This window comes from Colletotrichum lupini, chromosome 9, assembly GCF_023278565.1.
Source record: "Colletotrichum lupini chromosome 9, complete sequence".
Lineage (NCBI taxonomy): Eukaryota > Fungi > Ascomycota > Sordariomycetes > Glomerellales > Glomerellaceae > Colletotrichum > Colletotrichum lupini.
In genome coordinates this window covers 3,614,335-3,884,359 of record NC_064682.1, presented here as the reverse complement: position 1 = coordinate 3,884,359, position 270,025 = coordinate 3,614,335, and the positions used below count along the sequence as shown (strand labels likewise).

Genomic DNA, 270,025 nt, shown 5'->3' with positions numbered 1-270,025 from the left:
AGAAGTATAAGCTTAATATATAAGTCACGTTATCTATCGTAAAGATTTTTATATAAACACGACAAATTTTAATATCCTACTAGCCGCTATTAGACCGTTAGTACAAACCTAAATTATTTTTTAAGGGCTTTAGGTTTAATATCTTAGACCCGTTACGATCGAAGCCCTTAAGTTTAGTATCTTATTAGTATATTATTATATTAATAATACTTTATATATTATTTTTAGGATAGTTATCGGCTTTTTATAGGCTATATATATACGGGAGACTATATATATTCGCTAAGGACCTAGAATACTATTTCGGCGTTACTATTTATATTTTTAATAAAAAGTAAAAAAACGATAGCGTAGAGGCGGGGTTAGTCTTAATACTAATCTCTACTATAAGCCTATATTACCTAGCCTAGCTCGAATAATAAATAATTATTACGATTTTAGCTAAGGTTAAAAATATAATATAATTAGGAGTACGTTAGTATATAATAATAAATTCTAAATTATAAGTTAAGTTCTATATATTATAAGATCGTATACTAAGGTAATATTAGGAGTCTTAATAAAGCCTTAACCCCTTTTTTTATAGTAGTGCGCCGCTAGTATAGTACGATTTTAGTCTTTTTTCTTTTGCGTTATGCCTTATATAAACGTATTTAGACCCGATACTACGGGTTATTATAATCTATTTATTATATATATTAACTATTAACCTAACTCTCTAGAGCTATAACGCTTATACTATAACTACTATAGTATAGTCTTATATCTAAACGATCTTATCCGAGGTTAATAGGCCCGTTACTATAGTAATATTAAACTCGCTAAATATTTCTTTAAGAGCAATCCGAATAAATGCTTATAGAGGCTAGTATAATATAGCTAGGTTGTCGTAGTATATACTTTTTCTGAGTTACGTAGCCGATATACTACGGTTCGCTAATATAATAGCTTAGGTTTCGGTTTCTAACTAAACGGTTTACTTTTTATTTTATAAGCTTAGCGGGGATATTAGTATATAAATCTAAGCAATTTCGTTCTATCGGTATATAATAAGGCTATATATGTCTTAGCTAAATTATATTAAGGTTAAACTTACGGAGTACTATATACTTAAAAGCTAGAAGCGTACTTAATTAACCCCCCCGGCCCGCTCCGCGAGACTTATTTAACCTTACGTTTATACGGACGCTAGCCTAGTATAGTAAGTATCCGTTTGACCCTAGTCTGCTACCCCCGATAAGTAGACGTAGACTATTTGCTAGTATTTAAAAAGTATTAGATAGAAGATAGAGCCGTATGCGGCTTAGACGGGGTAAAAACCCTAGTATATATATATATACGGCCGTGGATAGTGGCGCAAGCTGCTAGGTACGTGGGTCTAGAAGCACGATAATAATATCGGGAGGCCGGCTTAGTAGTATAATTAGAGAGAATGCATAAATCCAGGACCGGCTCCGGTTTATTTAGTAAGTATATATAAAAGGGAATTTAAACTGGGTTTCTATACTTAACGTCTAGCGTTATAAAGCGTTATAATTAATTCGATAATTAATAATAAGAGACGTCTTAAGGGCGACTTTATAGATCGTAATACTTTTTAAGAAATACTCCGTAGCAAAAAGTGCAATAATTACCGAGTCGTATATTAACTAGAGTCCTTTTTATCGGATTATAAGAGGAGATATATTAGGTAAATAGCTAAATACTAAGCGTTTTATAACGCCTTTAACTATTTATTACGGATCCTAGGTCTGCGATCGGGCCTAGTTATCGGTAACTTTAATAAACTTATTACCCTTAAATACGACGAGGTCTGCGTCCTCCCCCTACTAGAGTAAAACCTATACTAATCGGTTATAAGAAGTTGTGAGTTACCTCGAGTATATATACTATATATAGCTATATCTTACTAGGAATAATAAGTTAAATCTCGGAAAGATTAATATATTTACTATTTAGTCTATAGAGCTCCGGTGCCCTAGATTTTTAGTAGAGGATAAAAGATTACTTCGGAACGTAGTTCTAGACGGTCGTGTTTTTAGGCTTTTTAATAAATCTAAGCGAATCGTTATTTAGAAGAACCTTTGTTCTATTAACTCTACGCTTCTATTATTAATAATATTTTTTAACGACGTTAAGTACCTTAAATTGTGCGCAAAGTAGATAAAGCGTTTAGTTACTATACCTTAGGATAGATATACTATAAGGATTGTATTAACGAGGGCCTTTAAGTATTTAATAAGAGATAAAAACCTATATTTAATTAAGGAGTCCGATATAACTTTCTCTTACCGACTTATTAAGGTAGACGCTCGTCTCTAGCTTAGAATCCGGTAGTTATAGCTTTTGACAATAAGAAATTTCCGATAGATAGAAACGAATCCAAGCTTACTTCCTAAACTAGCGAGTCTAGTATCGGAACTGGGGTTTAATACGAACGATATTCGTTATCTAAAGTCTATATCTCTAAATTTAGAGGTTATATAGTAAGTATTAATAATAGCTCGGCTATTAAAAGACTATATTTACGATATTCTAAGCTTTTAAGCTATAGCTAATAAAATTACCTATACGTTCCCAGACCTTTAGTAAAATAATTTAGCTTAGGAATTACCCGAGTTTTTTACTAATACTTATAGTTCGAAATACGATTCTTAGCCGTAGCTAAATTAGATATCTTATACGAACGCCGCCGAGTTAATATTTATTAATATTATAAATAAGTAACTAAGTACGGGAGGTAGGAGACCTACTAGCCTATTTATCTATAGATCTATATATTTAGCGTTCTTTAGTACTCCTCGTTAAGATAATTTATAAGTACTAGTCGCTTTATCTAATAATAATATAGTTAATAATAAGCTACTTTCTTCTAGTCGCTACCTATTAGAAATAGGCTATTACTAAGAGTTAAGAACAAGTAATTAAATAACCTTATTTAGTTAATATAAAGACCCTTTTATAAAAAAGTCTCTAGTACGAAAAGTTATACTCAAATTCATTACTAAAGAGGTAAAAAGAGAAGAGTATATCTTTCTTAATACTCAAAACCCGAAAGAAGCTCTTTAGTTTTAATTACTTTTATAAGAGGCTATATTTAAATAAAAAGTTCTGCTAATAACCGTAGGAAAGCAGCTACTATTAGTAATGAATTGCTATAAGGAGGTTATAGAAAAGGGACTTAGCTATATCTTATTATTATAAGCAAATTATATAAATACGAGTATAATAAAATAGAATCTCGTATATACTAATACTACTAAGAAAGCAGTACTAGAGGGAAGACCATACTCATAAGTTTTGTTACTAATTGATTATAGCTTTTAGGTAATAGAACTAATTTAGTAGAACTAAGTAGTAGAACTAGGTAGTAGAACTAGGTAGTAGAACTAGGTAGTAGAACTAAGTAATAGAACTAAGTAGTAAAACTAGGTAGTAGAACCAGTTTAGTAGAATTAAATAGTAGAACTAGTTTGGTAGAATTAGGTAGTAGAACTAAGTAGTAGAACTAGGTAGTAGAACTAGGTAGTAGAACTAGTTTAGTAGAATTAGGTAGTAGAACTAGTTTAGTAAAATTAGGTAGTAGAACTAGGTAGTAGAACTAGGTAGTAGAACCAGGTAGTAGAACTAAGTAGTAGAACTAAGTAGTAGAACTAGGTAGTAAAACTAGGTAATAGAACTAGTAAAACTAGGTAGTAGAACTAAGTAATAGAACTAGGTAGTAGAACTAGGTAGTAGAACTAGGTAGTAGAACTAGGTAGTAGAACTAGGTAGTAGAACTAGGTAGTAGAACTAGTTTAGTAGAACTAAGTAATAAAACTAGGCGGTTAGTAGAACTAGACCTATAAAAAGAGTATATAGTAAAGTAGGGTAGTTATTATTAGTACTAAGATATTATATCTTACTATAAGAGCCGACGTAAGCTCCTTATATATAAAAGTCTTAATTATATTAGTATACTAGCTATATATAAAAAGCACATCCTATTTAATTAAACTCTCTAAGCGCACGGGCTCTTTTTAATAGTACGGATACTTATAGTCTCGCACAGAGCACTAGTAATAAACCTAAATTAATTACTTTAGAAATAGCTTACGCTAGGAACGGATAAACGGCCGTTAAGTTATAACTACCGTATTTAATTAACTAAAACTATCTATATAGCGTTTAGATAGAGAGCTAATTTAGGATAAAAGATAGTTAAATAGCTAATAAGTACCGGATGCCTATTTAAAAATAAGTAGAAGTATACTTTTTTATCGACCGTACTATAAAGATGCTTTACTAAGCCCGCGACTTAATAAGACTTATATCGATATATAGTATTATATTATAATTATATTACTATTTAAAATCCGTGCGAAGCTACGGCTAGTTTTAATATAAGAGTTACGGCTATAGAGATTAAGTTTTAAATAGTAAATAAATTATAATAACCCGTAGGGTCCGGTTTAGATATAATATATAATATAAAGAAGAGATAAGAGATTGCGCTATGCGAGCGGCGCGTTACTATAAAAAAAGGGGTTATAGCTTTACTATAACTCGCGATACCCTTAATACTACCCTAGTATACGATCCCGTGATATCTAGCTTATACCTATATATTAAAGTTTTCTTAAGTATCCCTAGCCTATATACCTAGATTATAATAATTATAAAGAGGATATTAAAATTGTATATATAGTAAAGTGGAATTTATGTGCGACTAAATAACCGTATATAGTTACTATTTAACTTATAGAATAAAAGATAAGGAGATATGGCTAGTGAATTCTTAATAATCCCGTCTTAACGCTATATCCGGCTCTTAAATATCCTCTTAAATCGTATATAGTGGTATAAGTAAGTATAGTTTTATACACAAGTCACTCTCTCTTACTTATAAACATTCTCAATGTTTAAGAAGCTGAAAACTGCTATAATGGGTCTCTATAGACCTCTAGTAATAGATATAGTATTAATTATATATCATTTCCTCTTAGTAACATACTTCATTTTGTTAGACTTAACCTATATAGGCTGGGCCTATAGTCGTTCTAACTATACTATATATATACGATTACGATAAGAAGTGCGAGAGTGTTTACTATTAAAGCCGGTTATAGATACTTTAGAGTAGGTCTTAATTACGCGCTACCCCTCGTACTATCGTATACTATCCCGACCCTATATTATCGTTACTAATAACAGAGTACTTAAACTAAACGTACATCCGTAGTCTACTCGAGAGGCTTATAAAAGAAATAAGGAGTTCCTCTTTTTCGATAATATAAATTAGTAACTAATTTTTAGGGGAGAGTTAAGTACTAGCGTGTTTTTACTTAGAACTATTTATATAGCTTTTTTCCGTAAGCGGCTTTTTAGTTAGGCCTAGGACTCGATACTATTTACGATATCTCTATATCGTAGCTATAACGAACTAAACTTAAGTATAAATACGCTACTAAATAGCCCTAAAGATAATATAAGAGTTTAATAGCTAAATATAAGGGTATCTCGAACTTAGGTAATAGTAATAGAAAGTATAGATTTAGTAACGGACTAAGGAGGGAATCGACGTAATATAACTTTTAAAGTCCTAAAAGGTAGATATTATAATAAGAAGAACATTTAATTTTCGATATAACTATTCACAGAGACAATTAAGTCTTAAGTTTTATCTCGTACGAAGTATAATATAATAATATTATATTACTAAACCCTTTAAATTTTATTTAAGAAATAAGCAAATCTATTTAGTAAATAGTTTAATAAGGAGACCGTTGAAAAAAGGGAACGATTATATCTTTTAATAGATTTTAACTAGGTAAATAGGACGAATATATAATAATAATAGGTTCTTAGCGTAACTTTTCTTATAACCCTCTATTCGATAGTTTAATAAAGTACTTATTATATCGAGCGCTATTTTACGGTCTTAATAGTTCGTTCGTATCTATAATAAAACCCGCGAAGTTATATATACTTAGAGTATTTATTCTAAGGAATATTTTCGTATCCTAGATATATACTTAGAAACGAGCTCAGAGGGTATGCTATACCGTAGGTCGGTATCCCTAAGATCTTATAGATTTTACTAGCGCTTCTATTTTTAAGCTTAGTATAGTACTAAGCTAGCGGATATTAAAAATAAATAAGCTAAGAGAACTATAGAAACGACTATATATAATAACTAAATAAATTTCGTTAATTTAGTATTCTATAATTTACTTATTAATTAGTTTTACTAAAGAGTTAATAAGAATTATAAAGTAAAAGGGTATTAAAACGAAAGATATAGATATTAATTTAAGTAATAGACCTATAGTAAAAACAATAAAATTATTACTTAAATAGGATATTTTCTATATAGTTATATTATATAGTCTATTAGTAATTAATAAAAACTAGTTCTAAACTTTATTTTAAAATCTACTTTTTTTATAATCCGTTAATAAGTCTCTTCTCTATTTTAAGTATAGTACTATACCCTACTCTTTTAAACCTTATTAAAAGTCGTAATCGGCGGGTACTTTTTAGTCTAAGTAAGGTCGTAGTAAATCTCTAGGCCTCGGTATTATATCGTCTTAATAAGTATAGGTATAATTATATTACTGGATATATCTTTCCTTTATTTTTAATCTAATAATAAAGTTAGCTTATAAAAGACCTAGATCTAGATCTTATAGATAGGGCACTAGCTTAGGTAGTAATATTATTATTACGTAGCTAAGAAGTAAGTTAGTTAGAACCTAGAACTAATACCCCTATTACTAAGAAGGACTAAAAATAAATATAGAGGCTATTTAAGTAACGATTCGTAAGAATTAAATTTAATCTAGTTTATAGGCCGGATCGTTAGTTAAATAAGTAATATATAATTAGAAAGTTTAGTTAGAACTAACGTTTTATAAGGATTATAACGGATATAGAAAACGGGAGCCTAGTTATTAAGTAAGATCTTACTAGGATAGGGGTATTAGTTTATTATTTACTAAAAACGACTTATAAAAATAAAGAAATAGTAGCTTCCTAGCCTAACTCCTAAATTTCGAACTCTAAGTAGGGGGGTTAGAGTTAAAAACGGATTTTACGAGAGGAAAGTATTTTAAAATAAAACTAGTCTTAATTTATATTATTAAGATATATTCCTCTAGTTCTTAAGCGTCGATACGGGCTATTTAAAAGAGCCCGGTACGAATCCCGCGCAAGTAATATAATAATATATATAATTATATAATAACTTACTAAAAGTGCGGGTAGTAAAAAGCTAAGTAAGTCCCTAAGTCTATATATAATAATTTCTAAGTATTAATACTATACGAAGTATAATAAAAACTTCTTTAGGCTCCGTCGGTCTTATAGGGACTAAGCGTTTAAAGCCGACGTAAATACTATTTATATGCTTAATATCCTCGTTTACTTAAACTAGAACTAGTAAAATCTTATTAAATAGTTTAATATCCTAAAGCTATTTTTAGTTTATACCTAGAAAACTAGAGACCGCTTGCGAAGAACACTACTACTTACCTAGAGGATAAACGAAATACCTTTTTTATAACTAAAAAACGTACTTTAGTGCTTATATAGTAGAACTTAAGACGTTTCTTAAGTAAGACGGTTAACTCCGGCTCTATAGTATATATATAAGATATTTTTGATATAAAGCGCTATTACTTAGGACGAAGTTTAATATTTTATATTAGATATAAGACCGGCGAGCTTATAATAACTGCGTAACTGCCTCGTATTCTTACTATATAATATTTTTATTATAACTTACGTCGTTTTACGAAGTACGATAGACGCTACTTATTATAAAGTCTATTTATATAGAGTTAATATCCCTAGACGTAGCGTAGTACGTTTTTAATTATAGCGAACCCTATATTTAGTCCGTATTTATATAATACTCGCGCACTTAGTATTCGTTTTTTAACCCTAAACTTTATAAAAACGATATAAAAATAGGAAAATACTCCGCCGTTTTTAATATTATTATTAACTATAGAAATATATAGGTAGCCCTTGCTACGCTCTAGTATATTTTCTAAGCCGGTACTAACTATAATAAACCGGCTACTATATATATAACTAAGAGCTATTAATATAGCCCTTTCCTCGTTACGGCCCTATATCTAGCCGTTTTTAAAAGCTATATTAATATTATATCGTTTCTCCTTAATTATAATACTAATATTAATAGGGCTCTAGACTACTAGTTATATACTCCCGTTTTCTTATCTCTTTTTAATAAAGACGCTAAGACGTTTATAATTCTCTTTTAGCGCGGCGCACGGCTTAAGTTTTCTAAGTTTAGTATTAACGCTCTTTACTAAGCCGCCGCTACTAGGCTTACTAAAATAATTACGTACCTTATTAATAAGAAAGGGATAAAAGTAAACGAGGCTAATAATAACGGGGATACGTTACTAATTTACTTATTATTATTTTTATTATTAAAAATAGTTATAGGCTAGCTAGCGTAGTTCGGTATTAATATAAACTAGCTTATAATAATTAATATATAGCGTATAACGGCCCTTAGTATAGCGTATAAGGATAGTATATTCTCTATTACCCTAGTACTATTAAAGGCTAGAGCGGACGCTACGGGCGAGCTAGATAGATTAGTTAAGGGGGCTAACTTAATACTTTATATATTTAATTAAAAGCCGCTCGAGCTCGCGCTCTTAGTCTAGGTAAAAGAAACGGATAGTAAGATAGTATTAGTAAAATAACGGCTTATTAAAACCCTTTTTAAATTAAGCGCTAACTTAAACGAGGGGGTTTATATATTAGTATACTATAACTAAATAGGACTTTTATTACTAAAGCTATTTTAAAAGAGGCGCCGCTAAGAAGCCGAGATATTACTTTTTTTAGGCTTTATAAATATTAATAAGCGTAACTTATATAATACGACGACTCTTAACTAGGCACTTTTTATATACTACGGTAACCCCGTAATAGCGTCGATCCTACTACGACGTAATATTAAGATAGACAATACTATATTATGCGATATTATTAATAAGCTAGCGCGTCTTATAAACGCATAAGACTATTAAAGTATAATTAGCTTATTAGCGCGAGAGCTAAAACTATTAAAAATATTCTATATATTATATTCGTACTATTTCTAAGTAGCATCCCGGGGTAGCGACGCTACCGTATTACGGTTCTTATAAAAGTTATTAAGCATAATTATACGTTTCGTTATAAAAATATTAAAGTACGGCGTGAGTCTAACGAAAACGGGCGTTTTAAATATATTACGAAACGTAAAGGAGAGTAGGCTAGGGCCGGTTATCGTAGGGGTTTTTTAATTAGAAAAAAAGAGCGCTATGCGAAGGTAGTATTAATATAGTAAGTAAAATAATAAAAAGAGAGGCGGGACGCTAATATAAAAAAAATAGTATTAAGGAGGGAGGTAATTAATAAGCGAAGCTAGTAAAAAAGGTAAATAGCTATTAGTAATAGACGTAATATTATACCCCTAAGGGAAAGAGAAATTATATTACTTAGTAAGGAGCTTATTATCCCGGGTAATATTTAATATAATTAGGGATTAAGTATTCTCTAGCCGCGTAGAGGTATAAATTATAGAGCCCGCTATTTTTATTAAGCTATACGTATATACTATTTTTATTATTTCTAAGAGCACGCTTATAGTCTAACTAACTATTTTATATAATATAGATTCCGCGCTTAATATAAGCATTTTACTTTTAGATTACTTAATAATATAGCTCTTCGAGTGGTCTTTTCATAATAAAAATAAGCTTAAAAAATAATAAAAAGCCGTTAAAGTCGTAAAATAGAAACGTAATAAGAAAAGGGCTCGTGTTAATACTTATAGGTTCTTTTACGGTATAGTAACGTACGTATCGTTAATAGTATTTATTAATACGAAAAAGATAATATATACCCCGCTATACCTAACGACTTATCTGAGGATAACTAAATAGTACTAAATATACTAAATATAAGAAGAGAGCTTAGTACCTTTAAGTAAAAAGCCGGCGATAAATATAATATAACCGTACCCGCTTCTACTATAGCTACGCTAATATAAGAAATTACTAAGAATAAATATACTATTATTATTTTAATAGAATTTAATAATAGCGAGAAGGCGGTATTAAGGGTAGGTATTCCGTCTTAAAATAGGTAGGTATAGAGAGAACTCCTAGAGCTTTTCGAGAGCGCTAGCTAGAATACTAATAGGGGATACTAATTATAAAGGGGATATACCGGCTTGTATAAGGGTCGAGCTACTAAGAAAATATATCGTAATAATAAAGCTAGTTAAGGTAGCTTTTTTATTATATATTAAAATATTTATCTAATTATATTATTTAATATAACCTTATATATAAATATATAAGATAGTGTGATCGTGCTTTTACTAAGTCTATATAGTTATAGTATTATAATATTATAGGTAGATACCGCTACTATAAATACGAGCTTACTAGTAGTTTAGACTAGAGGCCTATATTAGAGCCTTTACTAGTAAAGAGAGTAGACATTTTTAATTATAAAAACTTATTATATATAGATATAACTACGTACTATAATACTAGCGAGCGTATATCTACTTATATAGCTATATAAATTTAGACTATTTAACGATAGCTAATGCCTATAACGTAGCCTTCTTATTATTAATCTTTAAGAGATTTGCTTCCTTAGAGAAAACGCTATACGTATATAGCCCTAGCTTATTTAAATAAATATTTATATTAAAATAATAGTACGGTAAGGTTCGATAGTTTACGTAGCCTAGTCCTTATATTTTAAAGTAGTTAAAGTTATTTATATTACTATAAATAGCGTTTATATATTCTACGGTATAGTTATAGGGATCCGTAACTCCCTTAAGTAAGACTAGCTAGCTAATTATTAATTTTTATAGGTTTTTAAAAACGGAGATTACGTTAAGGTATAATAAAAATGCGTCGAGCGGCCCCGACTATATAACGCAACTTAGGTACCCCGTTTTTAATATATTATAAGCTATTATGAGACCGATAATAGTATTAATCTATATACCGTTAAGTAGGATAGCTACGCCTATTTAATATAAGAAGTAAAAGAGGACCTCTTTAGTTACGGCTAATTAATAGCTAAGTATAATAAGACTTATTAATACGCACTAGGCCTTAAGAATAGTTACTAATATAATAAGTAAACTAGATAAGGTTAATAAAAAGCGGGTTTAGTTATACTATTTATTAGTTTACGGCCGATAGATATAGACTTAATAATAGTAAACTAGGTTAAATAAGGGAGTAAACCTCTTGGTACTTTAAGTTATCGATTAACTTATACTATTACGTAGAGCGACTAGATATAGTATACTACTTAAAGTAATTTTAGGGCCGCTAATCTAGCCCTAATACAACTAGGGGTGCGCTATTAAATCTAGAACGAGCTCCTTTTTAATTATAATACATATACCCTAGATCGAAGAGCGGCTTTTAAAGTATATAAAAATCTACTAATTTAGTAATAGCTTTGCCACGAGGTCCTAAAAGAATATTTATAACTATATATATATATATAAGCTAAAATATAGTATTATAACGTCCTATTAAGATACTATTTAAAAAGAGTATTTTTACTTCCGAGGTATTACTAGCTAACTAAAATATCCTTAAAGTCTTTGCGTTTATTTAACGTTATAAATAAATAGGCTTTTTCTATATCGCCCTATATAAAGCGACCGGCGCCTCTTAAGAGTAGCCCTTAAGTAACGTTCCGCCCCCTACTTATTTTAAAAGGACGAACGGAGTAAATCTAATCCTGTACTACTAATAGCGACCGACCGTTATCTTATTAATTTATAATAAGGGCTCGCTAAGTTTTAAACGCCGCATTTTATAATAAAAAACGTTAAATAGGGCGTCTTAAAAAACTTATTAAAATAAAGATTAAGTAGTACGGTTCTAGTTATAGTATCGATATATATATTATTATTAAAGCGGACGAAATAATAGAACGGGAAGGCTTTACTAAAGCTAGTACGCTAGCTATAAAACCTCTTTAATCTATTTATTATATAGACTTAGATAGTACGGCGGCCGGTCGTTCTTTAATTAGAAGTATATTAAAGAAGTTCTAATTTATTAGGGGAGATAGGAGCACGGCTACGAGCGCGGATAGAAAATAGGAATATTACTATAAATTACGGTATTATATTATTATATTATTACGAGTTATAGTAGGTATTAATAAGTATAGGATATAGAATAAGAGGCTTATATTAAATTAAGAAGAATACGAAGAAGAACGAAAATTCTATAATTAGGACGAAAGTAAGAACTACTTAATAATATATTTTATAGGCCGATCGTAGAAAAGTGACCCTGTTCCCGATTCGTGATATATTTTAAATCTAGATATTATATATAAATAAAGAACGCTACGACCTACGGGCTTATAGCCTAGAGATTATATTAGTATAGTCTAATTAATAGCTTTAATATAGAATAAATAGGCTTTTTATATCCCCGCTCGTATATAACTTAAGTTTTTTTCTATATTTATTTTATATTATATTCGAAATACTATTAGCTATAATATAATACCGCACAGGACCGGACGTAAAAAGAAATTAAGTAAAAAAGCTAAGGCCTTTTAATTTTTCTACGTAATTACTTACTTAGAAAAGACCGATATTAAAAAAGGAGTAGGTTTAACGTTCTTACTAAAAACACCTCCGTTATTAACGTTATTATAAATAAAGCTTTATTACGAAATAAGCTAGTTATTAAGATTATAAAACGATAGAGAGAGCGGCTTATTATAAATAATAAGAGAAGAGTTAGCCGCGTTTAATAAGTATTTATTAGCGAGCCCAGTTTAAAAATATAAGCTATCTATATAAGAGCCGCTCAGTATTCGATACTTTACTAGCTTAGATATATAGGTTTTATATTTAGTATACTATTTAAAATAGTAATCATAAGACGTATAAAAAAAGGCCGAATCGTAGACTACTATACTAAGAACTTCGAAGTATTATTAACTATATATAGACTATAGAAAATAAGTACTTAGGTTAATTAGCGACTATTTACTAGTTTATAGCATTTAGAGAGACCTATTTTATAAACGTAATATTTAAATAAATAGGACATATCTGGGCTAAAAGGCTAGTAGAGCCCGTATTATAATAACCGCTAAATATTTGTTTTTAGAGGTCTATACTCGAGGACGTTACGTTTAAAGACTGCCGTATATATATTGAGACTATATTATTGAGGGTTAGTTCCCTAGAGGACGTTAGCTTTATAGGCGATAATAATAAATATACTAACGTAGCATAGACTTTAGTATTAGAATACTAATCTATGTTTACTTATTAGTATTAGAAATTTATTAACGGTAATATAGTATTTGCGGGCGGGGTGTGCGGTCCGACTATGTTTTTTTAAATAGCCTCCGTCTCGTTATAGAGTGTCGGTATAACCGTAGTAAGCGTTAAAAAATATTTTATTAAGATTCGAGAAGGTATTACTACCGGAGGGTTTGCTAAGTATATTACTAAGTATTTAGCTATGCTAGAGTAGGATGTAAAGTACGAGGATATAAAGTACGTAACTAAGGAGATTACCGCACTATATATATTAATAATTTAAACTTCGCACCTATTAATCTTTCCTAAATTAGGTATACTAAACTTATATATATAGTGCTAAGTATTAGTTATTAATAGCGTTATGGCTATAAAAATAGTTCTTAGTTTTTATATTAGATTATATAAGTCCGCGTATTAGAGAAGAGTTTAGGTTAGTAAAATAGAAGCGCCGTAAGTAATAAGAGGAATAATAATACTTAACTAGTAGTTAAAAGGGTATAAAGCTTTATTAATACGAAGACGAGCATCGGAGTTAGGGGAGTAGTTAATATATATATAAAGAACGACGCTTACCTATATCTAGAGCGCGATCTAAGTCGTAACTAGCTACGGGGCTTCCTAACGGTAATATTATATTATAACTATTTCTAAATAAGCTAGCTATCCGGGATGATCCCTTACTATTAGCCCTTATTATAATAGGTAATTAATATATAATATTAAATAAATAGGCTTCGTTACTTAGATATCGCCTTTTATCTTAAGAAGGAAGTAATTAATATATTATAGCTTTATTTAAAGTAGTATAACTAATTAGGCGCGTAATTATAGGATAGTCTTAAGTTTTTGCGCGGGCTAAGTAGCTTTAAAGACCTTTTTAATAGTATTTCTATTTACTAACTTAGAAATATAAGGGTATCTAGTTCTTAATAATTACTATCGGGTCCTTACCGTTCGCTATATTAATAAATAACGCTAATAAGGACGTCCGAACGGTCCGGGGTAAATATATAATTAGCTAGTATTCTACCCTTAACTTCGGCCTTAATAAGCTTATATATATTATTAAGTCATTAGTTTATCTCGCTTAGTAATAAATACGTAATACGGCTATATAAGTTAAAGTTAAATTTTTATAAGCGAATTTCTATAGGATATATATCTCTCTTAATTTATAAACCTTTTTACTCGTTTATATTTAATAACTCTATATAAGGACCTAGTATAAGAACCTAATTAAATATCGCAGGGCTAGTAGGAAATACCGTCCGTTACCGGTTTTAATAAAAACTCGTATACTAACTAGTATAGCGATAATATATTTTAATACTATTTTATATTTACTTTTTAAGTATAACTTATTCGAGGGGCCTCGAGTTATATTTTAATAACGAGTATTATAAAGGTATTATATATCGTTTTTTTTAAAGTAGCCGGTAATACGGAATATAAAAATACTTTAGAAACCCCTAGCCCTTATTATAATATAGTACGTAAGTTATTAATTCGTTATTCTTTTAGTAAAGTAGGCTACTATAAGCTCGAACTATAGTATAGTAGTTTATATTATTGCCATTTTTTTAAATATTTAATATAAACCGCTAGCTCGGGCCCTAGTGGCGCAAAAAGTCCCTAGAGTTTATAAACCGAGGCCGTTTTAATAACTTAGCTACCTTAGCTTTATATTAAAGATCTCTAACTTAATCTATAAATATAGTTACGAGATAAAGCTCGTAGTAGTTTTTACTAAGCGTAAGTCGCTCGAGGTTAGATCCGAAAAAAATAGGATTAGCCTTAAGATTAGCGGCTATTTTATACTATATATTATCCTTAAAGAAGATATTTATAATATAGTCGAGTACTTCCTTCGTTAACCTAGGTATTTAAGAAAATATAAAGAGTATTAAGTCGAAGCTAAGCTCTTATTAGACCGTAATTAGAGGTCGCCCTTATATATAATATACTAAAAAGGTATATAGCGCTTAGTAGCGTATCTATCTCGTTATTATATTGCTATAGAGCCTATTTTAGCCGGTAATTAGTAATAATAGTATTAATCGCGTATACTAGTTAAGAAGGGCATTTTTAGCTCATCGGTAAAATATCTCTTCTAGTATATTAGTAATAATTTAGGATTAAAGAGGCTTGATTTCTAATATTAACGAGATATATTTAAATAGCTTATTAGAGATAGAAGCGAGTTACGGAAAAGAGGTTTAAAATACTATTTAGGTATTAAAGACTAGACGTTATTAAAGACGGATCGCTTACGACGCTTCTAAACGGCGACGTTAAAAGGCTTAAGCTATGCTTAATAATAGCTTAGTACCCTTATAACTCTTAATAATAGAGGTAATTTACGTAAATAATAATAATAGTATGTATAGTTATATATATAGGTATAAATTCTCTATTCCTCTTTATAATATTATAAGATAAAAATAGACTTAGTAAATCTCGGTATAAGCTATATATACTTATTATTAGAGCTAACCTCCGGGATTATATAGTAGCTATTTCCGTTTTAACTCTAGCTTAACGGCCTTAAAATTATAGCCTTTTTAAACTTATCTAACGGGGGCTAAGAGTACGTTAAGGTTATCCTCTACTGATAGTAAGTCTAGTCCGTTACTAATCTATACTTCTACGTCTTCCTTTTATTAAGGTTTAAATAAATAGCTAGAGCCTAATCTCTCTTTTATTAATATAGTATTTATTTTATTTATAACGCTCTCGAAACGGGTAAAAGTATCTCGAAGCTATATTATAACTTAATTAACGTTAGATATAAAGGCAGTTCTTATAAGAGCTAAGCTTTTTTAATAGTTAAGTTCTTATTTAAAGCGGCCGGAGTCTTTTATAAGTTCTTTTAGACGTTTTTCCTTACTAACTAGTGCTTTTTAAAACTATATAATACTATTTACGAGGTCGGTTGCGTAGGTTAATTTACTTAAGGCTGCGATTACGTTATTTATATTACTTAGTAAGCGCGGTAGACTATTTAATTAGCGAGGGCGCTTTAAAAGTCTAGTCGCTATATTAGATTACTATTAAAATAAAGTAGAGTATTAATAGGTTACCGAGCGAGGTATATAATATAGATTATTATATTTAAAAGTAGACGCTGCGTTTGCTAAACGCGAAATTAAAGCTAAATATAAACGAGATATGATTTTTATAAGTCTTAGTAAGGTTAACCGACCTATATTAGGCTACTTCTATCGTTAACTTAATATACAAAGAACTAGAGCTTTTATAAATAGGCGAGTTAGTAAACGATCTTATCTCGATATAGTATACTTATAAATAGATGCCGTATATATATACTATATAGCGTAGTTATAAATTTTAAAACCCCTCTACGGCCCTATTATTATTATAGATACTATATAAAAACGGCTATTTATATAAAACGCTAGTAGTCGAGCCGTTAGTAGCTTTTATAAAATCCGGTTACGTAGAACCTCGCTTCTTAGAAAATAGTATCGGATGTTAATATAGGCTTATACGTACGAAGAGCATAATATACCTTATTTAAGAAGAAATTTAGTCTAGAGCCCTAGTATTAATAATATAAATTTCGTTATTAGCGGTAGTATAAGCTAGTCTATTAAATTATTATAGACGCGCTAGAAGAGATTATAGATTCTATATAATAAGAGGCGCACTATTATATTACTATAGGAGTTTCTTATTAATAAATATTAGGACCAACCTACTTAGATAAGATAAGTAATATTACCCCGCTATCTACTTAGTAATTAATTACCCTTATAGCGGGCTAACCAACAATACGTAATACCCGCTACTAAATAGAGTTAAAAAAGATATAAATAGTACTATGGGAGATCGGTTTATTACTTATATTATAAACTATTTATATAAGCTATTATAAAGTAAAAAGTTCGTTATTAAAGTCGCCGCGCTCTTAGCGTACTTAAAAGTCCGTAAAGTGCTTAAGGAATACGATAACGGCCCGTCGGATAATAAGACTAACTTATTATTCGAGTTTAATAAGGTACTAAACTTTAATTTCGGAAATATACTTATTATTATTAAAGTGCTCGAATAGGTTTTAATATTCTCCGCGCGGATTTAGGAAATCTATGCGCTAAAAAATACCGTTTACCCCGGGACTTTACTAGTAACTTTCGATCTTTATAATAATTCGGTATTAAGAAAGATATTATATATATATTACTACGTATAAATCTTATTCCCTAATACTTATAAAGTAACTATATACTAAATACGGGCCGTTTTTTAAATAGGTTTTATAAATACGGCCGACCTACTTCTTAATACGCTTAGTAATAACGAGCTAGAGGTAGGAGGGTACTTAATATATAACATAAATAAGGACCTATTTAATAACGAGGGCGACGAGTCTTATCGTTTTAATATATCTAACGTTAAATCTAGCGAAGACTTAGACCTATTAAAAAGAGGGCAGTTAGATAACGATTATAATAATTTAGACATTTTAAACAAAAGTTACGGGCCTAGTATAAAAGAAGATAATAGTAATATAGAGTAGATATAGAGTAGTTACCGAGTTTATTACGTATAGGCATATATTATTTAATAGTTATCTTATAACTATCCTTAGAAATTTTTATATTCCTTTATATTCTTTTTATATCGTTTATTTATAAGGAGATAACTTGCCCCGGTATTTTCTAAACGTTTAGAGAGTATTCTATATACTATGCTTTATATTCTATACTATGTAATGAAAATCCTACTTTTAAAGCCGTAGTATATGCGATATATTAGTATTATTAGTAATAGCTTATATAGAGTCCTAAATTACTTAGTTACCTTTAAGCTAGGTTATAAAGTACGAAATATCGAGAGACGAAGCTTAATAATACTACGAAACTCGTAGTAAAAAAACGGAGGTATAAAACGAGAGATAAGTTTATAAACTACTTACTAGCGGCGTAATTAGTTTTTTATTATTAGCGCCTTAGTATAAAAAGTAAGTTACGTTAATTATATTATAATTAGAACTAGAAATGCCTTTTTGAACTATATATACCCCGTCTATTTTATTAAATCTCTCCCGTAGCGGAGCGACCTCTAGTTATAGGATACTACCTCGGCTAGTATCGAAATACTAGTAATACCGTTACTAACGTCTACGTAAGTATCTCCGAGCCTCTTATTAACGTCTTATATATAATATCTTATTAATTTTAAACTCTCGGAGTACTAGTCTTTTAGCTTATTATTACTACTATAAACATAGCGTCGGCCGTTAAGATCCTTTTATAAGTCCCGTCGTATACTATAAGTAATTATAGTATTAGCTAGGCTTTTATCGCGCTAAAGTATTTACTATTTAGTCTAAGTATATTAGTAATATATTTATTACGTCGGCTTATAATTTAAAAAACGTAACTACGTACATCTATCTTAATATTACTATCTAATTAAAGCCTTCGATATATATATAAACGAACTACTCGTTTAACGATTAACTAAGTTCGCCCCGCTATTTCCTCTTAAGAAGCTTATTTAACTTTCTAAAGCTATAGTAATAATAAAGGGAGCCCTATACGAAGGGTACCCTAAAGTATTACGAAAAATAGAAGTCCGACGGACGCTTATTATTAGCTATAGTCTTATATTATTTATCGTAACGCTTTATCTATTTATAAGTAAACAGTATGCGGGTAGTTTATAAAAGGACGACTATATAACTATCCTCGCGGTAGTACTTAACTCTAACTCTTTAAAAAATCCTTTTTAATATTATTTATTAAGTACTCCTTATCGCCTTAGCCGCGGTCTATTTATATATTATAAGTATCGGTTTCGGTATATACTACTAAATAATACTAATTAGTACTAGGGTCGTTATTCAAAAGGTTCGGTAATATAGGCCCGCTAGGTATTTACGAATTTTAGTATCCTATCCTAATGCTAAGTTAGATATTATATATCGGAACCTTAGTTTATACCGTTTTTTAAGCTGTTATAAAGCTATCGATCGTGCTCTTCCTCGGCCGTATTTTCCTATTTAAGACTTTTTAAAAGATTGCTTAGGGCCTCTAGGTTATTTTATTACTATATAGTACGCTCTTTATTATCCCGTTCGTAACGTAATACGTGCCTATATAGTTAATATAGGACCGTACTATTACTAACTACTAATATTTAAATTTATAAGCTAGGGCTATAGTAATAGCGGACTCGCTATAGTAGAGGATATCGCTATTTTACTTTTATTAATCCCCTATATATAGTAACTTAAGATCTCTTTACGGTAACGTTTAGCCGTTATCGCGCTATTTAGTATTAGTTTATTATAAGTTAGGTCTTATATCTCGGTAAAAAGGTAAGAAGAGAGGGCTTATATAATAAATAGCGCGTACGTAACGTCGGCGGTCCGGGTTAAATACTTAATAGAGTATAGTACTATATTTAACGAGACATAGGACTATATTAATATTATAGCGTAGTTATTTATTAAGTAGTCGACGGCGACACTATATAAAAGCTTGCCTAGTCTACGTTTATTATTCGTTAATATCTAGCCCCGACGTCGGTTTACGGCGTTAGAGAGCTTCTTTAGTAAGGATAGTCCGAAAAAGTAAACCCGGTTTATTAATAAACTAAGGCAATATAAAACGTAAATACGTAAAAATAGCGGCCCCGGACCGTAATATACGGGTAACGGCGTACTTATAATAACTACGGTCGAGGTTAATTAATAATCTTACGTAGCTCTTAACGTACTACCCTTCTTATTACTTACCTATTCTAAACGTAATAATAATATATAATAATAAGTTATAAGAGAAGGGATAATTAAATAGTATATTTTATAGATCTATAATAAGTTATAATAAGCTATAATAATCTATAACGAAGGGTTATTACTAGGGCATATTGCTATAAGTTATTCGTAAAAAGAAAGCGACGCGAAGTCGAAGTACGTAAAAATATTATTATTAATAAGCGTTAGTGTTTAACTAGTATCTAGCTACTTAAAAGCGGCGCAACGAGTTATAAAATAGGTTATATCATAACGAGTTTAGAATATAAATTAAGTACGGTATTTCTATATAAAAATAGAAACTATTATATATATTCTAAAAATTATATTAAAAAGGCTACTAATACTTTAGTTACCGTTTTTGAGGCCGTATTACTACCGAGGCCTTATATTATAATAGCGTTTTCTTTATATAAACTTTTAGGCCTTTTAGTAGGCGGTGCTTCTAATAAGTAATAAGATCTCTATAACTTTTTAGTATAATAAATACCTAGATTTCGCCCGTCTCTCTTTCAATTACGTAAAGCTATAGCCCTACTTCCTTATTTATAAGTAGTTTACTAAGCGGTCTCTTTATTATAATTTAATTCTAATACTAAACTAGCGATAGACAGTAAATTAACGGAATAGGGAGTTAAAAACGACCTAATACTAGCGACTATTAGTGCTCCTTAGGCACTATAAGAACGTACCTTATATATTATATAATAGGATAAATAATAATTAACGAACTCTAAAGCCCGCTATATTTTATAGTAATACCGGTAGAGCCCGTCTTATATTATACCTAGCTAGTTTAAATACTTAAAACTATAGCCGATTTTAGCCTTTTAGTTCGTTTATTAGTACGATAGAGGCCGTTCTTTTTAAGTACTATTAGTTAGGGAAGTCGAATAGGCCCCTATAGCTTTATAAAAAATAAGCCCGCCGAGGCCCGGTCTTAGTCTTAGGAAGGGGGTGGGCTTCTCTAGTATATATTTAATAATAATATAGAAATAATAATCGATTACTAATTACGGCGTAGCCCGTAAGCCCCCTATATAATAATAGTTAGAATCGGCCTTTTACCCTAAATAGCCCCGACTCTCTTATTTAATATAAAAATAGGTCTTTAATAACGAAATATATACTTAAATCCCACTGCTAATAGAATAGGACGTAGTATTATATAGCAATATAGATCCGTAGTAGCTCGTAGCTTTTTATTAATAAATCTTTAATAATAACCGATTCGTAATAAGCGCACGGTAAAAAAAGTACGTCTATTTTTAGGGGGGATTTTATTTCTAGCGCTAAATATTATATTACTAATAACTAGGAGATTATAAACAGGAAAAGTAATAAGCTATAGCTTATAAATAAGAGCGCGAAATAAGAGCGTTTATTAAATAAGTAGATTCGTTAGATTTACTAGTACTTACGAGTATAGCTAAACGCCTCGACTATTTAATTTAAATATAGGGCTTACCTATCGTTAAGTAGTAAATAACTCGATCCGATAGACCTTATCCGCACGTCCCCCCTTCTTTTTAAGTATATATCTCCTCGACCCCCTTTATTACTATATAATTTTATATTTTATAAGGACGAGAGCGCAGGCTAGAATAGCGAGTAGTCCTAGCCGTAATTAATATTAATATAATATAGTACGCTATATTATAGTTTTAGCCTAGACCCGGCCTTTTTATACCTAACTAAGATAGCTATTAAATTATTACTATTCGCTAATAAGCGGTTAGATAAAAGTAAGTAAAAAATAATATACGCATAACTTATTTATATTATACTTTATAATATAAAAAAAAAGGTAATAGGACTAGGCGAACTCTATTACTATTTTAAAGAAAATACTAAGAGAGCTAATAAAAGAGGCGAAGGATAGAAAAATAGCGTTCGTTTAAACCTAAGTATAAATAAAGTACGCTAGCGAGTTACGCTAGCGTTATAATAATTTAGTTTTTCTTATTAAGTCGTAATTTATATTATATAGGCCTTTTAATAAGTAGAATAAAAAGGCTCCCTCTAGTAGCTTATAGAGGTAGGGTTAATAAAATTCTAACTAACGCGCAAGCCCCGAACGGATCGCCGGGCGAGTCGTAAGAAATAGCTAGAGGGGTTATATAAATAGAAGACTAGTATCGTATTACTTTCTCTATCTTACCCGCCTACTTTATAAAATTACTCAAAGGAAAACGTACTTAGAAGTAATTACGGTAATAATAGGTTTTAATTATTTAATAATAACTTTACGTTACCCAAGAGGAGCTAGTTTAAAAACAGAACTTTTATTAATTATCCTACGCTAATACTAATTACTTTAACGCGAGATAGTTTAAAATATATATATAATCCGCTATAAGCTTAGAACCTAGATAATAAGCGCTACGTTAACTAGCCCTATTGTAACTACCTCTATAGCCGATAATAATTTTATTAAATAGACGTAAATAATATATTATTATTATGCGCCCTAATAGCGTTTACTCTTATATAGATAAGTATAGGTACGGGCTCTAGTTCGCTATTAAAAATATCTATATAATAGGAGATTTAATAGTTAAATCTAATCTTAGTAAACTAGGAGTATATTATAGCACTAAGGGGTATAGAGGGGCTACTATTTAAATAGTATAAAGATAGAAATATAAATAGTAAATAAGAAATATATTATTATATTAAAGAATGTATACGCTAATCCGATCTTCCTACTCTTAATACATATTAGAATACTTACTTATAAAGCCGGATAGACCTACGCTTAACTTTAAATAAAGATTAGGATATAAATAGCTTTAAAGTATTAGTGATTAGATCGTAGACGATTATAGATTTATCTAAGTCGTCGGGGCTAAGGTCTATCTACTTAGCCTATTTTAGCTTCCGAGTTACTTTTTATATTACTTATAAAATAAATACGTACCTCGTTTACTTAGTATAGCTAACGACCCTTATTTAGTGCGCAATATAACTTATTATAAATATATTAATTAGCTACGCGTAGCTATTAAAAACTAGGCATACGTCGTCGAAAGCTCGGATCGTACTTAGAGACTACTAAATAGTCTACTATGCTTAGATAGTTAATACCTAAGTATCTTCGTAATAATTAGAAACGCGGCTAAGCGGGTTACTTTATAAAGACTTAGTATAAATATTACTAGGCCTAATACGACCCGGGGCTATAGTAAGATCTATTTTAATAAGGCTCTAGTTAGCGCGTTTAGTATAAGGCTAATACTAATTATTAATATTAACGTTCTGCCCTATAAGCGGCTCGGGAGGCTAAGGAAATTTACGCTCTATTATAAAGTCGTAATAAGGCTATTATTAATTTCTTATAGTAGAAGTACTACGTTTACTATACCGTCCGTAATACTACCCGCGACGGTAGAAGTTAATAATTAGATCTATAATCGTATACTTTTCCCGTTTATTAATACTATATATTTCTTTACTAATAATATTAGTAGCGTAGAGGTTATTACTTAGCGTCTTATATCGTAACTAAACCTAAGTATACCGTTTATATCGTTAATACGGCCCTAGTTAATAATTATTATAAACGGCGATAGAGAGGATTCCGTACGTAGTTACTTATTATAGTTAATTTATAAGAGGATAAACGCCTATATATCTAAACGATTCTATAGCGTCTGCGTTATTAGTTTAGCTAATAAAATACCTAAGTTTTCTTAATACTATTTTAATTCCCTACGTTAGGATATACTTAGTAACGAGCTATTTTATATAATAAAAATAAAACGGGTTAAGCGCGTGCTCGCTAGCTACTTCTTTTTAGTTACTTACTTTGCTAGCCTTTTTTATTACGCTATAAAGTACGTTAATAGTGCCGGCGCGCCGCCCCTCGACTTTTTTATTATTTCTTAGCTTAATAACTTAGTAGTAGCGGATCTATTAATATACCTTATAAGGTTCCTTACGTACTATAACTCCGTTAATAACTTAAAGAGATTTATTATACTAATTATTACCTCTAGCTTTATACTAAACTAGTACCCTCTAAGTATATACCGTACGTTTATAAGTATACGTAACCTTAGTCCTTACTAACGGCCCGTAGTTTTCGATCTGCGTAACGTTTTTTAAATATTTTATAAAAACGTATACTATAATATATATAGTACTACCGTCCTCGCGTATAAAAGGTTTATTAACTTCTTCTTATTATCTTAGTTTACTAAGATAGTCGAGGCCTAAATAGCCCGTATATTTTAATAACTAACGGCGGGCTAAGCCTTAGCGTCGCTATATTAATAGTTTATCGCCGCTTTAATAAAGGACTAGGTCTAGCTTTAGTTTAATAATATATACTATTTTTATTTACGGCGCGCCCCGCAGGTCTTTTTTACGTATAGCTACGGTTATTATTTAAATTATATTAAGGTATTTAGTATTAAAAGCGCGGCCGACCCGTAGCTTATTAAAGTAGCCGAGTATATTCTCTATAAATAAAACGTTAATATATAAATATATATAAAGCCGGATACTGCGTTAGTATAGGTTTTATATATTAATAGTAGCGGGACGCGGGGTAAGTACCCCCTTAAAATATTAAAGTAGCTCGAAAACGATATTAAGCTACTTAGCTATTTAGTATAGTAGAACTTTAACGTCGTTTTTAGGACGAGCTTAGGTACGTCGCGGGATACTATTATTATTATAGTATAAATAGGGGCGACTTTCTTAGCTAACTAATTACGATAGGTACTATTAGCGCCGGCGCCCTTTATATTAATAAGTAAATAATAAATAAGTATATCGCCCGCTTTAAGTCCTTTTCGAACGATGCGTTTATACCTCGCCGGGTTCTATCTATTCTTATTATAGGCCCTTTTATATAACTAATAATATAGATCTCTTTTTATATCATAGTTATATATACCGTAGCCTTACTTTTCTTTAATAATAAGTACTTATTAAAGTATATTAAGAAGGCTTTGCGAGATATATTCGGCTCTAGTAGAAGTATCGCCGACTACTTAGCGGCCGATACGATAAGTATTATAATTAGTATAATAGTTATTATTATATAAAATATAAGCGCCTATATTTTTATTAGCTATAATAGAGTAAGCTAGCGGATCGGTAATCGTAATAGCCTCCTCGTCTCCCTATCTTCGTTCCCGTCTCTATTGAGGCTATTTAAAGCCCGCAAGCCGATACTAACGGACTATATAAATTATAAACTCTTAAAAACGACTACTAATAGGGACCGCGTAGCTTTATAAAAAATATTTATAGTTTCTTCTATAAATTTCCGTAAAGCCTATGGCTTTTAATAACTAAATAGCTAATCCGGTTTATAGTATTTAATATATAACCGCTACTCCGTAGTCCGTACTAATCCTTTTTATTTTCTTTTTATTATTTTTTCTCTTTTCCCTCTTTTATCTTTTTTTTCTTTCTCTTTTTCTCTATCTCTTTTTTTCTATCTCTTCTTTTCTATCTCTTCTTCTCTTTTTTCTTCTCTTTTTTTTCTTTTTCCCCTTCTTTTTTTACGTCTCACTCTCTTTTCGTTATATTATAATTAAATAGTATAAAAAGTAATTATAGCCGAGTATTACGAGACGCTATTAATAATACTATAGCTATTTTACGCTTTAGTTTATTAACGGCCTCAGTATTTTTTAAAACGGCGGCTTAGTAACTAATAACTTATCCTTAATCGCACTATAAGAGGTAGCTTTTTTTTTTTTTTAAAGCGCTATACCTAAGCTTTTTAGTCTCGCTAAGCACTAGCTCTTCTTTAAGCTCGTTTAGTAGTAAGTAATAAGATTACTTCCTCTCCTACTTAGCGTAAGTATTCCGGAACTATAATAAGAACGACTAGTAATAGATCGTTATATAAAAAAAAGTAGGTCGATCCGGTAAGTTCTTCTACTTCGATATCGAGTTCGACGGCTCTGAGCTACTATTAAATAGCCTATTTAGCTTCGACGACGAAGAAAATAATAAGTATACTTTTAAAGGCCTCCCCGCCCTAAGACGTTTAGTATTATATACGAGGGCAGAGCTATTTATCTTTAAGCTACGTGCTTTATAGCCGTACCTATTCTCTAATAAGGGGTATAACTATTATAAATAGATTTATTACTAGCTACGGGCTTACTTTAAGAGCTTAACGGCGTTAATACGGTAACTTATAAATAATAAGGCGTATTTCCGCGTCGGTAGTTATAAAATAGTTTATAATTTTATATTATACTTAGTAGCCTTCTTAAATAGTTATTTCTGTCTAGACGTAAAGTTTTGCGTAGCTAGTTTATAAGAGTTGCTTATTATTTACTTATAAGAAATTACTAACGAGGGATACGATATTAATAGCTTACCGTTTATTATATAGTAACTAGTGCGGAGTTAAAAGCTCGAGTAGTACTTCGGTACCTCCGATTATTATAAAAAACGGTAATAAGATAATAATAATAACGAAAATAAGGGCGCAAGCCGTAAGTAGCTAAGGTTAAAGCGGTAGGGCGTGCGCTTAGTAAAAAGGTAAGGGTATATAACGCTTCCTCTAAATTAATATACGTAATATAATAAAAAAAATAATTTTGGGCTAAGGCTTATTTTAAAACGTAGTATTATTATAAGCGGATTTATACCGCTACGCTTTATTAATATATTATAAATATAGTACTCCGTTACGCTATTTTATTTAACATACTCTTTTTTAATAATAATTAGTATACTAATCCTTTACTTAGCTTTTTAAGTAAGGTAGCCGTTAACTTTAAGCTAATTCTATAGATACCCTATAAGTAATTATATACTTAGAAATAGCGTGAACTAAAGTATTTCTTAAACTAGTAAATAGTATAGAAGTAAGGAGACCGAATCTTACTTACTTTAATTAGTATTTAGCCAACGTAGTCCGAGCTTCTCTAACCTCCCGTCGAATATACTAGCCTTTAAAATAGCGACCCTCGTATAGCCTTATATTAGTATATATTATAGACTATAAACTATAGATACCTAGTTAATAAAAATAGTATCGGTAATAAGGACGACGGCGTTAAGCTTAGATAAGAATTACTATAATAATATTATATATTTAGGCTCGAGGCTTAGTATAAAGTATATTACTATTTATTATAAACGTATTACTAAAAGCCGTAGTATCCGTAATAACGAGGATATTATTACTAAGCTACGACTTTAGTAACGACGTAATCTTCTTATATATAAGACTAAGTACGTCTTATATAAGCATAGTAAATATATGCCGATAAGTTTATAATCCCGAAAGTAGTAGCTCGGCCCGAACTATACTAACGTCCCTAATTGCGGCCGTATAATAAAAAGCGATCCTTATAATAACTATTTAAAAAGTATAGAGCGAAACGAAAACTACTCTTAATAGTATTAATTAAAAGGCTTATGCGTTAATAGTATATAAAAGTCGGCTAGCTAGGGTCTTTAGGTACCTAGCGGTAAGCTACGTATAGATACCTTAATATAAGCGGGTAGCTACGTTACTAGTCCTGCTCGGTATAAGACGACGGTAGCTTTATTAAATACGAGGAGATATCTTTCTATCCGGAGTTATAAAGCTTAAGTTAGGACGATATATATAAAAAGTTACTAAAGAAAATCTATAGGGCCGCGAAAAGGAACGTTTAAAACGAAAGCTAAGGGGCTAGTCGTTCGTAAATTAATTAATTTTATAACGCTTCTAGATCTCTCGCTAGCTAAGAATTCGGGGTCTATCTTCGCTAAGATAGCCGTACTCTTTAGTATATAATACGTATATAAAATCGAGTACCGTTACTATTATCTTAGTTATAATAACGAGGGATACGTCTACCTTATTATACTATCGCTCGTTTATTTTTTATTTAGCTAGTAAATTATATAATAATATTAATAAAACCGCTATATTTTAGCCCGTTTGTGCCCTAGTGTTATATATATCTTTAGCCTTAGCTTACTAAGCCCTCTTTAGCAATCTTACTTATTATTAATATCGGTAAACCGGGCTAATAAAAAAAGACGGGGTTTTTTTAAAATAGTGCTCACGGTAATATTACGTCGGTAGTTATTATATTTAGTAAGGAGATTAAACCAGTTATATTAGCGGTATACTAAGAACTCGTTATATAGCCTTCGAGCAGCGTTAAGGATAACGCGCTCGAGCTTCTATACTTACGTAAAAAATAGCTACTAGCTACGTACTTACGAAGAGCTAGTAGCGAGGGTTAAGTATACCGAAGCCTCTATATTTATATAGTTAGTTCGTACTAGCCGAGCGCGTGCCGTATTATTTATAATATATATATAAATTCAAGATTACGTACTACGGGATAGTTAGCTAAATACTAACTACGTAATACGTATTAGGGTATATATCTATAAAAGGAATTTAGTAATGAATATGCCTAACTTGCCTAGCTTTTCTTAGTTACTAGTATAGAGTGCACCTTATTAGGGTTTATTTAAACGATAGAGTATAAAAAACCGGCCCGAGATATTATATACCCGTTAGCTAGGAAGTTATAATAGTAAATAGTACGCGCGTACGATATTATAACTAAATTATTTATTTATTATATAACCGTATTAGGATAAAATTAGTATTAAGAACTATGTTTTATAAGAAGATTTAAGAAGCCGCTATACTAGTACTCGACGTATTAGTAAAGGATTCGTTTAGATAGCTATTAGAGTTTATAATAGAATTTCCTTATTATTTTATATTAATATATAGAGTATACGACTATCCGATTAAAAATCGGGCGCGGCTTTTAATATAGGTAATATTATATAGTTATACTATCTAACGAAAGCTTAGTTAGGGATCCGCTACGGGATTTACTATAGTAGGCCGTAATATACTTATTAGAACTCTTGCGTTAGCTAATTACTATTAAATATAGATCGTATAGTATAGTATATTATACGATTATATTAATAATTAACGCTAACGTATTACTAACGGGCTATACGGGAGAGAGATAAGGCATCGTCCTAGCTCTTTAACGAGATAATAATAAATAACCTAGCCTGGCTACTAAGCTAAAAAATAAAAAAGATATAATAGTATATGCTGCCTGCGCGCTAACTCCTATAAGACGGGCCCGTTATAACTCGTAATACTATACCCCTAATACTATTCTAGCACGAGGGTCTATATACGAGGCTTCGTATATAGTATAAGGATTTATATCTAGACCTACTATATACTCGTAATAATAAGCTAGAACTAGCTTAGGGAAGATAGCTAATAAAGGAAATGTCTTTAGGTATTGAAGTTAACTAGCTAGTTAAGCCTATGGGTTAGTTATAAAAGTAATTAATAGCCGTAACGGATTACTACGCTACTTAGCTTTAGTTTTGCCTTTCTAAGCGTACTACTTAACTATATAATATAAGTATAATATAGCTACGACTTAAATTAGTTTCTAGCTCGTAATATTTAGATTTACTTTAGAGTTTTAGTACCTCTTATTATTAAGAATAACGCCCGCCCGACTTTAAGAGGCTCGTACTATACTAATTATTACGTTTATAATCCCTAATCGAACTATTTCGGCCGCTTAAAGATATTTCTAAAGGTATTTTAAAGCTATTTATAGGTTTATTAAGCTACTAAGTATAGTATAAACGGCCGGTTCTTATTAGTACTATAAGGGAGGTAAGAATGAACTAGTATGCCGTGCTATATAGCCTCTAGTAACGTTATAATACCCTTAGCCCCTTTTAACGCCTTAGTGGCTAGCTATGCTAATCTAGCTAGTGTTTAATATATAGTAAATCTAAATTTTATTATAACTGCGCGATGTCTCGATGCGAGCTTAATGTAATAATTATAAGCTACTATAGTACCTAACCAACGACACGCACTTTTAGTTATCTATAGCCGAAATTCCTTATTATTAATAGCGCTATAGGGCTATATATATATAAGAGTAGCCTTAAAGGGGGTTTTTACCTATTATATAAGAACCTCTAACAAAGGCCATTACGATAGAATAATATTATTATAAATAGAGACTAGATATGGGAGTTTTAAAAGTATAATTATATATTAAAAATAGCGAGTATTGTCTATTTTTAAATATAAGAGTAATCGATAAGCTGCTAGAGCCTAACTAACTATCTACTTAATACTTAGCGAGTAATATCCGTTATCCTAAGTACTTACGCGCTATTATACGCTATCGTACGCTATTATATATTATCCTACGCTATTACGTTTTTATACTAGCTCTATTACTAAAAAGGATAGGTTCTTAGGTATTACTACGAAGAGGTTATAGGGTCCGAATTTCGCTACTTATATCGCTCGAAGAATAGTATCTTAGTAGTACTGTTAGAATAGTTATTAACGAAAATTAAATAAAATATAAAGTCCGTTTTCGCTATCGTTAAGAATATCCGCTCGACGGAATATATAAAAAACGTAGAAACCGTAGACTAGTATCGTTAGAATAATTATTAACGGAATAAAGTACAGAAGCCGTTACTTAGTATTATTAGAAGTTTATTAATAGTACCGCTATATAATATAGTAGCGTTAATATACGATTAATATTATCTTAGTAATAGGGTGGGGCTGGGAGCCCAGCTTACTAAGAAAACTCCCGATTCTAAGTAGAAAGAGACCTCCCTATTAAAACTTTTATCGATATTCTCTTTTTTATTATAAGTTTATAACTTAATATAAGGTAGGTTTATTTATCGTATAATAGTATTAAGGCCCTACTATATACCTTTAGGGAAATAAGCATTTTTATATCTTAGAGAATCGCTTAGTAAGCGTTATAATAAGGGTTAGTAAAAAATATTATATTTGCGGCTTTTAAAAAAGTAAACGGCCGGCGGTTATTTTTTAGTAGGCGGGATCTAGACTAAGTCTAGACTAGGTAACGAAAGTATAGAGCGACCGGGGTACTAGATCTAGATTATTAATCGGAGAGTAAAGGTAAGAAGTTAATAAAGGATATAGGAGATAGAAGTAGCTCTATAAGCGGCTTCCGGCCCGGGTATAGGTAAATACGGCCCGATTTAGTACTAGCGTCTAGCGGGGCTATTTAATAGAGTATCTTTTAAATATAATTATCTACCCTACCTTTTTAAATAGGACTACTTTTATTATCTAAGACTTTTCTTAGCTACGACTAGATCTAGTACTAAATCTAGCGCTAGTACCTTAGGGTTAATAATATATTTTTCTTATTTTCTTCTATTTTTAACGACTAACGTAACTTTAGTTATAGTAATAGAAACTATTATACCGCTTTTAACTTTTTTAATAGGGGTTAAATACTATACTAAAAACTACGAGCTCCGTTATTATAGCTAAGACCGGCTTTTAAAAGTAAAACTATGTTTTTAGCGCGTTAAAAGCTAATTACTCTTATTAAAAAGATACGGTATATAAAGACTAATTTTAGGCCGTTGCAAAAGCCTATAATTATTACTTTTTTTTTAAAAGTAAGAAATAAAACTTATCTTCTAGTTTATCGCTTAAAACTATCCGAGCATATAGTTATTTCGTCTTTTTACTTAATAACTATGTTATAAGTCCCTTATTTATCGTGATTATAATATTTACTAAGCGTTTTGATAGTAACGTTTCGTTATAATAACGTACCTAGACTATCTAATTTCGCCTATAGATATTAAATAAGAAAACTAATAGGTACTACATAGTAGTATTAATTAACGTAACGAACGAAATCTAAATTAAATAGCTAAAAGCTAACTTAAATTATAAAAAATAAAGTTAGTCTCTTTATATATATCCTAGCTTAATTAGATTAGCCTAGTTATACGCTATTACTCTTACTTCTAGAATTAACTAGAAATAGGCCCGTAGCTATATAGCGCTAGGGTAGTATTCGAACTACGGATTAGCTTTAGTATTTTATATATCTCTTAGCTATCTATACTTAAGTCCTAAGCTATATTTACTAGAAGTCTGCTTTCTATAATATTAATATTACCGGTTATAAAATAAAATAAGTATGCTCCGGCCGTGAGGCTAGTCTAGAATAACGTTTTATACGTAGCATTTTCTAAATATTTTTGAGTAAGAATAATAACTAATAGGACGCGTAAATACCGATCTACTTCCGTTATCGAGGAGTTCTATAATCGCTAAAGGCCACGTTCTAAGTAAATAAAACTACCGTAGAGTACCGTACTATTAATATTAGCCTATAATAGTAAATAGCATAAGAAGATTACTAAATCTAAAGAGAAGTTCTATATATCGCTATTAATAAGTAGGACTTTTAAAAGGATGCGCTTAGCTACGCTAGTAACGAGTTATAAAGAAGTAGGGCGCTAATAGAATAGCTTAAATCGGTAGGTATTTAGTAATATACCGTTAATCGGGCGAAGACGGGTAATTAATAATTAGTAACGGTATAAATAGCTAATGGTAAATAGAGCTTAGAAGCATCCCTCTAATAGTAATATATCTACGTTTTATTAGTATAATAGCCGCACCGTAATAGCCGTTAAGTTTTTATAACTAAATTATAAAAAACCTTTCTATATCTATGAGTATAATAACTAAGCCTACTTAATACTAATAGCCTTAGAGCTAAATATAAACGCCCCTAAAGTACTTAATTAGATCGTTACTAAACTAAAAAAGTACTATAATAATAATAGAACCTCGTTATACGTTAAGCGTCTATTCCGATACCTTCGAGCTTAATAATCTACTACTAAGGCTTATAAAATAGGCCAATAAGTAGCATAATATAGTCTTTAATATTTTATAATAAGAGAATAACGCACTTTATTATAAGCTTAGGGCGGTACGGTAGCTATAGCGGTTTATTATCGGTCTTATATATAGTATCGTTAAGTTAATCGACTAGCTAGAGGAGCTATTTATAATAGCCCGGTTACGGATCTAGTAGGGAAGAGTAAACTATTTAGCGAATTATACTATATTCTGGGCCGTTAAAGTAATTTAATTCGACGGTCTGTGCCGTTACTAACTTATAAGGATGTATTGCCTATATTAAGACTTAATAATAAACGAATTTAAAAAGCCGAATCGAAGCGGACTTTAAATAGAGTAAAACGGCTAATTAAGAGAGAAAGTCTAACGGTATAAGTCGGAGCCTTTATAAGCTCTTAAGGCGCTTCGCTCCCCTTTTTAATTTTTTTTTTTTTTTTTTTTTTTTAAATTATACGAAGGCTCTATACGTTTCCCTCTTCTCTTTTCTTTTAAATAAGGGAGCTTTATTTCGCTCCTTATTATTTTTATTATTTACCTCGCCTTTTTTTTAATTTATTTTTTAGTACTCTTATAGTATTACGTACCGTAGTTAATAAGTATAAAAGACGACGACGCTACCCTTTTTAGGTATAATAGTAAGGAGAACTTTAAGATTTATACCGTCTCTAAATACGATTAGATATTACTAGAAAACGATAAAGAGATAGACTAGTAGTAGTCTTTACTAGCTAAGATTTTCTCGTGGCTATTATTAATAAGCTATATTATATTTCTTTTTATATTTACCTCGCTAAAAAAGTCATAAGTTTTCGAAAGTATAAGTAAGGTTGGGTAGACGGTATTATACTAAGTTAACGACTATCTAATTACTCTAGCCTCTATACTTTTAAGTATCGTATCTATCGGCTTAGCATAGCTATAGTTTAAGTAGCGTGCGAACTACGTTTAAGTATATTAATATATTATTATATAAAACGCCGTACTTAACTAGGTTCCGCGCGCGTCGATATTTATAAAGCTATAGTCCGACATTAGTTAACTCGCTTATCGGGTTTTATTAACTATTTTAAATATATATACGGTACACGGGGGTTAATAGTCTATAACGTTAATAACTACTATAACTATTACTAGCTAGTAGCTAGTCGTATCTTGCGTTTTGTACGGTATTTATTAATATTTACTAAATAAACTACGTTATAAGACGGAATAATAGCTCGGAAGACGTTATTAGGAGCTAGTCTTTTATATTTTCATTTCCTAGTTCATTCGAAAATTAGTATTATATTTCCTTCGAAAAAGAGCAGATATATAGTCATTTAGCATATACATAGTATTATTTTTAGCCGTACTTAGATATAAAATAACTTAGATATCGAATACTACGATATTTATTAGCTTTGCCTAGAATACTATACGTATAAGCGGATCCCTATATCTCTATTACTCTTCTCTACGGTATAATATTAAATTCTACCTAACTTAGCTCTGCCTATATCGAAATATTATATTCCCTTATAAAATGATATTATATATATAAGTATTATACTAAAAGCGCCTGTTTTTATAATAGTAGGCGATCGTTAAATATATAATAGCGTTTGAAATATCTATTTATATAGCCTATATAGTAGAGGGTAACGCTATAAGCTACGTCGTAGAGCTAAACTAGCTATTAACTATATAAAGTAATAATATCTCGTTCTAGAGCTCGACTCTTCTTATATACGTTATATAATACCGAAATCTGCTCTTTATAAGTATACTTATATACTATTAAATACTTGCGAAAATACTAAATCGTTTATAGAACATATTATAGTAAGTGCGATAAAATCTAATAAAAAGACCTAGATCGCTATTTCTTTTAATAATTATAATACCTCGAGTATTACTACGTCGGATCTTAGGGCCAGACCCGTAGCGCATATAGTAGTAAGAAAATATAATAAATACTTACTAAAGTAAACTAAGAATTAAAAAAAGGAGCGCGTTTTAGCCGCGGTCCTAAAAAGAGGTTTATATAGCCCGAAATACGATAACGTATCGGATCGCTTATTATAGGTCGAAAAGGGCTTACCCTAGAAGTACTATTAGGCCGAATTCGAGCTTAACGATTTCGGAGGTACTCTAATAATAATATTAAAATATCGAAAACTATTCTATATTAGGGAACTAGTCCGTACGGAGTTAAAAAGAGTTTTAAAAAAGCTAAGAGTGCTTCGCTACCTAAATATTATTAAGTTTATTTAGGTATATATAATACCTACCTCTTTTTATACCGTTTTCGAGGCTATAGTTATTAGTCTTTTATATATAGTAGAATACTTAATATATCCTAGCGAAGTATAGCTAGGTACTATAGTTAGGTAGGTAAGTAGAGAGATGGGCTTAGATAGATACGATTACGCATTAAAGATCTAACTAATACTTATACCGATCTAGGTCGTAAATAGCCTTAGCTATTTAGAGGGAGAAGGCCTAGAGTATACTTCGATTAATAAAAGAAACGTATTAATACCTAACGCGGGAGTAGTAAAGATTAGTAATTAGCTAACTTCTTAATTAGTATAAGCTTAGGATTTCGATATTTAACGTTAGAAACCGTATATATAGCCGAATAGTACCTTTATTAGCTGCTTAGAAGCTATAGCTACTATTATTTTATAGCTCTTAGTTATATTATTTAACTTTTTATATAAAAGTACTATAAGGAAACGCTAAGTATCGACGACCTCGGCCGCTAAGCTCCCGACTCGGACGGGTTTACTTTCTTAGTTACGATCGATTCTGCGTCGTCTATTATTAAGTTATAAAGTATTCGTTTTACTAGCTATATTTAAAGTTCGCGCTAAAGATTTAAATAACTAACCGAGACCTATAGTACCCGCTTTTAAGATATCGCAATACTAAGTGTCTTTTCGGTCTTATTAGTTTAATATGCGTTACGGTTTTCCTACGGGAGTACGTATATAGAAATAGGGTAATACTAGTGCCTAATTAATTTTCTTTTAGCTACTTCTTACTTTACTAAAGATAAGTAGCTAATTATGCTTATTACTTAAGCTCTATAGTATTATAACTCTTTTTTAAACTACTTTAGTTCTTTAATTCTTCAGTCCGTTCTTATATTTAGTATTCGTTTATACTTATAGTATTTATATATTACTACTATTAGTTTTCTTTCCGGATCCCTACTCTCTTAGTTATAAGCGCTTATAGACTAGGTTATTGCTTTTTACGTAATCTACTTTGCGGGTATAATTATTAGTCTTGCTTTTTTAAACGTCCTATCTCGCATAGGACGGGCTTGGAAATAACTTACTTATTTTATAAAGAAGTATTTAGTTTATTAGCTTCTCGTTTATTATTACTCGCTACTTAGTTTTTAGAATATTATTTCTTTACTTAGTCCTACCCTCCTCCTAGGTATAAACGTATTCTACTTAACTTTTTAACTATTAACCCTTCTTACCCGCTTTAAGAACCTAGCTCTCCTTAATATACTTCCCCTATTCTCCGGACCCTATTTAGATTTTACTATAGATATATTAGTTATATTTTTTTAGTACTACGCTATGTTTTATAAGTAGTAGGGTCGTGTTATTACGATTCTCCTTATAGGTTATATTATTAGCGCTATAGAAGATAATAAGTTTTTGGTCTAAGTTTTTAAAAGTATTAGTAAGCTCTTTATAATAACGGTAGCCGGACTACTTTTATAATTAATTTCCGTTTTTTTATCTTACTCTTATAGGGATCTATTGCTATAGTAGTAGTAATAATAATAACCTTTCTCTCCTTTTTTTAATGCCGTATTTATAAGTTATATTTAAGAGTTTACTAAGCGCTCGCTTATTTAGTAGCGGTAGGGCTTGTTTTTTATTTACGGTCGATAGCCGGCCGTTTATAGCTTTAGCTATACGTTTATCTTATTATAATAGCGTTAATAACCTTTTTATAAGTAGGCCTAATAGCGTTCCGTAATAAGGTAATAGGACGAACGTTTAGCAGAGCCTATATTAATTATAATACTGGGGCCGTGCGCGTCTCGATTTAGCTATTAAAACTATTTATATTCGAAGCGGGCTAGTATTTACTTATATAGATACTAAAAATCCGCTTATTAAAGAGCTACCCCTTTATTATAACTTTATAGGCCGAGGTAGAATAAAATATCGTCGATCTTTTTATTAAACCGCGTAAGGGATTTACTTTTAGTTTTATTTAGTATTTTTATAAACGCGCCGTACTATAGCTAACTTTTTCTTTTAGCCCGTACGGCGTTAGCGTACTAATATAAGACTACGAAGTAATACTTATAGTAATAACGGGTTATAATATTATAACTTAGGCACCGTATTTTAAAAAGCTAGTCTATAGATATAATTATTATAAAGGCCGCACGTAGCAGATCTATTTTATATAGTAAGTAGCTAACTTTAGTAAGTTAAGGAAGACGTGCTAGTACGAGGCGGTCTTTATAACTAATTATATTAAATATTATATATATAGCTAAGTTTATTCTAAATTTTATATTAAACGACGGTACGCTAAATAACGGCTATGTATATATATTATAACCTAGCTATTCTTATTAGTTAACGAGATTAACTAGTTATAAATAGATCCTCGAGATTTCTATTTTCTTAGATATAAAAATATAGGGGATGTTCGTTAGCGATTTTTAGACTCTACTATTAGAGTATGTTAATAATAAGTAGATTACTACGTACGCCCCGATATATATCCTAAGCACGGCCGACGCTAAGCGGCTAATTAATAAGTGTTTTTATAGTAATAATAACTAATTACGCAATAAACTAATTTATATAAAGGATTTTAATATAAGAGCGCGGCTTTATATTAGTAGCCCTAACCTTATAGCTAGCTTATAGGGCGAAGCGTCTAACTTATTTAGCCGAATATTACTTAACGTACTTAGAAATATAAGAGATATATTAATCTTCGGTACGCTCTTTACTCTTAATAATAAATACTTTTTAACCGGTTTTATAGTATTTATTATAGATATAACGCGGGACGTCTTTTACGATCTTATGGGCGGGTTTTAAATAAATAAAAACTACCCTTTATCTTTTAAGTTTTAAAAAAGAGAAGATATACGCTAATATTTTTAAACTAACGTATAGCTACGGGAGCTTAATTATTAGCCGGCCGGCTAATACGTCTAACACTTTATATCTAGCTCGTCTTTCTTTTAGTTAGTAATAGATATTTAAGGGTTTTAATACTATAATTATTATAAGACTCGTTTAGCTTCGGGACTAATATATTAAACTATGCGAGAGAAAAACGGAAACGAGGGAAAGGATAAGCCCTATATATAGATATCTATAACGCAATCGCGTAATAGTTCCCATCGTAACGTTCAGTTTTTAAAAATAATCTTATATAGAGCCCCTAGTATAACTAGCTAATCTAAATACTATATAAAACTAGGATAGTATTTGCTATCTATGCTTATTAATAACGCCGACTAAAAAGGGGCCACGTGGGTTAGCTTAATATCTAGAGGCATTATAACTAGACTTGGGCCGGAAGATATCGTAAGTATATAGGGTAAAAGGGGAATAATCGCACTTAGGTACTATGCCTAGGATACTCTCGAGATCTAGCTACTATAATAGACCTAGTTAAGTTAAGCAACCGGGCCGGTTATAGGGAAATAGCGCCCTACGATCGGATTTACTATCGGAACTAAGGTAGAGTTAGTAAACGGGAGCGAATATAGCCGCACCGGCGTAGAAGTTACTTTATCTCCCTTATTTATTTTATATAAAACGCGGCTAGTTACGGGTTAGAGGCGGATTAGGTTACGGTAATAATAAGAAGCTAGATCCGGGCTGCGGTATAGAGAAATAGAACTATTATAAGTAAGGTATCGCCTGCGCGGTAGTATTTACCTTCGAAGTTTATAAAGATAATAAAGTAGTTTAAGGGGATAGAAGCGTCTTTTATAACGTCGTTCGACTTAGTACTAAATAGCTACCCTTAAGAAGTAAATTACTAGGGGCTATAAATACGGGGAGGGAGTCTTAGTATATAGATAGTTATTAATAGAATAATTTAATTACTAATCTTTAAATAATACACCCCTCTATATACTCGCCGTTAACTATAAAATTAGCTTTAGCTACCTTATAAAAAGACGTTATTAAGATATAATTTTAAAATAGTTAATAATATATCATAAGAAGCGATATAGGCGTAGCTTAGGGGGGCTAGGGGAGCTTTTTTAATAAGGCTAAGAGAAGCTCTATTTTAGACTTACTACTTATTACTGCTCTAGCCTAAGGCTTGCTTAGTATTATTATATTTTCCTAAGCGAGATATTTATATTCTAGTGCGTAATATAAAAATAATAAGGCCTATTTCGTTATAACTTTTTAATTATTAGTAAATAGTTCTTATACTATAGGGACTTAGCTAGGCTTAAGACGAAATAGTAAAGGATAGTTTTTTCGCCCCTTATTAATAACTAGACTTTATAGCCGCTCTTAGCTTACTAAAGACGCTATAAGAGGCTAGTTAGAGCTATTACTATCCGTTATATAGCGATCTTATATTAGATCGGTTAACTATATTAGTAAGGTTACTTCTAAATACGGGACTACTAAAACGTACTATAGCTAAGGTCGCTTATTACCTACCTATTGTAAATTCGAAGGTCTAGCCTACAGTTTAACAAGTACGTATTTACTAATTAACGATCGTCGAACTAAGAAGAATATTACCTATCGGTAGTAATTCGATCGGATGTGGGGCCTATAAATAAGATAATAGTCTTTTTTAATAAATATTAGTAAATATATATAGGCGCGCTTATTAAGATCTACGCTTATTTTTTTTATAATAATACGCTAGCTACTTAAAAACTTACGATAAAGTAAGGCTTTAACGAGATATTAAAGGATATTAGCTATTAGTAGCGAGGACGCCTTAAGTTTTCGCTCGGATCGGACTATTAATAAGGAGGATATTTAACCCGGATATATTCCTCGTTAAGGATAACGGTAGTATTTAGTTAGGGTTAGGGTAGATCCTTTTAGTTCAACGGCCTAAACTTATATAGTTATAAATCGGTAGAATAAAATATATATAGGTATGAGCCCTTTTAAACTACTAAGTAGCTAGAAGGTCGCTAGTATTCTAAATGGGCTATCTAATTTAATACGATCGTAGTCGCGTTATATTAAACTATTTAAAAAGGCGTAAACTAGTATGGTAATAGATTACGGACTAGCCCTATAACTACTACTTTATAAGTTATATAAACGACAATTCTAAGTAAAGCAGGATAGAGGGTATTAATTCTTTTTATTATTCTAGGCACGTAAACGCTTTAAAAAGCTAACCCTTTATAAATATCTCTATAAGCGATTCCTCCCTAGTAGTATATACTAATATATACATATTTTCTTAATTTAATCCTTAAGGCTAATATACGGTAAACTCTATAGTAATCGTAGCTATATAACCTCTCTATTTATATCTCCCCTACTTCTAATTTATAGTTAAAGAGCGCTTCCTCTAACCGAATTTATATAACGGGATTATCCTAATCTACCTCCTCTATTATTAATAACGTTAGTTTTTAGAATCGCTTTTATGCGTCGCTTAGAATACGGAGTTAGTAATTAAGTCTCTAAATACTCGAGTTAATACGGTTAATAATAAGTCGTAGTCTAGCTATTATAGTTTTTAAGGATATTAAATTAGGAACGCGGTTGCTATCGTAGGGATTTTTTTTAGTTAACCCTGCGGTATTATAGCTAACGAGAGTTATAAGCTCGCCTCTTAACTAACTTTTAGATCGTACCTTTTTAAGAGAGATTCCGAGACATATAAGGGTCTTTTCTAACGTCTACTAGCTAACTACTACAAGAGGATTATCTAGTACGTTTAATTAATAAGAGTCCGTATCGAAATATACGAGCTACTTAATATTATAAAGTAGTCTACCCGCTAGCCCCGTTAGTCCGGATATAAAGACGATCGTAATATTTAGGGATATAATACTACAAACGCTTATACTAACTATATATAGGCGTACTAATGCCTAAGAATAGGCTATAAACGATGAGATAATATATAAAGAATTGCCACGGGACGATAGTTAAAACGATATTTTCTAAAGTACTAGGATTATATACTACGATAGTAATACTATATTTAATAAAGTTATTTATAAATAGAAAGGTAGCTATTATGCTACTTATTTAAATAAAGTACTTAGCTTGCCCTAAATAAGCTTTAAGCGCTCGAAATCTCATTAGTTATTTTAGCTCTCTATTCGATCTAAAATAGTTACTTCTGTCCCTTATCTACCGTCTCTTATTTAGTATTATATACAAAAGGCGCTCGGTTTAACTAAAAGAAAAAGTCGTATATTACCTACCAAAACCCCTTAGTATCTCGATCCCTTTTTTATAATATAGTCTACGCGAGAGCGAGCGTAATTATAATTAAATATAGTAATAAATTTATAATAAATACTCTATAAATATCCCCTTTACTCGCTTTAACTCTAAGTAGGTCTACTATAGCCTAAGATATCTTATAAAAAGAGACCGTATAAGCCGTTATTATTATAAAGAGGACGACGGTAATAACGTCTAGCCCTAGCGATATAAAGCGAAGTAGCCTAAACTTAAGACTAGTAAGTAGTAATATAGTCGATACTAAAACTAAGCCGAGCCCGGCGAACAAAACGGTCTCTAGGTTAGGGTATTTTTTTACTAATTTCTATAGCTATTCGATCTCCTTAAATAAAGGGATAATCGCGGCTAGGTTTTATATCAAATAAAAAGCGTAGTTAAGAATCGCGGCGCAATCCGAAACTACGTACGCGTATTTAGTACTTATTAATATACTAAACGGTAGACTAGTAGCGACTAAGGATTTACTTAATACGATTATAATAATAACTACGCTAACTACGGTACTTTATACCGCTATAATAATAAACCTAACTAAGTTAGGGACCTAAACGAAGCGCTTTACTTATTTATATAGCTTCGCTACCGTTAGTACCGTATTATTAATATAATAAGTTATATACCTAAATCTATACTATTCCCTCTTTCTCGTTCGCTTTATTTTACAAAGTCCTAACGGTTACTATAAGTATAATTAGTATTAAGACGATATATAGGGCTATAATAATCTTAGAAATTATAATACTAGAGGAAGGGGCGTAAGAACGAGGATAACGAGTATCCGAAGCCGAATCGTAAGTCTAAGAGATAACGGGCGTATATATATATACTATACGAACTCGCTAAGACTATATTAATTTACTTTATAGCTAAGGCCTAGAGTAGTCTAGAAATCTATATATATATTCGTATATAAGGAATATTTACCGTATATACTTATAGATTTCTAGGGACGTGCTAATATTTAGAAGTCCTACTAGGTAACTTTCGTTAAATACTATAAAAAGTATTAATAAGCTCTCGATATGTACTAATATATAAACTAAGATGCTATTAAAGTCGTTTCTTACTTTCCTATTTAGGTAGCGAGGTAGAGTAGGTTTAGATAGTATTAGGCCTCGCCGGTTAGGCCTCGTTAGTTAAGGGATAGCTTAGGGGGGTATAAAAAGGGGGACTAAGTAATAAAAAAGTAGCTTAGGTATATATAGAGCGCTAGTAATATACCTTAAGAAAAGGGTAGATTTTAGTAATTCCTCTTTTAGACCCTAATAGTAGTTAGCCTCTATAAGCTTCTTCCCTATATTATATACTTATTAATAGTTTAAAATCTCTACTTATAAAGGGGACTAGGCTAAAAGCTTAAAATATTAATAAGAACGAGACGTAGTAAGAGAGCGTAGTCGGCGCTATAATAATAAAAAAAAAACGACTCTTTTTTATCGGACCCCCTAGAGTCGCCTCCTCCTTAGTAAACGATATAAAAACGAAGCGTAATAGGATTATTAACGTAGCGGTAACGTAAAAAGACCGTATTATTAAGAGTATTAACGAATTTTAAATAAAATAGCGAACCTCTTACTTTTACTTATTAATACCTAAACTAAACGATAAGTAATAGGCTAGTAGAACTATAAGAATAAGAACGATAATTAAAAAAAGAAATCCTTATCGTAACGTATAAAGAGCGCTTATATAAAAGACGAGTAGATTTAGAACGCTTATAGAGCTCTTTAAATAGCCCGGCCCCCGCGCTAAGGGCTACGGTCTTAGCTATAGTAGCCTCGGACGTTAGCTTTAATATAAACGGAAACGTAAACCCCCGGACTAAGGATAGTTCGATAAATAAAGCCGTATTTAAAACGCTGCTCGAGCGACGATAAAGCGACGAGTTCGTACTATTTAAGCCCCTATTTACTAGCTCCCTCCTAACTTAAATAAGCGCCGTAAGTAGAACGTCTACGTTTAGACCGCTATCCCTCTCTAACTTATTATATATTAATAAATCGGTACGGGATCTATAGAGCTTCCTCTTTAATTATTATTATTACTTCGACCTATAGGCTTAATAAATAAGAATAGACCGTAATAAAGTAGTATATACGGTTAGCTACTTAAGTAGTAATATAAAAACCTCCTAGATATACTATATCTTTAACTACTAAAGGACCCCCAGTTTTATAATAGACTAGGTTATATAAAAAGAATTAGAAACCTTCTTATAAAATAACTTATCTGATCCCGCTAGCTAAGGAATAGTAATAAGTATATAACTAAATAGCGCCTCGTAAGGCTAAAAAGAGAAAGTCGATAAGTTCGTTAGCCATATTAATAAGCTCGAGATAGAATTAGAATATATCCTAATAAAAAAATAGAGGATCTCTACGCTAATAAATAAGCTACGGCCCGAACTATACCTCGTAATAGTATTATAAATAGAACTTCTATAGACTCGCTTATAGTTAGTATTATTAATAAGACGTATTAAATAATCCTCGCTATTAGTAAAGAGCCTACGAACGTCCCCTAGGTAATATTCTAATTTAAACTTAAACGAGCTAGTAAGAAGATACCGGGGCGCTAATAAGTTAAATACGTAAGGAACACGCCGTAACTCGCTTAGTAAGGATACTACGTATTATAATTATAAAAAGACTAGCTATATTATAAGGGATTGCCCATAACTACGGGAGTAGTATTAGTAGTACTATAACTATAGTAAAACCGGGCACCTCGCTAATAGCTACTCGAGCGTTATATATTATAAATATAACTAAAAGGGGCATAAGGCCGCTAGCTATTAATTAGACCTCGCCCTAGCTAAGTAACGCGGACTAATAATAAGCTCGAATATTATCTTAGTAAAAAGAGTAGCTAGCGATTAATAAGGGCGGCGCTTAGACGTCCCGACTTATATATACCTAAACTATATATAAAAGAAGCTAAGCGCCCTTATCGATTCGGGAGTAAAAGGGAACGTAGTTAGTATCGGGCTACTTAATAACTTTAATGCTAATTTACGAATTTACCTATTACCGTAACTACTAAACGTCGAGGGTAAATAGATAGAGATACTAAGAAACTATTACTTACGGCTTCGAATTACCGATAGCGACTACGTAACGGAAATATAGCTATATCGCTTCGTAATAGCCGATATTATAGTACTTACGCTTATCCTCGGTTTCCCTTAGTTAGAGGATATCGACCCGCTAATTAGTTAAAAATAAAAAAAGTAGTAGTATCTAATTTACGAACGATATATCCGCTTAGACGCCTTAAAAAAGGGGCTACTAGACGACTTAGTTTCGGTAATACTCGCGTATATTATAATTAACCTAGCTATAAATAGTAACGTAGTATTAGTAAGCGTAGCCGAGGACTAAAAGCTACGTTACTAAGACTTTAACGACTTATTTTTAAAAAAGAAGGCTATTTTGTTACTAAATAGAGTACCGTACGACTACCGTATTAAGCTAAATAACGTAGCGCCTATTCCCTAGGGACCTATTTACTTACTATCGAACTATAAGCTCGAGATCCTATATAACTATTTAATAAAAGTAGAGGCTAGGGGCTAGATATGCCCCTTTATAAGCCCGGTAAGAGCACCTATCCTCTTTATACTTAAAAAAAGAGGAGAGCTACGACTTTACGTTAACTATAGAGCGATTAATAAGATTATATAAAAAGATAGAACGCTACTACCGCTAATTAAAGAGATACTAAATAGACTATTTAATACTTCTATTTTTATAAAGCTAGACCTTAAGAACGCGTACTATCGTATACGTATAGCCGAGGGCGATAAGTAGAAGACGGCTTTTCGTACTAAATACGGGTAGTTCGAGTACTTAGTCGTACCTTTCGGGCTAACTAACGCGCCCGCGACTTTCTAAGCGTATATTAATAACGTTCTAAGCGGCCTAGTCGATACTATCTATATCGTATACCTAGATAATATCCTAATATATAGTAATAACTACGTAGTATATAAAGAGCACGTACGTAGCGTATTATAAAAACTACGGTAATAGAACCTATATCTAAATAGTAGTAAATACGAGTTCTATATATCGCGTATAGGATTCTTAGGGTATATCGTATTTAACGAAGGTATAAAAATAAAACCCGCGCGCACCGAAGCTATAGCAAATTAGCTACTTTTAAAGAGCGTTAAAAATATATAGACGTTCCTTAAATTCACGGGGTTCTACTATAAATTTATTAATAACTATGCTAAAATAACGGCACCTCTAATAAACTTACTAAAGAAGGCAAAACTAGGATAATTAGAGCTACTAATACTAGCCGTAGAGTTGTTTAAAAAGCTATTAGTAGCATTTACTAACGCGCTAATATTATAATATTTCGACCCTATTTTACCCACACGGTTATAAATAGACGCTTTAGCTCGAGCTATCGGCTTAGTAATTACGTAATTATTTAAAAATAATTAGTACTTAATTACTTATAAATCGAGGAAATTAACGGATATAGAGAGCCGCTATAGTATAAGAGACGTAGAGCTATTAGCTATCGTAAACGTATTAAAGAACTAGCGATACTACCTCGCTTATAGCCGAGATTAGGTCGTAGTATTTATAAATTATTTTAACTTATAGTTCTTAAATATAAAAAAAAGACTAAACGGGAGATAGCTACGCTAGCTAAACGAACTCGTAATATTTAATATCGAGATTAGGTTTAAGCTAGGTATAAAGAACCTAGTGGATAAACTATTATAAAGACCTAACTATAGTAAAAGTAGTAACGATAACGGAGTAAAGGAGCTATTATTAAAAATAAAAAAAGACCTCTATAACGCTAGAAATATATAAGAGCCCCTTAAAGTCGTAGTAATAAAGTATATAAGGACGAGCCGCGGGAGCGGCTCTTAAGTAAAAGAAATAGTAAGTATTTTAGAAACGGAACTAGTAGTAGTATAGAAAAATAAGTAAAAGAGGTTAAGAGCTCCGGCTCGAGGGAACTCCGAGGAGCACTTTAAGAGGTATAATAGGGCTACGAGCCTAGGGCGTTAAAGTTATAATATAGTACTTAGAGAGCTACTTAAGCCTATTACTAAAACTATAGATCGCAAGCTGCTCGTTTTATAGGACTTTAACGTAATAAGAGTACCTAAAATAGTATTTAATAAAAAGGGGTTATTAATAATAGGTCGATTATGGGCTGCCTAATAAAAGGACGCTTTTATAAAAAATAGGTAGTAAACTAAGAGGAACCGACGGCCTTACTTAGCTAAAAAAAAGTAATAATAGAGCTAGGTATACGATTTTAAAGGGCTACTATATTACGGCGGCTGCGCTTATATACTGCTATATAAGGGGCTAAAGAGGAAGGTTATTAAAGTATATTATAATATACCTACGGCGGGATATTATAATATAAAGCGGATAATAGCGCTACTAAAACGCTACTATTACTAAGATAGAGTGAGTAGGGATATAAAAAGTTATATTAATACTTATATAGTATACTAGCGGACGAAGCCTCGTTATTATAAGCCGTATAACTTACTATGCCCCCTACTTACCTTAGTTAGGCTATAATAGGAGATATCGCTAGACTTTATTACGGGCTTATTTATATTAACTACGCTAATCGGGAGGCGCCCCTACGACGTAGTACTTATCGTAGTAAACCGATTTATAAAATATAGTATTTATATTATTACGAGGACGACCCTTATAACCTAGGGATTCGCAAACCTCCTATTCGTAAAAATCTTTACTAAGTTTAGAATACCTAAAGGGATCGTTTCTAATAGGGGGTCGTTATTTATAAGTAAGTTTTAGACTTATCTCTACTACTTTTTAGTAATAAAAAAGTATCTTAGTACCGCGTTCTACCCGTAAACGGATAGTTAAATAGAATAGTAAAACTAATACTTAGAGCAGTACCTTCGCTACTTCTATACTTAGGACTAATTAAATTAAGTATAGCGTCTTTACCTAGCTAAGTTTATATATAATAACGCCTAGTACTTAGTAATCCGTAAAGCGCTTACTAAGGCCCTACTCGGGTTCTTACTTACGTACCCTATATCGATTTTAACGGGGACTCGAGATAGTATATAAAATATCTTAGCTAAGAAGCGTGCGGCCTAACTACGAGCTAATTAAAAAGCTCTATAACCCCTTATATAAAAAGCACGCGAGACGTATAAGTAATAAGCTAATAAAGCTAAGATAAATATATCGTATAAAGTAAGTAACTAGGTACTATTATTACAAAAAATATTAAGAAGTAGCGTCTTAGCTAGAAGTTAGTTAATAAGTATCTAGGCCTATTCGAAGTTAAATTAATAATTAGAACGGCGGGGGTCGCTTACTAACTAAACGTACTGACGTAGTATAGAATATATAATATATTCTATATATCCTTACTTAAGCTATATCGATACCGCGAGGAAGCCCTTTAGAAGCCCTTACTTATTAGGGATATAGACGGGGAGCTACTTTACGAAAAAAAAAATATTATATAATATAGAGGGCTAAAGAGGAGGCGATAATACCTAATTTAGTAAAAGGGATATAGTAGCGACGAAGATACGTAAGAGCTAGCTAGGCATATCGAAGACGTAGCGTTAATTAGTATATATAAAAAACGAGTTTTAATTAGGTAGCGCGCCCTAGCTCCTAAAGAGCCTAATAACGTAGCGAACTAGCTACTAACGACGAAAAAAGGGGGCTATATAGCTATAACTAAGTAGTATAAACGCGCTAATTATTAACCGTTTCCTTAATTTTTATAACGCGCAAAAGGACCGCCCTTATTTATAAAGGGACCGCCCTTATGCGTAAAAGGGCCGCCCTAGCTATTATCTTAGGGGTCGTTATAAAAGAAAAAATCTCCTTATTATTAGCGAATTTATAAATAATTAGCTATAAATATAAAGCGTAGGCGGGGCGACTATATACTAGCTAGAATATTATTAAAGCGGCGTACTTTATTACGAATAGTACGAAGTAGTGTAATTATAATATCGTTATAAAACGAAGACGTAGTATAGGAGGAGCTTATAGCTACCTTATCGTCGTTATTATTAATAACGGGGGTCGAGCGGGCCTCCTTACTAACGCGCTTAAGTACCCTTTGCGTATTATTAATAGCGATTTAGTAAGTTTACTAAAGCTATAGAGTAATATTAATAACCTAAGTAATAGTAATAATAGAGCGATAATAGAGTAATAAACCTCCGAATTATAAACGTCGCTATTAGAGGCGAGTATAATACTTTAAAAGGTTCGTACTATAGATTCCGCGGACTTAGGGACCTAAGACGTTATTAATATAATACTTAAGAGAAGCGACGGAGTAGTAATAGTACTAAGCGCTTACTATATTTTTATAAAAATAGTTCTGCGCAGTATATTTAATATAACGTACGCTAAATCCTAGAGAAGTATTAAATAAAGGAGCGAACTAGGGGCTATAAATTACTAACTTAGCTAATTATAATAGTTAGCTTTTAGATCGAGCGCTTTATATATAATATAAGCGGGGTAGGGGAGCGGGCGTACCTAGCCGACCCCGATCTTCTTAGCGTTCGCCTTCTTTTTCTTTTTAATAGGAGTTTATAACGGTTAGTATAAGTAATATATAAGTAGTAATATACGTACGAGGTTAGGGTAAGTAAAGGGGATATTAGGCTTTTTAAATAGACTACTACCGCGGCCGCTACTAAGCGCACTCGTAGCGCTAACGACCGTTCCGCTACTAATAATAGTAATATTATAATTAGGGGCTATAGTTATACTAAAACGAGTTAATAATAACTACGGAACGACTTTAAAAAAAACTTACTTAGGCACGGGGAGTATACGAGAATAGGGATCTAGGAGATATTCGTTAGCTATAATATCTATATAATAAGGGAGTAGCGTAAACGTTAATAAAAATAAAAGACTATATATAAAAAAGATAACTACGGATAAAAAAAGAGAAAAAGAATTCGGAATTATAGTAGCTTAGAAAGGGGTTAATATTAGTAAATAAAAGTGGGGCGACGACTGCCTAGGTACTAGCGGTCGTAAGGACGGCCTATAAATAAGAGCGACTTAAGTATAGGATTATAGGGCTATTATTTAGAATAAGGGGTCTATACTCGGGCTAACGGGCGCTACCTATACCTACCCTCGTACCGTATATCTAAGGACCTCCTAAGTAAGGGATTAACGTAGCGTATATAAACTATAAATAGGCTTTAGGACGAAGCCTAGGGGAGGGAGCACCCTATTAGGCCTTACTAATTAGGCCTCGTTAGTTAAGGGATAGCTTAGGGGGGTATAAAGAGGGGGACTAAGTAATAAAAGAGTAGCTTAGGTATATATAGAGCGCTAGTAGTATACCTCGAGGGAAGGGTAGATTTTAATAATTCCTTTTTTAGACCCTAATAGTAATTAGCCTCTGTGAGCTTCTTCCCTATGTCGCATACTTATTAATAGATAGCTATTATATTACTATACGTAGCTAAAAAACGAACGGATAGATAAAGGATCCGGAATTTATAGCTTATTATATACTAGACCCGTACTATATAGACTATATATAATTCAATTAAGCTATATAGGACGTTTATAACCGAGTATATAAAACGTTAACTACGTTAGATTTTATAAACGCCTTACTCCTTATTTCTTTTATTACTACTACCTACGCGTTTTATAAATAATATATAGCGCGTATTAACGGGTTCTTAATTTTAATATCGGTATAACTAGTCGGGGACTAAGGCTTATATAAGTAATAAACTCCGGCTCTAATATTACTTAATATGCCTCAAGGTAGTAATCGTTAATTATTAATCTTTCGTATAGGAGTTTTACGTAAACTAAAGTGGTACATAGCTCTTTAGTAACGTCTAAATATCTTAATAAGGGGTCGTAATTATCTTAGAGCTGTTTATAAACTTTTCTAAGCTATACTTATTACTCTATTTTACTTCTTTACCTTACTTAAAAGCCCTCTAGTAGTGCATAAAGAAGTATAAATCGACCCGGCCCCTAGTCGCGGTGCAAATTATAAATATCGTATTAAATCTAAAAGTCCGACTAGTAACGCCTTATTTCTCCGATTTTACGCTTAGTAATACTAGTTTTTAAACGTAGGGCGACCTTATAATCGCTATTAAGGCGGGCTATCTCCTTATAAAATAGTAAACTAATATAACGGTAGTAGAACTCGCTCTTAGAGCCGCTCTTAATAGTTAACTATATTATTATTAGTTTAGTATTTCTTAATAAGTAAGAGCTCTAGTAAAAGGCTATGGCCTCGCTAAGTATATTAAGAATAGTTCTATATTCTTTTAGTATAAGGGGCGGTATAGGAGGTAATATTAAGTATAAAGTTTAATAAATCCTCGTATTAAAAATAAGACCGCTACGTAGTTTGGTTATTTTAAAAGAGGGGCTAACTATACGTAAAGATAACAATAGACCGTATAGATCTTTAGGTAACGTATAAGTAGTCTCGCTTAAGCCTTATCTTATTAAAAGGGGCCCTTCTTTAATAGGTAAAAATAGCCGAGATAGCGAGGGAGAGGTACTAAATATAAACGGACCAATAATACTCCCTATATTAACTATAAAAGTTAAGCCGACTAGTAATAGCAAAGTTTCTTTATATATAAACGCTTCGTTAAAAAAGGTAGAGTATTTTAGTTATACTTACTAAAGCCGCTTAGAAATATTAGCGTCCTTAGTATCTAAGTTCTAGGTTAAAAGCTCTATATATATTCGTACTCGTAAATTTCGTAAGAAGGCGGCGTCGGTATATAATATAAGTATACCCCCGCCGGTTAGTATTTATAAGCTTAGTAATATTAATACTCCGGTATTCTTATCTAGTATTATAATAAGTAGCTTAGAGAAATAGATCGTACGGCTAGGAAATAAGGCTTAGGCTTATTACTCTAATTTCGAGCTACTTTTAGCCTATACTCCGTATAACTATACGTAATTTGCATAAGTAATAGCCGCGAACTATACCCCTTCGTAATTATATAAAATAAGCGTAATAGTATTAAAAAGCCTCGTAGCTATTTTTATATCGTTAAACATAAAGATTATTAGATTATTAAAGTAGAAAGATAGATAAGCCGGCTATAATAAGCGAAGATACTCCGCGATTATATCGACGTTTACTTACTTACCTCTAGTAAAAAGTCGTAATAATAATAACACTCTTTATTCTAAGGTATTAACAGAATCAGCTACGATCTTTATTACATAAATCTATTCGTTTATAATATATAATTGTACTTCGGTTTGCTCAAAGGCTTCTTACGGCGGGTATTCTAAAATTGCCTCCCCTACGTCTTAAAGAGAGGCGAGTGGGTAACGCTTCTAAATAACCCGCAAAGCGCATTATAATATCTTTAATATTATAGAAGTAAAAGGGTATATAGTAAGACGATAAAAGATTTTATAATCGTTTATAGTAATAATATATAGCGTAACGAAGCTTCGGTTAGCTATTTAGATCTCGTATTAAGCTTTATATATTCTAGCTATCTAACTTATATCTATAATTTACTATTAAAGCCTTGCGCTAGAAGTATTCTTAAAGTCGCCGGATATTACTATTTATATTACTAGGAGCGGCTTTTCTTATTTATTTGTAACGTAAATAGGCTTTTATTTAACTCCTCGTAATAATTATATATATGCTATTTATTATAAATAGGCCTAATATCTAAATACTAAAAGCGCCTTTACCGCTGCTTATCGGTCTCCGTTTCTAAGTAGGTACTTTAATATTACTTCTTACTATATAAGGGTAGAGGCCCTTTGGATTCGACTTAAAATTTGCGTCTTAATAAGTTTACGTTATTCTTTACCCGTACTTCTTATATAATCCTCTACTTTTATTTTTTAATATACTTCCGTATATTTATCGTCCGCAGAGCGTTCATTTTAAAGAGCTAAGAGAGGATACCCTCGGCTAAAACCTAGCTTAATAAAAGCCCTTATAATATTATCTCGCTATTATAATAACGGCCGCCTTATTATTACTTATAGTCGCCCTTAATACTTATATTATTATAACCTCTTTATAAGTTCGATATCCTTTTAAATACTTTCTATCCTTAGTATACTTATAGTTATAGGCTATTATTATAGACCTCGAGCTTAATACGTACGACGGCTTTTAAATAGGTACGGCGTACTTCTTAACTAACGCTATATTAATATTATTTATAGTAGATCTAAGCTATATATTCGGTTGACGGCTATGCCTAACTATCTTAGTTACTTTTTTTATTCTAAGTACGGGTTTTTATTACGTATCGCGTTCTATTAGCTTAATATTAATAGGGCGGTCTTTTTAAAGTATTAGTAATATTAGTATTATCGTCTTATACTTATTAATTTTTATTAACTTTATCCCTTTACTAGTTCGGCTTACGTAGTACGGTATAATATAAGTATACTCCCTTTTAAGCTCGTTCTTTTTTTTACTAACCGCGCTATTTATTTTTAATTAGGTAGTATAAGTATTAAGTAACTATACCGGTTTTATACTAAGTAGCGTTATTACTTAGTATATAATATAGCGTTAGATTTTTTATATTATATTCTTATTTTACGTAGCTAGATTTATTCTCGTACCCTAGCTCGTTAATATTACGTCTCTAGCTAATAAAATATATAAAAAACTTAAGGATATAGATTAGCTAGGGAACGTTATATTTATTAGCTCGGCTACTTTATTATTAGTAGCCGTTTCTTAGGGAGGTTTGTGCTATAGTTAGGGTAGCGCTAGTACTTTTATATTATTACTACTCGGGGTAGTCGGTATAGCGCTAATTATTATTTACGAGTTATATTTCGTAATATCCCCGTTTTTATAACGCCGACTTTTTTAAACCGCTAGCTTTATTATAACGTATATTTATAATACTATTTAAAGCCTCGTAATAAGAGCGATATAATACTAAGCGCGCAATATAATACGCTAATAATAACTATAAATATACGGGTAGCTATATTACGTGCCCTTATATTTTATAAATATTAAGGGGTTTACTTTAGTCTAAACCGGCGTTATACTCTTTTTTATTATATTTATACTAGTACTAGTATTTATTATTACCGGTTAACTTATTACGGTATTTAATAACTACTAGTAGCCGATCTTAGTTAGCTAGACTCTAGCTACCGTCGCTTCCGGGCTAATAATACTATAGGACGTCGAGATATTAATAAAAGTATAAGCGCCGACGCTCGTTCTTTTTAGTCTTAGCTATAGCTCTATTTTAAATACGCAGAACATAGCGTCGTACGCTCTTTATAATAAAAGTAACGAAGCGATTACCGCGGCAATATATACCTTTCTCTAATAGTTTAGTATAGTAATTAAAGTGGGCGTTAGTAAATCTACTTTTTAAAATATAATACTACGTAAGCTAGAGGACAATAGCTTGGCCCTCGTAAGTACGTACGCGGGTACTTATACTATTTCCGCCCTATTTACTATAACTAACGACGCTAAGCTACGATTTAAAATCGTAAATACGTATATATACGGCCTACGAGGTATTTATAAACTATATATTAGTATATCCGGGTTAGCGCTCTTAATAAGCTTTTTAATTCGGAGGGTATTATTAAATAGGAGCTTATAATCTAAGTATACGATATATACGTAAGCGACGGGTCGTAGTAATATTTACTATAGCTTTTATAGTTTTAGGAATTAAGCGTACTTAGAGGGGGGTTTCGAAGTCTACGCTTACTTTGTTAATACTCGATAATATACCGATAGGGGTAGTATTAAAGTCGTAAGCTATAATATATTTGAGGATATTACTTAACTCTAAGACTAGCCGTAAGCCGTTCTTTTTTGAAAATTAATATACAAACTTAAAAGAAAGCGCGTATAAATAATCCGTAACGGGACCTTGCTTAGCGCTATTTTAAGTAATAAGAGCCCGACTTCTATAAGGCTACGGTGGTATAATTCTTTAGTATATATATTAACCCTTAGTTAAGGGAGAGAGATTATATAAGCGGAGTATTTATAAAGGTAGATTACTAAGTAGGACCTACGTAGGGTTTACATAGTATAAAAAAGTAAAATACGAGTAGTACCCCGGACTAGACTATATAAATCTAGTCTCCTATACGTTCTTTTTATAAGTATAGTTCTAGAATTTATTATAAAGTATTTACTTATAGTTAAGTCTTAGGAAGGAGTATCTCTTATTAACGTATTCCTAGTCTCCTACGGGGTTTATACTTTTAAGTAGATAGTAAATATAATTAGCTTACGAAGGAATAAGTTAGCGTATTAAATATACTTAACTAATAGCATAGCGAAATCTAGACGTTAGTTATAGCGCGCTTAGTTTATTAAAACTCGTAGTATAGCTTAGCGTATTTATTTTTAAATTTAGGGTACTACGTATTTACTACCTAGCGTAAGATAATACCGTAACATATACTACGAATAAATAGTTAACTATAAGATTTTAAAATAAGTAAGGTAGGGAGGGGAAGTACTAACTATCGTATGCTATTATACGAGGCTAGGTTAAAGGACCTATAGGGTAATAAACTTCGTAGTAATTAAATATAAGCTTAAAAGCTAAGGAATTAAAAAGTAGTAAAAGAAGTAGTTTTTTATTAATATTAGCTTCGCAAACTAACTTAACCTTTATTTCTAAACGCTAACGTATCGTAGAAAATAGAAGCTTTATGGACCTTCGGCGCCGTTTTATAAGGGTAACTTAGTAAGGATCCTATAATATATCGCGGGTTTTATAACTATATCGCTTTATTAAGTTAAGCATATACTTAGCGCATATTACGCATACTATAGACTTAAAAAGTATAGTATATTATATAATTTCTGTTAAAAGTCTAATCCTAACGAGGTCGATCTTTTATGCCCAGAAATATAAAGCCTAAACGGATAATAAAAAAAGTCTTAAAAATAGGTTAACTTTATAAGAACCTTCCCGGGACGACGTATATCTCTAGTATAATACGCATAACTTCGAAGGTTCGGATAGCTTATATAAGTAGCTTTTAGTATTTAATACGGCCGGTTTATAACTTAATTTATAAATATTACGATCCGAGCCTTTTTTTAGTAAAATATATATAACGGGATATATAAGCGTTCCGCTAGATATTAACGATCTCTATACTATACCGAACCGGGACCTTTCTTATTATTCTATTAAAGTATAGTTAATCTCTAAGGTGTTTATTTAGAACGTTAATAGGGTTTCACCCTCTATTATACTAATCTAACTCGAGAGACTGACTATCGAGTATTAGTACTAATATAAGAAGTTTCTATAGCCGTACTTACTAGATTAAAATAATACTTAGCTATATTATAAACGTATAAGTAGCGATTAATATAATTAATTAAATACACGACGTAAGAGCAATATATTGCTATGTTAATAAAGAAATAGATAATAAGAGATTGCATACTAGTAACTATTTAGTATTATAACCGCGAATTATTCGTGCCTATAGGATAAATACTTCGGTAAGGCTAAGGTAAGGACTAGTATTCGTAACGGCTATATTATGATACCTAGCCTAAGTAGGCACTTCTAGTCCACCCTCTCGAGCGCTTTATTAAACTCGTTAAATATCCGCGTATGTTTATTACCGCTTATTAATAATTATAAAATAGTCTACGCTCTACTAAGGCCCGTAACGAGGGCGCTATTACTAAGATAAGAGTAACCGATCTAAATATACTAATAACGTTCCGCTACTACCCTAGTTCACTACGCCTAAGCTAGACTAGCTAACTTACCCTTAGCTAAGTATAAGCCCCTTATAGGGTTATTAACTATAGAATAGTATACTATTATTATTACTAATTACTAAATCTAAGATATATTAGTCGCTTATGATAATACGTTAAAACGTACGTCTTATTAAGGTCTATTTTATAATTAACGTAACGCTCGTTACTATCGTCGTTTTGCGTACTATACTTATAATTAGCCTACGACTTCGTTATATTATTTAATAAGTAGAGATTAGTAAATAGGAAGAAGGATCTACTTATAGTTATTAATATTTTATAAAAGTAACTTTATTATAGACCTACTCGTCTTGCGCTATTAAAGAACCGTTATAATTTACTATATAATTATTTAAGTTAAGGACCGACTAGTTCTAATTACCCGTTATGGTCCTATAAAACGTAACTATTTTATATTTTTTATTTATTAGCGTGCCCTAATTAACATAAGAATTTAAAAAGCCGCGCGGTTAGAAAGAAGTTTACTTTTTTATAAGCTAGTATGCATACTACTCCCCTAAAACGTAACGTAAGATACTAGATATAATAGCGAGGTAGCTTAGGACCCGGACGACCTAAGATATTATAGTAAATATTTAATAATATTAGTCGCTAAAGGGTACTAGCTTCGGATTTATAATATATTTATATTTACGGAATATAAAACATTTCTCTTGGCCTTAAGCATAGTTATAACCTGCTTTTTTCTAGGGTTATGTGATTTTAACTACTTTCGGATTTTCTTAGCTACTTTTAACTTCTCTTATTATATACGATTAAGATCCCGAAGGCACAGGTTAAAAATATAAATAAGCGTATATTATTACGAAGTCTATTTTAGCTCTAATAGTAACGAAATCTAACTAACGCCGATTTAATCTACTAATTAAATCGAGCCGTATATAGGTAAATACATAAGTATAAAAGACGACTACGTCTATAAGAGTCGTCCTCTTAGCTATTACTAAAAAGCATCCTCTTTATAATATATATATAATAACGCCGGTTAAGCTTAGAATTATTAGAGGACTAGTAAGTACGTTATTTCTCTTACTTATATTACTATATAGTATTTATAATATTAAACGAGATTAAAAACGAAGTTATACTATAGGCTATACTATAAGTCGCGAGGCACTTTACCCAATACTAAGGATTTCTAATATTTCCTAAATATCGTGATTTCTAGGACTATAAATATTTAGACTCCTCTTATAACTAAGATATAAAATACTAATAGTATTTAAAACTGTTCTTAGGATATAATATATATATTATATATTTTAACGCGCGTATAGTATATATAGCTTCTATTATAATAGGTAGATAAAAATAATAAATAATTAACTTAAGTACTTACTATTATGTATTTAGTATCGAGCTTAGTTCTCTTAAAGTTATAGTATATATAAATCTTAAGCTCTCTTATAATTATTAAATATAGCTCTTATTATACTATATATTACCTCTAACTTAGGGTAAGGAGAGAGACGCTACCGTTAAAAGCTATATATAGACGTTTTTAAATACGGCCTAGAGCTTATTTCTTTACGCGCTTTCGTATATCGTATTTACTCCGTATGTTTTTTATAATATACTTTATAAACGGGTCGCTATAGCAATCTCTAGTAGGTTTTATTTTTTTTAATAAAAAGAAGATCCGCTTTTAGAAAGTAACGTATAATATGAGCGCGATTATAAGCTTTAGTATCCGCACAGTGCCTTAAGGATTAGAGCCAAATCGTATACCTTTAGTAATAATAAAAGTTAGCTAATTTAATTTAACTTTTACGAAATAAGGCGAGATTTTTATTACGACGACTTATTAATTAGTAGCTAAACGGTCGATCTATTTATTACTAGCGGTTATTATAGCTATCAGAGTTGCGGGTATGTTCTATTTCTAATTTAATAAATAGAGCCTAATAACTCTTTATATCGTAGTATTAAGCGGGCAGCCACTTTTCTTATAATAGGAATCTATACTAAAAGTTATAAAAAGGCGTTTAAAATAGTAAATAAATCGGTCTTTATAGTTTTAACTAGGTTGCGGAAAATAAATTATAAATACTTAGCGTCCTTAGCTATTAATATATAAAAAAGGGTCGTTCTAAACTTAGCTAGAGGCGGGTCCTATACGACGTTTAGGTATTTACGCTATTATAATATATATAACCGCCGTTCTTAAAATAGTCCTCGGAGCAAAATACGTACTCCTTATATAATTCTTTTTACTAAGGAGACAAAATCTTTTACTATTAATAAATATCAGGTTCCCCGCCTTTTTATAAAAGAATAGATTTAAAATATCGAAATAGACTAATATACTATAGCTACTATAATTATACGACGATTATAGGGCGTATACTTCCTAGTCCTACTCGTATGCGTTACTCTTAATATAACCGCTATAACCGTATTATTAAAAGCCCCTCTAACGAATATACTAATAACGGCTATATTTATAAGCTTCTTTCTCTCTATATCTATAATTATAACACCCTTTATCGTAATTATTATAGTTATACTCTTATTTATATCTAATAGTACTAGTAGTTCCCCTAGCTCTAGTCGAGTTATTATATAAATCCCGGTTTTTCTCTTAGATTATACGTTCGTTTAGCTAATTATCGGAGCGGCTTTATTTTTTATAAAAATATAAGCGTAGTAGTTTACTACTATTATCTACCTATAGGCTAGGTTATTATTCCTAGCGACCGTGGGTATAGCTAGATAGATTACTATAAAAACTAGATCGTTTAATATTTTTAAATATACTATAATTAGGCGCATCGATATAGAGTAAAGAATCCCTAATTAAGTAGCTAAAAGGGCTGTTTGTTACTTATTAGTTCTTTATAATCGGCTAAGTTAAAACTAGTTAGCCTATACGCAAGTTTAGTTACGAAAAGCGGCATTCGCTTTATATAAAATATTTTATATTATCCCTTAATAACTTATATAGGCTTTTAGGAGGTAAGAATCCGAATAAAGGCAGAGAATATATAGATAATTATGTAAGCCCTAGCTAGCTTAGCCAGGGCTTAATAAATTATGTATATATCTTTACGCTTTTAGTTACTCCTAGCGTCGTAGTGCGCTTACTATATATAATCTATTATTACTAAGTAATAGCAGTTATAATAAATATATTAGCAAACCTCCGTAATAAATATACTTACTTCGAGTACTAAGGCTATATTAATAACTAATATTACTTTTTTTAGGAATATCGGGACATGCTAAGAAAAGCTAGTAGGCCTAGATAGAGGTAAACTAGGTAGATAATACTATTTAAGTTAGCGTTATTAGCGGATAATTTTAGGGTTTAATTAGGAGAGATCTAGACCTTAGTGCGGGGAGTTAGTACCGTATTATATAACCTAGGCTTTATTATAAGCCGTTAATCTTTAATTATAGCGGAAACCTACTTACTTTTACTTAGCGAAGTAAGCTACGACCTTTCTTAGTATATATAGGTCGGTCGTAGTAAATAATACGTCGCTATGCAGTCCCTAGAACGAAGGTAGACTTATTTATAGCCCTCTATAATTTTAGCTTATAATAGGTTACACAGTTTATTTATTTATATAAATAAAAGGTAAATAAAAAAGGAGGTAAGTTACGCTTATCCGAGAGCACCTACGTAATAAGTAATATAATATAAAATAAACGAGATTCTAGGCTAGCTAATATAACCTTATCTTATTATAACGCTGTTTAAAGCTTACTTAGGTAAGGCAAAAATCATCGAGTTATGTACGCTAGTTAGTTAATAATATAACCATAGCGAATACTATATAATCTTTCGCAAGTCGTAATAATTATTAATTAAGCGTTAGGTCTGAGGTTTATTATTACTTATAGATAATAGGACAAAAAGCTCTACTATGCCTATTATAGAGATTATTACTTATATCTATTTATATCTCCTCTTCCTATTTATTTTATAAGCTAGACTCTAACGAGCTTAAGAAGTTCTCTAGTGAGCTATTTACTAACTCGTCCTAGGAGGGAACGTATAGGCCCTTATAATCCTATAGTTTAAAGTATCGTAAAAAAAAGGGAAGAATGCCGTTCGAAGTAAGGTCTACGACCTTAGCTACTTCTTAAAACTAGCTAATCCGTATAGCTTTAATAAGTATAGTACTTTATTTTTATTAACTAGTGTTCTATAACGTAGCTATAAGTAGTCTTAGCTCTACTACCCTATACTTAGAGAGCTTAATATACTTATAGCTCTACTTTAGTATTAGCTTCGGTAGCGGCTATAAGAGAGTTTTTTACTTAATCGAGTTCGAGACGATTCCTCGTAAATATAATCCGTAAAGTAAAATAGTAGGCCGCTACTATAATCCGGCTCGGCTTAATTCCGACGTATTTTTTATTTAGTAAACTATATATTAATAAATACTGCGCAAGCGGGAGCATATTTAGTACTTTCGTATTTATAGTACTAATCTAACGAACGGACTCGGTATTTTAAATAAGTTCTCTAAAACGTTAACTATAGTTACTTTAATAAAAAGAATATCTTTTAGTTAGTATTACTCTACGAGACTACTATCGAGTTTAAATATAAAAGGTATGCTCGATCTTTTAAACTTAGTTATAATAGTAAAGATAATCGCTCTAATTACGTTAAGATAGTATTTTAACACAACTCGGACCGAGAGAAATCAGTTAAGATAATTAACTACTAAATAGACCGTTTCCATAGGGATATAAAAATACGTTACGAACTAAATAAACTTCGTATAAATCTATAATTATAACGCCTATCTCTACGGTACGCACTCTTAAATTTCTATATAATATATTAAAAGTAAAGTCTTTTACTAATTTTAAAAATAAGCAATAGCCTAGCCTAATACTCGCGAGCAATCTTACTTACCTTAAGTCTTTTTAAAATAAAGAGACTAGCGCTATTATACTCTTTAATTATTTCCGAGTTATCTTTATAGGGCAAATATTTCTTATCGTCTGCTTTATATAAGCGTACCTTAGAGGATTTTAGGACTTAAAAACGCTTACTATTTTTAATATGCTACTTTATTACCTATATCTAAAAGCTTTTATAAGAGTTAAGAGCACGGCTAGCTATAGATATTATATAAAAAAGGCATAAGCTTATAGAGGTACTATTTTTACGGAACCTTCGGGTTTTTCTATTTATATATATATTAGTTACTTTTATTATTAAAAACAGTTCTTACTAAATAGCTTTTTAAATAAATAGGAAAGGCGGGTCTTAACCTTTCCTTCCCCTATGCTCTTTTTTATAATATAAGAGATCGGCTTATTATAGCCTTACTTATTATTATATAAGAAGTAAATATTGCTTTAGGGCGCTCGTTAGTATTAGAACCGGCTCTTAGCGTTCTGTATTAACTTATATATAACTCGTTTCTCTTAGCTTATTAACTTCCTTTAGCTAATACGTAAAAATCGCGATAACTTTTACTTAAAAATAGCGTTATAATGCCTAATAAAAAAACAAATAAAAGAAATCTATCGTTTTATTTTCTATAACCTTTTTAATAATATAATTAAGTGCGTGGATTTCGTTTTAGTTAGTAAAGACTTTATATACCTCTTCTATAGAGAATCCCCGAGATATATCGTATTCTAGTAACTATAACCTTAATAATACTAAACGGGTTATCCGATTATCTACTACTTAATATTATCTAACGCTCGCTATAACCCGAAAAGAAGAGAGGTAGTTTTTAAAGACCTCACGTTAGCTATTTAGGACCTATTAATCGACTAAAATACTATAATAATAACCGTATTTAATAAGCTCTTTTTATAAACCGCGACGGCCGTAATAACGACGGTAGTATTTTATATATAAGGGCGCCTTTATTTATAATTAATAGTTATCGAGGGCTATGATCTATCGTTAATATTAAGGTATTACTTACTATTATATATAGGGCTTGCTATATTAAACGAGATATATACGTAGGACTTTGTTCTATATAGGGACGTTAAGAAACGGTAATAAAAGTAGCTCTGTAATAACGTGCGGCTAATATTAAATAACGTAGATATAAATTTACGAGTTCGGCGTCTCTTATAGTTAACACTAGATCGAATCTAAATTAAAAAAACTCGAGAGTTAAAGCATAGTTAAATTAGTAGTAATATCTATACTCTAGTTTATTAATTTGGATTTGCTAAATATCTCTTATACCGTCTATATCGTTTTAGAAAATAGTTCTTTTAGGCTATACCCCTAAAGCTATAACGTCGAGGACTACTATTATATAATAGCTACCGTTACCGTTAGTAAGTTACTTATACGCTTAATATTATAATATAGTATAATATAATTAGAGTATAAGAGAAGGGCCTAGCTTTATAATATCTTATATTTATTTTTACTTCGCTTATAGCATATCTCTTCTTCTTTAAGTTTTATAAGTTCTATCCTTACGACTTTTACTCTTATTATAAGCTTAAGAAAGTTAATAGACTAACGACTACTAAACGCGAACTATATATATAAATCGGTAAGCTTTAAAAACTAAAGTAGCGTTTTTATTTAATTAGTATTTAAAAAAGGGGTTCTCATAGTTATTAAAATTATATAGCGTATTATTAGTTTAAGCAAGGTAAAGGTATTAAGTTATCCGATACTACCTTATCCTATATAAAGCTAAGAGTCCGGAAAAGGCCACAAAAATAAGTAACGGCCTCTTAATAAATTAATTTATAATATATATTTAGACTATACCGCATAAGTTTTTTAATAACGTATTTTAGTTACTAAATTAAAAATAAATCTCCGTATTATGTTACTACCTAGCTAACACGACGCTATTTAGTATAATAATCCAATATAATATCGAATTCTTTTAAATCCTCCCGGTTACCCGCTATATAAGTCGATCTCTTTCTTTATATTTTATTATATCGAGTATAGTAAAATATAAAAATCACTCTAGCCCTGTCTCGTTATAAAAGGGTAATCCCGTCTTTAGGCTAGAAGTACTTTAGTAACCTAATTTCTATAGTTTAAAATAATAACTAAATTTAGTAGTGCCTCTCTCTTAATAATAAATAAAAAGATTAAAGATCTAGCTAATCTCTTTTTATATTATATCGTAGATTACCGTTCGTAAAGCCTCTTACGTCCTATACTAATACTAGTTAAAGCTTACTTGCTAATTAATATAGGCGTTTTTCTTAGCTAAGAAGCTTATTAAAATTATATTAATTAACTAAAGATTACTTTCTACTTTAGTAACTTAGGCTTAGTATTCTAGCGTTCTCGCTACTTATTACTTAATCTATACTTTTAATATTACTTTTTTTATAGCGCGATAGTATTTAATATTATACTAACTTAGAGAGACGTTAGATATATATATTAAGGTTTATTTCCTTATTATTTATAAAAGAGATACCGCGTTAGGTATAAGTCTTTTTAAGTGCGCGATTAGTATTAAGAGCTAATATTCTATACTAGTATTTTATAGCCAGAGCTATTAGTAGCTACTCTTTAATATTATAACGAAAAGCTACTTTTATTTAGCCTAGTCTTAAGTTTAACTCGTTTAAGAAGTAAAGCCTTAAATAAATCTAAATAATAACGCATGCTTAATTATTTATACTATACTATATGTACTATATTATATAATATAACTTTTCGAAAGTAAGTTTTATCGTCCCGATCTAGATAAGCCTATTTAGCATATCTTCGTTATACTATACTCTACTTTATCTATTATAAAGTACTAATTATACGGCTATACTATTAATAAGGAGTTTAATAACGAGGCGGGTAATTATGGCGGTCGAAAATTTATAATAGAAACGGACGAATTTAGGTACTAAAAAAGATAAGAGGATACCGAAAACCCTAGAAAGGTTCCGGATTTAGTATTTAAGAATACTATGCTTTCTAAGTAGGGGTCTCTACCGAAACGACTCGTCTTACTAAAGCTATATTTAATGCCTCGTGAATTAACCCGGCCCTCATGTTATTATAGTACCCGGTAGAATTCAAAATTCGATAGTAACTATGTACTACCCTAAAAATAAAATAAGATTTGCTAAGAGTATAGATATAAAAGACAATTTAGCTCCCTAATTTATTAAAAATATCTATAGTTCGTACCGGGACTTAAAACGTACTAATAAATATCTCTTTTAAGTTTTTTATCCCGCTTAGGTCTTACTTTAGTATCCTATTTATACTCCCGCCTTCTTTATTGCGATCGAAGAGCTAGTTTCGTATTACTTAAATAATAGGTTTTTATTATAAGTATTATAAAATATAAATTAGAAGTAATTAGGATATCCTACTACCGATTTTCATAAGTCTATCGGCCTTAAGTAACTTATAATAATACTAACTATACGTTCTAAAACTATAAGTTTTAAAACTATAAAGACCCTTATTAATAAGACTTATATAAGCAAGTCTCCTAAAACGGTAAATAAGGCTATAGTAAAGGCTTATACTTTAAAAATAAAAAAAGCCGCGTCTATTTTAAAGGGCGAGCTTAAGGGGACCTCGGACGGCTTATAAAAAGCCGTCTAAGCCCTAAAAGTATATATAGACGAGCTTAAGGCCGAGTTAAGTATAATAAAATAAGAGCTTAGAGAGGCTATACTAGTTAATAAAGACCCTAAATAAGAAGAAGATATACTAAGTAAAATAGAAGACGAAGCTCTCTTTATCTCTCAAACGGCTATACTTATTATTATTATAAACGATCTATTTAAGGATCCGTACGACTTAGTAACGTTTAATAATTTTAAGTACCGTACTATAGATAACGAGGAAGGAGACGTTATTAAATACGGCTATTTCCGGGGGCGCGGATTTAATTAATATTATAATATCGTTAACTACGGACTATTTAATATTAAAAAGCTAGAGCTCTTACCGTTTTACGAGGTCTTTAGTTAGAAGTGTTTTAATAATAAAAGGCACGACCCGAACTAAATACGCTCTAAAAAATAAAATAGGAGACTTAGAATTGCTATTTAAGGTATTACGTAGGTTATTCTAGAGGGCTATAAGGACTTAATTAGGTTATTAAATTTTAAATATTTAGAAGCGAAGATAAAAGATAATGCGCACTTTAATAAAAAGGGTACAGGGAGAAAGGAGCAAAAGAAACCCCTCCTATATACTATAGTTAAAGTAAAGTAGTTAAATAGAAATAATTAAAAAACGTTCGAGACACGGTTTATAATTAGGTTAGTTTTTAATATAAAGCTTATAGCTACTATTTAAAACTATATAATCGGGGACCGAGTTATTTTTATAAAAAGTACGGTTATATTAGCTACCGATCTAGCTATTTTCGTAGTTATTATTATTTTTTAAGATCGTTATAAAGAGTAAAAGAGGGGTAATTATAAAAGAGAAAAGCGTAGCCCTATACTTTACGATTTATTAGAAATAATAAAGACTAAGCGCGGCGCAAAGAAAATAACTAAGTAATAGAGGAGCTCGTTAAGTACGTCTTATTTCTATAATAAAGCCCGATAATCTTAGGGTATAGATCGACGCTTAGTTACCTAGATCGTTATATTAAATATTTTTTCTCTTTCCTAGTCCTAACCCTTTCCTTTTTCCTTAGCTAGATAGTATAATAATTAGAATTCGGGTCTTTTTATATTTTACTATATTTGTCCCCTAGTCTATCTTGTAATTATAAATTTATTTACTATAAGATAAACCCCTAAACTTAGCCGTTCCCTTACTCCTACTTTAATATATTATAGAATTAACTTCTATCTAAGATAGGAAATATCGGGGCGTCTATATTATATATTAGCTATTTTCGTAAGAGTCGTTTAACTTAATTACGTAGTCTAATATTTCTATTAGTTATATACTAGTCTTAATATATATTCTATATCTTAAACGACGATTTAGTTTCTATTTCTAACTACGGGCCGTATATATCGTTACTATTTATATAGAGCTTATGTATATAGCCGATACGGGGATAAAGAGAATATACTAGCTTTCGTAAAAGATATAAAACTACTTATACTTAAGAATTAACTATAAAATAAATCTTAGTACTTATATATATAACCTAACTCCTGTTATTTAGGTCGGAGTAACGATTTATAATTTATTTAAAAGTATTTAGCCTATAAACGAATGTTATTAACTAAGCTATATTCTCTTTTATACTTTCCTTTCCGCTTTACGTAGTATCGTCCTCTTTTATAATATCGTCTCTTTTTTTAAACGTCTACGTCCTTAGGTAGTTAGGGTAAGTACTATTTAGAAGCTCTATAATAAGTATATTAAAGGATTCTCTAGTTTAAATTCCCGAGGTACTATGCGAGGACGAGAAAACGAATTAGAGGTCGTTTATAGGCTTTAAAACGTCTTATATAAATAGAAAGCTCGACTCCTAGACTATACTATTTTCTAAGATAAAAAGGTTTAATAAAATACTTACTCGTCCCTCTTTAGTACTAGGATAGAAGAGGCTATAGAGGTATAAATAAAGGATAGCTCTAGCCTCGTTAATCTTAAGTAGAAACCTCTCCTTATTAATCTTATTACTATTCCTTAAAGAACCCTTTAATAAAAAAATAAGATATTCGTCGGCTTTAGAAGTGCTTAAGAACCGTTTTAATAAGCTATCCTACTTATTCTTAAGCGTTAAGAATAAGTAAAACTCCCGATCCTCCTCCCCTATAAGAATACTATAAAGGTTATTACCGATAATTAATAAAAAGAGATCCTATCTAAATAGCTTTTCGAAATAGGTATCGTTTTTAAAGATAAGTTTCTTTAGTTTCTTTTAGTTCTTACTAGTATTACTTAGAGTTAAGGTAGCTATAGCTATAAGAGGTTTATTAGTTAATAGGTTTTTTAAAGCGTATTTAAAACCTAGCTAATTAGTAGCTTATAATCCTTTTTAATCTGTGCTAAAAAAGCTAGAGCTAGCTTCGCAAAGCTATTATTAAATTTAGAGCTCCCGTTTTATTCTTATATAGTTATAAAATAACGATAATAAGATAAATTAAGCTTTTAGCTAAGGCGCTACGTAGCGCGTTTAATATATAATTATTATAATATAGTTTATTATAGCCCCTTTGTTCGTAAACCTTTACTCATAGACGCTTCTAGTTTAGAAGCGGAATGCGGTGCGGTCCCTATAGGTTATAAATTAAGCTTTACCTCGCCGTTAATAAGAAACGTCGCCCTATTAGTTTAGACTCCGCGGTATTTTAAATATAATAAGCGAGAGATTTAGACGCGGTAGTACGTACTTATAGGATAAGTATTTATTAACTAGACGCTAGCGCGAATTAGTAAAGTAGGAAACGCTAATTTTATTTCTAAATTAGAGCGTATTCCGTACCTTAAGCCTAAAGTAGCTTCTATTTTAAGACTCGCTGGAGTTATAACCGTAGTAGTATATATAATAATTAACTAGGCTATAGCGATTACTTAGGATATTCTTAATTAGCGAGTATAATTATTTTATAAGATAAGTTCCGTATTATAGTCGCGCTATTTTTTACTTTTAGCCTATTCGCCCCCCTCCCTTACCCTTATACTATACTAGCCGTCGATAATATATATATAATAATCGAATAGGCATCTACTTAGAGGATCTTATTTAGTATAATAGCACTGGTTATTTTACTTTATTTATAACCCGCGTGCGGGCTAGAGGAGTAGTAATAGCGGCTATAATAGTTATTAATAAGCTATTAATAAAGAAATAAGAATATAAAAATAGTCTTTAATAATGGCCGCGGTATAAAGTAGAGACGGCCTTTAAAGCGGCTTAGTTAGGCCTTAATTACCTTAAGGTCTTTTAATATAAGAGGATATAAGAATTCTTAAATACTCTATACTAACTATCCGTTCGTAAAATAAGACCCCGAGAGAACCTCTAAAATACCTTACTTATCTAGGAATAGAACCTTAAGTTAGAGTATATCCGTTACTAAGAGCTCTCTAATATAAGACTACTCGGAATTACTTAACCCCTATATAAGACTTACTTATTAAAAAACTTTAGTACCCTATAGTAGATTCTTTTTAATACTACGGATCGGTATGTTTAATCGTTAGGATACGGCTATTAGGAATATATACTAATATATTACGTAATTTAAGACTTAATTATTTATCTACTAGAAATAAGGCTTTTTATAAATTATATAAGTTAACCTTAACTAACTTTACGGAGCGGTAAGTTTATTTAAAAACGGATACCATTAGCGGTATATACTAATATTTAGTATATATAAAGCGTTAAAAAGTTAATCGTTAAGGTAGAGAGCTTTTGTAAGCTAATTAAGTTAGTATAGGCGTTTTTTATACCTAAGGGCTTAGACGCGGACGGCGTAGATCTAGGAAATATAACCGATCTTATTAACTTTTAATTATTTATATACTAGGCATACTCCGTTAAGTAATTAAGGACGGTAATCTTTATTATACGATTATATAACTAAATAGGGACGCGAGTAAGAAGTAATAGAAAGATATAAGAATAAGATTCGGTCTACTAAGTAAATAGCGTCGTTAGGGCATAAGGAGAAAAAAATAAATACGGCGAATATATTAGCATTAGGCTTTATAAGTACCGTAAGTATATAAAAAGTTACTAATCTCCGATAGCCCTAGTATAAGGTCTTTAATAATTCTATTTTGTAATTAAAAACGGAGCGGACCTATATTATATTATCTTTTTATAGCTTAACGGTCCCGAATTATTACGTACGTTATTAAGCGGCCGGCCTATATAAATAGGACGCGACTAGTTATAACTAAAGTTATCTTAAGGTCTTGTTATTAAACCTTCTCTCGCTTTATACTTAAATATTATACTAAAGTTATATAACTATGTTAAATAGACTACCCCCCGAGCTTATTAATATTATTTTTAACGATTATAACTATCTAATATAGATACGCGTCTTATAGTGCTTTTAAAAGTTTTGGAAAGCCTTTAGACTACGGATTTATTAACATAACGTTCTATTAGAACGCTATTCTATTACTTAATAAGTAGTTATTTATTATTATAATAATACCGTAGCATTCTGCGTAGTCGAAGTATTAGTATATATTAGGATAGATATTTAGGCCCCGTAGTTTACTATTACGCTAACCGAAATATTCCTAAGGCGGTTTATATTAAAGCTTTTATAAATTCTAGGTTAGTTTACTACTAGCCTATCCCTATTTACCGTCGCCGTTCTTAAGTAAAGAGAGGAACTCGTTACGTTTATTCTAAGTATAACGAGTATAACGGAATAGTAATTAGATAAGTTACTTACTTTAAATATTACGATATATCTAGGAAAGTTAATAAGAGATTAGCTATTATTAAGTAGCTAACTTACGCCTCTTTATATTGCCTTTACTACTAGTCTAGTCGCTATTATTAAGCGAATCCTCGAAAAACCGGCACCGGGGGTAGTTTTAAAAAACGCGTATAACCGTACCCCGCTATTTTATATAATATAATACCCGCTTATATATAGCTTAACTATCTAACTACTCTTTTAATAACAGACCGATTTTTAAACTAGGATAGCCCCTAAGAACTACGCGGACCGCTTTTTAAAATACTATTACTAAAATAGCCTATTTCGCTTTATTATATATTTCCTTAAGTATAAAGTATAATATAACCTATAATATCTCTTTTACTTAGCTCTTTTAGCTCCCCTAGTATCTTTTTTAAAAAGATCTAGCTCTAATAGAGCCGTCTTAATTCGGAGGCTAATTCGACGCGGGGCTAATCCGAATAGTATAATATAAGTAATAAATATCGATATTAATAAACGGCTACTCCTTTTTAAGTTAGTAATAATATTATATAAGGCAATAGAGCGTTTAATTACCGTTCGAAATATTAATATAAATATTTTAAATAAGTACGGCTAGACGGCCTTAACTCGGTTATTATTAAAAAACGATTCGGCGCGCAAGACGGTAGTACTATTTTTAGAGCGCGGGGCAAAGTTATAACTATACTCCCTTAATAATATTATATAAAATATAACGTTCTAGATATACTAAGAGCTCGTAACGTTACTTTTACGTTACGAAAATATATTCGAACTATTTTATCTTTTTTATAAGTACTATAACTCTTAATTAGTAAAGGACTAAACGGAAGTAAACTTCTTAGCTTTAATTCCTTAGGAGTCCGAAATATTAATACGAATATCTAATAATAACATTAAAGATATTTAAAAAGGAAATATTTTTCCTCTAAGCCTATATTTTAATTTAACTCTAGTACCTAAGGGCTATTACGGCGTTTAAAATTAAAAATAGTAAGATATAGCTTAGTAATAAGGTCGTTATCTAAGGGCTTTATAATGCGATTAGATTCGGGTTTATAAGTAATAGCTAAACCTTTATAAAAATAAAAACAAAAATAAGATTAAGTTAAGGGAGGGGGAGTAGGGGGTTAACTTCTTTCTTACTTAACCGTTATATATATTTAATAACGTTAATAAACGATTAAAATTCTAAACTTATTATTATAAATAAAAGTATATTACCAAGTAGATATAATCGGCTATATTAAACTCGGAAAGAAGCTTTATTACTCGGCCGTCCGATAATTTATTTATAATAAGTTACTTACTAATAGACGTCGTTTTTATTTTTCGTTATTAGTTATCGGTTTAAGTAAACCGGAATTTATAATTACGAACTCGGGATATTAATAATATATTGTAAAAACTTATATAAGGACTCGTAATATCTCGAGGATAGTAGTATTAAATAAAAGAAGCGGAGCGCGTAATCGTTAAGTTCGAGGGCGCTTTTAGTTTTAAGTATTATATAGCTCGATAGCTCTATAAAGTCGTTATAGCTAGCTAGTCGAGGCTCCTTCCCTAGCTATAGGCTATATATATATAAGTCCGGACCTAGCTCCGACCGCATAGACTAACTAGCTACCTAACGGATCGGTCTAGGCCTCGGAATCTATTTATTACTCTTAAAATAAGCCTAAATATAAAACTAGAGCTTACGAATCTCAACTTATCTAATATTAGTTCTAACTTAAACGTAAAATAGTAGGGACGAGGGTATAATTATACCTAGGGTCGCCGCTAATATTATATTCTATTATAAAGCGAGGAAGTTAATAAAAGATATATAAAAAAAGAAGTAGCTTATTACGTCTTAGTATAATACTTAGAAAGAGTTATATTAAAATATTAAATAAAACGGGTAGGTCTTATAATAAGTAGTATTGTACGGTAGTAATAAGTAGCGCTATATCTATAGCGCAGCGATATATTCCTAATTTATTCGCGAGTTTTTAATTATTAATAAATAATAAGGGAATACGGGCTACGTAGCTCATAGTTAATACTCTAAAAAACATTAGTAAGCTTATAAAATAGGAACTCCGAATTTTATAAGTAACCGATTCCCTATATAAGGGATTTCGGCATTAACTAGACCGCGATTAAGGGTTAGTAAGCACGAGTTAACGGGAATAGCCGATTTATCTAGCGAACCGCACTACTATTACAAACTTTATAAACAAGCCCAACCCGCTAGTAGATTAAATAGAGGCTCTTAGAGTATGCAATAGTATATAAGAAGCCGTAGTTAAGATCGGTACACTTTAACCTAACTATTTTCGCTTATAGCTTTACTATCGCCCGTTATTATTACCGTATATCCTTAAAAAGAAACGACACGTATATAATATTCCGTATAACTTAAATACTAACTAGTTATTCTAGCTAATATTTATATTACCATTTCTCTCCTATGTTACTAATCGTTTATAAGGAAGGCTAAGAAAATGCGGTAATCTTTTTTTAAGTTAAGTAACTAATTCGGTCGTATACCTCGACTATATTAGCAATGCCTATTTATAACGTCGCACTATCTTAACTATAATTAAATAGCCTTAGTTATTATACTTAGTACGACGCTTAAGGGTAGAGACGGGAGGCAGAGAGAGTCGAGCGTCTTTATTAAGTTCTATACCCTTATTTAGTAAATATAGGGAAAAAGAGAGAAAAGAAAAGGTAGCTAATATAAGTTAGCGCACCTATACTTAAATACGTACCGTCACACCCTTAGAGCTTCTAAAAAGTTATCTTATAGCTAGATAACTAACCGCCACGGGATCTAAAAACATTCCACCCCCAGACTAGGACCCCCGTCCCTCCGCATAGCATCTAAATCAAGTCTCAATTATAATACCGTCTCTTCTCTATCCATTTATCTCGAGTATTATAAAGAGGCGGGCGACCGTAAGGCCTTAAGGACGGGTGTCTTTTCTAATTAACTATACCCCAGTCTCCGTTTATTATAATATATTTATTATAACTAAAGTATCCCCTAGGCACGCTACCTTACCTACCCTTCTAGGCTTACCCCCTTTAATTATTATATTTCCCTATATTTTTTATCTATATCGAGCTCTAGTAGCTACGTAACTACGTTATCTAATTTGCGGCTTACCTATCTACTATCCTACGAATAGGCACCTAGTATTAGCGTCCCCGTAACCTACTCCGTAGTACTAAGCGATGCCGCGGCGCTAATAAACCTTTTATTACCTATTTAGCCCGCGCTAACTAGTTATAAACTTATAATAATAACAGTAAATAGCACATCCTCGCTTTTTTATAATCTATCTTAGCCAAACGCTTTTACTAATAGCTAGTATACCCTTATCTAATACTAAAATTATAAAAAGATCTTATAATTAAGTAACTTCTATAGCCTCGTAGGGTTATATAATACTAAGTTAAATCTCCTTAGTAACTAACTAAAATATTAGTACGTCGTTTTTATAAAAATAAAACTATATACTAAATATATATAACGTACCTTGATAAATAACTTCTATAGCTCTATTATTACTATATTCCGTCCGAAATACTTCTATTTATTATAACCGAAAATAAGCTCGAGCGTTACTTTTATCGATCTTAAGCTCTCTATATCCGCTATAACCTATCGATCTAATTAAAAATCGTTAGCGTCTTAACTTTAAATATCGCTTTAATAAAAAATACCCTACGCTCCGTAACTAATACGTATTCCCTTTAGTAAGTATACGCTTTTAAAAATATTACTACCTTTAGGGACTTCTTTTAATATCTATTTAATAACTAAAGGGAAAATACGTAAGCCTTCCTTAATAATAGCCTATAAATAAGCTATATTTCGCACCTCCGCTTCTTTTATAATAAGCTAAAACGGCCAAAAGCGCTCGATCTCTATATAAAATATTACGAATATTTATAAATTAGTAATAAAATAAAATAGCATAGCTCGGATTACTATAACCGTCGTATCTAATCTAGCGAGTTTATTAAAAAAGTTAGTAATAGCTTTAAAATATAAAACCGAAAAGATCTTAATAACTTATATATTTATATAAGGATTTCTAACGACGCCTCTTTTTATATTAGGCCGTATATTACGAAAGAGCTAAGTATATCTTACCTTATCTTCTTACTTAACCTAAAGCGCTTGCTAGTAATTTCCTTTACTATCCTATCGATATATATTAATTATACCGGGCTTATAAGAACGTAATAAAGACTACGTAAGTCGGCAACTTAAACTATTAAGCATAGACTAGATCTAAAAAGGAATACGATAATACGTACTAAATTAGCCTTCCGAACCCGCTAGCGTTATTTTTTAAAAAATAATAGCTACCGAAGTAAAAGCTATAATAATATATAGAGTAAAGAGGGTAGAACGGCCGCGACGACGATATTTAGTATATTATATTCCGTTAAGTAAATATAGTTATAAATATCTAAATTAGAAGCTAGATCGCCGAACGGCTTACTAAATACGAGATCTAAAATAACGTTAAGCATAAAGTATTATACCTTTAGACCGAAGTTAAATCTTTTATCTTAAGAAGTATATATATTAATTATCGATATAAGTCGAAGAATGCTCTCGTCGATTTTAGCTTTAAAGTTAATAATATTTTTATTAAAATATTTTATTATAATCGTTAGTAGTTTATACGAATTAACTTATAGTATATATAAGAAGATAACTTACCCCTCTCGCTATCTAAAACCGGAGTTAAGTATATATTATATCGTTTTTAGTAAATAGTACGTTATCGTTTTTTAAATCTAGTTATATTATATTATATTAATCTAAACGCGTATACTTAGTACGTACGCCAAATATATACTTTATAAGGTCTGGGTCGCTCGTTATAACGTCGTTTAGACTAATGTAAATAAGAGATCTTATACGAGGAGTTAGCGAGCGTTATAAACGATATTAAAAATAGTCGTAAGTACTATATTTAAGGCTAGCCTTATAGAACTTAAGGTATATACTATTACTATATATAGTACGTAAAAGCTACTAAAAAAAGAATTTAGTAAAGGGAGGGCTAGGGATATATTATAGTTATAAATATTAATAAAAGATAAGTATAGTAATATATAAGAACGGACCCTATGTTAAAATAGTTATAAAAGCGGTAATATTCCCTATAGTAAAAGTAAGCTAATTACGCTAGTTACTAATTACGCTAGCTATCGTAAGCCCTTAATAAGTAGCTTTAGCTAATAAATAATAAGAGCAAGGATAGTAGGTTAGTAGTTATTACTCCGTCTCTAGTATATACCGGGATGTTTACGGATAGGGTAGTCTAAGGGGGAGACCTTTACTAATTTTTAAAAAAGGCTATACGCTATATAGTATATATACTTTATAGAGCCTATAATATATTTTATAGAATAGATATCGGTTATAGTATTATAGCAGATGCGATTATAAGCAGTTCTAGGTATCTTTACTTAAATCGACCCCTCTATAATACGATTAATATAGGTTTAGCGAAGTAGTATATAATATTATAAAATATAGCTCTTTGCGCCGCGGGGATGGTTTTAACCTTTTCGAACCTATATATAGCGTAAATATTAAGTAACGAAGTTAACGGCCTAAGAAACTAAATTAAGTAGCTACGTACTAGGTTTATATTACCGCTTCTAAATCTTATGCAAAGTAGTATAAGTATAAAAAGATATTACGTTAATACCTATTTATTATTAAACCGACGTACGAACTCTCGCATTCGTCTCGCTATAATAATAAGCTATAATCTATCGAGACCTCTTAATAGCTTATAAATAGACGTAAACTAGACCCTATCTACGCACTTTCTATTTACTATAACTCGTCCGCTTCGATACTTATATAATAAGTATAACGAAGCGTATCGCTTTTTATAACCTTAAGCTATACGAGGTATAAAGTCCCGTAGTTTTATATTTATTATTTATATTATTAATAATAGTTTACTAAATAGATTATAAATACTTACTTAGATTAGGCTACTAAGCCACTTATAATAGCTCGTATATATTTATAAGCTTTAAGTTTTAGTTAAGTACTTAGATTACTTATTTAATATTAACGATAACCTATACGTAGCGGATAAGAAATAACTCTATTAGGGTATACTAGTAGCGCGATTTAAAATAAAAATAATCTATTTATAAGACGATAGACCGCTAGCGGCTAGTTTTCTAAGCCCTAAAGAGATTATAATTACTAAGTATCGTATTAGCGCCGTTATTAACTAGGTTTAATATAGTTAGGATATAGGCGACGTAGATATTAAATATTAAATAAAATTAGAAATCGTTACGGTGCTCTTTTGTTTTACTAAGAACTAGAGCTTAGACGACTTTATAAATATATATAAAAAGATTATAAGCGAGCTATTAACGTTATATACGGCTAGTATTTTAAAGCTCTAGGCTTAGTTTATATTATAAGCCTAAGTTATTTATACGAGCTTAATAAATAATAACGGAGTAACGCTAACCGTTTCCGTTAGCTTCTTATTAAATAACGTCCCTAACGTAACGCTTATTAATATTAAAAAGTAATAAAAAATACTATTCGTCCCGCTAATAAAACGCGTTAAAAAATTAGAAAAGTCCTTATATTAAGATCTTTATATAATATAGCTAGTTTTTTTTAGGTTTATATATAGTAACAGTAAATAGTAATAAAAAGAACTAAACGAGCTAAGGTAGGCCGGTATAAATATTATCGACTACTTCTACCTAAACGCGGGCTAGATACTATTACGGGGCCCGGGCTCGCTCCTCGGTTAGAAATTACTATTAGGTCCTATAGGTCCCGTTACTAACTAAGTAAAAGTAAGATAAGAATTAGAAACGGGTCTATATAGTACGGGAAGTTCTTAAGTAATATATAAGGATATAAATACGTATGTTTACTAAAAATAGGGCATAGCTCTAGGAGTTAAATACGTATAACTAAGTTAAAATACGTAATAAAGGGTAATTTTCGGCGCTTATTAATATTATATAGTATCCGTAGGTCTAGTTAATAATACTACTTAAATAGAAGTAGTACTACGATATGCGCCGTATTTAAATAATAAAGTTTAATAAAGAGCGGGGTACGCGGGGTTCGTAGAGCCGAAAGCTAAAACGAGGTTTTCCTTAGCGGCGTCCTCTAAGAACTTATATTATAATAGCCTTTATACCGGACTATTCCTCTAACTACTATAAAGTAGTAAACTTTAGCTTATATTAAGTTAGCTAATACTTTATAATACCGGTCTATAACCTTATACACTAATAGAAACGGCGAAAAGCTATTCCGATATTTCTACTATTATTGCCTCCGTAAATCCAGATTTGCTTTTGATTTTTAGGTATAGGTCGTTATTATCCCTAGTAGTACTATACAAGGGCCGTGCCGTTTTTTACTACTGATTAAGGCTAGAAAGGGCTCTGGGCTAGTTTATCTTTTACCCCTATCTCGATAGAGTAGAGATAATTGCCTTTAAGCGTTATATTTAAAATACTAATATATATATCGGAATACGGTAGCCGTAACTCTATAATTAAGAATGGTCGTATTGGCTAGAGCGTCTATTTTAACTCGTGCGAGGTATATTTTATATAGTACCCTATTACTTTTTTAATAATTATTACTCAAGCTACTTACTATACTAACTAGCTAGGCTACGAGTGCTCTAATAATATATACTAACGTAGTTAATTAATTATATTAGTAAAGAAAAGCCTATATAGTTTAGCAATATATATACGTATAACTATAGCTCGCGCTACGTCTTAAAGTTTTAAACCTCTTATAAATAAGGACCGAGAATCGTATTAGACCGTTATTATATATACTATAAAATCGCATCATTACCTTATATATATAACTATTTTAAGTATCGACGTTCTTTAATATTTAGTAATATTACTTAATCTTTCTTAACTAGCTACGATTATACGCGTAGTTATTTACTATAGCATGCCTTTTAAAATAATAATTCAAGATATTACTAAGCTAGCTATTTAAAAAGAGACGGATGTTATTATATAGGTAACTACCGCGGCCGTATGCGGATCTAATTTATATATTTACCGCGGCTATATAAGTAGTGCGGTATTATAAATAATAAGCTACGAGGCCGTTAGTTATATTTTAAAAACTAGTAATACCATATCCTCCTTTACCGTTAGGGACTATGTTATTATCCCCGATACCGTATTTAAGGATTATTTAGAGATAAATTAGAGGTCGAAAGAATACTTTAGCTTCGGGAATAGTAAGATAGGTCTAGGTAGTTTATAAAGTACGAATAGGCCTATATTATATATATCTTAAGTATACTAAAGAGAGGTTCGTTAATAAGAGGCTACGTAGCTAAATACGTAAGGGTCCCCTTTACTAAAACTAACCTAATCCCTATCCCGTTAACTTATAATACTACTAACTTAACGATCGAGCACGACTACCTAACCGTTTTAAATATTTTCGCTACGGAATAGGCCGGTATTAACTATACTAGATTCGAACTCGGTAATTCCGTCGCTGTTTTCGGGGCGGGTCCCGTTAGGCTACTATTTACTTATTTAGCTATTTTACGTAGAGTATCTAAGGTCTACGTCGTTAAATATATAAAACAATACCTTACTCTCACCGCTTTTATTAGCGCTATCCCGATTAACTTTATTAATAAAGACCTTATTACCTAAATTCTAGCTCGCAAACCGGACGGGGTTATACGTACTATAGACTATATTAATATAGAGGTATTAAACTCGAGCCTTTAAATAAACGAGAGCACTATTATATAATAAATAATTAACGTAGCGCATTTTGAAAGAGGTATAGGCTAATTAAGTATATATAGTTTATAAAACGATTTACTTAGCGCACCGTATAATAATAATATCTTACTTATAATTTCCTTCCCCGTCTCGTCCTTTTTTATTAAGGGCTTAAGTTTTTAAATAGGAGCCGTTAATCCTAAGCCGTACGCTCCCTAGTTAATTAACCTTATTAATAGTAATAAAGCCTACTTAAGCTTTATAATTAGCGCAGTTATTAGTATTAAGGACGCACTAGAGTATTATAAACGCTTTAATAAAAAAAAGGAAACTAAAGTAGCTATCCGCTTTCCGGAGTAAGGTAGCTTAATTATACGAGGCTTTTGGTCTATATATAAAAAAAACTACGGTAGTTTAAGTAATATATACGAATTCCTCCTTATATTCCGGCTCGGAGTTTTAGTATTATATCTTAATATAATAAAAGTATATATATTATAACGATTTATAAGGCATTCTCTTAGTAATCCAGAGGTTCGCTTAAAGCTTATTTAGATATTTATATATATATCCTTAAGCCTTTTTATTTAAGCTAGGCAGACTTTGCGAGTTAAAAAGTAAGCTCGACGGTATTATATTAAAGTACTTTATACCTAACCTAGCTAACGAGATAGTATAGTAAATAAGCGCTTTTAATATCTATATAAATATATCTAATAGTTAGTTTAGGTAGTTACGATATTATACGTAAAATATATTAAGACCTTCTATTAAAGCTAAAGAGTAAGTAAATATAATTTGCTTAATAAGGGAGGAAATAGAAAATAAATATTATAGGATAGAATTGCGTAACGGACCGAGGGAGTAATAGCGGATATTTTAGTAATAAACTTACTTATTAAGCCTAATATTAATAATCTACCTCACGGCTTAACTAGCCGAATGCGCCTTAGGGGCTATAAGAGTTAGCTAACGAGTTTATTTTTATAAGCTTATAAAGGTAAAGTAACTAAGTATAAGTATTATAAGCCGCTAGATAATAAGGCGCTATATACTAGCGTTTATAAGGGCGTATAAGGTCTTTATACTAAACTTACTTTACTTTAACTAGGGGACTAAATCTATTACTAAATAAACTAGGGTCCTAGCTTATATTTCTTAAGTTCGGAGAGTGCTCTAAGAGCTAGGCTTCGTAGCGGCCGTATATATAGGCTATATCTAGAGACTATATATATAGGTATCGGTAGCCTATAGTCTTTTATATACTCTTATTTATATTATTTATTACTAAGTTCCTACTTAATTTAAGTACCTTTTACTTATAAGATTAAAATATATATATAATATCTTATTTTCTACTTTTTTCTTCTAGCAATAGTAAGATATTTAATTAGAGTAGTAGGGCTAGGACCGCCTCGACGGCTACGCTTATAAACAGTACTAGTATTTATAGAATTTATACCCCTAGCCTTATTTACGATAGTATATTATTTAAAATTATTATAATACCGTTAGTACTAGAGCTTACGGTCTTATTACGCGAAATTTAATAAGCTACTAATAATATATTATAGCTTATAGGGCGATTTAGATTTAAAATAATAAAAACGCTAACGACTCCTTCTATCAAAAAGGCGCTTTTTACAGATAATAAATTGCTTTAACTACTATGCTTAATATACGTAAACGAGTTCTCTTACGTAATTATAAAGTTCTATTTTAAACTAATTTATAACTCGACTTTAGTACTAACACGCCTCCTCTAGGCCTGCTAGGACGTTATTTTAGAGCCGGTTAGGCTACTATTCTAGTCCTATATACGGGTAGGCTACTTCCCTCTACCTTTCCGCAGAGCTAAGGTAGTTATAATCTAAAAGGCAGGGAGAGACGCCTCTAAGCCCGGGTCCTAGCGGCCGATCACGCTCCTATCGTGCTTGGGCAAGGGACTCGAGCGACTAATAACTAGAAGGATAGCTTCTCTAGCGATCGTCGAGCGCATCGTTAGTCTATAATAGATCGGGGCGCTATAGGGCAAGTTAGCCGTCGATCTAATATCCTGCCTTACTTATAATATCGAGATAGCCCTTCTAAAGGGGCTCATAGCGACGCTTCTAACTATAGACGTAAAGGGAGCCTTTGACTCCGTTCTTTAAAACCGGCTCGTCGTTAGACTACGTTAATAAGGATAGCTATATAGCTTAATTAGACTTATCTTTAGCTTTTACTATAACCGTACCGCTAGAGTCCGATTAAAAGAAAGTATAATAAAATACTTTTCTTTATTATACGGGCTACTTTAGGGGTCGTTACTATTTCTTATTATCTTTTTACTTTATATCGTAGAGATTTTTAAAGACGATACTAATGCGCGATTCGGGTACGCGGACAATATTACTATTCTAGCTATTATCCCCTCCTTAGAGAGTAACGTCGCAATACTTAACTAAGGCGTAGCCGGTATTCTTAAATAGGGCTTGGAAAACAAGGTCTTTTTTAACCCGAATAAGTGCGAAGTTATTTACTTTATTAAGAAGCACGGCTAGCTAGCGGAGCCGCTAAACGTTAGGGCGGGAGACTTAGTAGTTAGGGCCTTAACTAAACCTATACGCTAGCTAGGTATTTAGTTCAATAAGAGACTATCTTTTTAATACTACATCGACGTAAAAGTAGCTATAATAAAGAGGGTAGCTTACTATCTAAGGTACTTTATAAATATAAAGAGGGGACTATTAGCAGCCGCTATACAAAAAGCCGTCGTTTCTTACGTACTACTAATCGCGCTCTTTAGTACTAAAATATAATACGTAAGTATTACGAAGCCGGCCTCGAGACGCTAAGCAGAGGTAAAAATAAATTCGCCTCTCTAAAAAAGACCCGTTAATATAGGCTAAAAGGGACTTATATAAAAGATCGATAGCGTTATTACGGTAATAGTAAGGGCTATTTTACCTATCTAAAGAATAACGCTAACTAGTAACCTTTTTTAAAACGCCGGCTTATTATTAATTAAAGTCGCTTTAGAGGGCGTCCGCTTACGGGTCGTAGTCTAACTATAAAAAATTAATTACTAGTATCCTTTAGTCTCGTAGCTCTCTTAATAAGTATAATAATAGACGAGACTATAACGGACGGCTAAACTCCTATTAATATATAAAAGACTAGCGTTCCTCTAATTATAGTACCTACCGGGGTTATAGTATTAAATAGTAGTATAAAGTAAAATAGAGGCTACGAAATCCTTCGAGGCTTAGCTAAAGATAGTATTAAAAAGCTATTCGGTCGTTTTCTTAGACGGCTCTAGGGTAACGAACGGAGCCGTGGGGTACGGTTTCGTTATTTACTAAAACTCTAAATATATAGTATAAGGGTACGGCCGATTCGGACTAATAGAAGTATTCGATACCGAGGTTAAAGTAGCGCAAGCTAGATTTAGAAAGGCTCTACTTACTAATCGTAGTTATCCGATTTATATATATATCGATAATACTAGCGTTATATAAAATATCCGCGGTAAGGCGCTAGACTCGTTATAAGAGGCCTTTTTTAAAATTTAAGAAGTAGCTAGGATTTTTAATATACGGACGTACTAGTCTCCGGGATACTAGGGCATTAAAAAAAACGAGGCCGTAAACCGGCTAGCTAAAGAAGGAACGATACTATAGGCGCGGATAGGCTATATAATAATACTAATAAGTATTAAGCGGCTTATAAAGGAAAAACTATAGAGCTAGTATAGAAAATAGTAATATAAAGAGCGAATGCCGTAGTACGCGGACTTAGGGCTCGAGGTAGCTCTATATAACCCCTCTAAACTAGTCTTACCGCGGGCTACGTTATATTACTTATTAGCAGCACGATCGGGTTACGGACACTTTAAGTAATATTATTAACGTTTTAATTACGACGACGCTCTAATAACGTGCTCTTATAGAGAGGCGAAAGACGTAGACTACTTAGTCTACTATTAACGAACGCTAGCGAGGAGGTAATAGTAGCCGACCCTCTACTCTCGTAGTATACCCGAGCCCATAGGCCCTATGGGATCGCTCGAGGCCTATTTTAAGAGATTAATTACCGACCTACGAGGCTTCGAGGCCTTCCTCTGCGTAACGGGCTTTTTTTAAAAGATCTATCCGCGGTAGTAATACCTATACTTATATAAATATAAGTGCGGACTATAAAGAACCTCCTAATTCTAAGGGACGATTTAAAAAAGAATGAAATTAGGGCACTAGTAGGAACCGGGGATAAATAGAACGCATAGTAGCTATAAAGTATAATTTAAAAGACGATATAAAAAGGCGACGTATTATAAAGTAGGTAGCCTTAGCTCGCGGCCCTCTACGCCCTATAAGTCGACCCACCCCCTTTTGGCCACCCCCCCCTTTTGGCCACCCCATTTCTCTATCCCAGCTACCGTATTAAAACCCTACCCACGATTTTTAAACTACTATAATAATTATAAAAATCGTCTAAATATAATTCTTTTTTATATACTTATTTATCGATATATAATAGTCTCGTATATCGAAAATAAAGTTATTCGGGCTCTTAAGGCTATCGGAAGAGGTCTCTTAGTTAATCGGGCCTCGATTAAGTTCGGAGTTCTAAGGTTAACTCTTTATAACCGTAAGAGAGGCTATTAGACGAGGGTAATAGTATTCGTAAACCTCTAGAGGCTTCTTTTATAATAAAAAGACTAGCTAGCTTAGTAAGTTCGTATTTAATATAATCTAAGCGTTATACTAACCTACGAATAGCTTATAAAATTCGCTAAGCGAGTTCTAAGATCTTAGAGGGATATAAATCCTCTTAAGAAGAGATAGATAGACGCTTTTTTAAAGAGGAACTTATTAATTAAGGTTTAGAAAAGTCGTACTATCGATTCGAGGCGTCTAAATAGGGCTATTACTAATATAATTAAGTTATAGTTTAGATTACTTAATATACTAGAGATTAGCGATATTAAATAGGCTAATAGGTATAATATAAATAAGACTAGTATCCTAGAGGGCAAGGGATTTAATAGCCTAGTTTTGGGCAAAGTAGAGACTATAGTAGTACGAAAAAAAGAGCTTAGTTCGCGTTCTTAGGTGTCTATAATCGAGTATATCTTTATTAATAGTCGAGCTATTAAACTACTAGTTATATATAAGGGAAAGTCGGTATAGTAGTAGTAGTTTCTACTTAAACTTAACCCTTATGCTAGTTAGGAGTTTATAGTAATAGATAATAGCTAGACGACCGATAAGACTGTTCTTAAGTAGTTAAAAATAGTGTTCTTATTACAGACTAAGACCCCCCCCCTTAGGGGGCTTAGTATACTTAATAAGCCTTAACTATTAGTTCTAGATAGCTATAGGAGTTATACGACGATAGAATTTATATAGGAATGCTATAAAAATAACGTCTACTTATTATTCTTATTACTATATACTTCCTATGTCCTCTAGCCGTTAGATATAGCTATTTTTAAACTTATTAAGTCTAAGTATAAGAAGGAGCTTAGTAAGGAGGACATAGTAAGTAATTTTACTATTATTAAAAAGCGGTACTTCTTAAGCTACTATTAGAAAGCTCGTTTAGTTAGTCTAACGTCGTTAAATATACGAAGTAAATAGAAAGTAACTGGACTATATCCCCCTAATATAGCCAGACTACTTACTAATCTAATAGTCCTACTTAACCTAGTTATACTAACTAAAAAGACCGCAGATACTAAGTAAGTAACTAGTAATATTAAAAAAACTATTAACTAGGTATTAGCGGCGTCTGTTATTAACTAGTTAATACCTAGGAAGGCTAGCGAGCTCTACGATTAGTTAAAGTTATTTATAGAGCTTAGTCTAGACTATAATACTTAACAACTACTATTTAGAAAAGTAAAAAAGGTATTTAATAAGCAGGCCTACTATTTAGTAATATCTTAGTACTATATTCGAGTTCTAAAAGCTAAAGTTAACTAATTAAGGCCGCGGAAAAAGAAGAGTATACTAATAGACCTAAATACTAGGTTCGCGAATATCTAGGATATATAGAGAGCTTAGGAGGACTCTAGCGACCGTCTAGTTAGTCCTAGTCGACTCGCAGGGGTCGAATTACCTAGGGAGAATAATAACTATATTATTATAATAGTAAAAGATAGTTAATTAATTAAGTATAGTTAGTGGCGATGTTTTGATACTATGTTTTGATAGGGTGGCCAAAAGGGGGGGGTGGCCAAAAGGGGGTGGGTCGACTTATTCAACAAATCGAGTGTGACGATGTGGTTAGTGTCAATTGTGCGGTGTAGGCCTGCGAATGGTTTCGGAACTCTAAGCAACTAGAGGCAAAACTTCTTATATTAATTGATGCACGTTCGGCGCGAACCTTTCGCCCTCGCATATTTCCGATCCGTGAACTACGAAACTACTTAGGCCGGTTCGACTAGTCCTCGAATCTCGCTTTAGTCATCACCTGATATTATCAGTTAGTCAGCACGGAAAGCATCACATGGCTAGGAAGAGAAACAGGCCAACTCAAAGAACATTGTCAAGAGGTACAGAAGCGACAGTTGCAGCAATATAGTGTTACCAAACAGCAAAGTTGATACACGGAGAGATACTGCGCCAAAGTCAATCTATTGAATGGTAAGTAGTCGACTTGCAACGAAGGAGCGTTTCCTAAACTCAGGGTCTTGTCATCGAGCTAAGTCTTTCCAGCGAGTGCATAAAAAGCCCCTCTCTCACGGCTAAAAACGGACTGTGAAAGCACGTCTCTAGCAAAGATACCTGCGGAACATCACGGCATCGGTTGGCGTCATCTCAAGCTGCGAGGATCATCCTTTATCGAAGTGTAAACACTTATTTTGACTAGAAAGCCTCATCGCTCACACGACCTGGCTCACATGCAATATTATGGTATGTGCTGTCGATTGGTGGACACTGGCTCTAACAGAGTTTATAAGTAATTTGCTAAGATTGATTGCTAGGAGGACTCATTGAACCTAGAATCTGATCTAGAGCCACGCGATACCACTCCCTGCCCGCCTTTCCAGTCTCGCGGCGAAGCTCATGTTTGACTAATTTAGTCTTTACAGTTTCAGTTTTGGGACTGAATGGGCGATGTCTTGCATGCCGAATTTTACTAAGAACCTTAAAATAGTATACCGGCGTTGCGCCAAATGGTGAACCCCTGGAGAGGGAGAGTAATTTCAACCCCAATATTCCCCATCTGTCTCACGTGCCCCCCACGCTCTGGCGCAAGGACTCGGACAAGAGTCGAACGTGCAAATGAGCCTGACGAGACCAAGACCAGCCCGGGTAGCCTGACTATTTCTGGGCATCGTGTGCGAGAATTGCGACGTGGTCGAGGCCATAAAACCTAAGTCGACTGTTACTTTCTAGCACCAGGCAGACGTCGGTCATTCATTCTCGTGTCGCATCTACACGAACGCTTGACTGGCTATGTTGATCGCTCAAAGAAGTGCCTGCGACCGCTGCCGAACCCTCAAGATCTGGTGGTCCAGCGAATCTGGAGTTTCCAAGTGTGATCGATTCCAGAGGCTACAAGTCGATTGCTCTTACAGCCTATCGGGTCGGTTGAGGAGACCGATCAAGCAGCGTCGTAGCAAGGTGGCCACTCAGTCGACACCGTCAGCCTCCCGCAGCTCCTCGAAACCGTCCAGCATAACGATTCGGACGAACCTGTCTCATGTGGTTCCGTTCAAATGTCACCAATGCGAGCGACCTTGGAAATTGGCTGGGAGCCATACCAAGATATCCGGCAGAGCACGCAGTATGGTTGAACAACTTTGAGATTTCATGGCCTCTGCAAGACAGTCTCGACGGCTTGGATCAAAATATATCCGCTGGGATGCTCGGATCACCAAACCAATATGATAGATACACAACTCGACGACATGTCTCCCGGAAAACCTACATTAATTGGCTCTTCAACCAGTAGCGCAAGTCATTGCTGGATACTGGCATACGACCACCCCTCTATTGATAGTCACTTCGAGTCGTTCGCTGATGATGGTCCTTCGCTCCCGCCAGAAGCCTCTCGACAGCCTTTGGACGTAGCGCTCGGGGATTTAATGACACTCGATCTCTGGTATTCGACGCACCACGGCAATGCATCATGCGGAAGGGTTCTCACTCTTGATTTGAGAAAAGTTCGTAGCTCATGGAACTCTTGTCGACGTGGTAAAGAACTTGTCACAAGCCACTCCAAGCATTAAACAACGACGATCGACGTCTCTACCATCCATATGGGCTGCGGTATCCGGCGCTTTCAGCTTCACCACCCCGACGACGGGTGATTTCCGACAGAGGCGGCTACGTCACGCATTCAGATAGAACTGTGTGTATTCAAGGCCCTACAAACAATACATCACACTGGCTACGATCAGCCGGGCAAATAGTACATTGACGACCTCAGCTTCGTGACCAGCATATGAGTTTAGGTGAAGCACGCATGGAAGTACGGCGGCTTGTCTGCAAGAAAAATCAAACCTCACGCCGTCGTGATCCGAAAAACAGCCCCTCACAAGCGAAAAATAGATGCCCCAATTTTGGTGATCCACAAGGTGGATCAGCTCTTGTCCACTACTTCAAGGACCTGAGTTCGTGTCCTGTTAGCAGATGTAATGTGATTGAGCGAAGCCCTTTGGGATCCTCTTGGTGTCTCAGGCAGGTTTTGAGACAGATTGGTTCTCGAAAACTTGTAGGGAGTGCTTCGCTCGAGTATACTGTTGACACAGAGCCCGCCTATATCGTCTATTCCTTAATCCTGTTATAATGATCGGGTAGTAGCACGAACATACGGGCAGACCCTCTTAACTCATAACCTCAACTCTAGGCCGCGGCTAGGGGCATAGGAGAAAGCTCGGCGTAGCCGAAACCTTACCCTCTGGTGTAATGAAGCGAATGAGGAAGATTTGACTAGCCAAGGATCCGAAACGCGATCAAATTTACGGCCAGCGTGATTGATCACCTCATGGCAAGACATACTTTCAATACTAGGAAAATCAATCATAGGTTTTTTTTCTCCAACCTTCGTCACCGAAGCCTTCGTGGGTGGGTGGTCGTGCCGCTACTGGCTGCTCAGGAAGGAATAGTACCAAATCCCAGTATTTAAAGACGGGCAGGCTGCTACGCACCGCATGCCATGCCCCTAAGTTTCCATCCTTGACAAAACTGTCTGTGAAGCCTACATGATATCAGACAATCGTTTTTGTTCTTTCAAACATGGTTTCTCTCACTTTCATCACGGCCGCCTTGTAAGTACAATGGCTGTGCATATGCCCAATATGGCACTGACGCTATCAGACTCACGGCCACTGCTGTCACAGCCCAGCTTCCCGTACCGGGCCAGTCGGTAGACTGTGACTGTACAACCCTCAGGAATGGAGAAGTTGTACCTGATGATGACGGTGTAAGGAAGGGCTGTGCTGGGCGTGGATATCTTGTCACTCGAAACGGTGACCTTAAGGTGAATACCTGGACTCCCATATCAGGACAGCCAAGCTAACTGCTTGAAGTGCGTTATCGTTGAGGATGGTACCCCGGACCACAGCCGGGCTAGAGATTTTGTCAACAACTGCTCCCTACATGGAACATGCGGCTGGGTTGGTCAGTAAATTGAGTAGAGTGCGGCGACAACCATACTTTTGATCACAAAAGGCTTGGTTACGCACAATGGACGTCACTGAACTTGTTCTCGTGACTTGGCATCTCCACAGCCCTTTCAAATAAGGGTGTACTTGGTGCAGAGAAAGTCGCTAGGGTCGGCCAGAGAACAACTTAGCTAGGCTTAAGGGGACTATAATGACTTTCCATCGATGAGGAGGCGCACAGACGTACATGGCCGCAAGAGTAGCCTCGTAACAGATCTTCTAAGAAACTGGCAGGGGTTGATGTTTATCTGGATTTATCAGTGTTTAAAATTCGAGACAAAAGGGTAGTAGATCTCTGGTATTGCCATCACCACCATCGTCTCGATGCGTCGTACCACTATCACCTTAGAGCTATGGAAATTTAGTCATGTTCAAGTGGTATCTTGCAGCACTGCCGCAAGTATATAAGCGTCCGCTAGGCACACATGAGGCCATCAAATTCAATATTATCATTCTGCCTTGTGAGCACGCAAAACGAGCGGGCCAGCGGGAGGATCTATAGAAGCTAATAATATCCAATCGTTCACTCTAAAATTGTCAAGGAGTTTAACACCTCGATCCGTCGGACTCTCCCTGACCCTTTGTCAGGTATCATACCGCTCAAGACACGGTGCCGTGAATCTTGAGTGCGCGGTCCTGCAGGTGCATCTTGTGTTCAAGCGTCATGCTCCAAAGTGTACACTCTAACTTGTCGCTAGCTGCAACTTTGGACAAGTGTTTGCGTCGAAAGTGTTTGGTCAAGTCACTAGAAGTGTAGGACTCACGGGTGAGGTCGTCTAACCGATGCTTATCGTCTGGGTATAGGTCTATGGTCTGACCAATGCATGTGAAGATATCACAGATGATGTGCGCTTGCTCGCTGTGGTCTAATAGCGGTTGGGGACAGATGGGTTACATAAAGAGAATATTAAACAGACTACAGAGGCTCCAAGCCAGAGCAGCTAGGATAATATACAGAGTATATAGAGTAACCTCGTTCCTAGCACTAGATGTAGAAATGCACCTCCTGCTAATTAAATAATAAATATAGAAATATAATATTAATACTATTAGTAAAATAGGTATAGCTAAAGCTACTATATATAGAGGGAAGAAAATTAGCTTAAGATAGACGATAATAAACCGAATACGTAATAAATAAAATATAACTAGCGAATAATACGAACACGAGTATATACTACCCTTTATTACCCCTCCGTAGTAGTAGGGACCGCGTATTTATATTACTAGAAGTACGGAGTAAGCTAAGAAAGAACACGACCGCTATTTAAAAAATAATACCGACGTAGCCTATATCTATATAAACAGTAGCGGTATTAACGGTTAGATCGGAGCGGCAGTAGTCTATATAACTATATAGCAAACTAGGAAATCTTATATAGGGGACGATACGATATTTATTATCTACGCGGGAGAGCTATAGGGTATCGTTCTGGCCCTCGAGATAGCGTAAGTAGATAAGGAAAACGGAAACTACCGGAGCAAAGTCTTTATATATACTAATAACTAGGCCGCTATTAGATCGTTAGCTAACCTAAAGGGGAAGTCCGGCGCGTACCTTCTTAAGATTATTATAAAAAAGACATAAGCCCTCTAAGAATAGGGACTCGAAGTCGAGCTCCGGTAGGTACTAGCCTATATTAGTATCTAGGGTAATAAAATAGTAAATATCGCTACTAAAGAGGCGACGGGATAGAGGCTAGACGGATAAATAGGTCCTAGGGTAGATAAGCCGAGAGCCTTATTTAAACTTAGGTCGATAGTTAAGATATAGTTATATAAATAAACCTACTACGTATAGTAAACTAAATAAAAAACCGAGATATAAGGGAGAATATCGTTTTATTTTATATTAAAGCCGATAAAGAAGGTCCTCGAACTTTACGAAGGCCTTAGTAAACGCTAGAGCGCACTCTTAGTTTAAATACGTACGGAAAAGATCGGGCTTTAGGACTTTTTTTTTAACTAAAGAGTACCGGGTATTACTAATAATAACTACTTATATTAAAAAGGACGATAAACGGTATTATATATCTTATTATAATACTATAGGTTTTAATAACTCCGGCGCTAGGAATTCAGAACCCTCTTAGGACGATATAATCTCTAGGTTATACTAAATAAGTATAAAGTAGTTACTAAGGTAATCTAATTTATAAAATAAACTAAGATCCTTAGGTAATACGGGATCGAGTTATATAGTAAACTAAACTAAATATTAGGGGGAGACTATAAGTATACTAAACCGTTATACGAGGAGAAAGACCTTAATAAAGCCTAGATATATATATATATTAGTAAAGAACCGCGAACTATACGAGGTACTAGCTAAGGGTAGTTAAGGTTAGAGAGTAAAGTAGGAGATTTAGAGATAGCTAGTCGGTGTTTTATACTAGCGAAGTAGGGTACTGCGGATTAATATCCGGAGCGCGTTAGCTATTAGCTAAACCCCGCTATCCGGGCATAGCTACTAACTAAAGCGGCCAAAACCGAGTAGGAATTAATTAAATTAAATCAAATTAAATCAAATCGAGGCAGCTGCCGTGATTAATGCCGGGGATTAAGGTTTTAAGGTTAACCTACTCTATTTCTACCCCTTGTTCTTTAATAAGGTTAGCTACTCATAGATACTTTCTAACTAACGACGTAGCGTTAATACCCCGTCCGCTAACTTAATCCTACTTTACGAAATATAATACCTCAATACTATTATTAGTTTAGATAGATATAGTACTAATTATACTTATTTAATTAGTAAATAAGTTAAATATCGCTAAACGAGTGGTTTATAAGTTGAGCTTTAGTCTAAGTATAAACTAATTCTTTTTTATTTAGTTATGAGAAGCTTAATAACAAAAAAAAAGATTACTAATGCGTAAAATTTTATATTTTTTATAATAGAGGTAATAATAAGCCCGCTAAGCTAGACGAGACCCCTTATAATAAAAAACTATACTAAATAGTAGTGATGAGAAAAAAGGGTTTCTAATAGTATTAGGCTACTCTATTGCTATACGCGAGCTTTTTTAATAAATTAGAATAATATATAAAGCTTCGATGTCTTCTAGCTATTACCTAGAGCCTAAAAGGTTATAAACCATTATACTTAGAATAGAGTCGTTATATTAAGTAATATGTTTAGTAAACGTTTATTAATCTAGTTATACTAATAGATGTCCCTTCTTAATATACTATACTACTATGCTCGACGAAGGCTATTAGTTAATTAATAATTGTGCCCGATCTTCTAGTACCTAAACCCTATAGGCGGATATCGTAACTAGGACTAGAGCTAGTATTTAGGTTAGACGGTTATGCACTTATAAGCTTCGTTTTGGGCATAACTAACGCTTATTAAAACATACGCAAATAGTAATATATCGCTATCGGGGAGTATACTAAAGATCCGCTTACTACTTAAAAACTTATAGATAAGGAGCCGGGAAGTAGTATATTACTATATTAGGCGCTCTAGAATAGATAAAAATCTTTAAAGCACAAGTCTATTCTCTTAGCTTTTTATATTATTATACCCTATTTTTTAAAAGCCGTATGCGCCGGGGAGGTTATTTTAATATTATTTTACGCTACGCGTAGTATTTATAGGGCTACTACTCTTAGCTTATATTTCTAAGTTAAGTTCGAAGTAGGTATAGGTATTCGTAACGTTATAGTTTAGCTTTTATTTTATCTAAATAAGAACTTTATTTTTAATAAGGGTAGCTAGGTCTAGGGCGTCCTTATTAATACTATATAGTTTTATTAAGCATTATAATATAACGTACGTATATTATTTAATAAGTACTTTAACTTAATAAGCGTTATAGTACTCCGCTAGCTTTATTTTATTTATAAGTAGTCTTTTTTATACTTACTTATTTAATAGTTTTAAAGAGTATTTTATACTAATATAATAGATATAAAAAAGCTAGCGATAATACTATTAACGGACTATATAATAATTAAAAAGACTTTTTTTTATACTTAGTACTATTTAGCTTTTTTTATAAGGGCTATTAAAATAGACGTTATAGCGGACTTAATTAGAATAAATACTATATATTTTAAAAGTCCTTTAGCTAAAAGGGGAGCGTTATTAATAATATCGAGCTAGCTTTTTATTAAACTAGGCCGAGTTAGTTATACCTCGGTATTATAATATTACTTAACTCTTAAAATAAGCTTTAGCTCCGGGGGTACTATAGAGCCTGGCTCGGGGTTAACTATGTTGGCTAATACTAGTCCGGTGCCCGAGGGTAGTTACGAGGCTATTGCGGACGCGGGCTTTAGTAAGGAGAAGAGCTTTTAGCTATTAATACTTTAGTAATAAACTTACGTACGTATTAATAATAAATATTAAGAAGAATTGGGTAAAAAGTTAAGAGCGTAGCCCGAATAGCCTGCTAGCTAAGGGGATATCCGTTAGCAATATTAATAAATTTAATTAGGGGCGCGATAATCTACGGTTTTTTATAAGGGAATAACTTTATTTAATAGCTTATATAGAGAAGTCTTTAGTACTACCTCTTCTTTTTAACTTATCTTTTTTTTTTTTTTTAATATAAAAGGATTCTTTATATTAATATAAAGCGCAGCTAGATTAGTCTAGATTTTATTATATAGTCTTTTTATAAAATAGGCCTAATTAAGTTTATAATACTAAATAATAGTAGGGATCCCAGCTTTGCGACCTTCTCTTAATATAAGCTTTGTTATTATTTTTTACTTCTCGTACTATTCGGTAGGCTAACCTAGCGACCTGTACTTAGCGATAAATAAAGGCTCGTTAATATTAATTATATTACAAAAGCTAGGGTTATTAATAATAGAGGAAGTAAATTAGGATAATCCCGTTACGTAAATTTAGTTAGAAAAAGCGCTCTTCGACTATAAGTTAGAAATAAGGGAGACGTAAATAGAAAGGTTATATAGCTACGATTACTATAAAGTTTACTATATATTAGCCTTAAGGATTAAATTAAAAAGATATATATATATTAATATATATTACTAGGGAAGAATCGCTTATAGAGATATTTATAAAGGGTTAACTTTTTAAAACGTTTACGTACTTAGAATAAAAAAAAAACTAATACCCTTTATCCTCCTCTACTTAGAATTATTATCTATATAACTTACGGAGTAGTAGCTATAAGGCTAGTCCTTAATCCGTTACCGGACCGGTTTACGCCTTTTGAAATAGTTAAACATAACGTAACTACGATAGTATTAACCTAAATAGCCTAGCTAGAATACTAGCGACCTTTTAACTACTCGGTAGTTTTAAAGGGCTCTATATTTATATATATTTTATTTTACTAATCTATAATTATATAAGTTTAGGCTATTAAACTAAAAGGATCTACCCTAACCCCGACTAAATACTACTATTATCTTTAATAAAGAACATATCTAAGTTAGATATCCTCCTTATTAATAATCCGATCCGAGCAAAAACTTAAGGCATCCTCGCTATTAGTAACTAATATCCTTTAATATCTCGTTAAAACCTTACTTTATTATAAGTTTTTAAGTAGTTAGCGTATCGTCGTAAGAAAAGTAGGCGTAGATCTTAATAAGCGCGCCTATATATATTTACTAATATTTATTAAAAAAGACTATTATCTTACTTATAGGCCCTATATCTAATCGAATCACCGCTAATAAGTAATATTCTTTTTAGTTTAACGATCGTTAATTAGTAAATATGTGCTTTCTAAACTATAGGCTAGGCCTTCGAATTTACGATAAGTAAGTAATAAGTAACCTTAGCTATAGTACGTTTTAATAGTCCCGTATTTACTATATAGAGCTAACCTTATTAATATAATCGACCGATTTAATATAAGATCGCTATATAATAAATAGTAATAGCTCTAACTAGCCTCTTATAGCTTCTTTAATAAGCTAAGAGCGGCTATAAAATCTAGTTATTAATAAGGAGTAAAAAAGCTATCCTTTATTATTTCGTTTTAAGCCTAGCTAAGTCCCTATAATATAAGAACTATTTATTAATAACTAAAAAGTCGTAACGAAGTAGGCCTTACTATTTCTATATTACGTATTAAAATATAAACGTCTTGCTTAGAAAAATATAATAATACCGAACGAGCCTCGGGCTAGAGTAGTAATAAGCGGTAAGTTTAAAACGGAGCTTCTCTTAGTCTTATTAAAAAAGCTCCCCTAGCCCCCCTAAGCTACGCTTATATCGCTTTTTATAATATATTACTAACTATTGTAAAGTTATATCTTAGTAACGTCTTTTTATAGGGTAGCTAAAACTAATTTTACGGTTAGTAATAAGTATATAAAGGGGTATATTACTTAAAGATTAGGGATTAAATTATTTTATTAATAACTATTTATATACTAAGTCTCCCTCCCCGTATTCACAGCCCCTAGTAATCTACTTCTCGAAGGTAGCTATTTAGTACTAAGTCGAACGACGTTATAAAAAAGGCTTCCGTCCCCTCGAACTACGGTATTATCCTTATAAACTCCGAGGGCTAATACTACTATACTAGCGATATTTTATAAGGTTTAACTAGCCGGCTAGCTAGCTAGTAATGCCCCGCTTATAATAGTCCTATTTCTCTATACCGCAGCTTAGAAATTAAAGCGCTAGCCCAGATCTAGCCCCTTATTATTATTATAAACCGATCTGCGTCCGGCCCGTAACTAGCCGCGTTTTATATAAAGTAAATAGGGGAAATAAAGTAACGTTTATGCCGATACGGCTATATACGCTCCTATTTACTAACTCTACCTTAGTTAATATTAAATTTAATTATAGAGCGTTAATTCCCTGCAATTCCCCGCAACCGGCCCGGTCGCTTAGCTAGATTAAATTTATTACCGTAACCGATTTTATGTTTAAAAGAGGGCTTACGAAAAGCATATATTACCCTTATCTTTAGAGAGTATCTAAGGCATAGCGTCGACGTGCGATTATTAAGAAATTAGTATACTTTAGTATTATAGCTATTATAAAGCTATAAAATCCTATAACCTTATAGCGCTAATAGCCCATACTATTAGAAAAGGCACTAATAAAATTACTTATATATTAAATATAGCGTCCGCTAGTCATCTTAAGAGCGGCGATATAAGTACTAATAAAAATATATAGACTTTTAGTAGTTTATTAAGGATTAGTAAAATTATATCGGCTAGTACTAGAAGCCGAAGTAACTAAGCGATACTTATAGTAAATCTATATATATACTATAGGTTAGTACTAAGCCTTATAGCTAACTACTTAATCTACGTTTACGTCCTTCTTATTTTTAATATTTTTTATAGGCCGCGCTACTACTATAGCTACTAATAGCGGACGTAGTAACCCCAGTATATAAGCACTTCTTCCCTAGCCCGCCCCCTCTTACTATACCCTTTTTATAATACCTTCTGGCCTAAGTCCGATTATAATACCTCTAGATATTAAGCTTACCTATATAGCTCTTTAATAATTAGTACTACGGACGGGTACGAATAGTAAATACTATCCTAGTTTTATATAATATCTAAATTAGCTAGTTATACTAAGGGCTCTATATAAAATCACTTTTAAAACCCGAACGTTATAATAAGAACTATTGCGCGATCGCGTTATAAATATTTATATATAAGGCTTATCCTTTCCCTTATTTCCGTTTTTCTTTTATATAATTCGATATATTAGTCCCGAAGCTAAACGAGTTTTATAATAATTATAATATAAAAACCCTTAAATATCTATTACTAATTAGAAAAAAGACGAGCTAAATATAAAGTATTAAACGTATTAGCTAGCTAGCTAATAATTAAGCTCCCGTAGCTATACGTTAGTTTAGAAATACTAGCGCATATCTTCTCTTCTTTAAAACTTAGAAAATAAAGGGTAGTTCTTATTTATTTAAAACCTACCTATAAGATTGTAAAAAACGTCTCGTATTATATTTATAATAAATACTACGAAACTAGCTAAAAATTATTTATTATTAACAATAAAGAGCGTACCGAGGACTAATATATTTCCTATATTTCTAAGTACGTTAAGTAATATATAGCTAAATAAGTTAAATACTTCGCTTTATAAGCTAGTTATAAAGTTAGGGCTATTAATATAAAGCCGCGCTCTTATACTAAAGTCCTTTATATAAGTCGGTTTACTACGTAATTAGTTATTATTACTATAAAAATACTTATTAATTAGCTACTTAGCGTTGGCCGTGCTTAGGATATATATTAGGGTATACGTAGTAATTTACTCGTTACTAACACACTCTAGTAGTAGAGTCTAGAGATTACTAACGGACATCCCCTATATTTTTATATCTAAGAAAATAGAAATCTTAAGGATCTATTCGTAACTAGTTAATCACATTAACTAATAAGAATAGCTAGGTTATAATATACGTACGTAGCCGTTATTTAGTATATTATTATTTAATATAGGATTTAGAATAAACTTAGCCGTATATATAATATTTAATATAATTAGTTATAAAGACTGCCTCGTATTATTACGTCTTCTTTAACTTATTAAAGTTAGCTACTTATTATATAAAATAAATTTACTACGTGCGGCCTCTATAGTAGTTATATTTATAAACTAGCTTCTTAAAGTACGGCGCCTAAGCTATAATACTATAGCCCGTAGTTATTATAAGCACTACCTCGTAATCCTATATTAATATACTAACGCCGTGCGGACTAAAGAAAAAGTTAGCTATAGTACGGCGCGCTTATAAAAATACTAAATAAAACTAAAAATAAATCCCCTACGTAGTTTAATAAAAAGATCGATAATATCCTATTCTACCTCGGCTTATAAGGTTATAATAAAGGGGTAGCTCTTTAATAAGCGGACTCTTAGTATTTATATAAGTAAATACTAGCCCGCTTCGAATATAAGTAGCCTCGATAATTAAATCGAGATGCGCACGGCCCCGGTATTATAATTAATATAAGCTTTATTAAACGTTCGTCCTATTACCTTATTATAGAACGCTATTAGGCCTACTTATAAAAAGGTTATTAGCGCCGTTATAATAAAATAAATATATAGTTAAAGCTATAAATAGCCGGCTATTAACTATAAATAAAAACTAAGCCCTACTATTATTAAATAAGCGAGCGCTTAGTAAGCTCTTAAATATAACTCGTAAATACGGCGTTAAAAAAAGGGGAAAAAGGTTATTATTATTACTACTACTATAATAATAGATCCCTACGAGAGTAAAATAAAAAAACGGAAAGTGGTTATAAAAGTAATCCGGCTACTATTATTATAAAAAGCTTACTAATACTTTTAAAAACTTTAATTAAGAACTTATCGTTTTTTATAGCGCTAATAATATAACTTATAAAAGAAATCGTAATAATATAACCTTATTATTTATAAAACACGGCGTAGTACTAAAAAAGTACGGTTAATATATTTATAATAAAGTTTAAATAGGGTCCGGAGAATAGGGGAAGTATATTAAAAAGAGCTAGGTTCTTAGAGTAAGTAAAAAAGGTTAATAATTAGAAAGTTAGGTAAAATATGTTTATATTTAAAAAAAGGGTAGGACTAAGTAAGGAAATAGTATTCTAAGGACTAAGTAGTAAGTAGTAATAAATAAGAAGCTAATAGACTAAATACTTCTTTATAAAATAAATAAGTTATTTCCGAGCCCGTCCTATACGAAATAGGACGTTTAAAAAAGTAAAACTAATATTTATATTAATAAAATAGATTGCGTAAAAAGTAGTAGCTTAGTTTATAAGCGCTTATAACTAAGAGAGTAGGGATCCGAGAAGAAAACTAATAATAATAATATATAAATAAGTATAGACGAATATTAAATATAAGAAAGGACTAAAGAATTAAAAAACTAAAGTATATAGTCTAGGGAATAGTTATAACGCTATAGAGCATAAGTAATAAGTATAATTAGCTACCTATTTTTAGTAAAGTAAGAAATAGCTAAAAAAAAATTTAATTAGGTACCGGTATTACCCTATTTTTATATACGTACTCCCGTAGAAAAATCGTAACGTATATTAAACTAATAAGATTAAAAAGATACTCGGTATCGTAATATTTTAAAAGCGGGTATTATAAGTCTTAGTTAGTCGTTTAGATCTTTAGCGCGAACCTTAAATATAACTAATAAAACGAATACTTTATAACTTAATAATAAATAATATAAAATCGATTATAATTAAGAAGGTAAACCCGTCTGAGTTAGGAGCCTAGCGGCCGAGGTCGTCGATACTTAGCGTTTTTTTATAATACTTTTATATAAAGAATTAAATAATATAGCTAAGAGCTATAAAATAACGGTAGCTATAGCCTCTAAGCGGCTAGTAAAAGTACTATTCGGCTATATATACGATTTCTAATATTAAATATTAAAATTTAAGCTTATATTAATCGGGAAGTAGGCTAATTACCGATCTTTACTACTCTTGCGTTAGTTATTAATACGTTTCCTTTACTAATCGAAGTATATTCTAAGCCTTTTCCCTCTAAATAGCTAAGGCTATTTATAACTTAAATCGGCGTAAGTATTAGTTAGATTTTTAATATATAATCGTATTTATCTAGCCCTATCTATCTACTTACCTACCTAACTATAGTACCTAGCTATGCTTTACTTAAATATATCGGGCATTTTACTATATATAAGAGGCTAATAGCCATAGCCTCGAAAATAGTACAAAAAGAGGTAAGTATTATATATACTTAAATAAACTTAATAATATTTAGGTAGCAAAGCACTCTTAGCCTTTTTAAAACTTCTTTTAACTCCATACGGACTAGTTCCCTAATATAAAATAGTTTTTAATATTTTAACGCTATTATTAAAATACCCCCGAGATTATTAAGCTTAAACTCGGCTTAATAGTACTTCTAAAGTAAGCCCTTTTTAACGTATAATAAGCAATTTAATATATTATTATATTTCGGGCTAAGTAAACCTCTCTCTAAAACTACGGCTAAAACGCGCTCTTTTTTTTAACTCTTAGTCTACTTTAGTAAGTATTTATTATATTTTTTTATTACTATATACGCCGCGGGTCTAGCCCTAAGATCTAACGTAGTAGTACTTAAAGTATTATAATTATTAAAAAAGATAGTAATCTAAGTCTTTTTATTAAATTTTATTACGCTTATTTTAATATATTTTATAAATAATTTAGTATCTTCGTAAGTATTTAATAGTATATAAGTATACCTATAGAGAGTAGATTTTAGTATTATATAACGTTTACGGGAAGAGTCGAGCTTTAGAACGAGATATTATTACTTTATATAGTTAATAACTAGTTTAGCTTTACGGCGTAGTTTATAATATTACCCTCTACTATATAGGCTATATAAATAAATATTTTAAACGCTATTATATATTTAACAATCGTTTACTATTATAAAAACAGGCGCTTTTAGTATAATACTTATATATATAATATTATTTTATAGGGGAATATAATATTTCGATATAAGCAGAGCTAAGTTAGGTAGAATTTAATATTATACCGTAGAGAAGAGTAATAAAGATATAGGGATCCGCTTATATATATAGTATTCTAAGTAAAGCTAATAAATATTGTAATATTTAATATCTAAGTTATTTTATATCTAAGTACGGCTAAAAATAATATTATGTATATGCTAAATGACTATATATCTACTCTTTCTTAAAGGAAATATAATACTAATTTTTAAATAAACTAAAAAATAAAAATATAAAAAACTAGCTCCTAATAACGTCTTCTGAGCTATTATTCCGTCTTGCGACGTAGTTTATTTAGTAAATATTAGTAGATGCCGCACAAAACGTAAGATATAACTAGCTACTAACCGGTAATAGTTATAGTAGCTATTAACGTTATAAACTATTAACCCCCGTATACCGTATATATATTTAAAATAGTTAATAAAAACCTAATAAGCGAGTTAACTAACGTCGAACTATAGCTTTATAAGTATTAACGCGCGCAGAACCTAGTTAAGTACGGCGTCTTATATAATAATATATTAATATATTTAAATATAGTTCGCACGCTACTTAAACTATAGCTACGCTAAGCTAATAAATATAATGCCTAAGAGCATAGAGGCTAGAGTAATTAAATAGTCGTTAACTTAGTATAATACTGTCTACCTAACCTTACTTATACTTTCGAGAACTTACGACCTCTTTAGCAAGGCGAACGTAAAAAGAAAAATAATATAGCCTACTAATAATAGCTACGAAAGGATCTTAGTTAGTAAAGACCACTACTAGTCTATCTCTTTATTATTTTTTAGTAATATCTAATTATATTTAGAAACGGCATAGGTTTTAAAATGCTCCTTATTATTATATGCAGGAGGGGTAGTATCGTCGTTTTTTATATTTATTAACTACGGCGCGTAATACTATAAGAGTACTAAAGAATAGATTAAAAAAAAGGTAAGGCGAATAATAAAAGTAATAAGGAGCAAAATAAAGCTCCCTTATTTAAAAGAAAAAGGAAAAGAGAAACGCATAGAGCCTTTATATAATTTTAAAAAAAAAAAAAAAAAAAAAAAAAAAGGGGAGCGAAGCGCTTTAAGAGCTTATAGGGGCTCTGGCTTATACTATTAAACTTTCTTCTTTAACTAGCCGTTTTACTCTATTTAAAGTCCGTATTAATTCGGCTTTTTAAATTCGTTTACTATCGTATTTTAATATAAGCGATATATCTTCGCGAGTTAATAACGGCATAGACTATTAAATTAGACTTAAGTTAGGCTCTAGGATAGACTTCCTATAACTTATTTAGTAATTAACTTAGTATTAAATCTTACGATTACTTTTAGCTATCTTTATTAAAACCCCTTTTTAATAAGACTACGATTAATCACCGAAGCCTTAGCTACCTTATAACTTATAAACATAGCTTTAGGGAAGCTATTTACGACTATAATACTATTTACTTAGTACTCGTAGCCTTAACTTTTATTAATATACTTATTATAACTAGCTAGCTATAATACTTTAATTGCTCCTATTTAGTAAGTTTACCCTACGAAAACCTAATTAAATAGTACGAATATATTAACTATTAGTAATAATAGTACGGTATAGCTTACTAAGTATTATAGCTAGCTAGTCGTAATAAGTATATTAATAGAAGTTAAGGCTACGAATATTAAATAAATAGTATCGTAGTTATAAATAGCTTCCCTAAAGCTATATTTATAAATCGTAAAGTAAATAAGGCTTTAGTAATTAATTATAGTCTTATTAAAAGGGGTTCTTAGTAAAAATAACTAAAAATAATTATAAGATCTAATACTAAGTTAATTACTAAAAAAACTATAAAAAGTCTATTTTTAAGCCTAGCTTAAGTCTATTTTATATATAAGTCTCGTTCTTAAATATATTTTTTATTCGTATATTTACCTAACGGGCCCCGTATCCTAAATATACGGGCTCCGTATTTTAAAAAAATAGGGTCCGTATTTTTAGTATACGGACTTTTTTATTTTTTATTATTATATAACTTATCTTATAGTTCTTCTATTCTATAAGAGTTACCCTATGTTCTTATACTCTTATATATATAATATATTATAGCTATTATAAGCCTGCGGGGCAGGCCCTAGTCTTAGTTATATATATTAAGTTATAATAATAAGCTATTTAGTTTATTATTAATTAACGCTAGTAAGAAGGTAACAGTAGTTAACCCTCTATTCTCATAGTACGCCCGAGCCTATAAGCCCTATAGGATTTCTTAAGGCCTATTTTAAAAAATTAATTACTAACTTACGAGGCTTTAAGTATTACGACTTAATATATATAACTAAAACCAGGGCCCGCCCCGTAAGCTTATAACGGCTATAATATATTATATATATAAGAGTATAAGAATATAGGATAACTCTTACGGAATAGAAGAACTATAAGATAAGTTACGTAATAATAAAAAATAAAAAAGTCTATATACTAAAAATATAGACCCCGTTTTTTAAAAATATAGAGCCCGTATATTTAAGATACGGGGCCCGTTAAGTAAATATATAAATAAAGGATATATTTAAGAACGAGACTTATATATAGGATAGACTTAAGCTGGGCTTAAGGATAAACTTTTTATAGCTTTTTTAATAATTAACTTAGTATTAGATCTTATAATTACTTTTAGTTATTTTTATTAAAAACCCCTTTTAATAAGACTATAATTAATTACTAAAGCCTTACCTACTTTATAACTTATAAATATAGCTTTAGGAAAGCTATTTATAACTATAATACTATTTACTTAGTATTCGTAGCCTTAACTTTTACTAATATACTTATTATAACTAGCTAGCCGTAATACTTACGTCTTTTGCCTCTCTATAAAAGCACGTTATTAAAGTATTATTATAATTAAAACGTTAATAATATTATTTAAAATCTCTATAACTTAATCGTACCGCTAGTAAGTAATATAGTATAGCCCGTAGTAAGGCTAGTTTAAGAGGGCTAAATAGAGCTACCTTAGGCCCTAAGTCTACGTACTACGGCCTTTACGCTTTATATTACTATCTCTTATACTAGCTTTATAGTTTTTCTTTTATAAGCCGCTTAATACCCACTAGTACTACTATTTAACCTATTTATATTAATAGCGTCGTTCTTTTTTTAATTAGCTAATCCGCGGCCTCGTTTCCTTTAATACCCTAGTATCCCGGAGACTAATACGTCCGTATATTAAAAATCCTAGCTACTTCTTAGATTTTAAAAAAGGCCTCTTATAATAAGTCTAGCGCCTTACCGTAGATACTTTATAAAACGCTAATATTATTAATATATATATAAATTAAATAGTTATAATTAATAAGTAGCGCCTTTCTAAGGCCGGCTCGCGCTCCTTTAACCTCGGTATTAAATACTTTTACTAATCCGAGTTAGCTATACCCTTATATTATATATTTAAAGTCTTAGTAAATAATAAAGCCGTATTCTATAGCTCCGTTCGTTACCCTAGAGCTATTTAAGAAGACGACTATATAGCTTTTTAGTACTATTTTTAGCTAGGCCTTAAAAGATTTCGTAACCTTTACTTTATTTTATATTACTATTTAATACTATAACCTTAGTAAGTATTATAATTAGAAGAACGCTAGTTTTTTATATCTCAGTAGGAGTTCTACCGTCCGTTATAGTCTTATTTATTACTATACTTACTAAGAGAGCTACGAGACTAAGGGGGTATTAGTAATTAATCCTTTATAATCGGACTACGGCCTATAAGTAGACGCCCTCTAAGGCGACTTTAGTTAATAATAAGCTAGCGTCTTAGAAAAAGTTATTAATTAGCGTTGTTTTTTAAATAAATAAGACGGCCCTTATTACCGCTATAATAACGCTATTAATCTTCTATATAAGCCCTTTCTAGCCTATATTAACAGGTCTTCTTTAGAGAGACGAATTTATAGCTATCTCCGCTTGGCGTCTCGGGGCTAGCTTCGTGATACCTGCGTACTATGTTTCGGTGCTGAAGAGCGCGGTTGGCAAAATGCCGTTAGAGGAAAACGTATAACGGCGTGCGGATCACTCCCGATCACCACCTGCCCCCTCTGCGCGAGGCGGGTCAGGGACTTCAAGTACAAGGGGAGGCCGAAGACGAAAGGCGTCAACGTTCTGAGCATCGATGGAGGGGGGATCCGCGGCATCATTCCCTTACAGATACTGCGACTCGTCGAGCAGAAGCTGTCCTCATCAGGGGCTAGAAGGCCTTTCCCCAAGATGGCTTGGATCTCTCGTGTCACCTTTCTTTCCGGTGGCGAGACCGAACAGTCCCCAGACACAGCGCGTTCGACGACGACGACGAGGCGAGGAAGAGGCAAGGGAAGACTGACTGGTTTCTGGGTCCATGACGAAGCAATGTTGACCAGATCCCGCATGCCCTCCGTATCAGATAGGAAAACACACAGGACGTCCGTCAGCGCGCCCAGCACGTACCGAATGAATGATGTGATCCGGTGCCACGTCCAGCGGGTCTACAGCCATATATACGGGATCCTAATGAGGAGCATGAACAAACAGACTAAAGTCCTCATCACGACATATAGCTTGTGTGGAACAGGACTGGATGGGTTGAAGGTTGCCAATTACTGTGTCCACTATGGACTCAGCAAGGATATCAACGAGGTCGCTCAAGCAACGGGACGCGTTGACAGACAGGGGCAGCCCATCACGTCTCACATCCATACGTTTGAGTCTAAGGAACAGCCTTTAGACCAGCTGACGGCTCGGATGAGAGATGCGCGCGATGGACTGTTTGGCGAGGACGGCTTGCTGGGAGAAATCGTCGCCCTGTTCGGGACGGGAGAGGAGGTTGCCGAGTAGAAAAGGTTGGAATCACATGTATCGTAGATTGCCCAGAGGCACATGTCAGGAGGCTTTCGCGGCTACTTGGCAAAGTTGATGAAAGAATGCTCCAGAGCAATTTAGACTTCAAGTACTCGCCATTGGGCTTGGACGTCGACATGTTGTTGACCGAAGGACTGAGATGTCAATTTGAGTACCGCCACGACCACCTGAGTGCTTGTGATGTTCTGGGGTCAGATGACAATTCGTGATAGCGCCAACGGTAGAGGGTTCTTATGGACTTCGAGATATTTTGAGCCTGGATGGGTTTGCGTGGTTCTGCTATGGAGAACTTTACGGCTCTTCACAAATATTGTTACTCTTTACTCGGCGCCTACGCGGTCCCGTATACTGTGTTCGTCGTCACTATTGCTGGTTACTGTACCGTTATGCCTCAACATGCAAGACCAAAACCAGAGCCTGCCCCGCAGACGCACAACGGCCACACGAAAAGGTAATCACCAAGAAGAGCCGTGTTCAGGAACGGGACTCATGTATAAGATGGAAGTGAGCCGAGCTCAACATCAGACGCTCACAGCCCTTCAGTAATCAACTTAATATCACACCTTGCGATCTCTTTTATCCATCTTCACTGAGAACCCCTTCTGGTAGAACCACGATTGATCACCAAAGCTTTATCCACCTTCCGACTTACAGACTCATACTCCAGAGAACGATTGCGACTCTTTTCACTACACCAAAAGCTACCGAGAGCCTTCCATCGAGCGCCGTGAGGACCAAGTCAGCGTTCATGCAATCGATATCAAAGTCTGCATGTCGCCACTTGGCTTACCATCGTCGCCTTAGCATCCACGCTCGTCCTCGCCGCCTAGACAGTTCTCACCTCCGGCAACAAGTGAATATCACTGTGCAATGAGAAACGCCTAGTTTGTTGCCCAGTCCCAAGGGAGTGTTCACACAAATCAGGAGTACCGGAGGGCAACAAGATTTCCAGTGCGTCACGGGAAAACGAGGATTGAGTGAATGTAACTATAAGTAGATGGGTAGGCAAGGTACCGTCACAGATGAATCAAGAGATGTGACAGCAGAAAATATGATGGCTTCTCGGGACTGGGACAGAGCCGAATACCAATGAGTTGATGAGCTTGTCACGCAGAAGAGGAAGGACCGCATTTCGAAACAGTAGAAGAGAGATAGGAGGAACGTCTGGAAACGAGTCAAGAGGAACAATGCCGGAGAGTGGACGTTGCACACCAGGAGTTACCCTGAAGAGTGCATCATAGTTAAATCATAAAGATCGGAGAACAGCTCGATCCTATATCGTATGTCTCATTAGGTCAAGAGCTCCATTACGAAGCTGCTTTCACAGTTACCTCAGAGACTGCTGGGAGCCACCACTTAGTAAACAGTATGGCCGGGCCGTGACAGACTACGTACGTTTGTGCGCAGCTTGGATACACACCAAGGGGCCGAGAAGCGTATATGAAGTGTGCAACTGATGGTACGACGACTGGATCTCCTCGTAGTTTCACCCAGCAAAGGATACTTGAAACGGTAAATCTACTGTCTGTCTTGACCTGAGACTTGTTTGTCGAAAGTTTACAAGAGAACGCATGTCGAGATGTAGTATTACATCATGCAGGAGCTCGAGAGGTAATCGATCGAGGGAGCCGAGCCCCGTATTGGACCTCCTATAGAAGGGCGTTGCTAACGACGGACGAACCACGACGTGTTCGCGAGGTGCGAACCATATCACAGAACGACAGTAGTCTTTGCGATGATACGCAGCGGCCCGAAAAATTGCGTCGGTTTGGTCGTCGCGGGGGATGTACTCGGTGATGGAGCGATATCCGTGAGGCGTATTAGCAGCCATTCTCTAAGTCTGTCGTGATGCTGAGTGGAAGAGGCGCGGGGTTCAGTTGACGTCGACGTTGGGAAGTGACGATCTCGAGGACGGGGTGCTCAGTCGCATTATACGCGGCTGGTAATATAAAGGCCTGCAATTCTCGCCTAGGTCGGCAACGACTGCAGCTGCTCGGGCTATGAATGTTGAGTGCTAGCCTCTCTCTGGGTGACGCTACGTTTGAGTCCGTTCCGCAGTCAGTACGCTTGGATTTCAACTCCGAGCAAATGAAAGGTCAGAATCGGATGCACCCACCGGGACCAGAAGCTCGAGAGACTTTCGACTTGAGTCAATTCAGCGCCGCGCCGATACGAAATAGATCGTCAGAGGCCCGAAATGAGAGCGAAACAAATTCCGTGTACGCAAATGCGTTTGTTGTGGTAATTCGTGAAACGAAGCCGGAACTGAACCAGTTGTGTGAAAGGAAACATCGGGCATTAGCGTCAGGTAAGACTATTGTTAGATCAAAAGTATGGTCAGCAGTGGCATAATGGATGGGGATGAGTATGTTGCATTGACGACTGTGTCTGGATAAAGGGATGCTAGAAAAGCATTAAATGATATACATAAACCGGTGATAATAGGTAAATATAAGACAGAACCCCGCCCGGACCGGAATAGGACGGAATCCCTTAATCAAGCACAATAATCACCCTTTGATCGATGACCTTAGTGGTATTGCATTAAATCAACATCGTTTATCTAACATCATGCCTTGAAACCTTGTTCTGTTTCTTGTTTTAGGTTAGAAAGACGTGTCAACAACAGCAACACCTCACTCGCTAAGTAGGAAATAGACCGATATGCACACTATTGCTGGCTGCCAAGCTGTCGCCTGACACTTATCCTCTAGCTGAAAGCTTATCAAATGTAACGGCTGTCTTTGCGACCTTGACTTACAGCAGGAATAAAGTTGACCGACATTTGAACTTCGCGCTACTACGATGCAGTCCTGCAATCTTAGGTGCCGGCATGAGACCGGGCTTGGCTCAGTGGACTATTTTTGATTAATCTTGTTGATTCTACAAATTCTCAGGAGGTCCGGGCACTCCGGGTTGGCTTTGATTACCGTCATTGCGATGTTGCGCAATAAAGGCTGCGATACCTGTATGACTCGTGGGGCCCCGAGCTTCCTAATGTGATATGTGGGCTCTAACCAGCACTGCGACTGCCCGGGGTCCATTATCTGAAGAAGACCTTTGTAAGAGTTTGAAACCATGCACTAGTCAGAGTAAACGGCTCATTCAGGGAGACAAAGCCGTAGCTCGGACCACCGACAAAGACGCTCAAGCACATACAGTGAGGAAAAGCCCTAGAGCGACCCTATCCGCCGTCTGGGCTCAGCGGCGCGTAGCAGATGTTTTATTCCTGTATTATTCAACATATCTCGTTGTCATATCACTCTACGGTGCCCGAAGCGACTCATGTATCCCCAGCATCGAAGCTAGCCCCCTTACGCTTGATATTAACAAGGACTTGCGGTCATGCGCTGATTTATACCGGCCTAACAAGAAATGAATTAGGCGGCGAGATTGCGGATACCGCTGAACTAGGTCCGGACAAACCGATATTAGGCCCGTATGCCAAGTATCATAAGTACATGTTGGGTCTTGAGGAAGGCTACTTGTGTATTGAAGACAGATGTGGATATCCAATCAGAGCTACTGCAGGTCCAAATGAATCCTTCGAGCACTCCCATCACCTGATTCCTCGTTCAGCATGCTGCCAGCCGCTAAGCTGGGGCCCCCCAGGTCACCGCACGACTCTAGACCTCTATGAGTATGCATGTGGGTATGATAACCACTATATCAGCAACCGAAGTAAACCTTGAACGCCTGAACTTGTCCACAGTCACTTAATGGATCGTTCATGCCGGTATACTTTGGGAATGTGCGCAATGGGAAGACGGAGATTGGGGGCTGCTGCGAAGAATTTTGTAAATTGTCCAATGAAATGCTCCCAATGTCATGCGTTGTGACTAGCAGAAAGGCAAGAATGCGTGGAATGTTGATAACGATCCTAGCGAGAAAGGGTTTTGATATGGGGCTGGAGCGTCTGATGATGGTCCAATATTTCGATCATCGACAGGGAAGGACATATGCCGAATAAACCTTGAAAAGCTTTCAAAATAGAGTACCAACTGGAATTCTCAGCAGCAACGATCCTCGCTAGCTAAGAAGTCTGCCCTCGACAATTCAAAAGCATGTCAACGCATCGAATTGGTAGAGCACCTCAACGTAGTGTATGATCAACCTATAGACCTCACGCCTTCATGAGAAACAGCGCGCTGAGCAGGGCAAATTCGGCTAGCCTCGTCAACTGTCCTAAAAGCTGTCAGCCTAATATGTTTGGCGACTGCGCGAAAAGCTCTCCACCTATCCAACATAGTGAGTGGTTCGAATTCCGAACCGAACATCATCTATTTTGCACGTTGCAGAGTTGCTCCAGAATACTAAACCCTCGACATTGCCCAGAGGTAGGTTGGCCTGTAGACTCAAAATATTGCCATAAATCTGAAAACACTATTGCCATAGCAACTATGGAAATTCGCTTCCCAAAGGTGACAGCTAGGTATCCTCGAACTCCGAAAATCCCAGATGTGCGAACTCTTCTCCTTCGTGCATTGCCGTCAAATCTTTTTGCCATGCCCGACTAGCTGCTGCTCAAGAGTTCGACTCCTCGTCGCACTCAAACTTCAACATGTCAGGTACTAGGCACCCCTTATCGACAGGATGGTCACAGTCGAATCCAAGTGAGGCATACCCCCAGCTTGAATCGGAAAAGCCCCGTTGTGTGGGTGATGGAACCAAACGGATTCTCGCAACACCACTCGCACTATATGCCTGCTGGGATAGAAGAGGTATGTTGATTTCTGAAGATCCTTATGCTGGTTGAGGCAATCTCTGTTGTGGAAAGTTTGATAGGACAGGGAAGGATTGAACTTCCTTTTAGCGTTTTTATGGGACCTAGGTCCGTGGAAATGAAGCGGTCAATCAGAAGCCGCGTCATTCTTTACTTGAAACGTGCTTGTCTTCAACGTGTAGCGCTATTATCAGTCACACAAGTGTCTTTTGAAAAGCCAGTGTCAGTCTCGTGTCAATTAGGTTATCTTTATCATTGCCAACAATCTCCTTGCTCGACTACATCGATTCACTCCCTTTGATCACAATGCGCTTCTCCAATTTCGTCCCGTTCTTTGCAGCGTCGATTCTTGCTGAGGATCAGGGCAAAGGTTGCAACCCAAACAAATACACCATGGGATGCTCAGGCTTGAATGTTGTAAAATGTTACACTTGGGAAGGCCGAACTAGTCCAACTTGGAACTTTGTAAGCTACTGTCCACAACATTTCATTTTCGACTTGCAAGATACTGACTCTTCACAGGTCCAAGCGTGTGAGAAAGTATGCTGCAATGGCATTTGCACAGACACCAAGAAGGGTTGCTAGTTGCAATAGTTATTCGATGTCGCTGCCCCCCTCATCGAGTGCTGGCAGATTGGATATCAATCAAAGGCAGGGATTATTCATACGAAGCTCGGCTAGAATGTATGTAGATACGTTTAGTGTAAGGAAGTAGGTTAGAAGCCTCGTGGATATATGATAAACAAAAGCCGCGATCTTCAGAAGCATGGATTACCCTCTCCTGCCTAATGTGCTGATGGAAGCTTGCGCTAGCGCATTGTCCTGTGGTTTGTCAATCAACAACTGTCCGCTAGGCTCAGATCAAGCTGACACTTTTGGCTGAACCGAAATTGTCCGCGTTTGGACACGGAATAACTAGCCATCAAAACCATAAGCATCAATAAGATTAGCATGCGAAATAGAATCATCATGTGACGGATTGTGGGGATATAAAGGGTTCGCAGCCTCCTAAAACTACCGCATAATTACGGTTAGGCGGATCTGGACGGTTAGACGCGTAAAGCTGGACCCTAACGAGGCAATAACGTGAGTATGATCCTCACAAGTACATCTTCGACACCACCCTCATGATTTCGTGAGGGCTGACACAGTGAGAATCAGATTATCGAGCAGCAGTTAGACAGGCAGGGGTCATTCTGTGTATATTGATGAGTATGACGAACGAATGGCTATGGGAAGAAACCCCATATCTATATAATGAGTGTGTGACCCCCTTGTATAAGGTTACCCTTGCTAGCCTTATTTATACTTCTGGTTAAGCATGAGTCAGGTCGCTTGAGGCGAAATAATTACCGTAACGAATGTCCTGGGGCAGTCTGACACTTTGTATACCACGATCTCTCCCTACCGTGATATAAACATTGTTTTTTTTTCCTATTGCGGTTACTTATATTATGTAAATAGTGGAGGCGCGGTTGTGCTTATTAGTAAAACCCCAGGACTTCTTATCATAGGGATAGGTATTTTTTTTTAAAAAATAATAATATTGGACGGTTGTTTTATAGCGATACTTACTACCTCCGCCTGGGTCTTAGGCTAGGATGGCTTATTAGATGAGGTGTATATAAAGTGTTTTTTTTTTTTTTTAAAAATCTTTGCGTGATGAGGTTATAAAACTGTGTCTGGAAGAAAAGCCCGGAGGACTGTTTAATTTTATAGACGTCGTTAAAGACTATGAATTAGGAAGAGACCTTGGCTCTAACGTCTACTAGTTTAAGACTGAATGATTATAATGATCGAAACTATATGGTTATATATAGCCCCCTAAATGTGTTAGAGAAGCTAGCTAGTCGGACGTTGTCCACTAAGCTTTTCTTTTTGTGCGATCTTTTACCTTAGATGGTTTTCTCTTGTCCCCGACTGAGTGCGGTTATAAGTTTAAGAAGTGAAATTTAATACCTAAGGTTTCTTTTAAACCCTTAACACTAGCTACGATTTGTGAAGTATAGAGTTTAAAATCGATTCCGGGCTCTAGTATCTTAAAAACGGTCTTTTTTACTATATTAGACCGATTTAACCTAACCTTAGCATTAGTAATATTATCGAGCTAGCTTAATAAGCGCTTACGAGCTTCCCCGTGTCGATTTATTATATTACGAATAAGCTAACCTCTTATGGTCTTTTTTAGAAGAGTAATCTTTTTTAGTATATAGAGTATTATAATACCCAAGGCCTATACGTCGCCCGGGGTTCCTTGTGTTCGTTATATAATAAGGTTAGGTAGGATATACCAAGGGGTACTACCGGGCAGCTCTTTCTTATCTATCGTCGTAGCTAGTTTAAAATCGAAAAGAATAGCGCTGCGCTTAGGCAAATAGGCAATATTAGCTAGTTTAATATTATTATAAATAACCCGCTGGTCCGTAAGGTAGGCGAGGGCGGATGACGTATTATAGAATATCCTTCGCGCGTCGCTAGCCTTAAAAAGTAAAATAAACCCGCAGTAGAGGGACGGGGGAAGCTGCTTAATAAGTATAATAAAGACGTAGCCGTCAAAGGCCTTTAGGATAATTATATTTAGCTATTCGTTATTAATAAAGGTCCGATAAACTAATCGTTATTGGGGTAAAAATATACGTAATATAGCTTTTTTAAGAATAACTTTTCTTATTTCTAAATCGATGCGCATTTTATTAAGTCTTTAGACGTCTTACTTTTATACCTAATTACCTTCGCTATAACTTTTTTTAATAACGCCGAGTAGTAGCTAGTAAAGAGACTAGCTAATAGCGTATTAACAATTCGCTTAAGCTAATAAAGTTTATAAGTGGTCTAATTACTGTACCTAAAAAGCCCGCTAGCCCCTCTACCTAGGGGTAGATAACTAACCTCGTCGTTCTTAACTTACTAAGAACGGACGACGGTAACGCCTCTATTTAAGAGATCTAGAAGTAGTATACCGCCTATTTAAGTAATCTTCTGCGAGGTTAGAATAGTAAGACTAAGGCATTTAGCACTATTAGTAACGGTAGTATTAGTTAATTTACGTATTACGTTTATAGCCGTGGTTAGAACGACTTATACCTCTCCCCCTCCCGTCTTCGTCGCTTACTAGCTTTTTACTTTTCGCTGAACGTAAGGCGCTTAGCGGTAGCTAAATAGCTAGGTAGGCCTTTATATAAAATAATAGTAAATTACCTCCGCTATATTAAAAAGTTGGCAATATATTACTTAGCTATAAGGTTCTTAAACTTTACTAAAATTCTCTATATACTAGGCTTAATTACCTCGGTCTAGTTATATAATAAGTAACGGCGGCTCGTTAAAGAATATAAGCTAATAAAATAGAAATTTATATACGATTTATTAATTAGAACGTAGTCGTTATTAATAAGATTATAATAAATACTATACCGAACTTATAAAAGTATAAACTGCGTAGGTCTCGGGTTATAGGGATAGTCCTTAAAAAGAACGTATAGAGTAAAGTTTACGTCCTGCGTGCGCTATATTACCCCGACTATATTCTACTTACTAATTTTATATAATAAAGGAATTATAATAGAGTTAGTATTACGCGGTTAGTAACGGCAAGCGAAAATAAGACGAGTATTAAATAACGAGGTAAGGGATACGTTAAAAAAAGCCTTAATAACTTCGGTAAGCTCAAGACTATTAGGAGTTAGTAATATTATTACTTTCGTTACCGTACAGATCTCACTTTGCCCGGCTAATTAGCTATTCTCTTGGTATTCTACTTTAACCTGATCTATGCGCCGCTACAGATCGATAGAGTCGCTAAAAGCCTAAGTTAATTCGCTACTAAGGGAACTTATCCTATCCTAATAATAAAGGCAAGTAGGTGAGGCAGTATAGCTTCGGGGGTCCTTTACGGCTCTAATACGGGCTAAAGTAGGGTGTTATAAGTAATTATCGAGACCTTATTAAGGAAATACCCGGTAAGGTACTTACGCCTATATATCGGACCAAAGATAAGTAGCGCTAGTTTAGCGCCTATATTTAAGAAGAGCGCGCGCTCGCTCGTTAAATAGGTTATAATTAGTGCTAAGGCTGGCTAATGGCTAGACTATATTATCCGTTATGTCTAAGAAGCCCCTAATTTTAAAAATAGGACCTTCTCTACTGCCTAACCTCTAAGCTGGCTATTTATCTTACCGTAGCATCCTCTCTTTCTATATATTTACCTTCTACGTAAATATACGTATCGAACTTTATATATTAATATCTACTTCTACCGTCCGCCCGTATACCTAACGGACTTAACCGCCTGACCGACGATTTGACTACTATTAATACCTAAGAGAGAATTATAGAATGCCTACCTTTTAGCTACCGAAAATAACATACGAGAAAAACAAGGCCTAGAGACGAATAGCTAAGCCGGACTTTTACAATCTAAAAATAATATAGGGTAATTACTAGCGGCGGTTTAATATAATCGTAATCCTACTCCTCGATAAGGACGCCTATTTTACTAATATTATTACTACTATAAAATACGCCGAGAATCGTGGATACCTTAAGGAACTTCTCGCTACGAAATATAAAGAGCGCCGCTAAGATCTTAATAATCTCATCCGCAACATCGCTCTTTCATCTATCGCCTTCTAAAAGCACTTCTTATCTACAAATACTCGCGATACGGCGCTTAAAATTAGCTAGACTAGTAGTATAAATAGCTTTATATAGTTCGTATATAGTATTATTTTTAGTTGGAGTAGGGCCGAGGATAAGTAGCTAATATGCGTTACTACTGCCGGTAATACTAGCACGGTTAGAAACGGATCCGATACTTAATACGATAGCAATATGCGAGATAATAGTTCCGAAAATAGAGGCGATCTATAGGAATATAAGAACATATTCCCCCCCGAATTATACTCCTCACCTGGCTCGGATAAATAAGTAAATAACCCGTAGAGTTAGACTTTATAAAGAAGAATAATCTATTACGATACGAATAAGATAACTTCGGAGTACTAATTTTAGCTATTATTATCTATAAGTAGGTATAATATAAAATTAGCCTTATTAGCGGAAGTAATAAAAGAAAAAGAAGGGGACTCCGTTAAACGGTCGCCCAAATTAACAAACACATTACTAAAATCGCTAATAACCCTAAAATTGCCGTCCGGGCTACGCCCCACGTCGCCGCGACCGACGGACGGTTTATTTACCGTTACCGCCACACTACTTTTAAAAGACTCTCGGTTAAGCATAAGCCCCTGCTCAGTACAAACTACGTCGCCTTATATATTATACTCCTTACTAAAGCTCTCTTATACCTAACTAGTAAATAAATCTAATTCTCCGATAAGGATAAACATGCCTACTAAATTAGGGAATAAAAGTAAGTAGGTCGATATACGCAAGGTAAAAGCGGGGCTATAGGGCGTTACTTAACTAAGAAGCGATTATTTACTTACGAGAGTAACGAGGAGATTATAGATAAGGAGTATTATTGCTAAAAGCAAAGAGTCATAACTAGGGACTCTCCTATTAGATCACTACCCCCTGTCTTTCCGGCCGGGACGGATATAAGGACTAGCGAGCGGAGGTATAAAGACATAAGTAGGCGTGCGTAATAGTATTACTATAGATTAAAGTTATAATACTAGTTACGTCCGAGAACAAAACTATAAAAATAAGAGTTCGTAACGATCCTAGTTATTTAATTATTTTATAAGACGCGATATTTAGGTTTTAGATATACCGACTTCGCAAGGTAAGAGACCGAACGGCTAAATTTTAACCCCCGTCTAACGTAAATCGACCTATTTATACTTAAAATTAAACCCTTATATCCTAGTCTATAACTAAAAACGCTAAGGAATCTTAACGTATATTTAATAAGCTATAATAGTCTTTCTTAGTATTAAGCTATTTACTTAGCTAAGTCTCTCTAGTCGGATATTACTATATCCTTATACTTCTAGTAATTAGATTATACTCTATTAAATAGTCTAGCTTATTACCGAGCCGTTTATCTATATATCGATATTCTCTAAGTAGTGAGGAGCGATTATTCTTTATTATTAAAGTTTAGGAGGGAAAACTATATTAAATTCTAAGTAAGTAAGAATAACTTCTACTAATACTTACTTCATCCTCTAGTCCTTAATTCCGCTCTGTTTACTTATAAAATTTGTTTTATATCGGAGAAGTGCCGTAGATTAAAGGCTATGTAGCGAGGATGCTTTATATAGGATATAATATAATGCTTAAAACCGTGCACTTATTAATATATTTATTATAACTACGCTAAGACTACTAAGTACATTGCAATATAAAAGCTTTAGTAATAATATTACCTACCCCCTATTCTGCGTAATTTAGATACGTCGCTTAGTACCTAACTAGTCGGCTTATATTAGTATTATCGAGCTTCGTATTTATTATCGGTACTATAACTAGAATAAATATATACGCGCCGCCTAATTATTCTCTAACCGCTAAGTTATACTTAAATAGGGAAGATAGTATTAATGCCTATTTAGTAATATTCGGATATTTAGAATTAATAAAATTAGAACGGCTAACTATCGGGAGGCTATAGAACTATTAATTACGGAAATCCCGTATAATTATAAGAAATTCAACCAGGTTCGGAATATAACTACGGCGATCTAATTTCGTATTATTAATCCTTAGCGAGCTAGATATAGTAATTACTTATAGGTAATTACGATTAGCGGATTTCTTTTTACTAATTATATTATTACGTACTTTAGGCTAAAATATAGGGTTAGCGTCGCCCGTAGAGTATAAGTAAAACATTCCTTAATAGGTACTAGCCCTTATCGTAAAATATCCTTATTCTATATTTAATATAACTAACAAAGTAAATACTCCGGATAAAATATTATTTAAAACCGTTCGAACTCTTCTTAGCTATTTTTTACTTTTAAAAAGAGTAATATCGTCCTTATTACTACGTACTAATAATAATACCGGTAATTACGATTAGATTAATTATAATAAAATAGTACCTTTTATATAAAATACGTCTCTTAGGTTAGAAAGTTAACTTGAGCTTTGCTTTAATCCTAATCTTTATATCTCGAGAGGCTACGACCCTTACGTAGCTATTAATACTATCGGAAATCTCGGGTAAGTCTACTATACCTTAAACATAATTCGATCTATAGGAGCTAATATTAAAAAACTACTAGCCTAAAACCGACCGGTAATAAATAAAGTAATTACGATAATAGTAGTACTAGCTAGGTTTATACTTACCGCGGTCGTAGCTAGGGCCGTATTACTATTATATATAGCTTTTATATACTTAAAGTGCGCTAGGCTAAGGGAGATAGTAACGGTCACCGTCATTACTAAGCTAGTATTATTATCTAGCTCTAAAAATAAGGCTATATAGCTAACGACGCCACGGCTATATAGCCCGTCAGTATCTCTTTTACCTTTAATTACTTAAAATAAAATATAGCTAACGCCGGTAATATCTCCTTTAAATCGTCTACTATAAGCGTTAATATACCGACGCATCCTTAAATATAAATCTATAATAATACTATCGCGCTATTTAATAAGGGAGATTTAAAAAAGCTTTTTAAGAAAATACTCGTTAACTAGTACTCCTTACTAAATAACGTCCAGCAGGCCCTATCTAACTTAAAATATAAAAAAACAGAAGTTCCCTTTAATAATACTAATTTCTAGCGCTAAATAGATACCGCCTACCGTAAAAGCTTTTATAGTAGTCTATAGAATAGCTAAGGCTATAATAATAACGACGCGTCCCTACTGTTACCTAAGACTTTTAAATCCGAGCCTTCTTCGTCTTTAGCTAAGCCTAAGGGAATAGGTAAAATAGAACCGTAATATAATTTAGCTAACGTTTATTTTCTAAAAAATAGCTCGAACTTTAAGTAAACCGTAATATAAAATATGTTTTTAGCTAAATTAACGTTCTATGCTCTATTATAAATAAGTAGCAAATTAGCACGTAATTAACCTCCTATAGTATAGCAGTCTTATAAATCGTAACTATAAATAACTATTAAAAAAAGAAGGCTCGGTTAGTTTTATAGTTTTCGGTATACTTTACTATAGGTACTAGGCCGTTAAGGTTCCTAAAGACCTTAGCGAGCTATATTAGCCTAAAGGGTTATATTAAGCCCCTTTAGGCGAGTATCCTTCGGGCTTTAGTATTATAACGTAATAAATAAGGTATATAGTACCGTTTAAAATAATACCTTATAATACTTAGAATAGTATCGTATATAAGAAAATTATAAAGTACCAGTAATACGACTATATTAATAAAAAGTTTCGGTTCTTTCGGATAGCTTCCCTAATAAAATCTATAGTTCTTATGTTAGAACCCCGTGGTTTATCTTATATATAACGAAGATTAATCTACTAATATAGCTCCCTAATCGCTCTAATAGGATGGTACTCAGGTGCTTACCCGACGATAGCACAAGCAAACACATTATAAAAAAAACTATCAGACTGCCCCAGGACATTCGTTGCGGTACTTGTTTCGCCTCAAGCGACCTGACTCGTGCTTAACCAGAAGTATAAATAAGGCTAGCAAGGGTATCCTTATATAAGGGGATCATACACTCACAGATATGGGGTTTTTCCCATAGCCATTCATTCGTCATACTCATCAATATACACACAATGACCCCTGCCTGTCTAACTTCTGCTCGATAGATTCATTGTAAACCTAAGCTATCGATGGCTCCTGCGGCCAACAGCAATAATCTGTCAACATTTTTATATCCACCAATGCAAATTTCCTGTCACAAACGCTCGACGCCCAAATGTCAACGGTCATGCTCTCATAACCGAGACGAACCACAGCGGGCGTGAGATCTTGCGGTATTGTTTTCATTCAACTGAACGCAAGTTGCAGTCCCTGCAAGATGCCCTGTCTCAGTAACAATATCCACCAGACCCTGGGTCTTCGGTTGTAGCTTTGCAACAAGCAAGTCGAGTTCCGGGGCACTTGGCCTTGCCGTCATCGTAGAAACAGCTGCGAGAGGATGCACACTTGCAATCCGTCAGATAACATCGCGGTTACATAGATGACTTTTACTTACATCCCATGACTCACAATTAGAGGGTGGGGGCTTGCAGTACTGTCCCAATACTGACAAGGGGCTCAGGGCGAGTATCAAAGTGGCGAATTTCATAGTGTTCTGAAACAGTAGGGGGGAGGAGGGGGGGGGGGACTGTTGGGCAGAGTTCAAAAACTGTAGACTGAGGAGTGGTGCGGGTCTCTATTGAGTGTGATGAGCGGCAAGTGATGGAAGGCGCGACACTGTCACCTTTTATATAGAAAAATACGTTAAGAAAAGGGTGAGGGCTGTGGTTGATTGCTTCGGATGTTGCGGACATTATCAATGTAATAGGTGGAGAAAATAAGGTTTCTACCATAAAGTAAAAAAAAAAGTTTGTTTTCTGCGAAGGAATACTGCGGACTAGTTTGTTGCTAACTACTTATTGAAACTCTTGCTTTATGCTACTGCGCAGAACGATGTAAAGAGACGACGTACTGTAGAGTAGGTAGCCTTGGCTCACGGCCCTCCACGCCATATACCCCTCGGGAGGTCTGCGGTAAGGGCCTAGGTCCCTCCGCCACGGCGTTAAATACAACAACAACAACAACAACAACAGCTACTGCGCAGAGTTACCCAGCCTATTAGCCTTACCCGTTATATTAGACGTACTGGTCCCCATACCAGATCGGCGCAACCGCCTCGGTGCAATGCGCTTGCGGGCAAGCGGCAGAAACGGTAGAGTATTTTCTCTTCCGTTATACACAGTGGACGGCACAGCGGTCTTAGATACTCTAACAGACGGAGACGCTTAGAGGGAACCTGTCGTACTTTCTTAAAAGAAAGAGCGCGTCTAACTCTAATAATTAGTCGCTTAATATAAATATTATTAAAGAAACAATTAAGTTCGCTATAAGTACGGAGAGACTAGATATAAAGATTAGCTAGTAATAAAACTATATACTACTTATATTAATATACTAACTAACGATAACCCCTTACGTACCCTCATACTACCGAGGGAAGGACTAGCTTCGGTTACTAACGATAGAATACTAAATATTTTAAGAAATAACCTTAAAATAGCCTATTACTAGCTCTATGAGTAACCGTAGTATTAATAAAGAGTCTTAAAAGTAATATATATAGGGATAGATAGTATGCGTATAGGCTTTTGGGAGGCAAGGATAGAAGTAAAGGTAGAGAATATATAGATAACTATATAAGTCCTGAATTATTAGATTTACAACTGTGTCTAGATAAAGGGATGCTAGAAATGCGTTAAATAATATATAAGAACCGGTAATAATAAGTAAATACAAGATAGAACCCCGCTCGGACCGGGATAGGACGGGATCCCTTAATTAAGCATAATAATCACCTTTTAATCGATAACCTTAGTAGTATTGTATTAAATCGACATCGTTTGTCGAACAGCAGCCCACTGTTTGCTTGAGTAGGCCTGGTGATCCTCTTGATACCGCTCGTGTGGGTCGTGAGGCAAGTTTTTGACCCCTTGCCGTCGTCTGGCTGAGAACAGCCTAGGTCTTCGTAATCGCAAAGAGTCTGAAACAGGCGTGCAAACCACGTCCGACACGTTCACCGGCATTATGCGATGCTTTCCCTGAGTAAAAGGCTATGCGCATGGCGGCGGCCAAGTTTGGAGTAATCGCGTGTACGTCCCCCCCGGCTCAATGATCGTCACCTGGTAGTCTCTGATGAGCTAGCCGTTAAGGACTGTACAACCAATCAATTCAGAGTACCGGTCCGAAATGCTCACCACTTGCGGTGCAGGATCAGTGCCTACATAAATGACCGTCCGACCCACGTTCACCAAATCTTGGGCTGCAGATTCTTTTCATTGACACTGTACCTACCACTGCACCTTCATCTGGACGATAGATGATTTTTATCGCTCTACTACTATCTAGCATGATATTACCGCCTGCTTGTGTATTCCCGCGCGACGATGACGACGATAAGGCAGGCTGCCTGTCACCCTACAACAATATTGATTTTAGAGAATACTAAAGACGTACGCTTGAATGTTAGGTTTACTTTTGTCCGCGAATCTATCTTTCGCTTAAAAACGAGCAACGACTGCTTTGAAGCTTAAATGCGCTAGTTACACGCTTATATTCAATATAGTATATTAATGAATTCTACTTTGCTTATCCGATCGTCGTCGTGCACAACACAACCCTGAACAGGGCATTTTCGAAATAAACCCCACCCACTTCCCTCAAGACGCGACTGGATTTAACTCCTTTAGAGACTCGCAATCGGACCGTTAGCGTTCCATTTTTGCTTATCTCGCCGTCTTCTATATATTACGACCCAACATGCATGACTAAGACCAGGGCCCGCCCCGCAGGCTTGCGGCGGCTACGGCATACTATATATATAGGAGTATAAGAACATAAGGTAACTCCTACGGAACAGAAGAACTATAGGATAGGTTACGTAATGATAAGAGATAAGAAGGTCCGTATACTAAGGAAACGGACCCCGTCCTTTCGTAATACGGAGCCCGTATATTTAGAATATAGGGCTCGTTAGAATAATATACGGATAAAGGATATATTTAAGAACGAGACTTATATATAGTATAGACTTAAGCCGGGCCTAAGGATAGACTTCCTATAGCTTTTTTAGTAATTAACTTAGTATTAGATCTTACGATCGCTTTTAACTATCTTTACTAAGAACCCCTTTTAATAAGACTATAATTAATTACCAAAGCCTTACCTACTTTACGACTTATAAACATAGCTTTAGGGAAGCTATTTACGACTACAATACTATTTACTTAGTACTCGCAGCCTTAACTTCTACTAATATACTTACTACGACTAGCTAGCCGTAATAAATAATAATAATAATAAAAATAGTAAAAGTATATTAACTAAAATGTCTTTATAGGCTGCTAGGGAGGGGGGGGGGGCGTTACGTAAGGTCGTATACTTAATTTTTACTAGCTACGTACCCGAGTATTATTCTCTTTTCTTACTATAATAAAAGTTAAAAGGGCTATATATTTTAAAATAGATATCCTAACTATGCGGCGCTATATATTATAGAAGTCTTATTTATTCCGACTACTTATATTATCCACTAAGTCTCTAGTTACTTTAGTTTTATTAAATACACCCTACTTATATATTTAATTAGATAACGCTCACACTATAGTCGCTACTCCGAGCTAGAACTAAAAGAATAAATACTTTAATAGCTTCTTAATACCCAGGAGATAATCCTTCTTACTATAAATAAAACCCCGGTAGCCTCTATATAATTAATAAAGACGGGTTCAAAGACTAGTCCTCGTTTAAGTAACCACGATATATCCCAACACGGATTCTTAAATAGGTACTAAAACTAAATAAATACGCCGGCTAGTACCCTAGCTAATTAGCCCTTATTAACTTAGAGCCCCCCCCAATACCTCTTTTTCTTTTTATAAATAACATACTTATCTTTTTTTTACTCTATTTTTATTAATCCAATAGAAAGAGATAGATAGCCATGCTTTTATAGTTAGGGTTATCTAAATAAAAAGAATAATACGCCTATACGGAACGTCTAGTTATTAGTTACGATCGTAATAACGCAAAAGCTTTTTCTTTAACTACCTTAGTAAAAAAAGCTAAGAGGCCTTCTTACTTATCTAGCTAAAACTTAAATAGATAAGTATTTAAATTCTTATTTTACGTAAGTTATAAAAATTCGAAGGTTATATTATTAAGCCTAGTATCCGTTATTATAATTAAGAAAATCGACTTATTAACGTTATTTACTAATCTTTATATAACCTTACCGAACGGATAGTTTATTAATTCGTCCCATTTTATCTCGCTTTTAATAACTCTAATAGTTTTAGAGGAGCTTAAACCGAGCTAACTACGAACATTAGTAATTATATCTTTCGTTAGCTCGTTAACGATCTAAGAGAATTTAGCAAAGACTATCTTTTCTAGCTCTAAGCCGTTATCCTCTTATAATACTATTATAATCTAATTAAAATATAATTAGTTCGGCGTCCTATTAAGGGCGGTCTATACTCCTTTAGCCGTAATCTTATAATTAAAAAGATCGATAGTAACTCGAACAAGAGCTTTTTTACTACTTTCGTAGCTATTCGTATAGACCGATTTAGCTAATATAATATTATTTATAGTATACGCTTCGTTTCCCTTATAATAAAGATTAAGTAAGGATCGGAGAATTTTAGCTTTAAGAGGTCTAACGTACGAGAATCTAAAGAGTTATAACACTAGTTAGAGCTTTAAATAGTATTATAGTAATAGCTTTATAAAAAAATAATAAGTCTAACTTACCGCACCCAAAGTAGGTTCCAGGAGCAGGCCAGCTACGAGGTAGAGGCTTATATTATAGCTAAGACGCATAATAATTATTAAAAGTAAATAGGATAGGTAAGTAGCTAAGCTATATATATAGGTCTATTCTTAAGAAATATAAAAATATAGAGTTAACGTAAAATAAGTACAAGCTCTTAGATTTAAAAATATTAACTTTATTATAATAATTAACGCACTCACTTAAAATACAAATCTAATCTTAGAGTTCTATACTTATTTAATAAGATTAATAACTATTCTACCCTATATATATTAGTTAGAACTAGCTTCCCTACGGTCGATTCGGGATATATATACTAAAAATATAAAGATAGTAGTAAAATAAACCTCCTTAACCCCTTAAGATTTAATATTAGCATAGTATAAACTTAATTATAAAAAGGCATCTCCTAAGGACGGAGTTACTTTTAGAACCTAAATCAGGGACATTTTCGTATATAGTATTGTGAGTTAGGTATAAGGCATATCATAGGTAAGGGTGCGAGCAGAGTTAAATAGCACTCACCCTAGCAATCAAGTACTTTACTTTTAATTTTATATATAAGCACGAAGTAGCTATAATAAACTACTATAGTATAATAGGTAAGTTTAACCTCCTAGCTATGTATTTATAGGGCCGCGATCCACTAGTATAGGAGTCCGGGCAACTTGACTAGCTAAGATCTAGCTACGAACGTAGAAGTACTACTACTTCTTAGATAATTAACGGATGCCCCACCGGTACTTAATAAGGAGGGTTTACTTTTACCTCCTACCGCAGTACGTTTAAAATAGCTAAGCCCGAACTATAATAAGTATATAGTTCTTAGTTACCTATAATTATAAGTGTCCACTAGCTTGGAAGTAAGTTTCGAACTCTAATGTCCGCTAAGTACTAGGTTAAACTATAGATTTCGCTTTATATAATTCTTAATAGTACGTGCGAGCTAGTCGAGGCGCCGGAACGAACTTAACGCATAGGCTAATAAAATATCAAATCTTATAAATAATAATAGGGTACTATATTATTATAAGTTATAAGAAGAAGTACTTTTTATAAATTAAAGTCTTATACTAAATATAATAATCCTTCCTAAAGGCTTATAGTTATGCTTAATTAGTCTCGATCCGGATATTACCGCGCTTCGATGCTTTCTACTAGAAATAATCCTTATTTAAATAGACCTACTTACCGCCGGAGCGCTTGGCCGGTCACCCTAGTTTTATGGGCCTTAGAATCCTTTAAATACAGGGGTTAGCGAAAAGGCCTTCACCCTTCTCCAACTCTCTAATCTCTTTCTACAAAGATATATAAGCCGTTTTAATACTTATATAGTATATATTAAACCCTGGCCTATAGATATATATACTAAACACTACACACGTTATTTAACAACCGACCTATATACTTAGGCACGCTCTCTATCTCTAATAATAGAGGTTAGGTAATCCAGAACTAGCTTTCTAACCTACTTAGAACCCCTGCTAGTAATAATACCGAAGCCAATGTTTGCTCCAAACCATAGATAGAGCACCCCTATTAACGTAAGGTTTTTTTAAGTTAAGTACTGCCGTGCTAAAGCAGACTGTGTTAGTGCCAAGATGTTATACGTCCGTGCGGAAAGAGAGAAGTGTGTTGAATATGAGATCTGCCGTCAGCTTGCTTAGTCATTTTCACGGGTACCCGTGAAATTTTACATGCACGAGTACCCGTGAGCCTATTGGGAGCCGTAGACCTCTGGGAATGGCGTTGGTGGATGCGTCGGTTGTTAGCTAAACCTTGTTTTCTGGGCATAGCGGCCAAAACCGAGTGGGAATCAATCAATTAAACAATCGGAACAGGCAACACTCAGCACCCAGAAAATACTCATGGTAATTTCCGGCCACCAATCAGGTCACGCAAAAGGCAAAACGTCAAACGATGTATGGTAGCGATGATTGAATCACGGTGGCGAGAAAAGAAGAAGCATAGACGAGATGAACCCCTTCTGATGCTGGATCACTTCAAAGCACCGCACTTCTCTAAGGTTGTCTCCAGTTCCGACCTTTGGCATCTCAATCTATCAATCACTGCGGTGATCTCCGGGCTTCAGGGGTTCAGGGTCAGGATAGAAGGGGTAGACGCCAATTTGCAATGTCAATACCTGACTCAACATTGGGATGAGCTTGTGTCAATACCAAATCGCCTTGTTCGGAAACCAAAGAATCGCCATTTGTGCTGAAGAGCCATTTGAGCCGGACGCAGTCAAGATTTCGGAGTTGACGCAAATCATTTATCGTTCCAGCCTAAACTGCCTGACGTTGTACGTCCTCGAATGGATCTGGGCATTGCTTTAAGAGAGATGCCCTTCCGCACACTACATCTCCGTGGGAACCATCTTTCTAGCACCTTGACATAATGCCTCCTTCGTCTTGGACAATTAGACTACTTGCGGCCTCTACCTTGGGTTTCTGGCATGTGCCCTTCGTTTCTGGTACATCTCATTTTGATTGGTCGATACGAAACTACAAACGATCCTTAGATAGCTGGGTATCGGTCAGCTACAACGGTATTTGGCCGTGCTCTCTCCCGAAAATCGAAGTAATCGAGAACGCGGTAGAATATACCAAGATTTTAGCGAATGGGGCGATAGTAGCTTTGGACGATACAGGGACGTCTTCATCGGCATATTCGCGCTGGTTTAGTAGTAAGTCGTACCAAGACACCCGCTTCTACTACTACGCAACGATTTGTTAGTCTTTCGCTGCTTGGTTTGGGGCAGAAGCTGATATTCGATGTTGCCCTTGTTTTTTCTTCACTCAGATAGCAATGCTTATGAGTCTGATCTTGAGGCTATCAAGGAACATCACTACGATGCGGTCGTTTCTGAGCTACGAGCCCCTGAGTCTGGAACGGTTAATTACGTTGAGGAAGGCGGGCCGGATTCGGAAAGGCTCGTGTACGCCTGCCCCGCTGCAGACGATGATATTTGCGGGTCAGGAGAGGCAGCTGCCGTGATCAATGCCGGTGATCAAGGTTTCAAGGTTAACCTACTCTATCTCTGCCCCTCGTTCTTTAACAAGGTCAGCCACTCGCGGATGCTTTTTAACTAGTAACGTAGTATTTATATGCCGTCCGCTAGCTTAATCCTATTTTATAAAATATAGTACCTCGATACCGTTATTAATTTAAATAGATATAGTACTAATTACGCCTATTTAGTTAGTAAGTAAGTTAAATATTACTAGATAAGTAGTTCGTGGGTTAAGCTTTAGTCTAAGTATAAACTAATTCTTATTTAGTTACGAGAAGCTTAATGATAAGAAAAAGATAACTAATACGTAAAATTTTGCATTCTTTATATTAAAAGTAATAGTAAGCCCGCTAAAGTAAACAAGACTTTTTATAATAAAAAACCACACTAAATAGTAATAATAAAGAAAAAGGGTTTTTAATAATATTACGTTACTCTGTTACTACACTCGAGCTTTCTTAATAAATTAGAATAATATATAAGGCTTTAATTTTTTTTTTTTTTTTTTTTTACTATCGCGCAGAGCTTAAAAAGTTATAAACCATTACACTTAGAGCAGAGTTATTATAATAAGTAATATATTTAGTAAACGTTTATTAATCTAGTTATACTAATAAATATCCCTTCTTAATACACTATATTTCCGTACTTAACGAAAGCTATTAGTTAATTTATAATTATACCCGATCTTCCGGTACCTAAACCCTATAAGTAGATATTATAACTAGGACTAAAGCTAGAATTTAGGTTAAATAGTTAAGTACTCCTAGGCTTCGTTTTAGGCATAACTAACGCTTATTAAAATATATATAGATAGTAATATATTATCGTTAAGAAGTATACTAAAGATTTACCTTACTATTTAAAAACTCGTTAATAAGGAGTCGGGAAGTAGTATATTACTATATCGAGCGCTATAAAATAGCTAAAGATCTTTAAAATATAAGTCTATTTTCTTATTATTTTATATAATCGTACCCTATTTTTTAAAAGCCGTATATACTAAAGAAATTATTTTAATATTACCTTGCGCCGCGCGTAGTATTTATAAAGCTGCCGCTCTTAGCTTACGTCTCCGAGTTAAGTTCGAAGTAAGTATAAATATTCGTAATATTATAATTTAGCTTCTATCTTATTTAAATAAGAACCTTATCTTTAACGAGGGTAGCTAGGTCTAGGGCGTCCCCGCTAATACTATATAATTTTATTAAATATCGTAGTATAATATATATATATTACTTAATAAGTATCTCGACTTAATAAGCGCCGCGGCACTCCGCTAACTTTACTTTATTTATAAATAGTCTTTCTTATACTTACTTATTTAACGGTATTAAAAAGCATCCTATATTAATATAATAAATATAAAAAAGCTAATAATAATACTATTAATAGACTATATAATAATTAAAAAGACTTCTTTTTATACTTAGTACTATTTAGCTTCTTTTATAAGGGCTATTAAAATAGATATTATAGCGGACCCGATCGGAATAAATACTATATATTTTAAGAGTCCCTCGGCCGAGAGGAGAGCGTTATTAATAATATCGAGCTAGTTTCCCGTTAAGCTAGGCTAAGTTAGCTATACTTTAGTATTATAGCGTTACTTAGCTCTTAAAATAAGCTTTAGCTCTAGGGGTACTCCGGAGCCTAGCTCGGGGTTAATTATATTAGCTAATATTAGTTTAGTACCCGAGGGTAGCTACGAGGTAATTACGAACGCGGGCTCTAGTAAAGAGAGGTAAAGAGTTTTTAGCTATTAATAATTTAGAATCGGGCTCACTTATATACTAATAGTAAATACTAAGAAGAATTAGGTAAATAATTAAGAGCGTAGCCCGAATAGCTTACTAGCTAAGGGGATATCCGTTAGCAAGATTAATAAACTTAATTAAGGGCGCGATTATTTATATTTTTTATAAAAGAATAATGTTATTTAATAGCTTATATAGAAAAGTCTTTAATATCGCTTTTTCCTTTTTACTTTTCTTCTTTTTTTTGTTTTAGTATAAAAGGATTTTTTATATTAATATAGAACATAGCTAGATTAGTATAGATTTTATTATGCGGTCTTTTTATTAAATAGGCTTAATTAAGTTTATAGTATTTAAACGATACTAAGGACCCTAGCTTTACGACCTTCTCTTAATAAAAGCTTCGTTATTATTTTTTACTTCTCGTACTATCCGGTAGGCTAACCCATCGACTTATACTTAGCGATAAACAAAGGCTCGTTAATATCGATTATAATCTTATTTTTAATAGGGTAAGGACCGGCTAATAACGAAAAATGTCTAATAGTTAGTACCGAGTCTACTCTAAAAAGCCGGTTAGCCTTACCTCTTAACGATACTATAGTTAAGATAAACGTTCTTTTTAGAAGGAGGGTTACTAAATAAGCTAGTAGCGGCCTACTTACTATAATAGTAGTTCTAAATATTATCTAGTTACTTAGCGTTCTTAATAAGAGCGCCGGTAATAATAGTAGTAAGTCCTTTAAAAGGCACTAGTAATATTATAACTTAATAAAGACTCTCTGCTTATATAACTAATAGAATAATAAGCATTAGGAGAAGTATAGTATTGAGGAAAAACATAATGGGTTAAAATGATTTGTCTACGAGATTTAAAGGTTGTAAGATAGGCTATGTAGTGGGTAGAAGTATCGGCACGGATAGTAAACAACCTTAATAAAAGTCTATAGACGAACTAGTAATAATGGGTAAATATAAGAAAGAACCCCACTCGGACTAGAATGGGAGGAAATCCCTCAATAAAGGACAACAATCACCGTTTAGTTAATAGACCCCAGTGGTATTATATTAAATCGACATCGTTTATCCAACAACTATTAGCAACTATATATACAAGCACGTCATACGATAAGCAGCAATATATGCAGTAGCACTAACGAAGGCCGCGTGCGCAACACGACATTTAGGCATATAATAATTGAGAATAGTACAGAGTAAAAAAGCACCGAACGCAGTCAAACGCACCAGGCCTCAAACCACCCCGGAGTCGCAATAGAGTCTCACTTGGTATGTTAGAAATACTATTATAAGAGCGATTAACATAAGTTTCAATATTTTAATCTGTGGGGTTATAGGGTTTACGAATCGTAGGGAAGCGCGCGGTCCTAGGCACAAAATGAAGCTTTTAGCCGCTTTCGACCGCTGGCATCAGCTGAATTATATAATCCTCTGACGCATTGAAATCCTGCTACCGTTGTCCCGAAAGATACCCCTGCCATAGCTATCCTGACGGACCGAACCTGCTTCCTAGCGAGACAGGGGTGCAAGCACTCAACCAGCAGATTTAGCACAGGCCGGGGCCGCGTCGCCTTGTCTTCGTGTGCTTTGACCAACACGAGAAAGACCCAGAACGATCCGGAATCTCCGCCGGCTGCTTTGACGGACTTCTGACGAACGCCAGGATCCTGGAGGTGCCGGAAATGTGGATCTTTCACATTTGTATGACATGGAAAATCCCCGTCCAACGTCAAGCTCCAATTTTGGCTGTCGGTACACCTGGTGGCAGACGTAGACTCCACAGTGCCAGCGAGGCAGGTATCGCGCGGAAGAGCCGTTCTGAGCTTCCACTGTTCGAGATGGCACACCGTGCCATAGTGCGCGGAGTCGGAAACGGCTGTGAAGCAAAGTAGAGATAATTGACGCCGCGAACCACGGGCGCGAACCGCGGAGGTTCGGAAGCTGCAAATCAAACTAATAACCAATACTCCACTGTACTATTCAGTGCTGAAAGTCTCGTTTCTGCTGTGCCTTGCCAAAGTAAAGGCCATGGCGACGGTCATTTCAGGCAAAGCTTCGTGCCAGGCTGCCGAGGTCTAAATTCAATATGCCACCTCATGACTCCGATAAACGCAGCCTTGCTTCTGACTCCGATTCCGGGCGTGCCGAGCTAGGCGAATCTCAAGGTTTATTTCAGAACCTTGGCTCACGCAAATGGTCTAAGCATTGCCGTCGTCAGCATGTTCCGCCGGTCACTTCCAAACGGCAACATATGATCCCGCTCTGTCGCTAGTTTAAACCTTGTTGACCTACAGACGTTCTGGGCGCGGTGTTCAAGCCGTCGGAACATGTGCGTTTGACGCTTTCGCGACAGAATTGAAAGATCAAGCTCGCTCCTCTTAATCCCCGGCACTCCGCATATCCTTTTCCCTCCAATGTCTCCCGCTCAATTGGGTCTTTCGCTGTGCCAAGGGCCGTGTAAGTGCCGACTACAACCACCACATCAGCCACGGTTTGGGCTGCCATGTCGCACTCCTTCGAAAGTCGCCGTAGCCCCGAGGGTTCAGCCGTGAGCTCATTAACAACTTCACGTAAGGTCAACCGCTCATGTTAGGAATGCACAAGACGCAAAGTCAAGTACAATAGTAGACATCCTTATATAAGTTATTAGTACTATAAGGTTATAGACTTATACGAGTATAGGTAGCGTAGTAGACGATATACTATAAGTAGGAGGTATATATTAATCCTTACCCCTTATTAAATCCTCCTAATACTTTTTTTTTTATAGAATTATTAAAGCCGACGTATACTCTAGCACTTTTAAAAAGATTTTAGAGTAGCTCCGTACCTAGTCTAGCGTACTATAGAAATTCTTTTGTAATATTAATATAAAGTATTTAATAAGTAAGAGTCGAATAGATTTACTTACTTTATTACCGCGAGAATCTCTCTTTATTTTACGCTCCTTAGCTCTATAAGCCGACCTGTTATTAATTAGGGTCCTAGTAGCTAATAAGGATAATAATAGAGACGGATATAATAACTTAGTATAAGATTTAGAGGTTAAAGAGGCTTTAAATAATAAACGATAGGACGAGCTAGCTAAGTAGCTAGCGACCCTTAGCTTTAGTAATAATACTAACGCCGTTAGTTTAGTAATAAATTAGCACCGGCGCTCCTATTTTAGTATAATATTTATAAGTACCGTTTTTAAAGTAATATTCTATTTCTATTTAGCTACTAAAGAGTATATTTCGTAAAGGGTAAAGGTATAGAACAATATCTATTACTAGTCTTAGCTATTTTTATAATACTCTTTTATTAGCCCTAGCGCGGGTATAAACCCTCTATAGAAATAGCGCTATATTAACTTTTATTTTAATTACGTCTACTTAGTAATATTAATAGTTAATAAAGATAACTTTAGACGTAGCCTTATATTAAAAACCCGTCTTAATAGCTCTTAGCTAGCCCTACTTAATATAGTTTATATTCTAAGCTCTATTATTTCTAATAACAATTCCTTTTATATTTAATATTATAAATAGGCCCGCGCTTACCTTAATCTTAATTCCTTAGGCTTTAGTAATATAAAGAGTTTATAAGCTTTTTACTTACTTAGGGGCTATTACCTTTATTACTAAAACTTATTTAATATAACGTATACTATCCTTAGTACCGCTTACTGTGTTACTATAGCCCTAAAATTATACTAAGAACCTATTCGCAGCCGCTCTAAGAACGTTATAAAGCACGTTAATTACACCTTACGTATTAAAACATATAAGAGGACCTAGTAAAGTCTTTTCTATCTCGATACGTAAGTAAATATAACCCTCGGCCGTCCTCTATATAGCTAATAAAATAGTAGTATAATAAATACCCTCTTACCCGCGCTATTATTTCCTAACGACTATATAAAAACCTCGTTATAAGTAAACTATCTATTCTACTATATCTATAATAAAATTTAGTATTATTTTATATAGCTTATGCGCTTATTTACCCATAAGGCTATAGCTTTTAACTACGAGTTAATAAAATAGTACGAGTCTCTCCCTAACTATCTTAAGAACTTAGTAAACTCTCTACTTTAACTAACAGAAGCCCGTAAGTTTATAAAGAACCGCTACCTTAATATCCGCCTTATTCTTACTTAAAGCTTTTTATTTTACCTTATTTACGATTATACCCTAAGACGTAGCGCTACTACTATCTCGGTAGTTACTAGGCCTTCCCCTAACGAGCTAGCCCTTATTAATACCTACTACTCCGTTACTATAAAAGCCATCGATATAATTATACTCTACTAAATACCAAACCGCATTCACGTTTGGAACTCAGCATGGTACCTTTTCCAAGCATGCATAGTTCTAATACTCTCCATCGCCATTGATGCACATTTACGAATTATTGCCCGCAAGCAATAGCAACAGCAACAGGAACAGGAACAATCACAATACCCGCCGCCACCACCATTATTATCTGCGCTAATCGCAGTCTCTTTATATAGAACAAACCTAGGACTAATACCGATACCAAGAGCAGCAGCAATGAACTCTCTCAAAAACAACATCTACCTACCGTCCTAGTACGCAAGCCTCACAAAAGCCCTCGAGCTCTTTACTAAAATACGCTCTTAAATGCGCGGCTCGGATCGCACCCCCGATATTATCGGCGCCCTATACGAGGCTATTACCGTGGACCTCGAAGGTTCCGGCGCCGGCTCTGCTATCCGCACGCCCTCGATAGATAATAGTATCCTATCGGGTACTGACTAACCCCATTTTTACTAAGCCCGAAAATACCTAATATTTACCTACTTTTACTCCGCATATAAAGGGATATATAATAGTACGTTGTGTACCCCTATAATTTCTAACCTATTTTTACTACTAAAACTACTATTTTAGTTAATATTATAATATCTTTTAGTAATTCTAATATTTCTTACGCTTCTATTACTTCTATACGTAGCTATATAGTAATCGAGGTCCTTTCGAAAGACCTTATTACTACTTATAATATAGACTATACGCCCGAGCGTGTTACGACCTAATACGTATAACAAGGCTAGGGCCTCGCCCCATAGGACCTGCGGCGGCTACTATACTATATATATAGAAGTACGGACTTAGGATGACTCCTCTTGGGACGGAAGAACTATAGATAAGTCACGTGACTACGATCATACGATAAGATAAGGAACGGACGCCCGTAAATAAGTAGGACGGACGATTATAGATAAGTAGGACGGACGACCGTTCGGTAAATAATCGGATAATAGTAAATAGGAATATTATAAAGGATATATTTAGGAACGAGACTTATATATAGGTTAACTACTTTAACGGCCTAGAATGCGGTATAATTCGCTAAATAGTTTGCTCTTCCTTACTAAATCCGTAACCGGGCCTTCGTAAGTAGCTCCTCTAACTAGTTAATTAACTTAACGATACTATATATAAGACTAATAATAAACTACTATAGCTATTATACCGCCCTAAGCTTATAATAGAGTACGTTATTTTCTTATTATAAGATATTAAAAATAATATCGTACTACTTATCGGCCTATTTTATAAGCCTTAGTAATAGATTATTAAGCTCGAAAGTATCGGAATAGATGCTTAACGTATAACGAGGTTCTATTATTATTACGGTACCTTTTTAATTTAGTAATAATCTAATTAAGTACTTTAGGGGCGTCTATATTTAGCTTTAGGGCTACTAGTATTAAGTAGGCTTAGTTACTATACTTATAGATATAAAAAGGCCTTTCGTAATTTAGTTATAAAAACTCAACGGCTCTTATAGTACGGCTATTATACTAATAAAACGCAAATATATCGCTATTAAAGGGATACTTCTTAGCTCTAGTTACTATCGGCTTTTTATACCGTTACTAGTTATTAATTACTTAGCTTTGCTTAATTAACGAATATATCGTTAAATACCTACTGATTCGAACTATTTTATTAGCGCCCTACTTCTTTATAACTTATTACTAACGTAGCTAAGCGCATCCTTTTAAAAGTCCTACTTATTAATAGCAATATATAAAACCTCTCCTTAGATTTAGTAATCTTCCTATGCTATTTACTATTACGGGCTAATATTAATAATACGATACTCTGCGGTAGTCTTATTTACTTAGAGCATAGCCTTTAGCAATTATAAAACTCTTTAATAATTAAGGTAGATTAGTATTTACGCGTCCTATCGGCTATTATTCTCGCTCAAAAATATTTAAAAAATATTACGTATAAAACGTTATTCTAAACTAGTCTCACGGCCAGAGCATACTTATTTTATTTTATAACTAATAAAATAAATATTATAAAAAGCAGACTTTTAGTAAATATAGCTTAGGACTTAAGTATAAATAGCTAAGAGATATATAAAATAATAAAGCTAGTTCGTAGTTCGAATACTATCCTAGCGCTATATAGCTACGGGCCTATTTCTAGCTAATTTTAAAAGTAGGAGCAATAGCATATAACTAAGCTAATTTAATTAAGTCGGGATATATATAGAGACTAACTTTACCTTTTATAATTTAGGTTAGCTTTTAGCTATTTAATTTGGATTTCGTTCGTTATGTTAATTAATACTACTATATAGTACCTATTAGTTTTCTTATTTAATATCCATAGGCAAAATTAGACTATCTAGATACGTTACTACGACGAAACGTTACTATTAAACCGCTTAGTAAATATTATAATTATAATAAATAAGGGACCTATAATATAGTTATTAAGTAAGAAGATAAAATAACTATATACTCGGACAGTCTTAAACAATAAACTAAAAAATAAGTTTTATTTCCTACTTTTAAAAAGTAATAATTATAGGCTTCTGCGGCGGCCTAAAATTAGTTTTTATATACTATATCTTTTTAACGGGAGTAATTAGCTTCTAACGTACTAAAAACATAGTTCTATTTTTAAAAGCCAGTCTTAGCTATAACGACAGAGTTCGTAATTCTTAGTATAGTATTTAACCCTTATTAAAAAGGTTAAAAGCGGTATAATAGTTTTTATTACTATAACTAGAGTTACGCTAGTTATTAAAAATAGAAGTAAATAAGAAAAATACGTTATTAACCCTAAAGTACTAGTGCTAAATTTAGCACTAAATCTACTTATAGCTAAGAAAAGTCTTAGATAATAAAAGTAGTCCTATTTAAAAAAGTAGGGTAAATAATTACGTTTAAAAAATACTTTATTAAATAGCCCCGCTAAATACTAGCGTTAAATCGGGCTATATTTACTTATGCCCGGGCTAAAAGCCGCTTACGGAGCTACTTCCGTTTCTTATATCCTTTATTAACTTCTTACTTTTACTCTCTGATTAATAATTTAAATCTAGTACTTAGGTCGCTCTATACTTTCGCTACCTAGTTTAGACTTAGTCTAGACCCCGCTTATTAAAAAATAACCGCCGGCCATTTATTTTTTCAAAAGCCGTAAATATAATATTTTTTACTAACCCTTATTATAACGCTTACTAAGTAATTCTCTAAGATATAAAAATATTTATTTCCTTAAATATATATAGTAGGGCCTTAATACTATTATATAATAAGTAATATACCTTTTACTAAGTTATAAACTTATAATAGAGAAGAGGATATTAATAAAAGTTTTAATAGGGAGGTCTCTTTTTACTTAGAATCGGGAGTTTTTTTAGTAGGCTAGGCTCCCAGCCCCACCCTACTACTAAGATAATATTAATCGTATATTAACGCTACTATATATATAGTATTAATTATATATTACATCCTCTTAGTAACATACTTCATTTTTTTAAAATTAACTTATATAGGCTGGGCCTATAGTCGTTCTAACTATATATATACGACTACGATTAGATATACGAGAATAAATACTATAAAAGCCGGTTATAAATACTTTAGAGTAGCTCTTAATTACGCACTACTACTCGCACTATCGTTCGCTATCCTAACCCAAATTTTTATTTATAAACTAGTCGCTATAGCTATAACTAGAGGTTTATAAAAACCTATTATAGCAAGTTTCGGCTTCTTAAATATTAAAAATGTTTATAAAAGAGGAAGCGGCATATATATAAAACTATATAATAGTACCATTAATAAACTTCTAACGATACTAAGCAACGGCTTCTATACTTTATTCCGTTAATAATTATTTTAATAATACCAGTCCACGGTTTTTACGTTTCTTATATATTCCGTTAAGCAGATATCCTTAATAGTAGCAAAAACGGACTCTATATTTTATTTAATTTCTATTAATAACCATTCTAATAGTACCGCTAAGATACTATTTATTAAGCGATATAATTAGCGAAATTCGGACCCTATAACCTCCTCGTAATATTATTTAAAAACCTATCCTTTTTAGTAATAGAGCTAGTACAAAGACGTAATAGTATAAAATAATATATAACGGCGTATAATAGTATATAATAGCGCGTAAGTACTTATAATAATAGACGTTACCCGCTAAGTATTAAGTAGATAGTTAGTTAGGCTCTAGTAGCTTATTAATTACTCTCGTAGTTAGAAATAGATAATACTCGCTATCTTCGATATATAATTATACCTTTAAAGCTCCTATATTTAGTCTCTATCTATAATAATACTATCTTATCGTAATAGCCTTTATTAGAGGTTCTCGTATAATAAGTAAAACCCCCTTCGAGGCTACTCTTATATATATATAGCCCTATAGCGCTATAAATAATAAGGAATTTCGGCTATAAACGACTAAAAGTGCATATTATTAGTTAAGTAATAGCTTATAAGTATTATATTAAGCTCGCATCGAGATACTCGCATAGTTATAATAAAATTTAGATTTACTATATATCGGATACTAGCTAGATTAGCACAGCTAGCTACTAGGGCGTCGAAAGGGGCTAAGGGTATTATAATATTACTAGAGGTTATATAGCACGGCACGCTAGTTTATTCTTACCTCCCTTATAATACTAATAAGAACCGGCCGTTTATATTATATTTAATAGCTTAACGGACCTATAAGTAGCTTTAAAATGCCTTTAGAAATATTTTTAAGCGGCCGAAATAGTTTAATTAAGGATTATAAACGTAGTAATTAGTATAGTACGAGCCTTTTAAAATTAGGCGGGCGTTATTTTTAGTAATAGGAGGTACTAAAAACTCTAAAATAAATCTAAATATTATAAGCTAAAAACTAACTTAGGTCGTAGCTATATTATATTTATATTATATAGTCGGGTAGTGCGCTTAAAAAAGTAAAACTAGAGCTAAGCGGTATAGTAATTCGTTACGGTTATTAGCTACTTTTATAGCTAACCCACAGGCTTAACTAACTAATTAACTTCGATACCCAAAGACATTTCCTTTATTAGCTATCTTCTCTAAGCCGGTTCTAGCTTATTATTGCGAGTATATAGCAGGTCTAGATATAAATCCTTATATTATATATAAAGCCTCGTACATAAGCCCTTGTGTTAGAATAGTATTAGGGTTATAGTATAGCTATATATACTTTCAATATCCTCTTTGTATTTATTATAGTTTAAGTACACAGGCTAGGGGTACTTAAGAGAACTTTTATATACTAGTATAAGCCAGAACTATCCGCAGCTTTGCGTTAATTCTAGTCGATAGTATAATAACAATACGTTAATATAAGTCTCGTTAAGTAGTGGGCTTAGCAATAATTTAGTAGGGCATCTTTATAGTGCGGCCCTCGATAAGGTACACTTCTACTTACTTCTAAATAGGCATCCGGTGCTTATTAGCTATCTAACTATAGTATCTTTCATAGCTCTCTGTCTAAAAAACATTTAGGGAACCTTAGTTCTGCTTTTAACCTCTATATCTATACTTAAGTCTATACGTTCTATTATAAATTCCAACTACGCTATATTTAACTATCGAAGTAGTTTAAAAAGTACGGGGGACTATATTTATACGCCGCGTTAAATAAAAATTAGTAATAAAAATAATATCTTTAGGGCCGCGCAGTAAGCTTAAGTTCCCTACTAAGCTAGCTTCGGAGTATATTAATAATTACTATCCTCTAAAATAATAGTATTTCCCTTAGGATCCAATTTTTAATAAAAGCTTTTTTATCTACCTACGCCTTTTTTAAATAGAAGCTAGATAATCTCTTTATAGCCTCTTTTCAAAGTAGCCTAGAGCGTATTATTATACTCGCTACTTTATATATTAATATCCGCGCCTTTTGTAAAAAAAAGCCGGACGATCTCTTAATAACCTTCGTAAGAAGTAGCTTAGAGAGCGTTATCGTACTCGCCGCCCTATATATTAATATCCGCGCTTTTTATAAAAAAAAGCCGGATAATGTCTTAATAACCTTTATAAAAAGTAGCCTAGAGAGCGTTACTATACTCGCCGCCCTATATATTAATATTTATACTTTTTATAAAAAAAAGCCGGACGATTTCTTAATAGTTTTTATAAAAAGTAGCCTAGAGAGCTTTACTATAGCCGCGGCTCTATATATTAATATATACGCGTTTTTTAATAAAAAACCGGACGATTTTTTAATAACTTTTATAAGAGGTAGTGTTACGAAGGTAACTTTGTTTACCTTATTATTCGCCTTATTATCAATATCACGTAAGCAAACTATATACCATATTAATCTACGATTTCTGTAGATTATTATAGGTATTGATTATATAAGCAATACTGCTTATATAAGCTTACGTGAGCAATGGAAAGTACTGGAAGGTAACTGAATAATCTGGAATTTACTCGAGGCGGAATTACGTACTACGATTACGCATTCACTTACGTATACGCTTATTAATTATATCATAATTAATAAGCAATGGAATATTCTAGTAGGAGGTTTTTATGCCTATATGTAGGCGTGTATTTGCCTACCTAGACCTTTCGTTAAGCAAGCAACTTCTCATATAGTAATTTAACTATATTACTCTCTTTACTACAAAAACCTCTTTTATATACGCTTATATCCCCTATATTCATATATTCTTGCTTCTATATGAATATTCACTTTTTATATTCTTTATAAGAATATCCCGCATTACCTCGTTAAAGCTATACGTGCTAGAGGTAGCGTATAGAGCGTTACTATAGTCGCCGCCCTATACGTTAACGTTTATACCTCTCTTAGGGAGATATTATACGATCTCTTAATAGCTTTTAAAAAAGGTAGTTTAAAGAGCGTTATTATAATAGCCGACTTATACGTTAATATCTACGCTATTCTTAACAAAAAGCTATATGATCTCTTAATAGCCTTTAAAAAAGGTAGCCTAAAGAGCGTTACTATAATAGCCGCCTTATATATTAACGTTTATACTTTTCTTAATAAAAAGCCGTACGATCTCTTAATAGCCTTTTAAAAAAGTAGCCTAGAGAGCGTTACTATAGTGGCCGCCTTATACGTTAATATTTACGCTTTTTTTAAGTAGAAGCTATATAATCTTTTAATAGCCTTTGTATAAAGTAGTATAAAGAGCGTTATTATAATAGCCGCCCTATATATTAACGTCTACGCCTTTTTTAATAAGAAGCTATACGATCTCTTAATAACTTTTATAAAAAGTAATAAGAAGAGCGTTATTATAATAGCCGCCCTATGCGTTAACGTCTGCGCCTTTTTTAATAAGAAGCCGGACGATCTTTTTATAGCTTCCTAAAGAGGTAGTCTAGAGACCGTTGCCGTAGTAGCTAACTTATATATTAATATTTTCGCCTTTCTTAAGTAGAAACTATACGATCTCCCGATAGCCTTCGTAAGAGGTAGTATAAAGAGCGTTGCCGTAGTAGCTACCTTGTGCGTTAACGTCTGCGCCTTTGTTAATAAAGAATCTAAACACCCTTGAAAATCCACCGAGATAAGTATAATATAGACATCCTGTACTAGGAAACCCAGGCTCATCAACCCAAGGTCTATCAGGCTAATAGAGGTAGCCCCATCGTTGGAAAGCAGTCTCTTCTTAGAAGAAGGTTGCTATGTCGTTAAAAGTCTCATGGGACGATTCTGCTAATTGGGCATGTACTAGTGCAACCTCCGCAGCATACCGTGCCAGAGGGAAGGTCGTTCTTATAATCTCAAATCTACAATCAATGCTTTTGATATAAGTAAAGCAAGTCCTTACTATTACGCTACTAGCCGTTCTAAGGTTAAAATAGCTTTGTTCTACTAGATATTCCTTAACTAAAAAGTGGGCAAGCTATACTTCTCTTACTTTTACCTCGTCTCGCTCGACCTCAGCGATTAATACTAAACTAGGATAGTAATATAGTATATCGTTATTACGAAGAAGTCTACGTTTAGCGCTAAACTCCCGTTGGCCTTTTTCTATTAGTGTGGTAATCACGTCCACAGCTTCCGATACTATTAAAGGTCGTTTAATATAGATAAGAAACTGTAGTAGACGGAATGTATCGTTTTTAAGTTCTGGCGGTATACTCTGAAGCATACGCTAGTATATCTCGTTAAGGTCTCGAGGTAAGTTGCGTAGAGCTGTCCTAATGGCTTAAGTATGGAGGTATTTAGTAAGACTATCTAGTTAACACGCCGCCCATCGAAACCTGAGCTAGATATTAGAATTTAGAAGCATATTATAATATACTTATATACCGACATCCTATCCGCTCCGTCTCTAACTTAGCTACGTATTTAGTCTAAGAAACCGTGAGGTATTTTCTTATCCTTAAAGTCAGGCCGCTAATAGAGCTCGTGGTTAATATAGGAGCGTATGTCCGCGTTAATAGCCTCCTTACTAAGCAGCTTGCAATTATTCTCGCTAAAAAGTCAAAGAATCTCGTATTAAAATTCTGCTTCAGGCCGCCTAGTCACAATGAGCTTGGTACTTTTCGTGTTCGGGCTGCTAAAAAGTCCCTCAACCTAGGAAAGGAGCTTATCTCTCGTTATACATTCATCCAGAGCGTCTAGGACGACGGCGCTATCTAGGGAGCTCTATAGCATCGATTTAACACAGGCCGAAAGAGCGCTAACGTCTGGCTATTAGTAACCATTATTACTTAAAGTCAAAAGTCTGTCAAGCGCTTTTGCAGCCTCTGTCCTAGTATTGTGAAGTTAAATCGCTAACGAGCGTAACAAGTCCTCTAGTATTTACTTCCTAGTATCGTTAAAATCGAAAAAGAACCTTAATATAAGGTGCGCGCCCATTTCCTCGAGATAGTCGAGAATTATAGTACTTAGGACTATCTTACTACATCCCGCAAGACCATAAAGCCATAAATATTAGCGTTTCCCAGCCACCTACTTATAGAATGCGGTACTTTCTAGCAACCAACTCCCAGTACTAGCGTATCGGCATTCTCTCGCTCTCGCAACGTTAGTCGACGGGTCTATAGGTAAAAGCCAACAATAGAGCTTCTAAATATACTAATCGTCTCTAAAGGCTGTCATAGCGGTATTTATTTCAGTCACAACGTCATACACAGAGCCGAGATCTTTTTAAACTATATAGAGTTAGACAATGCTCTCCAACCTCGGATTACTATACTAACTTTAGCCCAACGTCTCCCCGATCGGTGTCTCGGCCTCGACCTTATTCAGCGGAATTTAACGCAAAAGGTCCGTCGCATAAGCAGCCGCCGTCATCGCTACGAACCCTTGCCATTCTTTGTTCTTATGTAAGTCGGAGTAGTCACAGATCCCACGAATCACCAGGCATAGGAAATAGTTCATCAGACCAGCCGCCTCCATCTCAAAACAGAGGACGCTCTTCTCTTTTGCCATAGTATCCCTAATTTTGGCATGTCTCATCAGTTGGTTCGAACTAGCAATCAACCCATAGTGAATAGCGGGGTTATCGTCAAGGTCGCCTCGTTCGGTCCGATGCACGAGGTGAGATGGGCTATCGCCGCATGCGCTATCGCATTTGTCCGCTCCCTTCGGATGAAGGACACCGGATTGATAGAGCCTGTCGTTGTGCGAAGGGGGCCGCGCGTATGTCTTTCGCAGGCGGGGCCACCTTGCTAATGCTTTGTCAATGTGCTCATTGAGCTGATGTCCCTCCATCTCGTATTGGCCCTTCAGAGCGTTCACCGCTGTTCGCAACGCCATCGGCGGTTGGTCCAAGAAGTCCGTGTGCTCAAAGGAGATGCCCTGGTTTTGAACCAATTTGCCGAAATCGTACTGGAAGACGCCGCCCTTGCCTCTGTCACGACTACTGACAACAACATCGCCAAGCCGGACGTCGTGTTTCTGGCTGGGCGCGCCGCCGCCGATGCCAACCATGAGCCCAATGCGAACATTAGGGAAGCTGTGCAGCATGCCTTGGGCCACTACAGCAGCTGAAGTTGTACCATACTCCCCGTCAGGCAAGACGGCGACCACGACGTTGTGATTACCGATCCTGCCCAGCGCATAGCTGTTGTTATCGTGACATGCGACAGGAGGGGAGTCGTGGTGCTTCTCGTCGAAGAAAGCTTTGGCCGCGTTGAACTCGGTAGGCAGGGCGCAAATCCAGCCGACCGTGTATTTGCCGGCGTCTCCCATGGGCGGCGTTCTAACCACCGGTAGCAAGAAACTGAAGTGGCTATTGATGGAATATGGAATATAAGCGCGAACGGCTTGAGCGGCCTGGGAAACGTTCAAGATACGGTTAACAAGCAGGAATAGTGATGATACTGCCGCAAGATACCAAACAAGTCGGAAGTGTGAAGAGCAGGGTTAACTGCTCTTTTATTCGTAACCTACGTGGGATCAGGTGAGGCATAAGCCGTTGCCGCCGTCATGTGGCTGGATGCAGCAGGCTGAGCCTACTGCAAATCTGATTTGCGATATACTGCTGTGGGTTTGCTGCGTCACAGCCACACTTGGTGGGATGGAGGTGACTGGTGAAGCATCTGGCAGTTGGCTCAAGCAAACGAGCAGTATCATCATATTAAGAGGAACTTTTCATGGATCAACCAAGGATGTTGATTGTATGCATAAATGCTGAAATGCATCAACTGGCTGTGAACGAGGTTTGGCGGATGATAATGCAATCGCCGGCCCCGCATCAACGAGATCGTTCGCATGTAGTGACCCTCCCTGGCCTCCCTGCACGTGCAGCTTTTAGAACGCGGGCTCACTTTGGATGATTTTCTACCTTGCGGGATGGACTGGGAACTCATCTAGAATGTTCCATCCTTGCCATGGGCCCCACCCAATAGTTAGTCCGAACTAATGCAACACTGCCACCCTCACTTAAAGTGGCTATGGCCCGCCATCGGGCGCTGGCCATGTTTCATCCCCCACTGCGCCTTGTCCCCTCGGAGCCAATGACTGCGACCATGACTGGAGATGACTGGCTGTATGAGATCAGCAGCGATGATGAAAATGATCATCAGGGAGGCTCAGACATCTCCGATTCCGACGGGGAATTAGATCACGGCACTTCCCCGCACAGTCAGCTTCCACCTGTTCCTAGGGCGTTACCATTCTTGGACTACCACAGATAGGCCTTAGGCCAGTCTTACAATAAACAGCCCCCGCGTTAGTTACTTTATACAATATAATAGAAATTAACCCTAAATAGTAAAAAGGCGGTGGAACAAACCGAGCAGAACCTTATTATAGCCCTAAGCGACTTTTAGAGAGAGGTGCTCTCGTCTAAGGTCGACGGGATTATTACCTCGAAAAAGAAATCTTATAAGACTAGCGCGACGACAATCGTTATATCAGTTCCTAACGATCGATCCGAAAATAAAATTATAAAGCATTTTTAAAAGTAATAGATTAATTAGCCCGTCGTAGAGAGGCAATTACAAGGATAGAGCTAGCTTCTCCGCGCTAGTAAGCGTTTAAAAGTTTATATATAGCTAGATTATATAAAGAGTCTATTTACGGGCCGGCCCGCTAAACGAGGCGCTACTGCGATAGGCCTTATAGAGCGGAGTATATAAATAGATGCCGAGTAGGAGGCTTTTGGCGAGGTTGACCCGTAGAGGCGGGTCTATTAGTTTATAAGATACCTAGGTGCCCCGTATAATAACGAACAGTAGTGCTGGCAGGATCGCGCCCGAAAGATGTATTATAAACTACTTAATTATTATATAAGAGATCTTATCTAGTAGGTATAGCAAGGCTATAACCTAGATACCTATAACGATATCCCGGAGGAGATTAGGGCGTAACTATATACCCAGGAATAATAAGGTTATAAGCGTAAGCGGTAGTATTCGGGATTAGACTCTACTGGTTATATCCCTATGATTATCTATAACTATATTCTAGACTATATAGTAGCGTCGGATAGAGCGTTACTAGATCTCGGTAGCTTAGTTAGCCCGCCTTCCCGTCCACTCCCCCTTTGCGTAACTAGGCTAAGGGACGACGCTATCGAGGCATATTACAAATAGCATTGCTCTAAAATAAGAAGCCATACCCAGAAACGATACTTCGAGCTTATATATAACCTAACGATTAAGAGAGGGCTAGATCTCGAGCTTATTTATAAGGATAACGATACTTAGTTTTTTATTAAGCAGGGCGTATTAGAAGGTATTACTCGCCGATAGGTACGGGATATTAAGGTCTATTTTAATTAGGAATACGGCATCGTAGTTACGTAATATTATAATTTATTTAGTTGCTTTAGTCTAGCGGCTCGTTAATAGAGATCGAATAGTTATAGAAATAGCCCCTAGCACTCTTCTTCCGCTAGCCGACGATCGTTATATATTCCTTTAGAAACGATTAGAAATTAGTCCGTATAAATCCTTAATATTCGCTCTAGACCTGTTAGATGAAGTTCTTTAACTCGCCGAAGTAATGCTCGATAGGAATAATATCTGGCAAATAGGGTACCGAGTAAAGCAGCACTACTCCCGCTGCTGAGCACATCTCCCGTATGCGATCCGAGTAATAGAAAGAGGTATTGTCTATGATTAACACAGACCGGGGCTCAGGCCAGCGACCATAATATAGTAGGAGTATCTTAATAAAACTCTCGAAGACTTTCGTATCAGTCGATCCCTCATATACCCGGAAGTATATCACCCTATCTTGAGTATACGCGGGTAGTATCTGGTATCTCTGACCGCGGTAAAATCGCTTGATTTAACGTGGCCGCTTCCTTCGAGGAGCCCAGCCTCGACGGCGTATACCGATGCTCTTGTCTATGCCGGATTCGTCCACAAACACCAACTGCTCGGATCGGTACTGCGAGATCTAATGCATGAATTCGTCTCGTAGGTCTAGATTACGCTCTTGGGCGATATTCTGTGTGGCTTTCTGGGACCATTTATCCTTCCTCAAGGCCCTACTAATGCTCAAGCGCGATACGTCGGCTTCGTAGTGTTTTCGAAGGAAGGCAGCCATCTCATCTAGTGTCAGACACGGGTCAACAGCGAGGTTGCCACGCAGGGCACTCAACATAGGAGGCGTGATCGACTTGGGGCGGCCAGGAGTATTTGTCGGAGTCTCTGTGGTTCCACAGGTGCGCAGTTTCGAGCGGATTCGGCGTACCGTTCGTGGATGACATCCGACGAGATTGGCTATGCTGTCATCAGTGGCGGTCGTCTCCCCTAGCAACTTACTATAGATGACGTTCTGGAGAAGATCACGCGAAGAACGAGCAAGATAAGGCGCCATAATGGCAAAGCCCATTGCTGACTCTACTGACCTTCAGTAGATCCTTCGATAAGAAGTTAGAAGATCCATTTTGAACAGCGTGCTAGTGAGTCAACGGAAAGGCCACGGTATTCATCCGTTCCTAGCATAAGCCATTTCTAAAGTAATCAATCCGGATCCCTACCGGTACTATGTGCGAGGCTTAAGAATATTCGCACTATTAGAAGGAGTCTATGCGTTTAGAAATCCAAATAAGTTCAATCTAACAGGACATGCTTTTTACACATAGCTATACTGCGCGTTATAATAGACCCGTCTTATAAGAGTTAGCGCGCAGGTAGTATATATTATTATATCTTTCTTATTTTTTAGCTTAGTAGCCAGGCTAGGTTATTTAATATTATCTCGTTAGAGAGCTAGGATAATACCTTTTCTCTCTCCTATATACTATAGCCCGTTAGTAATACGTTCTCGCTAATTATTAATATAATCGTATACTATACCGTACGATTTATATTTAATAGTAAGTAGCTAACGTAAGAGTTTTAATAAGCTTATTACGGCCTATTATAATAAATCCCGTAGCGGATCCCTAACTAAGCTTTTATTAAAAAGTATAATTATATAATATTATTTATATTAAAAGCCGCGCCCGATTTTGAATTAAAAAGTCGTATACTTTATATATTAACGTAAAATAATAAAGAAATTCTACTATAAACTTTAGTAGCTATCTAAATAAATCCTTTACTAATGCGTTAAGTACTAACATAGCGGCTTTTTAAATCCTCTTATAAAAGATAGTTCTTAATACTAATTTTACCTTAATATAGTTATATAGCGGATAAATAATCTAGTTGTAACATCGCACGTACATACTATTTACTATTATAACTTCCTAGCTAATAGGTATAAAATATCTCGGGCTAGTCTTTTATACCCTATTATTAAAATAAACCCTAATAAGGTATACTCTATATTAATAACTAAGAAAAGCTGGGCGAATCGGGCTTATTTATTATTAAATTCCCTTTATAAATATATACCCTAATATATATGACGTAGTTAGTTTTTAGCTAACTATCCCGTAATATATAATCTCTAACTTATATATATATTATAAATAATACGGTACGCGCTCGGCTAATATAAACTAACTATATAAATATAGAGGCTTCGGTATACTTAACCCTCGCTACTAGCTCTTTATAAGTACGTAGCTAATAGCTCTTTTTTATATAAATATAAAAGCTTAAGTGCGTTATTTATGATACTATTTAAAAGCTATATAACGAGTTCCTAACCCACTACGGATATAGCTAATCCGATATTCGCACGGGATATAATATTTATAAACCCGACGTCACTAATAAGCACTACTTCAGAGAGCCCCCGTCTATTTTTATTAACCCAGTCCGCCGATATTAAGAATAAGTAAATTTACTAAAAAGGGCATAGCAAGCTAAAGCCAAAGATATAAATAATATTAGGGCGCAGACGGGCTAAAATATATAATTTCTATTAAGACTATTATACGACTTACTAACTAAGTAAAAAATAAATAAGCGATAGTATAATAAAGTAAATATATCCCTCGCTATAGTAACTAAGACGATAGCGACGGTACTTAATTTTATATACGTATTATATATTAAAAAGTACGGCTATTTTAATAAAAATAAACGCTAACTTCTTAGCTAGCGAGAGATCTAAAAGCGTTATAAAATTAATTAATTTACGAACGACTATACCTTAGCTTTCGTCTCGAACGTTCCTTCTCGCTACTTTATAAGTTTTCTTAAGTAACTTCCTACGTATATCGTCCTAACTTAAGCCTTAGAACTCCGGATAAAAGAATATCTCTTTATATTTAATAGAGCTACTATTATTTAGTACCGAGTAGGACTAATAACGTAACTATTTACTTCTATTAAAGTATCCGTATATAGCTTACCGCTAAGCGCCTAAAAATACTAACTAGCTAACTTTTACGTATTATAAATACGTAAGCCTTTTAATCGGTACTCTTTAAAATAAATTTCGTCTCGCTTTATACTTTTTATATAGTTATTATAAGGATCGCTTTTTATTATTTGGCTATAATTAGGGACGTTAGTATAGTTCGGGCCGAGCTACTACTTTTTAAACTATAAACTTATTAGTATATATTCGCTATGCTTATATAAAACGTACCTAGTTTTATATATAAAAAGATTATATCGTTATTAAAATCGTAGCTTAGTAATAATATCCTCGTTATTACGGATACCGCGGCTTTTAGTAATACGTTTATAATAAATAATAATATACTCTATACTAGGCCTCGAGCCTAAATATATAATATTATCGTAATAATTCTTATCTAAGCTTAACGCCGTCGTCCTTATTACTAATACTATTTTTATTAACTAAGTATTTATAGTCTATAGTTTATAATATATATTAATATAAGGCTATACGAGGGTCGCTATTTTAAAGGCTAGTATATTTAATAAGAGGTTAGAGAAGCTCGGACTACGTTAACTAAATACTAATCAAAATAGGTAGGATTCGGTCTCCCTACCTCTATACTATTTACCGGTTTAAGAAATACTTTAGTTTACGCTATTTCTAAGCATATGATTACTTATAGGGTATTTATAAAATTAGCTTAAAGTTAACGGCTACTTTACTTAAAAAGCTAAGTAAAGGATTAGTATACTAACTATTATTAAAAAAGAGTATATTAAATAAAATAGCATAACGGAGTACTATATTCGTAATATATTAACAAAGTGTAGCGGTATAGATCCGGTTATAATAATATTATATTTTAAAATAAGCCTTAGTTTAAAATTATTCTTCTTTATTATATTACGTATATTAATTTAGAAAAAGCGTTATATACCCTTATTCTTTTACTAAGCACACACCCTACTACTTTAACCTCGGCTATTTATAGCTTATGCCCTTATTTTTATTATTATCGTTATCCCGTCGCCGTTTCTTATAATAATTAGAAGTACTAAAGTATTACTCGAGCTTCTAGCTCCGTATTAACTACTATATAGTAAACGGTAAGCTACTAATATCGTATCCCTCGTTAGTAGTTTTTTATAAATAAATAGCGAGCGACTCCTATAAACTAGCTACGCGAAACTTTATATTTAAATATAACTTTATATTTAAATAAAAATAACTATTTAAAAAGGCCGCTAGGTATAACGTAAAATTATAAGCTACTTTATAGCTACTAATATAGAAATACGCCTTATTACTCGCGAGCTACTATATTAATATTATTAAATTCTTAGAGCGAGCCCGTAGTTAATAATAAATCTATCTATAGTAATCGTACCCTTTATTAAAAAATAAATATAGTTATAAAGTACGTAGTTTAAAAATAAATAGCTCTGCCCTTGCGTATAATACTAAACGTCTTAGGGCGGGGAAGCCTTTAAAAATATACCTATTATTTTCTTCGTTATTAAAACTAAATAAGCTATTTAATAGCGGCTTAGAGCTATTAAACTTAATATTAAAGTAAAAGAACTTACCGGATCGACTTACTTTTTTTTATATAACGATCTGCTACTAGTCGTTCTTATTATAGTTTTAAAATACTTATACTAAGTAAGAGAAAAAGTAGTCCTATTACCTGCCGCTAAACGAGCTTAAAGAGGAGCTAGTACTTAGTAAGATTAAAAAGCTTAAGTATAACGCTTTAAAAAAAAAAAAAGGCTACTTTTTATAGTATAATTAAGGATAGGTTATTAATTACTAAGCCGCCGTCTTAAAAAGTACTAAAGCTATTAATAAACTAAAATATAAAATAGCTATAGTATTATTAATAGCGTCTCGTAGTACTCGGTTATAATTACTTTTTATACTATTTAATCATAATATAATAAAAAAAGAGCGAAACGTAAAAAGAAAAGGGAAAAAAAAAAAAAAAAAAAAAAAAAAAAAAAAAAAAAAAAAAAAAAAAAAAAAAAAAAAAAAAAAAAAAAAAAAAAAAAAAAAAAAAAAAAAAAAAAAAAAAAAAAGAGATAGAGAAGAAAAAAAAAAGAAAAAAAAAAGAGAAGAAGAAAGAAATAAGAAAAAATAAATAAAAAGGACTAGTACGGACTATAGAGTAGCGGTTATATATTAGATATTATAAACTAGATTAGCTATTTAGTTATTAAAAGCTATAGGCCTCGTATAAAACTATATTAAAAACTATAAATATCTTTTATAAAGCTATACGGTCCCTATTAATAGTCGTTTTTAAGAGTTTATAATTTATATAGTCCGTTAGTATTAGCTCGCGGGCTTTAAATAGCCTCGATAGAAATAGGAACGAAAATAGGGAGATAGAGAGGCTATTACGATCGCCGGTCTACTAGCCTACTCTATTATAATTAATAAAAATATAGGCGCTTATGTCTTATATAGTAATAACTATTATACTAACTATAGTACTTATTGTATCGGCCGCTAAGTAGTTAATAATACTTTTATTAAAGCCGAATATATTTCGTAAAGCCTTTTTAATATACTTTAATAAGTACCTATTATTAAAGAAAAGTAAGGCTACGGTACGTATAACTATAATAAAAAAGGGGATCTATATTATTAGTTATATAAAAGGGCCTATAATAAGAATAAATAGAACCTAGCGAGGTATAAACGCGTCGTTTAAAAAGGACTTAAAGCGAGCAATATACTTATTTACTATTTACCCGTTAATATAAAGGGCGCCGGCGCTAATAGTACTTATTACGATCGGTTAGCTAGGGGGGTCGCCCTTATTTATATTATAATAATAATAATATCTTATAACGTACCTAAGCTCGTCTTAAAAACGACGTTAAAGTTCTATTATATTAAATAGCTAAGTAGCCCGATATCGTTTTTAAGCTATTTTAATACTTTAAAGGGGTACTTACCCCGCGTCCCGTTATTATTAATATATAAGACTTATACTGACGCAATATCCGGCTTTATACGTATTTATATATTAACGTTTTATTTATAAAAAATATACTTAGCTATTTCAATAAATTATAAATCGGCCGCGCTTATAATACTAAATACCTTAATATAATTTTAATAATAACCGTAGCCGTACGTAAGAAAGACCTATAGGGCGCGCCGTAAATAAAAGTAATATATATTATTAAATTAAAACTAAACTTAGTTTTTTATAAAAGCGGTAATAAGCTATTAATATAATAACGCTAAGGCTTAGCTTACCGTTAGTTATTAAAATATACGGGCTATTTAGGCCTTAACTATCTTAGCAAACTAAGACGGTAAGAGGAAGTTAATAAACCTTTTATACGTAAGGATAATAATACTATATATATTATAATATATATCCTTATAAAATATTTAAAAAACGTCGTGCAAATCGAAGATTACGGGCCGTTAATAAGGACTAAGGTTATATATACCCGTAAATATACGGTATATACTTAGAGGGTACTAGTTTAGTATAAAGCTAAAAGCGATAATTAATTTAGCAAATCTTTTTAGGTTATTAATAAAGTCGTAGTACGTAAAGAACCTTACGAAGTACGCTAATAGATCCGCTATTATTAAGTTATTAAGCTAAGAGATAGTAAAAAAGTTAAAGAGTAGCGCGCCGGCACTATTAACGTATTTTATAATATAATAAAAAAAGCTAATAAAGTAAGTAATTAAGAAGAAATAGTTAATAAGTACGCGCTTAACCCGTTTTATTTCCGTTATATAGAATAGCTTATTACTAAGTATATCTTAATATAGGGAATTAAGGCGGCGTTAAAAAGACTTAGGTATTTTATTAACTAGGTTAATAACGCGGATATTATAGAATCGTTGGGATACGTAGGTATTTATCTTTTTACGAATTAACTATAATAAGCGACTATATATAAAATCCTCTCTATTACCGTTTATAACGATTACTAACTAGGGCTATATTAATAATATAAATAGCGTACTGAGGTTTAGTTATAACGTAAAACGCTAAGTAACGACCTCTACGCTACTAATATCGTTAGTAAAAAGATATATAGTATTAGTAAATAGGAGAAGTATACGATTATAAATTTAATTACTAGCTTTTATTATTACGAGCGGTATTATAAACGGTATAATAAACGTAATACTTTTATTATAAGAGATTAATAATAGCCTTATTACGACTTTATAATAGAGCGTGGATTTCCTTAGCCTCCCGAGCTGCTTATAAGGCAGAACGTTAGTATTAATAATTAGCGTTAGCCTTATACTAGACGCGCTAATTAGAGCCTTATTAAAATAGATCTTACTATAGCCCCGGGTCGTATTAAACTTAATAATATTTATACCGAGTTTTTATAAAATAACCCGCTTAGCTGCGTTTTTAATTATTATAAAAATACTTAGGTATTAGCTATCCGGGCGTAGTAAACTATTTAGTAATCTCTAAGTACGATCCGAGCTTTTAATAACGTATACTTAGTCTTTAATAACTACGCGCAACTAACTAATATATTTATAATAAGTTATATTACGTACTAAATAAGGGTCGTTAGCTATACTAGGTAAACGAGGCACGTATTTATTTTATATATAGTATAAAAAGTAACTTAAAAGCTAAAATAGGCTAGGTAAATAAACCTTAGCCCCGACGACCTAGATAAATCTATAATCGTTTACGATTTAATTATTAATACTCTAAAGCTATTTATATCCTAATTTTTATTTAAAGTTAAGCGTAGGTCTATCCGGCTTTATAAGCGAGTATTTTAATATATATTAAGAGCGGGAAAATCGGATTAGTATATATATTTTTTAATATAATAGTATATTTCTTATTTATTATTTATATTTTTATTTTTACGCCGTTTAGATAATAGCCCCTCTATACCCCTTAGTATTATAACGTACTCTTAGTTTATTAAAACTAGACTTAACTATTAGATCTCTTATTATATAAACGTTTTTAATAGCGGACTAGAGCCCGTACTTATACTCGTCTATATAAAAATAAACGCTATTAAGGTATATAATAATAATATATTATTTACGTCTATTTAATAAAATTATTATTAGCTATAGAAGTAACTATAGTAAGGCTAGTAAACGTAGCGCTTATTATTTAAGTTCTAAGCCTATAGCGGATTATATATATATTTTAAGCTATTTTACGTTAAAATAATTAGTATTAGTATAGGATAATTGATAAAGGTTCCGCTTTTAGGCTAGCTCCTCTTAAGTAATATAAAGTCGCCGTTAAATAATTAAAACCTATTATTATTATAATTACTTCTAAATACGTTTTCCTTTAAGTAATTTTATAAAGAGGACGTATAAAATAGAGAGGGTAATATAACGCTAATTCTTTATTTATATAACCCCTCTACTTTTATTTTATAACCTACTTAGTAATCCGTCCGGGGTTTATGCGTTAATTAAAATTCCGTTAACCCTACCTCTATAAGCTATTAAAAGGAGCCTTATCGTTTTATTTATTTAAAAGCCTATATAATATAGATTACTACTTAGTAAAAAAAACTAAACCGTTATAACGCTAGTATAACTCGCTAATATATTTTATTTATATTTAGGTTCGAACGAACGCTATTTTCTTATCTTTTACTTCTTTTATTAGCTCTCTTAGTATTTTATTTAAACTAGTAATAAAGTTTACCTAGCCCCATCGCCTTTCTTTTTATATTATAGAGTGCGATATAGATAAGTTACGTATATATTATTTTTTACTTACTTTTGTTTAACTACTTATTAACGGACGGTAATAATTTAACGGCTATTTTAGTTAGGTATAAAAAGGCCGGGTCTAGGCTAAAGTTTTAATATAACGTATTATATTATATTAATACCAATTACGGCTAGGACTACTTACTACTCTAGCTTACGCTCTCGTCCTTATAAAATATATAGTTATATAATAATAAAGGGGGTCGAGGAGATATATACTTAAAAAGAAAGGGGGACGTGCGAATAGGGTCTATCGGATCGAGTTATTTACTACTTAATAATAAGTAAGCCTTATATTTAGATTAAATAGTCGAGGCGTTTAGCTATACTTATAAGCGCTAATAAATCCGACGAATCTACTTATTTAATAAACGCTCTTATTTTATGCTCTTATTTATAAACTATAGCTTATTACTTTTCTTATTTATAATCTCTTAGTTATTAATAATATAGTATTTAGCGCTAGAAATAAAATCCCCCCTAAAAATAAACGCACTTTTTTTATTGTGCGCTTATTACGAATCGGTTATTATTAAAGATTTATTAATAAAAAACTACGAGCTATTATAGATTTATACCGCTATATAGTACTACGTTTTATTTTATTAGTAGTAGGATTTAAGTATATATCTCGTTATTAAAGACCTATTTTTACGTTAAATAAGAGAGTCGGGGCTATTTAGGGTAAAAAGCCGATTTTAATTATTATTATATAAGGGGCTTATGGGCTATGCCGTAGTTAGTAATTAATTATTACTTTTATATTATTATTAAATATATATTAAAAAAGCCTACCCCCTTTTTAAAATCGAGACCGGGCCTTAGTAGGCTTATTTCTTATAAAGCTATAAGTACCTATTTAACTTCCCTAACTAACGGTATTTAAAAAGAACGGCCTCCGTCGTATTAATAAACGAACTAAAAAATTAAAATCGGCTACGGCTCTAAGTATTTAAACCGGCTAAGCGTAACGTAGGACGGGCTTTACTCGTATTATTATAAAATATAGCGGGCTTTAGAGTTCGTTAATTACTATTTATCTTATTATATAGTATATAAAGTACGTTCTTATAGCGCTCGAGGAGCACTAATAGTCGTTAGTATTAGGTCGTCTTTAACTCCCTATTTTATTAATTTGCTATTTATTACTAGTTTAGTACTAGAATTAAATTATAGTAAAAAGACCGCTTAGCGAACTACTTATAAGTAAAGAAGTAGGGCTATAGCTTTACGTAATCAAAAGAGAAATAGGTAAAATTTAAGTGTTTACTATACTAAAAAGCTACGGAGATCTTATTACTTATTAAAAGTACTACTTACTAAAAGGCCTAAAAGTTTATATAACAAAAACGCTATTATAATATAAAGCCTTAGCAATAATACAGCCTCGAAAACGGTAGCTAAAGTATTAGTAGCCTTTTTAATATAATTTTCAGAATATATATAATAATTTCTATCTCTATATAAAAATACTATACTTAATTTATATTTTAAACTCGTCGCTATATAACTTATTTTATAACTTATTACGCCGCTTTTAAGTAGCTAGATACTAGTTAAATGCTAACGCTTATTAATAGTAATGTTTCTACGTACTTCGACTTCGCGTCGCTTTCCTTTTATAAATAACTTATAATAATATGCCCTAGTAATAACCCTTCGTTATCGATTATTATAGCTTATTATAGCTTATTATAAATTTATAAAAAATACTATTTAATTATCCCTTTTCTTATAACTTATTATTATATATTATTATTATATTTAGAATAGGTAGGTAGTAAGAAGGGCGGCACGTCGAGAGCTACGTAAAACTACTAATTAACCTTAATTATAGTTATTATAAGTACGCCGTTACCTATATACTACGGTCCGAGGCCGCTATTTCTATATATTTACGTCTTATATTACCTTAGTTTATTAATAAACCGGGTCTAGTTTTTTAAATTATCCTTATTAAAAAAGCTCTCTAACGCTATAAACTAACGTCGGGGCTAGACGTTAATAAGTAGTAAACGTAAGCTAAGTAGGCTCGTATATAGTATCGCTATTAACTACTTAATAAACGACTATATTATAATATTAATATAGTCCTACGTCTCGTCGAACGTAGTATTATACTTTACTAAGTATTTAACCCGGATTACTAACGTTACGTATGCGCTATTTCCTATATAAGCCTTCCCCTCCTACTTTTTTACTAAGAAGTATAACCTTATTTATAATAAACTAATACTAAAGAGCGCGATAATAGCTAGGTATTACTAAAAAGAAATCTTAAGCCGCTATACGTAGGGGATCGGTAAGAGTAAAATAGTAATATCCTTTACTATAATAAGTCCGCTACTACTATAGCCTATAGTTTATAAGTTTAAACATCGGTAGTTAATAATAATATAGTCTTATATTAACTATATAAGTACGTATTACGTTACGAATAAGATAATAAAGAGCGTACTATATAGTAATAAAATAACCTAGAGGCCCTAAGCGATCCTCTAAAAGGTCTCGGATAGGGAAATATAGCTAAAAAAGAGCACGATCGATAGCTTTATAATAGCTTAAAAAATAGTATAAATTAAAGTTCTAATATATAATATCTAACTCGGCGTTAGGACGGGATACTAAGATTTATAAATACCTAGCGGCCCTAGATTACCGAACTTTTTAAATAACGACCCTATTACTAACTAGTATTATTTAGTAATATATACCGAAACTAATATTTATAATATATAAATAGACCGCGGCTAAGGTAATAAGGAGTGCTTAATAAATAATATTAAAAAGGGTTTTTTAGAGAGTTAGGGTTAGGTATTACTACGAGGGTAGTTATATAGTCGTCCTTTTATAAACTACCCGTATATTATTTACTTATAAATAAATAAAGCGTTATAACGAATAGTATAAAACTATAGTTAATAATAAGTATTTATTAAACTTCCGTCTTTCGCAATACTTTAGGGTACCCTTTGCATAGGGCCCCTTTTATTATCGCTATAGCTTTAAAAAGTTAAATAGGCTTTTAAAAAGGAAATAGCGGGGCGAACTTAGTTAATTATTAAACGGGTAGTTCGTTTATATATATATCGAAAGCTCCGATTAGATAGTAATATTAAAATAGATATATGTGGTTATGTCTTTTAGATTATAAGCCGACGTAATAAATATACTATTAATATACTTAGACTAAATATTAAATACTTTAGCGCAACGAAAGCCTAGCTAATATTATAATTATTTATAATATATAACGGGACTTATAAGAAAATCTTAACGGCCGACGTTATATTTATAACGGTAATAATAAGCTAAAAAACTAATACTCTAAGAGTCTAAAATCGATAAGATATTACATATAAGACGTTAATAAGAAGCTTAGAGATATTTATATAAACGTTAGCGACGGTATTACCGGTATTTTAATACTAACCGAGGTAGTATTTTATAACTAGAGGTCGCTCCGCTACGAGAGAGATTTAATAAAATAAACGGGGTATATATAGTTTAAAAAAGTATTTTTAGTTCTAATTATAGTATAGTTAATATAACTTACTTCTTATACTAAGGTGCTAATAATAAAAAGCTAATTATGCTATTAATAAATAGTTTATAAACTTATCTCTTATCTTATACCTCTATTCTTTTATTACGAGTTTCGTAGTACTATTAGGCTTCGTCTCTTAATATTTCGTACTTTATAACCTAGCTTAAAAGTAACTAAGTAATTTAGGACTTTATATAAGCTATTATTAATAATACTAATATATTATATATACTACGGCTTTAAGGGTAGGATTTTCGTTACGTAATATAAAATATAGAGTATAGTATATAGAACACTCTTTAGACGTTTAAAAAATACCGGGGCAGGTTATCTCTTTATAAGTAAACGATATAAAAGGAATATAAAGGAATATAAAAATTTCTAAGGATAGTTATAAGATAATTATTAAATAATACACGCTTATACGTAATAAACTTAGTAACTACTCTATATTTACTCTATATCGCTATCGTCTTCTTCTATACTAAGCCCGTAACTTTTATTTAAAACGTTTAAATTACTATAATCGTTATTTAACCGCCCTCTTTTTAATAGGTCTAAGTTTTCGCTAGATTTAACGTTAAATATATTAGAACGGTAAGACTTGTCGCCCTTGCTATTAAATAGGTCCTTGTTTACGTTATATATTAAATACCCTCTTATTTCTAACTCGTCGTTACTAAGCGTATTAAAAAATAGCTCGGCCGTATTTATAAAACTTATTTAAAGAACGGCCCGTATCTAGTATATAGTTACCTTATAAATATTAGAGAATAAGATTTATACGTAGTAGTATATATATAATATCTTTCTTAATACTAAATTATTATAAAGATTAAAAGTCGCTAGTAAAGTCCCGGGGTAAACGGTATTTTTTAATATATAAATTTCCTAAATCCGTACAGAAAATATTAAAACCTATTTAAGCACTTTAATAATAATAAGGATATTTCCGAAGTTAAAGTTTAGTACCTTATTAAATTCGAATAATAAGTTAGTTTTATTATTTAACGGGCCGTTATTATATTCCTTAAGCGCTTTGCGGATTTTTAAGTACGCTAAGAGCGCGGCGACCTTAATAACGAACTCTTTATTTTATAATAGCTTATATAAATAGCTTATAATATAAGTAATAAACTAATTTCCTATAGTACTATTTATATCTTTTTTAACTCTATTTAGTAGCGGGTACTACGTATTATCGGTTAGCCTGCTATAAAAGTAATTAATTATTAAGTAAATAGCGAAGTAGTATTACTTATTTTATTTAAGTAGGTTAGTCTTAATATTTATTAGTAAGAAACTCTTATAGTAATATAATAGTACGCCTCTTACTATATAAAATCTATAATCTTTTTTAGTGCGTTTATAATAATTTAGTAAACTAGCTTATACTATTACTAATAACGAGATTTATATTATTAATACTAGGGCTCTAGACTAAATTTCTTTTTAAATAAGGTATGTTATACTCTTTATATATATAAGCCTATATTAATATCTAATACTATTTTTTAAGAAGCGAGGTTTTATATAACCGGATTTTATAAAAACTACTAACGGCTCGACCGCTAGCGTTTTATATAAATAGCCGTTTTTATATAATATTTATAATAATAATAGGGCTATAGAGGGGTTTTAAAATTTATAACTACGCTATATAGTATATATATATAGTATTTATTTATAAGTATACTATATCGAAACGAGATCGTTTACTAACTTGCCTATTTATAAAAGCTCTAGTTCTTTGTATATTAAGTTAATAATAGAAGTAGCTTAATATAGGTTAGTTAACTTTACTAGGACTTATAAAAATTATATCTCGTCTATATTTAGCTTTAATTTCGTATTTAATAAACGTAGCGTCTATCCTTAAATATAATAATCTATATTACGTACCTCGCTTAGTAACTTATTAATACTCTATTTTATTTTAATAATAATCTAATATAGCGGCTAGACTTTTAAAGTACCCTCGCTAATTAAACGGTCTATTACGCTTACTAAGTAATATAAATAATATAATCGTAGCCTTAAGTAAATTAACCTACGTAACTAACCTCGTAAATAATATTATATAATCTTAAAAAGCACTAGTTAATAAAAAAGAACGTTTAAAAGAACTTATAAAAGACTCCGGCCGCTTTAAATAAAAACTTAATTATTAAAAAAGCTTAGCTCTTATAAGAACTACTTTTATATTTAACGTTAAATAAGTTATAGCATAGCTTCGAGATACTTTCGCCCGTTTTAAGAGCGTTATAAATAAAATAAATACTATATTAGTAGAGGAGAGATTAGGCTCTAGCTATTTATTTAAACCTTAATAGAAAGAAAATATAGAAGTATAGATTAGTAACGGATTAGACTCGCTATTAATAAAAAATAACCTTAACGTGCTCTTAGCCCCCGTTAGATAAATTTAAAAAGGCTATAACTTTAAAATTATTAAGTTAGAGTTAAAGTAGAAGTAGCTATTATATAATCCCGGAGGTTAGCTTTAATAATAAATATATATAGTTTATACTAAGATTTACTAAGTCTATTTTTATTTTATAATATTATAAAAAGGAATAGAGAATTTATACCTATATATATAACTATATATACTACTACTATTATTTACGTAAATTACCTTTATTATTAAGAGTTATAAGGGTACTACGCTACTATTAAGTATAGCTTAAGCCCTTTAACGTCGCTATTTAGAGGCGTCGTAAGTAATCCGTCTCTAATAACGTCTAGTTTTTAACGCTTAAATAGTATTTTAAACCTCTTTTCCGTAACTTACTTCTATTTTTAATAAGCTATTTAAATATATCTCGTTAATATTAGAAATTAAGCCTCTTTAATCCTGAATTATTACTAATATACTAAAAGAGATACTTTACTAATAAGCTAAAAATGCCCTTCTTAACTAGTATACGCAATTAATATTATTATTACTAATTACTAGCTAAAATAGGCTCTATGGTAATATAATAACGAAATAGATATATTATTAAGCGTTATATACCTTTTTAATATATTATATATAAGGGCAATTTCTAATTACGGTTTAGTAAGAGCTTAGCTTTAACTTAACGCTCTTTATATTTTCCTAAATACCTAGGTTAGTAAAGGAAGTACTCAACTATATTATAAACATCTTTTTTAAGGATAATATATAGTATAAAATAGCCGCTAATTTTAAAGCTAATCCTATTTTCTTCGGATCTAATCTCGAGTAACTTGCGCTTAGTAAAGACTACTACGAGCTTTATTTCGTAATTATATTTATAAATTAAGTTAGAGATTTTTAATACGAAGCTAAAATAGCCGAGTTATTAAAACGGCCTTAGTTTATAAGCTCTAGGGACCTTTTGCGCTACTAGGGCCCGAGCTAATAGTTTACGTTAAATATTTAAAAAGATAGCGATAATATAAACTATTATATTATAGTTCGAGCTTATAGTAGCTTATTTTATTAAAAGAGTAACGAATTAATAACTTACGTACTATATTATAATAAGGGCTAGGGGTTTTTAAAATATTTCTATATTCTATGCTACTAGCTACTTTAAAAAAAACGATATATAATACCTTTATAATACTCGTTATTAAGATATAACTTAAGGCCCCTCGAATAGGTTATATTTAAAAAGTAAATATAAAATAGTATTAAGATATATTATTATTATACTAGCTAGTATACGAGTTTTTATTAAAACCGGTAACGGATAGTATCTCCCGCTAGCCTTACGATATTTAATTAAGTTCTTATACTAGGTCCTTATACAGAGTTATTAAATATAAATAAATAAAAAGGTCTATAAATTAAGAAAGATATATATCTTATAGAAATTCGCTTATAGAAATTTAACTTTAACTTATATAGCCGTACTACGTATTTATTACTAAGTAAGATAAATTAATAACTTAATAATATATATAAGCTTATTAAGGCCGAAGTTAAGGGTAGAATACTAACTAACTACGTATTTACCCCGGACCGTTCGGACGTCTTTATTAGCGTTATTTATTAATATAGCGAACGGTAAGGACCCGATAGTAATTACTAAGAACTAGATACCCTTATATTTTTAGGTTAATAAATAGAAATATTATTAAAAAGGTTTTTAAAGCTACTTAGCCCGCGCAGAGACTTAAAACTATTTTATAATTACGCGCCTAATTAGTTATATTACTTTAAATAAAGCTATAATATATTAATTACTTCTTTTTTAAGATAAAAAGCAATATCTAAGTAACGAAGCCTATTTATTTAATATTATATATTAATTACTTATTATAATAAGGGCTAATAGTAGGGGATTATCCCGGACAGCCGGCTTATTTAAAAGTAGCTATAATATAATATTATTATTAAAAAGCCCCGTAGCTAATTATAACCTAAATCGCGCTCTAAATATAAATAAGCGTCGTTTTTTACATACGTATTAACTACTCCCCTAACTCCGACGCTCGTCTTTATATTAATAGAGCTTTATACCCTTTTAGCTACTAATTAAGTATTATTATTCTTTTTATTACTTATAGCGCTTTTGCTTTACTAACCCGAACCCTTTTCTAATACGCGGACTTATATAATTTAGTATAGAAACTAATAGCTATTTTTATAGCTATAATGCTATTAATAACTAGTACTTAGTACTATATACGTAAGTTTAATATACCTAATTTAGCGAAGATTAATAAGTACGAAGTTTAAATTATTAATATATATAGTATAATAATCTCCTTAGTTACGTACTTTATATCCTTATACTTTATATCTTACTCTAGCATAGCTAAACACTTAGTAATATACTTAGTAAACCCTCTAATAGTAATACTTTTTTAAATCTTAATAAAGTATTTTTTAACGCTTACTACGGTTATACTAATACTCTATAATAAAATAGAGGCTATTTAAGAAAATATAATTAGACCGTATACCCCGCCCGTAAATACTATATTACTATTAATAAATTTCTAGTATTAATAAGTAAATATAGATTAGTATTCTAATACTAAAGTCTATATTACGTTGGCGTATTTGTTATTATTACTTATAAAGCTAACGTTTTTTAAAGAACCGACCCTTAACGATATAGTCTCGATATATATACGGCAGTTTTTAAATATAACGTCCTTAAATATAGACCTTTAGGAATAAATATTTAGCGGTTATTATAATACGGGCTCTACTAGCCTTTTAGCCTAGATATGTCCTATCTATTTATATATTACGTTTATAAAATAGGTCTTTTTAAATACTATAAAGTAGTAAATAGTTACTAATTAACTTAAGTACTTATTTTTTACGGTCTATATATAGTGAATAATACTTCGAGGTTCTTAGCGTAATAGTTTATAATTCGGCCTTTTTTTACGTATTTTATAATTACTATTTTAAATAGTATACTAAATACGGAACCTATATATTTAAGCTAATAGAGTATTAAATACTAAGTAGCTCTTATAAAAATAGTTTATATTTTTAAACCGGGCTTATTAATAAATACTTATTAAACGTAGCTAACTCTTCTCCCGCTATTTATAATAAGCCGCTCTTCTTATTATTTTATAATCTTAATAACTAGCTTATTTCGTAATAGGGCTTTGCTCTTAATAACGTTAATAATAGAAGTATTTTTAATAAGAACGTTAAACCTACTCCTCTTTTAATATCGGTCTTTCTTAAGTAAATAACTACGTAAAAAAATTAAGAGGCCTTATTTTCTTTACTTAATTTCTTTTTACGTCTAGTCCTACGTAGTATTATATTATAACTAATAGTATTTTAAATATAATATAAAATAAATATAAAAAAAGACTTAAGTTATATATAAGCAGGGATATAAAAAGCCTATTTATTTTATATTAAAGCTACTAACTAGACTATACTAACGTAATCTCTAAGCTATAAGCCCGCAAGTCGTAGCGTTTTTTATTTATATATAATATCTAAATTTAAAATATATTACGAATCGGGAACAGGGTTACTTTTCTACGATCGGTTTATAAAATATATTATTAAGTAGTTCTTACTTTCGTCCTAATTATAAAATTTTCGTTCTTCTTCGCATTCTTCTTAATTTAATATAAGCCTCTTATTCTATATTTTATACTTATTAATACCTATTATAACTCGTAATAATATAATAATATAATACCGTAATTTATATTAATATTCTTATTTTCTATCCGCGCTCGTAGCCGTACTCCTATTTCTCTTAATAAATTAGAACTTCTTTAATATATTTCTAATTAAAAAACGACTAGCCGCCGTGCTATTTAAGTTTATATAATAAATAAACTAAAGAGGTTTTATAGCTAGTATATTAGTTTTAGTAAAGCTTTTTTATTTTATTATTTTATCTGCTTTAATAATAGTATATATATCGATATTATAACTAGAACCGTACTACTTAATCTTTATTTTAATAGGTTTTTTAAGACGCCCTATTTAACGTTTTTTATTATAAAATGCGGCGTTTAAAGCCTAGCGAGCCCCTATTATAAATTAATAAAATAACGGTTAGTTATTATTAGTAATACGGGATTAAATTTATTTTATTCGTTTTTTTAAAATAAGCGGGGGGCGGAACGTTATTTAAAGGCTACTCTTAGGAAGCACCGGTCGCTCTATATAGGGTAATATAAAAAAAACCTATTTACTTATAACGTTAAATAAACGCAAAAACTTTAGGGATATTTTAGTTAGTTAGTAATACCTTAAAAGTAGAAATGCTCTTTTCGAATAGTATCTTAATAGGACGTTATAATATTATATTTTAGCTTATATATATATATATAGCTATAAATATTCTTTTAAGACCTTGCGGTAAAGTTATTACTAAATTAGTAAATCTTTATATACCCTAGAAGCCGCTCTTCGATCTAGGGTATATATATTATAATTAAAAGGGAGCTCGTTTTAGATTTAATAACGCACCCTTAGTTATATTAAAGCTAGATTAGCGGCCCTAGAATTACTTTAAGTAGTATACTATATCTAGTTACTTTACGTAACGGTATAAGTTAATTAATAACTTAGAGTATTAAGAAGTTTACTCCTTTATCTAACCTAGTTTATTACCGTTAAGTTTATATCTATTAACTATAAATTAATAAGCGGCATAACTAAACCCGCTTTTTATTAACCTCGTCCGGTCTATTTATTATATTAATAACCACTCCTAAGGCCTAGTGCGCACTAGTAGGTCTCGTTATACTCGGCTATTAATTAGCTATACCTAAAAAGGTTCTCTTTTACTTCCTATATTAAATAGGCATAGTTATCCTACTTAACGGCGTATAAATTAACGCTATTATTAGTTTTATAATAGCCTATAATATACTAAAAACGGGGTGCTTAAGTCGCGTTATATAGTTAGGGCCGCTCGACGTATTCTTATTATACTTTAATATAATCTCCGTTTTTAAAAACCTATAAAAGTTAATAATTAGCTAGCTAATCCTACCCGAGGGAGTTACGGATCCCTACGACTATACTATAAAATATATAAGCGCTACTTATAGTAGTATAAATAGCTTCGACTATTTTAAAATATAAGGACTAGGCTATATAGACTATTAAACCTCGCTATACTATTATTTTAACGTAAATATTTATTTAAATAAGCTAGGGCTATATATATATAGCGTTTTCTTTAGAAAAGCAAATCTCTTAGAGATTAATAATAAAAAGGCTACGTTATAGGCATTAGCTATCGTTAGATAGTCTAAATTTATATAGCTATATAAGTAGATATACACTCGCTAGTATTATAATACGTAGCTATATCTATATATAATAAGTTTTCGTAATTAAAAATGTCTACTCTTTTTATTAATAAAGGCTTTAATATAGGCCTCTAGTCTAAATTATTAGTAAGCTCGTATTTATAATAGCGGTATTTACTTATAATATTATAATACTATAACTATATAGACCTAGTAAAAGTATAATTATACTATTTTATATATTTATATATAAGGTTATATTAAATAATATAATTAGATAAATAGTTTAATATATAATTAGATAAATAGTTTAATATATAATAAAAAAGCTACTTTAACTAGCTTTATTATTACGATATATCTTTTTAGTAGCTCGACCCTTATACGAGCTAGCATATCCCCTTTATAATTAGTATCCCCTATTAATATCCTAACTAGCGCTCTTAAAAAGCTTTAGGAGTTCTCTCCGTACTTACTTATTTTAAAACGGAATACTTACCCTTAATACTACCTTTTCGTTACTATTAAACTTTATTAAAATAATAGTAGTATATCTATTCTTAATAATCTCTTATATTAGCGTAGCTATAGTAAAAGCGGGTACGGTTATATTATATTTATTACCGGCTTTTTACCTAAAGTTACTAAGCTCTCTTCTTATATTTAATATATTTAGTACTATTTAGTTATCCTCGGATAAGTCGTTAGGCATAGCGGGGTATATATTATCTTTTTCGTATTAGTAAATACTATTAACGATACGTACGTTATTATACCGTAAAAAAACCTATAAGTATTAATACGAGCCCTTTTCTTACTACGTTTCTATCTTACGACTTTAACGGCCTTTTATTATTTTTCGAGCTTATTTTTATTATAGAAAGACTACTCGAAGAGCTATATTATTAAGTAGTCTAAAGGTAAAATACTTATATTAAGCGCGGAATCTATATTATATAAAATAGTTAGTTAGACTATAAGCGTGCTCTTAGAAATAATAAAAATAGTATATATATATAGCTTAATAAAAATAGTAGGCTCTATAATTTATACCTTTACGTAGCTAAAGAATACTTAATCCCTAATCGTATTAAATACTACTTAAAATAATAAGCTCCTTACTAAGAAATATAATTTCTCCTTCCCTTAGGGGTATAATATTACGTCTATTATTAATAACTATTTACTTTTTTTACTAGCTTTGCTTATTAATTACCTCCCTCCCTAATACTATTTTTTTTATATTAGCGTCCCGCCTCTCTCTTTACTATTTTACTTATTATATTAATACTATTTTTATATAGCGCTCTTTCTTTTTAATCAAAAAACCTTTATAATAACCGGCCCTAGCCTACTCTCTTTTATATTTTATAGTATATTTAAAACGCCCGTTTTTATTAAACTTACGCCGTACTTTAATATTTCCGTAATAAGACGTATAATTATACTTAATAACTCTTATAAAAACTATAATATAATAGCGTTACCGCCCTAGGACGCTATTTAAAAATAGTATAAATATAATATATAGAATATTTTTAATAGTTTTAGCTCTCGCACTAATAAGCTAATTATACTCTAATAGTCTTATATATCTATAAGACGCGCTAGCTTACTAATAATATTATATAACACGGTATTATATATTTTAGTACTACGTTATAATAAGATCGATATTATTACGGGGTTATTATAGTATATAAAAAGTGCTTAGTTAAGAGTCGTCGTATTATATAAGTCGCGCTTATTAATATTTATAAAGCCTAAAGAAAGTAATATCTCGGCTTCTTAGTAGCGCCTCTTTTAAAATAGTTTTAGTAATAGAGGTCCTATTTAGTTATAGCGTACTAATATATAAACCCCCTTATTTAGGTTAGTACTTAATTTAAAGAGGGTTTTAATAAGCCGTTATTTTATTAATACTGTCCTACTATCCGTTTCTTTTACCTAGGCTAAGAGCGCGAGCTCGAGCGGCTTTTAATTAAATATATAGAGTACTAAATCGGCCCCCTCGATTAATTTATTTAGTTCGCCCATAGCGTCCGCTCTAGCCTTTAATAATACTAAAATAGTAGAGAATATACCGTCCTTATACGCTATATTAAGGGCTATTATGCGCTATATATTAATTATTATAAGCTAATTTATATTAATACTAAACTGCACTAACTAGCTTATAACCGTTTTTAATAATAAAAATAATAAAAAGTAAATTAGTAGCGTATTCTCGTTATTATTAGCCTCGTTTACTTTTATCCCTTTTTTATTAATAAGGTATATAATTATTTTAATAAGCCTAGCGGCGGTAGCTTAATAAAGAGCGTTAATACTAAACTTAAAAAACTTAAGCTATGCGCCGCGCTAAAAAAGAACTATAAACGTCCTAACGTCTCTATTAAAAAGAGATAGGAAAATAGGAGTACGTAACTAATAGTCCGGAGCCCTATTAATATTAATACCGTAGTTAAGAAAAAACGATATAATATTAGCATAGCTTTTAAAAATAGCTAAATATAGGGCCGTAACGAAAAAAGGGCTATATTAATAGCTCTTAGTTATATATATAATAGCCAGTCTATTATAATAAATACCGGCTTAAAAAGTATATTAGAGCGTAGCGAGAGCTACTTATATATCTTTATAATTAATAATAATATTAAAAACGGCAAAGTATTTTCCCGTTTTTATATCGTTTTTATAAAGTTTAGGGTTAAAGAACGAATACTAAGTGCGCGAGTATTATATAAATACGGACTAGTTATAGAGCTTATTATAATTAAAAACGTACTACGCTACGTTTAGGGATATCGACTCTATATAAATAGATTTTATAATAAGTAGCGTTTATTATACTAAGCGATACGATATAATTTATAATAAAAGTACGGTATAATAAGAATATAAGGTAGTTACGCTATTACTATAAGCTTACCGACTTTATATTTAATATAAGAATTTAGACTTCGTTATATAGGACGGCGCTTTATACTAAAAGTATCTTATATATATATTATAGATCTAGAGTTAACTATCTCGTTTAAAAAAGGTCTTAAGTTCTATTATTTAAGCGCTACGGTACTTCTTTTAGTTATAAAAAAGGTATCTCGTTTATCCTCTATATAGATAGTACCGTTTTTTGCGAGTGGTCTCTGGCTTTTCTAGACATAAGTTAAAAATAGGCTTAGGATATCGGGCGATCTAAAAAGAGCTTATGGCTCTGGTTTGGGTAGACGATAATACTAAACGTATAAATAGTGTTTACGTCGGCTTTAGACGCCTAGCCCTCGTAAGACCAATAGAACCCAAATGGGCCTTTATTATATAGTATTATATATATATTACTCCGTCTCTTATAAACATTCTTAATATTTATAAAGCCGAAAACTAGTATAATAGGCCTCCGTAGACCTCTAGTAATAGCTATAGTAACTAGTTTATAAATAAAAATATAGGTTAGGATAGTAAACGATAGTGCGAATAGTAGCGCGTAATTAAGAGCTCCTCGAAAGTATCTATAATCGGCTTCTATAGTAGCCATATTCTCCTAATATAAATTATAATAGTTTATAAATAAGAAAGATATTAAGCCCAGACTATGTAGGTTAAGTCTAGATAAATAAAATGTGTTATAAAGAGGAAATAATATAGTATATATATAATTAACGCTATAATTATTTAGTGTCCGGAAATTGTTTTTTAGGGACATGCCTAACTTTTTATTATAGGAACCTCTAGTAAGTAATAGTACGCTTATACGCACTATTATATCGTTTTTACGGAGTTTATACCGGGCTCTTTTTAATAACCCGTATCGACGCCTGTAAGCCGGAATTATATATTCTTAGAAACGTAATTAAGGGCCTTTGTATATACCGAGAGGCCTTCCTCTTATGCATTTAGTTTCTAACTCCTACCTATATACCTAGAGGTCGAGATCTAGGAATTAAGCTAGAAAGGTACTATTACTTTCTTATTATAAGTCGTTTTTAGCGTTAAAATAAGGATCTCGCTTACTAACTAGCCCATTTATAGTATCCGATTTTAGCTCTTACTAAACGTCGGTTCTAGCTATACTCCCTAGCTATATACCGTTAATATTACTAAATACCCCGTATTCTAAGTTACTTATAACTCAAAATATGTGCCGTATCTTATATTAGAACTGGCGTTATCCTTAGCTATACGACGAGGATCCTGCTTCTTTAATATCCTCTCTATAAGATTTAGATCTAGCCTTTCGTAATCCGAACAGGGCTTCTTTATATATATACACCCTATTTATACGAATTATTAGGTATTACTAGGAGACCCTTTGTAGCTAGTCTGCCTAGAAACGCAACTAAGACCTCTTTATTATTTAAGTTAAAACATAATGCTTATCTAATACGCTCGATAGGGGTTTTTCCTTTTTTTTAAGTAATAAGATATAGCTCCTATAGCACGTTTATTTGCCTATCGCTTATGGTAAGTAAAAAGTAGTATATATACACTTATAATATATAGGTCTTAAACATACCGTAGTTAATATTTATTATAAAGGGTCCGTCTATACGTATTATAGGTTTAAAGCTTTATTTAGTATTCTTACCTTTAAGAATTGCCTTATTAAGTAAAACGCCTTATAAACAGAAGCTTCTATAAGAATATATATCGACCTTCTTCCTTTATAACTCCGACGAGGAGAGCGATAGTATTAAGAAGGAAAAGGGGTTTATATAAGGCGATTTATATTAGGGAATAAGCTTTTTAACTAGTATAGCGTATCCTAATATCACGGCTAGTATTAATACCGTTTACCCTATAGCGGCTCGATATCTAATTAAGAATAGTAAGGTAATATCTTCGTATAGAGTAATATACGTCTATAAGAAAGCCTCTATAGAACGCTCGCTCTATCTTAGGATAGCTAGCCGTAATAGTACGATTATTACTAATTCTTTTAACTAAGATTTAAATAATCCTTACGCGAGGTCTACTAAATACGGTATCCCAAGGCCAGACTTACTAACTATATAAGGGTATCGTAATTACTATAGTTATATTACTAGATCTTTTTATAATAAACACGCATCGAGGCGCGCTATAAAGAGTAAAATAAAAGCAAGTAGTTAGTAAAAGGCTATTTTATAGACCCGTATATAAAAATATAAACTTCTCGTATAGATCGCAGACTCGTTAATATATAAATTCCAATATTAGTAACTTCACGCATAACTAAGGTAATAAAAGAAGATATTTATTATTGTTAAATCCTATCTAGCTTCTTAAAGGCTTATAGTCTAGTACGCTAGGCTTATAATATATTATATATACACCGGTTTAGAACTTATCCGTACGATCTATAGTAGACATCTAAATAATATAGTACTATATATATATATACATAGTTTATTACGGCCCGGCTAAGCTATTTAGGACTCGTATAATTATTTATATATTCTCTACTTTCGTTTATATCCTTACCTCCTAAAAGCCCATATAAGTTTTATTTACCTCCGTATATATCATTTTCTATTTTATATACTAATACTACGGTTACTTATAATATTAATAATAGGCCATCTTATAGTTATTTCTTAAAGTATTTAGCGTCCTATCGTTAGTAGCCGAAGCTAGTCCTATTATTAATAGTACGAGGGTACGTAGGGGGTTATTATTAATTAGTATATTAATATAAGTATTATATAGTTCTATTACTAATTAATCTATATATCTAGCCTCTCCGTACTTATTATAAACTTAATCGTCTCTTTAATAACATCGATATATAGTATCTAATTCTTAATATCGGATACGCTCTTTCCTCTAAAAACGTATAATAAGTTCCCTCTATACGATTCTATTTACTAAAGCATCCGAGTCCGCTATGCCGTCTACTATATGTAGTAAAAAAAGAAGTGCTCTATTATTTCTACCGCTTGCCCGCAGGCGCATTGCGCCAAGGCAGCTATACCGATCTAATATAAATACTAATTTAGTCTCGCTATATTAGTGTATAGTTACGCTAGGATATTAGCTTCTTTTTAAGAGAGTCCGACATATAACTCGCGCGTATACTTTCTTAATAAAGCTATATCGATCTTTTTTAAATATATACTTATATTATTAGGCAAAGCTCTGTACGTCTATAGCACGGTTTATAAAGCAATTCTAAGTGCGGTTAAGTAAGCTCTAGTAGCTTTTTTATATAGTGTCTTACTTAGTCTCGTGCTTTCCTTTACTACTACTTTAGCCGCTTTCGATAGGTCTAATTCTAACGCTAATAGAAGCCAAAAGAGTATTATTCTATTACTTTTTTTCTAAAGAGCTTGTACGCTAGTATATAGTTAGTAAATCTCTCGTTAGCCTAACTGCTACTACGGGTTATAGATCGCTAAAACTACTGCCTTATTATAAGTAAACACATGGACGGCTCGGTATTTAAGCCTCTTTAATAGAGACCTTACCGCTTCTATTAGTACTACTAGCTCTATTATATACGAGTTCTACTTTATTTTTAGAGCGAGCGTGCGCGAGGCCTTTATAACACCGCTATCCCCTCTAAATAATATAGGCAGCGTTATAGCCGTTCTATAGCCCACAACCCCGTTTCTTACCGAGCTCCCCGTCGCTATCCTAACTACCTATCCCGATTAGATTACTTCTAATGCTTTGGCTACGTCGTCGTTAATTACTATATATATTCTCTCTTTCTACGGGGCCATCGAAAATACTTCAATAGTCTCTGGCTTATTAAGGAGCAGGTCGTAGAATGCCTCTACTATTAATTAGAAGGGTAACAGAAACCGTCTAAATATTACCGGCCGTAGACGTTAAAGTAAATAAGTCTTAAGAAGACTTCGCATTCGTACCCAGAACGTCGTTAGCCTCTTATTATATCTTTCTCGCGCTAATTAAATACTTACCTCCGCCTTAGTAACCGCCGTAGCTACTATGTTAAAGGTCCCTATAATCGCCTAGGCTCCGATCCTCTATACCTAGTTAATCGCTCTTATCTATACTACTTAATATTTATATCTCTAAACGTTTAACGCATAGTCCATTGTTAGTACTACGGCCGTAATAAAAAGCTATCTAGCCGTCGCTAGTAATAGACCTTTAAGGTACCTAAGCTCTAGTACTACCTCTAGCCCTTTCGTCGTCGCGTCTACGATATACTTTTTAAAACAAAGCTTCGTATCTATCGTTACCCCTAGTACTTTAATATAGTCCTTTAGTTAAATAGTATCGCGTTTAATAATAAAGCCGGTCAAGTCTAGCAGTAGCCTCTAGTTACGCATAAAATAGATAATAGCCGTCTTATCCCTCTCAAAGGTCGCCCCGCTTCGTTATTCCTACTTAAGTACTTAGTTAATAATATCTTAAATACCCTAGCGGTTTGCTTTATATAATCGGCCAGTAACTTACGCCGTATAATTATTAATAAAGGCTAGCGCGCCCCCGTTCTTATTAATTTAGTATTATACGAAGTTAGTATTAAAAAAAAAGAAGAGTATAGGTAAAAATAGCGAGCCTTAAGGTAGCCTAGCTTATAATAATAAACAAGCCTTAGACTCATAACCGTTAATTAGGATACTTACTATTCTATAGGAGTAGAAGGTATTAACTTATTTTACTAGCTTCCCGGGGATACCCTACGCCCTAAGTCGTTATAATAGTCTCTCCTTATATACCCTATTATAAGCTCCCTTAATATTAAAGCTAACTAAACTAACTACCTTTCTCTTTCTCTACGCTCTATAAATATACTCCTATAGTAGTACTAGCGCTTACTTTATAAACCTCTACTTATGCGCGCTAAAGTAGCTTATAAAGAGGAGGCTAAACGACTCGACCGCGTGCGAAATACGTTTTACTAAGACTAACTCTAGCACTTTTCTAAGCGTTAAAAGTAGCGAGATTAGTCGCTAAGCTTTTACTACGCTATAGTCGCTCTTATTTAGTTTCTTTAGTAAGATAATCCTTACGTATCGCTATTACTAAAGTAGCGTCCCTTTATTTAGTAAGGTTTAAAAGAGTATTAGTACCCTCCCCTTTACTATTAGCTATATATACTTCTATATTACTACTAATAGACCGTCTTCTCTAAGTACTTTTTATAGCTTTACTATAAAGAGCTATCTCTTTACTTCTCTTAGCGTAAAGTTAAAAAAGGGTACTAGCGACCTCTATAGCCGCTCCCCCTCCTCTTTAATTATATTAAAAAGAAGAAAGAAGAATATAAAAAATAGCTCTTCGGCCTAGTCTATAGCGTCTTCCGTTTAGGAACTATCGGCTCTTTTTAAAAAGGGGATCTTATTAAAAAAGCCCCTTTACTAACGTCGAGATACTTCGCAGCCTTCTAGATATTTATATCGCTAGCTAAAAAGTCCTCCTAATAGCTCTTCTTCTATTATTAAATAGCGTCGTAATATTACTTAGTAGCCGAGGGGGCGCGTTTTTCTAGCTCGGGTTAGGTATTACTTACCCTTCTCTCTGCCCTTACCTAGTTCCTTTAGTAAGTATAAATCTACTAAAGCTATATAAAGTCGGCCGTCTACTATCTCTTTATATATAAAAATAGCTTAGCCCTAGGGGTTAGTACCTCTACTACCTTATATATTATGAATATTAATTAATCTATCTATTACTATACTATCCCTCTCGTTAGCGTTCGCCCTAGGTCTACTTCTACTCTCTTATTAATTTACTTTTATAAGGCGTTCTTAAAGAGGAGCCGTAGTTAGCTTTCTATTTTAAATATAGTAATGTTAAAAGTCGTCTCGATCGCCCAGTAGTCCGACCTATAGTCTATCTCGTATAGGGCGCATCGTACTACCGTTCTTACTAGCTCTTTAGATACGAGGGATAAGTTAATTATTATTATTATATCGTTCTTCTCCTATATCTTCGTACTACGCAAAAGGAGGCTACGGAGCGAGTACTTACTTATTAATTTAATAATCGGGTCCGCCTTGCCCTACTAGCCCTCCGATATATCGTCGCCTCCTTATAAGTAGTCGTAGTAGTTAAAGTCTCCTACTAAAACCACGTCCCCCCTTTTACCTATTCCTCCTTAAATATTTATAATAGCTTATCTTAGTAAGTCGTATGCCTACCGTAGCATCTTTAGTTTCTATACCAGCATATATACCGACGCTACTAGTAGCCTTCGATCTAAAAGCCGAATAACGGCCGTAGTAATATCCGAGGACGCTATTAATACCTATTCCGCCTCTACTTCGTTATTTACCTATAATAAACTCCTAATTCCCTATCTTCCTTCGTTCCTCTACTCCGTTAGTATTATCCTCGTCTACTTATTATATCCTATTAGAATAGTAATAGCCTTACCCTCTATCCTCTATACCTACGGCTCCTATACCGCTATAGCCATAAAGTCGCACAGCGCCTCGTTATTTATTAAACTCTCGTAGACCTTAGCCTATTTCTTTATATTAAGCTAAAAGATCTAAACCTTCCTACTTATAAGAGCGCGGATATAGCTTCGGATAGTTTTTACTAAACGACTTATATAGTCCGCTATAAAATACGTATACTATAATTATCTTATAATATTTAAAATAATAGTAACTTACTTTAGCGCAGCGTCTATATACCTAGGGGTTTACGCACTAATACGCCTTATACTTAATAATTTACTAGTAGTTATAGTATTACTAAAAACGTAGCCGCCGCTTAAACGCTATTATTATACCGGACTCTTTTTTAATATAAAAAAAGCCCTTAGAGATTAGTTTATATGTATTACTAGCCTTAGTTATAAATACGACTATAGACTTATATACCTTAAGTATATCTTTCTTACTTAGCTAAAATATCTTAGTAACTATAGTCTCGTTTTCTTAACTAAGTACCTCTACCGCTTTAGCTCTAATATTATTATTCTTATTTAGTACCTCGGTTCTCTTTACGTTATTAATCTTTACGGAGTAGAGTTCGTTTTATAGAACTCGTATACTAGGACCGAAGCTCTTCTCTATAATCTACTTAATAAGCTTATATTTAATATCGTTATAATAAATAATCCGGATCTTATTTATATTCCTTAGGTCTATTATAATAGCCTAATAGCGCTAGCTATTCTATTTATTTATAGCGCGTATTTCCTTCTCTACTATAGCCTAGATCCAACCTACGTTAAGCTTATTACTACCTTTTTTAACTCTTAATATATCGATTATATAAAATAGAGGGTCGCTACGGCTCGCTAGAGTTACGTTACTTAGCGTAGTTACCCGCAAGTTATAACCTTACTTACTTAAGCTGCTTTGCGCGACGTTTATATATAATATACTTAAGCTATTCTATATCGTAGCTATTATTACGATTATTATAAAGCTTTCGTTCGTCTTAGCGCTTTTATCCTCTACGCGTTCTTTTATTACTTATAGCTCTCTTTTAATAAACTATTAATCGCTCTTAACTACTTTTAGCTTAGTAGTAACTACGCAAAGCTCTACCTTAACGTTCTTATTTAAAGTTTCTAACTTCTTTTATATATCGAACATAATCTTAATTAATACGTATTGCTCTTTAATCTGCTTACCCATCGTTAGGAGCAGCCCTTCGTCGTTATCTTTAATAGGTTTCGCACGTTCCTTAGCTAGAGTTATGGCTCGCGTGGTTACCGTCTACCGGCTACTATTAGCAGTCTCGGTCGCTCTGTCGGTCGCATTATTAATTTTCTCTTGGCAAGTCTAGTTCAGTCGGACTTTAGTAGTTAGGTTTCGTACCCTTCGTAATAGTAGATCCTCGTCGCTCGCTGCCTCAACCTCCCTCGCAACGGTGAAAGACGATGCTCATCTGAGCCCTAATAGCTTAGCTAGAGCGTAATAAACTATGTATGTATATATGTACGATGCATTGTTTGATTGTATCTTTGACTTATATAATACAGCATATACATATGCTGCTTAGATAAGTTCTTCCTTTTTAAAATTGCCGGTATAAACACTATGAGTGCGGATATATGAGCTTGTTTAGCAATTTCAGCATCTGTGTAACTCACATTAGACGATAAAAAGTCCGAGTTATGCCTCTTCCGCTTTCGTTGACGGCTCCAATTAAAGTCCCTCTCGCCTTTAAATGTTGGCAAGCTTCCTCGCGTCGTATGGTTAGAGACGAAAAACCCATCTTTGTGCTGCTTCTAGTGGACTCTTTTGTTTACGCTCTGTCCGTTCAGCAATAAAGTGCGTATAGTTTTGATCATAAGTCACTTCCTCTCTCGCAAACATTCTTAATATTTAAGAAGCCAAAAGTTACTATAATGGGCCTCCGTAACCCTCTAGTAATAGCTATAGCGGTTGGTTTGTAAACTAAAATGTAGGGTCGGGATGGTATACGATAGTGCGAGAGGCAGCGTGTAATTAAGAGCTACTCTAAAGTATCTATAACTAGCTTTCATAGCAGTCACTCTCGCACTTCTGACCGTGGTTGTATGTATATAGTTAGAAGTTTTAAAAGATGAAGTATGTTGTTAAGAGGAAGTAATATATGATTAATATTATATAACTGTTTGGCAAATGCAATTGGTCCTAAATTAACGGGTATGGCTTCCTGTTCTACCTCTCGGATAGCTATTGAATCCCGTTATTTGGGCTACCCGCGTCTAAACGTACGTACTAATATCCATAAGTAGTGACTCTACGTTCTTCCCGCTCCTAGATGTATTAAAAGCCGATTTTAGCTACTATTATAAAAAAGTTATAATAAAGTTTAGAAAACTAGTAATTATAAAATAGACTTAGATGCGGCTCTACTATTACCTAGTGCCTAACGCATTTATATAGTATGCTTACTTAAAAAGGGATGTATTAGGTAAAGTAGAACGATAAGAAGATAATAAATTAAACTTATTATTTACTTTATAGTATGTTAATAATACGGTACTATCGCAGCTCGTACTTAAAAAAAATATAGCTTCTCGTTAGTAGTAGCTAAAGAAAAGGGATAGAACTAACGAGAACTATAATAAAGCGATTAAAAATATTATATAGCGTTGTAAGTAAATTAGACGACGGTACGGGGCCGATCTATACGTCCAAGTCCGCTTTAAAAGTAAGTTCCATAAATACACGTTTTCTAATAAGTATAATTTCCCTAAATCTCGTAATAAGTTAATAAGTTTAATTATATTATAGCCCTTTAAGGCTACTTTTAAAGCTAAGGTTTAGAAAAAAACGATTTATCCGGTTTTAGTAACGAGATTGCTATTAGACTATGTAGAAAGAAGATCTTAGAGCGACGTTAAAAGTTAATCCGGTATAGGTAGTGGTTAAATATAACGATATAGCTATTTAGTAGAGGATCGTAGTTATATTAATATCTATTTTTCTTATATATTTACTATACTGCCCGAATTAGTATATATACTTAGTATGTCGCTCTTTTTATATCCTCTAATCCTTACTATCTCCTTGGGAAAGGTAGTGGGTAAGATACTTATAGTATTATACTTTAAATTGACTTATTACTTTTTATTAGCTTTATACCGCTTCGCGGTTTATAAGAAGATATAAATTAAGACCCGTTTACTTATATATTAGCTAAGATATATTAGTAATCGATCCGTCCGAGTCTTTTAGCTAAGTTTATATAAACTATATAACTATAGTAATTTTAAAACCCTTAGGTATAAGGTAGTCTAACCCAGAGAAATCTCTACTTCTACTTAATAATAAAAAGGCGCTAACGAATATAAGTTAGTAAAACGATTATAATATAGTTACGTTGGACCGGTAAGGTATATAGCTCGTGCGTTAATAGGCTTTTCTGCGCACGTAATATATATAAAGAGCGCACGTAAGTTATAATATAACGACGCCTCTTTTTAAATAGTCTAGTTTATAAAAAGACGGCTTACTTATTAATAAGGATGCTAAGGATTGCTTAGTATTATAGTAAGATCCGTTTTGCGCTATAGACTAGCCTAAATACTTTCTTATTACTTTTTAGCCTTTAAAAAACTAAATATATACCTTATTAACTATATTAATTAAGGATATTATAAGCCGAATAAGAAATACCGAGGATTTAGCTAAGTTTTTATAAAAGAACGCGCTAATAAAGAATAAAAACACGCTAAGGTAATAGAATAACAAACTTAGCCTACTTTACTTAATAAATATATCCCTACTTATTATTCCCTAGCTTTTATTAAATTTACTATTAAAATAGACCGTAGACTAATTTCTAAGGGCTTTATTATAAATCTGTAGAATAGGTTATATCTTATTAATCTCTATTTATAGTTCGACTTTGCGCTAATTAAGTATTACTTTTAGTACCCCCTATTATACTCCCTTACTAACTAACGCTATTTTAGAAGTATATCGTTCTTATCTAGCTAAGAAAGTAGGATCGCAAAGCGCAAGACTACTAACGAAAAAGCCGTCGAGGGCCCTATTAAAATAATTATAAATAAGCTTAAGAAGGTAAAAGAAGTCTAAAGTACGGTTAATTTAGTTAACGGACTTGTTTTTAAGAATTACTTATATGCGCTTAGTAACGTAGTAGCGGAGGTTATTAAACGCAAATCCTATTAATACCTCCCTTTATAATATATAATAACATATCGATCTTTAATAATTACGGGCCGTTAGATTTATATTTACCGTATTAAAAATAATAATAACTTAAGTAGCTCTTTAATACTCTATATTCCCGAGTATAAATTATTACGTTAACTTCTTATATAATACCTGCGCAGCACTTATACTTAATAAATATATACGAAGAAGTAATAGACTAAAAAATAATATAAATATTAATTAACCTAGACGCGCGGTTTTAGTATTACGTAAAGAGGCTTACCGTAGCCCTATTATATATAGACCTATTATTAATAATTAAAGGCTTGCTTGAGCACGGTTTATTAACGACGGGTAAAGCGATCGTATTCGTAAGGCTTAATTAGTACGAGTTTAAGACGCTTTTCTTTTATTTAATAGAGCCTTTTATAGAGGTAGAAGCCTACTTTAAGTATACCGACCTCCGTACGGTAGTTACTTAAGACTTAACTTTTAGTTTAATTACTCTTAGCATACTAAGTAAGAGGTATAAATACTGCTATCCCCTATAGTATAAGTAACTTAGTATAATTATATAGTACGAAACGCCCCCTCCCGTAAATAGCTAAAATATAAGCGTAGATCTTTGGGCGAGTACTAGTAAGGCTCGATATCACTTCTTAAAATATAAGTAAATAGTTTATAAATTCCTAAAGGTATAAGTAAACCGCTATTTTTTAAACCGCTCTTTATTAACTCTAGAGCTCGCCCTTTAACTTTTCTAGAATAGCCTCTTTTATAATATATAAAGGGTATACTTTAATATTTAACGTCTCTATAGCTTTTTTATAAATCGTAATATAAAACTTACCTCCGTTTTTTTAAACGGCCTCGCGTAGTTATACTAAAACCGTAGTTAACTTATAAAATTCGAGTTAATACGTTTCTTCTTAACCCGCAAATTAAGCTACTATATTAATAATTCTTAGCTTTTGAAAGGTTCTATTTATATACTATTTAAGGATAAGCTAGGGCGTTTTACTAAACTAAAGCTATAATGTATATACCCTCGGACTCTTATATCTAGCTACTATCTTAATTTCTATAGTATTCGCTTAAGCTATTGGCACTTATTATATTAGCTACTAGCTAGTAAAAGCATTTTTTTTTTAGCTATTATCGGTCTATAATCGATTTATTACGCATACTAGCGATTATAAAGTACTACCCTCCTCGACCTTTCGCTAGTAATATATATTTACTTTAAATTATATAATATATATAAGATCTCTTAGTTAGTATCGAAGAGCTTAGTAATGCGCCGTACTATTTTCTAACCTAAGTAGGTATTAAGTAAAGGTACGCTCGAAATTCCTACCCTACTTAGAATTCTACGAACCGCCGATTAGCTTACTAAGGGTCTTTTCGTAACGCTCGATAATTAGGGTATAGTAAACTAAGTATAGATTAATTCGAAAGCTATTTTATTACTGCCCTTAGTAGAAGTTAAGAAGCTTCTTAAGACTATTTCGATTTATTAAGATATCGACTTTATTAAAGTAGAATAACGAGTTTATTAATATTATAGCGCGAAATAGCGGCTTAAAAGAATATTTAAGAATACGCGCCGTGCTTTTATTTATTAAGTAGGTAGCTTAGTCTCTAAGTACCGTAATTAGTAAAAAAACCTCTTATAAAACCGCTATAAAGCTTATTAATAGTTAGTTATATAGTATTATCCCTAGGTACTTAAGGCCTATTAGGTATTTAAATCTTTAGATCTTAGCTAGCTTTTTAATTATAACTATAAATTAGCTCGGAATTTATTACGCTAGATATTATAGAGTCCGATAGCTCTATAAGATACTTAATATAGTAAATTACCTAGCTATTTATTACGGTTTCCTATATCTACGTATTATACTTAGTAAAAGTAGGATCTAAGTAGGGTTTCCCTATCTCTCTTTTCTATAGGTATTCGTTCTTCCCTATTTTATAATAACCCGGATCTATAAGTAGAAAAGACTATAGTTTACTAAATAAAAACTATACTATATATAATAATAATATAGCTAGAGTTATAAGCTAGGTATAATAAGGATAGATATTATATATAAAAGATCTAAGGATAGTAGCGTAAAACGAATAGTCGCCGCCTAGATTTAAATATTACTATTTTAGATATTAAGAGTCGGTACCCTAAATATCTAGTTCGCTAGCGTTATCTAGTTTTAAAATTAGGCCTATAAGGTCGGCCTCTTATAGCACTTTATAGCATAGTAAGGGGCTAATATATAGTATATTACTAGCGTTATTTTTATTAGATTTTTTATATTTAATAAAATAGGCTTAAAAATATAAAGCGCCTTAAAAAAGCACGTCCCTCCGCTCTATTAGTATCTAGTCCCTAATTTAAATACTTTTAGGTTCTATTATCGTTTAGTAAATATATTTTTGCTAAAGCCTTATTACGGTATATAATAAAGCATTTGTTAAGGTTAGTATACTCTACTATAGATACGAGCAAAATTAAGACGCTAGTGATTAGTAAGTAAAGTACCGTAAACGCGATCGTGCCTTAGTATATTTACTTAGTTAGCTAGGACCATTTAATAAATAGCAATAGTTAGGTTTAATCGAAATGCCTTAATATATATATCTTATTATTATAGGGCGGGGGTTAATTCTATATCCGGCTATCGATACTCGTTCGTATATATAGTTTAAATAATTTTGCCGCCGTTCTGCCTCGTCGGATTCGTAAAGGTAATAACCCAAGGCTAAGTAGACTTTATACTAAATATAGTCCGTTATTATAATTATTACGGAATTAGTAAAGGGCTCTGTCTAGGACTTACGATAGTTATATTAATAAGTTAAACTCTTAATTATATATTTACGAGTAATATCTTACTAGCTTAGGTAACTTAACTAGCTAAAGCCTAGCGTATTAAGGTCGGGGTACCTCTATTTAAATAATTAACTAAATACGCTATAGGTACTTAGTAAGGGTTTTCCTTTTAGCTTAATATTATAATAATTAATTAGTACAAAGGACGCGAATAGAGCTTAATAAGTTACTAAAATAATATTATAAAAAACAGAGCTTACGTTTAGCCGTATTTATCGAAATAAGGATTACGGATATATAATAAACGCCCTAAATAGAGAAACGTCTTTTTAAATAGTTAGAAAGCGGGCGGGTAGAAAAGTACGGCTAAGGGCGGTAAAAAATTAATATTAGGGGGGTAGAATTCGGAATTAAAAAGGCGAATAGATCTAGATAGCTAGTAAAAAAGCGTAGTAAAATTTTAAAAAAGAACGGTAAAAAAACAGTTCGAAATAGTAAAATAAAACTAGGGCAGTAAAATAAATCGAAGTTCGCTAATAAGTATAATAACTTATATAAATAATAAAATTAAACTTAGTATAATAGAAACGCTAAACTAGGAATTAGATCCGCGAGGATAATAAAAAGATAAGTAGGGTTAAACTATTTTAGAGGTAGTAAAATTAATTTAGAACGGGGTAAACTAAGTGCTTATTAAAGATAATAGAGCCCTTTTCCTATCCTTAGTAATATAAGTTTAGATAATACGAAATAATTATAATAACGGCTTTAGTAAATATTTAAAAGAACTCTTATATACGCGTTATATATTATATAGGCCTTAGGAATTAAAGGCCGTGAGGGTAAACGAGATTAGATAGCCTAGAGATTACTAAGTAATAATACCCTCCCCTAACTATGCTTTATATTTTAATAAAATAGTATAGGGTATTAGGATAGTATTTATCTCTATAAAATCCGATTCTTACTAATTCCTAGTGCTTTATTAAAGAGTCGATCTTATATAATACTTATTTTAAGGCCTTAATTACTTAGCTACTATTGGACTTTATACTAAATAGCTAATATACTTTTACTTATATAGTCCTCTAGAACCCGAAATAGACCCCGTATATTTTTAACTACCTCTTTTAGCTAGAGCTCGTTATAAGTAAGTTATAAAATAAGTCCTTAATAATTTAGCTATTCCTTAACGTAAACTATTATAATCTCTGCGAATCCTTCGGACTTATAAGCTAAAAAAGCTACGTAGTTAGCTAGTTAAATCTCGTTTTTAAGTTATAAAATACGGTTTGAGAATTAGAAACTTTATAAGTATCGATACTGGGCGTTAACTACTTAGCGCGGGGGGGGGGGTTCGGGGAGGGGGGGAAGGGGTTGCCTCCGTTTTAATAGTTAAATAATAGCCCGATAAAATTTAATCTTATCGTTAATTATCTATAATAACGGCATTAGAGAGTAACTTTTTAGCTATATAATCCGGGCATAGGTAAGTTAACTAAGTTTTGTCTTTACTTAAATATTAGGGAGTTCTATTAAAAGCTAAATTAGCGACGTTAATAAAGGATTAAGAATTAAATAGCTAGCCTTAGGTAAATTGACGTTAGATCGATGGGAGACTAGGTAACTAAGGTATAATTACCCTATTTAGTTAGAATCGATAAGGGATACGACGTACCCCTAAGGCTTATTAAATTAGGCCGCGGGAGGTATTATAGCCGGTATTCCTTTGTATTATATAGTGAAATCGCTAAAGAGGACTATAGTTAGAAAGTAGCTAGGCGTTTCAACCGAGATAGCGACATTCTCTGCATTTTAAAGTACTAGACTTAAGTAGCACCTGGCTAGCTCAAAAGCTAAGGAGCCTCCCGTATATACTTTACTTACGTAAAATAGGCACGTAAATTCGTATTTACTAACCTAATATAAGCCCGTAGTAATACTATTAGCTAATATCTTAGCTACGGTATTAGTAGAGAGCCTACCCGTAATTACTATAGCGTTTATATAATAACGCCGAATATAATAAGATAAAGGCTATTAGTTAATTTTATATTAACTAATATACTAATATAAGTATAGCCCCCTAGTAAAATAAGGTAGTTACGTTTATATATATATATTTATAGCCGGTAAGAGGGTTACGTTTATAACGGTTTATTAATATTAAACGCTTCGTAAGCTATCTTCTTATTACTATTCCTAGTATTTATAAATATATAAGCTAATAAGAACTTAGAACGGTTCTTTAGAACCCTTAAGTAAAAAATCTTATACTTTCCTAGCTATATTAGCGGCTATTTACTACTATTTAGCGTCTATATATCTCGATATATAATATATTATAAAGTCTAGCTCTTTTATAAATCTTTTGCTCCCTTAGCTATTTAATATAGTTAATTTCCTTAATATCCCCCGCTTCCTCTTTTTATTTTAACGGTTTAAACTAAGTAAACTAAGAGGTAAGCGGCGGCTAAATTCTACCCGCTTAAAGTTTATTATTATAATACTTTTACTTACTATACTCTTATTACGTAATATATTATATAATTTTGCGTTGTTATAAAGAATACTTAATTAATATAGATTTTAATACGCTTAGGTAACTACGTTAATATTTACGTTAGTTACTTAATTAGTAAAGTTAAATAGAGGTTTTCCGGCCTAGCTAAGAAATAAAACATACTCATATACGCTACTATCGTAATATAACGGCAGGGTTAAATTAGTCCGCCCTAAGTAAACGGGAATATATTTTCCCTAAATTAAGCGGAGTTTATTATATATCTTCTTTTTATAGCGAAGGAGGGCTAAGTTAAGTATCTTAACGCTTTTAATAATAAGAGTATAGCTATAAGAAAATATCCTAACCTTAAAGAGTATATTAATAGAGCTAAATAGGTAAAGTAGTACGACGTTAATATTATAACTACGGTCTTTAGCTAGTTAAACGTAGATAAGTTAAAAGAAATCTAGTCGGTTTAGGTACTAATATCTATAATTTTAAAAATTCGGGTAGCGTTTATCTAGGGGCTAGCCGTTTACTAATCTAAATAGATATTATAGTATATAGAACTAACGATTTTTTTTATTTATCTACTTCTCTTAGCTATAATATCGGTGCTCTTATACTTATTTACTAGCCGAGCCCGTACTTAACTTCGTAAGAGCCTTTTTATTACTAAAGATTAGTTATATTAGTATTAATAAGGGAGAAGTTCCTTCTTTATTATTACCGCTATTATCCCGCTACTTTATATTATTATTAAATTACTTATACTAAGACTATATTTAAATTAATAAGCGCTTAAACTCTCGCTAGCGTTAAGGCTTATATAAAGAGATATACGCCTCTTTACCTTTGCGTACTATTTTAAATATATTTTCTAATACGTCGTCGTACTTTATAGCTTAAGTATTAAGACTTACGGTAGTATTATATTAAGACTATAGGGGCGGGTTAGTACGCAGAGCCTAAAAAATAAAAGTAAAAACTTATATAATAGCTATATTATAGAGCCTATTCTTATTATTGTTATTATTAAAAATATCTAAGTTAAGTACGCGCACGGAATAGTATATAATAATAAGATCGTTTAGAATAAAAAAAAAAACGAATACCTCTCCTATATATATATATTTATACTAAATACTTTTACTAATTATATACGAAAAGAGCTAGGTTACGATAGTAATAACGAGCGATCTTAACGTAAACTTAAACCCCTTACCGTCCTTATTTATTACGTTATATTTAGGTCTAATCTCTAATTCTAAACTAGTAACGACCTCGTCGCGTCGTAACTTATATAGTGCCTTATACTTAATCGCTAGGGCCGGACTATTTTAGCTATTAGAAGTATAATATATATAGAACTAATCTACCTAATTACCCTTACCCCTAGCTCTTTATCGGGGCTTATAGCTCGGTAGCCTTAAGGGAATTACCGTAGCGTTAATATTATTCCGCTCGATAAATAATTACTTTATAAGCTCGGATAGGGCTTTATTTATTTAACTAAGGTTTATATAACTTTTAAAAGTTATAGTCCTTTATAAGCCAATATTATTTTAGAGTTACGTATTATTATATACCTTATTAATTAGTTTTTAAACCGCGTTCTTAACTATATTACGTTAGAAGTTCTGGAGGCTAGTCTCGCTACTAATTGGGCTAATAAGAGATATAACGTAGTCTAATTAATATAGAAATAGAAATATAGGCCTCGAAGCGAACGTGCTAGAATTTAAGAGTTAATCCTATATATCCTATTACCTCGTTACGAAGTCATCCTATAGAACGATTCGTTGAGGGAAAATCCGGCCTATTAGGTTAGTTATATTACTTTGCGTAGTTAAAGTACGATTAGTTACTATTTTAATAACGAGGCTAAGCGAGTAATAAAATACGAGATAATATAAAAGGGTTTATAGTTATACTACTTTCGTAAGTTCTTTAACCTACTCGTATCGGCGCTATTCTTCGTTATAAAGTTACTACGCTTTAAGAAGCTATTATCGTAGTTTTACGAGTTTATCTTCTATTATAACCCGATATATATATAATATAAATTAAGTAATTAGTAAATTCGACCCTTAAGTCTTAATAATCTAGCTTATTTAGATATGTTTCGTTACGTTTAGTCTATATTGCCCCGATAACTATCGTATCCTAAGTTTAGAGTTACGTAAAAGAGTTATAATAAGCTAACTAAATCTGTCCCTTACGTCGGCTCTTAATAGGCTTACCGGTACGTACCCGTGAAAATAACTAAGTAAACTAGCGGCACGGATTAATAAATACGTCTCGTATTAGTTTATACGTTTTTCTATACTACCGTAAAGAGCGGATATACCGTTTTTAGCTATTATTTAAACTTACGAGTGGTCTAGTAAAAACTCTTATAACCTATATAATAGTGGTATAATATAAATAGACGAACTTAGATTATTTAAGAAGTATTATTTCCAAAGCGGCACTAGATAACCCTATCGCATCCCCTATTATAAATCCTAGGATAATATATTTATTAATAAGGAGGTATTAGCCTTTTAAAAATAGCCGGATGGCATATAGAAGCTCTATTTTATTAAAAGTATAAATAAAATCTCTATTCTTAATAACCGGCGTTAACTAGCCTAGCCTTCCGCTCTCCGTACTACTAAACTACCGGTATAGCTTTTCTAATATTATACTCTTAAAAAAATAGCTCGATTCAAGGCCTATACTTATTATTATAGCGGATAACTACTTACTATAGTTACTTTCGTAGGCTATAGCTTTATTAAGCTATATTTAAGTAGTAAACTCTATCCTAACTATTACTAAACGCTAAAGAACTTCTTTATTAAAAAAAAAATTACTTAGTAATACGTTTTATAAAGCTCCCTCGACGTTAGTTACGCCCGAGGCCTTTATAATAGCTAAATATTCTTTAAACTATTCCTATCTCCGCCTTTATATTACCTAAATATTCTTCTAAAAAAGTTATAGATCCTTATTAAATAATTTTTCGATGATACGAGCGTTGCTAAGACTTTTATTATCCGATTTAAAAAAGCGAACCCTATTAATAACGTAGCCCTATATCCCTAAGATATTACTACTATTATATAATACTATTTATAGTACTATGTCCCTAGATACGTTATAATCTTTATATTATTATATAGAAAACTAGGTAACTAAAGTACCCCCGTCCTTATTACTTACTACGCTTTAAATATTTAATACTTAAGAACGTATCCGATATTTTAATAAAGTAAAGTAAACGAGAGACTAAAATAACTTAAGACTTATACTATTAGCGACGTAAATAGATGCGAACTATTAATAAACCTTCTCTATTAGGCTTCTATAATCGATTAGATCGGAGCGGTTAGTATCGGATATAATACTTATTATTATAAAAATATAATTACGGGGATTAGCGTATTTAAATTCTAACGTCCTTATAATAAGAAACGGTAGAAGCTATTTCTCTATACCCTTTATATATATAAAAAGTAAAGCTTATAATAGAGATAATCCTAATACCTTTTTACTAGCCTCGAGAGGATTAGGGTAGGTTTATATAAACTCCTCTATTATTTTTAGGTACTATTTAACGAAGCTAATTTAGTAAACTAGCGTAGTTTATAAGAAATATAATTTACCGATTATTAACTTTAGCCTTTACGATTTTACTAACTCTTAAATAACCTACTTCTATATAAATTATTAATAGTTAAGTAGAGCTTAGATATATCGAAACGTAGTAGTTCGGTACCTACCGAACGCCGCTTATAACGGCCCCTTAGCCCGACTTTTAGTAATTAAGTCTAAGTTAAAATCCGGCACGCCCTAAGCTATAGCGAACCTACGTAGCTAACTAAAGGCTATTTTAACGTCGCTTAATTCCTCGTTAAGCTAAATAATTATAGCAAACGCAGCGGCGTATATATCGCTTATTATCCTAACTTATTAATATATCCTCGGTACCCCTTTAAAATAGTTTAGACCTTAGGATTACGAGTTAGTATTTTATTACGTTAAAGATATAGGATAGAGATATAAGAAGTAGTTATATATATCTATCTAAGCGTTAATACTAAATACTCTATATAATCTAAACTAGGCCTAGCCTTATATCCTTTTAACTATTTATTTATACTTTACCTTTTTTAATCGTTTTTACTTAACTTAGCCTAATATCCTTAGCAAAACGCTATAAGAAGTCTATATATACTATCTAAACGTATCTAGTATTATAAAATTCGGGTTATCTTAATATTAAGGATAGTTATACTAAATAAGATTGCTACGTTATATAATACGCTCTCGTTTTATTAAATACTAGTTATTAAAATAGTTATTTTTAACCGTTAGCTAGTAGTACTTAAACGTCTATTCTATTAGTAAAAGCCTATAATCTTTAATATAATTAAGGTACTAATTCGGATTAAGGAGTAGTAAGAAGGGCTTAGGTTAAGGAGCCTCTTTAATAATAAGCTTAGGTTAAGAATAGGTACGGATGCGGTCTTATTTAACTATCTCTCTCTTATTATAAAATATAATTATTAGATCGATAGCCTTAATCTAAAGCTCTATAAGTTTATTATAAGAGTAGTCGGCTAGTTAGTAATAAAGGATATAAGCTAGTTTAGTACGCTCAGGAATCTAGAGGTTAATATCTAGTTTAGTATATTCCTCGTCTTTTTTACCGTTCGCTTACCTCTCGATATCCTATATTAAGTAGTTATAAAAATAATATTCGTAATACTTTTTTATAACACTCTTATTACGTTAATCCCGCTTCGTATATATCTCCTTAATTAGCTTACGGATTTCGGCTTCGTTCTCTTTATTTTATACTTAGTATCAACTACCCTTTAACTCCTATTACTGTTACTCTAGCTCTATAATTTTTAAATCGGGAGGTAAGTTCTCCTAGACCTCCTTAGGGACTATATTTCTTATTACGCGAGGATTGCGCATAAGGTTAATATACGTAAATACTTTATATATTTACTCCTCGGTTTCCTCTTTTAAAAAGGTATTCTAAAAATCGAACTAAACGTTCTTATTAAAATATGCGCTTTAAAACGTAGCGAACTTAAGATCGTAGCGTATTATTGAGTTATATATAGTATTAAATATATTCCTTATAGTTAAAGCTTTAAGTATCTAAAGTCCTTATAAATACTATTTATATTAACTTACTATTTACTATATTTACCGCCCCTCTTCGGGCGAACCGTAGCGTCTAGGCCTTCTTAAAACCTATATTAAGGCTCTATTAGCCTATGTTATCTCGTAATTTAGAATAGCTTATAGCCTCGTTAACGGCTAACGCACTACCGCTAAACTTTCGAAAGATTAAAACCTTAAGTATTAACTACTTTTACTATAAAGCCATAGACTAGACTAGACCCCTAACTTCTACTTTTAGTATTTAAGTTATATTTATTAGGCTTACTACGTTAAAAGCCTAGTCGTAGAGCGCTAGAGTAATAATAGTACTAACGGCACAGAAAATAAACCTTCTTATAAGTATAAAAAAAAAAAGTCCTATTTATAGTTAATATAAAAAGTATTAAAAGTAATTAGAGCCGCGGCGCTACGCATACTTATAGTCTTAGCTTATTATTAGCTCCTTTATAATAAATAAACTTAATAACTATTACTAATACGGCTCGTCCCGTTACTAAATAGCGAATAATTATTATAAGTATATCCTTATAGTACAAGGCTTTTAGACGTCCCCGCCTAGTTATTTTTTATATTAGTAATTTATTAAAGAGAAAGGAGTTTTTATTTTATAATAATTAGTTATTATAATCCACGTTCTCTACGTCTTTATTATACTTAATATTAAGGGACTTAATACCTTAGAGCTTAAAAATCTCGTCCGTACTTCTATCTTTAGGTTTTTTTTTTTTAATATATACGACCTCGGTAGGCCGCGCGCTAGTATAATAAAGGAGCTAGTAATAACTAGCTAGCTAAGTACGCTACCGTTCTAATAAAAAGATATTAATATTATACGTAATATTAAATATTAAGATAGTTAGTAGGTTATCGGCTCTGAGGACTGGCTTCTCGTTAATATTTAGTACCCGGTATCCGAACTGGGGGATTAGGATCGTGCGGTAGAACTAGCCTAGCCCATATTAGCATTATTATAAAACTATCGGCTACCGCAATTAGTAGATATTTTATATAGCTCTTTTGCATTATTCCTATCTATATAGCGACTAGCGACGGTAGTATAAAACTACTAAAACTGCTAGATATATACTTACGTCGTACCCCAGGATTTGATTTTCCTTATTGACTACTCGCTAATTCGGAAAAAGAAGCTTATTATTATCTCGTAACTTACGTTTTCTAAGGCCGCTTGCTATTTACCGAGGTTCTACTCTTAATAATAACTATTATTATATAGGTTAGTTAATAAAGAAATAAGTATAAGATCTACGCGGCGAACCGTTTCTATTTCCTATATATAACCGCGATATTAATCTCGGTTTCGTTTATATATCTCGGCTTAATAAAGTTAACGTTTTTAAGCTACTTACGTAGGTCGGCGTACTCCTTAGCTGAGAACGGCTTTGGCTAGTTCGTAATCCGACGTTATGTTTCTTAGTTAGTAAACCGCTTTAAAAAGTCAACGGTTGTTTTTGTTTGTTAAGGTCGATAATCGGCGAGCATCGGCTGGGACATGGCTGCGAGATAGTCGCTCGTCGCAGCGGCAGAAGAGGGGTCGTGAGCGTGTACTGTACTGAGTCGAGAGAAGACGACAAAAGACGACAGGCACGACGCCGCTCTTTATAGTAGGCGGCGCTATTGCGTCAAGCAGAACCTAAACAGCCTGAGCAGCCAAAAATTGCTTCAACGAATGCCAGAAAGCGAGGGAGTTAGGAAGAACAAGCAAGTAGTGGCTTAACCGACGGGCAGGGTAGAAGGGAAGGAGATGGAAGGCGCTTGGACAAAAAGCAGGGGCGCACTGCCATAACCAGGTTGCGGGCGTTGGAGGGAGCGGGACGAAGTATTTAATACCTAGCAGTATCCGCCCCTCGCCCCGCTCCCTCTCACTACTAGTGCCGCCTAGAACAGCGGCACTTCCCACCGGATTCGGCGGCCCTAGCAGCGACTTCTCGCTTTTAGTAGTAATATTATTTTTTATATCTTATTAACTAATACTCCTTTTTTATACTACTTAAGGGATATAAATAAGCTAAGAATATATTTTAATAATATTAATAACTTATTAATTAAAGGAGACGTTATAATACTTATTATTTATAAATAAAAATACCCTTAGCTTTTGCTCTTTAATAATAAGAAAGTTATTACTAACTACTTAATAAAGAGCGAATTGTGCTACTTATATTAGTACTTTAGCTACCCTTTAGTTCTTTATTTTTTAAAGCTATTTTAGTAGTTTAATAACGATATAGAGATCGTAGCCCTTAAAAAGCTTATACAAGTTTATTAATAATACTAACTTAACGCTACTACTCCTAGCCGATTTTAATTTATTTTATAAAATAATTATAATTTTAGTTATAAAGTCGTAATTAACGTAATATACTTAATAAATTATAAAAATACTAACTAATTAGTACTTTATATCGTTAATATTACTACTTCTTTTTGAATAGTAAGGTTTTTTATAAATATAATTACGAAGTATATATAAGAGGCTCTTTAGCTATGTTAGATCGACGTTTACCTCGGTCCGCCGGATTAGATTATTATAAATATTAATAAGAACTTTAGTACTATAAAGTTTAAATCTTTTATTAGATCTATATTTATTAAAGTTAAGGAAGTACCCGTTAAAGCTTATAATAGTATTAATAAAGCTAAGAAATATTATATAATACTTAAAAAAGTATATAATATTATTTAAAATAAGTACTTATTAATAAGCGCAAAGGCTATACTTTAAGCTATAATTAAAGTAATTAATAATATAGTTAGCCTAAATAGCCTCGTTCTTATACTCCTCATTTTTAGAGCTTTTTTACGCACTTTTAACAAATCTCTACTATTACTAAATATCACTTAATATATAAAAATAGTTAAAAAAGTAATAAGAAAAGTCTATAAACTTTATATTAATAAGTAAATAAGCGAGGTACTAACTACTTAAAATAGACTAAATATTTCTTATATTATTAATCTATTACTATAGTTAAACGTTAAAATTTAGTAAGAAAATAAAGGGTAAAAAGGCCTATTTAAGCTCGTTTTAATAAATAGTATTACTTACGTAATAAAATTACTTTATAGCTTAATAAACTTTTAGGCTACTATAGTTAAACCTTAGTACTTAGAGGAGGTCGATCCTAAGTTATTAATTATAATAATAAAGTACGTTAACTACTTATTAATCTTTACGGTTAACTAACTAATTAATAATAGTACTACTATAAACGAAGTCCTTAATAAAATTGTTATTATAATTAACGACGACCCTCTATTACGGAGTAAGAGGACTAAAAGAATATTAATACGGCGCAGCTATAGTAATATATAGTGGTTTTTTTTTTCTTTTTCTAGCTTTATAAGTATAAAAGATCGACCTTAACGGGATTATATTTTTAAGGGAAATTATACGATATAGTATACTTTTTAACTATATAATATACATAATATATCCTAAGCACGCGCTTAACGTAATATAATGATTTTAATACGAAAATTACTATTTAATTCGGGATAAGTAAGCTACCCTTTACGTAGTAGTGCCGGCTAAAAAGTTTAATAGTAGAGGTTAGCTATAATAATTAGCTATAATAATCGGCCGTAATAGTTAGAAGCGGCCTTCCTTAACTATAGAAGTTCTAAACTTTAATAATAACGTAGAGGTTTCTAAAAAAAGGGCTAAATAGGCTAATATTTATTACTCTTTTACTATACTAAAGCTCGTAAAGATTTTTTCTATCCTCATCGCTTCTAATATCGCCCAAAGCTCTATTTAAACTAAATAAATCTATTAAATAAATCTACTAAACAAATCCACTAAATAAATCCACTAAATAAATCTACTAAATAAATCTACTAAACAAACCTATTAATATATAAATTACTACTCTATTCCTAGTATATAGTTAGTAATTAGTAGGCTAGAACTCTTTAAAAATGCCCGTTAATAAGTCTACCCCTCTCGGGCTAGGCGCCCTCTTCAATTAGCTCGACGCTATAACTATCGTAATTAACGTAAATATACCTAAGGATTAGTAAAGTAGTTTTTAATAATACGGAATTTAATTAAGTAATAATACGAACGCCGTAAATAGCGAGGTTAATATAGATATTAAGATTTAGTATATTAATACTAACTTAGTTATAATAATTATAATAAACGGGCTAAAAGTATATAAAATTAGGGTAATAAGCTAGTACTTTAAACGGCTCTTATAAGACCCCCTAAATAATAATAATACTTATATAAAAAATAGATTATATTAGACCTAGCTACTTACGCGGGCTAGTACTAAGGGGTCTTATATATATTAAGGTAAGTAAAGCTCGCTCTATAAGCGAGTAATAAAAAGTTAGGAACTATTTTAGTTAGTAATTAGGTATAGAGCGTATTATACTTAGTTTTCTCTAATACGTAATATATAGTACGGCCCTAGCGGATTACTCCGTCAGGGGGGCAGCTATAGTAATACTTCTATAACTATAACTTATTTTATATTTAAAAAGAAAGTAAATTTTAAATTAATTACTAAGCTCTATAATAAGGGTATTATTACTACCCTAAGAGTACTTTTTATAGAATTTATTAATAAAGAGCTTTTAGGACTAGTAAAAAGAGGGGTAATTAAATTTATTTAATTTAGCCCTAAATATAGGGATATAAGGATATTTAAGTTTTAATTTATTAACGAGATTAAAAACCTAGGACTTAACCTTATTAAAAAGTCTTATTTAGTTATATAAGGGTATAATAATAAGGGGAAAAAGGAGATCCTTATATAGTTATTAATAATTTAAAGAACTAGTTAATATCTAATCCTCGCCCTAGCCCCGACCTTAATTTAAGAAGTATTACGGCAGTGGGCATTGGGGCCCCTATAGGCCCCGTAGCTCAGCCTTAGGCTACGAGGCTAAGCTCTTAGTAATTACATAACGAGCTAGACCGCTAGGCCTAAAGGGCTAGCTCGCTAGTTTCTGCTTACTATTCTATTTTTTCTTTTCTTATATTAAGTCTTTAGTTAATTAAATTAATATAGTAGCGTTCTAACTTATTTTAAGTTCCTTTTTATAATATTACTTAATATTACTTAATTAACTATTCTTTAGAAATAGAACGATAATATTTTAATTTATTAACTACTTATTATCCTAACTAGCTACTTTTATTAAAAAGGTATATGAGAGAGCTAAGTAATAACTAACTGAATTAATTATACGTAAGTAATATAATTAATACTCTTTAAATATATACCCCCTTTATTAAATATAATAATTAGAAAATATAACTAAAGAGGCTAGGTCTCTTTTTATATTAATAGTTTTTAATAAAGTCGTTACTTTTATAAGTCTTAATAGAGCGTCATAAGCCCTAATAAAGGCGCTAAACTCTTAGTTATTAACCCTAAAGTCGTACTATTTAACTAGTCAATAAAGTACTTCTTACCCTTTATTACCTAGGCCGATTACTTAGCGTACTTTAATAACGTAACTAACTAACTTACCTTACCTATTTATATCTATAATAATATCCTTTTTTAAAAAAATACTAAGTAATATATCGACCTTAATCTTATTTAGGAGCTATATTTTAAAAATAATAAAAAAACCTTGTTTAAATAGATCGAATAATAACTAAAAATACATATTACTTAGTACTAGTTAAAGTAAGTCCTAGCTTTTATTATTAATTAGCTAAGTAATAGTACTAAGCGCTTATATATAATAACCTATAAAAACCTCGACTTTATATATACTACCGCTATAAAGCTCCGTATTATAAAAAAAGCTCTTACTTAAGCTTATATTAGTAATATAGCTATAACTAAAAAACTAAAATAATTAGAAAACGGCTCTTAGGCTAGCTCTATTTAAAATACTACTACCCTTAGTATACTAAAGTAATAGCTAATATACTTAGAGACGTAAAGTAGTTATAAAACTATTCTAACCTCGTTCTATTCTATTACTTACGGCTCTTAAAAAATACTTAACGTACCTATTTTTATAAATAATAATATTAACCTTAAGTTTAATTATTAGCTTTAATATATTACGAAGCGCTTAGAAAATACTAATTATAATACGGATAAGTACCACTTAAAGTATATTATTAATAAGATTAGAAATAGTACTATAGAGTTTATATACCTAATACTAATTTTTAATAAAATTACTATAGCTAAGTAGTTATTTTACGAGCTTAAGTTAGCTTATACTAGCCCGACCGCTATAAATAACGCTAGTTATAAGCTAGATATACTTACGATTATATTTAAAAACGTTTATTAAAAGCGCTCTATATTTACTAAGCTCGCACGTATTAATAAGCTTTTAAAATTATAATAAAAGCGCCGTTTTTATAATAAGCTACTTATATATTTTTATAACTAAGCTATATTAAAATACTTAAATAATACGGCTACTTTTTAAAAATATACCAAGTACGTTACTTAGTTAGCTAACGTAATATAGCCCCCTTTTATAAAGGACCGCCTAGTTAAAGTTTCTAACTAAACCCGCTAGACTTTAAATAAAAGTAATAAAAATAACGGAAATAATAAAAATATTAAAAGTACTAAATAGAACCGAGGTCGTACCTTTACTTATAAAATAATCCCTAAAGCCCTATATTAAAAGCTTAAGGATAGTGGCGCTTATTTTATTTATAATAATACTAAATATATTTTTAAAAACTACTTTAAGAAGCCGAAGATTATTATAACTATTATTAACACTACTAAGGGCCTTATTAAAATAGAGTCGGGTTTAGAAAACTAAAACCCTTAGTAAAAATAAACTCCTAGCTAGGGAATATATATAAAAAAGATAAAGAATTAGTAATTAATTTAATAAACTTATAAAATCTCGTAGGGGACTAGCCCCTTAAAATAGAGCTTATATTAGTATTTAATAAATATTAAATTTGCCCAAGAGCTTTATTTAATACGGGAGCTAATAAGTACGGATTTATAAATAATTACGTAACCCCTCTATTATAATAGTTTTACGCGGCCCTATTTTATAAATTACTATACCTAATCCTTATTATTAGATTTAATAAAAAGTAATTAAGTAATACTAACGTAATATAGACCGCTAACTTATATATTAATTAATAAGTCTTTTTAAAAATACTCCTCTTTTAGCTTAATACGGGCCGCTATAACCTAATCCTAAGGCAGAAGTAGTTCGAATACTACGGGGTAAACCTTAATATTTACTATTAATATTTAATATAGCCTAAGGACCTATTATTATAAAAAACGCCCTTTATTATTATTAAGGATATCGAGGACCTATATACCCTAGAAGTTATTAATATATAATACTAAATCGACGCTAATTATTAATAAGACCTATTTGAAATAAATATAACTTAGTATAACTAAAAGCTCTAGTAGTAATAAGTAAAGGGTATACTAATTAAGATATTACTACGCTTACTAAAAATAATAGCCCGTTAAATATAATAGTTAAACGAGGCTAAGAATATAAAAAAAATAGAACGCGCCCTTAATAATATTAATATTACTCTTATAAAAAGGGCTAAGTAATAAAAACTATATTTAATAATAATATGAATAGATATTACTTTTATTAGCGCTCCTATTTTTAAAAAGAACTTAAAGTAGAACGACGTTAAAATAGGCTTTATTTTATTTTATAAGCTTAATTATATTATAAAAGATAAAAAGGAAGAGGTAAAACCCTTATATAATAATAACTAAGTTATTTATAACCTTATAATAACGAACTTATTAAAGTATTTATAGCCTTAGATTAACGTTTTTAATAAAGTAGTTAGCGATATATTAACGCCTTATAGGCCGTATAATTGTAAAATCGAGCTCTTAAATAGTAATAAAAAAAACTAACTTATTACTCTTTATATAAGTAGTTAATACCCGAGCTAGAGGTTATAAGGGCCTATTTATTAAAGTACTTATAAAAGGGATTTATCGAGCTAAGTAATACTCTTTTTATATTACTAACGCTATTTATAAAAAAGTATAATAATAACTTACGTTTTTATATTAACTTTTATAAACTTAATAAAGTTATAAAAAAAGACTACTACCCCCTATTATTTATTAATAAGACCTTTATATAGCTAAGTAAAGTAAAGGTATTTATTAGACTAAATATTAAATAAGCTTTTTATTATATCTAACTTAACCTAGCCTCTAAGGACTTAATAACGTTTAAAACCTATTATAAGGTATATAAATATAAAATAGTACTTTTTAAGCTTTATAATAAGCTTATTATATACTAACGATATATAAACGAGATATTAATAAAATACTTAAATAGCTTTTATATAGTATATATAAATAATATCCTAATCTTCTCTAACGACCCCCTTTAATACTAAAAATACGTTACTAAAGTACTAAACTATTTATAAAAAGTAAACTTATAAGTAAATATTAAGAAGTACGAATTTAGCGTTATTTTTATAAAATACTTAGGCTTTATAATTTTAATAAAAAGTATATAGCTAGATAAAGAGAAAGTTTTTATAGTTAGAAATTAAAAACTATTTATATTACTTAAGGGTATTTAGTCTTTTTTTAAGTTTTATAACTTTTATAAAAGGTTTATAAAGAATTACGGCTACTTAGCTAGGCCCCTTACGAGGCTCATAAATAAGGGAGTTCTTTTTAACTTTAATACTAATTACGAAACGGCTTTTAAAACTATAAAACTAGCGCTAACGTCGGCGCCTATTCTCTATTACTTTAAATTAGAGTTATTAATATAACTAAAAGTAAACGCTTCTAACTTAGTATATACCGGGGTATTATTATAATAATAAAAGGATAATAAGTTATAATACCTAATAGCCTTTTATTTAAAAATAATTAGTAGCGCAGAGCTTAATTATACTATTTATAATAAAAGAATATTAATAATAGTATTATATTTAGAAGAATAGCGCGCGGAGCTCGTAAGCTATAAATATAAGTTCGACGTTATTATAAACTATTAATTATTACTATTTTTTATAACTAAGTACTTACTTAACTTATAATAAGCCCGTTAAGCCGGTATATTAATAAACTTTAATTTTTAAATTTATTATTACCTAGGGAAAGAGAACGTACTAACTAACGCCCTCTTATAAAAAGTAGAAAATATCCGTATTTAATAAGTACTAAAAAAAGCTAATAAAATATAAGTCCTCTTATTATTAAGACTACTATTTTTTAATATTATAATAGAGCTATAAGCGCTATTAAGCGTTATTATTAACTAACTATAGCTTATAATTAGCTTATTTTTATTAAAAAACGAGCTCTAGGGGTACTTATTAATAAAGAAGATTTTAAAGCTTAATAAGAACCTTATTATAACGTCTTTTATATTAATACGAGCGCTAGTAGCTAAAGGATATAAGTACTAATTTATTTAAAATAACGGATTATTAATAATAAACGGGAAGCTCGTAGTATTTAAAGAGGAGAACTTTTATATTATAATTATTTATAACCCCCCGATAGAGCAATCCGCCGGGGCCGTACCGTATATTACGTATTAAAAAAAACTAAGTATAATACGCTCTATACCTAATTACTAACTAAAATAGTAATTAACCGACTTAACTATTATCTCCTTTTTATTAATAGCTCCTAACTTTCTATTACCCGCTTATAAAGCAAGCTTTACTTATTTTAATACGTATAAAACCTCTTAATATTAGGTTACGTAAGTAGCTAGGTCTAATATAATCTATTTTTTTATATAAGTATTATTATTACCCAGGGGGTCCTATAAGAGCTATTTAAAATACTAGTTTATTACCCTAACTTTATATACTTCTAGCCCGTCTATTATAATTATTATAACTAAGCTAGCGTTAATATATTAAATCTTAATATTTATATTAGCCCGGCTATTTATAACGTTCGTACTATTACCTAGCTAAATTCCGTACTATTAAAAAGTACTTTACTAATCCTTAGGTATACTAATATTAGTTATAATAACTATAGCGTCGAGCTAGCCGAGGGTACCTAGCCTAAGAGGGGCAGACTTATTAACGGGTATTTTTAAAAAGTTCTAGCTTACTAATTACTAATTATATACTAAAAATAGAATAGGTTCTCGTTAAGGTAGTAGTTTATATATTAATAGGTTTATTTAATAGATTTATTTAGTAGATTTATTTAGTAAATTTATTTAATAAATTTATTTAGTTTAAATAGAGAGTAGCTTTAAATAATATTAAAAGCGATAAGGATAAAAAAAATCTTTACGAGCTCTAGTATAAGTAGTAAATATTAACCTATTTAGCCCTTTTTTTAAAAACCTCTACGTCGCTATTAAAGTTCAGAACCTCTATAATTAAAAAAGGCCGCCTCTAACTATTATAGCCGACTATTATAGCTAATTATTATAACCAACTTTTATTATTAACCTTTTTAACCGGCACTACTATATAATAACAAGGGTAGCTTATTTATCCCGAATTAAATAGCGGTTTTCGTATTAAAATTACTATATTACGTTAAGCGCGTACTTAGGATATATAATATATATTATATAGTTAAAGAGTATATTATATTATATAATTTCTTTTAAAAGCGTAATCCCGTTAAGGTCGATCTTTTATACCTATAAAGCCGGAAAAAAACCACTATATAATTATTTATAAAGTCTATAAATAAAAACTTCTTACTTACTTAGGGTATAATAAGGTTATAAAAATAATTAAATAGTAATATTACTAGCTGGGCCTAATAGTAAATACTTACTAATACGTACAGAATTACTATACCTATTACTAGTTATAAAAGCTGCGTAATAAACTTCTAGGGGAGCTAAGACTATTACTAATACCCGACTACTTATAGTAATATATTTTTACTAACTTTATAAGTATCCCTACTAATTAAAAAGGATTTAATAATATATAAATAATAATAGACTACCTAAGTAAAAGGGCGATATTTATTTTTTATTATAAAACTACTATAGTAAAAAATATAAGCTAAATATTTTATAAATAGGTACTACCTATCTTCGGCTTATTAAAAACTATTACGTCGAACCGAGGCCCCTAATTTATCTTTAATTTCTAAGGGGAGCTCTATAAGATTTATAAAGTTAGGTTATAGTTATTAATAATAGATTATTTATAAACGGATAGCTAAATAGAGGTACTAAATTAGTATATCTTATAGTAATTAAGATTATTAATTAATTAATATTAAAATAACTAGAGCGACATATTACTTATAATTAACTTTACTTATACTACTTAGCTTAGTAAGACTACGGGGCTATTATTATATAAAGTAAAATTCGGTTACTAGCTATAGCTTTCCTTTAATTAGTCTAAGCGAACTTACTAATTCGGTTTTATAAAAAAGAAACTAAACCGTACTAACGTATAGCGTATAGCTTAGGGAATATACGAGGCCTAGGAGATTACTAAGGGTAATATAAAAGTTACTTAAGTATAATATAAAAAGTATACCAACTATTATTAATACCCAGATAACTTAAAAATAAGAGACCGGGTCTTCGTTAATACTTCGTACTAAAAGTTTATTAATATAAATAAATTATAATAACTATAAGCTAGCTTATAGCTTATTATTAATACTAAATAGGGGGGTATATAAGTTATAGAGTTACTAATAAGTAGCTAAGTATACTTAGTTTTTTACTTAAATAAGCTAAAAAAGGCCGCTAACGACTTATTACCTAAGTAGAACTAAGAACTATTACTATTAATTACTAATAATAATAATAAGCTAGAGTACGAGGTTTTTAAAATAGTTAAGTTATACTTATATAAAGAAAAGCTATAGTACTAAGTAAATTAAAAAGGATATAATACGGATTTAATATAATACGACGTAAAGAGCTTTAAGTATATACTAATAGCGCTATAAGCGTTTTATTACTAATACTTAATTACTAAAGGTTTATTATAAAACTTAGATATATAAATAGAAGCTACTATAATTAATAATTTATTATTACTAAGGGATAACGGTAATATAATAATAATAATTATAGCTATAAATTTATTAAAATAAGAGGTAATTAAGAAGTTTATTTTTTAATATTATAAATAGCGCCCTCTAGTATAAAGGGGGGGGGTAATATTATAATAATAAATATTAGGGCCCTATAGGCCCTATAACTTAGCTTTAAGCTACGAGGCTAAGCTTTTAATAGTTACGTAACGAGCTAAACTACTAGGCCTAAAAGGCTAGCTCGCTAGCTTCTACTTACTATTCTATTTTTTCTTTTTTTATGTTAAGTCTTTAGTTAATTAGGTTAATATAATAGCGTTCCGACCTACCTCGAGTTCCCTTTTATAATAAAAAGCTACGTCGCTTAGCTATAAAATATTACTTAAATATATATATAATCGAGCTAACCTCTTTATTATAAGGCTTTTACTTAATTACTAACTCGGATCCGTTATTTATACCCTAAGGGTATTATTCTATACATTATATAGTTACTATATAGCTTTATAAAATTTAGTACTTATTAATAAATAATATATAATAAGTATTATTTAAAAATATTTTAAATAATAATATTTACGTTTAATTTATACTTACTAATCTCGATAAGAGAAAATAGATTATTTAGTATTATTAATATATAGACCGATAATATTATTAAATTATTAAATAAGATTTTTAGTTAAAAAAAAAGAAACCGAGTTTAAACATACCAAGCTACTAACTAAATTAAAATAATAACTATTAACTAACGAGCTGCTTATTTTTAATAGCGAGATTATCTTATCAAAAAGTATTAATATAGTACTTAAATAGAAGAATTAAGAGAAGAAGCTTAAATAAGTTAACCCCTTAATATTAAATACTAAATAATAATTTATTAAATAGCGAGCTCGAAGTACTTATATTATATTAATTTACTAATTAAAAATAGCTTTTAATACGTCGTTTACTATTTAATACTAAATAAATCCGTTATTTACTAACTATACTACGCTAAACCGTTATATTAAATAGTAAATCAATTATTTAAACCGAGGGCTTATATTTATATTATTAAATCTAATTATAACTAAACTTTTTATTTTCGTAAATAGGTTATTTATAAATAACGCTAATTATACTTTATAGCTAGGTTATATTATTATTTTTATAAATAAAAAATAAATTAACGAGAGCTTTATAATTAATAATAATATTATCTACTATAGCTTTATAAAGAGTAAAAGGATTATTTAGAGCGTATTAATATTAGAAATTTATAAAATAGTTATAAGTATTAACGTTACCTATACTATTTTAATTACCCTAAACCTTATTATTAAATAACTTAACGTTCTAAAGATCCTTACTATAGTCTATATAAATTTATACTTACTATATAAATACTTCGTTAAGCTAGGTATTATAAAAGAAAAGCGCTTTATAATAGATATTATAATACTTAAGTAATTATACGAACGCTACGAGCTTTGCGAGATTTATTAAATTAGTAGCGATAATAACCTAGTTAACGGGTTTATAAAAAATATATTAAATAAATCCCTCGAACGATTTATTAATAAAGGAATTATCATAATTAAAATAGAAGGATAAGTAATACGTAGTTAAAATAATAATATATTATAAATAATAAGTCGTTTAGCGAACGTATATACCTCTCGGGCTTCGGTTTAGAAAAGAATATACGTATTTAGGGTATAGTTAGATTAATAAAAAGCTCTTTTTTAATTACGCTAAATTTAACGATTTCTAAGGAATTTAGGTATATAGATTATATATATTAGAGGATTAAGAAGTAATTAAAAAAAGGGAATATTAAAATTTCTATACGAATAATTATAATAAAAGTTATATTAAAATTTTAGTATACGGCTTTAGGTATTTTTAAATAGGGGATTAACTATAAATTTTATTATTAGTTCTTACTAGCGGGGGACCTAGCCCCTATTCTAGCCTTTTTTATTATAAAAATAGAAGACTACTAATATTAAATTACGAGGTAAAAAAGGGGCCTTATTAAGTAGTTAGGTAGGGGTAGTAAGTAGGTAGTCTAGGCCCGTATAAACGGACCCTTTTACCTACCTATACTTACTAAAGGACCGCGGGCTCTGCCCACGATCTTCCCCTCTTATATATACGCAATAGACCTATACTGACCTATTAACCTAGTCGCGACCGAAAGGTCTGACCTGCCTACGTGTATACCAACAGTTAGAAATCAAAGATGGCTTATGACGTCCAACGTGCGACAGGTTGGTCAGGCAGACTCCAATGGACAAATTCGCACGCAAGAACTGAGGCCCGCAGCGAGAGCCTTCAGGTTTTCATGCGAGAAAGGAGGCTCTGCGTAGCCTGCTGCTTGAGCCAGAAGAGTGCTGTTGGTGAGATGTGACAGTTGCCAGCTTCTCCAATTGAACTCTGCCCAATGGTTGAGACATGATGATCAGGCAGTCTACGCAGGCCGCAAGATCCGTACATCCGCGGTGTCCCTTTCCGACTGTTTTGGGCTGCGCCATGGGCTGAGCTGGACCTCATGATGCGCATTTCCAGGGATGCCGCATAAGCGGCCTTCACCTGCAGCTCGAATCCTGTGAGACGGGGCGAACCGTCGCAAAATCATCAATTGCGGTAGTTCACCAAAGCCTCGTCCTCGACTTTTCCGCTTCGTTAGTCTATTTACTTATGTCTCGTTCTCGATGAAAATGTCGTCTCCAGTCGAAACAATGGTGCTTTAAACTACCAGACCCTTCACCGACATTTGGCCTTAGACACGGCTAGTCGCCGCCGTCCACGTGCTCACAACTCCGGCGCCGGCTCGTCCACTTGCGACCCACTTCTGCCGGTGATCAACGGAATCTTCCTCGGCGGGGTAGCATCACCAATCTCATTCTCAATCCCAGCCGTATGGGATAGGATTCTTGGCGAAGACTTCGGACTTTGATGGTCTCTGTCGCACTCGTCATTTCTTTACGTGGTGTTTCACGGGGTGAACATCTGTCAAGATGGCCGACAGCAATTCCAGTAATAGCCCGAGCGACAATAGCAACAGCAATGGCAATGCTAACGGAGGGAGCGACGTAGTTGTTGCGATTGTTGCTCTCGTCGTCTCGGTGGTCGCTCTCTTTGCAGCGACTCTACAGATCATGCAAGCGATCTTTGCGTCGGCTAAAGGGCTTCCCAATTGCACCGAAGACGTGATGGGAGGATGGGCGAAAGGCACGACAAAACGGCCAAAGTTCAAGGAGCTACGTCTCGAGGTTAGGTTCGAGGCGCCAATCATCTTTCTGGCCCCCCCAAACAACCAGAATAAACCTGAAAAAGGAGAGATGTGGTCCGTGGAGGGCACTGAGAAAAGTTGTACCAAGAACCGACTCGAATATGCCAAGATATTCCCAAACCCTGGACCAGCCAACGGAACCAACGACGAAAAGCCGTCTAAGCCTACTGAAAAGGTCCACACTGTCAACAACGAGCTAGCAACGTGGGTCTATCTCCTAATCGCCCTTGAAAGAATGGAGAAGGATTCCAAAAAATGGGAGTGCAAGAAGCTACAAGGGGAATGGTTGCCAAGTTCCATCATCCCGGACCTGCCTGAGCCGACTTTGGCCGTGAAAGTACAGGCGAAGGAAAGAAGCTTCGATGCGAACCCCTCCATCAAGAAGCCCTATGCAACCTCTACGATCTCTCATCTGGTCGAGCTAGCAGCAATACTTGGACTCTATTGGAGAGTCTTCGACCGAGACAACAACCAGTACCGCGCGGAAGGAAATGGCTATAGTCTGACTGGCTCACGTGTACCCGACTTGGGTGTCGTCTTTGTTTTTGAGAAAACCGGTCCCACTGTATTTGAGGAGCGGCGAGTGATTCCGACATCTGAAGTGAAGGAGCTCTGTTTTGGGCGAGTGCCAACTTTCTATCGAGTTAAGAAGGATCCCGACGAAGACTTGGAGTGGCAGAGGGAGTTCAAAACGTCGTCGGGAACTGGAACCAAGGTCGAAATCCTTCAACTGAGCACTCGCGATGCCATTGCGGAGACTTTGACCCAGATAGGATGCAACGGCAAAACCACGCTCTTCTACAGAGAAGGAAAGAAAGACCGGCACCTCTTTTCTGGTATGTAATCAGTTAATCGAGTGAATCTATGGGAGTTTGTGCATGTTCGACTAACTCTTAGGCAGTTACCTTCGAGGTCATCGGCATGCTCGCCCGAGTTTTGCACATTGAAGGAAGATGCTTCCGTTTCCTGCCCAATCCAACAATCTTCTCTTGGGACAGAGATTCGTTGTCACTCCAGCGTCTGCTCATCGCTTTTAGCGGACTGTTGATGAACGATCTCACGGTTGTTGAAGAAGAAGCAGAGACTGTCATCGATGAGAGGGTTGAAACTGCCGTCGAAGATATCAGGGCTCTTTCGGAGTCAGCGGAGGAGATGAGCAACGATTTTGACGAGAACCCGCCTCTAACGAGCAAAAGAATGAGTCTCTTGCACAAAGCCATTGATATGGCAGACAAATCTCTCAAGAAACGAGACCAGGGAATCGTGCTCGATGTGCTACGTCGTCACCTCCAGGAAGTGTTGGCAGCCATCAACAGTCCGGATAAAAGGGGGAAAGAACAGATTTCGTTTCGGGACCTGCTTGGTATCCCTCTGGAGATGAGAGAACAAAGGTTCATGGAGACATACTTCGAGCGCATACTATGGCGTGTAGTGCCTACCAACTCTACCAAGAGGGGCAAGCGAGACGACGAGGTCGTTTCAAGAGCCATACACGACGACACAGAGAAACGAAGATCCCGCTTGGGTAACGGCTCACCCCAAGCCGGCAGCGCAGTCCCTCCGTCGCCGTTGAGACTTAACCCCGGAGAGTCTCCAACCAAGGCTCTAGACGACTCGACGCCCACGCCTGGCATCAGCAGGGTCAAGACGTGGCCTCATCGCATCGAGACTGAGCAACCTGGTGATCAGCCGGAACTTCCGCAGCCAAGCAAATTGTCAGAGCTGCCACAGTGGGAAACGATAGTACCCAACCATATTGAGATGCAGCGCTTGGCAATCTGGTATACACTCGTATTCAGGATGATTTGTTGGTTGATGTTGCACGACTTCGATAAGAAGGATGTGCAAGTGTCGAAAAGTGAGTTGATTGGGAACAGACAGCCCGTGTTCATTCTTTGAGCTGGGCTATGAGGGTGCTTGAGGCGCTTATTCTCGAGCTGGATTTCGATACCATCGCACTTTAATGCATTCAATTAAGTTATGAGGACGTTGCAGTTTGAGAGCCTGATATATTACTGTTATTCATTGTTCACTGACCAATGGAACGAAGTATAAGCTTTTCTGTGCCGGTGAACCCTAGTCGCAAAAACGCGAACTACCCCACTGGGTATTTGGTTCTTGCCCCTCACTAGGCTTCTCAAATTTTGATCCTTCACATCCCTCCCAACGACACGTGGTTAGCGAACAAAAGGCTGCGAGCTATTCATTTCAACGCTCATTTGATCCCCGGATCTCATCAAACGACACCATGACATCGTCATCAGAGCAGCCCGCCGCCCTAGAGGATGGCCGGCGCATTTATCTAGGCAACCTTCTCTACAGCATCCAGCCCGTCGACATCGAGGAGATGCTGAAAGACAATGGCTTTGAAGGGTACGAAAAAATTCACATCTCCATGGATCCAGTGTCGGCTCGGAATCCCGGATACTGCTTCGTCGATTTCGCTGAGCGCGCAGACGCCGAACGGGCACTATCCTCCCTTGATGCGCGCCTCCGTGGTAGACCACTCAAGGTCGGCCCATGCGAGCCCAAGAAGCAGAACCGGAGTCGCTGGCAAAGCGACAGAGAGCCTTCCTTCAACAGGTGGGGAGACTGGTCAGGATCGCGGGGTGAGGGCGGCGACGAGGCTGGCAGATCACCAGCGCGGAACGGTAGGAACGGCGGCATCGAGAGCGTACCGTACGGCGCCATCAAGCACTTCGACGAGGTCGTTGCGACGGAAGGGGATGGCAGGAGACTCTATGTTGGAGGATTGGGTGCGATGGTTGACCAGGCACAACATCAGGATGAACTGCAACAAATTCTTGAGGGCCACAAGCCGTAGGAAACCCCCTCCAGTCGCCAGCGATGGTGAACTTACCCTATGCCGCCGCTAACTTGACTCCGACGATAAAGACTAGCCATCAGTAAGCGTATCACTCCCCATGAGTCTACCAGGGCCAAGGGCGGTGAGCACCACTACTGCTTTGTCGATTTTGCGACAGCTGAAGAGGCCGATGCAGCAAGAAACGCGCTGGATCGCAAGGTCTGGGGAACCGGTCGTCTGCGTGTCAACGTTGCTCGCGGTCTGCCCGACAAGCTCAAGGATCGTACGACGCCCTCGGATGTGCAAAATGAGAAGGAAAATGGTGAGCGCTCGGCTTGGCGGAAGCCCAGATATGAGAATTCGAATCGCGACAACAGCGCGAGATCTTCTCAACCACTTAGATCAGCAGCATCGGGAAATTGGCGACAAAAGGAGCCTTCGACCTGAGGACAATCTGTGGTGCGATGGAAAAGTTGTTGGTCGTGGATTATGGAAAGTTTAGGCTGCATGCCGGATGAGTCTACGGCAGGCTGGGCAGATTCGTGAGAATTTGCACAGCCACCGCAGGCACACTCCGGAATACGGCAGGTCTTATAAGACCTCGGAAGCTAGTTCTCGGACGCCCGAAATGGTCACCGCACTTTACATTAAATACCGAAATCCGAAAAAGTTGACACTTGTACATTTCTTTTAGACAGGAACTGCAGGCTCTGCCTTCTTTCTGTGACCGTCAGGTCCCTGCTTAATCGACTTCCATTGGAAGAACAAACAGCAGATGAAGGCACAAGCAGCACAAGCCAGGGTGATGTAGAATGTGTCTCGGAGACCCTTCATATACGCCTGGAGGATAATGTCAAACGCATCTAGTCGACCCATTCTGCGGAGTACATCCTTGACCTCCGAGGCACCACTGTTGATGAAGATGGTAGGGTCAATCCCGATGTTGTCGGCCTTAATAGTGTCAATGAGGCCGTTCTGGAAGACAGTTTGGGCAACAGCAATAAAGAGAGCCCCCCCGAGAGCTTGGAAGAACTGGACCGCGGCAGTACCGACAGGAACCCATTCCTGTGGTAGTACAGTCTGCACAACCAAGACACCAACTTGAAAACCGGCGCCGAGTCCAAGGCCCGCGATGACCTGGTAGCCGAGCCACTCTTTCGGGGGCGAACCAACGTTGAGGACAGTGAGCATGCCACTACCAACAGTAAATAGAATCATGCAAGGGATGATGACAAAATTATAGTAGCCGACAACAGTAATAACGCCCCCCGAAACGATGGCGCTGAGAACGGTTGAGAGTAAGAGAGGTAGGATCTTGATTCCAGCCTGGACAGCGCTCACACCCTGAATGGCCTGGAAGTAGAGAGCTAGGCTGTGTTAGCAGAGCGCTCCAAGAAAGGAGCGACAGGAAACTTACAGAGGTAGTAGATAAGGGGAAAAAAGCCGGCGCCGAAGAACATCGCGAAGAGCATTGCCGATAAGATGTTGCGGTTCTTAAACAAACGTGGAGGCAGAGTTCCTTGGTCACTTTTCCAGAACTGAATGCCAATGAAGATGGCGATCATGGCACCGAAGCCACAGAAGAGACCGATGATGCGCGAGTTGTTCCAGGGATAATCGGCGCCCCCCCACTGCAGGGCGAGAAGCAGACAGATAATGGCGGGGATGAAGATGGCGGCACCAGCAAGATCAAGTTGCCGGACACGTTTCGTGAAGGGCGTGTTGCGGGACTCGGCCGAGTTATGATTAACATGGACGAAGAAGAAGACGATTAGCATGGCGAGGCCGCCGATAGGGAGGTTGATGTAAAAACACCATCGCCAGGTAGCATGGTCGGTGAAGGCACCTCCAAGAAGAGGCCCTGCAACGGACGCGATTCCCCACATGCCGCCGACGAGACCAAAGACAAGGGGACGCTTCTCCAGGGGCACTACGGGAATGTTAGTGGGGGCTCATGTTGGTGATGTAGGCCGTGGTGTTTGAGGTGACATACTGATTAGGGAGATAATGACAATTGACCCAGAGAAAAGACCCGCGGTTCCGATCTGAGAAGGTCAATCAGTATGAGCACAATAAATGGTCCATTGGATTAGGAAGGATAGCATACTCCAGCAATGGCACGACCGACAATGAAGACAACTGAGGATGGCGCAACGGCAGAGATCAGACTGCCTATCTCAAAGACGAAAACGGCTGTAAGGTAGGCAATCTTCACATTGAAGAGCTTGTAGACAGCTCCGTACATGGGCTGGAGAGCTGTGGTGGTGAGCAAGTAAGAGGAGCCATACCAACCCTGAGACCTATTAACGAATTTCTCTGCTGGAAGGTTTCCAATAAATAGCTCACAATATCCTTGACACTTTCGAATTGTGCCCTAATTGCACCCAGCGCAGGAGCAATGATAGTCTGATCTAGAGCAACAAGGAAGATGGCAAGGCACAGTGAAGAGATAATCAGCGCCACCTTGGCGGTCGAAGGGTACTCGGGCTGGTCGTTGTTGGCCTGATCAACACTAGAGGCAGAGCCTCCAGCGGTGAAGCCGGCGCGCTGCTCGACGTTGGCGTTGGCCTCGGCCTCGGGCTTGGCTCCGGGGGAGAGATCGACAATATTGGTGCCGACTTCGGTCTTGCCATCGGACGAGAGACGTTTCTTGTCGAGGACGGCGGCTGTGGTCGCTGCAGCGGGAGTGGTGGTTGTGGACATTGTGGAATTTCTAGTCAATCAATTCTTCGGTCGGACGTAGAATTCTTTTGTTTTGGAAAGGGGGGGGGGGGGGGGTGTGGGAAACTATGCGTGTTATCACAAGCTCGTCCTCTCTATATCTGTCTCTCCTTATCTGGAGCTGGATCTTGGCGCCGTAGGCGAGTTTGATGTCTTCTCGAGGGAGTATTTGGTCCTAGGTTGATTACCTCAAGAAGCTTCAAAGAACAACGGAAACAAGGAACGAAAAGAAAAGATGGACGGATCACAGGATTGTTGAAACAAATGCGTTACTCCCGAGGTTGAGACGTAGGCTCGTTGCATGGAGAGAGAAAGAGGAAGAAGAGAGGAGGCTAGTGGACAAACTAATTAGGGATTATTGCTGCAGTGCGTAGGGTATTCCTCTAAAGATGAGCGGCGGCTGATTCAAATGGCATGTTACGAGGAAGGGTAACAACTTGATCGCATCCTTGTCTGTTGTGTAGTATCTTGACGGAGTAACGCACTAATCCCTCGAGGATCTACATAGCAGTACGTGGGGGGTTAGACTGGTCTGCCGTTGAGTTTTGACTATGAATCCTAGTCCATGCCGCTGTGGGCTGCGGGCCGATCCGTTGGATGTACTGGTTATTTTTCGAAAAATGTTTTTAAAGTTATGGATAGTTATTTCATATCTTTTAGACCTGGTCAATAGCCTCACACTCCTGCCATCATCCCCTTGTTGACTTAGTTAGTACAACTTCCCCAAGCCGGCTTCTTCCGGATCAGTAAACTAAACTAAGGAGAAGCGCTCCAACCGGCTGCTCTTCCCCTTCTCCCTTTACGCTTTCTATCTTCCCTCTTTCCAACGTCTTTTCCTGGTCCCCGGCACTTAACTTAGTTGAATCATTTTGAAATCATACCCGCACCCTTCTCGGCATGGTGTAACCTTTGTTTAGTGTAGAGTTCACGAGGCAATGGTTATCTTGTAATGTTGACGAAGGGGCTGGCTGGTTTACCGGTCGGGACCTTAGGCTTTAATGTCGGGTCTTAATGGCTAGACTCATCATCCATTGATCTCCCTACAACTGTGACACGATGAAGTTGTCTCAAATCAGCTGAAGGGACCAAAGTGACTCTATGCTCGTGGTACTATTCTGGGCTCGTGCAATGTGATGCCCCTCTTGTGTCGGCACGTCGAAGGGCTTCATTCAAGGTAACCCGCCTGCTAAAGCTAACCTACAAACCTACAATACCTAGTAAACTCGCCATCTGCCAGCAGCGCATCAAGTTCTTCTGGCAGCGTGCCAATGACAAGCTCGATCCCACCGTCCTCGCGCAGTGGGTGTATAACCAACATGCGGAATGCCGCGTTGATAGCATCCATTTGCACGCGCATTGCAGATGGCACTCCGCCATCATCCAGGAACTCGTCTCCGAAAGAGATAGCACTCGTCTGGAAAAGCATCAAATTATTAACGGCGGTGTGCATCCCCTCCAGCTCCATGCATGCGGTAGTCACTTTGGTGTAGTCAGGCACTGACTGCAGCAGCGTGAATGCATCATGGACTAATGAAGGCGTGATGTGGACAGCAGCAGCGCGGAGCACCTGTGAAATCTGCGCCACTGTTGTTTCTGTGCCGCAGAGCGTCGCCACCGGCATGCTCGGCCGGTTGATGACGACGAGGTTGCCCATATACGACTCTGGCAGCAGCTTTGAGAAATAAGGCCTGGCATCGATAGGCAACTCAACGATGGCCATCTCATCCGTTTCAAAGGTCTCGTCGCGCAGCTGTATCGCCACATGGCGACGCGCTTTGACGGCCGCTCGCCAAACGAATGCTTGGATCATGTCGCTGTCCGAGATGAGGCCCCCGGCTGCGGGGTCAGCCAGAACGTCTTGCCGGAGCTGCTCAATCATTTCGGTCGGAATGATAAAGGTGGATGAAGCCAAGTGTCGGCCGTTGGGAAGGGGTTTCGGCGGCCATTGAAAATTCCGGGGGAAGAACGGAGCCGGAGGGAGCGACGACTCGGTGACGAGGTTCTTAATTTCGGTCACAGACTCCGTCCCTGTCTCGGCCGGATCCGGGATGTCGATGAAGCCCCATACGTTCTTGTCTACTTGGCCTGCCGGTTTCGCATACCCCTCCATCTCGTGTAGAATTTGCAGAAGATTACGATTCAAACTCTCTTTGTCCAGCCAGGCGCACGTCGCCGAGGCATCGCCTTGCACATAACGACAGCATTCACCCCAGATACGCATCACCATAATGGTGCCCGTGCCGTCGAAGCATTGGTGGTGCATGTTGATGGCTAGGATACAGCCACCAGTGATAAAATTGGCCTGCGCGACGAACAAGTCGGCCGGCAGCGGCGGCAGCAACGGGCTTGAAAGTAAGACATCATCTGCAAAGCCTGAAGACGCGAAGCCACCGGCACGAAGCTCCGCAAAGGACGGGAGCACCGCCGAAAGGTCTTGGTAACGCAGTTGTCGTGGCCTGGATGACTCGGTGCTGCGGTTCGCCGTCGCCGTACAAGGCACCGGGGGAATCGAAATGCGCATGTCACCCTTCTTGTACCCTATCTCGTCCTCCGAACAGGGCATCAGCTTACCCTCGAGCTCGGGAATGAATGTCATGGCCCGACGCAGCCCTGCCTGTAATCGTACAAACACGTCTTCAAAACGGGCGCCCTTGCGGAGCTGGTAGAAAAACTTCATGCCCAGATATATGTTGGGGCTCATCTGGTCGAAAGGGCTAACCTTTTGTGAGAGACGCATGCGGTGCAAATTGATCATGCGGTACATCTCGGCGACGTTGTCTGCAACCGTTCCATTCGAAGCTGATCTGTCAATCGCCTTCCTATGCATGTCGGCCACCAGCTGAGCCAACGTCGCTGAGAACTGGCGGAGTGTAGGGCTGCCGTAGAGATGCCTTGGGGCCAACAGGTCACGAAGCCCGGTGGCTACGCGAAGAGTCTTGATAGCACGAAAACCGAGCAGCGAATCGAAGCCCATGGCGAAGAGGTCATCGTCGGGTGCGGCCTTCTTAATAGCAGGTGAGGACTGCCTAAGACGTGACGGATGGCATCGGTGATGGAAACAATAGAACTGGTGTCGATAGCTAAGAACTCGGTGTCTTGGTCCGACCGCGAGCTATAGAAGCGCTCGATGTAATCAGCATACGCCTCGAGCGTGGCCCGTCGCTTCACCGTTCCCTTATCAGTGCGGGAAAAAGGTGTATCTAGTTCAGCGAAAGCGACGTAATCACTTTGCACCTGATTTTTGTGCAACGACAATGCGTTGGCGCGTTCAATTGTAGCCCAGATACTATCCCATACCACGTTGGTCTTGGAAGTTGGGTTTTCAAGCTCAATCAGAAGACCTGCCTGAGGCTTCCCTGCTCCGATCTATGAACGTTAGCTAGGTTTGACCAATATGTAGGACGGAATGACTTGCCATCAGACAACCCTTAATATCAGGATGCGTGGTGACCAAAGCCTCTGTTTCGAACGGGGAGATCTTATAGCCGTTAGACAACACAACGATGTCGTCATTGCGCCCTTTGTAAGCCCATAGATTCGGCTTAGTAGGGTGTTTGGTGTATAGATCTTTGAAGTTGACACTCCTTTCATTCGGGAAAGTATGAAAGATACCTTGGAATAGGGGCCAGTGGTCGTTGCGATGTACCCAATGTTCATAGACGCCTGACTCTACTTCCTTGAACTCGAATCCGGAGAATGGGTGAAAGGCAAAATAATACCAGTCTTGTTTTTCTACCCATAGATTCCCCATAAACAGGCCTTCTGTAGTACCGGTCAGGTTTAGAACTCGGACGACATCGTTTACTTTTGATCCGATGAGAGGGCTGACTGGGCCACCGGAAGCGCAGATGAATTTGGATTGCTTGAGCTTGACCAAGACATCGGGCGTTTCACCAAGCTCATCGACTAATGACGGGACCATGCTCCAAATATCGATCTCTGCATGGTCTGCAAGTGATTCTATAAGGTTCATGTTAGGCACTACACCTTTAGGGCCCATGATACAGTGTAGACCGAAGAGAGACGGCAGGAGGATGTTCATGATGATACCGGCGCCCTGTGAATGTGATATCAGTTAGAAGGGGGTCTTTGGTTGTATAGCGGGGCAGAAATACGTGACTCATTGGAAACGATGAGTATATTCTATCCCCATCGATCCAATTGTTTGTCCATGGTGACAGCCCGTCATCTCCTTCGACATGTGGGAGTAGTCGCACAGCATCCATTGTACCGATCAGGCCGTGCGACCACGCGATCGGCTTTGGAAGGCCAGTCGATCCGGAGGTATGAAGTAAACAAAACGGGTTTTGAGAAGCTTCGTCAAAAGTCTTAGTGTATGGGTACGATTCAGTCGTCTCTGCATTGAGCAGTTCGTCCAATTCTGGTAAATGGAACACCTTCATACTGCGCTTCTGCAGGATGTCATCCACCAGAGGACATGAATACCCGCATGGGTTGACCCAAACGCTGCATTTTGCAGCTTCAAGCACTGCGAGTGCGCCTTCGGTGCTATTTTTGGGGGACAGAAATAGGGCCTCCATTAATGCGTTAGAAACGTGCGGCTAGTTTTGAATAGCTTGGAGTAAGGTATTTCACTCACAGTGCAGCCGACCTTGACACATGCATACGTCAACAGAACGTGCCGGAGGTCATCTTCTGGAGTCAGTAAAGCAAAACTCCTACCAGCAATTGGTTTCTTCACTTACGAGGTCCAATGTAAGCCGCTGCCCGGACAACCCTTTTTTCACCAACTTGACTATGCAACCACCAAGCGGTCTTGTCAACTGCCTTTGCAAAAGCTCGAGCAGATATGTGTTGGAACCCATGAGAGATATTCGAGGAATTTGCCACCGAGTATATAATGCGGTGAGGTTCGACAGAAGCCAAACTGTCTAATATCTGGGGAATCAACCGCCGACCATATTGCTCTGGGACAGTCATTGTTGCAAGGTGTCAGTACACTATTTGAAGAGATGCTGAACTGGAACTGTCAAGAACGAGACCTGACGAAAAGGTGCTGAGAGTAGGATAGTAGAAGAGGAGCAACTTTCGTAGGGGATAACGAGGTCTCGGGTATCCATTTGACGCCCATATCCTGCCTCTTAGCACGAACAAAAGGCGTGAAAAAACAGCCAGATTTATTGGTTACTTAGCATGATAACTTTGGGCTCAGCACGTTTGGTGATTCGCCGCGAATCCCTGCTATCTCCTGAAAGATTGACAATACCAAAAGATGCGGTACTGGGCGTTAAATGAACGGCAGGCGCGCATGGGCCGGACTAACGCCTCATATGCTGCCGATGAGCTTGAAAGGCCAAACTTTCAATTTGAGTTCGAAGCGGCAACCTCGTATCGGGAACACCCAATAGCGATAACACAATGTGAGGCGAGACGAGGACGGCTGCACACACATCACCATCGTTAGTCTATGCTACTTACGAAGAATACAACCTGCTTTTCGTCTGTGAACCGAGAACTGTGCCGATCCTCGAAGGGCAGCATATGTAGATATCACCCCTGGCAGTTTGGACGCCCGTTTCGATCAGCAGGGGTGCGAGCCTTTGTCCCTTCGTATCAGTCGAGAACTGCATGAGCTAGCAAAAGTAGCAAGTCCAAAACCTAGGTGCAGAGAATTGGACTCATGCCCTACCTTGTCTTACCTGGATGTACATTCACTTCAAGATAGTTGCTCGGAAGATGTGGGAAGTCCCGCTGCAGGTCTAGACGCGTGGCTGAGAATTGGGCCTCGCGGAGGACTGCCGGAGCACTCAACTTCGTGCCGCGGTTCCTGTGATTTTGGCCGCACCTCTGAACGTAACCAGTTCCGTGTGTATTCGCGACACAACTTGAGCAGGACATCAGTAACCAACGACTTTGGAGCTCTCTTCCACATGTCCGCATACCTTCTTCAGATAGCCCATTATAGACCAGTGGCAGCAAATGACTTTGGGCCGACTTGTCGAGAATCAACTGCACCTGTGTGGCTGAGCATGTATTTAAAACCCTGTGCTATACTCTCAGTCTTACATCACCCGGTCAATTTCTTCTGGATCATTCAATTTTCCCTGCACACAAACTGCCACTCAATCCATGGACTCCGACTTGAGAAGCTCGCTACATGGCAAAGATTTCGCTCACGCCACTGATGCGATTCAGAAGATGATATGGAAGACGGATAAGGGGGATGAGACGTCTGCCAGGATCCTTGCCATCATTTTCGAGTATGCTCTCGACAAGATTGACAATTTCAAGTACCGGCATGCTGCCGGTATGACCAAGTTCTTGTCCGTCATCAACGGGTTCGTCACAGCAGATAAGCCGATTGATATGTGTCTCCCGGCATTTCCGTTCAAGTCGGCCAATAAAGCGTACAAAGTCCTCGGCTTCCTGCCAGACAAGGCTGAGGAGCTAGCCCTCCAGCGGCTTAACACCATATGTCTACGGATACGAGATATATATAGTCCAGGTGCCAGGATCACTATTATTTCAGACGGTCTGGTCTACAACGGTGAGTCACCCCATCTTATATACTGGCTTTGCTAAGATGCCCTTGATTGCAGACTTACTATGTATCCCAGATCGCGATACGTGGGCCTACGGCGAGGCTCTACGGGCTATGGCTGTCAAGAAAGGCTTTGGCCGGATTAACTTCTCCTGCCTCAAAGAGCTACTTCAATTTCCCCTTCCTGAGCAGACGAGCGAGATTGTCTACGTTGCCAATGCGACCAACCTTCGCCGGTATCTTTTAAATAAATATGGCAAAGAGGACCTTGACATCGACTATGAGATTGCCACACAGCCTGATACCCTGATGGCCTATTGTGGTTACAGGAGGTTTCTTGAATCGGACTTGCAACACATCTTTCCAACCGGCAAGAATAGGTCTCACAACAGCTTTAAGCGAGAAATCAAGTTCCTCGCCAAGGAAATGATGATCCGCGGATATGTGCGTTCTCTACTGTTTGGGGCTGTGAAAGCCGCCTTGTTAGCGTACCGTACCTCTGATGCAGAACAGGCTTTCGCTGGCGCTATCAAGGCTGCTTTCCCCAACCATCTCCGCCTGTCTATCCATCATTCCACAGGCGAGAATAAGGTGTCTTTGAGTTTGCTACACACCGAGACGGGCTATACGACGCCGTGGCACTGCTGCGTGGCGCTCATGACGAGTGGAGAGTGGCTGAGCGCCCCTATTGGCACGTTCAAAGATGATCCACGGTTTGATGTTGTTTATGAGGATGAACGGCCTAGCTATTTCCGTGAGAAGCTGAGTCGGAACGAGGATAGAAAGTAAAAAGAGGAGAGCAGTACTTGATGAAGCCACTCAGCCGAACATAACTCTGACTGACCTGCAGAGCTATGTGCTTCAGCCTGTGGAGGTCCAGCAGGATGATGAGTGTCTTTGCTCAATTGACGTTGCTTTGTGTATTTGCACTCGTTTAGCGCCTCACAACCTGTACGCATGCAGTGAGCCCAGATATCTCAGCTCTCCGGAGAGCTCAGGAAAGCATCATGCAGGCCCCTTCCATGGTTGGAATCACTGGAAAGGTTATATATACGTTCAGCTAAAGGCTGGTTCGGTTTGATCCTCGGCAAGGCGCCGAAAACTAGGACAGAGCAAATTTCAGGTGCCGCCTAGGGGAGGGTGAGCCTCCGAGGCAGCTCCGGGGGAGCGCCGGGGGAAGCGGCGAGGTCCACTCGGGACAGAATATCAATTCCGTGGCGAAGCATTTCACAAAGCTGGAGTCTCCACACCGTAGAAAAGGAGGTAGATTCGAATGATAGGCATGATTTGCCTCTAGCTTTGTAGAACTTGTTATCTCGAATACTCTGTCCGAACCCAGCCCTCTGACATCAGGCCCACCATCAATTTGTCACGGTCAAAACACATCGTTACTGACGCGGTTTCGCTACGACTCAGAAAATTCTCGGATTACGACGTACTCATTACTTTCGGCTCATTTGCTCAAACAATTGGCCGATTCTATGTTCGAATGGAGCAAGTGGGTGCTCCTCGCCGATTCCTAGATCGGTCAACTTGTATCGGGGGTTGGTCGTATGCATCGCCATATAGCCCCTGACACTATCGTTCCAGGACTGTTCGTATATGCCTCTTCCCTTAAGGATCTTCTCAACCCGCCTTGCTGATGCTATCGACTATCGGTTTACTTCCGCTACCACAGTCATCACTGGCTTGCCAGTACACGTGGCGCGGTTATGAACATAGTTTCTCGTGTCTCCGCTTAGCTCTTCCTTGTAGAAACTGGAGAACGTCAGCAGCTTGCTCGGACTAATAGCGCACCTTACTTACGACAAGACGTCGTTAGATATATTAATAAAATTAGCCATGTCTGGGATTGCCTCTAGAAAGGCTCCCACATCCGGGTATAGCGCTTTGGGATAGCAGAACACAGCATAGGCCTGGTCCATGCCCGACATGTCTCGATAAAAGTCTGGGAACTTTTGCCCTGCCGGCGTGACAGACATGTGTTGGAAACCGCTGTGTCGTTCCAATAAATTACTCGTCAGGAATTTGAGCACCGAGATCTGGAGCATGTTCGCTAAGACGGTGTCGAAGTGGTCGCGGGCTTCGCGAAGAAGTCCGGCAATTCCCTCAAGTAAGTAGTTTGGCTGGGGCTCGCCTCGGAACAATCTTTCATGAAAAAGGAGCGCCTCCTCCACCATCTGGTTGTTTTGCCCTACGATATCGTCGTACTGAACGACAAGCCAGGTGAAGAGTCCGACGTATCCCTGGACTTCAACCGGATGCCTGGGATGGGCGAGCTGACTGATGTTAGAATCACATTGCAAAGAACAACAATGGAACTCAACAAACCAATCCTTCAGCATAACCCAGACGAAACCCCTTCGCAGAGATGTGAGTATCAAGAGGAACTCCAATCTTCACAGCCCTATTGTACATGTACGCCAAGAGTACCTCAACAGCTTCACCTTCCAGCTGTGGGGCACCCGGATAGTTTAACTGTTCTAGCATTTGAGAACAAATGGGGGCAACAAGGGCAGCCAAGCGCTTTGGCTGGTCAGCGAGGTCATCTTCTTGTCTGACGTGTTTTTGGAAGACCCTATTCAAGGGACTGGAGAGCTGCCGCCACATGGCCCGGGCACCGGCCTTTGTACAAGACATTATGAATGAAAAGTAGTTGACCTTATGAATGAGAGTGATGTGAGAAAGAGAAAGAGAAGTGGGGAGTTAGAGCTAGTTCGTCTATAAGAAGAGCGTTGATCTGTGTGACATTGGTGTTGTTTGACGGAGGAATGTTGGCTTTATATGAGAAAGCCGATGTAGATGCTAACGGGCACTTCTATCTATTTCAATATGCTGGAAACCTTTTCGATGGACGTCTTAACATGTCTACATATCGTGCAACTTCTGCTCAAGATCCCGCCCCTCTAAGGTAGGTCAGGGAGGTTTAGCGGTTCCTCGTTTCCTGATATTGTCTGGTCTAGCGACAATCGCGAAACCTTTCCAATTCGGTATGGAAATGCCGCCTAGTCACACGTAGTCACCCTGCATCTGCGTGTCTTAACATGGTCTAAGTCAAGGAAAGCAGTGACTTCACCTCCGGTTAAGTCACCTAGCTGCACCTGTAGAAGCAATCATCCAGACCTAGCATGTGACAAAAATGGAGCAAAAGATACTTGAATGATGTTTCGATCATTTGAAATTTGGAAATAAAACTGTCAATAATTGCAGCTATTCTCTATAGTTAGATGTAATAACATTTGATAGCCGCGATTTTGTTGATTCTGGTGAAGAAATGGGGATGGGGGGGAGGGGGCATCTAACCCCCTGGACCGTAATTGCATGGCCTGACTATTCCTTTCAAAAAAGCTATCATGCCTTCATTGATGACGGAGCGAAACGTAGCTTTTCATCGACAGATGCAGCCACGGAACTAGATTCTGCATTACTCCTCTAGCAAACCATTAAAGTTGCATTGGAGCACCCTGTCTTCAACACGCCACGATTAGGGTTCTGGGGTCTCAGTGTATAGGACCTTGAAGGGGCAAGATGAGGATCCATCGGCATGTTACAGGAAGTAGACGCCGTAGTCAACAGCCCACGCGTGCAGATAACCGACATATACGAGTAGTTACCGCGATAGCGTAATTGGGCGAGTCTTCGTCATAGATAGTAGAGTTTCTCACCTCTGTATAGAGTTACTTCTGATGTCGACAGGATCATCGTCAACGGCCGCTCAGTTACTATCACGACGTACGTCTTGCTAGCCCCGAAGCATGTTCGTGCCGTCTTTTATCTGACTATATCGCAGCGCTATTAGCATATACCAGTTAGATAGCCTTATAGAGTACCATAGCTTCCGTCTCGCCTAACTCTTCTTGATGTTTCGGAGGCGCTCTACGGTATCCACGATCTCCTCAGAATAGAAAAAGGGCCCACCGCGGGATTACAGTAGCCACGTCAGCAACAAGGTACATCATTGCTGGCCCGCGAAAAAATCGCGGTCGAATTGAGTTTGTGCGAGGTTCGTTCTCACGCCCGTGAACGCACTGGCGGAGTTCAATGTTCACGTTGTGGGATCTGGCTAGGCTGAAGATGCCATCCAGGCGATATTATGCGTCACTATACGAAATAATCTTGGGCCGACTCGCTCGGTTCTCGTTTAGCTCTTCTCAATCACGAGGAGGTGTGTTGCGCCGGGGAAGCGCTCCGGCATATTATCTACCGCCCTTATTCCGTCCGGGGTATGCCAAATCATAACTGTTAGAACTATTAAGTCTGGCGTTAGCGGGGTTCCTAAGCCTGAATAAACTGGCGCTTCTACCAAAATAGGCTAGGAAGAAAGCCAGTACTCTCTAACGGGCGTAAAGGGCTCCAACAACAGTCTTAACAGAAATAAACAAGCGTCGAGGTATAGCAACGGCGGAAGGCGGCCATCCAATCACCACCGTACGTAGCGTACTAATCTGCCCAACCTTCAGACCAACCAGTGATGCGACCCACGGCAGCGCACTCCTCTTCTAACAGCGGGCGCGAATCGAGGCGACGTACCCTGCTTCTAAAGGCGATAACATAGGTGAATATGATTAGCTCGCCCTATACGTTGATATATTTAACTTTATGTCTGAGAAGAAGTATCGTGAGAGTTAGTAACGGAGTGACTAGGGCTAAGTACTTGTACAGTGTAGGCCGAGATGCATAAGTAACCGTAACCTAGTCCGCATCGGAGGGCACCGGAGCCGGCGCAACGCCTACACCTTTCGTCAACCTACCCAGTCCCCTTTCTTCAACCCGTCTTCAGGAGGAAGGATATCAGGGAAGAGCTGATTGTGAAAGCGAATGAGAGCTATGTTGAGCTTATTCGACAATTTCAAGAGGATGAAGTAAACCAAATAGAGTTCCTAGAGCCGCCCTTGGTTGATATGGAGGAGTGTCTGGTAGACCATGTTCATCTGAACGAGAGGGGGTATCAAGTCTGGGCCGAAGTTCTGTCCAAAGCAGTCTAGAACGCCATGCAATGATGAGCTTGGGACTGCAAATTTTTGATCAGCTACGCCATTGCAAGCGTGATAGTACTGTTTCTGGCAAAATATCTGTACCATTGGCTTTCGTAGAACCGTGAGTAGCATTAGGCTGGGGACCAAAGAGGTTCTTGAATATGAACACTTTTGAAAAGATCCACCCTTTCGACCATGATATCGAACCAGTCTTCCTATGGAGCTTCGGAGATAGTTGCACAATTGAGGGTAAGACCAGAGCCTTTCCTCCTGCATTTTCTGTCCTCCAGCACTGTGATACCCTATCAAGTTTGTTTCTCGTTGCCTGAGACAATTGAACACTAGACACTCCAGATCGTTTCATGGGCGGATTCATGAATACTCGCATCAAGTTCAGAAACAATAACATCATATTAAAGAAGTCGCTCAGCATATCCAAGCCAATGTTGTGTCTCAAGAAGACCTTTGCAAGATCTGATCACGATGACTCAATGAATGAGAAGATGCCAACCACCTACGACATCAAAATAGCAGTGGCAGCTTATAGTATCCAGCGTCGCGTGCTGGAAACGCTCCATCGCACGCTCTTGGCTGAGCTTAGACAAGCTCACGACACCGAACTCGAGACTTTCCAACATGATCTCAAAGATGATCTCAGGCTCTAAGCAGCCATATAACACACTACACGCAATTTATTCAGCAAACTTTCATCAACCAGCAGCAGTGAGGAGTCTGTCACACCAGACGAGCGAAACCTCCCCGCCAGCGGACGCATTCGCCGGCGAATGGAGGTTACCAAGGTCCAGCTACTTCAAGCCGAAGAGAGAAAAGCGGCAAGAAAACATCTCAAGGATGAAATTCATGGACTAAGGAAAGAACACGGAGATATAGTCATTCCGGAGAGAAATGGGGGTATTACAGAAGCCGACTGTCTCAGCGAGATTAACACGATTCTGTTTGACTGGGGTCTCGCCAATGTCAAGTCCGAGGGAGGAACTCATCCATGGGAGGACGACTTGGAGAGCATGGTCTCATATTACGTTCAGCGCAAACAAGAGGAGAGGAAACGGCGTCGAGAGGATCGTTCGGTGTCTTAGACCGAACCCGGAAGTCTATCGGCAAGCACTCGGCCGAGAAGGCTCTACACCACACCGGAGCTGACAGTAGCATTAATGACAGTACGTCTGAATCAATTACATGAGATATTGTCATCAATGATCTCGCCTTTACATATCCTGATGCCTTATCGAACCAAGGGTCGTCCCAAGCCATGCCTGAATCGTGTGCCACCTCGAACGCGTGAAGTCGGAATAAGCGTTCATCTCAGAGCTCTTCTGACACGTCTCAGTCATTGCCATCTTTAACCGGACTCTTAACATCTGGCTCGCCAAGTGAATGGTTCCCAAAATGTCTGATGTGCGTGTTCCAAGAGTGTGGGTGACCTCGAGGACGTCAGCCAGGGTGTGCTTGATCCACTCGAAAGGACGGTCTCGACCTGAGCGAGATACTCAACGGCCATCGTGCAGTCAGTGAATGAACTTATTCAGAGTTTCGGGACGAATGCTATTTCTGGCAGGCCGAGGCTACAAATCCCTTGATATTCAGGGGCCCGAAGCTTGACCCGATCTGTCCAATCTTTCCGGACGAGAGAGCTTGGGTGCCAAGGGATTCCTCAGCAACCACCCAACCTGGGATCCCTTCACTACGTAATTCACTATGTGAGAGTCTCGTAGGCGTGGAGCAGCCCTCTGGTCCCATGGTCTCATCAACAATGGGAAGTCCCACGCGTTGTAAAAGCTTGAATGAACCTCAGGAACCTGTGCAATACCATCCCTCGGACAGGAATCCCGCCATTGACTGTCCGGAAGACAATGGTTTAGGTTTCGGCGCTTTGACCACGTCATCAAACACGATTCAGTCCTGTTGCAAAGCTTCCGGGTTCAATGGGCGCCAGCTGGGATACGTTCAAGGCGTGAGAAATTCCCAAATGACTCGACGCCACCACCATCACCTCCGTTTGCCTGGCTAACGCTGTCGTCACTGTCCAGCCACCCAGTCTCCCAGTTACGGATTCCCTCCTTCGTTGCGTGTTGGAGCCATTTGCTGAAAGTTAAAATCCTCGAGAGGTGGCCCCCGCACGCCCGGTGCCTCGGATCAGGGAACAGCTAGCCTCGATAGACGCCAGGCCGCGCCCTAATTAGCTGTCTCTCCTTTATGCTCAGCCAACGACCAGCAAGCGATCGCCTGTTCAAAAAGGTGAACGAAGCCGCGTTCCCGAAGGACCGAAGAAGCCGTCGCCATCGTCGGTATCCCACGAGCTCCCACTCATCAAACCAATGTCAGATTGAGCTCACCGCAGAGCTGGCTTAACGTTCCATCTTTTCGCAGAAGTGGTGGGGGGGTCGGGATCACACCAGGGGTTCATCGCCCACAGAGGACCGGAGCCGACGGATACGATGGGATGTCGCCCGTCAGCGAGCTGCTTCGCCTGCAAGGCGCAAAGTCAAAGTACTCAGACTCCGAACACCTACTGCCGACTCTTGAGCCGGTTCTTTGAAGTGAATTGAATCTAACGCGAGCTGCCAGTGCGATCTCCGAAAGCCCTCATGTAACCGCTGTACGAGTCTCGGGAGGGCGTGTCCGGGTTACGCGGATCCGTGGGCCGTTGTGCATCGCCAGCAGAACGCATCGGCGGCTCACCAGGTCCAGGTTAGGGTCGCCAAACGACTGAAGGAAAGAGGCGCATTTGACCCAGCGTCATCAATTTTGGAAGTCGACGAAGAGGGAACCTCTCCGGACTCAGTAGAGGAAGAGGAAATTCAGAGGAGGCTGCGGACCGTACCGAAAGCCTTTCAAGTCGATTCCGAGCTCATCTCACTTAACCACTTTTACTCCAACTATGCATCCGGAGGCCAGTGCTTATACCCAAACAAACAAATCAAATATGAGGTTCATATTTGATTGTTTGGCTGATTTCTCGCGCCATATTTGATTGTTTGATAAATTTGACAAATATTTGATTGATTTGACTGATAGGTTATCATAGAGTGAAGCTGAATATTAGACGAGTAAATGGTATAGTTAGTGGAAGCGGCGCCGTAGGCGACGGATTTTTTGGGGCGGCTCCACTTTAATTCCGGAGGTCCGGTGTTCGAATCCGGGTCCGGGCGGTCCCTTTTTTCCGTATTTTCTCGGTATATTATTGGTATATTCGGGTCCACCCTTAGATTCTAGATTTGATCAAATATATCAAATATACGGGCTAGAATATTTGATTGTTTGACTCGCTGAAATTCCTATATTTGACTGTTTGTTTGACTTATTTGTTTGATTGATTTGAATGGGTATGTGCGCTGCCGGAGGCGAGGTCGCTTTGTTCAACCTCTTCCCCAGCATGAAGTCGTCGGCTGCCTCATCGCCTGTTTTGCAGGAGGCTCTCAAAGCCACGGCATTAGCCAGCTCCTCTTTACAAATGTGCCAGGCAGGCTTGATGGCTCAAGCGCGGCAACACTATGGCGAGGCGATTAGCAAGATTGGCGGCGCACTGAAGGATAACTCGACAGCGCAAGACGACTCGGTTGTTGTCGCATTACTCACTCTCGGCCTCTTCGAGGTAAGTAAACTGAGGGAGGCTGGTGAAGGAGACGTACACCGATGAGGATGAATCTTTCGACGTGAGACCCTAACATACTTCAAGGCAATAGTACCGGATACATCACCAAGGAAGATAACATCGCATTGTCGAGGTTCTCTCGCACTCTTGAGGTATCGAGCAGAACAGGGTGTTGCCACATCACTCGATAAGGGCCTACTTGCGTTTGTGGTTCACCTGGGGGTAAGTATTCTTGTAATGACAAGCTAGTCACGGCCGGTCACTAATCTACCTCAGATGCTCGAAATATTCATCGGCCAGGAAGGTCGATCACCAGTTCTAGTCGGCTTGAAACAAGCAGCATGGGCGAAAGACGGCATGGTTGAACCGCTGCTCGTTCGAGCTATCGACTACAAACACATGATCCAGCACGTGCTATCATCGGCAGATATCGAACGAGCATCCGTCGGCCACGTAACAGAGATCTTCCAGATAGGTATCGACATCATACGCGACATAGAAGCAGCCGCGAACTACAGAATCTTATCCCCTGGGCCCCGGAATAAACCCGGACCTGACGGCGCTGTCGACGAAGACCTGAACTCTTTCAACCACTTGTTGGGCCGTAAATCGGACGCAAGCGATGCGATAGCGAAAGGTCTTTACCTCACCATCAGACTACACCTCATCGAGTACATTCTAAGCTTATCAATTGCTCTTGGAGAACCGACGCGTGAAGAGTTGAAGACGCTCGTCAACCTCCCTCATGGACTGACGGCGATGGAGCAAGTTTGCGAGCAAATCCGTATTGTATTCGGATTCGATGGCAGAGATTCAGCCTGTACCATACAGGGCGTTGGATTCAATGCTTGGTGTATGTTCTGGCCTATGATAGCCGTGCTCAAGTCGGCTTTTGCCGACAAAGACACGAAGATGTGGATCATGGACAAGTGTATGGCGGTAAGCCAGGCGTCAGGCTTTGGGATGGCGATGTACCAACAGGGTTGGTTCGAAACAGATGGTGCCAAGGATTAGACGGCCATCGCAGAGTAGGATTGGTGTTATGATTCCCATCGAAACGGCGTTGGAGTCTGTATGTATGGAGACCACATCATCCACGCACCTGGGCATCTCAACTTCTATACGTGCGGGAGCTTGGTTGAACGAAGAAAACACGAGTACACAATAATGAGCAACGATGTTTTCCACATACGTTCCATACACCCTTGGACACTACATAGCACCCACTCTACACGCCGTACACGATTTCGGGAGGTCTCTTAAAAACGATGTAACACAGATGAGCGATCCTCTGAAAGGTAGATGGACCAACTTCACTCACTACCAGCCTCATCCAGCCGACGTTCTCCCCGGTGCATCCCTCGAAGGCTGGGAAGCTCAAGTGTTCTTCGATGACACATATATTCTCTCCGTGGTTATCCTCCAGACGCGCGTGATGCCAGTCGGCGTTCACCAGGTTGATGTGTCCACGGACGTAGAGGTTCGCTTCGGCCGACGGCAGCTCCTTGTACACGACGCTGCGCAATGATACTTCGTTGACTTGCACGAAATATTCATTATGCATCGTTATGTCAGAACTGCTCTCTAAGCTGGGAGAGCTGGACTCTCGGGGCGGTTTCTCTGATGAACTCCCTGCCTGTGCTGGTTGCTTTACCCATTCGTAGATGAGAGCGCAACGTAGCCGTGGAAGCGCCATCAAATCGTTTTTTTGTCCTCTAAGAACGTCCACTTCATCTTGTCAATAATTCCCGGATACTCGTAGTACTCGCTGCCCTGTCGGGATGTATCTTTGATGATGTCTTTGAAGCGAGCCCAAGCGTCATCATCGTTGTATGTACGCCTGTAGAACACTCAGCCCTGTTTGTCAAAGTCCTGGGTCTCGTCCCTTAGTAGCTCAGACTCGTAGAGTATGTCCATCCTGGGCTTAGAACCTTTCGCGTCGTTTGCTACGTAGCGGTAGCCGCCAAGGGCTGACGAGAGACGACGAACAGGTAGAAATCGTCGATGCGAATGAGACACTCTATTGAGCGAGCGAGCTGTGATCGTACATTGGCAGCATAGAGTGTTCAGATTTAGAAAGAGCCTGGAAAGAAAGCTCATCTTGCGAGCGTCTTCATGAGCATGAGGAAGTTGAGAATGAGATTGAGGTGTATTGTCAGGTTCCCCCCCCCTCGACCTAAGCCCCCTAAGACGTAGGGAAGCGGCGTTTGGATGAACTCGTCGCCTTGGCGCCGACCCCTGTCATTTATGGACCGTTCTTTGAAGATGGTTCTGCTACCGGAGCGTGCTCATCGCTACCTAGTACACAAGACTGGATGACGTTGCGGTTGTTGTAAGGAATTCGCGAAGCTCTTCACAGCTTTCTTACCAGTACACCTTCCCGGGCGGGCGTTGGTAGAAAACATACCAAGTGCTGGCATCGCCGCCGATACTGCCAAGCCATACCTCATACCAGTCGGAACCCATCGTCTCAGTAGACACCTTCATCCATCCGACGTTCTCCTCTCCGCACCCCTCGATAGGCTCATGAGCGGTCTCGAAAGCATCGATCTCGTCTTGCTCTGTATGTCGTAGCACTCCGGCCCATTCTCTTATCGGTTTCCAGTAGGCGTCGATGAAGTTGATGTGGCTCTCACAGTCAAGATCGTAGTCAGGCGGTTGAGGCGCCTCGAACACGATACTCCGGAGGGACTCCAGGTCTACCTGGAAGAAGTACACATATCGAGGGACGCCACAACCTTGTGAGCGGAGACCTAGGATATTGGATACATCTTGTGTTCCTGGGTTCTCCGATTGAAATGCGTCCAGGGACCAAGTGCGAAAATGCGATCGGAGCTGATGCTTTGAGGCCCCATCAAACAAGAATTTGTCGTCAAAAAAAGTCAACTCCAGGTTCTTTGCAATGCCTGGTGCATCCGAGTCTGCGATGTTGCGGCGCGTACGGTAGGTGATGATCTCTTTGCAACGTTCCCAGGCTTCATCGTCACCATATGTGGTGCGGTATATCACCCAGCCCCATTTGTCAATGCCGCAATTGCGCAGATGGCTCGCTATTGTTTCCTGGGAGGTTGGCAATACCCTGGCAGTCGAGGACTCGGAGAATACCCGCCGCTGTAGTGCTCTTGATGGATCGGCATGGGCAGCAATGCCGTCTTTGAAGATAGTTCTGATTCTTTGCTGACCTCGATGCTGGAGCGAGGAATACTGATAACACTGGCGACTGGTCCCCAACCTCCCGAAGCTGAGTCGAACCAAGGACTGCATGGAGGATTACAGGGGATTATGAACATGTAGTTGGCAAGATGGCTCTAGCGCGTGGTGCATCGGGCGGAGTGAGCTCAATGCCGCCCGGCCTTCGCGTCACCGGCTTGCCGGATCATCTGCAAGCGCCTCGTGGAAAGTCAAGGATCGGTCGGACGCCTTGTCTCATTCCACCTGATTGTAACTACTGCCAATGGCGCGGCCAACTCACAGACACCTGGATCAAAAGAGTCAATCAATCATGGAACATGGCGCTGATGTAGTTATGGCCATGAGAGCAACTTGGTCTTCATATTCTCACCCTCATCCTCTTTTCGCCTCGTTTTGCCCTCCAGTAATTAGAAGACCTGATAATCTCCTCGCAGCCTGCAAGGATCCACCGCCACTTCTCGACAAAGTCCTCTGTGACCTCCCAGCTATTGGGATCCCATGGTTCTCCCCACAGTATCATGCCTCCTTTTCCAGATGGCGCATCTCCGTCGCCTACCATGTCTAGACACAGCGCCTCGTCGTCCCAGTCATCCCCAGCCTTGATCAAGTTATCCCGCATCCTCGGTAGGGGCAAAAAGTCAAGCCAGGGGTGGTGTATAGTTGTCAGCTGCGTCTCCGTCGGCTTCAAAAAGTACGGGACATTCCAAGCGGTGTTGGCATTGTACATGGGGTCGCTTCCAAAGGGAGACACGCAGTCATCGTCACAGATCATGGGCATAGTGATACCCAACGTTCTCATGTTCTCCATCAAGCCGCGGAACAAGTTGAATTGCACAAGCGGTATTAGTGAATCCGACATTGGATCCGGGTTCGGGCTCCTTCTACTCTCATGCGCGTGCTGTAGGAACAGCTGATATATGTCGTCCAAGTCCTCGTCTCGAATGTCTGCAATTTGTCGTTGCCGTCCGATGTACTTCAAGGCCATCAGCGTCATATACTTGGCGCTTCTCTGCGAGCTCGTTTTCGACTTGCATAGGCCCTGCCGAGACATTCCCACCGTCATGTAGGTCGTCGTGCCATTATCATTGGCCACGGAGGCGGCTGGTAATGCTGCTGCCCACTTCGAGCTTGCTACGATGGAGGATGGCGGCGACAGGCTGCTGCTGGACGAGGGAAGGGACGAGGGTTTCCTTTCGTCCGTACCGGACTGTCGGGTCGTCGCCTGGCGCTGTTGTTGCTTCTCAGCTTTTCTTCGTTGTCCTGTCGCGAAAGTAGACGAGTAAGCAGATGTCACTGGACGAGATGTGGTCGAAAATTCCATCAAATGATGGGCAATCAAAGGCGGGCGTAAGCAGGTTGCATGAGGTGGGTGCGCGGCTTACTCCACGTTCGCTGATTGAGCCTGTTCTGGATCTTCCGTCTCTCCGCAGGGCTCGTCTTGCCCTTCCAGTTGTCCTCGCTAGACACCACTGTTCGTATTGCAGGCTGAACTAGGCTTGAGATATGTGGTAATGTCGTCGTTTCGGCCATTTTGATCTACTTCAAGTGCTTCTGGCTGTGATGTTCCTTTCGTGATGGAGAATTTCTGACGGAATGGGCAGAGAAGGGACACACTGAAGGGAGGGCAACCATGGAGCGTCTGCGGGGACCTAGGTTCTGGCGTTAGCTCCCGAACAAAGGGAACATCTTTTGGGTATAGCCATAAATCTAGGGAAGATCGGGACTAGTTCGAGTCGGATGAATAGTGCTGCTGCTCGTACTAGTGACGTCAAATTGAGTATGGATCTTGAGGATTGTTGCACCCAGCAATGTTCTCCCGGGACATGACTCGCCAAATTTGGCGCGTTCTTCATTTTGTGGTGCATGTAGGAGGTTTATACAGATGCTAACAAAGGATGACATCCAATCTGAGTCTGCATTCTGTTACAATGGGCATGGGCATGCACAATATCTTTGCAATATGGCGAACTATCCCCGTTGCTGGCTTGAGAGCATCTCACTGCGAAATATGTGTATTAGTGATCATTCGATTAGTGTGACCAGCACACCTGGAATCATGGGTCTTTTGTGTGATAGCGGTGCCTCCTCGGCTCACCCGGTGGTTTTGGTTCAGAAGCTAGAGCAGAAAGAGTCAGTATGGGAAACAAGAAGGCTGCATCCTGGGCTTTCTTTTGCTTCCTCGGGATGTGTCTTTCATCCGAGTCTTAACCAATAAAGGCCAATTCGAGGAACACTAGCTGATCTGCGGTGATGCCAGCAAGGGTCTTCTGATGGCGCTAACCAGCAGCTGAATCCAGGGGTTGAAATGAACGGCGCGCCGATCTTCTCGCACTCTCAGAGAAAATTACTGCATAATTTCAACACACTGCACAAGATCTTGATATATGTACATCGTGGCTGCCTGGAGGATCTGAACGCAACGAAAAGATATTGACCCTTATTTTCCGCTGAAAACTTCCTCGAGAAACCCTTGTATCAACTTTGTGCTTTTGGCGTCATCGGGCGGCATGATAGCGCTCGCGTAGAAGCCGCCTATTCCCTTCTCGCGGTTCACAAACCAGACCAGGTTCGGAATTCCTGTCATGACGAGTGTCCCGCCGGGCAGGATCCTAGTGTCATCCTTGATGAAGTAAGCTCCTAGAGCTTGACCAACCTTTGAAGGATCATACTCCTCTCCAGTCAGCCGGCCGTACATCATCTAGAAATTTGTTAGTATCTCATCTCGACGTGATGGTTTCATGGCAGACTTACTGCACCATAAGCGAGCATCCCAGCGGATGACGAGTTGGCGCTGAACTGTGGCGAGAACAACTCCCTCAAAGACTCTTCGCTGAGAATCATCGGCTTAGTTTGAAGAAGGTCAGTTGTCAACTTGGTGATGTCCGGTACACTCGAGACGAGGCCCATAGCTCCACTGTCGTCCTCCGTGACAGCGGGGTAAGGGCCTTCCATGGGCACGAGTGTGCCATCCGAGATTCTCGTACTCGTCTCGACTAGTCTCTCCTTGATTGTAGAATCTCTGTCAGGATGGAATGTTGTACTGGTCATTTCCAGAGGCTCGAAGATGTTGGTCTTCATGTATTCGCCGAGCTTCATCTTGTTCAGTCTCTCGACTAGGATCCCGGCCCACTCGACGCCTCCTCCATAAGCCCAACCATGGCCTGGCTCGAAGAGGAGAGGGATAGTGTATGCCTTCTTTGAGTCCCCCGAAAAGGCTTGCGGATGTTCTCCACGAGACATCCGCCAGGCCTGAAGCCTCGGATCAAAGACGTCCACACCAATGCCACTGGTATGAGAAAGCAGATGGCGAAGAGTGATCTTCTCCTTGTGTGGGTGAAGTGTCACGTTGCCCGCTTGATCATGGCCAAGGACTTGAAAGTCTTCGAGTTCAGGAAGAACATCATAAACCTCGTCGTCTAGTTTGATCTGGCCTCGCTCCACGCACTGCAAAGCAGCAATCGCTGTAATTGTTTTCGTGATCGAATAGATCCAGAATACACTATCCTTTCCGATTTTGTCGGACTTGATGGTGCTGCTTCGGCCAAAATACTCCTCGATGAGTTGATGCCCTTAGCGAATGTTAGCAATCTCCTCACATCGATTGGTCCTGAAAGCCTGGACTCTGGAAACCACCATATCGCACGAAGACTCACCTGATGAATCGGTCGCGAACACGGCCAGGCCAGTGACACCATCAGCATCCGGACGCGTTTCTGCTACAGCCTGATTTTGGAAAGATGTCGACATTTTTGGCAATCGGCTCCTCTGATGTGCTGTCGCAATGGTTCACGTTTCAACCTAACACGAGGATTTCATTCGACCCCTTAAGTGAAGCCAAGGCGATTACTGACGTTCTCTCTGCCGATGAGTATCGGCCAGCTAGGAGTCTTTAGCTGATACAGTAACATCCTGGACTCATGCGTCACATTTCTTCCTTGTCGTTGTTGGCAGAAATCCAAAGCAACACAGTCGCACGGGCCGGAAGACCGGAAGCTGGCAACACTGGTTTCCGGCCGAAATCCGAACCATGAATGACCCATGTTTCGGCATGATTCATCGACACCAATATGAGTGCCTAGGCAACCAGACGGAAAGCATCTCATCATAAGGTGGTATTACGCAGTGGTTATGGGTTTCGGACGTTTGTTTCTTTGAACGCCGTGCAACTTCCGGCTGCGAACGTGGTCCGACTCGAAGCAGTGCTGAATGCCCCGGCCCACTCAAGATCTGACGACCAGTCATTTAGGCGAAGGTTGAAAGCGCCTATGGTGTCTAATATATCTCCTCAAGTTTTTCAATAGATACCTGCTCTGGAAGAAAACAAACCTGTTATGTTCAAATAATTGATCATCAGACTGGACGATTCGACCATGGAAGCTATTGCAAGTCGCAAACGAATCAACCCCCCTAAAGACGCCGTCCCCAATGCGCTCGCGGGCAAGGTAGCTCTAGTGACGGGCTCTTCGTCCGGCATTGGAGCTGCCGTTATTAGAGAACTCTCAGCCCGAGGGGCTTCGGTGGTCATCAACTACGGTTGGCCCGAGTTGGAACGCGCCGCGCGCGATCTTGGGGAAAGCCTGACGAGCCCTTGGATTGCCGTGGAAGCAGACATTTCGACCACGAGCGGCCCCTCTCATCTTGTGCAAGCCGCCGTCGACCAATTTGGGAAGATCGACATCATCGTTAACAACGCAGCTAAAGCAACACTTGCTAAAGTAGAAGACACAACCGTCGACTTGTGGGATGCGTCAATATCAACTAACGTGTCGGATTAGAAGTCTAATTCGACCGCGGCATATAGCCGACTGCGCAGGGGCCAATTAGGGGCCCTATTTAGGATTATCGTAGCTAGCCTAACCTACAGTTAGAACCTCCTTTTTATACTTATTACGTAGATATTTATATAATTTAATTAATCTCTTTATTAACTACGGTTCGAACTAAATACTTTATAATAAGGATACTAATACTAATTAATAATTAAATTTTATTATTATAAATTAGTAAGGTATTTTATTATATAAAAAAGACGACCTCTTAATATTATATAAAATAAGAAATTCGTACTAATTAACTTTATAAAAATAGATAAAAAGGGGCGATCCTCGAATATTATATAGAATTAAGTAATTATTGCCCTTTATTACTTACGAGAGGTCGACGTTTATTATATTAAATTATATTAATTAATAAAACCGCTTAAATAATTAGCTTTTTATTATTACTTTAAATAACTTTTTTATTAAATAACTTTTCCGTAACCGGCCCGCAATTAAAAATTAATTAGTTAAATTAATAAAAAGAAATACTTACGTAGCGACTATTTACTTAATTAATTAGCGTAACAAACGAGCTTAATAATATAATATAAAAAAATATTATATAATTAAAAAAAGAGGTTTTTAAATATAAATATTTTTAATAAGCGTAATAAGAACTTATATAAGAGTTATAAAACTAAAAGATTTATAATATATAAAAAAGTCTAATATTACGAGGATTTTATAAATATAATTTTAAAACTTAGGATTTAAATAATCTCTTTAAAGCCCCCTTAACTACCCCCCGAGTATTACTTAAGAATATAATATAGGGGATAGTTTAATAAAGTTAAGGAGGGGATTTAAAAGTTTTAATAATATCAAATTAAGAATATTACGGATTTTAAAAATTAATTTAAAAAAAAGGCGGCTATTTTAAAGTAGTTTTATAACCTCTTATTATAATTATTATTAGCTTAAGAAAAGGCTAAAAAACGAGGATCTAAGAAAAAAAAAAAGAATCCTTTAGAATATTACTAAAGGGCTTCTTTTTATACTAGTTCTTAATACGAGATTACTAATTTTAAAATATTAACTAAGTAATAAAAGGGATCGCTAATAAGTAATAATTACTTAATTATACTTAAGTTATAAAAAAACTATTTAAAAAATATAAAATAGGGTATAAAGAAATAGTGAAAAAAAAGATCTTTAAAGTATTTAGCCTTACTAAGTATAAATAATAAAAAGGGTATTTTTAACGAGTCCTTAACGTTTACGACTTTATAAAAAAGAGGGCTTAACTTTGCTAACTATACTTAATAACTTATATAGCTCCTTTATAAACTATTTAGCGTTTATTTTTAATTATTTTTATAAAATACCGTATTAAAAGAGGTAAGTTAAAAAAAGAAGCTATTTAAAAATTATAAAGAGTACGAGGTTTAAAAAGTTAAAAATATATAAAATAGTAAAAAATCGGCTATTAATAAAGATCCTAAGATTAATTATTATATTCTTTTATAATAATATAAACGTCTATTATTATTATTAAAAAAAGGAATTACTAAAACTAACCTTTTTATATTAAATAAAAAAAAAGATCTTAATAAGTATAATAGTTAGTAATTTAAAAGGGTAGTAATAATTATTAAAAATAATAAAAACGAGAGTAGTAATAAGATAACAAAAAGAAATAGGAATTTCCTAAACTTTGATAAATTTATTAAGTAATAAAAGTACGGATTTATTATAATTAATACGTAGATTAAATATATCCTTATTAAAATTAAATATATTAATAATTATTAATACGAATATAAGCTAGAGTACGACCTTTAGCGAGTTAGAGTAAAAAAGAAAAGGAGGAACCCGATTTTAAATAAAATTTTAATTTCTTATAAATAAGTAAATATTAACCCGGATTATTAAAGGACGTAAATATATAGAATTACGGATTAGCTTAACGGTAAGTAAATTAACATTATATTAATCTATTTAATTAAAGTTTATAAAAAAAAGGGGCTATAGGGGTAACTCCTATTTTATAAAATTATAAACGACCTTAGTTACTAACTAGACGAATAGTTCGTAAATATAAGCTTAGGAATTATGAAAGTAGTTAATAAATTCTTTTATAAACGAGGGGTATTATTAACGTAATTATAGTTATAAAAACTATATAAGATTTTAATAATAATAATTATAAAAGAGGAATTTGTATTATAAAACTAAGTATAAGTTAATAAGGTATATAACTGCTTTAATAAATTTAGAAAAAAAGTAAACGACGTAGATTCTTTTTTTATAATTATTAATAGTAATTTATTATTATAAAAAGATATATTAAAGTAAAATATAGTACTAAAGATACGATAATTAACGATTCTACTTATTTTAATTTATAATTCGTTACTATTATTAATACGAAACTCGGTACTAATTAATTAATATAAAAGGAAGTAGACGACCCAAAGTTATTAATAATACGTAATAACATAAGGATCGTATATAAATATTAAGAATATAATAGTAAATACGAGGTAATTTATAAATCTTAAAAAGATCTTTTTAAAAAAGAAATTATATTTTAAAGGGAAGTATAAGGTTTTATAAAAAACCTTAATAATATTTTATAATTATTATAAAAATATCGGGATTAGGGAATATTAATATTATTTAGTAATTAATATCGTCCTCGTAAGTAAAGCCTTTAATTATTATTATAAAGTAGTATATAATCTCGATTAAAACGACTTTTTTAATATTATTAATATAATCCGAAACTACTTTAAAACTTACAATAAGAACTTAGAGCTCTTATTTAAATTATAAGCGATTTCTTTTATATTTATAGCCAAGATAATAAAAGGTAAATTATAAATAAAGATTTTTAAAGAGCTTATTAATTAAATTAATAAACTAATAAAAACCTAGTTAAATAAGGGAATTAATAAGTAAAAAGTTAAATATTTTCATATTATAATTTAGCGCGTACTAAAGGTAAAAATAACCCTATACTAAGTACCCGAAGATTACGAAATACTCTACTTAAGGCTAAGATCTAGTTTTAATATTAAAATAAAAATACTATACTAAAGCTATTTTTAAGTATACGACGGCCCTTATTAATAATATTAAGTCGATCGAACGTATAATAAAAAAGGAAAAGAAGTTAAATATAGTAATTATTAATAAAAAGGCCCTAATTTATTAAATAAGTAGAGATTTAATTTATAAATAAAATAATAAAAGAAATAATACTATATTTATAAAAAAGATAGATATTAGTTAAATAACTACTCTAAAAAAGAGCGTACGAAATTATATAAATAGTATAAAAAGTCGAGGGTAATAAATAGTAAAACTAGCCCTTATTAGTTTAATTAATTCTTTATTATATATAAGGGTAGATCTAGGGGTATAGAACTTAGTAATAGTAATTAAAATAGTAGTTTAAAATATCCGCCCCCTATAGGAAATTTAGAAAACGAAGAAGATCTTATTCCTTAAATTAATAAATTAGATTATAACGAAATTAACGACGTTAATTACTTTTTTTTTACTCCGTTAGTTTTTAAAAAATATATAAAACTAAATAAATAAAGGGTAGTAAAGGCTTTTAATAAGTAGGTTTTTATTTATAAATAATAAAGAAAGGTCCTTTAAATGATAGATATAGAAGTAAATAAAAGGGCGAATTTAATAAAATAAAAGCCTATTCTCTTAATACTTAAAAAAAAGACGTTACCTCTCTCGATATTTAAAAAGAAAAAATATAGTACTAAGTAAATTTAGGGGTAGCTAGAGGGGTCCTTTTTATACTACTTAGATCTTTTAAATAATAAGCTCGTATAAGTATTTTATATAAACGAAATATACGGCCTAAATAATTTCTATAGGATTATCTTAAATACTAAGGTATTATAATAGTTAATAAAAAGAAAAGGGTAATTCTAAGTATTATAAAAAATCGCGTTAGTAATATTTAATATATTAATAGTAGGTATTATAAAGATTAGCCTTAGCTTAAGTAAGGAAATCGTCGCCCTAAGTATAATAAAAATAAAGACGTATTTCGGAACGATAACTTTTTATATTTTGCTTATTAATACCCTATTTCTTTTATATTTAAAAGATATAAATTAACTAGGTATTATATTTAATAATACGAAGAATAGAATCTTTAGTAATAAGTATTTTAAAATAATTAAATAATAATAGAGGTATGCGTTTATAAAGCTAACTAACGATACGAAGTTAATTAATTACTTAATAAAAAGTAAACTTAGATAACTATACCGGAGATTTAAGTACCCGTTAATTACGAGGCTATATAACTTCTTAAAGTAATTAAATAATAATAATATTAAAATAGGGGCGCTAGAGTAGTTGATAAAAATATATTACTAATACTAAATAAATACGTAGAGCTTACGTAGATTTAAATTTAAGTTACGTAATAAGTTTAATTTTAATTAAAAAATCGTTATTAATATTTTTTATTTAAATAGTCGGCTAGTCCTATATATAATTAACGTAGCTATATCTTTTTAAATAAGGTAATTCCTTCGGGATTTATAAATAAAAATAATATAAGTAGCTTTATAAAAGGGATAGATCGATATATATTAGGGACCGCTAGATAGTATTAAAACTAACGCTAATACTAGTTTTAAATCGGTAGAATTTAAAGAAAATATAATGGCTTACGGTATATAACTAAAAATTATACTTATTAAAGCGTATTATAATATTAAAAAAGTAAAAAGGATATATTAATAGCTAAAAAGGGCGTTTAGAATTAATAAAAAAGAAAATCCCGATTTTACTAATAATAAATACCTCTAAATAGTACTTAAATACTATAATGATACTATAGGGCCTAACGGGCTTATATTAATACTATTAGTATTTAGAGTATATTTAAGAACGGCCTTAGCCTCACTATTACTACTAAATATAAACTAACGAGCCTAAATAATTAAAAAAGTAATATAAGTACTATGCGAGGTAAGTATAAAAGAATAAGTTAATAAGGTAATTATTATATATAATAGGCCTAATATAGGGGGTAATTTAGATATATTATTAAATTCGGATATATAAGTATAGTGCGAAATTACTTAATAATAAGCTAGGCTATATAAATTAATTTTTATTAACGAGCGATTTTACGTAGTTATAAGGAATCGTAACTAGCCCCTTAAAATATTAATTATAATAGTTAGACTATATTATATAGATCTTAATAAGGTAATTTTTAATTTATAAAAAAGAAAAGAGCTAAGGGAAACTATATAACCCGTAGTAAAGGTATAAAAAATTATTTTTAATAAAATCGTCGTAATAATATTAATAAATAATAAAGAAGAGGAAATTACTAAAAAAGTACTAATATTATTAATAAGTCGTTATAAAAAGATATAATAGTAAGCCCTAATATAATAATTTATTATAAATAACGAGGTAATTAATACCTTTTATATAGTAAAAGAGAAAGCTAATTTCGAGCTAATAATAAAATTACGTAAAGAAAGTATAATTATAACTATTAAAAAGCTATTTAAGGGATTAGATCTTATTAAAATAAATACTCTTTACGATCGAGGGTTTATCGATTTATTTTCTATAATTTAGAGAAGTATATAAACTTTTATATATTTAAATTACGAATAGTTCGTAAGATTAAAAAGAAAAAAATACCCTAACTATATAAGAAGTCTAGGCCCCCCGACGGAGCAATCCGCCGGGGCCGTACTATGTATTACGTATTAAAGAAAACTAAGTATATTGCGCTCCATACCTAACTACTAATTAAAATAGTTAACCGACTCGACCGTTATCTTCCTTTCATTAATAGCTCCTAACCTTCCGCCGCCCGCCTATAGGGCGAGCTTTACCCACTCTAACGCACATAGGACCTCTTAGTACTAGCCCGCGTAGGCAGCTAGGTCTAGCATAATCTATTCTTTTATATAAGTATTATTATTACCCAGGGGGTCCTATAAAAGCCGTCTAAGGCACCGGCTTATCGCCCTAACCCTATACACCTCTAGCCCGTTTATTATAGCTATTATAGCTAAGCCGGCGTTAATATACTAAATCTTAATATCCATACCGGCCCAGCTATCTACAGTACTTATAATATTGCCTAGCTAAATTCCGTACCGCTAGAAAGTACTTCGCCACTTCTTAGGCGTACCTACGTTAGCTACGATAGCCACAGCGTCGAGCTGGCCGAGGGCGCCCAGCCCGAGAGGGGCAGACTTATCGACGGGCATCTTTAGAGTAAGTTCTCATTAAGGTAGTATTTTAACTAGCCAACCTCTTAACTAGTTATCTAACTAGCTATCTAGGTAGTAGTTTATATATTAATAAGTTTATTTAGTAGATTTGTTTAGTAAATTTGTTTAGTTTAAATAGAGAGTAGCTTTGGGCGATATTAGAAACGATAAGGATAGAAAGAATCTTTACGAGCTCTAGTACGAGTAATAAATATTAGCCCATTTAGCCCTTTCTTTAGAAACCTCTACGTCGCTATTAAAGTTTAAAACCTCTGCGGTTAAGGGCCGCCTCTAACCATTACGGCCGACCATAGCGGCCGACTATTGCGGCTAACTATTACGGCCAACCTCTACCGTTAACCTTTCCAGCCGGCGCCGCCGCGTGAGTATGTCGCTCAGCCTATCGTTAGCAAGCAGCCAAAGAGGGCAGCTTGCCTATCCCGAATTGAATGGCGGTTTTCGTATCGAAATCACTATATTGCGTTGAGCGCGTGCTTAGGATACATTGCGCATATTATATAATTAAAAAATATACTATATTATATAATTTCCCTTAAAAGCGTAATCCCGTTAAGGTCGATCTTTTATACCTATAAAGCCAGAAAAAAAACCACTACATAAGAAGTCTAGGTATATAATTTAAGGGTACGGCGATATTAAAAAAGCGACGCTACTTATATAATTACTTATTATATAGTACTATAGCTAATAGTTAATAATAATATTAATAATATTGTTATAAAAAAAGGGATACGAGATTTAGAGCCGTAATATTACCTAGGCCTATACCTAATCAGTTATAAAGTTTATAAAGAAAATCCTAGCTTATTTACTAAAGGAAATAGTTAGTAAGTACTTAAAAAGTACGATTATTAAAATACTTAAGCTATTATATAGGCTTATAAAATCGGGTACTTATTAATAAGCTATATACTACGATTTTTATATTAATTAATTATTAATAATTATATTTATATACGACTTATACTTATTAGTTTTTAAGTATAAAAGAGACTAATTTAAGATTATTAAAATATAAACCGACGATATATTAGGCTTATTTAATATTAACTTTGTAAAAAAAGGGGATAAAGAGCTTTAAAAAACGGGCTTTATAATAAAATTAAAAAAGGTTTTTATAATAAATACCCCCCTTATATTTAATAATAGGATTCTTATTATTAAAAAAGAAACCGTCGTTTTTTAATAAAAAAAGTAAAGTAAGAAAATTAACTTCATTAATTTAAATATAATTAATATTAAGAGGTAATATAAGGCTAAGCTCGCGCGAGGAGTATATATTATAAATATATATTAGCTTAAAGTAACTTTTAATTATACTAGGGTAACGTAAGTTATAGATCTAATTAAATAAAACGTCGAGGTATTTAATAAGTAACTTAAATAGTAATAAATAAATCTTAATTAAGGCCTCGTTTATTACTTAATTAATCTTATAATTAATTAGCTCTATATCTTTATTAATAGGTTATTTATAAATAATAACGACTTTATTTTATAATTAAAATATACTATTATTCTAGTTAATAAGAGTATAAATAAGAGCGAATTTATTATATATAGTAATATAATCTATTACTTATTAACTAAAAATAAGTAAATAATAAAAAGTATACTAGTATTAGAGGTTTATAGTATAATTAATAATATTAACCTCTCTTATATAATTTTAATAATATTAAAAAAGATTATTAATTAACTTAGCTTTTTACTAATCTTAATAGTTATTTATATGGATTCTTACTTACTATATAAATACCTCGTTAAATTAAGGATAATAAAAGAAAAGAGGTTTATAATTAATATTATAGCCCGTAAGTAATTATATAAAAAGCGCGAAATACTTAAAATCCGTTAGATTAATAATAACGATAACCTTACCGACGCTTTTATAAAAATAGTATTTAATAAGGGGTTAGAGTAATTCGTAAGTAATAAAAAAGTTAATATATAAATAAAAAAATAAGTTATATAAAAAAAATAAAGAAAAGGGGGAAAAGGAGACGATTTAATAAACGAACTTAAGGTTAAATTATACTTTTAATTATAATAAGTAAATTAAAAAAAAAAAAAAGTTAGTATTAAATGAGAAATTTAATTTAACCGTAGTATATAGCTGACTACGTAGGGGCTAATTAGGGGCCCTATTTAGGATTATTATAGCTAGCCTAACTTATAGTTAGAACCTCTTTTTTATACTTACTACGTAGATATTTATATAGTTTAATTAATCTCTTTATTAACTACGGTTCGAACTAAATACCCTGTAATAGGGATATTAACACAACGTCCGCGGGCCATTCTTGGTGTGTCAGGCAGCGTTACCGCACCTCCCACCTAAGTCGGAGGGTGGCGGCGGTAGGATTATTAATATCACTTCTGCTGTATCGACAGACCCTGAGGTTCAACAATTGGCATATGCCACCAGCAAGGGTGCGATTGCGACTCTTACCCGTTGTCTGGCAAAAGAGTTGCCACCTACCTACGGATGTACGGTGAACGCAGTGTCTCCTGGTATCATCAAATCGCCACAGTTCCTTGGAGAATTGCAGAGAACTGGCGGCGCCTTTCTGACGCAGATATTCGATGCCAGGACCCCTGTGGATGGATGGATTGGGTTGCCTGAAGATGTCGCTTTTGCAGTTGCGTTTTTGGCGGAGGAAAGAGCAAGCTGGATCAATGGTGCTAGTTTGAATGTCTCTGGAGGAATGTTTCTTGATTGACTTCAACCTTTACAACCCAATCTTTAGAAGTTTACGATAGTGACCAATTGCCATCTATCCAGCCTATTGATGGATGTGTGCTGTATAGCTCTGCTAGCAACTCGTTCTCCTCCAGAGTGCTTAAGTCAGGGAATGTGATCCTGCTGGCTACATGTTCCCCTGCTACCGGGATAGATAGTGCATCCTGTACCAATGATGTGAAGGGCCCTATCTCAGAAGGGTCCGAGAGGCCTTGAGAAACCCTATCATGGTGTGTGTGCAGCGTAGTCTTTTGCGGCGGCAAATTTGCTGTTACTGGGACTGTTGGGGAAGTGACATCGATCGACCTGTTCACCTCAAAGATAGGCTTGCAGAGTTTAACGAATTCCTCGAAAAGCTTTTGGACTCCTATCAAAGCTGGATTATGGCCAGCAAACTCCTGGAGGCTTGTTGTAACCTGAGTCATCAAGCTGTAATCTTGGAGACTCGAAGTGTTGACTGTGTGGGTGAAAATGACGAAAAAGGGGTATACGGGATATAACAAAATAAGCCTAAGCAGTCAGCTATCAACGATTACATCTTTTCGATGGAAACTTGAACTTAGAAGATGGAATTACCACGAAACTGAAACCCGAAACAGGTAAAAATCCACCAAAGTTTTCGCGATGCTCAACATCTCAGATAGGGAACTAAGAGATGTGCGAGCGTAACCAAGCAATTGCTGGTGTAAACCAGCATCATCCATTAGGTACGGGTGGAGCTTGACAACCGATGTCATGACGGAATGATAGACAAAATCTACGCCCATCCACTCGGCCTGAAGATACTTTTCCTCGGTATGCAAGGGCTGCTTTTGACACTATCCTCAATCAGTAAAAGCTCTCTGCCTATTTCATGTGCTCGATTACCCCCACCTCTCTGATCGTTTCTTTTATTTTCCACATCTTTCCTTGCAATGTTTGGATTGTTTCAATATCTTCTCGTGCTTTCCTGTTCTTGATCTCCATGTGGTGAACAATTTCGGATTGAACCTCGGCCAATTGCAGAAAGACTTGAATGAGTGAAGTATATGGCTTCTTTGCGTCTGGTGGCACCAGTTCCGCAGGGTTCATGTCGAATTCGGGCAGAGACAGGCAGCGGTTCATGCTCAGAGCCAGCGCTCTATCAAACATGTAGCAGATCGATAAAGTATACCGAGTTTCTCGCAGCTCATGGGCAGCCATGGTCTGAGAGCTGATCCGGCGAGGTCCACCCAAGGCCATGCATACTCTCGATGCTGACGCACTCAACTGCCAACACATCTCCAATTTCCCCGAGAGGAGCATGAACATGGCCTGAAAGTCTCAGCATGAATAATTCAACAGAACGAGTCGCGCAATACTCACACCGGAAAGCAGTGCTTGAAGCAGTGGCAAGCTTGGCTGGTCCAGGACGCCTATACGGCATAAAGCTGCTTGTAAGTTCTTCTCATACTGTTGGCGCCTCTTCAGAATATGCTGGGCCATAATAGATCCTGTCGTATGATAGTTGGAGGCTCCTAGATACATCCAGACAAAGAAGTTCACAGTCACTATGTAATGAACACGCGTCGCACCATTTACAGACTTTTCAATCAGTTCAAGGGCTTGACGCTCAAGCGTTTCTTCAGAAATGACAGACCCGATGTCCATTGTAAAAGACTGGCCGACACTTTTTCGAGGACCTTGAATTCTATCAGCACTATTCGACAAGACACAAGAAAAGGAGGTTTCTGACTTGAAAGGATCAGATAAAGACTTTCGGCTGTTGGATAAGATGTTTCGCTGAATATATCCAAGGTTTCCGAAGAATCCTCTTCGTACGCAATGACGCTTAGCTGCTGGGACGCCTGCTTTGAAAACACCAGAGCTGCTCTGAGAACTTCTCGTTTTCCTGCATCTAGCCCTAGGCGGGACTCCAGCTCCGATCCAATATGACTGTGAGCTTGTGCAGCAGCTGGTCCCGTTTCAGTGGTGGAGGAACAAGTTGACTTTTGCTTGCTACTCTGAGAACCAGGTGTTTCCCCTGGCACGTTTCCCTCATCATGAAATTTTGGCTCTGAACGTTGTTCAAGAACTGAAGAGTTGCCATGCAATTGTTGGGAAGCAGCTTGTGGGCTGCGAGGCGTTATTCTGGGAGACGGAGGGTTCCTCCGAGTCGATGTGATAGCAAACGAATTATTTCTACATCATTTCCATGTGTCAATGAGTGTCGTCGAATTAGACTCTTGTGGCCTGGTAGAAGATTGGGAAACGCACCTCACATAAGCTGCATGTCTAATTCTTCTCTTAGGCCGTCTGCGTAAACAATCCACGGAGGCCGCTCGACAATTGGCACAAGGATCCTCTCTGTCGCACTTGATCTTTTAAACGAGGTCAGTATAACATGAAGATTCAAATTATAATACTTCGATAGAGGCGCAGCAAGTGCTTACCTTCTTTTCGAAGCAAAAGTCACACTAGGCCTGGATTAGTATGCGGTACTTCTTCACCGGCAGAAAGGTGGGACTACTTACGGCACGATTCCTCGGCGCAGCATCGTTGATCGTCCCGATTTGAAAGGCCATACTTTACTATGCAGCAAATCAAGTTCATCATAACAGTGCTGACCATGGAGATTCGCAGTTGTTCCAGTTCGGAATATTGTGTCCGAAAGGGGTGTGAACAAGGCAGAGGGATGGCGAAGGGATGAGGGAGTAGGGCAGCCTGGCCGGAAGTCAGTACCGGTGGTTGGAGCCAACACTTCAACACCCGGACGGACTTCGGACGGAGACCTCTAGCTAATTGAAGCTGTCATCGATCGGGATGGAAACATCCGAGCGACCCATGTTGATGGGGATCTCGGGCGCGTGGGGTTCGGCCACCGATGCCGGTGGGATGAACACCATTACGCATTTCCGGGTCATGTCGCACCCAGATTTTGACCACAAGCTGTGACATTGTAGACAATGATTGCCAAGTACAGCTCTATTGGGGACCAGGGCAACACAAAGATCACTGGAAAGGGTCCATATGCTACTTTTACTACTAGGAGATATTACTCAATGCAGAGGCATACACACAATAAGGATAAAGGTGTCTGCCGATTGCTGACTTTCCAATTTTCAAAATGGAAAGTAACTAGAATACCCATATCAAGGAAGGTTGATCATCTGTCTCTGATCCGGCGAATTCACGTGAACTTCCTTGTTTTACTTTCTCACATGACCATTTTCGTCAATGTCCTCACGCAGAATCTTCTTCATGAGCACTGGGTTGACGGGGTCAGGGAAAACCTGCTCGTATGTCAGTCATTGCCGATGTAGTCTTGAGCAATAGGATTGCAAACCTGATTCTCGAAATGAACATGCGCGTGTCTGCCTTGGCCATCCGGGTTCTCGATATCGTAGTTCATCAGGATGAACGCGACAATCAGCTTTATCTCGATATCGGCTAAGAATCGCCCAGGACATGCCGTCTTGCCAAAACCCCAGCCCAACATATCTCTGCGAGCGCTGACATAGTGATGCTTTCCGCCATCTTTGTCATCTTCTTGACGCAATTTCAAGAATCTGAATCCGTCGAACTCAGTAGCGTCAACGAAGAACTCACTATCACGGTGGATGGCGAACGTCGGAAACTCGAGCTTTGTACCACTCGGGATGAAGGTACCGTCTGAGAGAGTAACATCTTGGGTAGCGCGTCTCTGTAAAGTTGCTAAGATATAGTTAGATCCACTCACGGCTAACAATCAATGAATAACATACTGAGGTTCGGCGAGTTCAGGCGATGAGTCTCGCGAATGAAACTGTCCAACTTGTGCATGTCCCACAAAGCAGCTTTCGAGAATTCCCCATTGAATTTGACCAAAGTATCACTCACCTCTTTCCTCAATTTTGGGATATACTCTGGATGTGCCGAAAGCTCGAAAATCGTCTGGGTGAGCACGGCGGAGGTGGTGTGTATTCCTCCCACAGCAAGATTCAGCTGCTCCTTGAGATGCATGTCAATGACCGCGGAAGAAGCACCTGGTGCCTTGCGAGACATATGGTAAAGCACACTCGTCGGCTGACGCTCTAATCCGCCGTTCTTCTCTCGCTCATCAATTTTGCGGATAGCGTCGACAACTATAGACCTTCCGAGGTTGAGTTGCCTCTGAACCTCAGCGTATCCTGGCACAAATCGATGAACGACCGGCCTTAGCATTGGGGGCCAGAACTTCAAGGCATGCGCGTGCCTTACCCCAGCATGCAGATACTCGGTGGCCAGAGTGACCCAAGTCTCATTGTGAGGGGCATCACTGTCAATCATGACTCTTGCTGTTAGTATGCCGAGCATACGAAGCATTTTCGGATAGATGTTGACCGAAGTCCATTCTATCGGTAATGAAGGTACGTTAGTCAAGTGTTGTTGTAAGTAGATTAGGCTAGTTGGAGAGAATGTATACGCAACTCGCCTTCGGATTCAGTGAGTGCGTTGGGAATATAACCGTCAATAAGTGAAATGAAGTCAGGAATGAACATGGCTAGAAAAAGCGGAAGTTAGTTCCACATCGAAAACATCTTGAAGGGGAAACTGACGAAGATGAGGTGTGATTTCTCGCTTGAAAGTAGACAATGCGAACTGCTTCAGTCCGCCCATGTACGTGTAATCGATCAACAAATCCTAAGCTTTCTCAGTATGACAAGCCTGGCTCCATTTCTCTCCCGGTCTTACTTCATCGAGGGAGTTTTGGAAGCTAAGTCCTGGCTCTTTCGAGATTTCGTCCACATATTGATGCGGAAAGATGAGTTTGACACCTATCCTAGTGTGTCAGCACATGTAATCAAGGAGTGTTGTGAGAATATGAAATTGCTCGTACCATCTGCTGTATCCACGCCAAAGATTCTGTCTTTGAACTAACGGAATTGTTCAGTCCGGAACATCCACCACAAGGTTCGAAGCTGCCCACCTTTTCGTATCCTGTCTGCACAATACCGGGAGCATTGAAGGTGTATTGGCTTTTTCGTTGTTTAGGGTCTTTGACTTCGAATCCAACCAAGGGAATTCCAGACAGCTTCCAAACTGATCGGCGATACGCGAGGGCAGCAGCAACGCCGCATAGAAGGACCCAGGCCCAAACAGTCGAGAACATGTCTAGAAGTATACGGCAGTACTGGTTTGATCGATGTATTCAAAGTTGACGAGAGTAAAAGTCCAAGTTCTACTTGCAACACTCCCTTTTGTATATCGCCCCGGACAAGACTGCCCCTTTTCATCACCATTCATTGACGACATGACTTCATCTCGAGAAGAAAAAAGCCCCTATGCCCCTCAAACTCCCATAACCCACTGTGCGTAACAGATTGCAGACATAATTAACGATCAGTAGCTCCTCATTGGATTGGGCTTGTGGGGTCTTAGCACACACATCTCTTCTCAAGCTGCTTCATCGAACCAGAAAGCCGGCTTTCCGTTTTCGCAAAACGGCCGACATCCGACAGAGCAAGTCTCGAGACTTGAGCAATGCCAAACTCCCGCCAACGAAGTCACAGATTTTTGGTCGCACGGAAGTTGAGATCTACAGATACTATTGGGTTTTCCGGACTCCGGTTTCCGAAAGCCGGGTGTTCTCGAGACCCACCTGTCGCCCGAGAGCGACGGGCATAGCACCAAAGTCTATCTCATTGCCGGGAGTTAGAAGCGGTAGTCGAGTCATAATTCTTCCAGAAATACGTGTTAGCTGTGTCAGTTTCGATTGAGAGAAGCCGTGACCAACTACAAAGCCGAACGACTTTTCACACCAGCCAACATGAGGGCACGACACAACCGAGTCAGATTTCAAACCAGTATCACCCAAATTCTACCCTGATTTCTTTACTTTGAGAAGAGTTGACTTCGACTTTTCGACTGCTGGGAGAACAGCTTTACTGCCTGGACATAAGATGACAAGTTCCACAGTCCTTCAAGTTGCCATCATCGGCGGTGGCATAGCCGGACTTGCAGCGGCACGTGTCTTGCGAGAAGCTCATGATGTCACTATATACGAGCGTAATGATCCAGAAGCGGGAGAAAGTGGTGCTGCCATTGGGCTAGGTCCAAATGGCTCGAAGATGGCCGCCAGACTTGGAATTACTAAAGAGTCCCTGAAAGCTGTTGTATCTAATGGCTTCAGGAGTTATGACCAAAACGGCAACTTGATTAAAGAATCAAGGATTGACTGCGTCAAAGGCTTCGGTTCCGAGTGGTGGATGGTCCATCGCCAGGATCTCAAAGATGCTCTCCTACGAGCTGCAACAAACCCTGATCTGGGTCTATCTGGTCGTCCTGCCAAGATTATCTACAATTCTCGCGTTGTGCGAATTGACCCTCAAGATCGAGCTTTAATCTTTGAAGATGGGTCCGAGATCAAAGCGGATCTCATAATTGGTACGTCTAGTCGCTGTGCTAAACTAAGATGACTGAACCTTAAGAGTATCCAGGTGCGGACGGCATTCATTCGAAAGTCCGTCGAGCTGTTGCTGGTCCGTGTTACGCTGAGTCAACTCCCGCGAACCTTTCTTTGTACAGGTTCACCATTAGCCGTTCCAGAATATCGGATGTTCTCGGAGAAATTCCGGATGTGCTCAGATATGAAAACGGCGTTTTTCTATCTTCCTTTATTGCGGCGGACGGGTCGAACCGAAACGTTGTTGTACACCCCTGTCGCGATATGGAGGTCATGAACTTTGCTTGCGCTGTCCCAGACAGTATGCTTCGGCAGCAGACCGAAGAGTCTTGGACTAAGGATGGCGATGTACACGAAATGCTTGAGAGTTTTAAAGACTTTCCATCATGGCTTCTACAACTCATGAAGTGGGCTACCCTACAACATTTTTTCGAGATAAAGGAACGCTAAGCTGACTACCATTACCAGAACCTTGCCTGACGTCAAACTATATCAACTCCGTGATGCAGACCCTTTAAGTACCTTTACGAAAGATTCGACTGTTTTGATTGGCGATGCAGCCCACCCTATGGTGCCGTATCAAGGACAAGGAGCCAACCAAGCTTTGGAAGATGCTGAAGCATTCAGAATTCTAGTTCACCCAGACTTCACAAAAGAGGATTTGCCCGGTAAGCTGAAGCAATGGAACCAAGCCAGGTGTAGCCGCGCATCCCAGGTTCAGCTGAACTCAAGAGTAGCGGCAGCTAAAGTTTCGCCTGAGATTATCATGCAAAGGATGAAATTCAACTGGACTTACGACGGGATCGCAACCTCACCGGCGGGCCTTGGGAGCATCAATGATCTTCCAAGTTCCGACTTTTCTAGATGATCATCTGAGTTTTAAGTTAGAGACAGAGTTTGAAAATAGAGATACTTTTCTACTGCGCTTCCTGGACCATTGCAACAAGTCTACGTAACCTCCCTACTTCTCAACGTGTTCAACTCAGTTCCCCCTTCCTGACCGTCCGCATAAGGTGCGTAAGTCAGGTAGTCTTTGTACGCGTTTGATCTTGGGTCGCTAGTTGTTGAACTCTCCGTGCCGCTGCTCTTTACGGTTGCTTGTGAGCTCTCCCAACCCGAGCGATTGCCCGTTATCCTGATTGTAGTGATGCGTGCCAAAGTGTCCTGAATGCGGCGAGCAACGGAACGCCCTGTTCGTGGCTGATTCCTGTCTGGCTGCTGAGGCGTATACTGCTTCATGCGATACATTCGCGGTAACACTCGTCGAATGAAAGAAGTCATCCCCGGCATGCACGCACAAATGACACTCATGTGCATCTTAACTAACGACTAAATTAATAGTTCTTTGTAATCGTCTGTATGTAAATTCTGAAGTTAGTTCTGGTTTCTAAAAGTCTATAAGTATTAGTATCCTTATTATAGGGTAGTTAGTTCGAACCGTAATTAACGAAGAGATTAATTAAATTATATAAATATTTACGTAGTAAGTATAAAAAAGAAGTTCTAATTATAGGTTAAGCTAGCTATAATAATCGTGAATAAGGCCCCTAATTAGCCCCTATATAATTAGCTATATATCGTAATTAAATTAGATTTCTAATTTAATACTAACTTTTTTTTTTTTTTTTAATTATTATAATTAGAAGTATAATTTAATCTCGGGCCCGTTTACTAAGTTATCTTTTTTTCCTTATTTTTTTTATTTTTTTTATATAACCTATTTTTTTATTTATATATTAACTTTTTTACTATTTATAAATTATCCTAACCCCTTATTAAGGGTTACTTTTATAAAAGCGTTAGCGAGGTTATTATTATTATTAATCTAATAGATTTTAAGTATTTTATACTTTTTATACGATTACTTAAGGGCTATAATATCGATTATAAGCCTCTTTTCTTTCGTTATCCCTAATTTAACGAGGTATTTATATAATAAGTAAGAATTAGTATAAATAACTATTAAAATAGATAGAAAGCTAAGTTAATTAATAATCTTCTTTAGTATTATTAAAATTATATAAGAGAGGTTAACGCCGTTAATTATATTATAAACCTCTAATATTAATATACTTCTTATTACTTATTTATTTTTAGTTAATAAGTAATAAATTATATTACTATATATTATAAATTCGCTCTTACTTATACTCTCATTAATTAGGATAATAATATACTCTAATTATAAAATAAGGTCGTTATTATTTATAAATAACTTATTAATAAAAACGTAAAGCTTATTAATTATAAGGTTAATTAAGTAATAAACGAGGCCTCGATCGAAATTTATTTATTATCATATAAGTTATTTATTAAGTATTTTAATATCTTATTTAGTTAAATTTATAGCTTATATTACCCTAGTATAATTAAAAGTCGCCTTAAGCTAATATATACTTATAATATATACCCCTCGCGCAAGCTTAGCTTTATATTACTTTTTAATATTAATTATATTTAAATTAATAAGGTTAATCTTTTTACTTTATTCTTTCTATTAAAAAATAATAATTTCTTTTTTAATAATAAGAATTTTATTATTAAATACTAAGGGGGTATTTGTTATAAAGACCTCTTTTAACTTTATTATAAAGCCCGCTTTTTAAAGCTCTTTATTCTCTTTTTTTATAAAATTAATATTAAATAGGCCTAATATATTATTAGTTTATATTTTAATAATTCTAAATAGGTCGCTTTTATACTTAGAGATTAATAAGTACGGGTCGTATATAAATATAATTATTAATAATTAATTAATATAAAAATCGTAGTATATAGCTTATTAATAAGTACCCGACTTTACGAGCTTATATAGTAGCTTAAGTACTTTAATAATCGTACTTTTTAAGTACTTACTAGCTATTTTCTTTAATAAATAGGCTAGGATTTTCTTTATAAGCCCTGTAGTTCATTAGGTATAGGCCTAGGTAATATTATAGCTCTAAATCTTATATCCCTTTTTTTATAATAATACTATTAGTACTATTATTAACCGTTAGTTATAGCGCTATATAGTAAGTAATTATATAAGTAGCGTTACTTTTTTAACGTCGCCGTACTCCTAAATTATATATTTAAATTTCTTATATAACTAGAGTATTCTTTTTCTTTTAATTTTATAAACTATTTATAATTTAAATATATAGAGGTTTATATACTTCTCTAAGTCGTAAAAAATAAATTAATAAATCCCTCGATTATAAAAAGTATTTACTTCGATAAGATTTAATCTCTTATATAGCTTTTTAATAATTATAATTACGCCTTCTTTACGTAGTTTAATTACTAACTTAAAATTAACTTTCTTTTTTATTATATAAAAAGTATTGATTACCTTGTTATTAATAATAAATTATTACGTTAGAGCTTATTATTATAATCTTTTACGACGTCTCGCTAGTAGTATTAGTACTTTTTTAATAATTTCCTTTTCCTCGTTACTTATTAATATTACTATAACGATTTTATTAAGGATAATTTCTTATACTTCTATTATAAGTTATATAGTTTCCTCTAGCTCTTTTTTTTTATAAGTTAGAAATTACTTTATTAATATTTATATAATATAGTTTAACTACTATAATTAATACTTTAAGTAGCTAATTATAATCTCTTATAATTATATAAAAGCGCTCGTTAATAAAAATTAACTTATATAGCCTAGCTTATTATTAAGTAATTTCGTACTATACTCGTATATCCGAATTTAGTAATATATTTAAATTACCCTTTATATCGGGCCTATTATATATAATAATTACTTTATTAACTTACCTTTTTATACTTACTTTATATAGTACCCGTATTATTGTTTTAATTACTTAGGCTCGTTAGTTTATATTTAATAATAATAACGAGGCTAAGGTCGTTCTTAAATATATTTTAAATATTAATAGCGTTCATATAAGCCCGTTAGGCCCTATAATATTATTATAGTATTTAAGTACTATTTAGAAGTATTCGTCGTTAGTAAAATCCGGATTTTCTTTTTTAATGATTTTAAATACCCTTTTTAATTACTAGTATACCCTTTTTACTTTTTTAATACTATAATACGCTTTAATAAATACGACTTTTAGCTATATACTATAAGCCGCTATATTGTTTTTAAATTCTACTAATTTAAAACTAATATTAGTATCGATTTTAATACTATTTAGCGGTCCTTAGTATATATTAATCTATTCCCTTTATAAAGCTACTTATACTATTTTTATTTATAAATCCTAAAAGAATTACCCTACTTAAAAAGATATAACTACGTTAATTATATATAGGACTAGCTAACTATTTAAATAAAAAATGTTAATAACGATTTCTTAATTAAAATTAAGCTTATTACGTAATTTAAATTTAAATTTACGTAGGCTCTACGTATTTATTTAGTATTAGTAATATACTTTTATTAACTACTCTAGCGCCCCTATTTTAATATTATTATTATTTAATTACTTTAAAAAGTTATATAACCTCGTAACTAACGAATACCTAAATTTTTAATATAGCTATTTAAGCTTATTTTCCGTTAAATAATTAATTAACTTTATATTATTAATAAGCTTTATAAACGTATACTCTTATCGTCGTTCGATTATTTTAAAATACTTATTACTAAAGATTTTACTCTTTATATTATTAAATATAATACTTAGTCGATTTATATTTTTTAAATATAAGAGAAATAGGGTATTAATAAGTAAAATATAAAAAGTTATTATTCTAAAATATATTTCTATTTTTACTATACCTAGGGCGACGATTTCTTTCCTTAGGCTAAAGCTAATCCTTATAATACCCGCCGTTAATATATTAAGTATTATTAATACGATCTTTTATAATACTTAAAATTACCCTTTTCCTCTTATTAACTATTATAATACTTTAGTATTTAGGATAATTTTATAAGAATTATCTAGGCCGTACTTTTCGCCCGTATAAATACTTATATAAGCTTAGTATTTAAAAGATCTAAGTAATATAAAAAGGACCCCTCTAACTATCTTTAGATTTATTTAGTACTATATTCTTTTTTTTTTAAATTTTAAGAGAGGTAGTATCTTTTTTTTAAATATTAAGAGAATAAGCTTTGGCCCTATTAAATTCGCCTTTTTAGCTATTTCTATATCTATTATTTAAGGGACCTTTTCTTATTATTTATAAATAAAAGCCTACTTATTAAGAGCTTTTATTACCCTCTATTTATTTAGCCTCGTATATCCTTTAGAAGCTAATAAAATAAAAAAAGAGTAATTAACGTTATCGATTTTATTATAATCTAATTTATTAATATAGAGGGTAAGATCTTTTTCGTTTTTCGAATTTCTTATAAGGGGCGGATATTTTAAGCTACTATTTTAATTATTATTATTAAGTTTTATATCCCTAAATCTACCCTTATATATAATAAAGAATTAACTAAACTAATAAGAGCTAGTTTTACTATTTACTACCCTTAACTTTTTATATTATTCGTACGATTTAATATACTCTTTTTTAAAATAATTACTTAACTAATATCTATCCTTTTTATAAATATAATATTACTTTTTTTATTACCTTATTTATAAATTAAATCTTTACTTATTTAATAAATTTAGGCCTCCTTATTAATAATTACTATATCTAGCCTTTTTTCTTTTTTTATTATACGTTCAATCGACTTAATATTATTAATAAGGGCCGTTATATATTTGAAAATAAGTTTAGTATAGTATTTTTATTTTAATATTAAAACTAGATCTTAGCTTTAAGTAAAGCGTCTCGTAATCTTTAAGTACTTAGTATAAGGTTATTTTTATTTTTAATATACGCTAAATTATAATATAAAAATATTTAACTTTTTACTTATTAGTTCTTTTATTTAACTAGGTTTTTATTAGCTTATTAATTTAATTAATAAGCTTTTTAAAGATCTTTATTCGTAATTTACTTTTTATTATCTTAGTTATAAATATATAAAAAATTACTTGTAGTTTAAATAGGAGCTCTAAGTTCTTATTATAAGTCTCGAAGCGGTTTTAGATTACGTTAATAATACTAAAAAAGTCGTTTTAATTAAAATTACGTACCGCTTTATAATAATAATTAAAGGTTTTACTTACGAAAACGATATTAATTACTAAATAGTACTAATATTCCCTAATCCTAACCTTTTTATCATAATTATAAAATATTATTAGGGTTTTTTATAAAACCTTATACTTCACCCTAAAGTATAATTTCTTTTTTAAAAAGATTTTTTTAAAGTTTATATATTACTTCGTATTTATTGTTATATTTCTAATATTTATATACGATCCCTGCGTCGCTACGTATTATTAATAATTTTAGGCTGTTTATTTTTTTTATATTAGCTAATTGGTGCCGAATTTCGTATTAATAATAGTAATAAGTTATAAATCGAAATAAGTAGAATTATTAATTATTATACTTTTAATACTATATTTTACCTCTATATATCCTTTTATAATAATAGATTATTATTAATAATTATAAAAAAGAAATCTACGTCGTTTACTTTTTTTTTAAATGTATTAAAGCGATTATATACCCTATTAATTTATATTTAGTTCTATAATACGAATTCCTCTTTTATAATCGTCGTTATTAAAATTTCGTATAGTTTTTATAACTATAACTACGCTAATAATACCCCTTATTTATAAAAAAATCTATTAACTACTTTCGTAATTCCTAAGCTTATATTTATAAATTATTTATTTAGTTAGTAACTAAAGTCGTTTATAATTTTATAAAATAGGGGTTACCCCTATAGCCCCTTCTTTTTATAAACCTTAGTTAAATAGATTAATATTACGTTAATTTATTTATTATTAAGCTAATTCGTAATTTTATATATTTACGTCCCTTAATAATCTAAGTTAATATTTACTTATTTATAAGGGATTAGGATTTTATTTAAAATCGGGTTCCTCTCTCCTTTTTCTTACCCTAACGCGCTAAGGGTTATACTCTAATTTATATCTATATTAATAATTATTAATATATTTAATTTTAATAAGAATATATTTAATCTGCATATTAATTATAATAAATCCGTACTTTTATTACTTAATAAATTTATCGGGGTCTAAGAGATTTCTACTTCCTCTTATTATTTTATTACTACTCTCGTTTTTATTATTTTTAGTAATTATTACTACTTTTTTAAATTACTAACTATCGTACTTACTAAGATCCTCCTTTTCATTTAATATAAAAAATAGGTTTTAATAATTCTTTTTTTTAATAATAATAGTAGACGTTTATATTACTATAAAAAATATAATAATTAATCTTAGGATCTTTATTAGTTATTAATTTTCTATTATTCTATATATTTCTAGCTTTTTAAGCCTCGTACTTTTTATAATTCTTAAATAGCTTCTTTTTTTAACTTATTTTTTTTAAAGTAGTATTTTATAAAAATAATTAAAAATAAACGCTAAGTAGCTTATAAAAGAGCTATATAGGTTATTAAGTATAATTAGCGAAGTTAAGCCCTTTTTTTTATAAAATCGTAAACGTTAAGGACTTATTAAGAATACTTACTTATTACTCGTATTTAATAAAACTAAATACTTTAGAGATCTTTTTTCTTATTACTTTTTTATACTCTATTTTATATTTTTTAAATAGTTTTTTGTATAACTTAATTATAATTAAGTAATTATTACTTATTAATAATCCTTTTTATTACTTAGTTAATTTCTTAAAATTAATAATCTCGCGCCGGGAGTTAATATAAAAAGAAGCCCTTTAGTAATACTTTAAAGGATTCTTTTTTCTTTTTTTTTAAATCCTCGTTTTTTTAGCCTTTTTTTAAGCTAATAGTAACTATAATAGGAGGTTATAAAACTATTTTAAAATAGCCGCTTTTTTTTTAAGTTAATCTCTAAGATCTGTAATATTTTTAATTTAATATTATTAAAACCTCTAAATTCCTACTTTTTTTATTAAACCGTCCCTTATATTATATTCTTAAATAATACTTAGGGGGTAGTTAAGGGGGCTATAAGGAGATCGTTTAAATTATAAGTTTAAGGTCGTATTTATAAGATCCTCGTAATAATAAACCTTTTTATATATTATAAATTTCTTAGCTTTATAACTCTTATACGGGTTCTTATTATATTTATTAAAAATATTTATATTTAGAAATTCTTTTTTTTAATTATATAATACTTTTTTATATTATATTATCGAGCTCGTCTATTATACTAATTAATTAAGTAAATAGTTATTTTATAAATATTTCTTTTTATTAATTTAACTAATTAATTTTTAATTATAAGCTAGTTATAGAAAAGTTATTTAGTAAAAAAGCTATTTAAAATAATAATAAAAAGCTAGTTACTTAAGTAGTTCCGTTAATTAACGTAATTTAATATAATAAACGTTAATTTCTCGTAAGTAATAAAGGGCTACGATTACTTAATTCTATATAATATTCGAGGATCGCCCCTTTTATTTACTTTTATAAAGTTAATTAATATAAATCTCCTATCCTATACGGTATTAAAAAGTTTATTTTTTTATATAATAAAATACCTTACCGATCTACGATAATAAAATTTAATTATTAATTAATATTAATATTTTTATTATAAAGTAGTTAGTTCGAACTGTAGTTAACGAAGAGATTAATTAAACTATATAAATATTTATATAATTAGTATAAAAAGGAGGTTTTAACTATAAGTTAGGCTAGTTACGATAATCGTAAATAGGGCCCCTAATTAGCCCCTGCGCAGTCGGCCGTATGCCGCGGTCGAATTAGACTTCTAATCCGATAGTAAGATCTTACTTATACGTCGGATTCTACGTTCCGCCGAACTTCGCCAATGTAGCCAGCCGGATCCCACTCGAGGCCGTCACCCTTTAGGGCAATCAGTAACCCCTAGAAGACATAATGAGATATATATAGCGGTACTTACGATAAACTAATTAAAAATATAAGGCTCACGCCGATCTTCTTCTTGAGAGTCCACGAGACAGTTATACTACATCCTTTGATCAGTAATCGAGTACTAAACAACCTCTAACATCTTCTTACAATTGAGTGACTGGCAAAATGAACAAAATGAAGTCGATGGCAATATTCACTCTACCATTGATAAATGCCATGAGATTAACGTTCCCGCACTAGTTGGAATCCCAAAATCAGCCAGTGTGATCCGAATGGAATGGCAGTAGGCCAGGGTGAAGCCACATTAGACGCATACCTTTCCTTGATGCTCACCATCCCATTGCGTCCAATTATAGCTCACTGGGGAGCATACGAGGACGATAGCTAGTATCTGCCCGATACCATAGACCGTCGTGACCCCTAACATAACATAGCAAACCACCCGGAACCAGGTCTCGGCGAAGAGACGTAGGTAGAATATGAGGATCGACAACTTGGTGACAGCCACAACGAATGAGTAGAGAAGCTCCTCGACGAAGAAAAGCTTGACATTATGTCAGTATGCTATCAGTTCCCCAGTAATTGGGAGCATGGGGTATTGGGGCCCGTCCTTACCAAGAGAATCTGGGTGATGTTGTCTGGAGAGACCATCCATATGTCCTGCCCCAGACCTATACCGATCACTACGGATATGGTCAGTCATGATTGTTGAATAAGTATGTCAGCTCGTGAACACACAAATTTGCGATCCAATGTCTGCTGGGATCAGCGCAAGAGTAGATGCAAGGATCAGCCAGTCGTCCCAGCCGAACGAGAATGCAGGATTCAGAGAAGGAATTTTGGAGATCAGTCGAGCAGCTAGAGCCACCAGCGCAATAGAGAAGAGAGTCCATGTGATGGGACCTTGATCCGTGTTGCGACGAACGGGCACTCTGCAAGACGTTTTCGAGTATCTCTGTGCCTCTGGTAGTTAGACGCCTGTCAGCATGATCTATGCGCAACGTCTTGTAGACTTGAACCAAATGATAGATGGGCTTCGAAAGAAAACCGCTTCCAAACAAGTGATGTCATACGTAGAGACTCAGTCACAGTGCAATGCTGTGCCAAACATGCGCCAATGTTTCCGTTGAGCAAACGATTTGTGCAAATACACGTAAAGTCGGTAGCGTTGCAAGGCGACTTTGCAACCTCTCTCGTTGTGCAATTCAACTACGTTACCTTGAGTTAACGTTCACTTAGAATAGCAGATCAGTGGGGTCTTACTGCACATGGGGATAACGAGGCTGCCATCTGCTCCATCGCGGCTGCTGCCGGGTCAAGGGGGGCTGGTGATGTTACCCCGGGCGAAGTTGCATTTGATATTGTGGTCAGTTGTATAGAGGTGGATGCTGCTATCACATCTACGGCGAGGCATGCTAGCCAAACCGCGATGCGCAGTCTGGTCCAGCTCATGGCTGCGTGTCATCTGAGGGTTGAGGCAAGTCGTCCTGTCCACCTGGCGTGATCATAAACGTGATGGAAAAAAGCCCAGAACCAACGCCTAGCCATGATTACGAGATCATTGCGCGTGTTGAAAGAATGGGGGCTCCACCCTATTTATGAGGTCACTAATTGTCGCTACAGCCGGTTGCAGTCTAGATCGAGCGAAACGAGAGGCTATGTGGATCGGAGCAACCCAGGCCTGCCGGGGAGGCGGCGCATGCGGATGAGACATTTGTGCGATGTAGTTGTCGGTGCGAAGCCAAACTCAAAACGGACGATTTTCATCGTCAAGTTCGCTGCACTGAGTCAGACTGTCTGTTAGCTAGAAAATTGCGAGCCCAAATTACTGCCCACGCGAGCTACGCTGTCGTGGACTCAGACAAGGTTTGTAGCCGTCGTTCCAGAGCATAAAGAGACGGCAGGTTGCCACGGGACGTGGGGCGGCATGTTCGACTCCGCAAGGGCACAGGCACCTTGGTTGCCCAGCTCTACGGCAGACTACAAGAGGCACTCTGCCAAAACACTTTTTTCATATGTTAAAGCAGAAATCGTATTTTACAGTTACCCCACTACCCAGGATAGGGTCTAGACTAGTATAATAACTTATAAATAGGGGTTATAGAGATTTATAGCTTAAGAAATACTTTAATTTCGTAATATATTAAACCGTATAGTAGTATATAAAATCGCATAATATCGTACCCTAATATAAAAGTTTTTTTTCTTTTTATAATTTTATTATAAAAATAACTACTACTTTTTACCCTTTTATAAATAAAAATTACTTTTTATTTAAGTTATTAAACTAATAGCTCGCTTATAAATATTATAATATAAATTTATAATAACTTTTAATTTCTATATAAAACGTTACTAAACTAATCGACCTTATAATACCTCTTTATAAAGCTATTCTAAAATAACTAATTGATAATAATACTTATATAAGCTCTACCCTTTTTATATAATAAGAATATATAAACGTATAAGCCTTAATATTAATAAAATCTCTTTTTATAGGCTTAAAAGAGCGAGAATAAAATATTTAATAAATAGAAAAGGAGCTAAAGTAATTACTAATAATTAATATCTTTATTATATTATATAACGTATCCTTTTTTAAAAACGAACTCAACGGTTTCTAAATAAAAACTTATATTAATATTTAAGTTATTAAGAAGTTTATTAAAAAAGTTTAGTTTAATTACTTCTTAACGTTTATTTTATATTAAGATATAATACGATCTATTATTTTATATTTTATAATAAACTAATAAATTCTTTTAATAGAGTAGATAGTATTTCTAATTAACATAAAGAATCCTTATAATATTTTAAAGTATTATAAAGTAATATACAAAGCTATAAGTTTAAAAAGATTCCTTTTTAAAACTATAATCTTATATAAAAAAGATAATTACTAACTTTTTATTATTTCTTAAACTAAAATTAAGTCGTTAGTTATTAAACCTTAGTTAGTAAAGAAGGGAAAAGGTCGTATAAAGCTAATTATAACTAAAACTTTAAGTAAAACGACGTATAGAAATATTCTAAAAACACGGCTTTTAATAAGTATTAATATTAAACTAACAATAAAAATTAAGAAGGAATTATTAGTTAAGTAAGAAAAGGAGATCGTTAAGAAGGAGGTAAAGGTTAAAAAAAAAGTTAAAAACGATAAAAACGATAAAAAAGACGAGATTATAATAATTTAATAAGAAAATAAAGTTTATAATACTAAATAACCTAGTATATTATAAGGATAAAAACGAGTATTCTCGTTAGTAAATAGTTTAGAATAAATTATAATTATATTTATAATTCCTCTTTATCCTTAGTATCGCTCGTAATTACGAAGCTATTTAATACTCTAAGATTAATTTTAAAGTTTTCTAATTTCTACTTAACTTATATAATACTATTTTATAGTTTACTAAGTAAAATAACTTCTAGTTAAAACTTATTATATATATACTACTTTAAATAAATACGAAAATATTAATACGCTTTAAAATAAGGATAATTAGCCTTACTAAACTTTATACTTTTAGCTAATATAGTTAGGGAGCCCTTAATAATTAAAATATAAATTTATAAAATAGCTTAAAAAAGATATGCGTCTAAATTATTATTATTTTAAATAGCATTTAATAGTTATTAAACTTAGTCTTAGTTAATTAGCTATATAAAGTCTTATATAGTTCGTAACGTAGGTTAATAATATAATTACTATAACTAACTAAAAATAATATAAGGGCGACCTTTTTAATAACGAATTCGATAAGAGTTCTAAATTTATATAAAGTTAATAAAATTAGAACGAATTAGTAATATATATGTAAATAGAAGTATAATCTAATTAAAGAGTATATTTATATAGAATAGCTTTTAGAACTTAAGTAGTTAGAAGTATTTTTATAAACGTAAGTATATTTATATATACTAAGATATATATTACTTATCCGCTAATATACTAATCTATTTTAATAAAAACGATTTTACTAACTTTTAATCTTAACGTTATAAATACTTTTACTAAAGATCTAGTAATTACGGAATATAATTAGACTTTTTATTATTAAATAGTATTATAAAAAGTAATAATAAATACTAAATATAAGAACGGTTTCTTTTCCTCGGTTTAAACGAACTCGTAATAATATAAATCCCCGTTATTAAATAATAATAAAATATTATATAAGTATATTCTGGGATATATAAATAAAAACCCCTATATAGAACTATATAATAAACCGTAAATAAGTATTAATATTAGTATAGATCTTAAATCTAAATAATAAAAGCTTATTATACGTATTTAAAAACTAAATATAATTTAATTTAAGAATTATAAACCCTTTATAACGGTACCTTATCTTACTTAACTAATCTTAAACTTATTATAAAAAGGTTTTATAATATATAAAGTAAAGTTCATCTTAGCTAATAATATAAGCTTATTAATAAACCTATATATAAAAATACTCTTTATCGTACCCTTTAATACGGTAAATAACCTCTAGTATATTAAAAAAGAACTTTTTTAATTATTATTATATAATTACGAGCTATTTTAATATTTATTATTATTAAAACTAATTCTGTTAACGAAGTATTAATAATCCTATAGCCGTAATTATAAATCTTTTAGATTAGAGTTAAAAAAGAATATCTTTATCGTTTAAGTATTATTAAAAAAGTAATTCTTAAATACGAATTAATAGATCTTTAAAAAAGACCGTACGCTCTTCTCCTTATAAGTCCTATTTTATAAATTAACGTTTAAAAGTTCGCTTTATAATTTTAATACTAAAAACTATAAAAATATATATAATAATTATGTTATAAGTCTAATTACTCTCTAACTTTATAATAATTATCGTTCGATATAATAAAAGATTAATATATAGTCGTACTATTTTAAAAAAAATAGTAATATATAAAATAAAAAACTAAGAAAGAAATTTTAAATAAGGGGTAAATATTTATATATAATTATAATAATATATAGGGGTATCTTTTTATTTATAAAGTCTTATAAGTATATATATATAAATATAGACGCTTATAGGGATCTATAATACTAAAAAGGATAGAAAAGTATATAACGATAATATATAATAAATAAAAGTTCTATAATTTTATTAAAAATGTTAAACTTTAGGGGGAGCTTTTATATAGTTAGTTATAGCCTTTTATAAGCTAAACTAAGTATATATATTCTAATTTATAGCTAATAAGTACCCTACGACTCTATAAGGGCCTTATTATTTAAGTATTAAGCTTAACTATATTATATCCTAATATATACTTATATAAACTCCTATACTATACTATATAAGAATATTAAATTAATTACTCTTTACTTAGAGTCTATATAAATTAGTAACGCTCCTTATAATCTTATATATTATTATATATACCCTCTTTATTATTTTTAGCTTACTTAGCTACTTATTTAAGGGCTTTTATTATTATATAGAAGTATATAACGGGGATAGTACTTAAAACTTAAGTAGAGTACTAATACGGACTTTACTACGACCCTTATAATTATAACCGCGCTTAATAACCTTAATAAGTATATTACGAGTTAATACGAATTATTAATAAATTATAAATAAATATAAAGTAATATAAGGTAATATATAAGTAATAACGGGAGGCTTAACGAGTATATACTTATATATAATAAATATATAATTATAACTAGAGCAGCCCTTATTTATAAAAGTAACGTAATTAATAAAAATACCTTTACTAGCTTTATAATAAGCATATAACTTAGTACTAGTCTTAGCGTTACTAAATATAGTTATTTAAATAGTATCGGTAGCTTAAGTACGAGTTATAGTAATATCCGGGGGTATATAATAACTATTTTTAATAATCTTAGGGTTAAGCTTAATCTAAAGCTAGGGCTAGATTATATAGGTTAATATAATAATATTAAATAGTATAGGGTAGTATATACTAACCTATATAATACTAAGGTTATAAATTTAATAAAAAGTCTTTAAAAAGGAAAGTAAAGAGCTTATAAATAATATAAAAATCTATATAATAAAGAAGCTATTATATAGAGGTATACGTATTAATAAAGAGGTAAGAGGTTATTTTATAAAACGTAAGGTTATTAAGGTACTACGTAAGTTAGTATACGGGGACTATTAGGAGCTATATACCCTTAATACGGGCCGGAACGCTATATTAAGTACTTATTATAAGTATTATACGGCGTACGTAATTATTAAAAAAGGGAGTATCCTATACGAAATTATTAGTATATATATATAAATAGTTAATATTAAAAAAAAAAGCAAATAAAAAGAATTAAATTATAAATAGGTATATATATATAATTATACTTATAATTACGCGTATATTAGCCTAAGAAGAAGTATAATTACTAATTAGTAAAAATTATATTAGTAATTACGTATAAAATTGCTTAATTATACTTAATTAATATTTCTAATTAGTAAATCGCGAATATTATATTTATAATTACGTATATAATTAGGTAATAGTAATAAAAGTAAAATAGAAAAGGGTATAAAGTATAATAAAGCGAAATATAATTATTAATAAGTAATTATAGGAGTATAAGTAGATTACTTATTTTACTTAAGGAATATTAGGTTAGTTAAGAGGAAAGGGAAATTAATTAGTAATAGAAATTAATAAAAAGAATATGCCCCCTAGTTACCCTATTTTTAGTAAGTAGTATAACCGCTCTTACGTAACCGCTATTACTTATAGTCGTAAGTAATTCTTTATAATAATATATAGGATTTATTATAATATTTATTTATATATACGAGAAAGTCGCGCTATTAATACTTAAAATTTATAGTAGCTATAGGTCTATTAGAAAGAACGGTTTTGGCGGAGTGCCTCTTGTAGTCTGCCGTACAGCTCGGTCCAGATTCGGGAATGACTCGATCCATGGGAAGCGCGGGCCTTTTTGTGTCGTTTACGAGATGTCGCGACACAGTGATAGAATAGACTTTTGCCCAATTCTCACTTCCCACGTGGCAGCTACACTACCTATCCTTAAGAATGGGAGCTTGCCCGCCGAGCAGCCACGCGGCAATGACACGAACAGAACGGAGCAATTCCCTGCGAAGTTCCCCGAAGATTTACGCAACAACGCTTCGTGAACACTCAAAAGACCGAACACATGATGAGCCTTGAGCACTAAAATTGCACACCCATCTTGTTTACAATAAAGCACAGGTTCATCGGCCGGTTCAAGAGTCTTGTGAACATGCAAGAGAAATGCTCGACTCGAAGTCTCAGTACTTAGGCCATATGTGACTCGCGTATCAGAGCTCATAACCTTATGCTAGGAAGCCTTGATAGATCAACTCGTCGAGCATGGCTGAATGAGTCAGTCGCTGCCCGTGCTTTGCTTGGTCTGAAGGGGCCCTTAGTTCTTATTACCTTGGAATTGACGGGTTGTTTGATCGCATGTCCTGATCCGAATGGTTTTTATGTGCAATGTGATACTGAGCTACTAGACAAGTATTCACCCATCTTGTGAGAGTCATGGTGTAGATATGGGATACCTGGGTAGTTCCAAGCTCTATCCAGGCTGCCTTCAAAGCAATGCTCGTTATAGGTTGAGTCTTATTGTTTACAAGACACAGTACTTGCAATTTCTTGGATTGAATTGGGTTCTAGGATCCTACCTTAGACTGAACAAGTCCGAGCTGGCCAATGAATGACATTCCCAGATGAGTATGGCTGAAGGTCACGCCTAGACCTGCCATACTTCGTAACAGAGCACCAAGAATTTCTTGTTGTGCAACCATCAGGTATAGAAATGTTTTCAATCAATTCGTCAGAACTCAGATGAGGGCTAAGACTACACGGGCAGGTATGAAGAGGCGAAAGGATCAACGACAGGTATATTTTGCAGCCTGTCTCGGATCACGAAGCTGTGCCACAGCTATACAGTCAAACTATCACGTACTAATTCGTTTTCAGATTTACGGATGCTGGGCTTGCACAACAAGTGCGAGGCGCCTAGTTCTTGAAAGGAAGGCAACCTGAATTGAATCTCGGCTGTCTTATCATTCTGCCGATTGAGTCCCATATAGGAAAGTGAGAACGTTGCCACGCTTACTTTCCATAGCTTGGCAGATCCTATGGGATTTTACTCTTACCCTAACATCCAGAACTGCAGGTCTCATAGGGTAATTGTCAGCTAGCCGTCGCTCCGCCAAGATGACTAGCGACTCTAGCAATTATCTCTGCTAATGTGGGAAGTAAGAATGTATTGCCGAGAATGTTATTCTCTGTCCAATGTTGTTAATGCCAGAGAGCTATAAAGACTACATGTTAGCATCCAGGAAGCCAGATTATAACTCGATCTCATCAATCACACTAGATCAACAATTTGAACATCTTCAAGTCTAACTGTATCACCGTCTTCAACTCACAAAACCTCCTTCAAGTCTCAAAATGCGTTTCTCCATCGTCACGCTCCTGACCGCCATCATGGCTGTGACCACTGCGGCAAGCTCTGTGGAAGCTGAGAAGCGTCAGCTTTCGGCTGTAGGTGTGAGTTGACAACGCGTAATGGGTTGAGCTAACAGATCTCATTAGTGCGTTCAGCAATGCATGGATGATCTTGGCATTTATGACGGACATGCCATTTCCCAGTGCAGGAGAACCTGCGGTGAACGCCCTTGAGAGAAAATTGGGTGAGTGGCGATGATTTAAACCATTCCTCTTCAAAAGAATACCTCAAGACTTCTCTTTCGATACGCCAACTACGATGTTCGGTCGCTTACTCCTTCCCGTCATATAGCACCGAGTCCGCTAGACTCCCGGGGGTCGCACAAAGTTCGGGTTCTATCATTATGCGTTCAAATCAGGTGTCAGAGTAATCCTTGGCCGGTTTTTTGAAGACGCGGCGATTCCAGTCGTTAGATTGCCTAAGGTAGAGAAAGTAGACGCGGATAGGTGCAAATACCGGCTGGACTTGTCAACATCTTTCTTTGTAGTCCTAACTAAGTACCAAAACCTTGTTCAGCGATACTTTCTCCCTGCCTAGTCCAACAACTTGTTCATTTTGTCAAGATCGCTTGCCGCCATTGACAGAGCTCTCAAAGTTATCTCCTTGCTGCATGAACTGCACGGTCTATATTGATTCCGAGTGTAAATCTCGTGCGATGTGGTAGACTCTCTGTCCGTTGTCTAACCGGCCTCTTTGACAACCAATGAGGAGAGCTCCAAAGGAAATTTGTGTTCTCGAGAAAAAGGGGTATGCACCAAAGTGCATATGCCATGCATGTGGCCATTTTCAGCAAGCCGCATGTACTGAACAAACCAAACTACATGTACCTACATGGCTGGTTTCCGGACCAACATGGGCTAAGTATCGGGCCATCATTTAATACTTTGGGCATAGGTTGGTAAGTAATCCATCACCTGCATTATTGAACACTGTCTTCAGGCGATTAGTGGCCAGAAAGTCTCGACCATCAAAGACCAGATTTGTCGAGTCGTTGACGTTCTAGAGGGGTGACCTAGCGCGTAGTCTTACCGATGCGGTATTCTCACCGTAGAGTCCATCGGGCCTTTTGTTTCTAGTCATTCCATATCTCTTGCATGATCATGCAGCGCTTGCTCGTGTTGTCTGTTCATTGGTGTTCTATGAAATTCCTAATATCTTCGCCGTCACGAATCAATAATGTTCCGCGAGAGTCTAATCACATGTAAGATATTTCACAGCCAACCGTTTCGGTTGTTTGGTCGAGAGCCAGGGACGTTGGACGCGCTAGTTCCCGTGAACATAGCCTAGACCCATGATATGATAACCACCATCCGGGTTTATTTGGTGGCAACCATGAAGGATCACCCGGTTTCTCGGGAGGTGGGGGCGGGGGCACGATGCAAGGGAGGCAACCAGGCCTGCCGAACCTTTTTGCCGGCCGGTATCACGATCAAGTACTTATTCTCACTGTCCCCTCTTGGCACTCACCTTCCGTTATTGTCGTTTCTCGCCGTTTTTGAGTAAACATTTGTTTCCAAACAAGAAACATCTGTTACAGCATGTGAGTGCTGTTAGCTCACCCCCAAAGAATGAGACCTCGATTTTTCCAACCTGACCACGGCCAAGTAATGGTACTCAGATTCTCAAATCAGCAGCCCCATGCCCAACCCTCACTCCATGTAGATGCCCATAAAGCCTTACCGCTTGTGACTTTGATTGAGACTCACACGCCCCGTGATCGGAAAGATCTGCCCGTCCACTCAACACGTGAGTGAATCAAGGCTAGCGCCAAGTACCGCGCGGGACGATCGAAATGAGGAGATTTCATGTCAGGATCTGCGTCTAGACCGGATGTCAGAGATCCACTGCATGCAGGTATCTTGGAACCCTTGCATAATGTCCCGCTGTGACAAAGCCTTAATTGTAACCTTACATGGTGGGCGTGCCTCACCGTTGGTTCACTCCAGAAGGGAGGCAAACATCCTGCTTAGAAGCTGAGTTATAATCACACGGCAAACACACATGTCTTGTCACCGCCCGTCGGCCGGCTCCCTCCTCATCGGGGGTCTGATCGGGTCCGCTTCGTTGGAAAACAAAAGTTCTGGTGAAGCTGGTCCAGATAGCCGCCGTTGCAGTCCCGGGCCGTTCACCTCCCTGATTGGATTTTAAGATTCACAAACATGGAAAGTGATGCTCCGCACCTGCCCGTTGGGTACTGGGTGTATTGGATGTCACGTTCTTATGGTCAAATGAACGCATTCCGCGGTTGCAACGGCAAACCCAAAGCAGCGAAGCATACGACGCTGCAAACTCCGTCGGCCGGAACTATGATGCGGAAGTAAAAAGCACCCGGTAAAACGCCTTATTCTCCGATGATCGCATCAGGCTATTAAAGAATCGATGTGCCTCTTCGAAAGTTCAGGTCTTGGACAATAAGTTCTACTGCAGCATCATCCAGCCTTGATACAATCGTCTCACAAGATCAGTCCATTCATCTCAGATCCAATACCCACACCATGAAGACCTTCTCCATCGCCGTTGCCATGCTAGCGTCCCTAGTCGCTGCAGGGGACTTTAGCAAGAGTTGCACGGACGAACACGTCGACCCCGCAACCCAGGTTCTGACGGCGAACTGCAACGCCGGTGACGGCAAGGGCACGGTTAAGTCGACTTCCCTTGACCTCAACCAATGCTTCACCTACACGGGCACCAAGATCCAGGTATGCGAGTTATACACACAATTATATGTGCTTTACGTTGCTGACTCTCCTGATGTAGTACAGCGGCAAAGGCCACTTGGGTGATTCCTGCAGCGACTGCTATGTCTACCGCATCGAGGACCCGGTCTACGGGCCGATTTTCGGCACCACCCGTGTTTGGCTGAGCTGCTCTTGCAACGGCTCCGAGAGTCAAATCGAACTTGGTAAACAGCCCCTCTTCTCCTCTTTAGGTCTCGGCAACCTGCTAACGATGTCGTCGCATCAGATACTACGCCCGTGTCCAACCAGTACGGAACTCTGAGCTGCACATCATGATCTACGAGAATGAGAGAGGCCTCTATCAGTTACCGCTAAACACCCTTGAAAGTGGTGGCGGCGAATCGTGTTGGAGGCTATGAATGATGTTTGACGAATCACAAAGCACGATTTGAACGACCGCCACTCTCCGCCGCTGCGCGGGCAAATGCGATGTGGCTGGATGGAAACCATGGACACTTTCTCAAAAGTTCATACCCTTCTTGTACATATTTAGTCCCTCTTGTTCTGCATACTCAGTAGTTACATTTCAATGTCTAGCATTCCGTTTCTTTCGTACACGGTACCAGGTACGATTCTTCCCCAGACTCTAAAACTCTGTCCCAGTCGACTGTCTAAATTCGTAGAAATAGTATTGCGATTGAATACATCCGAGCAGTGCTGTCAGACCATAGAGTCGACGACCACATCGAGTCATCCATCCTCACTACAATTATGATGTGAAAGTTTCTATCTTAACGAATCAAAACTCCTTTCCTTGCATCAACCTAAAACTCCACGCTTCCGTCCAACCTTCCTCCTATATACTTTTTCTTAGTACGCACTGTTAGTGCGGGCCACTCTACTATACTAACCTCCTTAATAAGGCCTATTCTACCCCCCCTTTTTCTCTTATATTAACTATAACTAGCTTAAGTAACGGCCGCTATACGCTACTACGGTTACTACCCTCTTTAAATACCTTTAGTACCCTCTTAGGCTTTATTATAATCGTCTAATCTACGCTATTTCGGTCCTTAATTAAAAAACGCCGTATTCCGGACTCTATTAAAGTAATACTTATAACCCCTAAAATTATAAAGGTTCTAATTACGAGACTTAGGCTAGATATATTTATTACCGCAACTTAGCCTAGATTAATAATAATAACCTAACCCCCCCCTAACTACGGAGCGCGTTTTAATAAGATTACGACTATTAGTAAGATTAGGACCCGTCTATTTAGCCTCTATTTTATAAGAGATATTACCTTCGTAGTTATTTAGGAGTCCTTTTAGCTACTAAAAAACTCTAAATATATTATTATTATAAGCTATTATATTACTAAGCTCGAGGCTCTTTTTAAAAAACCTTAGCTACTACCCGCTAGAACTTCTTAATATAAACTAGACTATAGAATTACGACGGGCCTCTCTTTTACTAAAGTACTTTTTTAAAGCTCTAGCTATTATACTTAGCATCTTATTAGTTACTAACCCTAGGGGCTTATAGCTCGAGCTTTAAATATAATAAGCGACTTATAAAAAAGAGCTAGAAACGCACTTCCCTCCCCTAATACCTATATTTTTATTTACTTTAACCTTAAAAATCCCCGTTACTAAGTAGAGGTACGGTTTATTTATAAAGAAGTTATTAAAAACTGCTCGCTTAAGGGTAAAAATATTAGCTTAGTAACTAAGGTTCTAACCGGTTATATACTTACCCCGAAGACCCTAAGAGCATAATAAGCTATACTTAGTTACTATACTTAGCTATTTAAACTCTTTAATATAATTATTATTAAGGGATCCGAAATTTAGTCTACTTATACTATTAAAAGTATTAAAACTCGGATCCCCGGCCTTAATAAGTAACCCCTCGATTTTAATACGTACGTCTAGGACGAGGTTAGAGTAGTAGTAAGGATAACCCCCCTCTACTACTAGACCTTTAGTTTAATAAACGGCCTCTATATAACTTATATTATATCTTTCCCGAGATTAGTAAAAAGGCCCTTTAGTATCTTTAGATTAGTAGTAGCTTAGCTACTTACTTACCGACCCCTTTTTAAGTAGTACTAGGTCTATTTAGATTAGTATAGTTCTAAGGACTATACTAGGACTTAACGTTACTATTACTATAAAAAGCTAGGATATAACGGTAATTATATTACGATTATTCCTTAGTACGTAAACTACTAGGGGCTATATACGAACGATTATATAAGCTACTTTATATACCCCTAGAAGAAAAATAGTACTATTATTTACTAAACCTCTTAATAAAAAAAACTCCTATATAAAATAAGTAGAGAACTCTATATATAGGTTACGAAGCTCGACTTCTTCCTAAGCCCTGCCCCTAGGTTAGACCTTATAAAGTCCTTAGGTACCTAGCTCTAGGATAAGATTATAAGTATTAAAGTAGAGAGACTTGCTAAGGATATTATTTAGAGGTTTATAGTTATTAATATAGCTACGTATAATACTAGAGACTACCTAAGTAAACGAGAATAAACCTATTTATTTATTATAAAATTAAATAGTATTATAGATTCTATTTTAAAAAGCGGTAACTACCCCCCCTTTAAAAAATAGGGCTCTAAACTCCCCCCCGAAAATAACTTAGAATACGAGGAGCCTACCCCGAAGAAAAAGAGTAAGAGTAAATATAAAAGTACCTCGCGTAGGCGCTCTATAACTACTTATAACTAGCGTATTTAATACGTATTAAAATTAAAGTACTATAAGCTAACGTATAAAAAAACGGCCGTAAGTACGACTACGCTCTTATTATTACCGAATTTAAATAAATAGATATCCTATTATTATAAGAGCTATAATATAGTATAAGTAAA

General features: G+C 34.6%; 45 protein-coding genes across 45 annotated transcripts; 23 read left to right on the top strand and 22 right to left on the bottom strand.

The window, feature by feature from the left end:
- Positions 1 to 17,618: 17,618 nt before the first annotated feature.
- On the top strand, positions 17,619 to 17,888 carry CLUP02_16980 (uncharacterized protein; the record flags this gene model as incomplete). Its single annotated transcript, XM_049295897.1, has 1 exon — positions 17,619 to 17,888. A coding segment is annotated over one exon (270 nt), but the record flags the coding sequence as incomplete, so codon positions are not given.
- A 35,845-nt stretch (positions 17,889 to 53,733) lies between these two features.
- CLUP02_16979 (uncharacterized protein) lies at positions 53,734 to 53,964 on the top strand (the record flags this gene model as incomplete). Its single annotated transcript, XM_049295896.1, has 1 exon — positions 53,734 to 53,964. A coding segment is annotated over one exon (231 nt), but the record flags the coding sequence as incomplete, so codon positions are not given.
- A 19,838-nt stretch (positions 53,965 to 73,802) lies between these two features.
- Positions 73,803 to 73,958, bottom strand: CLUP02_16978 (cytochrome P450; the record flags this gene model as incomplete). The annotated part of the gene is made up of 1 exon (XM_049295895.1): positions 73,803 to 73,958. The coding sequence occupies one exon, from the start codon at positions 73,956 to 73,958 to the stop codon at positions 73,803 to 73,805; it is 156 nt and encodes a 51-aa protein (XP_049153042.1).
- Positions 73,959 to 77,810: 3,852 nt separating this feature from the next.
- On the top strand, positions 77,811 to 78,146 carry CLUP02_16977 (alcohol dehydrogenase GroES-like domain-containing protein; the record flags this gene model as incomplete). Its single annotated transcript, XM_049295894.1, has 2 exons — positions 77,811 to 77,914; positions 77,960 to 78,146. Coding segments are annotated over 2 exons (291 nt in total), but the record flags the coding sequence as incomplete, so codon positions are not given.
- Positions 78,147 to 85,383: 7,237 nt separating this feature from the next.
- Positions 85,384 to 86,560, top strand: CLUP02_16976 (uncharacterized protein; the record flags this gene model as incomplete). The annotated part of the gene is made up of 5 exons (XM_049295893.1): positions 85,384 to 85,546; positions 85,607 to 85,746; positions 85,831 to 86,002; positions 86,042 to 86,352; positions 86,414 to 86,560. The coding sequence occupies 5 exons, from the start codon at positions 85,384 to 85,386 to the stop codon at positions 86,558 to 86,560; spliced, it is 933 nt and encodes a 310-aa protein (XP_049153040.1).
- A 278-nt stretch (positions 86,561 to 86,838) lies between these two features.
- CLUP02_16975 (uncharacterized protein) lies at positions 86,839 to 98,662 on the bottom strand (the record flags this gene model as incomplete). Its single annotated transcript, XM_049295892.1, has 12 exons — positions 86,839 to 86,888; positions 87,258 to 87,413; positions 87,466 to 87,480; positions 87,539 to 87,654; positions 87,710 to 87,803; positions 87,901 to 87,984; positions 88,059 to 88,098; positions 88,191 to 88,230; positions 88,305 to 88,333; positions 88,489 to 88,583; positions 88,644 to 88,738; positions 98,658 to 98,662. 12 exons carry the CDS (start codon positions 98,660 to 98,662, stop codon positions 86,839 to 86,841), a joined length of 819 nt encoding a protein of 272 aa, XP_049153039.1.
- A 4,954-nt stretch (positions 98,663 to 103,616) lies between these two features.
- On the top strand, positions 103,617 to 104,219 carry CLUP02_16974 (uncharacterized protein; the record flags this gene model as incomplete). The annotated part of the gene is made up of 1 exon (XM_049295891.1): positions 103,617 to 104,219. One exon carries the CDS (start codon positions 103,617 to 103,619, stop codon positions 104,217 to 104,219), a length of 603 nt encoding a protein of 200 aa, XP_049153038.1.
- Positions 104,220 to 105,533: 1,314 nt separating this feature from the next.
- Positions 105,534 to 108,490, bottom strand: CLUP02_16973 (uncharacterized protein; the record flags this gene model as incomplete). Its single annotated transcript, XM_049295890.1, has 14 exons — positions 105,534 to 105,574; positions 105,639 to 105,711; positions 105,805 to 106,077; positions 106,145 to 106,241; positions 106,309 to 106,387; positions 106,467 to 106,557; positions 107,005 to 107,040; positions 107,154 to 107,237; positions 107,302 to 107,389; positions 107,770 to 107,877; positions 107,938 to 108,150; positions 108,242 to 108,276; positions 108,371 to 108,428; positions 108,480 to 108,490. The coding sequence occupies 14 exons, from the start codon at positions 108,488 to 108,490 to the stop codon at positions 105,534 to 105,536; spliced, it is 1,287 nt and encodes a 428-aa protein (XP_049153037.1).
- Positions 108,491 to 108,643: 153 nt separating this feature from the next.
- CLUP02_16972 (uncharacterized protein) lies at positions 108,644 to 110,146 on the top strand (the record flags this gene model as incomplete). Its single annotated transcript, XM_049295889.1, has 9 exons — positions 108,644 to 108,664; positions 108,761 to 108,964; positions 109,029 to 109,074; positions 109,184 to 109,431; positions 109,496 to 109,650; positions 109,729 to 109,756; positions 109,821 to 109,858; positions 110,020 to 110,052; positions 110,128 to 110,146. 9 exons carry the CDS (start codon positions 108,644 to 108,646, stop codon positions 110,144 to 110,146), a joined length of 792 nt encoding a protein of 263 aa, XP_049153036.1.
- Positions 110,147 to 118,758: 8,612 nt separating this feature from the next.
- CLUP02_16971 (uncharacterized protein) lies at positions 118,759 to 118,899 on the top strand (the record flags this gene model as incomplete). The annotated part of the gene is made up of 1 exon (XM_049295888.1): positions 118,759 to 118,899. A coding segment is annotated over one exon (141 nt), but the record flags the coding sequence as incomplete, so codon positions are not given.
- A 5,873-nt stretch (positions 118,900 to 124,772) lies between these two features.
- Positions 124,773 to 125,467, top strand: CLUP02_16970 (uncharacterized protein; the record flags this gene model as incomplete). The annotated part of the gene is made up of 2 exons (XM_049295887.1): positions 124,773 to 125,106; positions 125,178 to 125,467. The coding sequence occupies 2 exons, from the start codon at positions 124,773 to 124,775 to the stop codon at positions 125,465 to 125,467; spliced, it is 624 nt and encodes a 207-aa protein (XP_049153034.1).
- A 13,288-nt stretch (positions 125,468 to 138,755) lies between these two features.
- CLUP02_16969 (receptor-interacting serine/threonine-protein kinase) lies at positions 138,756 to 139,016 on the bottom strand (the record flags this gene model as incomplete). Its single annotated transcript, XM_049295886.1, has 2 exons — positions 138,756 to 138,800; positions 138,897 to 139,016. Coding segments are annotated over 2 exons (165 nt in total), but the record flags the coding sequence as incomplete, so codon positions are not given.
- Positions 139,017 to 140,716: 1,700 nt separating this feature from the next.
- On the bottom strand, positions 140,717 to 141,894 carry CLUP02_16968 (uncharacterized protein; the record flags this gene model as incomplete). Its single annotated transcript, XM_049295885.1, has 2 exons — positions 140,717 to 141,695; positions 141,857 to 141,894. The coding sequence occupies 2 exons, from the start codon at positions 141,892 to 141,894 to the stop codon at positions 140,717 to 140,719; spliced, it is 1,017 nt and encodes a 338-aa protein (XP_049153032.1).
- A 246-nt stretch (positions 141,895 to 142,140) lies between these two features.
- CLUP02_16967 (uncharacterized protein) lies at positions 142,141 to 142,602 on the top strand (the record flags this gene model as incomplete). The annotated part of the gene is made up of 2 exons (XM_049295884.1): positions 142,141 to 142,207; positions 142,355 to 142,602. The coding sequence occupies 2 exons, from the start codon at positions 142,141 to 142,143 to the stop codon at positions 142,600 to 142,602; spliced, it is 315 nt and encodes a 104-aa protein (XP_049153031.1).
- A 1,600-nt stretch (positions 142,603 to 144,202) lies between these two features.
- On the bottom strand, positions 144,203 to 144,751 carry CLUP02_16966 (uncharacterized protein; the record flags this gene model as incomplete). Its single annotated transcript, XM_049295883.1, has 3 exons — positions 144,203 to 144,313; positions 144,428 to 144,639; positions 144,682 to 144,751. 3 exons carry the CDS (start codon positions 144,749 to 144,751, stop codon positions 144,203 to 144,205), a joined length of 393 nt encoding a protein of 130 aa, XP_049153030.1.
- Positions 144,752 to 146,703: 1,952 nt separating this feature from the next.
- On the bottom strand, positions 146,704 to 146,847 carry CLUP02_16965 (uncharacterized protein; the record flags this gene model as incomplete). The annotated part of the gene is made up of 1 exon (XM_049295882.1): positions 146,704 to 146,847. A coding segment is annotated over one exon (144 nt), but the record flags the coding sequence as incomplete, so codon positions are not given.
- Positions 146,848 to 156,425: 9,578 nt separating this feature from the next.
- Positions 156,426 to 156,695, bottom strand: CLUP02_16964 (uncharacterized protein; the record flags this gene model as incomplete). The annotated part of the gene is made up of 1 exon (XM_049295881.1): positions 156,426 to 156,695. A coding segment is annotated over one exon (270 nt), but the record flags the coding sequence as incomplete, so codon positions are not given.
- Positions 156,696 to 175,649: 18,954 nt separating this feature from the next.
- CLUP02_16963 (uncharacterized protein) lies at positions 175,650 to 175,829 on the top strand (the record flags this gene model as incomplete). Its single annotated transcript, XM_049295880.1, has 1 exon — positions 175,650 to 175,829. A coding segment is annotated over one exon (180 nt), but the record flags the coding sequence as incomplete, so codon positions are not given.
- Positions 175,830 to 178,713: 2,884 nt separating this feature from the next.
- Positions 178,714 to 178,869, bottom strand: CLUP02_16962 (uncharacterized protein; the record flags this gene model as incomplete). The annotated part of the gene is made up of 1 exon (XM_049295879.1): positions 178,714 to 178,869. A coding segment is annotated over one exon (156 nt), but the record flags the coding sequence as incomplete, so codon positions are not given.
- A 4,877-nt stretch (positions 178,870 to 183,746) lies between these two features.
- On the bottom strand, positions 183,747 to 183,908 carry CLUP02_16961 (uncharacterized protein; the record flags this gene model as incomplete). The annotated part of the gene is made up of 1 exon (XM_049295878.1): positions 183,747 to 183,908. A coding segment is annotated over one exon (162 nt), but the record flags the coding sequence as incomplete, so codon positions are not given.
- Positions 183,909 to 188,561: 4,653 nt separating this feature from the next.
- On the bottom strand, positions 188,562 to 188,705 carry CLUP02_16960 (FluG domain-containing protein; the record flags this gene model as incomplete). The annotated part of the gene is made up of 1 exon (XM_049295877.1): positions 188,562 to 188,705. A coding segment is annotated over one exon (144 nt), but the record flags the coding sequence as incomplete, so codon positions are not given.
- Positions 188,706 to 189,237: 532 nt separating this feature from the next.
- On the bottom strand, positions 189,238 to 192,631 carry CLUP02_16959 (uncharacterized protein; the record flags this gene model as incomplete). The annotated part of the gene is made up of 3 exons (XM_049295876.1): positions 189,238 to 189,275; positions 189,328 to 189,412; positions 192,620 to 192,631. 3 exons carry the CDS (start codon positions 192,629 to 192,631, stop codon positions 189,238 to 189,240), a joined length of 135 nt encoding a protein of 44 aa, XP_049153023.1.
- A 9,350-nt stretch (positions 192,632 to 201,981) lies between these two features.
- Positions 201,982 to 202,698, top strand: CLUP02_16958 (uncharacterized protein; the record flags this gene model as incomplete). The annotated part of the gene is made up of 4 exons (XM_049295875.1): positions 201,982 to 202,138; positions 202,205 to 202,240; positions 202,308 to 202,347; positions 202,473 to 202,698. 4 exons carry the CDS (start codon positions 201,982 to 201,984, stop codon positions 202,696 to 202,698), a joined length of 459 nt encoding a protein of 152 aa, XP_049153022.1.
- A 61-nt stretch (positions 202,699 to 202,759) lies between these two features.
- Positions 202,760 to 206,342, top strand: CLUP02_16957 (modin; the record flags this gene model as incomplete). Its single annotated transcript, XM_049295874.1, has 5 exons — positions 202,760 to 203,870; positions 203,936 to 204,892; positions 205,167 to 205,854; positions 205,930 to 206,162; positions 206,242 to 206,342. 5 exons carry the CDS (start codon positions 202,760 to 202,762, stop codon positions 206,340 to 206,342), a joined length of 3,090 nt encoding a protein of 1,029 aa, XP_049153021.1.
- A 188-nt stretch (positions 206,343 to 206,530) lies between these two features.
- On the bottom strand, positions 206,531 to 208,543 carry CLUP02_16956 (uncharacterized protein; the record flags this gene model as incomplete). Its single annotated transcript, XM_049295873.1, has 5 exons — positions 206,531 to 207,207; positions 207,258 to 207,770; positions 207,834 to 207,885; positions 207,948 to 208,133; positions 208,187 to 208,543. The coding sequence occupies 5 exons, from the start codon at positions 208,541 to 208,543 to the stop codon at positions 206,531 to 206,533; spliced, it is 1,785 nt and encodes a 594-aa protein (XP_049153020.1).
- Positions 208,544 to 209,569: 1,026 nt separating this feature from the next.
- Positions 209,570 to 213,502, bottom strand: CLUP02_16955 (uncharacterized protein; the record flags this gene model as incomplete). Its single annotated transcript, XM_049295872.1, has 7 exons — positions 209,570 to 209,671; positions 209,763 to 211,587; positions 211,650 to 211,927; positions 212,013 to 212,618; positions 212,779 to 213,096; positions 213,162 to 213,217; positions 213,268 to 213,502. The coding sequence occupies 7 exons, from the start codon at positions 213,500 to 213,502 to the stop codon at positions 209,570 to 209,572; spliced, it is 3,420 nt and encodes a 1,139-aa protein (XP_049153019.1).
- A 1,149-nt stretch (positions 213,503 to 214,651) lies between these two features.
- CLUP02_16954 (uncharacterized protein) lies at positions 214,652 to 215,852 on the top strand (the record flags this gene model as incomplete). Its single annotated transcript, XM_049295871.1, has 2 exons — positions 214,652 to 215,069; positions 215,140 to 215,852. The coding sequence occupies 2 exons, from the start codon at positions 214,652 to 214,654 to the stop codon at positions 215,850 to 215,852; spliced, it is 1,131 nt and encodes a 376-aa protein (XP_049153018.1).
- Positions 215,853 to 216,193: 341 nt separating this feature from the next.
- On the bottom strand, positions 216,194 to 217,703 carry CLUP02_16953 (longiborneol synthase; the record flags this gene model as incomplete). The annotated part of the gene is made up of 5 exons (XM_049295870.1): positions 216,194 to 216,404; positions 216,510 to 216,655; positions 216,728 to 216,821; positions 216,969 to 217,342; positions 217,395 to 217,703. 5 exons carry the CDS (start codon positions 217,701 to 217,703, stop codon positions 216,194 to 216,196), a joined length of 1,134 nt encoding a protein of 377 aa, XP_049153017.1.
- A 1,959-nt stretch (positions 217,704 to 219,662) lies between these two features.
- On the top strand, positions 219,663 to 220,048 carry CLUP02_16952 (uncharacterized protein; the record flags this gene model as incomplete). Its single annotated transcript, XM_049295869.1, has 2 exons — positions 219,663 to 219,687; positions 219,819 to 220,048. The coding sequence occupies 2 exons, from the start codon at positions 219,663 to 219,665 to the stop codon at positions 220,046 to 220,048; spliced, it is 255 nt and encodes an 84-aa protein (XP_049153016.1).
- A 353-nt stretch (positions 220,049 to 220,401) lies between these two features.
- Positions 220,402 to 220,704, top strand: CLUP02_16951 (uncharacterized protein; the record flags this gene model as incomplete). Its single annotated transcript, XM_049295868.1, has 1 exon — positions 220,402 to 220,704. The coding sequence occupies one exon, from the start codon at positions 220,402 to 220,404 to the stop codon at positions 220,702 to 220,704; it is 303 nt and encodes a 100-aa protein (XP_049153015.1).
- Positions 220,705 to 220,824: 120 nt separating this feature from the next.
- CLUP02_16950 (uncharacterized protein) lies at positions 220,825 to 221,136 on the top strand (the record flags this gene model as incomplete). Its single annotated transcript, XM_049295867.1, has 1 exon — positions 220,825 to 221,136. One exon carries the CDS (start codon positions 220,825 to 220,827, stop codon positions 221,134 to 221,136), a length of 312 nt encoding a protein of 103 aa, XP_049153014.1.
- Positions 221,137 to 223,124: 1,988 nt separating this feature from the next.
- CLUP02_16949 (uncharacterized protein) lies at positions 223,125 to 223,322 on the top strand (the record flags this gene model as incomplete). Its single annotated transcript, XM_049295866.1, has 1 exon — positions 223,125 to 223,322. A coding segment is annotated over one exon (198 nt), but the record flags the coding sequence as incomplete, so codon positions are not given.
- A 63-nt stretch (positions 223,323 to 223,385) lies between these two features.
- On the top strand, positions 223,386 to 224,820 carry CLUP02_16948 (uncharacterized protein; the record flags this gene model as incomplete). The annotated part of the gene is made up of 4 exons (XM_049295865.1): positions 223,386 to 223,652; positions 223,719 to 223,874; positions 223,929 to 224,623; positions 224,685 to 224,820. The coding sequence occupies 4 exons, from the start codon at positions 223,386 to 223,388 to the stop codon at positions 224,818 to 224,820; spliced, it is 1,254 nt and encodes a 417-aa protein (XP_049153012.1).
- A 60-nt stretch (positions 224,821 to 224,880) lies between these two features.
- Positions 224,881 to 225,216, bottom strand: CLUP02_16947 (uncharacterized protein; the record flags this gene model as incomplete). Its single annotated transcript, XM_049295864.1, has 1 exon — positions 224,881 to 225,216. One exon carries the CDS (start codon positions 225,214 to 225,216, stop codon positions 224,881 to 224,883), a length of 336 nt encoding a protein of 111 aa, XP_049153011.1.
- Positions 225,217 to 225,347: 131 nt separating this feature from the next.
- CLUP02_16946 (uncharacterized protein) lies at positions 225,348 to 228,374 on the bottom strand (the record flags this gene model as incomplete). The annotated part of the gene is made up of 5 exons (XM_049295863.1): positions 225,348 to 225,492; positions 226,060 to 226,841; positions 227,125 to 227,130; positions 227,215 to 228,104; positions 228,227 to 228,374. The coding sequence occupies 5 exons, from the start codon at positions 228,372 to 228,374 to the stop codon at positions 225,348 to 225,350; spliced, it is 1,971 nt and encodes a 656-aa protein (XP_049153010.1).
- Positions 228,375 to 229,281: 907 nt separating this feature from the next.
- Positions 229,282 to 230,591, bottom strand: CLUP02_16945 (beta-lactamase; the record flags this gene model as incomplete). Its single annotated transcript, XM_049295862.1, has 3 exons — positions 229,282 to 229,542; positions 229,596 to 230,413; positions 230,498 to 230,591. 3 exons carry the CDS (start codon positions 230,589 to 230,591, stop codon positions 229,282 to 229,284), a joined length of 1,173 nt encoding a protein of 390 aa, XP_049153009.1.
- A 623-nt stretch (positions 230,592 to 231,214) lies between these two features.
- CLUP02_16944 (3-oxoacyl-(acyl-carrier protein) reductase) lies at positions 231,215 to 231,619 on the top strand (the record flags this gene model as incomplete). The annotated part of the gene is made up of 1 exon (XM_049295861.1): positions 231,215 to 231,619. One exon carries the CDS (start codon positions 231,215 to 231,217, stop codon positions 231,617 to 231,619), a length of 405 nt encoding a protein of 134 aa, XP_049153008.1.
- An 8,578-nt stretch (positions 231,620 to 240,197) lies between these two features.
- CLUP02_16943 (3-oxoacyl-(acyl-carrier protein) reductase) lies at positions 240,198 to 240,635 on the top strand (the record flags this gene model as incomplete). Its single annotated transcript, XM_049295860.1, has 1 exon — positions 240,198 to 240,635. A coding segment is annotated over one exon (438 nt), but the record flags the coding sequence as incomplete, so codon positions are not given.
- An 866-nt stretch (positions 240,636 to 241,501) lies between these two features.
- Positions 241,502 to 243,170, bottom strand: CLUP02_16942 (uncharacterized protein; the record flags this gene model as incomplete). Its single annotated transcript, XM_049295859.1, has 5 exons — positions 241,502 to 241,948; positions 242,000 to 242,316; positions 242,370 to 242,815; positions 242,896 to 242,994; positions 243,148 to 243,170. 5 exons carry the CDS (start codon positions 243,168 to 243,170, stop codon positions 241,502 to 241,504), a joined length of 1,332 nt encoding a protein of 443 aa, XP_049153006.1.
- A 652-nt stretch (positions 243,171 to 243,822) lies between these two features.
- Positions 243,823 to 245,744, bottom strand: CLUP02_16941 (uncharacterized protein; the record flags this gene model as incomplete). Its single annotated transcript, XM_049295858.1, has 7 exons — positions 243,823 to 243,906; positions 243,960 to 244,327; positions 244,378 to 244,986; positions 245,191 to 245,275; positions 245,327 to 245,409; positions 245,472 to 245,508; positions 245,562 to 245,744. The coding sequence occupies 7 exons, from the start codon at positions 245,742 to 245,744 to the stop codon at positions 243,823 to 243,825; spliced, it is 1,449 nt and encodes a 482-aa protein (XP_049153005.1).
- Positions 245,745 to 246,534: 790 nt separating this feature from the next.
- Positions 246,535 to 247,905, top strand: CLUP02_16940 (uncharacterized protein; the record flags this gene model as incomplete). Its single annotated transcript, XM_049295857.1, has 3 exons — positions 246,535 to 247,018; positions 247,072 to 247,444; positions 247,506 to 247,905. 3 exons carry the CDS (start codon positions 246,535 to 246,537, stop codon positions 247,903 to 247,905), a joined length of 1,257 nt encoding a protein of 418 aa, XP_049153004.1.
- An 80-nt stretch (positions 247,906 to 247,985) lies between these two features.
- CLUP02_16939 (uncharacterized protein) lies at positions 247,986 to 248,327 on the bottom strand (the record flags this gene model as incomplete). Its single annotated transcript, XM_049295856.1, has 1 exon — positions 247,986 to 248,327. The coding sequence occupies one exon, from the start codon at positions 248,325 to 248,327 to the stop codon at positions 247,986 to 247,988; it is 342 nt and encodes a 113-aa protein (XP_049153003.1).
- A 7,516-nt stretch (positions 248,328 to 255,843) lies between these two features.
- On the bottom strand, positions 255,844 to 257,397 carry CLUP02_16938 (uncharacterized protein; the record flags this gene model as incomplete). Its single annotated transcript, XM_049295855.1, has 8 exons — positions 255,844 to 255,936; positions 256,003 to 256,039; positions 256,093 to 256,181; positions 256,262 to 256,489; positions 256,561 to 256,628; positions 256,684 to 256,908; positions 256,965 to 257,133; positions 257,209 to 257,397. The coding sequence occupies 8 exons, from the start codon at positions 257,395 to 257,397 to the stop codon at positions 255,844 to 255,846; spliced, it is 1,098 nt and encodes a 365-aa protein (XP_049153002.1).
- Positions 257,398 to 264,396: 6,999 nt separating this feature from the next.
- Positions 264,397 to 265,457, top strand: CLUP02_16937 (uncharacterized protein; the record flags this gene model as incomplete). Its single annotated transcript, XM_049295854.1, has 6 exons — positions 264,397 to 264,495; positions 264,541 to 264,613; positions 264,676 to 264,812; positions 264,992 to 265,076; positions 265,163 to 265,348; positions 265,402 to 265,457. 6 exons carry the CDS (start codon positions 264,397 to 264,399, stop codon positions 265,455 to 265,457), a joined length of 636 nt encoding a protein of 211 aa, XP_049153001.1.
- A 1,492-nt stretch (positions 265,458 to 266,949) lies between these two features.
- CLUP02_16936 (CVNH domain-containing protein) lies at positions 266,950 to 267,468 on the top strand (the record flags this gene model as incomplete). Its single annotated transcript, XM_049295853.1, has 3 exons — positions 266,950 to 267,153; positions 267,212 to 267,356; positions 267,419 to 267,468. The coding sequence occupies 3 exons, from the start codon at positions 266,950 to 266,952 to the stop codon at positions 267,466 to 267,468; spliced, it is 399 nt and encodes a 132-aa protein (XP_049153000.1).
- Between the last annotated feature and the right edge of the window lie 2,557 nt (positions 267,469 to 270,025).